This window comes from Chaetodon auriga, chromosome 13, assembly GCF_051107435.1.
Source record: "Chaetodon auriga isolate fChaAug3 chromosome 13, fChaAug3.hap1, whole genome shotgun sequence".
In the NCBI taxonomy this organism is placed as follows: Eukaryota; Metazoa; Chordata; class Actinopteri; order Chaetodontiformes; family Chaetodontidae; genus Chaetodon; species Chaetodon auriga.
Window position 1 is genome coordinate 22635052 of NC_135086.1, and position 288358 is coordinate 22923409.

At 41.8% G+C, this 288358-nt stretch overlaps 8 protein-coding genes and 1 non-coding gene across 12 annotated transcripts; 5 read left to right on the top strand and 4 right to left on the bottom strand.

Annotated features, from left to right (window-relative positions):
* The first annotated feature begins 8200 nt into the window (after positions 1-8200).
* Positions 8201-140092, top strand: kalrna (kalirin RhoGEF kinase a). Of its 2 annotated transcripts, XM_076746303.1 has the most exons (68): positions 8201-8511; positions 45541-45615; positions 48652-48766; positions 50445-50637; positions 51822-51995; positions 52123-52206; positions 52388-52519; positions 53871-53993; positions 55937-56059; positions 56471-56662; positions 57658-57789; positions 59988-60086; positions 60188-60319; positions 63992-64114; positions 67356-67547; positions 67703-67872; positions 68473-68647; positions 69458-69710; positions 70958-71124; positions 73866-73985; positions 75661-75729; positions 75959-76108; positions 76212-76358; positions 77030-77144; positions 78107-78222; positions 78869-78991; positions 79832-80014; positions 80129-80250; positions 81027-81093; positions 81188-81297; positions 81948-82017; positions 82197-82286; positions 82813-82905; positions 83100-83211; positions 83480-83670; positions 83909-84010; positions 84120-84268; positions 84940-85042; positions 100056-100134; positions 100409-100576; positions 116720-116926; positions 117275-117360; positions 118829-118975; positions 119553-119648; positions 120951-121069; positions 121240-121306; positions 121520-121623; positions 121721-121790; positions 121919-122005; positions 122218-122310; positions 122500-122550; positions 122762-122839; positions 122959-123144; positions 123359-123530; positions 124009-124226; positions 125383-125666; positions 128787-128949; positions 130736-130798; positions 130935-130962; positions 131749-131911; positions 132168-132289; positions 132507-132638; positions 132748-132909; positions 133141-133219; positions 133360-133411; positions 133657-133805; positions 134262-134400; positions 134658-140092. In XM_076746303.1, the coding sequence occupies exons 1-68, from the start codon at positions 8445-8447 to the stop codon at positions 135213-135215; spliced, it is 9075 nt and encodes a 3024-aa protein (XP_076602418.1). In that variant the 5' UTR covers positions 8201-8444; the 3' UTR covers positions 135216-140092. The 2 variants fall into 2 exon arrangements, with proteins under 2 accessions (XP_076602418.1, XP_076602419.1); XM_076746304.1 differs by lacking the exons at positions 130935-130962; positions 132168-132289; positions 132507-132638; ... (4 more) ...; positions 134262-134400; positions 134658-140092 and having other exon boundaries at positions 131721-131880.
* Positions 99886-99992, bottom strand: trnal-caa (transfer RNA leucine (anticodon CAA)). The gene is made up of 2 exons: positions 99956-99992; positions 99886-99931 (listed from the first exon to the last, which is right to left on the bottom strand). It is a non-coding gene; the product is annotated as a tRNA-Leu (tRNA).
* Positions 140093-141510: 1418 nt separating the features above from the next.
* abcb6b (ATP binding cassette subfamily B member 6 (LAN blood group) b) lies at positions 141511-172021 on the top strand. The gene is made up of 19 exons (XM_076747599.1): positions 141511-141570; positions 143236-143434; positions 147442-147534; positions 147687-147763; positions 149177-149292; positions 149444-149565; positions 150012-150121; positions 150382-150447; positions 150582-150707; positions 151606-151682; positions 152039-152102; positions 153659-153744; positions 154560-154617; positions 155153-155257; positions 162827-163001; positions 163183-163295; positions 163933-164027; positions 169445-169513; positions 171342-172021. The coding sequence occupies exons 1-19, from the start codon at positions 141511-141513 to the stop codon at positions 171454-171456; spliced, it is 1926 nt and encodes a 641-aa protein (XP_076603714.1). The 3' UTR covers positions 171457-172021.
* A 2844-nt stretch (positions 172022-174865) lies between these two features.
* LOC143330757 (uncharacterized) lies at positions 174866-190248 on the bottom strand. The gene is made up of 8 exons (XM_076747514.1): positions 188835-190248; positions 187063-187335; positions 183748-184002; positions 182227-182397; positions 181748-181879; positions 180715-180881; positions 178470-178736; positions 174866-178368 (listed from the first exon to the last, which is right to left on the bottom strand). Exons 1-8 carry the CDS (start codon positions 189088-189090, stop codon positions 178192-178194), a joined length of 1698 nt encoding a protein of 565 aa, XP_076603629.1. The 5' UTR covers positions 189091-190248; the 3' UTR covers positions 174866-178191.
* A 1884-nt stretch (positions 190249-192132) lies between these two features.
* ttll4 (tubulin tyrosine ligase-like family, member 4) lies at positions 192133-209007 on the top strand. Of its 3 annotated transcripts, none has more exons than XM_076746856.1 (21): positions 192133-192251; positions 192868-194227; positions 194509-195007; positions 195828-195996; positions 196092-196168; positions 196302-196353; positions 198090-198208; positions 198758-198868; positions 199285-199361; positions 199450-199644; positions 199800-199882; positions 200316-200444; positions 200648-200770; positions 201196-201294; positions 201960-202094; positions 202176-202310; positions 203723-203819; positions 204009-204219; positions 204559-204626; positions 204766-204836; positions 205224-209007. In XM_076746856.1, the coding sequence occupies exons 2-21, from the start codon at positions 193598-193600 to the stop codon at positions 205408-205410; spliced, it is 3267 nt and encodes a 1088-aa protein (XP_076602971.1). In that variant the 5' UTR covers positions 192133-192251; positions 192868-193597; the 3' UTR covers positions 205411-209007. The 3 variants fall into 3 exon arrangements, with proteins under 3 accessions (XP_076602971.1, XP_076602972.1, XP_076602970.1); XM_076746857.1 differs by having other exon boundaries at positions 192146-192255; positions 192874-194227; XM_076746855.1 differs by having other exon boundaries at positions 192156-192255.
* Positions 209008-211625: 2618 nt separating this feature from the next.
* prkag3b (protein kinase, AMP-activated, gamma 3b non-catalytic subunit) lies at positions 211626-223372 on the top strand. The gene is made up of 13 exons (XM_076746858.1): positions 211626-211743; positions 215194-215260; positions 215606-215748; positions 215859-215940; positions 217669-217727; positions 218164-218209; positions 218360-218411; positions 218782-218908; positions 219223-219388; positions 219637-219674; positions 220079-220225; positions 220657-220750; positions 223164-223372. The coding sequence occupies exons 1-13, from the start codon at positions 211726-211728 to the stop codon at positions 223193-223195; spliced, it is 1071 nt and encodes a 356-aa protein (XP_076602973.1). The 5' UTR covers positions 211626-211725; the 3' UTR covers positions 223196-223372.
* Positions 223373-227322: 3950 nt separating this feature from the next.
* Positions 227323-254289, top strand: fer1l6 (fer-1 like family member 6). Its single transcript, XM_076746307.1, has 46 exons — positions 227323-227567; positions 229413-229501; positions 231155-231266; positions 231591-231645; positions 231777-231908; positions 232068-232130; positions 232250-232328; positions 232636-232789; positions 233561-233747; positions 235182-235283; positions 235433-235523; positions 235771-235888; positions 235998-236232; positions 236617-236725; positions 237723-237975; positions 238575-238695; positions 239009-239109; positions 240455-240557; positions 241196-241315; positions 241437-241589; positions 241677-241848; positions 242138-242262; positions 243381-243515; positions 243648-243797; positions 243903-244010; positions 244415-244477; positions 244914-245012; positions 245683-245908; positions 246121-246251; positions 246367-246492; positions 246578-246623; positions 248270-248314; positions 248795-248889; positions 249073-249201; positions 249290-249430; positions 250039-250166; positions 250276-250446; positions 250714-250868; positions 250987-251129; positions 251500-251588; positions 251736-251834; positions 251989-252109; positions 252203-252323; positions 252408-252565; positions 252699-252799; positions 253974-254289. Exons 1-46 carry the CDS (start codon positions 227533-227535, stop codon positions 254152-254154), a joined length of 5670 nt encoding a protein of 1889 aa, XP_076602422.1. The 5' UTR covers positions 227323-227532; the 3' UTR covers positions 254155-254289.
* Positions 254290-254684: 395 nt separating this feature from the next.
* LOC143330102 (uncharacterized) lies at positions 254685-261779 on the bottom strand. Its single transcript, XM_076746306.1, has 10 exons — positions 261469-261779; positions 260351-260830; positions 260127-260270; positions 259618-259853; positions 258950-259069; positions 258644-258731; positions 258147-258346; positions 257878-257964; positions 256691-256769; positions 254685-255961 (listed from the first exon to the last, which is right to left on the bottom strand). The coding sequence occupies exons 2-10, from the start codon at positions 260787-260789 to the stop codon at positions 255699-255701; spliced, it is 1656 nt and encodes a 551-aa protein (XP_076602421.1). The 5' UTR covers positions 260790-260830; positions 261469-261779; the 3' UTR covers positions 254685-255698.
* A 4551-nt stretch (positions 261780-266330) lies between these two features.
* On the bottom strand, positions 266331-286970 carry kiaa2012 (KIAA2012 ortholog). The gene is made up of 23 exons (XM_076747423.1): positions 286863-286970; positions 286474-286605; positions 286175-286321; positions 285484-285676; positions 284978-285117; positions 284625-284832; positions 284336-284403; positions 283033-283249; positions 278673-278816; positions 276719-276889; positions 276457-276579; positions 276252-276326; positions 273232-273296; positions 272658-272715; positions 272359-272581; positions 271540-271677; positions 271232-271415; positions 271003-271147; positions 269855-270222; positions 269448-269638; positions 268776-268948; positions 266733-266952; positions 266331-266560 (listed from the first exon to the last, which is right to left on the bottom strand). The coding sequence occupies exons 1-23, from the start codon at positions 286968-286970 to the stop codon at positions 266392-266394; spliced, it is 3660 nt and encodes a 1219-aa protein (XP_076603538.1). The 3' UTR covers positions 266331-266391.
* Positions 286971-288358: the final 1388 nt, after the last annotated feature.

Sequence of the window (288358 nt, forward strand, 5' to 3'; positions counted from 1 at the left end):
TACAGCAAATTCAAATCAAGTCAGTTTTCTTTATACAGCCCAGAATCACAAGTCAGATTCTGCCTCAAGGGGCTTCACGATCTGTACAGCACATGACACCCTCTGTCCTCAGACCCTTGATGTGGATAAGAAAAAAAACTTGGGACCAAAAAAGCCCTTTAATGGAGGAAAAAGAAGAAGCTTCAGGAAGAGCATCAGAACACACATTTGAGCAGAATAGATAAAAAAAAAATCACAGTATATACAAATTCTGATGACAAAAATACAGATATATGTAGATTGCAAACATAAGTGAAGAGTATAGATCCAGGAGGACGTTGAGTAGCTTCAGGTGTCACCAAGTAGATGGAACCTGAGCCACATGACCTCCTCTCAACCGTGGAAGAAGGACCTGGAAGGAGGACAGGCCACACAAACACAGAAGATGCACACACAGCATTCACACAAACAGGAGAGAAACACAAGGAGGGAGAGATAACATGCAAAGCAAGGAGAGAGGAGAGAAGACAGGAGGCTGAATCTCCAGAGGGGGGTGATGATCCTCATCCATGTGTCTGGATGAGGCACATCCAGACTGCATCCGCTGCTGCTGTAATCATCTGTCATAAATCAGAGGCCCTACAAGTGATGTTTTGTTTTCTTTGAATGCAGTCCTGTTTTAATCCTCAGCCGCAGAGGAAATAACTGTAGTAAAGAGCAGATCAGCCCGAGGCTCCCTGACATCACTGGTATTGAAAAATCAAGCCACTAAATGAAGTGTAATGGCAGGAAAAGAGGGCAGTGGATGAGATGTGGATGGATGGGGGCAGAAAAAGACTCATTGTGCACATATAATCCTATTATTAGATACCCTGGATTTATATTTGACACACAGCCACGGGAAACTCGATAGTGCATCATTATTTTCAAGATAAAGCCAGTAATAGCTGGAAATGGATGCGAGGATTTTGAGACGAATGTCAGAAAGAGGCAGCGGAGATGCCTCTCTGAGTCTCCTGAGGGCGTAGCAGCATATTTCCAGGGTGAGGTTGGGTGGTGTTTGGAGGAGAGGTGGGGGTGAGAGGCATTAAAGCGCCCCTTGTTTCATGGAGAAACACATCTCGTCTTATTTCAGTCTAACAAGGCAAACGAAAGAACAATGGGACTAAGTGTGCCTATGGGATGTTATTAAAGGTAAAATGTTCAGTGTGGAGATGTGAGTTTTGTCAGGCTGAGTTGCCAACACAGACTGGAGATTTAGATAATATCTAGCCAATTAGAGTCCCTCTGAAGCGGAGGAGTGTTGCCTGGGAGAAGTGAATCATCACCCCAATACATCTGCTTACCTCCTCTGAGCCCGTCATGGCCACACTGTGGTTTTCATGGACGTCAAGTATTAAAAAAGGGCTGCCGAAGAGATCTAAAGAGAACCATCCTGCATGCAGACCATATCACCGTGTAGGGCTTAGGAGAAGGTTCCTTTTTACTTTCCAGTTTAAGATAATACATTAACATGTAATAAGCCCATAAAGGTTTGTGGCCCCGTACGAAGAAGCAGTTAAGCCCATTGTCACATTTCAGATGTCTCTGAGCTGTTAGTGGTTTCGCCAAAGAGTGATCTCTCCTCCAAACTTTTCAGATGGTTTTATTTAAACAGCTATTCCAGGACCAATGCCATAAAACTCTCCAATATTTCATAAAAAAAAAGGAGAGATAAGAAAATGTTCCAATTTTTTTTTTGAGTACTTATTCTTTACTGTAAGTACATTAGTGAATTTCCCTGGTGTGGGATAAATAAAGTTTTATCTCTTTTACTTAAGTGGGATTTAAATGCAGGACTTCTACTGGTAAGGATCGTTTGTACATTGTGGTGTGTGCAACGTAGATTTCAGTACTTACTCCACCACTGAATGTTCCTGATACCATTAACAATCTTCATCCCCGACTAAGTCTTGACGGCGTGATAATGAGCCTGCTTGCACAACACCAAGACAAACAAGTTTTTGAAGGTGGAGTGCAGAAGATGAGCTGAAGGCTCTTCAGCCTGAGCAGCTCCTGTGTAGTCAGGTGGTGCAGCAGTGGATACTTCTGTGTCGCTTGACAAACAGCAGCAGGGTGAAGAGGCTGTTGCTTTATAGAATAATTAATTAATGATTAGTAGTTAATCAGGTGATTAAAGGACTAGCGCGTAGGATTTAGGGGGATGTATTGGCAGAAATTTAATACTAGTAAGTAAGTTGTCATTCATGTGTAATCACCTGAATATGTTGCAGTCTGTCACTCTGTCCGTCCTCCTCAGCCACATTTGTTCTCCCCAGGCTCCTTCATTGCCTTTTTTCTCTCCATCCACCAGATTTCTGTCCTTTCATCATCACCTGACCGCCCCATCCATCCATCCTCACACCTGTTCCACATCTCATCAGTCCCACCTTCACTACATACACCAGTTCACTTCCTTTGTTCACTTGACTCTTCAGTTATCTTGTACTTCTTGTCTTGGTTCTCTGCCTTCTGTACTTCTCTTCTGTTCATCTCTAAACTTTAATCCAGCCTGTTTTTGAACTTTTTGCCTCTATCTTGGATTTTGGATTCTTGCCTGCTGCTTTTCGATTAGATTGCCTGTGTTGAACTGTTGCCTTGTGGTTTTGATTACCTCACTATCCTGTAAGCCTTCTGTATCTTTTTGATTTTTGCGACAAAATCACTGAACTGCACCAGCTCTTCTTCAGAGGTCTGCTTTTTTGTCCTTCCCCTGTTATCCTGCTTGCACAATCCATGACAGAAAACAAGAATTATTGACATAGAGAGAAGGTCTTCTTCCAAGGAGTCCACCATGTTGCACCACTGTTTCTACAGTAGCGCAGAGAGGACCTTTCCCATTTTTACATTGAATACAATAGGTTCTCCTACATACTTGGGAAAGACTTCAGTCGGTTACACACTAGTCCTTTAAGTGAAAACACTGCATGGTGCAACCTGGCTTGGCATGGTTTTAAATTATTTGGTTACAGACACATTGAAAAACCATTTTAGGGAGGTTATCATAGTTGAAAGTTGTTAACCTTATTGTTTCCCATATGTCAATAACTCATGGCTAAAATAAGTGCATTGACTTTAAGTAGTTTCTGTAACAGTAAGTTAATAGCTTTTGTTCTGCATCTGACACAATTATTGGATGTGTTTTGCTTTTTTAATGTCCTGTGGAATCTACACATGGCAGAGTAACTGAATCGCTGTCTGATGCAGAGTTTTGGATGGACAGTTTTGTGTGTGTGCACGCTAAAACCGGCACTCACATTACAGCAAGGTCTGTCACCCTCTGTTGATGGCTTTGGGTACTACACCAGTTTTATTTATTTATTTATTTATTTATTTATTTATTTATTTATTTATTTATTTTCTATTTGAAAGGGAAAGTCTGCAGAATCATACATTTTGTAAAGTATAGCTGTTTAAATTGAAATGGAAAAGACAAGAAATTTCATCATTGGCTGCGTCCAAAGAACATGTGGTCAAATTCCTCTTTGGGTGGGAAGACTACATCTTCACCATGTTAAAGGCTTCAGATATTTTAGGTAGTTCCTCAGATTTATAGGCCAGATGACGGCAGCAAGAACTCAAAGGATGGCTCTGCAGACTTGTCTCCTCCATCAGATGATAGTGGACTTTGACACATTGAAAAGACAGGCAATGGCAATTAATTTATTTATTTTTATTTTTTGTTCAAGAAAAGAAATAGAAATATGTCCAGTTATTTTGTCTGGTGCAGTAGTTGTTTATTGTGGTGATGGGGTGTCTTATGGGAGGAAACGCAATGCAGAGCTGTCACAAATGTTGGTTGACTAAGTGTGTGTGTGTGTGTGTGTGTGTGTGTGTGTGTGTGTGTGTGTGTGTGTGTGTTTGTTGTGTGTGTGTGTGTGGAGGGTTTAGCCTGTGTGTGAGGGTATATGTGTCAGTGTGTCTGAATGTGTGTTTGTCTGGGCTATTGTTTGACTCTTTTGTTCTTTTTTTTTTTTTTTTTTTCTTAAAGAACACTTTGATTTCTTATCCTGTGTGGAACCTCAGGAAGCAGTTGCAGTGGTGGGTGGATGTGAAGCAGATGTGGAAATCAATGTCACATACCCCTCCTCATCCACTGAATACTGTATGTATGTATGTATGTATGTACGTGTGGTATGTGTGTGTATGCGTATATATGATATTGTCTAGTCTAGTCTCATTCAAGGCATTCTTTTAATCAGTACATTAAACTAACATGTCAGTCCACTGCACACAGGGAGAAGGCAGTCATTACACAGTTAGATACCACTTTTGATGAATAAGGAAAAGATGCCTGCTTGCATTCATGTCTTTTGGGGGAGATGGTTTGTACAGCACAATTGAATTCACTAACCTGTTTTCAAGTATACCATCACTTCAACAACAACAACAACAACAACAACAACAAAAAAAAAAAGAAAAAAAAAAAGAATGCAAAGATATAATGCAAAAATCCAAACTGGACTGCCACAGGATATTCTGTTATTTCTTGTAATAGAACATTTGTGCTCATATTTTTTAGAAAGCGACAATCTCAAGGTTTTCCATTTAAATAATTGCCTGTTAAGTCACTATCAGATAATTCTGAAACACAATGGTGATTGATCCTATGGCTCACTGATGAAAGCCTTTGCATTTAACACAAGCAGTGACAGGGAATGCAGTGTGATGCAACGTCAGTGAACTTTGCATTTATCATAGCGTTCATCGAAAGTGCCTCTACAAAACAAGAACAAACAGCCACGTTCAGCATTTTTTATCAGTGTTCATCAGTCTGTAATATTGCAGGGAGTGATGGAACAAGAAGGAACAGCCACGGTGAGCTGCAGGCAACAGGCTGCACACCTCCAACTTCTCAGCGTGGTAACAACTTTTACAGTTCCCTGCTGTCTGCAGACTCATGCTGTGTGCAGCATTAAATCAAATCACAGTTGCTCACAAAATTATGGACAAAAGGCTAATTATTGCCTAACGTCCTTACTAACATGACAAGACTTTGTTTTGAATTCTGGGACCTGTAGTATTAAACCACACTTGTTGTAATACTAGGATCTATGTTTTCTTTTTACTTACAATATGCATGAACCAAGAACTGGAGACAAGGGGGACCAGAGGAGAGCAGCAATAAAAGAGAGCCAAGATAGAGGGCCTAAAATTCATGACCTTCTCCTAAAGTGAGCATACATGCAGAGTGAGGGAAAGTAATTTCCTCTGGAGTGTTTCTGCATGTAAACACCTCACATTTTGTCACAGGTCTTGGGTGAATTCTCTGTAAAACTCCCTTTAGTATCAAAAAATATCTAGTAATCTATTATTTGGATGAGATGGAACGTACTAAAAGGAGGGGAATGCAGAAAAAAGAGCGGCAGAGAAAGAGCCAGCAGTTTGAGCAACCATAGCTTGTCAGCAAACGTGCAACAATCAAAGTAATTTTAGAATGGCAGAACTCAGCCATTAAAACTGACATGAGCAGGGCTTTAATGGAGACCTCTGGGGCTGTCGAGTGTGACAAAAATTCACATGACAATAGCGTTGCACAACCACTAAGCTGTTATGTACAATGGTGTCCACTAGGTGGCAGTCACACACAGTAAGAAGCTGGAGCAGCTTGCACATGGCTGCCATACTGATAAGGGGATGTGTTCAGTGAGGGGAGGAGAGGCTTACACTGGCTGGAGAACCAGAAGAGAAGGGTCAAAGGGCGTGAAAGGGACATGTTAAACATGGCTACCTCTGAACCAAGGCCAACATACAGGCAGCGAAGCTGGAACAGGAGGAGAAGAACGGGAATGTCTTCATATTAAAAACTTAACATTCCTCATATGTTAACTTACCTAAAACACAGCTTGAATAGAAGAAGTAGGTGAAAAAAAGCAGAAGGTTTGTTCATTAATTGTGATTCAAAACTCACCTGAATTAATAAAAATTATGCACATGATCTGAAGTCAAACTGTGTGATCACTGACACTTGTTCTTATACCAAAAGATCACCAAGTGGAGACATTTGTGGCTATTCCTCCTTTTGGGGGGCACAACAAGCATATTCCAGCCTCACACCTTCATTTGAGCTGGTGTGTTTCCAGAGAAGGTTGCATTCTTCGTAGTTTTTGTTGTAGCCACATTAAGAAATGTACAGCAAGACTCATTGTGCTCCACTTTGGTCTTTTCTAATACTCGACCTTTCTTTGTCTGTTTGGTGCTGTGCACAAAGTTGATTATCTGACACTTTTCTGAAAACAGTTGTCTGCTGCTGATTAAAAAAACAGTGTTTAGGATGAACCAAATAGTAAATGTGCTGTAAAACCAAAACGATTTGCTAAAAGATGCTAACAAGCTCAGTCAGAGTAACACAGCCCTTTTCAGGTGTGGTCATTTGATTGATTGATAATGGACAGTTTATTGATGAGCAGAGCTTTCAAGAGTGGAGTGGATGCTACTCTTCATCATAGTCCAGCATTGTTCTTATAAGAGGTTCATCTTCAGTCTGTGCAGCTTCATTTGTGAACTGAGATGTCTGGCTCACAGCTGTCACACTGTAGTGGTCTTGTGCTCTGAATGAATGGGCAGCAAAAGCTTCCACTGTGTTTTCAAACAGGCAAACTGGACCTTCACAGAGCACACATAAGTTCCAGTATGTCTCAGCTGTATTAACACCAGCTTTTGTGACCCAAGTGGATGAATCACTTCTAAAGCCTTTTGGTGAAGCATCAACTCCAGCCCAACAAAACCACTTAAAGCACCAGGCTGACAGTAGAAAATGATGTGATCTCTCTCCTTTAGTGTAACGGATACCAAGACATGAGCTCAGCACCCATGTATTGCCATTTTAACGCTCATATTTATACAACTGCTACTTCAAGTGTCAAGGCATGATTGCTTGTCTCTATTACTAGTTAACCATTTTATTTTCAATTGAAACATTTATATGTATTCTACATTGCTGCTGTTTACTCCCCAGCACATTAGAGAGATACTTTATGTGGCTCTTCATGGTCGCTGGATATGACTCATAATGTTTTTTCCTAAAGCACCACAGTGTGAAATCACTACTACTTATATAGCCCCAAATCACTTGTTTCAGAGGGCTTTGCAATCTGTGCAACATTTGACACCCTCTGTAATTATAGCCTCAGTTTGGGAAAGAAAAACTCCACACAAACTTTTAATGAGGGTAACAGAGGAGGGATCCCTCTCCTAAGAAGAACAGATGCACTGCACAGTAAGTGCAGGGTAAACAGAAGTAGCAGTAATACAATTGCAATATGGATGTTGAGCATCTTCCAGGTGCTACCAATCACTGGTTGGCCCTGCACCAAGAACCTCCTCCCTGCAACTGAAACCTGGACAGAGGACAGACTACAGATACACCATTAATCCATTAGAATTACCTGCATATCAGTGCTGTGTTGTGCAGGGACCACTTATTGGGCATGTGACCCTTGAAAGGTCTCCAGTCTGTCACAGGTCTGACACATATAGACAGACATGCCTTCACACCCACAGGTATTTAACAGTCTCCACTTCACCAAGTCTGGCTGCAGGTCTTCAGACTTGGAGTACCTGGAGGAACCCAATGCAGGTACAGCAGGACGTGGAAGCCCCTGCACAGTGCTGCACATACAGACTGAGCTGAAGGATGCTTTTCACACAGAGCAGGAAGCGATGGTATGAGAGCATGAAGCTGTTAGCTGCAGACGGAACACGTAAGAACAACAGCAACCTTCAGGACATTTTTATTTGCACACATAAGTCAATGCACTGAGCACCTTCACGCTCCCTACAGGATGAACTCTTATCATTTGGACAGTCGCACAGATTCTGTTAGCGTAGCCACTAGGACAAAATGTCAACTTTGCACACAAGATTGTTTCAAATCAAATGAGCGCACTGTCCTGATGATACATACCCTGAATGATTACAACAGCAACAATAATGATAATATTAAACAATAATAGCAATAATAATAATAATAGCAATAATGATGGAAACAATAATAACAACGATAATCATAATAATAGTAATAAATTGTTTCTTGTATTTGACAGTCATTTATAGATGCTTTAATAACACAGACATTATGTCAATAAAGGTCAATGAATTGAATTGAGAGAGAGAGAGAGAGAGAGAGAGAGAGAGAGAGAGGGAGGGGAGGCACGGGGGGAGAGGGAGGGAGGGAGGTAGAGAGACCCTGGCGGACAGCAGGAGAGAGGGAGGTTGGACCGGGAACAATAGAGAGGAACGAAGCCAGCCTGAAACACCAAACAAACCGAGAGGGCGACAGAAAGAAAGAAACCCAGCGAGGAGGATGGAGGGAGAGAGAGGTAAACGGAGGACATGTGAGGAATAAAGACGCGAGGATTTTCCGTACCGGAGGACTTGATTCCTGCCTTTCTTTGTCGGTGGATTGTATTGAACCGGATTCCGGTATGAACCCTGCAGAAGCGGCCGAGGAGGCGCCCAGCGACCCCGACACTGATGCCTTCTACAAAACAGGTAGGAAGCCTCCCGCAAATCCGCCACAAAGGCATCACAACTGAGGCGAATGTCACCAAGAGCCGTGTGAACAAGCACATGAAACCAAGTGAACATCAGCACAAATGTGCAGAAAATCACCAGAAATGTGCTCCGTGCTATCACACAGGCACGAGCAGATGGGATCAAAGAGGGGATCGGTCACATTCAGCAGGAAATCATGAGAAATGCTCTCTGCACGCCGCTTTTTCACCCTTTACATGCGTTTACTGTGGAATTGTGTTTGTGTGCGCGCGCTTGTGTGTGCGCGTGCGTGCGTGCGTGTGTGTGTATGTGTGCACTACTGTGAGCTCATGTGTCTGATGCTGATGGTCTCTACAAAAGAATCATGGAGGAATCACATCACATCAGCTCATGGGAACATCAGGAAATCTGTTCGATATGCGGCTAAATGATGATTTAGGTAGTCCTGTCAGAGCTTAAATAAGCAGGCCGTGTGTGTGTGTGTGTGTGTGTGTGTGTGTGTGTGTGTGTGTGTGTGAGTGTGGTACTGTGTGTCTTACACTGATGCATTTATGGAAAAAGCAGCAGATAACTGCTAGTTCTGTCTGAACTGATCAAAAATGGTCAGAGGAGTGTAATGATGGAGATGCTGTGTGTGTGTGTGTGTGTGTGTGTGTGTGTGTGTGTGTGTGTTTCAATGACGAGAGTGTGTGTCTGACACTTCTACCAGAATATAATGGCTAAACACAAGACTTGAACTGGCAAGTCTTTTCATTGGTCATCACTGATTAGCCTCCTGTTCAATCATCTTCAGGCGACTTATTCTGTCTGAGCAACACTCCAAACATCCCTCCTCCAATCGTCTGACACACTTCAGGGACCCTTGCTGTGAGGAAGCTGAAACCAGATCATGTTTGATACTTCTTACAACTGCAGAAACAATTACCAGATTAATTCATCAGAAGGAACAACAGACAATTCATCACAGCAGTTCTGCTAATTGATTTAATTGCTGAAGTCATTAACCAATCAAAAAATGTGAGCCTCTGAAATGCTGCTGTTTAGTCACATATGACCATCCATTTAATATTTTGACATTTTACACGACTGGTGAGATTAAAAAAAAAAATCAAAACAACATCACCCTGCTCTTTGGGAACATGTGATGGGCTGTTTCTGCCATTTTCAAGACCAAAGGAAGTATTATTTAATCCTATCAGCCTGGACCAGAAACATGTAGGGTGAAACAGTTTTATGAGGCGTTCAGGTCTGTTTTATGCTTTGGAAGCTGTGTCATGCATGTGTGTGTTGGATGCTGACGCTGCACATTAGAGCTCAAGAATGGACACAGTGTAAACACAGTGATAGACGTACTGTTATCTCAGGGTAATATGAACTGTGTGTGTGTGTGTCTGTGTGTGTGTGTGTATGTGAGACAAAGAGAAGGAGGAACAGGGAAAAATGACACCAATAATAAAACAAGTTATATCAGTTTACGAAATGGGTGGCATATGGGTGACATGGTAGATAAACTACACACACACATACACACACACACACACACACACACACACACACACACACACACGCGCAGTTAGCAGTGCTGCTGGAGGGGGACACACCCTGACTCCCTCTCTCTCTGTAATTCAGTACAGTAACTTTATCATGAACAATCCTGCCTAGGTAGTTTATTAAATCACACACACACACACACACACACACACACACACACACACACACACTCTGTGAGACACTGTGTGTATTGTATGGAGTAAGAGGCCTCTGTGATCTCCTCCTCTTCATTTTTCCCATCATATTAGGTGACTGTCAGTTGGAGCCCTTCCAGGAGATGGACATGGAAATCTGCTGTTTGACTCATCAGAAAGAACAATGAGACATTGTGCAGAAAAAAAGTCTGATTCACTGAAATGTGGTCAAAGGTACAACAATGTAGGAGAGGAGGCAAGTGTGAGTCCCAGAGAGCACTGATGGAAGAATCGACCAGTCGTTAAGCTGAACTCTGTATGAGCTGCTGATGGCTGACTGATGTCCTGCTGCTCGAGGCGAGCTGTTTTGTCACTGGTCCAGTTGCTTTCTGCATATGAGAACTTCACCTGGCATCTTCTCTGTAGCAACAGCCTCTTAGGCTCATGGGTACTGTAGTATTTATATAGTTTCACAGGATTCATAAGACAGAGAAATCATATGAAGGATATTACTTCATGGACTTGGTGAGCACTTCATAAAACAGACTGCATTCTGTTTTTATTAATGTTTCCCAACTTTTGTGGAATCAGGGTTGCATGAAATGTTGTCAAGTAGCATGATTTAGCGTAACATAGTTCATCACATTACACCTGCAGCATGGGCTGAAACGAGCCCCAGCATGTATTATCAGTGTCTTTGTAGCCTTCCTTGAGGTAGAGGACCCTTTCTTTTGACAACATGATCCACATACAGGAGCAAAAAGAAACAATTTTTGTCAGCAGCAGAAAACAAACGCTGCCTGCACACATTAAAATGCACCACTGTGTCTGGGAGGCACCTCTCTCGCTCAGCTGAATGTCTCTCTGACTTTAACACAGAGGAAATTAGAGATGGCTCTGTACCACTTCTCCGTTCCTAAAACCAATTCTACATTATTGAGTATGTGCCACTCCTCCCACCAGTCTGATACTGTCCTGAGCTGTTAATAAGCCTATTGTACATCCGTTTGCATGTTCCTAACGTTGTTAAATCAACCATGCTCTTTTTAATATTCCGTTCATTTATCATCTCCTCCATTGCCGCCCTAATGAATTCCTCCTTGGGAGCGCTGCAAAGCTGAATTCAGTCTGTCCAGAGTGCTGTCAGACTCCGTAATGACGGCACACACGTGATCCTCATGCTGACTTCTCTTCCTAGTGCTTCTCGCTCATACAGAATAACTTCATCATTTTCCTTTGCATGATGCGTCTGCAAGTGTTAAATGAAACTTGTGATATTGAGAAACACTTCCAACACTGATTCAACCTCTCAAAAAAAATCTCATACTACACACTTTGTACTCAGCTGTCTCACCCTGTACTTCCTTTGTCACACGATGTAACATAACGTACATAATGAGATGCGACACAAAAAATAAGATATAAGACATATTAATCAACATACACAGTTGTTCAGTTTTGAGAGTCACACATTGAATTGAAGACTAAACAATGGATGACAGGTAATCTACATTTACTGCATGAATACAGTATACTCATGCACAAGATGTTCAGTATTTGAAGCATGTTGTTACAAACGTACCTGAAAAACATTAAACCTGCTGGTTTATACTGCAATTAGTGCAGAAAAGTAATGGAAGAAAAACACTAAATTTGGATGAAGTGGCAGATGGAGAGAGAGGTCAAGACTGGACTGTAACATGGACTGTAGAGCCAGCCTCTCAGCTTTCAGCTAAAACCTGATCAACTGGGTTATTAAATCATTCTTGCTCACAGCATGCCATTTGCTCTTTTTATTATGAGCTCCTTTGCTCACACATGCTAAATTACCAGTGCCAGTTCCAGTCTTAAAAGATAAAAAAAATATAACGACTATATCTACGACTATATCGAAGGACAGAGTTAAGCACCACAAACTGCATGGTTTTATTTCTGGACTCTAAACACCATCACAGCCAAATCAGAAGTACATCAATCAGGCCAACAGTGTCAGTGTGTCCCGGCCGTCACACACTGCTGGCAGAATGTCCTCAGTTTGTACATAAGCTTGAAAAGCTCCAATCAGATTGATTTTATTTTTAATTGAATTTCCCTGCATATGGCTGAAGCACTTAGTATGTGATATTTATCTACTTTCATTTTGTATGTATAGGAAATGGCTGTAGGACTGGAGAAGACAGACACATTAAATGGAAATTAGACACTAAGCAACAGCAGAGAATTGAAAATTAAAAAAAAAAAAGCAAATAAAGAATATTCTGAAGTATGCAACATCTGCCACACTGCAGCCTTAAAACACACACACACACACACACACACACACACACACACACACACACACACACACTCACTCACAGGAAAGTGCAGGCGGCGTGGCTGCTCAATGTTATGCTAATCAGCGGTTTATAAATAGGAGCCCAAATTATCAGACGGAAACAGGAAGTGACACACTGGCATTCATACCTACACACACGCAATCAGAGAGCAGTGTCTGAGTGTTTATCAGACGACTGACGCCAGCTGTCTGTCAATAGTTGCCGCGGTTGCTGCGCGACCAGAATAATTGCAAATCACTATTTTCTCATTAGGATAACAGACATAACAAGCAGACGTCGGTGATGTCATTTTGGTCTTTGTCGTGTTAGAAACAGGTGAAGCACAGCAGCTCCTCACACAGGCATGCTGGGAGATTAGTGGGCCTGGGCACGGTTGGCTGATCCATGCCTGCGTACAGTACACAGTGTTCACACTAATCAAACGAACTTGGGATAAAGTGTCCTCGGATCCGGGGCCGGGTCTCTGGTGTGAAAGCCTCCTCAGACCACCTTCACACCAAGTGGCATCATGGCTGAAAGCTGAGGACAGTGTCCAAGTGCTCCAAACAGTTCCAGCTAAATGCTGCTCCTCTGTAGAATCCAATTGAAAATGCAGCGCTTCTCTCTTGAGATACAAAGTTATCTCCTCTGCTTTTCTTCATACTGTTACCATTTGGCATTAATAGCGGCTTATTCTCGGGGGATGGACTCCTAGTGTGTGTTCTTCATACTCCAGCAGTGAGGAGTGAAGCGAGCACTCGCTGTGTGCATCAACAGGTAATTAGAGCTAATTTTCTCAGCTAATCTGCTGAAAGCTGTGAGTAATGTCTGTCACCATGGAGATGTTTAATAAAGACAAAAGATGGCAGCTGCAGCTGTTCAAAGTTGAGTTTACAGTCCTCCCAATTTACCAGTAAGGTTGCTAGAAGATAATCATCAACATTGTATTTCATGCAGTGCAGTAGGCAAAATCTGAACTTCTCTCAAGGTCTCTTTTTTTATCCTTCACTACTTCTGTCACTTTTCATATGTACAACCATGAGGAACACCATGAATACTTTGAGGAGAGACTGTCCAGAAGAGTATGCAGTAACCCACAATTCATCACACCAAGACAACAAAAACACGGGAGTTCTTGGAAATATGTTGGGGAACCAGTGGGATGCACCAAGTAGAAGGCTGTGACGGCAGGCTGAGTGTGTGGCCAGTCAGATGCACAGAAACACGTTTGCCCTCAGACAAAATTGGATGGCACGTCGTAAGAATCCACCATCCAACTTTTTCTGACACAGATTTCGACATGTCAACTCAGGGTATCTGCAGATGCTGAGCAACCAATCCAGCCTCTTCAGACTCTCTCCTCTGTGTATCCTGGAAGCAGGTGAAGTTGTGCCAGAAATCTGAGCATCGATCTGAGAGCAGTGCTCTCTTTTGCCAGGGATTTCTGTTGCACTAAAAACTGAGTCAGCAGCTTTCTGTAACTGAATTCATGTCACTTATACAGGAAGCAAGGAATTTTAGAATGACTGTAAACTCCATTTAATGCGGATCTGTAACATCTGGCTGATTCCGGATCTGCCTAATCAGGTCAGTATTGATGCTGATACCGGTCTGCTTGAAGAATATTAAGTCCTTAAGGTGCTGTAAGACCTTATTTCACCCTAAGCAGAGACCTTATTTCACTCTGAAAACAAGCATCACTGGATACTGAGGATAAACTCTCAGGAGAGACTTTATTTCACCCTCTGAAGAAACAAAGAAAAAGAAAAACACACCTCATTTCTACCATCACAGGTTTCACTTCTGAAGAAAGACTTGAAAGAATTTGTCAGGTTGATATCACAGATATTGTGCATGCATGTCTCTCTCTCTCTCTCTCTGTGTGTGTGTGTGTGTGTGTGTGTGTGTGTTCACCAGGACATCTAAGAATGACTTTGTTGTCCTATGGAAGCAGTTGAGCGCTTGTGTGTTCCTGTGTGTGTTTGAGTGTTTTGCAAACAGAGACATTACGTGGATGAATGACCTGTAATCCATTCATTCACGTTCACACACACTGCTTCCTCTAAGCCTAGAGCCAGATTAACCTGCCAAATAAGCACTCCAACACAGACAGGGAGGGGGAGAAAGACTGGGTGAATTGTAATTATGATGTGTGATTTTGTTGAGTATGGTTTAGCATTGCTTATCAGAATCCCACTCTGGCCAGTATGTAGTTTGGACAGGCTCACGTCTCATCAGGTGTCATTAAAATCAATGAGTTTATGCAGTGGGATTAAAGCTAATGATAAAGGCTGTTGTTTAAATTCAGCTTAATGAGATCACACTACTACAACTAATAGTAATCCGCTAGTAAAGCCAGTACTTACACTGATACCTCTGATCATGTGCTGCCATATAAACAGACTGACAGTCATTTCACTGTACATGCTCTGCTCTCACTGTGCGTGAAGCTGCAGGTGAGCATGAGACAAGACGACTGAAGACAGGAGGTGGTCTTTAAGGCTTTAATGCAAGAGCTGTGAAACTGAAAACTGTTGGATAAAACACAATCAGTGAAATGATGTGAATAAATGAATACTTTTGCCTTTTTTACATATTGTTGTTGACAGTGTAGATACAGACAGGAAATGTAGGGAGCCGGAGATCTATGCCACGCAATAAAGGCCTCCATCTGGAATGGAGCCATAAAAATTGCAGTTGTATGGTATGTGTCTTAACCACATGATTGTGGCCGTTCTGACTATTTGCCACAATCACCACTGTTGTAGAGATAAATGCTGACTAAAGGAAAACAACAGATAGTTGGGCAAACAGTGCAAGCCTCGTAAAGTCTCTGCGTCCGCCCACAAGTATCTCTTTATTCATTTATGTATGTAGTTGTTCATGCATTCATTTCTACTGGCACAGTCCTCACTAACCGACACCAAATGCATTTGGGATATACCTCAGGGGCAACTTGCAGCAAACTAGCTGCACGCTGGTTTATTTTTGTGTGTTAGGCCGCGGGGTGCTGCGGATTTAACGTGAACGTTAGAGAGATGTAGCAAATAGAGAAGTTTTCAATGTTATTCACAGACAAGCATTTGGATAAAACATTTTGACATGCAGGAAAAGCACAGGTGTTACTGATAAAATGAATGATGGCTGGGTTGCATTTAGCTTCTTTGGGTTCAGGTACTGTTATTGTGCATGATGGCTCACTATCAAGGATGGAAGACTTGAATAGAACTGAGCCATATGTCATTAATAACACCTGTGCTTTAAGTATGACAAGTCTCCTGTGAAAAAAGCCTGTGGAGGTGGTGAGTGCAAAGTTAGCATCGCAAGCACAGCAGTTTGTCTACAAAACATTAATACCACAAGAGCAAAAGTGAAGGGAGGGAAATATGTAACGCCCCAACAGTAATATAACACCCACCTAAAATACTCAGCAACATATTAGCCTCAGACAGCTGGGTTAGCACTTAATTGATCTCAGAAAAATGCCTTTAATAGCTCAAATGGGACGTCCAATGGGAGTGTCATGGTCTGCTGGTGGCAGAACAAAAAGAAAACACCTGAATGGATCCATTCAGATTGTGCTGACCCATTTCTTTAATTTGCTCAGGCTTAAATCTAGTCAACTCTTTTTCATTTTAGACAATATTCCATGCAGTCTTCTTCCTGGTCATAACCTGGCACCTACATTACCCACAAAAGCAACTCAACAACTGTTCAGTTGGAGATTAGGGTGTGTTATGCTGCTAGTGGCTAATGTAGCCTGAAGAGGTTTGGTAAGATCACTTCTTTCTAAATTCAGATTTTTTTCATTTTCAAGTGTCTTCAGACCCAACCAACACTGAGTCAAGTGACATCACTTCAGGCAGGCACGGCTTCCTGTAGAGCCACACAATGCTCTTTTTTCACATATGCAATGTACACCTCAAGACCTGTAATCAGACTTCAACATGTGAAATCAGTAATCAGTATCATGTAGAGTTCCCCTTTAACAGTGCACTTCTGGCCCCCAGCAGAAAGTGTAATAGCATTCTTCAGCTAATGTTCCAGTTCCCATCTATAAGTAATGAGCAAAAATCTACAATCTATCATAAGGAGACAGCAAAATCCTGTTGTATAATCGCCCTTTTACAAGACAAGCCTATTCTCTCTATGAATACGTAGTTTTCAGTACACTGAATATAATATGTAGTGTTGAAATGTTTCCAGGAAACATTTTTGTAAGAAAAAAGTTTTTCTTTGACTTTGAGTGGCAGACCAGTACACTTTCATTTGCCATGGAGTCAAAGGGAAATGATCATGTCATGCTTGCAGCTCACAGCAGGGACATACCAGTACCATCTGGGAATATCATGTTATTAAAATGTAATTTCTTTAAGCAGCTTTGGTAAGGAGCTAATCCCCCCATTCGTATGATCTGTCAGTTAACAGTTAATGCAGCTGGTGCCTTGGTCGGGGTCTGTCCTTATAGTTTGAGCTAGATGAAAGTATTATTGGTAGTTTCCCATCTTGTTTTTGGAATATCAGGTTTATGTGTTTTCACCTTAAACCTGATATTCTGCCTCATGAAACCCAAATATGTGCTTATCCTAGTTTTGAGAAACCAAATCTGTCAGCTGGAGTACTTGGACAGAAACTGTAGTATTGTGGAAACACCTTGTGCAGTAATATGTTGTAGTTAGCCAGTAAAGTAAAAAATATGCTGACCAACAATATAAGACTGAGGAGCTACAGATTAAAGAAAGTGGCTGGATGTCAGTGTGTCAGAAAATGCAGATCTTAAAGCTTAAAAATGTTTTCATTTCTAGAATTTATACAAACAGATGAATAAGCGTGTTTCTTTATCTTTCATGTTAAGTTTTGTGAAAACCACCAGTGCATGTAAGTACAGCCAGCAGCATCTCTGTGCCCATTTACGTCCATTCTTAAGACATGTTTTTCTGTGTTTTCTCTTAATATTGTTCGACCCTTCAGTTTGTTGTGTCTGTGTGGCTTGCTCATATGGCAAAACACAACTGCTTAAGTTGTGTTAGAGCTGGATTAGCCTCCCATGTCACTGACAGTGGATGTGGTGTTTGGAAGCATTATGGTGTCATAGTTCGTGACCGCTGAACAGATGAAAACTGTGTGCCTCACTGTGCGCCTCTCGAAACAGAAAGATGCTAAACCATTTGCAGCAGCATCAGAGTGTGCCTATTATTGGATTGGAGCCCTGCTGTTTCTTTGCAGTGCAGTCAGCTTTATGCATGCCCTCTAAATATAAGCTGCCGATGACAAGGAATTATCCACTATTCCAGCAGTCACTCCCAGTGAAAGGACCTCAGGACTACACAGAGCTAGTTAAAAGATAGAGCTACTCTATATTTTGGTCCCAAATCCCAAACCAACAGTGTGTTAGTCCATCTCTCAGTGTTTTCTGACTTCCCTACCTCGTCTTTGGCGCTGAGCCTCGAGCCTGTTTGTTCTTGAAGACGTACATTTTAAGAACGGATCACAGATGTATGCTTTTATATTCAGATAGAGAACTTCCTAAAACAGTGTGGCGCTGCAGTTTTTAGAACATTACTCCAACAGTAAAAAGTGCACTGGCTTGGGAGTATTTTCAGTCATAGATTTGGTGAACTAGAGTTATGATAGCAGGGCAGTGTACATGGGATTGACTCGGAATTATTTAGTAATGAAAGAACACCCACTCTAAAGGTGTGGCTCATTGGTGTTTCAGCACTTATTGGTTGGATAAATGCTGCACTTCTCTTAATGGACATCTACTTTATACAGTATTCGTGAACGTGCAGGTTGGAATCATTTTGGAGTGTTCCTGGCATTGACACATTGATACATACAGTATGCTAACAGGTTTAATGGCTTGAGCTTTACTGTAGGAATTATGGCTAATGGGTGGTGGAGTGTCCTGTTCCTTTAAATGAAGCCTCGATCCTGAGTCATGGTGGGGGAAACGTGGAGGGAGGAGCTACACATCTATTATTGAAAAGAGTGTGTGTGTGTGTGTGTGTGTGTGTGTGTGTGTGTGTGTGGGTGGGTGGGTAACAATAAGATGCTGCTGCTGCTGCTGAGGAGAGAGGCAGGGATCCCCTCCTTCCCTCCCTCCATCTCTCTCTTTGTCTTCCACTCACACACCCAGTGTCAAGAACAGTGGCAGATGGGTGTGAAGAATGAAGTGTGTGTGTCTGTGTGTGTCTGTGTGTGTGTCTGTGTGTCTGTGTGTGTGTGTGTGTGTGTGTGTGTGTGTGTGTGTGTGTGTGTGTGCATGTGGGATGCTGGGGGGACAGACCCAGAACAGAGAGAGAGAGGCAGCTTAAGTGGATTAGCCCTTATTACCCACCAGGGGACAAACGAGAGAGAGAGCTACAGGGACAGAGAGAGAGTGTTAAATGGATAAATACAAAGAAAGGAGTTCGTCTCCTCCTCCTTTTGTCTCCTCCCTCCTTAAAAGCTTTCTAGTCTTTGGGACAGCTGTAGCCATATGGTGTGTGCGTGTCTGTGTGTGCATGTGTGTATTAGTTGTAATGAGCATCCGTTTTGACTGTAATCCATTACAAAGACATTTTACAGACATGTATGTGAGTGTGTGTGTTACTAGCTGATTAGTGGTGCCAGCTAATAGACCTTGATGTTATTAACTGCTGTGGGCAGGTGTTTGTCTTTGTGTGTGTGTGTGTGTGTGTGTGTGTGTGTGTGTGTGTGTGTGTGTGTGTGAGACAGACACAGGAAGCTTTTATCCTGATTGACAGAGTAGCACAGAGCTGTTAAAAGCCACAGATAGTCAGACTGTTTAGCTAAATGGAAATAAATAATTAAATTCTACACTGATTTACAATGCGTTTTCACAACATATGACACCCTCGAGGAATATTTTTAACAGAAATATTCAGATAGTAAACAAAAATAACGCCGGAGGACTGGAGACATTAACGAACTGCACTGCTGGCTTCAGGAAGGATTCGCTTTGGCTGATTTGACCTTTTTTTAGACTGACTTTGAGCAGTTCACCAAACTTCATCAAACTAAAAGAATCATTAAAGTGGAAGCTGTCTGGTCCTAACAGGTGCCACAAAACGATCTGGAGACGAGGCCTGCCTGGCTCCATTCTCTGTTCACAGATCGGCATTTTTTTATTGAAAAAGGTGAGAGGGAGTGATCCATCCAAACATCAGGCTGAAAACACCCCTCAGAAGCCTACAGCGTCCTCTCTGCCGTCCCTGTAGATGCCAAATAGCTTTTTGTTGTTATGGGCATGTCTCCAAACCCCCTGAAGCAGCATGGACAGATGTAATTGGCTGAGGAAGTTATTTGTTAATGGACACTGGTTGAGTTGTGGGTTTTAGGATGTTTTCACGCCCATACAGTTATAGTCAAAGTCAGCCAAAGCAAAATATGTCATTCTGTTTGGCTTTTAATGCATCATCAATTAGCTCTGAATGATTTAACAGTCAGTTGAATTTAATCAAATTAAACTACCTTACCTGTTTGTCTCTCTGGCTCCACCTATCCATCACCAGTGTCAAAGACACCTTGAGGAGGGATCTCTAATTGGCTGCTATTTATCAGGTTATCAGGTTTCTCTAGCACATGAAGGCCCTTCAGTCGTATTCACTCAGGACTCTTGGGCATCCACCCTGACTGGCCTGGAAAGATCCTTCAGCTTTAGTTTGTCCTCGCAGGAGATGCGAGAATGAAGCTCCAGAAGCTGAATGTTTCACCTTGAGTCCCTTGAGAGGCTCCACTGTAGCCAATGGTCCAATCAGAATCGATGTCACAGCCTGAGTAGAGCTGTCAACACACACACACACACACACACACACACACACACACACACACACACAGATACACACCTAATAGGACTTCCTTGGAGATCACCAGTATGCTTGACCTGAGTAATTACTCGCCACCCTTCGTTTAAGTGTGTGTGGGCGTGTGTGTGTGTGTGTGTGAAGCAGAGAGAGATGGCTCCCCTGTGGCTGGCTGAGCTGTCAGAGAGCAGATAAGAATCCTGACAGAGTCAGTCAGACCTGTGCACCATGTTATTGAGCCCTCTTCATCTCTTATTGATTCCTTTGTCTCGCTGTCTCTAAAGCAGAACAATATCACACCGGCTGATTTCATGTTGGCTCCGTTTTACTGATGAAGCTATTTTCATTTCATGTGATGAGTCGATAAAAGGAAAGTCACCAATCACAGATTCATTGTTTCAGTCTTTTCCAGGTTTGGGGCCTTGCTGCTTTCTGTAGTGATTTTCGGAGTGTTTGTCAGACAAAATGAAGACATCATGTCAGACTCTGTTAAAATGTTTGCACTTGATTTGTGCACTGTATACACTGATTCATCAGTTTCACTGGGAGAAGTTGGAGCCTACTGCATTCCTGTTGTATTTTTCCCTTTTGAGAGGAGGAGAGAGTCGCTGCCTTCTTGACCAGACAACGCATCGGCACAGTTAGAAATCCAGACATCTGCTTCTTGCTGCTCTGCGTCTGAAGCAGTCTTTGTGTATAAGCGTCACATGTGTCATATGAGTGAGCTCATTTTTGCTTTGGTCCTGGTGTAGCATCATCTATGTCGGTAATTTTTTGGATGTGATGTGTCTGATGTTCTGACCACTCTGGACTGCTTATAAGATGCTCTTTCACTTTCAGCTGATGATTACAACCTGGAAACTTCTCAAAGTGAATGTTAGATCAGTCAGAGCTAATATGTAGTCTTTATGTGAGCATTAACGTAGTAAAGTTCTTTTCTTCAAATGCGAACAGCCACTAAACAGCTAACTTCATCCGAAACACCGACCTCCTGTTTGTAGTACAGTACAGTACAAACACGTGCTGCGTATTTAATCAATGATCCAACCTGTACCATCCTCTTTTCTTTCAGTTTGGATTAGTTTTATTAGCGCTGCAACTAATGATTGTCTCATTATCAATTAATCTGCTAATCTAATTATTCTTTTGATTTAATCAAATAATTGTGTGGCCTATAAAATGTCTGACACTTATCTAAAGCCCAAGTTGATGACTACAAATAACCTGTTTTGTCCAAACCACAAATAAAATCAGTTTACTGTCATCTAAGATAAAGAAAAGCAGCAAATCCTCACAGCTGAGAAGCTTGAACTGGGGAGTGTTTTTACACGGAATCCATTTTTGCTTGAAAAATGATTTAAATGATTAAATCGTCAACACAGCTGTTGATTTTCTGTCTGTGAACTAACAGATTAATCATTCCAACTATTGCTCATTGTTGCTTTGAATTTACATTTATATGTACACTCTCCATCTCCTAGCACTGCTGTTCATTAGTTCTCTGCAGTCAGTCAGTAATTAGCCTGTTATCCTGTACTACACAGCAGTTAAACACTTTATTGGCTGCTGTTTAGTAAACGAGGAACGTACTGTGTGTTTACATGTTTGTGTGTGTGTGTGTGTGTGTGTGTGTGTGTGTGTGTGTGTGTGTGTGTGTGTGTGTGGAGGGGGTGGGAAAGAGTGAGATCAAGGAACATCATGTGCTGTTGGTAAAATGTGACCCCTGAGGATGAACTTATGAAGGGATTTCTTGTCCGTCTCGTTTCTGTGTACTTTCCTGGTTAACTACTGTAACACAGTACCAGCTCTGACCTTTGGCTTGAGAAGGGCAAGTAAAATACTGTTACTGTAACAGTACTTGGGGATAACTTTTGGTGCTCTTAAATTAAAAGTTTGATGGATAATCAGACATTTGTATTCCTTTTGCAAAACTAGGAACTTTACGACAGTCATGTGCGAAACAGATGTGTGTTTCCGACCCCTCTCATGTATACAATCATGGACAGTAAGCCCAATCTTTCCGCCAAACCATGTCATCTGAATCGCCCTCTAAACCACTCACAGTGGTTTGTATTGTGATCATTACTTCAGGTGGAGGTGATGAAATCAGTCATCTTTTCTCATCTAACTCTTAATTAGACAGGAACTAAGCAAATGTCCCTAAATGTCAGAGCATGGCTTCAGTGGCGGCACACCATTTATAATTTAGAGTGAAATTTCCACTTGCATGCCAAACAAATCCGGGGGATTTGGGGGAATCCTGGTATGTCTGTTTCCAGTTCATCAGTAATGCAAGTTTTATTAAGCATGGCATCAGCTCCTGAGTTGACAGATGAGCAAAACTTTACTAGTTCCCCTGATATGAGCATATAGCAGAAACAAATAGAAAGTATATTCAAATTATTGCAGTATTTATTTTTGCAATATTTAGCGACACCCTTGCCTTACACAGCGGGGCTATCAGGTTGAAATGACTAGAGTGTACCATGTGTTCTCTCTATGTCAGGAGGCAAAAGTGTTCGATAGATGTCCCAGGAAACCCCACTCATAGACCGAATGAAAAGCCTGAGATGCATACTGACCCCTTAACAGACACTGGTTTTGAAGGTATGGTGTGTGTGTTGGCCACCCATCCTACCCCCTACAAGGATAAGGCAAATTTCAAGCTCCATCACTGACAATGTGAACCAAAATCCCACATGGAATAACATCACTGGTTGCGTCTTGCAGCTCGAGCTGTGAAGATCAGCTCTTTGCTCTGTGTGGTTGAAGGTCAGTCTATAAGTACACACACCGTACAGCTTGAGCCAAAAGTTCTGTGTTGATGTTCACTGTCTTCGCTACAGACTACAAATCCAACAAAGTGGTCCCAATTAAAGGGGTGGCAAGAGAATAAGGCAGCAAGCAAATGTAAGTTTTTTACTGCATTGGTGAGGGTTATTTTTGTCTTTTGGCTGTAAATGTTTTTGTTATGTCGCTGTCTGGTGTGACTCAGTTGGTTCTGACTGCTCACTGGTTGACTGCAAGTCTCTGGACACAGAACTCCCACTCAAACGAATCTGAAAAATCCTGAAATCTGAACTGTCCATAGAGTCCAAGACATGGTAAGCTCCAAATGACCTCCAGACTGACTGACTTTCTGACAGGTGTGCTCACTGACAGCTTTGCTGACACAGTCTACCTGCTTTCTTCTGTTCGCATTGAGTATCTGCTATGCTGTGAGGCTTAATAACTCAGTTTATCCTCAGTTTAACTTCAGTTCATCTTAAAACTTTGAAGCTCTCAGGCATATGGAGATTTAGTATGCTGTGGTTTGGCCTGAGCGAGTGTGTGTGCGTGCGTGCGTGCATGCGTGTGCGTGTGCGTGTGTGTGTGTGTGTGTGTGTGTGTGTGTGTGTGTGTGTGTGTGTGTTAGACGGTTGGAAAACACTCCAGTGCAACCACAAGTAGCTCTTTGCAGGAGAGTTGCTCTGCAGTCGCATTTCAATCCTGAATTTCATTCATTTGTAAAGACCTGTTCATACTTTCCATGCAGACAGAATGAATGAAGCAGCTGGGACTGATTGTCAACACTCTTAATTTTGTTCTCTTTTTTTGTAATGCTTCCTTTGTACAGTCCTTTATTTTATTCATTTTCTACATTTGTTTCCTTCCTCCACTGTTTGATAGTGTTCCTACCTTCTCCTGGCAAAGCTTTTATCTTTCTTTGTGTGAACCAAGCCCTAATTAAAGCTCATTCATCCTTAGAGGAGGCTGCACACACACGCACATACACACACACACACACACCCACACACACAACCATTTGTGTTTGGCTGTGATTGAGTGAACAGAACCTGGCTTACTGTGGAGTATTAATAGAACAGAGAGAACAAGAGTGGAAACATTAATCCTTAATACTCCTCAGTTCAGGGCACAATTATCATCTGATCTTTTGGGCTTTACATCTGTGATCTGAGAATTTATTCTCGCTGTTTCTTGCATGATGCCTGTCCAGAATTCATTAGAGAATGACAAGGTTTGGACAGAAAAGGGTAGTGTGTGTTCATCCAGCCTGGTGATGTTCCAAACTCAGCCTCATCATCTCCTTAAGGCCAATGCTGGTGCACTGGGTCAGGGTCTGTTGTGTATATAACGGCCCTGAAGGCATGGCTAACACGCAAGGTTAGGATCTTCCCAGCTCCAACTACTGCTGCTGTACAACATCACTACAACTACTAAGACTGTCATGTTGACATTTATCAAATTCACTTCCACCACCATCTACCAACTTGAATACCACCACTGTTATGCTGACAATAGAGTACCGATTGCCAGCTTTAGGAGCCAAGTCTTGTTTGGACTGGATCACACTGCAAAATCCAAGGGCTGCAAGTATTTACACTGATGCAGAATCCCAATAACACTGCTGAATATTCCAACAGGGACAAACACATACGCAGACACTGTCATTCTGGTGTGCTGAGTGGCTCTAATTACAACAGTTTGAGTTTGAGCATAATCAGAGCACAACAGTCAGAAACATACCACAACACCGTAGCAGCTGAACAGATTGAAATTTGATCCAGAATCTATAAATCAGTTGATTCAAGTGGCTGAAAGCGATCTAATAAGCTCAACCTCTAACTTCAGCCTGCTCGGTGTGTTCACATCATATACGGTGGACGGTAAAGACAGGAGAGATTTACATGTTCGGCTGGTGGGTGTTCATGTTCCAAGTCAAAAACATGTTGCATAATTGCAGAGTTGGTCTTGTAAAAATACTGCTCATTGACAATATAACACTATGTCTGTTATATTTAGATTTAATTACCTCGAAGGGCGACTTTGACTGACGTCAGACATCTGTTTGCTGTCCTCGTCGTAATCAGTCATGACATGGATTTACAAGTTGGAGATTGGTAATTAAAGTAAGAGCAGTATGACATGAACCCAGGATTAGTAGTGTAGACAGAATTTGAGGCTCTCTGTGTTTGGCAGTTTCTTACCACAATCCTCTCTGGGATGTCTAGTTGACCACTTTTTTAAGCTGTAGTCTACACAGTCTCCTATCTTAGATTTGCTTTAATGTGGCAGATCTCTTTCCACAAATTGTTCTACTGACGGTTCAACCAGAGAAGTTTCATGTCCATCCGAGTGCTGGAATTGCCCCAACAGAGAATAGGACTCGCTTTGCTACACGGGCAATACCCACTGTAGGCATATCCTCGCACACTTTCCTTCCATTTATTAGTCATCGTAACAAATGATTCTGTATAAACAGAGATGATATTAATTCGGAATCATAATGTTTATGATATTAGTCAGAGATTTGACATGTGTGTGTTGTTACAGTGAATGTGGCGCCTCTAAGTACCTAACTGTCACCAGGCTCTTTACACACACACACACACACACACACACACACACACACACACACACACACACACGCACACACACACACACACACACATTCCATGTCTGACCACTCAGTCTAAGTTTTTCCTCTCTACAGACAGCTGCTGTCTGGAGACTGAAAACTGATCCAGAGAGAGAGAGAGGGGGAGAGAGAGAGAGTGGGAGAGGGGGGTGGGGGGTGGGGGGGATTTATCTGATAGCTGAAACACGTGTTCCATGTTTTAACATTTGGCCCTGCTCTGCCTCTAGCTCTGTCTTTCCTCGAGGAAGGCACCTCGGACTTCCTCTTGTCCTCTGACCTCTCTGGTTAATCATGCTCATGTGTGTTGAAGTGTCCCAGCACAATAAACAACTGTGTGTGTGTGTGTGTGTGTGTGTGTGTGTATGAGAAAGATGGATATTTCAGGATAGTATGCAATGAAAGTGATTTTCATGTTTTTCTGTAAAGCTAAATCATGATACTGCGTACATTCTAAGCTAAGTGGTATCTACTGCTGCACTGCTTATAAAACCTGATCACCTCATGAATACCATTTTGTTAGCTTTTAGCAACACCTGTGGGTTCACTGCTCCCATGACACTTTGTGTGGATTGGATTTACCCAACAACTGCATGAAATTCAGTGGCGACAGTATTCCATGTCATGTTTTGTTTTTACTGACTAATTAGGCTAACTCGTCTCAAAATATCATGCCATGCTGAGCGATTGTGACTGTCTGTGCCATTTACTGTCTGTACTGATTTCAGTTTATACGATACAAAAGCACAGACAAAGTGAGCAGTCTGATGAGGAACTGAGATCGGAGCAACAGAAAATACGTGTTGTCCACTTTCTACTCCAGAAAACACTGGTAGAGCCTCACAAGAGTCAGATGAAGTGAACAGCGTTGTTAGTTAGCCTGCTAGCTTCTACTGCAGTGTGCTAATCAGAAAGTCGAGGACTTTCCTCTGCTGGACTGAGCGTGGTCACATTTTATACTCACCCACCCACCTCATGTCTTCAACACAATACAATGGTAGGTAAATAAAATTTCCATTCTGTAATTCAGAGCATCTCTGTCCTTTGTTCAGATAATGTACAGATCTCACTGTGGAAACTGTTCACCAGTCAGAGGTCTGTGGATCATCCAGAGTAAATGTGCCGTTGTTTATGGGTATACATCTTGCTTTTGATTTTCTTATGTAATTATACATGCTGGGGCGGCATGGTGGCGCAGCAGGTAGTGCGTGCCTCACAGCAAGAAGGTTGCCGGTTCGATCCCTGGGTCGGGCAGGGCCTTTCTGTGTGAAGTTTGCATGCGTGGGTTCTCTCCGGGCACTCCGGCTTCCTCCCACAGACCAAAAACATGCTCATTAGGTTAAGTGGTGACTCTAAAAATTGTCCTTAGGTGTGAGTGTCAGCGTGAATGGTTGTCTGTCTGTATATGTTGCCCCGCAATCGACTGGCGACCGGTTCAGGGTGTACCCCGCCTCTCGCCCCTCAGCCCCCCCGCAACCCCGAAAGGGATAGTCAGTATAGAAGATGAATGAATGAATTATACATGCTGTAAGCAGCAGGGATGAAATGTCATCCATATCCATTGAATTAGAGTTGGGAGGTATCCAAATTTTGACATCGTCAAACCTTCCCCACATTTTCCGGGGTATACGGTATTACTGTGACTAATAAAAATCACTTTGCAGGGCAGCGTGACATGTGCGCAGTTCAAACGGTCAATGCTCACGAAGCGCCAATCCTAACTTGTAGCATACAAGAATGACGGGGAGAACCTCAACTAAAAGCCTGTACCAAGCATTGCCACCCAAACGAAACATAATTCATACCCCAAGAAATTATATGTGCATGTAACGAAAACATGAAAATAGCGCACGTCAGTGGTACTGCATCTGCTGATTTCACCATTTCACGCAAACCACACAAGCCTGGTATCATATGTAAGCAGAGAGTCTGATGATCACGAAGATGTCTGCCTCCTCACTGTGCGACGAAAACTCGGCAAGCTGGCAGCCAAAGAGTAGCAGAAAAAAACTTTGCTAAATCATAAAGTATGTCTTACTTTTGCTGTTGCTGTGGTCAAAAGTTATATTCCAGCTTGAAAAAACACTGCTAATGTCTCCTCCCATGACTCTGTGTTAGGTTGTTTACATAAAGAGGAGGGGGTTTCTAGAGTGGAGGGAGCGCTCTTCATGCGATATACTATCTTCTGGGGTTACTTCCTTCTGGATCATCATTGGTGTTTCTGTGGTGAATTTGGGTGCTGCCTCTTGATTCTCTTGACTGACTGGTCAATTGAGGTGTCGATCATCAAAATAGACCAATGGGTCGCTGAGTTCTTGACCGGTGTAACTACACAGCTAGTTTCACTGCTCCGTCTCATTTACACATGAACGGACAGAGTGCTCACAGAGGACTCTGCTGAGCAGCCCGAAGTGTTATTTTACTGTTTTCTTTGCATTTCATCATCTTATGAGAGCTAAGAACAATAGCAAGCAGAAAAAAGGCTAAAAAGTGTTTTCAACAGAGGTGTTTCTCTGTGTGCTTGGACGAGATAAAGGTACTCTGCCCAGATGAGTGCCTGGACATACCTGTGTTAAAACATCTGTAAAACTGCTCAGGTTCATTTTTTTAGCATGTACTTTTGCACAGTCACCTTTTTCTAAAAATTCAACCAGATACATTGAACAGAGTGGGCTTTTGTTATGACAATGCTACAATTATGTTAGGCCCCTATAGACCTATATGCGCAGCATTTTTTTTATGACGGTAGCGAAACTGATACCGTTGCTATTTTTAGATACAGCGGGATACCTTATTATCGGATTACCACCCAACCCTACACTGAATATGTGCCAGAAATCTCTAAACTCTTAACCTATGTGCAAGATACCACTAGAGGAAAGTGAGAAAATCCGTTTGTCCATCATTTGGGCAGCCGGACCCTTCAAACCAGTGAATCATAATCACTGTGCTGTCATTTCCTCCAGTCTGCCTTCACTGAGACCAGTACTGTTTGATCCCAGGCTACAATGCTAAAGGATTCTTGTGTGTGTGTGTGTGCGTGCGTGTGCATTATGCTGAGTCAGCTCCCTCCAGATGGCATCTCTCCATGTGGTTGGAACACAGCGCAAATGATGTCATCACCCCCAAACCGAAGCTTTGATTTGATTGGTTCCCTCCGAATGAGTCAGATGGTGGCGATGGACAAGAGACAGAATGGGAGAGAGACATACACACATATATAGATACAAGTGTCCATGTAAACACGTACACATACACAAGGTATTCCTCAGTTAGTCAGTTCCTCAGTAGGTGAGAGTATTTTGGGGTTTTATGGCCTTCAGCCAACACTGCAACTGAATGTTTGTGTGTGGGTATGTGTGTGTGTATGTGTGTGTGCAGCAGCCTTGAGTCTGTAATAGGAGGAAAAGCTCATTGTTATTGTGGTGGAAACAGCAGGGAGAGTCTCATAGTCAGTCAATTACCTGAGGAGTAAGTAGTTAAACTGATAGTGTAGAGATAGATATACAGTCAGAGAGACAGAGAGACAGTTGTCTCTCTAATAATTGCACTGTATATATATATATATATATTTTTTTTTTTTTCCAGCAAATGTCCCTTTATGAGAAGAAGCTTCCCTATGGAGAATACATCATCTGCTGTGTGTGTGACCTGAGTGTGATGCCTGGCAAGCACTTAACTATTACAAGCTCTCTTTCTCAGCGTGTGTGTGTACACGTTTGGTAGTGTGGTTGTGAGAGACAGCGAGTGAGAGAGCAGTGTGTGGTTTGTGTTGGAAGAGTGATGGATGTGGTTTTCCTCTGCAGGGGAAACTGGAGCCGAGGCCATTAAAGTGTGTGTATGTGTGTGTGAGAGATTCAGATAGGAAACATACTCACCCTGCAGTGGTTAAGAATTAACGCAGGTAATATATTCCAATCATGAGACAGAAATAAATGTTTCATATTCAGTGCGATGCAGTTGATACTGTATTATAAAACTACTGACTGCAGCTACATGTTGGACTGAGCGTGTTTGGGTCAGTCGTGTTGAGTCAGGGGATCAATTCAATGAAATCAGACTGTGCGATGTTGAAAGGCTTTGGTGTCGATGCCGGCTCATTGTCCTATAATTTGATGGTACAGCAGAACGGGCTGCCAGTGTTTCAAACCAGTGAAGTCTGAAAGGTGGGGCTAATTAAAGATAATGAGCTGCTTGGGTATCAGCTCCTGATATCATGGGCTTTAGCGCGGTTTATCACCTTATCTGTGAAAGCCTCCAGAGAAGCACATTAGCCTACAGCTTATGGACAGAAATCTGAGCAGGAAACCATACAAAATAACAGTTTGGCTATCGCTTGCTAACATGACATTTGAATGCACCTATTATATATCTGTGTCATGAAGGTAGTAGGGGGTATTATTAGCATGAATGCATGAATAATGTAAGAAGTATGTTGGAAACACTGACAAATACTGACTCTTGGAAGCAGTTTGGTGATTTTGCATGTAATTAATATCTGCCAACCCACTCATTGTTTCCAATAGATATAAAAAAATGAATCAATGAGTCTATCCAGTGTGCTGTTAGAGATACATCGTACCATCACAGCAGTCACATCTAAACTCCATATGTTACTTGTAAAACTCGATGAAGTTCAGTAACTTGCCTCCAGATGTATCAGAGGGGACTGCCCATTGTTCCAACAGCCCATTATTCCAAAACCCTATAAATTCGAAAAATGTCCCACTTAGGAATTCATATTGTTCCTATGAATGAGACATTTTCTCTCCTGGAAACAGAAGCACACTATCCTGGGAATCCCGTGTTTTTTTAAGGTATAACTACAGTCAAAATGCATAAGTCATATTTCAAGCAACCCTTAATGCAACAAGGAGAAATATACATAAACCAATGGGTTCCTAGCCTGATTGCTTTAGTGAATGATTTGATGGTATTAATGATTATTAAGGCAAAAGAACAGCATTTGTGTCAATCAATCATCATCAATCATTAGAATGAGCACAAATTCAGCATCACACGCAACTTGAACTTCAGTATAGTTCATGTGTTCTGTCTGCTGAGAACAGCCTCATGGATATCTGACAGTTCTTCAGTGTACAGAGCACGGCATTGTATCAGTGACGGTGTGTAATAATGTTCAAGACCGCTTGTTTTCTAACCCAGACAATAATTGGTCATCCAGCACAATAAATGCCAGGATTGTCTTCGGTATCCGACTATCTTTGTTGCTGCTCAGAGGAAGTTGTAAGGAACTTCTTCATCGTCTCTGACAATTTGTTGCACTGGCACTCTTCTTCAGCTGTTGTTGTGTTTAGAGGGCTTATGGGGATCAAACACTCTTATTGCATGCTTTGCGTACTGTATTTTGGCTTTTTTTTTTTTTTTCAACCAAGGATCTGAGGGTAGACTGTTTGTAATTTGTTTCTCTTCTTCAATGTAAAAACCTAGTGGAAAAAACAGTGAGTTAACAGAAAAGCAGTGCGGTACACTTTGAGTGGGTGTCACCACTTATGATGGAGGTGCACCAGTTTGAATGTACCCTTTAGAGGTTTTGATCACTACTAGCACTGTGGATCCTGTTTTGTCTGTGTCATGTCTACAGGGACACACGCACAAGCATGTATGTGACATGATGCACTCCCCGCCAGCAGTTTCAAGCTGTTCCACCGATCAACAGTCGAAGTGGCGATGTGACAAGAAACATAGCAATGTGCCAGCAAAAGCGCTGAACAAGAGCACTGCTGGCTCGTAAACAATGTAAACAATGCAGGTTTCAAAATATTCAAATAATCAGCTTTGCATTGTTTTATATGAGGAAGAAAATTCAACATGTTGGTAGGCCTCAAGACTCCAAACTGTGCATTTCAGTGAGAAATACGAGAGGTAAACTTAACTGTGTTTGTTTACAGGAAAACTCGACAGGGTACTTTTGAAGTGCAGAGCAACAGCTCAGCCGAAGTTCACCTCACTGTTCTAAAGTTCACTCACCTCCAGCTCTCTGCTGACTTATTTATGCTGAGCACGTCTTTGACTTGTCAGTGCAATCCGATGCATAAAATGAGCAAAGCTGCGTTTTTAGCGATGCATATCCATCTCTGTTTTGGTTGAGTGAAGAACTGTTCTTGTGAGATCTGAAAGCTTGTCTATCAACAGAACTCATTTGTGCCTCTCTAGTTGTTCAGTATGCTCTCACTCCATTTGTATCTGCAAGACCAGAACATCTGTGTATGACAAAAGTCAGTCTCCTGGTCTGAGTCAGAGCGGTTGTCTGCCAATCAGGAGGTTGGTAGTTCGATCCCCGGCCTCGGCAGTCCACATGCTGAAGTATCCTTGGGCAAGACACTGAGCCCCAAAAAAACTGCCCGCAATGCTGCGCCATCGGGGTGTGAATTCATAACTGATCTACAGCTGATAGATCTGTTTAATAATATCTGATCACTGGTATTAATAAGTGCTCATATATTATCTTGATTCTGCCCACATTGGGATTGGATTTCAACATGCACATTGCATAGGCCGACAATGTGTGTAAAAGTAAAAGTAAAGTTGGATTCATTCCTCTGCTTTACATGTGTTAGCTCAGATGTTGCACTGTAGGCTATGATGTCGCTGACACACCCACCTCTACAAAAGCGTAACTACATGTCACAGCTACAGTGTCGACAGAGACGGCTCACCACGACCACTGCTCTGTATGACAGTGAAATAATGTTTTAAATGACCTGGAGGGAACTCTATATGTCCATGTGTGTAGCTAACCGTCACTCTGTATCACAGAGTGAATGAAATAGTGCAAGCACTTTTGCTGTTGGGAATATAAAGCACAACACATGTCTAGTGTTGCAGAGTCAATATCAATGGCTGAAATCTGACACTCAACTATATATCTAAGCCTCCACAGATACCTACAGCGGGACCCCTGTTCACCGCATGTGTCGACTCTAATTCCAGCTTAACGCTGCTGCTGTATGGACTCAACTTGATGTATATTTCCTTTGCAGAGACAGGAGTCGTTTGTAGGTTTTCCTTGTGATGATGAGTGGGATGAAGTGGAGCTGACGCTTTTTCAGAATGTGACCGCACTGTACAGACTGGATCTGGATCTGTTCTGAATTTGAGCAGTAGCTTTCTGAGTGAATTGCATTGCATTAAAAACATATTCCTTATCCATATAAGTTGTTCAGATATAGAGTGCATATTGATAACAGGTACAAATGGAGCAAACCTTACACACACTGAAGCATGATCCCCCTTTTGTATGGTAGTTTTGCAGCAGTGACTTCATGTTACACTATTGATTGCTCTCCATCCAGCTGTTTCTTTGTGCGCTTTATTCATTACTAAGAGTTGTATTAGCTAAGATACTCGTGCTGTTTTAAAACTCCATGCTAGGTACTGTACAAGCACAATAGGAACTCAAGCACAAATGTAGTAAGGCATACAAACAGCTGATGAAACCCAACCCTGACAGTTAACACATGCTGACGTGACTGGGCGACAAGTGTCACTTTGATCAGACTGTTGTAGCCCAGACCAGTGTCACTGATTGATGAACAGATAGTAACTGCTGAGCTGAAGTTTCATGGATTTAAGCTCACAGCCATTAATCTAAGAATACTTCACAGTGTCACTCTGGATTCTTTTAGCATGTAATATAAGCGCCATGAGATACACAAGCCACAGTGGAACAGCCACAGTCTCCAGCAGCCGGTTGTTGGGGCAGCAGTTGCTCACCTGTTTCCTTCTAAAGACATTTAGGCACACACTTGACCTGCATGTGAGCATGTGTGTGCTGGTGTGTGATACATTTTATGGCCTCTCACAGACAAACTCATGGCAGTTTGGTTTTGCCTAAAGCTGTTAAACTGGGCTTGTTTGACCGTTATTCAAACTAAGAGGTAGAGCAAACACCACCACCCCTCCCACGCATACACACACACACACACACACACACACACACACACACACACGCACACACACACACACAGGCTGTCATTTCCAAATACATTAGGCTCCTGTGACCTTTTGAATTTTGGCTACAGCTGTGCTGATCTGGGAAATGAGCCTCTCCTCTTAGATGAATGAGCAGACAGTACAACACAGTGATTTATACAGCATTAATCACTGAAACAGGCGTCTGTTGGCTGTCTGAGCATCCTCAGTGTCACCTTCACTGTCTGGTGAAAAGCTTGTATCTCTTACCTCGCGCTGGCTGAGGTGTTACTGCGTGAATAGAACTTCAAACTAGAAGCATCAGACTGCTTATCTCACTCCAGCTGCATTGTGGGTAAATTACAATGATGACAGCAGTCCTTCCTGTAAGGCTGGGTCATCACTTGGTTCCTGTGTACTGCCTCTTAGAGCTCATGTGTGTATGGGAGGGTTATCAGTGTTAATGGTTCCAGCAGGACTGCATGCTGACCTTTAACATCGACATGTCTGGAAACACTGAACACCAGCTATGTCTCTCTGCATGTGTCTGAGTGTGTGTGTGTGTGTGTTCTCCACATATTATGACCTTACCCATGTAGTTAGACATAAGAATAGACATAGATAAAATGCATCGCACATGACACACACACACTCCCAGCAGTTACATCACTTCCTGACTGTGTGACCTTGCTATGACAAAAGAGGCACACGGTACACAGCAGTACATTCATGGTTCAACGTTTATGGCCTTTTCCTTTGTTGGATGATTGTTTCTCCTGGACAGCTGCTGTGAAACATGTGTGTGTGTGTGTGTGTGTGTGTGTGTGTGTGTGTGTGTGTGTGTGTGGTGGGATTTGTTGTAGTAGCGTGAAGGCTTTATGTTCAAATACTACAATGTCCAGATTATCTGCCTGTTAATTACCAGTTCGTCCTCGAGTTCAGTAACCAGTGAGGTACATGAATAGAACACACGGAATACACTAATCTAACACACACACTTGCACACACACGCAAACGTCTTCAGAACAAAACATTAGAGCAACATTTATTCCCACTACTAAATGAAAAAAACATGAATGTTCTCTGAAAGACTTCTGAAGACCTCTGCGTGTGTGTCTCTGTATGTGTGCATGTGTGTATGTGTGTGTGTGGGTACGTGTGTGTGTGTGTGTGTGTGTGTGTGTGTGTGTGTGTGTGTGTGTGTGCGTGCGTGCGTGCGACTGGTTGGTTTGGTCACAGTGGTTTCTGTGTTGCTTTCCTTCTTTGAAATACTGTAAGGCACTAAATCAGTGATATATCTCAGAGACACTGTGTGTGTTTCTGTGTGTGTGTGTGTGTGTGTGTGTGTGTCTGTGTGTCTGTGTGTTTTAGTGTGATCACTTGCAGAATATGCCACAGCACTTCTCTTCACAGTACATTAACTGTCTGATGTTTTTCAGGGTTCTTTTTTCCAGTTTTTGGAGCTCATGTCTCTGCATAAAAAATGTGAAGAACTGTGTTTGACTGTGCATCATTTCATATCTTTACATCTCGATCTTTCATGATTGTTTCGTGTTATCTGAAGAAAGCTGTGGAGCGCTGACTTCACCCAGAAATGAGATGAAATATAAAAGTGAATAGCTGTGAGTTGTACAATCACTAAGGATGGGAATTGGTAAGACTTTATTGATACCAATGCCATTATTGATTCTTCTTGTCGCTCTGTGGAAAAGTGTAGGCCTACACAACTTTTCATCATCAGTACAGCTGTTTTACCCTCTGAACACAGTGTAGAAACAGAGCAGAAAAAGACAATTTGGAATGGGCTCTTAAATGGAACCGGTTCTTGATTCCTGTCCCTAACAGTCACATTTAAAATGTTCAGCCTAACCAGTCTGTATTGACACAACAGACCTGTTCAGCTGTTCAGCTTATTGACAGCTGACATGATCCACAGTTAGGAATCAGACTGGGGTTTGACTTGGGAAACACATGGACTATAATGATCTCAAGCAGTAGATCACAGCATTTTACTGGCATTACGGCAGATAGAGGATCTCTTTCCCCATCAAAGAGGATTTAGTCCAGTCAACCTACTTTGAAAGTGGTGCTGATGGAAAACCAATGAATGCATCGACCTCAACCATATATAGGAGGGGAAAAGCTTTGCTGGCCATTAGAGTATGTAGAAACTTGTGTTTTATTAATCTCTGTGATTTACTTGAATCAGACAGAATCAGTACTTAATTTAGAATTAAGACTTAAATTCTAATTTACCATTATCTGTAGTGTGTAGTCATTTGAGAACATTATAATTTGCATCAGTAGACAACAGACTAAATCCTCAAAGAACACAAGCTGCAAAACCTGACAAACTGGCAACCTTAAGTTCCATATACAGGACATTCTCTGTGAGTAACCATCCAAAACAGAAAAACAAAAAAATGTACATACTCATACAACAATAATCCCTCCTTAAGCCATCACTTATGACCCACAAGTAGCGTGCAGCAGTCTATGTATCTATTGAGACCCGTTCAGTATGTTTGTGGGCGTCAACCTTTGGGCAGTGGGACTGTCGCCCTGAGCCAATAACAGCATGCAGGTGAGGTGAGGACTCTATAACAACATGGCGACCAGGGTACATCACTGTCTCCGTCTCTCTCCTCTGCTCTCTGTATGTGTCATGGATGTATAAAGAGCTGCTGGCCCATTTGACCAAGGGCGGGGCTGAGCTGCACACACACACACACACACACACACACACACACACACACACAGCAGAGAGGCCATAGCAGACAGGATGAAGCGTGTGCTTCGGCTGCATTCACACAAAACCCAGCAATGCGGCACCTTCCTGCAGGGCTGTGCGGAGGTGTGGGCGTGTTTATTCGTGCTTTAGAATGTAACGTCCATGTAACAACCAGAAAATAAAGTCACTGCTTTGCTTTCGCTGCTCCCTCGCTTCATTCACTCTTTAGCTCCCTCGACCACCACTTCTCTGTCTCTCTCTCTCTCTGGCTACTTGCATGGTATACCTTTAAATATACCTTGGTCACACTGTTTCCTTAGGTTGCAGCTGACTGTTCCGAGGTCAGACATGATCACCAGCACTGATCATCTGCACATTGATCCTAAAATCATACAGTGTTGCTCCAGTTGCAGACTTGTGCTGATTTCCAGCCATGATTTCATGTTCTGGGGTCTTACATTTTTTGAAATGTTGACTTCCATGTGATTTGTGCTCCAAACGCTCAGCGGCAGTGAACGTAGCAGAGCCTGCAGACAGGGACCCACCCTGGCTCCATGGTTCCAGGGTGTGTGCTGACCGGAGAAGGCTTAATTTGAATTCATTCCTCTCATCCTTGCTAGCATGTAAATGAGGCCAGAGACCCACTCAGTCATTCATGGTCATTAGAAGTTTATTCACCGAGTGTTTTCATGCTACACGCTGCTGCAGAAAGACGAGCGCTGCTGACTGTTTTCCGCTGGTTGCCTAGCAACGCTTGCCGAGTCGGAGAACTCAAAAACCAGAGAATACATTGGATGGTCTCTGATGGTGTAGTAGTTAACCGCTAAGTCTTTTCCATTTCCTCAGTCTTTCTGTGGTTTCACCTGCAGGAGGACAAAAAAGCGAACTGTTCTCCATCTTGTAACTTCTTGTAACTATTCTCATACAGATAGCTGCTGAAAAAGACTACAAAGGTAGCTCTTTAGTGAGTGTCAAGCCCATGTCTCAGACATTTCAAAGACCCAGTCCTTGTACAATTTTTTCTTTTTTCTTTTTTTTTTTTTTTTTGTCAAACAGGTTAGCGGCTTGTGGCTAAGAAACTAGCCAGTTAGCTGTTGTTACACAAGAGCTACCCCCGTTTAGTTATGATCTTTTTTGGAATGAACACAAGTTATTCAGAAAGAACATGTTGTAAAAAAGTAGAAAGCATCAGTGTTAGATTGTCTACTGTTAATTAAATAATTAATAGATTGTGAAGAAACCTGAATGCTTTGACCTGGAGTCAGTTTAAATGCCCTTTAGCTTCTCAGCTGATACTTTTCTGCACCGGCTTTTGGCTTCATTGGAACATTCTGTTGCTTAACACGGTTCATAACACTTTAAGTGTTACAGACAGCATTTCTTTTAGATGTGTGTGTGAGCAAGGATTGACACTTTTACCTGCTCTCTAAATGTTGTATACATTGGGAATAATTGTATCCATTCAAGCAGGAACGCAGAGTGCTTCACAGTAAACATGGATGGAAACAATGCAGAATTAAAATTTTTGTAAAAAATCAGCTTTGCAAATGTTTTAAACGGAATCTAGGACACACGTCTTAGTGGGTAAAACTGAATGGAGATGCAACTTTTGGTTTAAAAGATAACTCCACAGTACTGTCACAGGATGTGCATACTGTAATCTGTTTTGGATTCCCCCAATCAGGAACAATTGACCACTCAGAGCTTAGTAGGCAATGTCACCTTATTCATAGCTGCATTAATTAAAAATAGTGAGAAAAAAATGACGAAAGATGGATGGCATCAACACAGCTTTTCCATTTGAAAGTGGACCCGCAGAAAGTCCTAAATCAATACATGTCATTGATGTACGTGAAAATCATTAAGTGCTCCAAGCAACTGCTACAGCAATTTCCAGCTGAAAATGATGTGAGATGGATGCGTCACTCGCCGCTGATTGCTTTGGGCGAAACAAAAGAAAAGAACTCACACTCCAAATAAGAAATTTGCTAGCAAAAGCTAAATGAATTAGCTGAAACAAAATGCTAATTCACTCTGATGATCAGGCTACTCCTGCCTTCATCAGCCCTTTTTATCAGACCGAACAACCTTTAGCTTCACAGCTGATGCTGTTCTGCTACCAGCACTTGGGTCCATTTGAACACTCTGTTGCTAGTAGCAACAGCTGCTGGCACACTTCCATAGCAGTTAAAGTGACGGATCTGTGACCAAGCAAACACTGACAGATACCTTTTATTTGCTCTCTAAATGTCCCAGCTGGACCATTATCTGTTGGCACTCCAATTCTTACAGCTGTTGAGAGTCCAGGTTTCTTGTTGCTCTTATTGTTCCAGTGCGTTTGGTCTCGCCATTTTTGCATTAAATTGGAATTTTTAGAATTTTGAACTACTATTTGTGTTTTATGCAATATTATTTTTGCATATGTATAATTGATTCCAGTGATATCTTTCAAGACTGACTTGAAATCCTGTTGGAGGTGTGTTTAGCTCACTAACTGTTCACCTACAAGCAAACGAGTCCGAGACCAAATACTCTGTCACATTGTTTAAGAATGTCTCAAAAGCATCTGTTTAAAATTCTGACAATTTAGTGATCATTTAAAGTATTTATTAAGTAAAAATCCCAAAGATTTGCTGGTCTCAAAGCATTTTAACTGATGGTCAGACAAGAGCAGTTTACTTCATCCTGCTGCTCTCACTGTTTTCACTGCTGCTGCTCGTGATGCTGCTGGTACCACTGGCACTCCTGCTACAGCTGGAACTACTGCTCCAGCTCCCAGACTCACTCTGGTCTAATTAAATCTCACTTTTGTTTGGATGATAGAGAGTTCACTGAACACACACACACACACACACGCACGCACGCACACACAGAATTTTTCTTCGATCAGTGTACCAATGGCTAGCAGATGTTCCAGTTGGTTTCTGGATGATGTCAGCCTCAGTGTAAGGGCACGCACACACACACACAGACACACACATACACACACACACACAGACACACACGTACATACACACACACAGAGACACAAACTTAGGTCACTTTTGGGGCAATTACATAGACTTCCATTTCCAGGAGGCTAGCCCCACCATAACCAAAACCACTATTTGCCTTAGCCTAACCCTTACCTTAACCTTAATCACTGACCCAAAGATCAGCTGTTTTCCAACTAGGGACCCAACTCTTCGTCTCCACATATACAGCCGCCCTCAGTTGACTGGTCTGCACTCTGAAAATCGCCACCAAAAGGAGACTATGTCATACACACACAGAAGGTGAAGTGACTCTTTCCAGGGCAGTGTGGCAGCAAAGATGAAGACTGCTCAGGTTTTCCTCTGTCTGAGGATTTGACTTTTTTGGCTTTAAGATCAGTCTATCCACTGTGTGTGTGTGTGTGTGTGTGTGTGTGTGTGTGTGTGTGTGTGAATGTGTACATGTGTCAAGTCAATTCAGTGGCCCCGACTTATTCAGTCTACTGTGTTTAACAGCCATATGCTGCTGTAATCACTGCCGTATCGCTACTGTACAAACATATGCTGAATATGTGTATATGCGGTGAACATCTCTGATGGAGAAAACACATGCTGGATCAAAAGTGTGTGTATTTTTGTGTGTGTGTCTGTGTGTGTGTGAGAGAGAAAGAGAGATGAAAGCATAGTCAACATGTTCTTTTTGTTTGTCCTGTCTGTTTCCTTGGGGGGAGCCCACTGTGGCAAATATTTTGCTTTTAATCTTGTTGTAAAAACCTCTGCTTTCTGGTGACAACGAGAATAAGGACTGAACCAGATCATGCCGTGTCCATTAGGACACTGTTTCCATCACTGCAATATGTGTTGGCATCCCTTCTGTAGTGTAAATCTGATCATAATAGAGAGAAGAGTAATTTCTCAGTGTAGACAGCCACTTGTAAACACCTTCTATGTCAACTTCGGTTACGGTTTCATGTCTAATACATCTAACACACTCAACGCTTCAAGAAGGATTACAGTATCCTCGCTCCTGATCTCTGAATCGCTGCCGCCATCTCCATCTCATCTTTTTTGATTCAAATAAGTCTGGCGTTGGGCTCATTAGATGCAGTTTTCTCAGCTGGAAAAACACCTGAGGTGGGATTAGCAATGCAAATGTCACATGTATGTTCCAAATACAGAAAACAGGAACAGAAAAAGGAGACAGAAATGGTGGATAAGATTGATGCAGGGTGTGACAATTCTTAAATCATCATGTGTTTTTGTTCAACATAAGAAAACATGCTATGCCACATGCCACCAAAAGGAGGGGGAAAATGCCTCAATGGACTTTATTCAGTCAACACTTACAACCGCAGTGTTTACCCTAAAACATATTTATCATAAAGCGTATTTAGGAAGTGACGAGTTAATATCAACAGCAGCTGCATGCATCAGCATTATTTTATAGCATCTAATGAGCAGAGCAGAGCCTCGTGGGGCTCCTGCTGTTATTAAGCTGTATGAGTGACTGCTGGCAGAGGGTGATAAGTACTACATTGTACACAGCGGTAGTGCTGAAAGTTCAGGCTGAATACATTGCAGTTATTACTTTTATTGCTCATTTTACAAGACACTATATGATATTATGTATAGACAGTGTTTCCCATAGTCTAATGTTTGTCATTAACATTGGAGGTACTGCCTCAGATTTGTCCTAAAGCAGAGAAAACACAACTACCGTATATAAAACAAAGGCCAATCATATGCACAAAGCTGCCTGCTTCACATAGTGGAGAGTCAGCACTGGTCTGTGGGATACAGAGCTGGTTCCCACAATGTAAACCCTTAAAATGTATGGGTAAAATGTTTTTTTGGGTTAGGTTCATATAGTGGTTAGAACCTAACCACTATATGAACCTAACTGTTAGGTTAGGATAACAGTTGCTTAGGGAATCAATGTAAGCCAAGACAATGTCCTCCTAAGGTGCAGTAACAACTGTGTGTGTGTGTGTGTGTGTGTGTGTGTGTGTGTGTGTGTGTGTGTGTGTGTGTTTTGTGCCGTCGTGCAGGTGTGTCCGACTTCATCGCCAGTTGAAACCATTTGCATAATCCCTTTTGTTGCTCTCTCCTTTTTCCTGGTGAAAGCAGCCACAGAGAAAGAAAGAAAAAATAATCTAAAATTGCAGTATAACAACTGTAAAGGTGTAAAACATTTTAACAACTTAAGTATGCTATTTTTAACAAAAACTTTTTGGGTATCAGTACCTTTACAGACATACTTCAGTGTTCTAAATACATGAAGTCATCCCTTACTGATATAAAGTGGGTAGACAAAATATTTGAAACACTTCTCACTGTAATGCAATAGAAAACAGCACCAAAATCTACAGCCTCAAAAACGAACTTAAAGCTGTTGGCTGAAGTAAACTGGTAGCTGACTGTAGTTATATCTATGGGCTGTAAATCTGACCTAGAACGAGGCAGAGGTACTCTGGAACATCAGGACCAGCAGCCTCCTCCATGTCCTTCCGTAAATCTCCACCAGGTGCTTTACGTAGCATCAAAGGGTTCTGCAAGTCTTTACGATTCCACACAGGAAACAGAACCTCTGTTGGTGAGCAGAGAACAATGCAGAAGCACAGCCAAACCTGACTCTAAACGCACCATCACTTTCCTGTCAAACACAAACCCAAAAGAAAACTGAGATGTGTGTGTCCAGAGACAAGACTGACAGCTTCCTGTGTGTGTTGGAATGACAAAAGCTGTTTCCTCTCAACACTAATGGACAAATGAGTCTCACTCACTCACAGCCCATCCACACACACACACACACACACACACACACACACACACATGCACACACGCACGCACGCACACGCACGCACACACGCACACACACACACACTTCCTCAGCTGTATGTATTATGCCGTTGGAGAAAAAGCTGCTGATGTTGGCAACGCACTCTGTGTTCCTTCCTTCATTTCCTGGAACACAGACAGTTTTTCTATGCAAATCATTTCAGTTTTAATATAAAGGCAGACGAACTCCTCTGTTCTGGGCTGACCTCAGCTCCAGTCTGCAGCCTTCCAGCTGCATCTCCCATGGAGGAACATTGTGAAATTGTCTGTCAGAAGAAACAGCAAGCTAGCTGAGACAGCTTGTCGAGGTTTTTTCACGTCCATTCACAAACATTATCAGAGCAGTCAGATGACAGATTGGCCTGTTTCTAAATGGAGCTTACTGTGATGTGTTTGGCTAACACTGTAGGTGCAGTGCAGGTGTGTATATTTGAAGATATACAATAGCTTTGTATCAGGTGGATCAATGTCCAGTTCACACTTATCAGAATATGTTTCAACTACATCTCAAGGACCTGACTGTGATTTGATTTCAATTTTAAGACTTCAACAGAAATGCATGTTGTCATGCAGACTAGGTCTACATTAAGTCATAGAAATTTTAAAATGCTGTTTGTTTAAAAAGGATTCATCCAGATGAGTATTTCTAGGTGGTTTTTGTAGAGACGACTGTCCACAGTGAAACACCTGAAAAGTCGAAAAGTGGCTGAAACTCTTCGACCTCCTCTCAGCTCACAAACAGCAAAACTAAATGACAGTGGATGCCTGGTAAGGAGTGGGGCAGACATCCAGCTGACCAAATCATTATTACATGGTTACGATGTTGTGTGACAAAGTCACCATCAATTCTGATGAATGACCTACATTGGCATGTAAAATGTCCATTCACACAGAAAGTCTTCATAACTTTACACATCTGCTGGCCCTCACAGGGCACCTTACGTAATTGTTTTGGAAAAGCTCTGTTTACAGCGTACACAATGAAACACCAAACAGGCATTTCAACACTCTGGAGGCCATTTTTATAAAGCTGTGGTTGGGGGGAAAAACAGTCTTAGTCCAGAGTGATTGCTGAAAGGGAGAAAAAAAGATGCATTCATAAATGTAATTAGCTTAATGTGGATGTACTCTTAAGTTGTTTAGAGGAGTGCTGTGGTCGTTGTTTGGGACCTTACCTCTGTATCTGAGCTATTTGGCCTGCCACCATCTGCATGAGTGTTTGGGATGTTTGTCATGTTAGTATAGTACAAGTGTATGAGGATAATCAATGTCCTCCCAGACGTTCACTGGTGTAGGAGCAGAGTGTTTGTACCTGTAGAAGTTCAGCTTTTTGATTTTCCAGCATTGATCTGGAGCTGGTTCTGCTGGCACCAGTTTACAAATCCCTGGATCAGTTCTCTGTGCTCCCTGATGTCCCCATCTGTGATGACGCAGATGATTGCAGAGTCATCGGAGAACTTTTGCAGGTGCCAGTTTGCTGATTTGTGCGAGAAGTCTGCAGTGTAGAGGGTGAAGAGGGAGGGAGCGAGGACTTGCATCCTCACATATGGTGTGGTCACATGTGGTTGGTTGGTGAGGTAGGATAATCTCTATAGTCATAGATGCTAAACACTAAATACAGTATGTAGTTAATATATTTTCAAATTTCTTTTCTTCTGCATCTATTTGTTTTAACTATAACAAATGCTTCAGGAAGATCATTTATATCCAAATCTAAAACACGTAAGACCAGAAGAGCACACAGAGCAGTATTTTTTCAACAAGGTTTTAAATTTCAATGTATTGTGCTCGGTCAACGTAACAGCTCATAGTCTCTGTGTGCATATAACAACACAGGACATTTTGATGCACTTTCAAACTTAATTGTACCATCTCTAACAGGAACTGGAAGCAATGCAAATCGAAGGGGAGAAGCCTGAACACAGCATCCATGCAGAGTAGGCCCAGCAGAGAGAAATGGAAGCCTGAGGCCACATTCATGGCAGCAACACTGCAGCTTTTAACCAGGCCTCTTCAAAGTACTACACCAGTGCTTTAGCATGTTTTATCCTTTACAACTCACATATATTTAACATCACAACTGAGACAAACAGGAGCGTTTCTGATATTTACCCAGCAAAAACATTGGTATGGTCCTTTAAATGTGGTGGCACCACCTGCACCTGGATACAATCCATCTCTGTGGTGTAGGTTAAACAGCTCCATCAGGTTTACATTGATACCATTTCTGTAAATCACTGCTGCCACATAATTACATGAGTCAACATAAAACTGATCAATTACATCATCAACCTTGAATGACATTAATGGTCGTGACTAATTGCTCAACTGCCGACTTGCGGACAGCTCTGATTGGTCGTGTGTCATGAACAACCTCTGAATGTGGCTGAGCCATTTGATCCCAGGGCGTCACTCACGCCTTGGTTAAAATCTGTTCACTTGGTTTCAGGATGCATTTGAAATGTATCACGACAAATACAGGGTAGACAAATTGGCCCAAAATCAATAAATTTGTACATTTCCAAACTCTACGAAAGTGCAAATGATGGATTTGCAGATTAAAAGGGTCCCTTCAGCCTCACTTTTTTCCTTTATGTTTAATGAATGTGAAACTCATGTGTTGATGCCAGGCCTTTAAAACATGAACCTGACCATTGTCAAATCTGTCTCTCTTTTTCTCTCTCTTTCTGTGTCCTGAGATAGATTTTGCCGACTTAGCATTCTCACTGTGGAATGTTCTTGGAATGTGTGTGCGTGTGTGCTGTGTGTGTGTGTGTGTGTGTGTTTTGCAGCCAGGACAGTGTATCACATGCACATACACACAGCAGGACGTGGACATTTGGGCTTGTTTTCTACTGAGAGAGAAACGGAGAGAGAAAGAGAGAGAGATGGGGGGTGTAGAGAGAGCATTAATAAAAATGAGAGAGAGAGGGGGATTTCATAACATGACAGACGGATGACCAGATGAACTGAGAGGGAAAGAAAGAGAACGAGAATGAAAATCATAAAGATATGAGGAGATTACTAAGGATGGAAGAGTGAAGTTGAAGTGAATTTGCTGCTGCTTCTGCTGCAAATGCTTCCACTGAACAATTAGAAAGCCAATTACAAAGGTGTAAAATGCTAACAATGCTGATGGCAATGTTACAGTATATTAAAGACAAAAGGACAAGAGACTCTTGATCATTCAAAGAAAAAAAACTTTGCAAAAGCCAGGTCTGCTTGTGTGTGGGTGTGTGTCCTTTCTCACAGGAATGTTGATCTGATAATGGGATTAATAGCAAAAGCTCCACTGACTCACTCTCTCTCTCTCTGCCTCTCTCCAGGGTCACTGAGGACCGAAGGCATCAAGGCCTCTGACGTTCTTCCTGTGTTAAAGGAGAAAGTTGCCTTCGTGTCAGGTGAGTGTCACTCAATGTTGTAGTTAAATCACCAAATCTTCAGTCCAAGACAGGAATCCAAGCCCATATAATAAGCTGTGTGAGGGTGATGAAAGTGGGAAAATACTACAGGGCTTTTAGTCAAGAGCTGAGAAAACTCCTACAGCAAGAGGGCAGGGCCTTCTCACAGTATCTATACTGATTGGTTGACAAGTAATAGATCTGTATCAGTTAATACTGATGAACACACAGGAGAGCATCAAACAGATTGCTGAGCAGCTGAGTGACTGTGAGTAGGACTCTAGACTGCCTCCACCTCTCTCGAACTAAAGACCTACTTTTAGAGCCAAAATGCTTTGTGAATCACTCTTAGAGTCTTAAAGTAAGGACTGACATGCCCATTAGTTTTAGGAGTCACTCCTAGCTCAGCCAGCAAAGAGCTGCTTTTAGCCTTGGGACGTTTTGTAAATATGCCCCCAGATGACTATACAAGTCTTCAGACAGACACGGGATCGAACAGCTGGCCCTCTAGTGTCGTCACAGCAGCTTGGAGCTGAACACCCTCAAAACTGTGGATATGACAGGAGGAGCCCCAACAGTGATCCACTCAACACACTCCGTAACAGTGTGTCAGCCATTAAAAAACCTTCAGGACTGCAGAAAAGATCACTGGTGTGGACCAGGACTTGCACACCTCTTGAGACAGGAAGCTGGCAGGGAAAACCATCACAGGCCCTTCACACCCTGAACATGACTTATGTGAACTTCTCCCCTCTGGCAGGCGCTGCAGATCACTGTGTGCCAAAACAAGCAGAGAAAGCAGACGCATGAATTGTTTCACTCCCCAGGCCATATAGGCCATCGGACACACACACACACACACACACACACACACACACACACACTGCCCTTTGATAGATTTTGACTCTGGACAAATGAGATGTAACATCCCATGACCTCATAAATTTACCAACCAAAAATATTGCCTCCCCCCCCCAAAAAAATATTGAAAATCAGGATTTTGTCCCACTACAACCGCTGCTGTGAGAAGAACACAAGCACAGCTTGCAAACAAAAGTACACATGGACATGGTATGCTTCACTGTTTGTGTGCTTTTATTTTGAAACTCTAGTTGCTTTCTCTCAAATTTTGGGACATATCTGAAACAGACCCAGGAAAATCCTACGTGAATCCAATTATTTTTAGAAAAGAGAACAGTCAGAACGGTGTGATCGTAACGCACCATGTGATCAATTCAGTTATTACACAAATTGACGCATAGACCCAAGACCCATAGCCATACCACAGCAGACCTGATTTGACTGAATGTAAATTTGGACACATCCCTACTCAGGTCCAGGATCTGATCTTGTCTGGTCACTAGGAACTGAGTAAACCCATGAAGAGCCATAGTATGTGCTAATAAACTTGCATTGTCAGGTATTTGATAGTAAACAGTTTGTAAAGCATGTTCACAGAGAATGGGAGAGAGACCTAGAGAAAGAATGTGAGAGAGAGAGAGAGAGAGAGAGAGAGAGAGAGAGCATGTAAAACACAGAGTGCCAACAGCGATCTGTCATCAAGATTCCTCCTTAGATTACAGCAACGTACTCCCTCCCAGCTCACACACTTAAACACACACGCGCAAACGCGAGCACACAAACACAAACCGATTTTCCACGTCTGAGTAGCAGTTTTATAAACAGTGTGGTTTGTGTTTCTTACATTAATCTAACCAAAACATCTCTATACACATAATTTATCACAGAGAGGGAGGGGGAGAGTGAGTATTCCGGGTGGGTTTCAGAGCCTTTGGAAAGTGTGTTTACTGGCTCATGTAGCTGTGATGGGAGTTATGTTACAGATACTGAGGTATTAAAGCTATTAGTGTAAAGCAATGAGCAGATTAACACTGATGTGATGTGCCTGATGATAATGGAGTGACAGTGGTTGTGGTCCAGAGTAACGTCTGAGCTTTTGTAATGGTTACTTCATTGATGTTGTGATTTGTATATATATTTTTTTAATGTACGTCATGTCATGTATGGTCATGACAGAAAAAAAATGCACATATTTGTTGAAGCTTATAACTGAATTGCATCATTAACATTTTACTAAAGATTTTCTTCATTGTGCAACTTTTATGTGAAAAAGCTGCAGCAGCAGTACAACTGCAGCTGTTTCAGTACCAGCTGATGTTACATATCACAGGGCAGTGTGTGTGTGTGTGTGTGTGTGTGTGTGTGTGTGTGTGTGTGTGTGTGAGTGCGATTGGCCTATATGGCCTGTGGAGTGAAACAGTTCATGTGTCTGACACAGCACCACATTTATATTCAGTCTAATCGGGTCTGAGTAGGTTACTGTGGTATGGCCATGGGTCTTGGCTCTGTGCATCAATATGTGTAATAACTGAGTCGATCACATGGTGCGTCAGTTTCAGATGTTTCAGATCTGGTCCAAAATTTTGAGAGAATGCAACTAGAGTGATGCAAGTTTCAAAATAAAAGCACAAAAACACTGATGAATGCCATGTTCATGTGTCTGTCATAGCAGCTGTTGTAGTGGAACAATATTTTGGGGGGACAATATTTTTGATGAAGCCATGTGATGTTATATCTTGTTAGTCAAAAACTCACAGGGCAGTGTGTGTGTGAGTGTGATGCCCAATATGGCCAGGTGATAGTGTCATGATTGGGTATGAAAGGGGCATCCTTGAAACTGCTCCACTATAACTGCTACTGCTATGTCTTCTACTACTACTACTACTTCTACTACTGCTACACTAGTACTACTACTACCACTGCTGACACTGTTACCACCACCACCACTAGTAGTGCTATTACCATACTACTGCAACAACTGATGCTACTACTTCTATATTAGTAATAATCATAGTAATGAAGAATGAAAGACCTTGTTCACAGGATAGAAGTCTGTGATGCTTTTGATGTTCTTAGGAAAATTTATGATAAAAGTAGGAATACCTTTTAAACACTGCATACAGTATGGAGCAACATTAAACATGAAGCTTATTATTTGTGTGTGTGCATGGACAGGTGGGCGAGACAAAAGAGGAGGACCAATTCTGACATTTCCTGCTAGGAGTAACCATGACAGAATAAAACAGGAAGACTTGAGGAGGCTGGTAACCTACCTGTCTACTGTTCCCAGGTACACACGGTCCCGTCACACACACACACACACACACACACACACACACTCATGCATACGAGTAGCCTTCAGATCTGTCCTTCAGGACAATCATGTTTAGTGAACTGGACTTGTGACAGACATTAGCAGGAAGACGAGGAGGGTGAAGTGCATGTGGAGTGCTTCAGTGCTGTTCACACTGTGGAATCAAACGCTCCTTTCTCCTGCATCCCAGCAGCAGACTGAGAGCAGCATTTGATTTGCATCAGCATGAAAGCTGCAGTGTTTGCAGCCGACAGCAGCAAGTCCGTCACCCTCCACTTCAAGTCCATTTATTCCTGCTGGCCCTCACTACAGTCTGAGGACGTTACAAGGAATTAGCTGGTCAAGAGAAAACTGATCGGTGATCAGCAACAGACGAGTCCCTGTGACTCTCCATAAACATGCCTTGTAAAAAATGGAATAAAAGATTTGCATCAGTTTGGGGTCATATTTTTAGTGATTTGTTGAGTAGCATGAAAAGAATTTACTGATGATGAAGGTGATGACACTCTGATCATTTGTAGCATCCCAGCCAGCAGGAAACAGTGAAAACAGAAAGAAGTCTTGCTAAACAACAGAACAATATTTCTTAGCACTATTTCCTTACTTACTGTTTCACCTACTCTACATCTGACATTACTCATGACAAGCACGTCCTCAGGTTTTGGATGGATTTCCTATCTTCTGTCTATCTGTGCGTCATTAGATCATTGAATTTTTTAGCAATGACAACCAACATGTTTTGAGTTTTATTGGTCAGAAACAGATTATATTCACGGTACCGTGCAGCTGCAAGCAGGAATCTTTTTTAAAACTCCCTGGTGGTTCATTCGACGATGTTCTGACATCAAGTATCGATAGCCATCTGCCTGAAAGCATAGCACTGATAAGCAGTGACTGAAAATAAGTTGAAAAACTTATAAATAAATCACTGAAATTTCTAAATAAAAAGAAGCTTTTCATGATTTGACCAAATTATCAGATGACAGAGTGTCCTTGAATGTAAAGACAGGGGGAGTTTTCAATCTACTCTGCGCTTGCAACTTCAATTCACCTGCTGCCTAGAACACAAACCTAGCCCAAAATATGTGTTATCATTTGATCCCAATCAGCCCTGCTCTGATTCCTCCCGCTAATCGAGCTGCTGTTGCCTAGGTGACGAGTGGAGCTTGTGCTTCCCTGAGGCAGATTAATGGATGTGCTTTTGTTGAATTTGTATTAATAGAGGCTGCGTGCAAGTGTGTGGAACTGTGAACACACCTGTGTTCAGAATGTCTGTGGCTGGCTGATGAGGAAACTGCAGCTGAGACTATGGAGGCATATTTGTTATTGATTGTTAACTACTGAATCTGTATGTAGTATATGTCTGCTCTGCATGTTCTCCTCAAAAGGCATATTTTGAAAAATGAGTAATTGTTTTGCAGTCAGTGAGTGACTGCATGTTCACTACCTCCTCTATTCCTCATGTTGTAGATCAGTACAGACTACAGCTTAGACTGGTTCACTGTAGGTTTCTCTCAGTAGTTAGTCTGATAGATTGTCAAGCTATTCTACATCTTCTGAACCTCTCCGTTGTCATTCTCTGTGGTCCCTTTCTTCCTCCATCTGTCATCCTCTAACATTACATCTCTGCTGTTGATTCTGTGTCTCCTGTCAGTGAGGATGTATGTAAACGCGGTTTCACTGTCATCATCGACATGCGAGGCTCAAAGTGGGAACTGATCAAGCCTCTGCTGAAGACACTGCAGGAGTTTTTCCCGGCTGAGATCTGTGTGGCACTCATTATCAAACCAGACAACTTCTGGCAGAAACAGAAGACAAATTTCGGCAGTGCAAAGTTCTCCTTTGAGGTCAGTGGGCTTCCTTGTTTTCTCACTTAAGATTCCATGTTTAAGATAAGATAAGAGGAAGGATAAGACTTTATTGATCCCACACTGGGAAAATTTAGTTGTTACAGGCAGCAAGTATTACAAAGAGCAAGCACAGTGGCATAAAGAGGTCAAAATAAAAAAGTGTACAGGGTATACAATAGAAATAGCTGCTTAAGCCCCCGCACTGTCTCATGCAGGGGGTGGGATGGGTTGTCCATGATCGATGTCAGCCTGGCTAACATCCTCCTCCCACCCACCTCCTTGATGGTGTCCAGAGGGCAGTCCAGGACAGAGCCGGCTCTCCTGACCAGTTTATTTAGTCTTCTCCTGGCCCTCACTGAGGGTTAAAACTGTTAGATTCATGTTAGCTTAAGTTTTAGTTTATCAGCCCAAACTAGTTGGTTGAGGTAAGCTAATAGTTCAGGTCTGCAAGTAAAAGTATTTGCTTCAATTTAGTTAATGGATCAGTTTAGTAGCTGCAATTGTTCGGTTAAGGTCAGCGGGAAGGTTAAAACTGTCGGGTTCAGATTAGCTCATGGCTCACTTGAGCAGGTGAACTTGTTTGGCCTGTGTTACCTAAAGCTTCACTTTCTCATCTAAAACTGTCTGATTTGGATAAGCTAATAGATTAGTGTAGCACAGTAGCAGTGTATGCTCTCCATTTGAGTTTAAGCATTGACAGTGTTGGACTCCAGAGTTCAAGTTCTCTTTGCTCATTTGCTTAAGGGCCATGCTGTTAAACATTGAGGAAGCAAGTGTAAACCTTTTTAATTCATTCATTTTCAGAACTCAGTCACACTTAAAACAAGTTCTAACAGACTACTTTTTTCAATCTTAATGTAAAATACCAGTCCACCTCCCCCACTAGTCATTTTTTTAATATAAATTTAGTCTGAAATTGTGTGACTTCTGATGTAGTCAACTGACAACTCTCAAAGTATTCCTATTTAGTTATGAAAATGTCCCATGCCCTTCCATTCCACTCCAGATTTTACCATACTGGCATACAGATGGTATTTATTTATATTCATTTTCTTGCTGTGTATGTCAGGACAGCATGGTGTCTGTCACTGGAACATATGGCAAAAACCTGGATCACTGCTAAAAACATGCATTTTGATATTTCTCTTTTATTTCTGTTTTTTTTGTTTTTCTGTCATCAGACCAGCATGGTGTCAGTTGAAGGTCTGGCCAAACTGGTGGATCCCTCCCAACTGACGGACGACTTTGAAGGCTCACTGGATTACAACCATGAGGAGTGGATGGAGCTGAGAGTCTCTCTGGAGGAGTTCATGTCCAACGCCGTTCACCTGTTGTCTAGACTGGAGGATCTGCAGGTGGGACATGGACAGATGGGCAGATGAATGAATGGCCAATCAAGGGAAAGATGAATGGGTGATTGGATTGGTTTATAAAGATTAAAGGAACCATCCCGAAATGTGAAGGTTGTACTGTGTTTTGCAGGAGCTTCTTTCTAAGAAGGAGTTTCCTGCAGATGTGGAAGGATCCCGTCGGTTGATAGAGGAGCACACGCAGCTGAAGAAAAAGGTTGGAGAGCTCCTATCAGGACAGTCTGAAACAAACTGCAGAAACATGTAGAGAAATTAACAAGTAGTTGCCTTTGCATGAGCAGACCTCTGTGGTAAACAACACAGTTCATCATCTCAGACACATTTGAATCATGTAAAGCTGCTTAAGTAATTTGTCATACTGCGCTCCTCTCCTGTAGGTGCTGAGGGCTCCAGTTGAGGAGTTGGATCGGGAAGGCCAGAGGTTGCTGCAGTGTATTCGATCTAGTGATGGTTTTTCAGGGAGGAACTGCATCTCAGGCTCTGCTGACTTCCAGAGCTTGGTGCCCAAGGTAAGTCACCCATTCCAGGGAAGCTCACTCCAGTTGGGAATACAGACAGCTGGTGGGACACCACGTCAGTATCATCTGTTCAAAACTTAGATTTTATCCATGATACAGAAGAGGAGAAGGGCCCCTAAACAGGCCCAGAGAGAAACAATACAAAGACCACTGAAAGTTTCTTGACTGTAAAAAACAAAATGGTTTATTGTTACTCTCTGGTGCACATACACAAACAAAAGCGCACTCATAACAAATGACAGACATCAGAATTGCTGTGCCAAAACAGGCAGATAGGGAGGCAGCATGTTTTCCAAGTTCAGTGCTCTCCTCAAGCAGCATCGAAGGCCAAGGAAAAGGGGAAAAGAGGTTGTGGAGTCTGTCCACATGATGTAAACAACCACCAGGCAAGTATTACCTTCCTGTGCAGAGGAATATAGAATCAAGAATAAAACACTAAAACAGCACGAACTATAAGTCACCATTTATATCTTATACAGAACTTTGTTATCCTGCATATACTGAAAGAACTGACTGTTTACATTCACACATATTCTTTAATGCATTCAGACCTTATTTGACTTCTGGAACATTAACAACAATGACTGAGATGTACTGTCACGAGGACATCTGGCAGTAAATTTGTATGTAAAACACTAAGAACAGAGCCAACACTGTGCAGGAGAGAATATTGTTACCAGTTATGAAGATGATATCTTGATGATTTCACCAGATGATGCGGTCAACGAATACATATGCACACTATATTGCATAAAGCACATACAGTGTTCACTGTTAACGTTTGCAGTTGTATTAATATTTAATATGAAGACTGAAAGATACATTTGAAATACCTCCATATTTTTGCGAACAGGGTAGAATAAAATGTAAAACAAAGATCCTGTCAGATTTAGACAATTTAGAGGTATGTCTGGGAAAACTTTCCCTGCTTACACAACCCACGGGTGCAGTTCACCTGCAACAGAGCAAGCAACAAGACCTGCAACAGCACTGTCTGGGATATAAGAGAGACATGATGAAATATAACATGTAACCGAGAGCTTTAAAAACAAGAAACAGACATATGTCATTGATTTCTATTGAAAATGAAAACTGTCAATCTACATTCAGATTCACAAAGAGTTGAATGTAGTGAAAAGATGTGAATGACTGCATACAAACGCAGATTCACTGTAAATGATGTGAACTGATGCAAAATGTTATTTTTATTAAAATAAAAAATGTTAAAACATGAACCATGAACTGTCAATCAAACCTCTTGTCTGTCTGACCAGTGGCACCAAATTGATAAGACGTCACAAAAAGTATCATCTAGCGGTTCCTAATCCTTGCTTTTTGCCAGGTGGCCAGTCTGCTGGATAAGCTCCACTCCACGAGGCAGCATCTCCATCAGATGTGGCACGTCAGGAAGCTGAAGCTGGACCAGTGCTTCCAGCTGCGACTCTTCGAACAGGATGCAGAGAAGGTGAGTCGTACCTGAGCCGGGTGTCACTAAATGAGCAGAAATGATCAGCAGGGCTGCGTGACACACAGAAAATACAGGAAGTGGAGTAAAGTTCACATATTGTGATGACCGCATGAAGTGTGATAAAACAAGAAGTCGATCAAAGGAGTGGATTGATTCAAAGATGTCTAAACGTTAGTGCGAAAAAAGGGAGTCAAACACTCACATGTTGCGTTGAGCTCAGCGAGGCTTTCTTGTTTTATGTTTTCCTGCATTATTCAGATGTGCAGTAAGATCCCAAGAGGGAACCTAAACTCAGAGTCTAAAAAAGGTTGAGAACAAAGTTTGTCAAAAATATCCTTTTGTTCTTTGTAACAATAATAATACATTTCTCTGTATGTTCATCTCAACTTCTATCCAGGATTTGAACTTCTGTCCAGTTTGAGGACATGTGAGATTGTTTAAATGTCTTTCTCACATCTGGGTCACTGTAAATTTCCCTGGAAAACTTTTCGGTGGTGTAAATAAATTAGCCTGTACTGTTTATCTGAACAGAAGAACACATTTAGCAGTGAATCCAGTGGAAAATCAGCCAGCATTGCTTCACTTACCCAGGCTAAGTGATTAGCTGTGGCTTTGGGTGAGTGCTTGGATTCCATTCATCGTTAACATACCAGCCTGTCATAGGCCACGTGCAAAACTGTTTCACTTTCATTCCAAAATACTATATATAGAAAGATCGTGCTCTCTGATGTGAAGGGGTCAGTATTTAAGGAATACATGTAACTGCAACCTCTGAAATGCTTTTTGTTTTTTTATATAAACACTGCTAAATAGCTGAAAGAAATACTGCAAAAATATAACATTTGAACACAACAGAAAATGCCTCCATGCATCCTTATTGTCTGGGATTGTTGACATTTTCAAACCTAATAAATACCAATATATCCTGGTGACAAAGCTTAAAGTTTTTGTTTTTTAAAATAAGCACCGGTTATTATGCCAGTGGTACTCCAGGATGGCTAAACCATGTCAACCTGTGGCCCTGCCTCATGCTAACAGGGTTGCGTGTGTTTGGAAGCGTCCTAAGTGTTGTTGATGGGGATACACACATACACACAGATGGGTGTCAGTGGACTCGGTGTGTTGTTCCACTCAGAAATCCACATGCAGGAGCAGTAAATATTTACTGCAAAGCAAACAGAGGAAAAAATAAAACAGTTTTGTCCACATCAGTGTTGCCATGCTGAGGGACTGCGGGAGTGGGTGGACGAGTTTACACTGTGGGAAACACTCAGCGCTGGCAGCTGAGCCAGGGAAACAGTCAGACCTGACGAGGTGTTCTTTCTGTGGAAATCACAGCTAGAGAAATGACTGTGTGGATGATGTGGTAACCATGGTAACTACTCTGCACCACAAGCAGCCTCCATCTGTCCGCTAAGATTGATTCAGACGGAGAAGCAACCTTGAAGGTTGTCCTGGCCTCTTAGGTTTAGCAGATAAAGATGAAGCCAACAAGGGGAAATGATGTTTCGTGCTTTCGAAGGAATATTCCTTTGTTTTTTTTTGTTTTTTTTTACAGCTTGGGCTTTGTTTCTGTCATTTTGGCTGCAGTTTCACTCACTTATGGTGATGTTTTACTCGCCACCTTTATTGTAAGCATATATGAATGAGAGTTCATTCTTGATCTTGGAAACAGTAGTTTGGCAAATAAATCAGAACTCAAGGTCCACTTACAAGCCTATCTAGAGCCTTCAATCACAAAAGCCTTTAGGTGAACCTTCAGTTTAGATTTGTCTAATGACTTTAAGAGTGTATGTATTGCAGATGGTTTGCAGATGGTCTATTTGTTTCTGATGCAACTTTCAGTTCCAATGTGAGGTTTTCTCTTCTGGCAGTAACACACGAAAAAAATGGGACTTAGTTTGCAGTGTTATTAAAGTTGCTGTGTGGTGTGTGTGCAGATGTTTGACTGGATCAGCCACAACAAGGAAGTGTTCCTGCAGAGTCACACAGAGATTGGCCGAAGTTACCAACATGCTGTGGAGCTGCAGACTCAACATAACCACTTCGCCATGAACTCCATGGTAACTAATGTCATCAGAACATCATGCTCCTATTACATCACTGTGCATCACTGTGCATGATTGCAGAGATTGGAAGAAGCATGAACACACAGCTCTGTGCTAGTTAACCCGTTTATCTGGCTGAAGCGTTAACTAGACTCCGAATATAGTAATATAGTTACTTTACTTTTACCTTAGGTTACTTTAGTTTATCTAATACAGCAATTTCGGATGTCAGTGAGAAGAAGTCTTTCAAATTTACCTAGAAACAGCTGGTTAACAACATTATTTATTCATATTTTAATGTATGGACACTGTATTTTATGCAAAATGTAATCTAACAGTAATTAAATCCAGTTGTGCTGATGACAGCAAGATCAACCAGTTGGTTGCTTACTGCATTTCAGTAACATTTTTGTTTTTCCTTCTCAGAATGCCTATGTAAATATCAACAGAATCATGTCTGTGGCGAGTCGCCTGGCGGAGGCCGGTCACTACGCCTCCACACAGATAAAACAGATCTCAGGTCAGCTGGATCAGGACTGGAAAAGTTTCGCTGCTGCACTTGACGAGCGCTCCACCATCCTCGCCATGTCGTCTGTCTTTCACCAGAAGGCTGAGCAGGTGAGATCAAATCTGTACCCAGGCAGCAATAGCTGAAAGCACATCTGCCACTTTTGTGGAAAAACGTCAGTACTCCTTCCTTCTAACCTGATGTAAGGACTTCCCTTCACTTCTCTGTCATTAGAGGAAAAGCTGCTCCACTTGCTGTGAGACTGCTGTTGCTTGGTTGCTGATCTGATAACCATCTAATCTAGGACTCTCTCTGCAGCACACAGACACGGCTCCAGAATGTAAAATGTAAATGGGACATTTTTAGTGTCTGATTACATTTAATAGATCAAACTGCTCCACTGCTGATTCTTGGACAGTTGACATGGCAACAGATGGGACTTGTTTGATTCCTGCTGGGCCCTTGACATTGGCTACAAGTGTACATGTGAGAGAGCAAGAGATGAAAGACAAGAGAAAAGAGGGAGAGAGAGAGTGGTGGAGGGAGAGAGGGGATTGGCTGAGACTGAGAAAGAGTCTAATGAAAAACAGAGAAACAAGAAAGTGTCAGGATGAAAGATGAAAGACAAGATGGGAAAGAGAGACAAGTGAAAGAAAACTGGCAGTAGTACAGACAGAATGATTGTTAGAAAAGTGTGAAAAATGACAGAGTTAGTGAGAGAAGTGAAGACTGTCTTCACATTTCTAGAACATAAGGTTGATGACTATCTGCAGCTAATATCATGGCAAGCTGGCCAGTAGTTGTTGAGAGGTCTTGCTATAGACTACAGTGATGGATGGACAGACACACCAAACGACTGACCAAGCAACATCACCAGCATTTGGCCCCAAACTGAGAAAAACCAGGCCCGAGACACTTGATACTCTGTATCAAGATGAAGGAAAGATAAAGAATAGACAGAACTGTAACTGTAATGTGAAAAGCCCCTACAGTACATTTTACACTAATTTAAAGTATGATCCATATGTTCAGAGTCTTTTTAAAAGAAGCATCACAAGACTACACAAACTGTATGACTGTCTGTGTTTGTCTGTATTGCATCCAGTTCCTGTCGGAGGTGGAGGCCTGGTGTAAAGTCTGCAGTGAGGGAGGGTTACCGTCTGAGATGCAGGAGCTGGAGCTCGCCATCCACCGCCACCAGAGCCTGTATGAGCAGGTCACCCAGGCTTACACTGAGGTAAACCAACAGCACCGCTAACCATGTGACCCCGTGATTGAAAGCCACTGGTTAATGTGCTTCCACCAGAACCTGTATGCTGAAGTCACAAAGGCTGAAGCCAGCATTATTCTCCAGCTAAAATTCAATTTGACATGTTCACACTGTACTGTGGGCTGTAGCATCTGTGTTACTGCCTTTTGCTTTCTAAATTGAAGTTATGAAGCCTGGAGTTTCAGTTTACTGCCCACAGTCATCTCTGTCAGTTACTGGCAGCACTTTCTTCCCTTTTATCATTTTCTGTCTGTTTTTACTGTTCTCCATTATAAATGTGTATTTCCCAGTGTGCCTCAGTGTCCACTTCTCTGTGCATAGTGTATGAGGGCTGAAACTTGTGTCCGTCTGCGTGGTTGATAGTCATGGTTAAGCAATTATATGATTATATGCATTGGCTGGAGCTTTAAATGGCCCCTGGACTGCTAAACAAAACATTTTAGGACATTTAACATGCCATGGACATTAATACCTGAAAAAACTGTAATCCATGAAAACTGTTCACTGTGGTGCAAATTATGTAATGGACACTTATCATTGTGATGGTAGCATATGTTAAAATAGTATCCTGGAAATCATTCAAAAATAGTGTTAGTATACCTCTCAGGAAGGGATGTGGACTCCAGAGCACAGAGTCTCTCCCTCGGGAGCTTTTAGTGCTGCTCTTTGGCAGCTCAGTGATGCTGGCGGTGATGACAGGGAGGTGTTGGTCAGCTGCAGCACCGTCCAGATCTGCTGTCTGAACCCTCCACGGTCCACCAAAGTTAGTCTGGGAACACTCCCTCACTTCTTTGCTCTTTGCTGCAGTCTGGCATTTTATCTTTAGACAGGCTGTTGCAGTGTTCGCTCAATTTATACTTATCTGTGAAAAGATAAGTCCCTATATATACACACACACGTAAAGCTGGGCAGATGCTGAGACTGAGATGTATTGGCTTGGCAAGCTATGACAGCGCTGTTTCATGTGAGAGTGCTGCAAAAAGTGATGCTCCGAGACTGGCGAGGACTTTTTTTTATCTTGTACTCTTGACTTGATGCATTTCTTTAATGAGGTGAAAGTGTGTTACAGTGCATGAGCTCCTTTCAGGTGACACAGAAGCTCCTCTTGTTTGATGTAAATGGTGTGTGTGTGTGTGTGTGTGTGTGTGTGTGTGTGTGTGTGTGTAAGCATGTGCTTAAGCTGCTGCTTTTTGCTCAGTTGCTTTAAGTGAGACAAACAGTGTCTTTAAACTCTAGCCTTTGTTTCAACACTCGTTCAAAACAACAAACTCCTTCATGCAGTTTGGTGTTCTACATACTGATGAAGGCACTTGGTTCTTGATGTTGAATCATCTTCGTAACTAAACCATGAAAAAACTACTTTTTTTTTATCCCCTCTCCTTTGTGCATCTCATTAAATAAATCTTCTTAATTAGTTTCATTTCAGTGCCAGTCCTGCAGTTTATGGGAGCCAGTAAAATTTCTGGAAAGGTTCCATCTCAGATAAAAGCAGTAGTGCTGAGACAATTAGCTGATTAGTCATCAAACATACACAGTATTTCATAAAATGCACATACAAAATGAACCAGCAGGATGTTTGTATACCAGCCCACAACGGAAATAACTCAGCAGAATTATGAAGGTTCATCATCATTTTGTTCTAAATGATCTTCAGTGATAAAAACACTCATCACAGGCAAGGCAAGGTACGTTTATGTGTGTACATTCAACAACAAGGCAGTTCAGCATGCTTTACATAAGTCATAGAGGCATTAAGACAAGATATAAAAGAAACAGGAGGCAATATAAAAAGACAAACGGCCCATTTCATGCTGAGAGGAAACAGGAGTCGCTGTTTGTGTGTGACGCAGAGGTTTCAGTGGTGTGTTTCCATGTATAATTTAGCAATTAGCAGTAAGAAGTGAAAAGCTTTTTTAGAAAGTATATATTTGTTTTTGGAGAGGAGAGAGAACAAAGAGGGAAGAGGGAAAGCTAAGCAGAGAAGAAGAAGAAGAAAATGCTTAAACTGTAAAAATTCATTTCTAATTTGAACTTCTTTGTGAAGAGCAGTTTCACTCTGAATCTGTCTCTTTTCCTGTCGTCCCTTCACTCTGTGTCATCTACATATTCTGTCTATCCGTGTACCCTTTCTAATCTCCCTGTGGCCTACCTGTCTGTCTTTCCAGGTGAGTCAGGACGGTAAAGCCCTATTGGACGTCCTCCAGAGGCCTCTGAGTCCCGGCAACTCTGAATCGCTGACAGCCACTGCCAATTACTCCAAAGCGGTCAGTGCCACTATGTTCCTGGGATCTGGGCATCTTCTGCCAATTATAAAAAAATGTAATAAAAACGTCACTGTCATGTTAATATTGGAGTTATTTTGCAGGTTCACTGCATCCTGGACGTGGTTCACGAGGTTCTCCACCATCAACGACGTCTCGAGAATATTTGGCAGCATCGAAAGGTCCGACTGCACCAGAGACTGCAGCTGTGTGTGTTCCAGCAAGATGTCCAGCAGGTACACACACATGCAGAGCATACAGCAAGGAAGTGAAGTGAAAACATTAGGCATGTTCAGAATATATTGTTGCGATTCGATGTAAACTTTGAGTTTTGTCCAAAATACAAGCTTTTTAAGAACTGAGAAAAACAATATTGTAAGTTTTTATTGCAGTTTGAGTTTACTGAAAAGGGGTTTGTGAGAGTTTTAAACACCCATGAGGTCAGAAAGGTTTGTCAAACCACAGCGGAGCATGTAATCTTGTATGTAAGCATGTAATCAAGTGAGCAGACAGTGATGTGTGTCTGTGTGCTGAGCTGTACAGATGAGAGTCACCACAACATGTTCATTCATCTCTGCTGCATCCTCGTCCCTGCTAAACTGTGTGTAATGTGCAAATTCCTGAGATGAAACGGTCAGAGCGGATCTCTGCTGTGCTCATATTTCACAGACGAGCAGACTGTGGTTTTGGAAAGGTGTCAGCATAGATTCCTGGAGGTTTTAGAGATATTCAGGGGCTCAGAATTTAATATCACAGCTATATTTTATGAAGGGTATTTTTAACCGGCAGAGTGGATGTCATCAGTGGGGAGGAGGGGGTCTGTGTTATTTTATTTTCTTTAATGTGATTGTGGGTGGACAGTAATGCACTAAGAATGAGGTACCACCAAATACCACTGGCATTACTGAAACCCCTGGAATCTCAGCAGAGTCCACATGTGCACTCCATTTTTTTTTTTTCCAAAAAGATGAACATAAAGTACAGTAACAAGGACATGGAGTGTTGCTGATGTAAAAAAGCCAAGCCAAGGCAATATCACCTAACCGCAGAGATACAGCTCCTGTTGTTTAACACTGACAGATCCAGTCCAGTCTGGGCCTCCTGTTGGCAACTACAATAACAGATACATGAGATACAGTATACAGTGTGTTGAAAATAGCAAGAAAAACAAAAACATGAGAGAAATCTGTGAATGAAGTCTTTTAAAGTGGCTTCCATCCGTTGACTCCGTAATAGTCATTTTTACCTTTGACTCTTGTCCGTGTTTGTGTTGTCTGGAAAACACAGACCCAATAAGTTTTCTTGGTCAGTGCTGATTTTAGCTGAAAAAGGGCAAAAAAAAAAGAAAAAAAATAGAGCAGATGGCTGAGGTGAGATCATGCTAATTGGTCTACTTATCATTGAGACAGAATTAGTAGGGCAGTGGTTTAGATATGTCAGCCAGTTCAGGTGTTCTCCTTCGTACCGCAATGCTCACCCTCTTGTTGTACTATTAGTACGAGAGGTAGTGACAAGAGTAGCAGTAATACAGTGCCTAATACTGTTCATTCTACTGCTGTCTACCTTAACTACCTCTGTTACTACCAGCAGCAGCAGCAGCAGCAGCAGCAGCAGTAGTAGAAATTTTCTGTAGTAGAAGTATAACTAGTGCTGTAAATATCAGCAGCAGTGTCAGTACCAGTGCAAGTGATGGAAGAGGTATTCACATACTCTGTTACAAGTTCGGCATTCAGAATCTTATCTACAAAATACAAAAGCATTAACAGTAAAATGTGCTCCTACTGGAGCAGAATACCCCCTGTCAGTGTTAAATCACTGCTTTATGTAGTGTTCTCTTAGTACTACTGATCGATTACTGTGTAAACAGCCTGTTGCAGCTGATGGAGTTCAAGCTAAAATGACTATTTTACGAACAGTGACGCAGTTTAATTTCAAACAGTACATTGTATCTTATGAACTGATCATACGTCTGCACGTTGTAGAGGGACTCAAAATTCAAAGTATATCAAAGTATAAGTAAAAGAAAAGCACTATTACTGACCGTAAAATTGTACTTCAGTCCAGTGTTTGAGTATGTACTAAATTACATCCCACAAGTTGAGGTAACTACTTGTAGTACTGGTAGTGCAAGGAGCAGCAGTACAGTTGTAGTACCCAAGATACTTTAAATGCTACTTAACATAGAACACAGAGCACACAGTACTCTGCCAGATAAAGTAACAGTCTTAAAGGTTAGTGTTACTGATGATTTAACCGGCAGAGTTGAATACTGATGCAAACATTTGCATGTGACCCAAGAGGGAGTGTGAGAGAGTGTTTACGAGAGGTTAAAAGACAAAGAGAGAGAGTGAGAAAATAGGAAGTGAAGAAGAGCTTATGTCAGTCGGTTATAAATTCATTGAAAACAAAGCTCTGCCAACTGTAGGCTACTCGTCATGCATCAGTTTCTATGAGACCCCGGAGAGACGGAGACAGAGACACACACACAGACACACAGAGGATGAGAGACATACCTGGAAAGTGAGAAAGAGGGCAAGTGAGAGAGTCAGCTCATACCGGCCGTCTATAAATCATAGAAAACAGGGCTATTCCAACCAGAGTTGTTATGCTACAGGATATATGTGACCCCAGAGAGGAAGAGAGAGATGCAGAAGTAAAGGCTGAAGGAGCATATTAGGTATGTAGTTTTACTTGGCAGTTTTAGCTGCACATTCAAACAAAGACAGTCCAGCTGCAGTCAGCGTGCTTCAGTTTGTCTATCTTGTGACCTTTTGCTGACCCCTCTGTGGCTCCAGCTGGACTGTCTACACTGCACTGATGTCATGAATTAAACACTGCTCATCCACACACACGGTTCTTTCAAGGCCCAAAAATCCTCTTCGAGATGATGTGTTAATGTGTTCCTGGACGACATTGTATGTTGGAGCAGGAGTTATTACCGTCTGCTGGTTTTAGGTACAGTGTAGGGATGAGGCAACACCAAACCATGTGTTCACATTTTATTATACTTTATATGACGATGTGTGATGAGGGTGATTGATAACGTTGCTCTGTAGCTGCTGGATTTGTAAATAAGCAACCGTTTGCTAACATGTTCATTACATTACATTATGCTGTACCAGCACATACATCCTGTTCTCTAATCTAAGCTAATAAAAACTAAGATAAGATAAGATAAGCTAGAAGCCTATTTTATATCTTAGCTTAGCCTAGTTCAGGATATTTGACATCGTGCTGCAGATTCATAGGCCCAGTTCCACTTGGTAGAGAGTCAGCTGGTATTTATCATCCTTGTATAGGAAGTCCTGAGCAGATGTTTTCCTGCAGAGTCCAACTATACAATGCACAGTTAGCCTTAAAGTGGAATAAAGTGAATTGGACAATCAAATCTCCATGAAACATACTGCTAAATAATTCTGTATTGTAAAAATACAGTACAACCTGCACCACCTGTGTCCTTTAAAGGTTTCAGACTATTCAAGTCAACACTAATAGATAACACTAAAGCAGAGAACATTGTCATACACAGTCGCAGATCTAAGAACTGATAGTAAAAGATTCTAAAGATAATATCCAGCAGACGCACCAACAATAACAAAGCAAGTGTTGGTGCCTGGCTGTCGTCTGCCAAGCAGATCAATGGTGCCGCGTGGCCTCGAGTCGTGTAAGGGTACAGAATAGTTAGCATGCTGCTCTTAACAGCTGCAGTGACCTAAATTTCCCACACAGATCATGAAGGTTTCATCTGTTCCATTCTTAATTCATGAGGTTTGAGGCCATTTTCTGAGGCTGATCTCTTTGTTCACCGTGGAGAAAAAAAAGGGACAGAAGCTTCTGCAGGTGACATTTAATCCTAAGTGTGTGCGAGGAGATGCTGTGAAGTTGATCATTATTTCTCTCTCCACCAGGTGATGGACTGGATAGAAAACCACGGCGAGGCGTTCCTCAGCAAACACACTGGCGTTGGGAAATCCCTTCACAGAGCCCGAGCTCTGCAGAAAAGACACGACGACTTTGAAGATGTAGCTCAGGTGAGTCCGTCCTCGTGGGTGTCACTTCCCCAATGAAAAACATGGAATTAAATCACTCAGATTTGATCTGACACTGAAGATACTCTCAGCTGTTGTGCTTCAACAGTAAAACACCCGTACCTTCTCATGCTGTCATGGTTTCAGTACTGCAGTTGAATATCTGCATGTGTACTTGTCTGAAAGGTGCAGTTTGTCCCAAAATGAAACATTTGTCACTGTCTGAACTTCTTGTGCTCAGGGGTTGGCCAGTGCAGTGCATCAACATAGAACAACACAGAAAAAGTTAGTAGTTTGTTTTTTATTTTTATTCGCTTCCCTTGCGAACATCTGTAAGTAATCTGGCTTGATTAATACCAAATTTTCAAAACCACCATGCCTGGTGGTGGCAGGAAGCATGAAGCCATGCTTCTACATCGCCATTTATGGTCACAAGCTTTTCCTGAAAGATCTGCAGAAGATGTTATCCATTCCTGAATTTCAGTGCAGTAGTCTATCAAGTCAAAGATGGAAACAGAACAAAGACACATGTTAAAGATCATGGAGAGGTTTTAAAAATGCCATCAAACGTATGGCTTTTTCACAGAGTCAGTGCCGCAAAAGCAATCGTTTGAATATTTGCTATAGTAAATAACAATGAATAAACTCTGTCTTTGAGTTTTAGGTGAGTCCTAAGATTAGGAAACAGTTGCTGTTCGGCACTATACCCAAAGACTGTCTGTTAGGCCTGCTTAAAGAAGCACACACAGAGGTTTCAGAAACATTGGTTCATATGCAGCTGAAGCTTTAAAGGGCTTTGAAGTGGATGGAGCAAAGTGAAAGTGTTTGATGTTCTTCTATATTGAAGTTGTCAGTTCTCTGATTTGATTCGTTTTAAGGACAAGTACTCAGAGCAGATGTGTGTGTGTGTGTGTGTGTGTGTGTGTGTGTGTGTATGTGTGTTTGTATGTGTATGTGTGTACATGTATTACTCATATTGTGGGGACATAAATCTGTTTGTTTACACAGTCATATGGGGACAAAAGGGTTTAACCTTAGCTTAGGCTAAGGCTAAGGTCAGGGTTAGAGTTAGTTAGGGTTAATGGTTCTGGTTACAGTCATTCTTCAGGAAGTGAATGTCAGTCCATGTAACGTCCCCAAAAGTGATGGAAACACGACTGTGTGTTCAGACTTTTTTGACAGCAGCAGAGACAGTAAGGATTAGATCATCCTGATCACCTCGTTTGACCTTTTTCTATTTGTCTCTCCAAAGCAATGCTGCACAAGACACACACACACAGACACACACACACACTCTCTCTCTCTCTCTCTCTCTCTCTCTCTCTCTCTCTCTCTCTCTCTCTCTCTTTCTTCTTCCTTCCTCATCTATCTGTCATTCTCCTTTTGTCTTTCTGTCATTTTTCCTCCTCTTACGTACAGCTGAAGTCCACCACCTCTTCAAGATCCCCTCAGTCAATTCATCTGTTTTCTGAAAGAGGCTTTTGCAGCAGTTTGCTTGTTCTTCATTTCTTGAAAAAATGTGGTCCACTGCCATCTCAAATCACATAGCAGTGGCATCACTTGGGCAAAATACTGAACCCCAAATTGCTCCCGATGCTGTGCCATCGGTCTGAGAGTGTGTGTGTGTGTGTGAATGGTTACCACTCGGAATGAGCAGACGGCTGCCACCAGTGTACAAAATGTGCGTGTGTGAATGGGTGAATGCTGACTTGTGTTATAAATGCGCTTTGAGTGGTTAAGACTAGCTCTGACTAAGACTAAGATATGTATGACTACAGTCTATTCACCAGTCAGACAGGTCCTAGTCAGAGTCCTTAGGCAATTATTAAATCATTTTCTACTGTTGTCAGTTTAGTTTCAGAAAAGTGTTAATCCTATAAAACAGGCTGCGTTAATCCTATAAACAGTGTGTAGTGAAGTAATCTGATGTTTACACTCTGGATTAGGATTAACCTTCATAACCTGCCGTGGATGATTGGCATTATTTGGGTCAAACGCTCTCTCTCTCCTTATTTTTCTGCCCTTTTTCATTAGCTTTTCTCTGCAGTTGGTGGTGTTTGGCTGGTAAAATGCTCCACTTAGCAATCTACATAATATGAATAAATTTACCACACATTTAAGGTACATGCCAAGAGATGAATATGTGAGTATGTTTATCCATATTGCCAGTGTCTCACATAGTACAAACACAAAGAAGTGCAGAAAAGCTTCATGAAGCCTTCGTTCTCCAACTTCTCAGGTGTGGCTTTCTATATTTAGGTGACAGGGATGATTCTGCTTTCCTGTCATCCCCCTTGTGTAATCCCCACCCTGAACCAAAGCAGTCATGCAGTGAAGAGTCCTAATCTCATGTAAATTATAATCTTCATTTTCAGACTAATCCCTCGAACGTGAAATACCCAGACTGTAAGATTTCAACCCAATATCCTAATTCATATTCTTTAATAACCGGGATCGTAACACAGCCTTTTTTCTCTCATTGTTGAACCACACCCCCAACCTTCAGTCACCCCCAAACATCTCAGATCTAATATATTTCCTGAGGTGAAATATTCCAGTCATAATCTCTCATACTTACAAGAATAGGCCGACACTAATCCATTTTGTCCTCCTGATGAATGCGAAGAGCTTTAACACTCAGGCAGGATTTAGGCCCTTTTTGGGGGAGACAGAGGTGGGAATGGGAAACCTTATACTGTTGATTTACAGAAACTGGAGTTGATATTTTAAAGTAACAGGATACAACTGTGTGTGTGTGTGTGGGTGGGTGGGTGGGTGTATGTGTGCACTGGTGTTTAAGGGTAAAGCTGATTAAATTAGGTTAGAAACACCATCAGAGGTCGAGAGGCTGTAATTGAAAAAGTATTATTGTAAGTGATAATGTAAAAGCTAATATGATGATGGCGATGAGTAGTCCTGATCTATGAAGATAATAGGAGGAGGCAGAGGTGAAGATCCTTGGCTTAACCTCTCTAATAACCTGTCTAATATTTTTTGTTTTAACACTGCTTGGGGTGTATTATCTCACTTACGCCACACCACTTAAAACAGGCAATGTGAGTAGCTGTGCTGAAAATGTCATGCATTTTCAAAAGTTTGTTTGTTGTCACTTTACCATAGTTACCGTCTGTTTCACTTGTGAGAGGTGACATGAAGCATAAGAACTGTTGGTTGGTTCTCATGGCCCTGGTATAAGACAAAATGTATACATATATGTGATGCTGTTCCCTCCTCTCCCTGTCAGAACACATACACTAATGCAGACAAGCTGCTGGAGGCAGCTGAGCAGCTGGCTCAGACTGGGGAGTGCGACCCTGAGGAAATCTACAAGGCAGCCAGACACCTGGAAGTGCGAATCCAGGACTTTGTCCGCCGAGTCGAACACAGGAAGCTGCTGCTGGACATGTCTGTCTCCTTCCACACGCACACGAAGGAGGTGTGACACGCAAACACACACAAACACTAAAAGGAAGACATTCTCAGTCTGCTGCCTCACAATTTTACCTAAATTCATAAATCCATAATTCTGCGCTAATGGAAGGATCACACACCTACTGACCTGTCTGTCTGTCTGTCTGTCTGCGTGTCCAGCTTTGGTCATGGATGGAGGAGCTGCAGAAGCAGCTATTGGATGATGTGTGCTGTGATTCAGTGGATTCAGTTCAGACTCTGATCCAGCAGTTTCAGCAGCAGCAGACGGCCACACTGGAGGCAACGCTCAATGTGATTAAAGAGGGAGAGGAATTAATACAGCAGCTCAGGTAATAATAACATTTTTGTAATTATTCATGATGTTGTTCGAGAGGGAGAAAATTAATACAGAGACTCGGGTAATGATATTCATATTCATAATCTTATTAAAGAGAGAAAAGGAATCATAGAGCAGCTCAGGTAATGATATTCATCCTTAAGAAGTCATTAAAAAGTCTAATTCATACAGCCACTCAGATAAGATTAAGAATTACCATATTGGCATAAATACAGTTCTTCTATCTCCTCCCTGTTTATCCTTCTCTTACTCTTATTTGTATGAAGGGATGTAATGTCATGGTTGTGAGGGAAGGTTCTTTGGTGGAAATTTAAAGTGGAAATTTGAAATAGATTATTTAAGTGTTTTTTTTTCATAGATTTACTTAATTTGTCCTGATTTTCAGTTGTTTTTTTTATTTTCATTTGAATATGAAATCATATTTAAATCATGTCAAATGTACAGCATATATACCAACTTTGTGTCATTTAGAGTCTGTCTTCCCCTCAAGTATTTCTCCAAAAAGAAGTTACCTGAGTGGATCCATATGATGAGGGAGGTCTTGTCTCAGGCCAGTGTGGTATAATATCTCCCTCCGTCTCTCTTTCCACAGAGATGCAGCCATGTCAACCAGTAAGACGCCACATTGCAGTTCCATTGCACACATCCAGGGGGTGCTCCAGCAGCTGGACGAGGCCCAGGGCCAGATGGAAGAGCTGTTCCACGAACGCAAAATCAAGCTGGACATCTTTCTCCAGCTACGCATATTTGAGCAGTATACTATCGAGGTAAGAGAGCAGGAGTGCATGTTTGTTCAGTATCAAAGTGGACATGCAGTACTTTGACAGGTACTTGATATTAGTCTGACAGATGCGTTTAGCTTCTTTCTGAATTGCAGCTCACTGGGAGCTGCTGTGGAGTAGAGCAGAGCTCTGCACTAGGCCCCGTTATCCTCTGTCTGAGGGCCCTAACACTCAAAGAAGTGCCACTGACGAAGGCAGACTGATAGCCCAATAGCCCAACTCGACAGATGCAGGTCATCTGGAAGAAAAACGGGTGTTGGTTGAAACAATTGATAATTTTATCTGAGTAGTGCATAAAAGTGGACGGCAACCAGCATAACGTGAACACTCCACAGCCTCTCCTGGGGAAGTGAAAGAGGACAGATGTTGCTGGTGAAACTGTGAAACTGGAGAAAGTAGTTTCTCTCTTTTTTAGGCTTTTAGAAACACAAGTCAGCCAGTGTCATACATACTGTTGCAGACCTCATACTTGTTTACATTCTTGTTCCTGAAAGAAGGTGCTAAGGCACCAACTTCACTGACTTAATGACATCATTCAGATCTTGACATAAGCTATGATTGGTCTGGGAGCAGCATGTTGTCTGCCATATCTCTTGGCTGTCATGACAAGAATTTGGGACTGTATAATCACCTAATATGACACACTGACCATCTCAGAGCAAAACTTTGTTTAGTCTGAAGCAACTGAAGCAGTAAACACCAAAGACTATAGCCGAAACTGATGGCCAACGTGTCACTATCCCCTGGTCCTGTGACAAAGAAAATAATTAGTCTGTATTAATATACCCAAAAAAGGTCACAGCAGAGTTGGACGCCTGGAACGAGGATCTGTCTCGTCAGTTGAATGACACCAGCCGTTCAGGTGGTAGCAGTGGCAGTAGCAGTGGGGGAGGTGGCGCCTCCTCTGGCAGCGGAGAAGACATCGGCCTGGCGGAGCAACGGCTGAAAAGACACGCAGAAAGGAAGGCAGCCATGAACAACATGACCTACGAAGTGATGCAGCAGGGTCAAGACCTGCACCAGTACATCATGGAGGTCCAGGCTTCAGGTAAAACGAACACATCCTTTGCTTTGTGAGGAAGAAAATGAAAATAGGTGCACGAGAAGTGAGGAGGTACAGAAAGAGCCAGGAGGTTCAAAGGAATACAAGAGACAGACGCAAAGGAAAGAGAAGTCCTGTTGTGTGCTTCCACAGATAATTTCCCACAATACTTTTGTGTTTTGGTCTCAACTTGAGATCACACCTGGTACCTTGATGACTCGAACATGCTTCCCAAGTGACCAATTCTGAGCTTTTGCTAAACCAGCCATGCTGCCAGAGAAGGATGCTGTTTAATCTGTCTGTTGCTGTTCCAACGTCAAAACTTTCAATTAACTGTGCTGTGTGTACACTACAGACTCAACTCGGCAGTCATATTTCAGGAATGCATTAGTGTCCACGCTGCACTTCAGATGTGATCGTGTGTGTCCCTGTCGCCCTTTGAGTGTGGCTGAGCAGGCTCGCATGTGGATTTCCAGCTGCCCACTCTACAATGGGGGGAAAGATGCTTAGGCAGTACCATGAGCTGTGATCCCAAAGAAAAGCGTGTTGGGTGGAACAGGGAGAGAATTAGGTTAAAAAAGCATCACAGCACAATCCTCTTACTGTGTCTGTATGTTTGTGTATACGTGGAGGTCACTGCCTCAGTCACTCTGCCCCCTGGAGTGATAAATCTCTCTCACCCACCACAGACACACACCCACGCATACGCACACAGAAACACACACACACACACACACACACACACAAATACACACTCCCTCTGGCAGTGCCAGTTACCGGTGAAGTAGGGCATTAATTGTGAACTGATGCTTCAGACGTCTTTTATGTTGAATTTGTGAAATTCAAGGAATAGTTCAGTATTTTGGGTAATATGATGAGTTTCTTTTTTTGACCGTAAATGTCAAAAATGTCGCACACAGCTGGAGTTGTGACATGTTCAGACTAGCTTAGCATTAAGACTGGAGAAACAGCTGTCTGTCTCTCACCAAAGCTAAATACACCCACACTCAAAAGGTAATGTAAAAGTGAGGGTATTAAATTTTAGGGGCCTATGTGAGGAATGAGTCCTTTCCATGCAGAGCTGCAGGGGGACTAGAGTTAATACAACAGATCATCCACAACACCACCTTGATCCTTGACTGGAGAGGACAATGTTTCATTGGATGCATGTAGAATGCAACAGTCACGGCTGTGTGTGTGTGTGTGTGTGTGTGTGTGTGTGTGTGTGTGTGTGTGTGTGTGTGTGTGTGCAGGGATCGAGCTGACGGGGGAGAAGGACATGGACTTGGCCTCTCAGGTTCAGGAGCTGTTGGAGTTCCTCCATGAAAAGCAGCAGGAGGTGGAGCTCAATGCGCAACACACGCACACACGGCTGGAGCAGAGCCTGCAGCTACGCCACCTACAGGCCGAGGTTAAACAGGTAAATGCGCATGCACACATCAGCACCAATAACTGTAGAGTTGTTCTCTAAAAACTGCTGTTCATTGGGCGTCTTTACATTTTCTGTGTTTTGCTTTAGAATCATCGTTCATTACTCATTTGACTTTGTTCCAGAGAAATTTGAAACGATTGCTTGAAATGAGCCACCTGTCTGCTCCTCCTCTCAGTACATCTACCAGGTTGCTGCTTCTGGCCAATCAGATGCCTGTCATGTGATACTTTTAGCTTTAAATTGTTCATACCGAATCACATCTTAATATATGACACGTTTGAATATGCATGGAACGTAGGTGGGCATATTTGGTATTGGGTCAATGCTAATTATTATTTATACTTTATACTGTTATTCCCATAGAAATAACACTTAGGAGACATTTCAAACAGTCTGATTGACAGCAAAGCAGCAGTGAGGGCTAGTTCCAGTAAACACAAATTCAGATTTATTCATCAGATTTTTTTTTTTTTAATGTCCTTGCTAAACAGTTACATGGGAAAGCGACAGTTCCTCTGGTGCTGTGAGTGTTAAAGGTTTACAGCACTAAACCCCACCAGTGAAATCATTCTTCACCCCACTGATATGTTTTTAAGCATGAAGTCTAGACAGCTGTACAACCATGCTCCTGTTCCCCTAATTGACTGATTTGACACGCTTACATCGTACAGTGGCATCTAGTGGCCATGGTTGTCAAAGCAGCTGAACAATATATACAGTATATATATATAATAGATTATAATGACTCGCAATGGATGTCTTTCTAAAATATAGCCTATCTTTCGGTGAATCAGTATTCCAATTTTTCATTGTGTAAGTTTGTGTAAGAAAAGTCAGAAATCCACAACATAAACAGAATTTAATGATACGAACACGAACCCCACTTCAGTAACTTCATGAATCACAAACCATGGGGTTTTTTGGTGGATTTCCAATGTTTTTTCTAAATCCTGGGCATGTGTTGTCATATTGATGAAGATGTTTTCTTAATTTCCTTGTGTTGTGTCTGTTTGCATGTGCTTTCTTAAGTTGTGTTGTACTGAGCCCTTGGGGCTACTGTAAAAAAGGCTCAACTTTACAGCCTTGATGTGTAAAATGGGTGGCGTTACCCTTAAAGCAGATTTCATTTATCTACAAAATATCAAGAGCATTATTGTGATCCTGAGCCAGAGAAGACTAAACCCTAAAAAGGGAATAATATGATGCTTTAATGGGCCATGGTGGACTGGCTTTTATTATTAGAAACAAGGGAAATAAACTGAAAATCTCATTTTGGAATGACTGCTCCATGTTGGAGAAATGACAAGAATAACACCCGGCTCTTCCTCTTGATTAAAGCAAAGATGTTTTTTTTGTAAAGATGCTACTGCAGATGTGAATATGAACATGCTGTGTGTCGAGACAGGAAGCACACTGCTGCTGCAGATGGATACAGCTGAATAATTTATGGGGTTTATGGCAATGTGCTAATAACACACGCATACCCACCCACCCACACACACATGCACACACAAAAACATACCCCTACACACTCACCCTCACTCCTTTTCTCTGGTCATATCTACTACAAACAAATACTCACTCGCAGCCACAGTTCAGTGAAGTGCAAATTACTGACAATAGCTGTGGGGCATAATGTGTAATAATATATCTAATATTGAATGTAATATTATAAATGATAAATATAATAGATCATATGTAATGCAGGCAGAGCGACCACAACTTACAACTCAAACATAAGTCAGCACGAACTCTCCAGTAGTTTTTATTGATGTTAACTCTAAAGAACTTAAAATCATTGATGCTCACTGATACTCTGCATTCAGTTCATTTACTGATCATCAAATGTAGCTTTGGCTAGACACTAATAGAGCAGATCTGTGGACAGATCCATCGTAACACTTCCAGAATAAAAATGATTGGCCGACCTGTTGTCACCAACGGTTCAATGTAAATCGTGCTGTTTTAATAGAAACTGCAGGTACTTTGCAGTAAGGGTCCGTTTATTGGCTGTGAAAAAGAAGACTGCACTGTTGTTTGAAATGAATTTTAGCAACCTTCTAACTGTCCTGACACAAAGTAAAGTGATTAAGTATTGACTTTTCTGGTGTAAATTGAACTCACACCTTGGTTAGTTCTATGTCTTACAGTTTCAAATTTGTTTTTGTTAAACTTTTGTGAAGTGGAAACTTTGTCTACTCTTGTGTTCCTGTACTTCAGGCAGTCTGTACTGCCATCTACTGTACATTAGTTAAACATCAAGGCTCAGACCTGTATCAATGAGAAAGTCCAAAACTTGGTTGTTTTGATATTGCTTACGCCCAACTGTTCATATGCACTCGGTCAGAATGGGACATTTCTCCTCCTCGGCTGTTTTCTGAGGGTGAAGGTCCTCCTTAAATCCCAAAATCTAATCTAAAAATCTATAACACATTTTTTGTCACCCGCATTTATGCTACTAAAAACTGCCGACCAATAAGCTCCATCATTCATGCCTTTTCAAACAGCATATTGTTCCTGTTCTTCACACATTTCACCCATCTTTACCTCACGCTGCACATCAATCTCATTCTTCACAGACAGGTATATCCTTTCTGTATTTGTGAGAATTGTGTGGATGATTTCCCTCCTGCAGCATACATGTACATAAGCACTCTCTAACTTTAAGATTTGCAGTCTTGTGTTGTGTCATGCCTTAGAACCCCCCCCTTCTCTCTCTGTCTCTCTAGGTGTTGGGTTGGATTCGTAATGGTGAGTCCATGCTGAATGCCAGCATGGTGAATGCCAGCTCTCTGTCTGAGGCTGAGCAGCTGCAGAGGGAACATGAACAGTTCCAGATGGCTATAGAGGTACACACTCACTCACACACACATCCTAATGATTGCTGCTCAAACCAGGCTTACTGTATTTTAGTAATAATTATTTCAGTATGCGTTGGTTTGAATAGTAGCAGATGGGTGTGCACACTGATACACACACTCACTCTTTGTCATCTGTGTTTGTACCGGTCTTGCCTCAATAGTTATTTCATTCTGCATTGATTTTGAAGAGTAACAGATGCTTACACACAAACTTGCAGCGCACACACACGCACACACGCATTCAAATCCATTTGAGTGTTATCTCTGCATACGTATGTTTGAACATGTGTGCATTTGTGTGTGTACGTGTTACTCTGCGGAGGGCTTTAAATAGCTGACTCCAGAAGTGTGTTACACTCACAAATGTAAAAGCCCCTTGGTCAGCATTGTGCTACACACATAGACACACACACAACACACACACAAACACATCACTCTGGCCCGGACCCAAATTGTGTGTTCTGGCCTGGTTTCTGCTATTGTTGAACTCAAGATCTGTGTGAGTGTGTGTTTCTTCTCTTCATGAAGTAAGTCCTGTATCCCCCATCAGACTGATGTAATACTGCCTTGGCAAATAGCTTATATGCACAAACACAGGCGCACACACACCCACACCCACACACACACACACACACACACACACACACAAATAATGAAAGTCTTACCCTGGCCCTTCTTTATGTTTAATTTTACTCTTGAGTTACGAGGCAGTTCTCAATAGAGCACAGAATGTTGACTGTAGAAAAACATGAATACTGATGGTGACGTAACCTATAAAATATGATTTAGCTCTTGCTGCCATTTTTGGCAGTTACATTTTGGCAAAGGAGACAGAGTATATTTGTAGCGGGGATCGGATAAACAAATGAAATACAACTGACTGTCATAGGCTGAGGCAGTTGTCAATTAAGACAACACACCCCAAAAACGTACTTCACTGTCAGACTTTATATAGTCTTGAAGTGAAACACCCCCAACAATCAGTTGGATTAATAAAAGTGTAGACTGTAACTATTTAGACCATAATTTCTGAACAAAAAATGTTGCTTTTGTATTTTAAGAGGAAATTGTGAATAGACTGAATCTGAAGCAAGTTTCCAGTGACCATTAGGACAACTGCAAATGCTGGCTTCAACTTTAAGGCATGATGGCAGTTGGTTGGTGCAGACCTCTCATCAATAAACAATAAACTTCATCTGTAATCATAAAAACTGGCAAATTTACATTGTGCTCTTTAAATAATTGAGTACCTACTTCACACTTAAAGGTGCCTTGTGGAGTTTTCTTGTCTCTTTACATTCAAACGTGTTGTGTGTATGCTTGAGGTCTTGGAGAGCATTTGGAAAGCTTTGGAAAGCGAGCGTACAGTCTGCTTCTTCACTGCCTCAGTTGACACTTCAGTGTGTTTCTTTACATGTTACTGCAAACCTGCTGACTAGTGAAATAATGTGAAACCATTGGCTGGACTGCGTGTGCATCCATGTGCGCATTCGTGAGTGCTAACAAAACAGGGACCCACACATGAGAACATTGCTTAGTAGTGTTAATAGTGGTCAGAAGCGCCACAGGCAACCTTTAAAACTGAGTTGAACTAATGAGTCAGTGATTTTAATTGATACTAACTATCTCTCTTCTTCTCCTCCTCCTCCTCCTCCTCCTCCAGTCTCTCTTCCATGCTAATTCTCTCCAGAAGACTCATCAGAGTGCTCTGCAGGTCCAGCAAAAAGCTGAGGTAAATACACGCTTTTTACAGCTGTTACTTTACGAGTTACTCTATTAGATTGTAGCTTTCTTGTAAGACTTACTTTGAACAAGACTCACTGCATTATAGATCTTTTATCCTGCATATTGTACTTCTACATTCCTGGGTCCAGAGGATATTACATTCTGTTCATCATGACCATGTATTACCCTTCACCTCTGTCAAATTCTCTGTCTCTCCGCTTCCTCCTCTCTTCCAGATGGTGCTACAGGCAGGTCACTATGATCCAGAAGCAATCCGAAGCTGTGCGGAGAAAGTGGCTGTTCACTGGCAGCAGCTGATGCTGAAGATGGAGGACCGCCTGAAGCTTGTCAATGCCTCCGTGGCCTTCTACAAGACGTCTGAACAGGTACACCTCATGCACACACACTCTGTTCATGTTGTCTCATAAACTTGGAGGAGGAGTGCCGTTGAGGTGTCTCCAACACCTCAACACATTTGTGTTTGTCCAGGTGTGCAGTGTGTTGGAGAGTCTGGAGCAGGAGTACCGTCGGGATGAAGACTGGTGTGGCAGTCATGATAAACTGGGAATGTCGGCCGACGACCACCTTCTACCTCTGATCAGTAAACACCTGGAGCAGAAAGAGGCCTTCCTCAAGGTGACTCACCTCATTATGAAAATCAGAAAAAAATAAAAGAAACCTCAAATTCAAAGAGATGTATTAGCCTTTAACAGAAGCCAACGAGGCAGAATGAGACAGAATAAAGTAAAGAATAAGGAATAAATAGACTAGAAAATGGCATTTCAAACTATTGATATGGCACCTATAAGTTTAAATACTATTTCCAAATACGTATGCATCTAACTTGCTGTAGGTTTTACATTATTTAAGGTGAGATAAGATGCTACAAGATGATGGTGAAAAAAATCATCAGATGAGATGAGCAATAACAACCATTAGATCCTTTATTGAGACACTTTCAGCTCTAGAGATTTAACCAGAATTAAGAGCTTAAATTACTTTGATTAGCTCTCTGTTGAACACTTTACATTTGCTTTTCATAAAATCTGCAAATAGTCTTTGGTTGATAGATACATCGTAAATGAATTTCAGTGACAGTATTTCACACAAGGGTGAATAAATAAAACCAAACACCAGACACGTGAGCGTTTGTTTGAAATGTAACAGATCAGCTGTTTAAGCACCTGAATGTTTTGAAGTTAAACCTTTATTTTACTAATAGTATTTTGCCAAGGATAATGAAGTCTGTTGAATGTGTCTGAATTATGGGAGTTTGTATGTATGAGCACCATGTCCCTGTGCTCCAGGCATGCACTCTGGCCCGCAGGAACGCTGAGGTGTTTCTGAAGTACATCCACAGGAACAATGTGAGCATACCTGGAGCTGCCAGTCATGCCAGAGGGCCTGAACAACAAGTTAAAGGTCAGTGCTGCTGACATTGTGACTACTGACTGCACAAAAAGACATTTATAGTATATTTTTTATATATCTGATTATGATTGACCTGAAAACATATTGCTACTGTGTTTATGAAAGCTCAAGCTCATTACTTTAGTTTTATTCTGAATCCTGTAAATTTACTTTGTATGCAGATGACACAGTTTTATACTGTACTGCAACTTCTACACAATCAGCCACTGAATGTCTGCAGTCTTCATTTGATTCACTCCAACTACATATCCATAAATTGGTGCTAAATTCAGACGAAACCAAATGGATTCTGCTCACTAAGACTACTTACACTGAATCTTTTAACATTCATCTGGCAAATGGTGTATGCATTGAGGGACTGCCTCAGTATAAATACAGTAACTTGGTATCTTGCTGCACAATAATCTTAACTTCATGCATCACATTAACACACTGATTGAGATTGCTGGTTTTCTGTAAAGAATTCCTCTATAGAAAAAGAATTGTCGAAACAACATTTTTATTTGTTTTGGATTATGGGTATGCTACATATGGAAAAGCTGTCACTTCTACTTTGAAATCACTAGATGCTGTCTGCTACTCAGCCCTAAGGTTTATAACTGGTGATCCCTACAGCACCCACCACTGCCATCTTTACCATGGCTGTGAGGCCATCTTTGGTCTCTCTGCCACCACTACAGCTGTTAGAAGGCCTTATTTCAGATCTAGTTTTAATTGATTGTAAATGCTTTTAACTACACTGTAATTTTGTCTTTTCGTTATCATCCACTATAATCCTCATTGGTCCTTCACGGTAAAATAAGGTTGTGTAGATGATGTATGTTTTATGTTGTAATGTACTAAAGCCAAGTATGCAGCTGAGTCTGAGAACCTCATCAGTGAGCAGGGAGCATATTTTTGGATGAGGAAAGGAGTGTATCTTTAATGTATTTGTTGTTTGTTTTTGTGTGCAGCCATTCTGAATGAGCTGCTGCAGAGAGAGAACAGAGTCCTTCACTTCTGGACGTTAAAGAAACGAAGGCTGGACCAGTGTCAGCAGTACCTGGTGTTTGAGCGCAGTGCCAAACAGGTCAGTGTGTGTGTTTATGTGTGTGTGTGTTTGTGTGTGTGCAGAGATGCAAATTCCTCACCGAATTGCTTTGAGTTCAAAATACATCACCTATGAATTGGGGGTGGGGTCATTCAGGTCTGAAAGAAATGCATGTAGGCAATTATGATTTTTAATGTTTACTTTATAACATGAAGACAGAAACTAGTTTGTGTTGGTCAGTGATGTGATCTAGATTATATCTAGGTTGCAAGCTACGTAGCATTGCTGCTTAGCCCTCCATCATACCACCCTGCAACCTCAGCGCTGAACAGTCTCAGTGAGGATTGTGAATATAGCTTCATTAATTACTGTGTCAGTCAGAGCTGATATCATTCCAATTTGTTCAGCGAAGCCCTCATCTGCCCAGATTAGGCATTAGGCAAAAGCAATAGATTCAAGTTCAACCACCAATCACAGGCCAGAATCCTCCCCCTGACTTTAACCTGCTGATACAGTGTGTGTGTGAATAATTGATCTCTAAGTCTTTCAAATCTTCCAGTTTTCTTCAGAGCAGCCAGATTGATACGATTCATAGTTATTCTTACCTTTTTTACTCCTAACCTGTTTACATTATGGTGTGTGTGTGTGTGTGTGTGTGTGTGTGTGTGTGTGTGTGTGTGTACAGGCATTGGACTGGATCCAAGAGACAGGTGAAGTTTACCTGGCCACACACACATCACCTGGTGACAGCAGTGAAGAAACACAGCAGCTCCTCAATGATTACCATCACTTCAGACTTTCTGCCAAGGTACGCTGTGTGTGTGTGTGTGTGTGTGTGTGTGTGTGTGTGTGTGTGTGTGTGTGTGCATGTGTGTGCGCGTGTGTGTGTGTGTGTGTGTGTGTGTGTGTGTGTGTGTGTGTGTGTGTGTGTGAAGATCAGCCACTGGCACCTTTATTGAGACTCAAAGGAACTGCTGGGAACATCAAGCCAGTAATATGTAAAACCTGGCATGAACTTGAACGTATTTATACTTCAGTGGATTTTTATTTATGCTTGTTTATCTTTGCACTCTAAATGAGACATGAGAGTTCTATTGGCACACTTATGCTGTATGAAGTTAGTATTTCTAAATTTAAATGAAAGAACATCATGTCTCTAATGTCCCTTGGGTGCCAGATTAAAGGAAGTGGGAAACTGAGGCTCAGGTTAGAGTGGAGCAGAATATTATCGCTTCTTCTCATTTTATTGTTTAATAAAGTCTACTTATAAATGGCTGACAGCTCATAGTGACATTTCATTTGGTATAAGTGTGTGTATGGACAGGAATAGGAGATGACAGGCAGTATTTGATGTGCAACGTTTCATTTCCCCTCAACACAATGGCAGTGATAATATTTGAAACTTGAGGAACCAATAAAGTGTGTATGTCCATTATGTGAACTTTATTTTAATTTCAGATGAAATACGAATTCGAAGTACAAAATACACTGGTGACAATATTTTACTCCCTATTAGAAGATCACACACTAAAACAGGCCTGTGTTACTGAATGTCCATCAGGGACTCCTCAGGTTAAGCAGTATACGTAATCTGTGCATGTGTGTGTTCTTGCATGCGTGTGTGTATGTGTGTTTGTACTTCACGCAGCAAACCAAGGAGAAAGTGAAGCTGCTGATCCAGTTGGCAGACAACCTGGTGGAGAAAGGCCATGCCCACGTGTCGGAGCTGAAGCGCTGGGTCAGTACGGTGGACCGCAGATACCGCGACTTTTCCCTACGCATGGCCAAATACCAGGAGAGCCTGGAAAGGAGCCTGGGGGTCAGCTCCGAGGTGAAAAAAACACACACATCCTCAGTTTTCTCATACATTAGACTGGGCCTCTGGTTAGGTACAGATGTTTGTTCCAGACTATTGACCAAAATCCATTTATTTACCCCAATGCAGGACAATAAAGACTTGGAGTTGGACATTATCCCTGCCAGCCTGACGGACGATCCCGAGGTCAAACTGCGTGACCCCAACCACGAGGTCAATGAGGAAAAGAGGAAGTCGGCCAGAAAAAAAGAGTGAGTACAGGAATGAAGGCAGGAAGAAACAGAGACAATAAGTCTGTACACACTGCTGCTGTCAAGTAAACTGAGACAACTGTCATACATGGAACCCTGAAGCACATGAAGCATTTAAGTAATTCACCCCGTTCAACAAAACTCAGTCCTATCCACCCAAATGCAGTGTGTTCTCAGTCATAATAATGGTGATCTCAACTCTCAACATTCACAATCAATGGCTCATGTGGCCATGAGGGGTGGACGATACAGTCCTAAAGTAATATCACAATATTTTAGGGTATTTCTGCGATAATGATAATCTTGAGAATATGACAAAATACAACTAGTCAAAGAGTTGACGAGACTCTGCAGAGCCAATCTAGTTTGTCTGCTTAGTCTAGAACTCACAATGGCTGTTGAGCTTTTGTTTGATTTTTGGATCTCCTCGTGCTTAACTGGGTGCTTCTGCTCAGGGTGATGAAGTAAGTTTTTGTTTTGACCCCTTTTGTTACAGTCTTCTTACACTTCTTTCATATCACTGTGGTTTGTTGTATATCTGATCTTTCGTGACCGAACCACTTCTACGCTACTGTGGTCACTGTGGCAGTGATGTTACTTTCACTTTCAGTTTCACTTGTTGCTGTGTGTAATGGCATGACACCTGTAGTGGTCAGGCCAGGTCAAGGTCAGGTCAAGAACCAGATAGAAAATAGAACTAATTAATATCATTCATTCCATCCGATCCTTCTTAGTTGTGTTTCTCTTGGTAGTCTAAATTGTTTTTCTTGTCTCAGGTTTATTATGGCCGAGCTGCTGCAGACAGAGAAGACCTACGTCAGAGATCTCCATGAGTGTCTAGAGGTAAGAAGAAGCCTTGTGCTTGTCCAATTTTGTTTTCATGCAACAAATATTTTCATGCCTGCCTTAAATGAGTGTCTGTCTGCCCACCTGTCAGACCTACCTGTGGGAGATGACCAACGGTGTGGAGGAGATTCCTCCAGGCATCGCCAACAAGGAGCATATCATCTTCGGCAACATGCAGGACATCTATGACTTCCACAACAAGTGAGAGACACATAGATTGTTTTTAGCTGAGCCCAGTGTCTGTGCTGGGCAGGACAGTCAGCCAGTCTTTGTTCAAACTGCTCAATATTTCCACCAATTTTACTCTTTTCTGAAATCAGATATGGGAATAGCAACCAGCACACAGTGTAGCAACAACCATGGCTTATTACGTACTGTGTTTTAAGCTCTAACAGCACATAAGAAACAATATGAAGTTAAAGAATGGCAAAAACTGGCCAAGATCGTTGCAAGCATATTTCTCATTTGTCAGTGCTGAGCCAACTTTCCTGTGGTGGAAATGCTGTTCACAGAGGGGAACTTACTGGGGCTTTTTCCAGCGCTGTAGCTACAGTGGAGCTAAAGAAGAATCTTTGAGGTTTGCCTTCATAGACATTTCATGAACTCCCCAGGTTTCCCCGAGGAGCCCCTTTGCTTCTGATCGCTTTGTGGTGCCTCTGGAAGTCTCTGTGTTCTTGTACTCATCGCCTCCATTTAGGTCTTAAAGGAACTTCCAACCTCCAGGATTTCAGACTAAACTATTTCTGGCTTTCAGACATCATTTTGTTTTGCTGTTTTGTTTTAATTTCACTAAAATATTATGTGCACAATGTGATCTTTCACTTGGTGTGTTTGTGTGTGTGTGTTTGCAGCACTTTCCTGAAGGAGTTGGTGAATTATGAGCAGCTACCAGAGGATGTTGGTCACTGCTTCGTCACATGGGTGAGAGTCAGCCCTTTATTCCAGATGGAGTCAGAACAAAAGGACTTCTGACCCCCAATGTCTGTCCTGTGTCATAAGAAGGGGTTGAGCTTGAATAGAGTTTAATGAACTGACTCTCCTCTCCTCTCCTCTCCTCTCCTCTCCTCTCCTCTCCTCTCCTCTCCTCTCCTGTTTTCCAGGCTGATAAGTTCCACATTTATGTAGATTACTGTAAGAATAAACCAGACTCCAGTCAGCTCATACTGGAGCATGCCGGCACCTTCTTCGACGTGAGTAAACCCGACATTATTCTGCCACAGATGCAGTCACGTTATGTCATTACATTAACAATATTCGACAAAATTAAAACAAGACACGTACAAATGTCTATATTATCAGCTCTGTCTGAGTAAACTGGTCCATTCTGGGCTACTTTAGACCTTCTAAGCAATAAATGCTTTAAACGTGTGTTTTCCGATTAAATGCAAAATGCACTTTCTTTCTGCACATGCTTGCCCCAGTACAAGTTTCAGGAAAATAAACACATACTCTAATAACTAGAGCAGTGGTGTATCGTCATCAAAATACATCATTCAAATGTAACACTGCTGTAAACACAGCCTGAAGCAGATTACTTAGTTTTGGAAGGGACAATTGGTCGTGTACAGCGGCAGGTTTGCTGTTCCCATCCTGCTGCTGGACATGGGGATGATTGATTGATTGATGATGAGTGTGTAGTTCACCTGCTTTGTCAGCAGATGGTGCTGTTTGGTATTTTGGTATTGGCTGTAATTTTGTCTCCTCGTGTATAACCAGGACATTCAGCAGAGACGTGGACTGGCCAACTCCATCTCCTCCTACCTCATCAAACCAGTCCAGAGGATCACCAAGTACCAACTACTGCTTAAGGTGGGCACACACACACACACAGACACACACACACAGACACACACACACACACACACACACACACACACACGCAAACTGAGATGACGAACTGAGGGCCAATCAGTAGTCTAAATGTGGAGATAAAACTCAAAATATTTGCTGCTTTCCCTCTGTTATGCCTTCTCATTGAATGTCTTGTCCTCTTCCTTCTGCAGGAGTTACTGTCTTGTTGTGAGGAGGGTAAAGGGGAGATTAAAGATGGTTTGGAAGTGATGCTCAGCGTTCCCAAGAGAGCGAATGATGCCATGCATCTCGCCATGTTGGAGGGTAAGATACTGTCCATGCTGCTCAAGTCCTCAAAATTACTTCTGTTCTTATTAAAATGTAACTTGTAAGTCTGGAGAGGGGTTTCTAAATACTTAGACAAGTGTGCCAGTAGTGTTTTTCAGAATCAATTGATTCAAATATTTTAAGTAATTCCTGCTGACCATTCTATAAGATACACCATAAGTTCCTATTCCATCTTGTGGCTGATTGCATGTTCAAACTCGGAGCAGAGTTGTTGACATTAAGTCTTGGTCCACCTCCTCCGCAGGATTTGAGGAAAACCTGGAGGTGCAGGGTGAGCTGATCCTGCAGGACAGCTTTCAGGTTTGGGATCCACGCTCGCTCATCAGGAAGGGGCGGGACCGACACCTCTTCCTGTTTGAGTTCTCCCTGGTCTTCAGCAAGGAGATCAAAGACTCAGCTGGCAGAACCAAGTACCAATACAAGAACAGACTACTGGTGAGTGTGTGTGTGCTGCCATGTGTGGTTTTAATTGTGTAATTTGTGGTCTCAGCAGGTGTGTATTTATCCAGTCCAGAGGTCACCCCAACAACTGTGTTCATCTCTTCTTTTTATCCACTTGTATGTGTGTGTGTGTGTGTGTGTACATGGAAAAATAGCTACCGTGTGTTTTAATCAAATGGATGGTTAGCAGCCACTGACTCTCATTTTTGATCATACATCTGCCATCCTGCAGACGTCGGAGTTGGGTGTGACCGAGCACATTGAGGGCGATCCGTGTAAATTTGCTCTGTGGGCAGGAAGAACCCCCTCCTCTGATAATAAAACTGTGCTTAAGGTAAGAGAAAAACTAAGCTGAAATGAAAACAGCTGTCTGCCCTCTGATTAGATAAGTGTGCCAGTGTAAGGTGTAACAGTAATACTTATCCTGTGGTTTGGTCCTCCAGGCGTCCAGTATGGAAGCTAAACAGGAGTGGATTAAAAACATCAGGGAGGTGATCCAAGAGAGGATGACTCATCTGAAGGGGGCGCTCAAGGAGCCTCTTCATCTGCCTAAAACACCTGCACTGACCAAACCCAGGAATAACACCAAGAGGTAAATAAGGACACACACACACACACACACACACACACACACACACACACACACACACACACACACACACACGGAATGACATAATATGCTGTACAAAAGAAAATACAGCTTAGTAAGCACAAAAGTTGTCTTCGCAGCCTCTTTGTTTACTGTTCTGATAATATCTTTGTGTATTTTTATAACAAAGTCAGTTCTGATCTGTAGAACTCCAAACTCGCCCTGCATGGCAATAAGTTTCTCTTCCCGAAAAACAAAATACACCTCTGCTGTTTGCACCTGCTCCACAGAGTTTCAGAATGTTCCACAGTGACTGACCCTCAGTGAGCGAGTGAATCCTGTGTAGATTCTATGAAATGTACAGCCAAAGAAGAGGACTGTTATTTGAGCAATCATTCCTCAGATGCTTCAGCAACAAGATTTGGGATTTGACTTTCTCCCACCTCTACTGTTGCCACAACAAGAAATGTCCTCATTATAAACAGTGGCAGTGCAGGCAGGAGCCTCTTCATCGTGGTAAAAAAAAAAAGTGTCACCACAGCAGAATGAAACCTTTGGAAGATTCCAAACAATGTATGCACAAGTGATCACATTGTCCCCTGTCTTTCCTCCAACTGTGTGTGTTTGCCAGTAACTCAAATAAAGATATTCATTCTGATTATGTGTGTGTTCAGGGAGGGGGGTGAAGACGGAGACAGTCAAGGAGACGGCAGCAGCCAACCAGATACCATCTCCATCGCCTCCAGGACGTCCCAGAACACTGTAGACAGCGACAAGGTAGGAAACACATGCAGAGCTGCTGTTGACTTTATAGGTGTCAAAGGAAAGAAGAGGAGCTGCAGGCAGCTGATTGAGGCCTTCATCACGTGTATGCAGAGGTTTTTCTAATGATTTGTCAAATACCAGAGAAGAGCATTCTGAATGTGCGTAGTGAGCTTATTTTTCTTTTTGGCGGTCATGACTCAAAAACACAAACAATAGTAGCTATTTATGTGTTTATTTGTTGTTTAAAACCTTCGTGGCACATGGACAAGCAGTGCTGACTGGCTCTGTGGCCTGTGATGAGCTGATGACACACAGCTGTCCTAGCCCTACAGGGTCTCCCAGGCAGCTCCAATGGGAACAATCAGGGGCAGTATGTGTGTGTGTGTGCCAATGACAGAAAGACTTTTTCCCAGGTCCATGTATGTTTTCCACTGCATACATACAAACAAAGGATAGATTGAAACCCTCCTCTGTGAGATACGTGCAGCGTCGTCGTTTTGTGTTTGAGAGTGTGTTATGCTTATCATGAAGTTTACGTGTAGGTTAAGGTCATGTGTGCAGTTGCGTGTGTATGACAAGCATTCGGCAACGTCACCGTATGAACAGAGAAGTCGACGATGAAAAACCTCTTCAGGTTGTGTGCAGGTGTCTGTGCAAATGCCTCGTACCATCCAGCCTCTCACATCCAAGTAAGCCATTTTTTTTTTAAACTGTGCGGAAAAACAAACATGGTTTCCTGATCCTCATGGCTTGTCTTCACTCCCCAGTTCAGTCATGTAAAAGTATTTGTGCTCTCTGATTCAGTGCATGTTCAGAAAGAAGACACAGGGGCAACAGGCAAACCAATTATAAGATAGTCATTTATTGATCCCACAGAGGGGAGATTTAGGTGTTGATAGTATGTAACTGGTACAGTTTCCTTGAATTGGGTGATTGGATGTATGCTGAATTACAGAGTGACTCCTGGTGCTTGGTTTAAAGGTTTTCAGCCAAGTTCTGAAGGGCAGGTTCATTTGCAAAGAAGCAACAAAATATTAAATGTACAGGTTTTGGTGTCATTGTTTTGCTTGCTTTCATTCCACAATTGTGTTACTTGTTTTGATTTGAACTGTTGTCCAGTAGAGTACCTCCCTTTTCACTGTAGTACACTCTCTCTCTCACACACACACACACACACATCCACCCACACACAACCCCAAACAGATGTCAGTCATGGCCTCCCACTGTAGTGTTACACAGTGTGGCCTTTTCACCGTGTAACCCCACGCCCACACACTCCCCTGCCTCTAAATGTCAGCGCCATGCACATCGGCATGCACGTGCACGGATGCACACACACACATACACAGACTCTGATCCTCACTCGGATCTGAATGGTATTAGCAGTGTGGCGTGTCAGTGTGTGTGTGTGTGTGTGTGTGTGTGTTGTAGTATCTTAACTTGTTTGTTCCACTCGTGTTTTATTCTGACATTGCCTCTGTCTCTATCACTTCTCTCTCTCATCTTCTGTTTGTTTCTCAGCAGTAGAAAACCTTTTGATGCATATTTGAATCTGTAGTCTTCTTTTCAGTTTTCATTTTCCTTTCATGTTTCTGGTGCTTCTGTGTTCTTCTGCAGGCTTAGTAAACCCACACTTGGGTCGTCCTGGCATATTGTTAGCCAGCCAGTGATGAATACTGTTCACTGTTTTCATATATTGTTGACCTGGAAGGCACAAATATATTGGGATGTTAGTGGAATTGTAATGTCACGTTGATGAAAGGCATTTTCTCAAAATGATTATTTAAGCTGTATCCACACGGGTAATCTCATTGAGACACTTCTCAAGAGAGACCTGCTGAAACCACAGGGGTCCACCAACAGGGGATAATTATTGGCCACAGTGTAACTTAGTGACCGTGGCTCATTGTGCCGTGGTTAGTGTCGCCCCCTGGGTCCACTGTACAGTCACTCTCCATATGTGCGTGTATGATTTTTACATTGCATGTCTCGCCACCTCTCCCCGTCCAAAGGAAACACGATAAAAAAAAACAACATGATAATGAGTTTTTCCACCCTTTTTTGAGTGTGGGTGTGTTGTTGTTTCTAGGTTTTAGAAAACTCTAGCAAGTTATTTTTGGATCCTCCTCTTCTGTTTTCCTGAAAACGTCAAAGAAAATAAAACCCAGTTTCTACATTTAATACGTTTCTTATTTCATGTGCTGACATGGCAGAGCACAGCGATGACTGTGAGCTGCACGGTGTGTGTATGTCTTAGAATCTTGTTTTTCACTGGAAGTTGTTCAGTTGGTTAATTATTACAGTTTTTAATTGGACTCTGAATTTGGGAGCTTTTGGCAACATGAAGGACAAGGCTGTGAATTGTAAAAAGCTATCATAAAATGGGCTCTGTGTAAGAGGGGATGTGATGGGATGCCATCCCCTCTTCTGGGAAAAATGAACAAAAAAATCAATTTTGATAAGTTGCCTTCACTCCTTTCCATTCTGCTCGTGTAGGACGACAGTTTGCTTTGCCTAAATGTATTTATCTTTTGTTTCCATACAGATTTGTAGAAAATAACTGTGGTGGCATCAGAGACTTGTGTGACTTGTGAGACTCTCGCGGCAGGATAGTGGAAGCATGGCAGTACCTGTTGTTATGTTCCCATGACTCTGCTAGGCCTCCAGGCATTTATTATCATAAGTATGGCCATTTCTTATGTATTCTGGAGTCAAGAATAGATGTGGTGTTTATTTAGTCAATGATTGGATCAGGCATTGTTAACTCTTGCGGTGTCCTTGGGTTTTACCACTAGTTTCTTTTTTTATGATATTTAAAGTTAAACCCTGAAGTAGAAGAGCGGACACATTTTCAGCCATCATGAGGCTCCTATTTAAAGCCATGTAGTAAATAATTTTATTTGAAAAGATGAGATTGTCCATTGTCCGAATGTGTCAGACTCAGGAGATGAGAGTGGTTTTATGTTTGCTGCTCAGTAACCACAGCAGCATGTTGTGACATGTTACGTGAGTCAGTCAGTGTGGACTGAAGGTGTGTGAGGAATAAGCCGCAGCACAGGTGAGAGAGCACAAACAGGAAGCAGAGCTTTCCGGCTGATAGAAGGCTTGACATGACATAATATTAAAATTATTCATATGCACGCAAACACAGACACGCACACTAAACAAAGCTAGATCTGCCGACTCAATTAACAAAGAAATTGTTAAAAAGGAAGTATAACTCCTTCAGTGTGGTGATTCAGAATTATTGTTGGTGCTCTAGATTGTCAGGAAAAGGCTGCCGAATCTTGAACAGTCCACCTCTTAACCTCCTCTTTCAGGGTGGAGGGTTTAACTTCATCAATCCACTTTTTGTTTCTGGTACATCCAAATGTTTTTTGGCTATAGGAGAGGAGCTGCTGTGTCTTCCTAAATTTGAGTGTTGTTCTAAGATCACGACAGCTATGAATACAGGCTCTGGTTGAATATGTATATGTTGCTTTTTTTTTTCCTCACCTCTCCCTTTTCCCGTAAACGTCTTAATACCTTTCTCCGCCTCGCCCTCCTCTCTTGTCTGTCACTCTTCCCGTATTTCTATACCTCTTGCTCCATGTCCTCTCTTCCCCCCTCTGTAATCCCTCACTGAATTACCCTCTGCAGATGCACACCCACACATAGAATTAGTTGCTCATTTTGCAATCAATCCCTGTTTTCTCTCTCACTTTCTCAATTTTCACACATAGTATTTCTCTCTGTCTGGCTTTTTTTTTTTTGTCTCTGTCTCTCTCCCTGTCTCCCATATACTATAATAACAGCCCAAAATTGGCCTAGTCAGATGTTCCACTGGCTGTCTGGGTCTAGAGGAAGTGTGTGTGTATGTGTGTGTGTACAGACTGGGTGGGAAGCTACTGTTTCTGGTGGTTTTTGGAGGAGTTTTATATGATGAATGGATCCTTTTTTTTTTCCCTCCTATTTTTCTTTGTCTTGACAAAGTTTTTCTGTTTGCCTCTCGCCGTCTCTCTCTGTCTCCTATGGCTGTCTTCCCCCCCATCTCTCTTCACTGCTCAGCATACACCACAGACATGCAAACTTTGTCTGGCATTATGTTGCAATCACTGGACTAGCTTAACAGACATACAGAGCAGTCCTTTCTACTTATTTGGACAGTGCACTTCTTTTTTTTTTTTTTTTTTTTTTTAAATTTAGCTCTATACTCCATACATTTGGATTGGAAATGATTTACATTAATTGTACAAATTTTTGCAGTGCAGGAGGATAATGAGGGGACTCCACTTAGCTCCTACACTCTTCACTTAACTTTAATGTGATGACTCTTAAATTAAATCTGAAAGTCAGAATCTTAATGCGATGCTTTTAATTCAGACCTAATGTGCTGGTTTTCAGTGCCAAAACAACAAATCTGAAATGCTATCACTGGAAAAACTGCAGCACTGATATAACTGACATGAAACTGATATAACTGACTTGAAACAACATTTGTTTACATTTCCCTGTCAAGTGACCTCTTGTGGTCAAGTGAGTAATGACTGTCCTCTCTAATTAGCAAAGGTGGAAGCAACAAAAGGTCGTGGTTAAGGTTGGGCCTACGTAGTTTGTGACCTTGACATTGGAGACCATGGTTTGTAACCAGGAAGCAGACCTAAATCTTAAAGATTACAGACATTTCTGAAACAGTTGGCAAGTTGGCATTTGGCTTTTTTGACTTTAGGACTGGTCTATGCCCGTATACACTATACAGTACATGATGTGATTCAGGATATGTCAGCTCTGTGATGTTGCATTGACATACCGAGGTTCAAGCAGGTCTGTAACATCATGTTAAATATGACAACTCTGTGACGTTGTGTGGAATATGTCTTCTCTGTGACGTTTTTTGGTGCAATGAGTCAGCCGTGGTTCAGGCTGTGGTCTTTGTTATTTAAAGCGTCATTCCAGTGGTTGACAGCTTGGTTCTGCCTCAGCCCTGTAGGTCAAAGGACGAACACTTATTTTAGCCTCCGCCTTCAGTTGGAGTAAAAAATTGTATTCCTGTGAGCCAGGACAAATAAAATTTACTAGCACTCCACTCCTGGAGGACTGGTTGGAAGAAGGCTCATCAGCATTTTTATTCCTGTGACTTAAATGAATCCAGTAATCAATGAAGCCGGGCTTGACCTTATCAGGAGTGATTGTTGCTCTGACAAAAAAATGACACAAATGACAAAAAAGAAAAATATTTCTTACTTATCTCTTGTGGTATTTAACAATGCAGGTAATAAATGTGGATCTGTTGGTTGGTTGGTTGGTCCATCACTTTAGTCTGGCCTGAAATACCTTGCCATTACATTTGGATGAATCTTAATGACTTTGGAGATCCCTTGATCTTTCATCTCATGCTACCATAAGGTTGAGATTTAGTTTTCAATGAAATGTCTAAGCGAGGTTTTAATGGCCTGCTATGAGTTTGGTACCCTCGTTTAAGCCCCCCTCCAGTTGAATCCTAATAAAGATGTATACTAAACATCAGCATGTTAGCATTGTCATTGTTAGCATGATAGCATGCTAGCATTAGCATTTAGCTCACAGCAGTAGTGGTTAAAGTACAGCCTCACAGAGCTGCTAGCATGGCTAGGAGAACTTAATTTCCATTAAACTGTGCATGTGACATATTTGGCATCGCTGTCACATGAAAGTTTCAGAGGAGTAGTTCTTGAGCTTTGGATACAGGCCACATCAACAGGAAATCTCCCTGGCCGATCTCTTTAGCTAAAGTTAGAAACCTTGATTGGTTTTGTTCCAGTTTGTATCGACTGTATGTGCCTGTAACATATTCATTCATTCCTAACCGTATTTCCTAACTTGATTTTGTGCGGCTGTCATGACATAAGACAAACTCACGCTGAGGTGAAAGTGAATGTGATAAATCTATTAATGTAACTACTTTTGCAGTAATATTAACTGATTATGTATTGTAGTGCTTTTTAAAGGTTGCTGAGCATTGTGTCATTCTGAGATGAAGATATCCTTCACTGTCGTGTTGGTGTTCCACCATACGGCTACAACACTGCAACACTACTTAACAATTGTTTACATGTGTGTGTTCTCATGAATCAAATGCATTCAGTGTCAGGTTCAGACTGAAGCCATACAGAAGCCATCTGCTGGTCATATGACTTTTGTGTCACATGTTCCATGACTTTAGTCACACACACACACACACACACACAGTCCTGGCAGTTTTAGTGCCCCAGTAACTTACAGAGTGTTAGAAATGTGACCATGCTGACACACACACACACATACACACACATGCACACACCAAGGAGAGTGCTGTTGCCATCAAACGGCTGTTTGTTCAGGGAGAGGGAGAGGAAGAGAGAGAGAGAGAAGGAGAAAGAGGGTGTGTTTGTGTGTGTGGCAACAACACAAACGAGGGAGTTGTCAAAGACAGAGAGCGCGACAGAGAGAGGGAGACAGAAGAAGAGAAGTCGACATGCCAAAGTGGATGAGCTTTAAACTGTTCAAAGAGAGCAGCAGAGTGAGTACAAACTGCTGGACTACACACTGCACACTAGCTGCTTACCCACTCTACTGGCACTAGTTAGCACATTAAACATTGTTTTCATTCACTACTGTCTGTAATCACGAATACAATGCTTTACTATAAGACTGTGTGTCTGGAAGTAGCGGCGTCATGTTTAACTCATGTCATCTCGGTACTCTTGCTGTCATAGAAGGGGATTTAAAAGATAATGATAATGACCTAAAATGTGTTAATGTACTAAAGTTTTTTAGTTTTAATTTTTTTGACAAACACTTTCTGTCTGTGATCTTGTTTTCACCATGCAAACATGACATCTGTAATGATTGGAGGTGTTGGAGTGTTCAAGGAAAAAGCCACTTGGTCATAACAGAGAAGTTAGTTGGAATTAGCCACTTTGTATACGACCACAGACAAATCCTAAAATACTCATTTTTATATCATTAATAGAAGTAAATCTGTTATACTACATAAATCCAGCATTTGAGCGCTCACAGACACACATCACTCCTGCCAAACTATCTTCAACTCACTGCACACTCCTCTGTTTTGACTGGATTTTCTGTGTGACTGAGAGAAGACAGGTCTTGTGTGCAGTCAATCCTGTTGGATTTTCCACTTAAGAGTCCTTTGATTTTGACCTGTAGTCTGTGACGTTCAGTCTTCCTGTGAAGATAAGGTTGCGTCAGTGACAATTGTAAAAAGAGCAGGTCTCTGTGCAGCGCTCCTCCTGCAGCTGTTGAGAGTTTCAAGGGTTGAATTGCTTCTTCATCTGAATTTGGAATCTGAGAAAGATTCTTTTGAGGTGTAGTAGCTGGTTACTGTTGAGGTTTAATCACTGATTCAGATGCTAATCCAGATCATACATACTGTTGACTTTCACTTAGCATGTTATAAAGCTGGACTGCAGGAGGGTGTGTGCACGTGGGTGTGTGTAATGGAAGTGGTTAATGGTTAAACAGGGTGTGTGTGTGTACCAGCCAGACAGACAGGCAGGAAACAGGCCATTAGCTGCCACAGAGAGACAGGATAAATGAAATGTGAGCATCCACATGGCTGAATCTCAGTCAGTATAATTCAGATTACAGAGTAGAAGTACTTTATAAACACTGTAAACACCCTCATGGATTTACTGTGGTATTTAACTTTTTGACGCCATGAGTGAAGTGCAGTTTTTCTGAAAGGAAAGAAACAACTAATTTAAAGTCTTCGCTCAAACTTCCACTGCATTTTGTCCTGGATTTGGAATCTCATGCTGTCATTTTGCTGACTTAATGCACCGCAGTCCATCCACACTACTGACAGGAACAAATATTTCACATGTAGTTTGTGCATTGGCAGTCAAAGGTCAAACTTAAGAAAGTCTGATTTAGAAACGAGTCTCACTACCAGATTATCAGTCTGTTACTATTGACAGTTAAAAAATTGAATTGTGAATTGGTAGGTTAACTGCCATTAGCAGAACAGAACCGATGTTACCGACTGCTAAGTTCAGAATTTCTTCCTACAATAGAAGAGAAGATTATCCAACATTCCTAAGACTTCTGAGGAGAGCTGAGGGGTCTTTCTGTCATAGTTATTGCCAGTAAAATCATTGATCAATCCGACCATCTAGGGCTGGGTTGCGTCCATCTGGTAAATTGAAAGCTGTGTCTTCAGGCTCAGCCCCCCCTTCACCACAACAGTCTGGCACAGCGCCTGCATTACTGCTGACGCTGCATTAATCCATCTGTCAAACTCACAGACTATTAAATCAGTTATTCAAACATAGTATGCTGCAGTAGGAGACTATGGGCTTCCGGTAGGTTAAAAAAAAACAAAACTGTTGCATAGCCATCACAGAGTTTACCACTGGCTAACATGGATATTAAGGCTAACATGGTGCCTACCTATCAGACACAGAGCAACACTGTCACCTCATCATCCCATACCATCCCATAAATGCTGAATGTAAAGAAGTAGGTTATGCTGCAGGAGTTGTTAAAGAGGTTTGTATGGATGCCTCTCATGTGTTTTGCACTGGCTCCTGGTTGCTATTAAAGCAGTGCACCTGATGATTTGAAGCCTACACTGCATGCTGGTGATTTGGTCTGAGTGGTTTCTCAACAGCGTCTTGACTTCTCCAGTTCTGCAGTATGTGTCCTCTGTTGTATTATAGAGCAGCAGGCAGTCTTATTGGACACACTGTTTCCTGTGCAGAATTTCTCATCTGTGCAGTGTGTCTGTGGCTCAGACATAATTTGGCCATGCTGAAGTGGTTGATTGGTTTCTGCAATGCTGTTCTGCTCCCATGCAAACAAACAACAAACACTTGTTTATGCTTCTTACGGTTAAACTCATTAAAACCCACACTGTAGCATTAGAGCATCATTTGATCAGAATGCTAAAACTGTCATCCAATGGGCATCTTCGAGTGCACAGCCATGCTTTAGGCATTTGTCCTGCTCTATATGGAGGGCAACGTTATGCTGTGGCTGCTCTGTTTGGGCTGCTTTGTATTTCCATGATGTGTGGTGCTGGTAGTGTGTTAATAGAGCTCCAGCTCAACATTGATACACTGACTGTGACTAACTCTGGATCTAACAAATGGAAAGATGTCTAAACAGATTTTCGCAAAGCATTTCAGAGAGATTAACAATGTGTTGTAGTGCACATTGGCTTCCAGACTGTGGACAGCTCCACACACAGGGAGGGGTTTTTCCTGAAATAGAAGTGTATTTGGAGTTACCCACTATTCAGACTTGGGACGTGAGGGATTTTTCCATGGGTTCCACTCCAGGAAGACGCTGTACTCACTCCAGTATTCACTGTCTGACTGTTGTTGGAACCACTTTTTTTTTCTGCCTGAAATTGGGTTAGGGTTAACCCTAACCCTATAATTAATACATAGACTTATCCTGAGCTACGTTATAAGTTATAAGTTAGGAAAGTGGAACAAAGTGTAGCTACTTGTGTGAAAAGTACAATCATAAAAAGCACATCTGCTGAATGTGTCATTTCTTATGGATGAGTAATAAATTCAGATTTGACAAGCAAACCATGGCTGGTCTTTACAATTCCCAGACATTGTTAAAATGAAAATGATGGTAACAGACTCTGTTGAACAGCCGACAAAGGCTGCTAGCTCTTTTATTTTTAGCAGTGACAAAGGCTCTGGAATATCTACAGTCATAAGAAAATGAAGTTATTTAACTAGAACAGCTGTTTCAGTAACAAAAACATGATAGAAATGTTGTACTACTGTCTTGAGAGATATGTTGATATATTTTTGCATTGGCTAAATACACTCGAGAATTGTGACGCTGCCCGGATTATGTTTCTTAATCATTTCCACAATTTCAACTGCCAACATTTTTATGAGTTTTCCCTACAATATTCAATTCTGGCAAGTAAAGTATGATTAACATGTTTTATGGTCACGTTTGGACAAAAAGTCAAACCTGATGTAAAGTACAAGCTCAGTTTTCCGATGTTGAGGTCAGAAGTTGTGCATTATAGTAATTAGTGACTGGGTTAGTGGTCCCTGATGAGCCAAAATATTGCACACATAAACATGCACTGTCACAGGTTTATGTGTGTATTCACAGTTTTCACTCCCTTGCAGCTACTCAAACATGTTCAGAAGCCTATGCACCAAACAAAGAAACATGAAAGTCATACATTTAAGGAGCTTATGAGTATTAAATGTCAGGAATTGTGAAACTGAGATGTGTTTGGCTAAGGTCTATGTAAACTTTTTTCTGACTTCTGACTGCAAAGCGTTCAGTGAGCGCTGCTTGTCTGCAGTGTTTTGGCATGGCGCACATGATGCTGAAGGGAACAGATCTGCATCTTTAATCTTTTCCTAAAGCAACAACAATAAAACCAGCCAATTTACCCTCACTTATGAAGTTCTAACAAACATCGGTGCTGACAGCTTTTTAAGTATACTCTGTCAAATTCTATTCTGTATTTGTGAAGCATTCCTCCGGATGTTCTGTTGAATGAAACCACAGCTAGAGCACACAGTTTCACTGATATAGCTACTGCTAAATGAAGGCTGCTGTTCACACGCAGCACACTTAAGCATATTCATCCACCGCTAAGAAAATCTTTCATGTTATTCACTGGATAAGTTTATTATCCGATCAATGACATGAAGTTTCCTGATCTCAGCAGGTGCTGTTGAAGGAGGTGAGATGTACTTGTTCTGCTTAAGGCTGTCTTCCTCTGCTCTAACATATGACCATCACAAGCTAGTATGCGCATGCGTGTGTGTTTGTTTTCAGTGCACGGAAATGGGTCATATGACAGATAGCAGTAGAGTCACACAAGGCACACCCTGGAACACACGCGCACACACACACACACACACACACGCACACACACCCACACACACACACACACCCCCACACACCCACACACACACACACACACACACACACACACACACACACACACACACAAGCAAGACTGTCAGATTAGAATGGTACTGTGTGTGTTCTATTGCTTTCGATCTGCTAAGCTGGATATCAAAACCTTTTCATTTTGTCTTTAGGCATATATGAACATTAAAAGACACATTAAATATAGCCTTCAAATTCAGAAATTTCCTATGGAGAGTGTAATGAATATCATAAAAAAATGTATAGCATGCTGGAAATTGGCTTGATAATGTTAAAATTCCTCTCCTGGCATTGATTGCCACCATAAACTCAAAAATGACTTTAATCTAAGCGGGTTGTTGTTGTTGTTGTTGTTGTTGTTGTTGTTGTTGTTGTTTAGCCCTGCATGGTGGTGCAGGGGGCTGCATTGATGGGGTTGTTTAAGGTACCAGTGAGTCCAGTCCAGGAAGTCCATTGAGAGTGACAGATGAATGCATTCGAAGGCTTATCAGATGTCTTAACACCGTAAAAACTGTGAAAGTCACAGGCAGTATTTTGATTGGCGAGCTCAGTGCCTTGCCAGACGACTTGACGTTACAGCAAACATCACAGCATTGCTGCACCAGCGGAATACAGTGTGGATCAATTGATGGGTTGTGTGGCAAGTAAACAAAATACCACATGTCCATAAAGCTTTGTAAACCAAACAGAGTAATAAAAGCGCGTTTCATGTGGCTGGTCGTGGCTGCAATTCAAATGGAAAATAGTAGTGTCTGCCAACACTCAAACACTGTGGAAAGAGTACATTATACCTGCTGCTATGTAATATCAGCTAGATTCAATCTCAGACCTGCCATCGCGTAAGCAGCCTGCACTCCATTTTAACGCCATTTTGTCACTATGTATCAACCGGCATGCCTGCGCAACCACATGGAGAGAATTACATTTTTAATAATAGAGAGTTTGGTGATGTCATCATGTCTTTATAGCTCCGACTTCAACCTGAGCACAGGTCTAACCAGCCAGAATAAGTGAAAACACCTGCGTGGGGCTGTGTGTGTGTGTGTGTGTGTGTGTGTGTGTGTGTGTGTGTGTGTGTGTGTGTGTGTGTGTGTGTGTGTGTGGGGCCATCTGTCAGGTATAAACTACCTGCACCTTTATAGAAACAGGGGTCCTTGTTGCTAGGAGATCTTTAGCCTGACAAAGAGCGCCTGCTTGCACACACACACACACACACACACACACACACACACTCACACTCCCTGACATTTTCCAAGACAATGAGTATGGAGCAGACAAGACAGAGGAAGGAGAAGGAAGTTAGACATAGATGTATCTTCTGCTTTTAGTGTTACACTGCTCTAATACTTGGTCTGTTTGTCAGCAGAATTACAGAAAAACTATTGGCCTGATTTTCATTAAATGTATTCACAAATTATTCTTCTCTTTTGTTATCACTAACAGCGTCTGGTCTGTAAAGTTGCTGTGCTCCTGTCCTCTGTAATATAGAGGCAGGACGGTGAGACAGACAGCACGCATAGGTCAATCACTCTTGTAGCTGACGTGAGGGCCGGGGGAGCACTGCTTTAATGGAAACATCTTGAGAGAGATTAGGGCTATCGATCTGAGCCTCTCTCCACAAACCAGCACTGACAAGTGGACCGTCTACCCGCATAACACAAGGGACAGGGGGGGACTGGCGAACTGGAGCGTGTAGCCTGTTGAAATTAGCCTCGACATCCATGTATTCATGGATAGCAGGCTTTGCCACGCTGTAAGAGGCAGTGTGTATCGGTTGACTCTTTGCAGCTAGCTTATAGCCTTTCCTGCAGCTGTGCGAAAGGACTATTTATTCACACCACCCATGGGAAGGCCTTCTCGAAAGGGCCAGTGCTGGCCATGGTGCTGGAAAAGGTGTGTTGAGATATCACCACCAACTCAGCCTGAATGGTCAGAGCGTAGAGATAATCTTAACAGTCACTAATACACACTTTAATTGAGGATTTATTGCACATGAAAATGTGAGGAAGTGTGTGTGTGTGTGTGTGTGTGTGTGTGTGTGTGTTAGTGGACTGGCTGAGAGGAAGCTGTTCTTTAAGGAAAAGTATTGGCCATTGTATTCCCTTGAGATGCTGCAGTTATTTGTGACGTGTCTCAGCGGAGGGTCACACACAGGCCGCTGGGTGTCACTGGGGCGGCACAGAACCTGCTGAGTTGCGGCGGGGGTGGAGATGAAGCCACGGCAGGCTAAGCTCAGGTCCTGACACAGTTAAATACTGAACATGAGGGACAAGAGAGAGGCAGCTGTACAGTAGCAGGGAAGACAATCTTCATGGTGTGTGTGTGTGTGTGTGTGCTCTTGTTGTTGTTTTACTGAATGTATTCATGTGTTGGTGATGTGAAGGTCATATTAAGTTTAATGGGAGTAAAGGTCAACACACCCCAGCAGCATGATGTCAACAATATCATATGAAAAGTGTGTGTGTGTGTGTGAGTGAGTGTGTGAGTGTGAGAGAGAATGAATGTCAGTTTACTCCTGATACAACAGGTTTATTAAGCCATAAGGACAGTCTGCAGCATGCAACGTCAGCACTTTATGACTACACTATAGATTACGTGTTCAGTTTGTTTCCTCAACATTTCCTGTCAAACATTGACTGTGAAATGCTGATAATATTTATTGTGAAATCACAGCAGAGCATTTAAAAAAAATGTATGAAAGCATATTTTCATATCATCTTTTTCTTATGAGTGATGGTGTTACATGAACACTCTCTCTGGCAAAAGAGATTGAGCAGTTTTGGTTGTTTCACATGAGAGATTTCAGTTACCTTTGAGATCTTCTCACCGGTTTAAAACTCAGTTGGAGAAAGATTATTTAATGTATGTCAGTGCACCAAGCAGGAAAACATGAAGCAGTATCTGTTGATGGTGGTTTTTCTTGTTACTGTCACTCAATTCTGAGCAAACGACTCCCACACAGCTATGATGAAGCAGTCAAGCTGAGTTTTTGAGCACTGACCTCTTCATGGGTGAAGACGTTTTTACCTTCATTGTTGCTTTGTTTATTTTTGAATATTTAATGTTACACAGAAATACTTTTCAGGCCACGTGTCCAGTGGCTTTAACTGATTAGTGTGATCAGTGCCTTGACGGTCAGCATACTGATCTCACAGATTAGCGGGTGTCATAAAAACTACGTATTTCATTTGTTTGAATTTCCATCTGCCCCTCCTGTTGTCTTTCTGTGTCATTTCCAGGCCAATAAATGGTTCCGGTGTAGACTGCAAGGAAATGTTTGTGGCAACAGACAATGTAAAAACATACAGCAGTCCTTTACCCTCGGCTGATTTTGTACACACTCTCACAGCTTTTATTCCTGTTCAGTCCAGCCCTTTGCCTGTGTGTTAGGTTCAGCGTTTGTTATAAAACCAAATAGAAGTCAGGAATACATGTCCACATCTTGTGGGTTCATCCTGTTCTTCCAGCAGAAGATTAAAATCTGCAAACACCAAACAGCAGCTGCTGCAGTTTCTCATTTTTAAATCTAAAAAGTCAAGTGTACTCAGTCAACAGTGTGTTCACCCAGAGGCATACAGACTGGTTCAGACATGTGATGTAGTTCAGGTACATCAAGTACAAGTTCAGTTATGCACTTTTCTGTATGGAAATGTTCAGTGTCTGTAGTGTAAACCTAAATGTCAATCCTGACTTGGGGCTCCATTAAGTTTCTCTTCCTCTCCTTTCAACCATACGCAGATTCTTTGAGGTTGAAATGTAGATTAAGGATGTTAAAAGTCGATAACTGTGAGGGATTGACAAGGTTATATAGTTTGTGCATTTTGCCTCACACACACAAACAGGAGTTGAAAAGCACTTTATATTTGTAAGTTTTCATTGTTATAGCAGTAATGTTTTGAGATAAGATAACACTTTATTAATCCCCCGTAGGGGAAATTTGGGAAAGTACTTGTCAGAAGTGGGATTCGAACCCACACCTCCATTTGGAGACCAGAAGTCCCGTCTTCAGGGAGGATTAACCTTGAGTCTGGGCCTTAGACCACTCGGCCATCCTGACAACTAACAATGAACTTGGAGAAGTTTAATCAAATGTGTCGTCTCTCTCTCTCTCTGTTTGCAGCTCTCTGGTGGTTGTGAGTTGACGGTCGTCCTTCAGGACTTCACGGCAGGATGCAGCACAGAGATGTCCGTCAGCACCGGTGAGAGAACGCTCTCTGTCCTGTCATTTCAGTCTGGATCTGCCTGTCAACTGTGTGCATTCATAGTTTGACCTAAGTAGTTAAATCTAAAACTTGTTATGCTGAACGAAATGATTCTCTTTATTTTGGGTTCATGTGTTTTAGTTAAGGTAAAAGGAAATGAGTCTATTTTGAAACTGCAATGAATAACGTGTTTACCTGGATAATTGAAGTAGTCAAATGAGATCACCTGAGGCTGCCACGCTGTTAAACAGCTCCCTGCTCTTCTCTCCAGGCCAGACGGTGGAGCTGCTGGAGCGGCCGAGTGAGCGGCCTGGTTGGTGTCTGGTGCGAACCACCGACCGCAGCCCCCCACAGGAGGGACTGGTTCCCAGCTCCACACTCTGCGTGTCCCACTCGCGTTCCAGTGTGGAGATGGACTGCTTCTTCAGCTCAGGGAAAGGTAGGAAGAACCAAGTCCAAATTAAGTCTTTGGGTGTGTTTCCTCGTTCCGCAATCCTCACTTGAACTGGAAGTCATTTTGCTCTGACCTCTTGCTCCCAAAGCTCTTATTTCTGAAAAGCGAGGAGGAATCTCTGAGGATTTCCTCATTTCCATGCATGTCCATGCAGCATTGGTGGGAGGGGTGCATGGACATGAACAGAGGGATGCGAGGAGAAGATTCAAGTGAGGGAAACATGGATGCAGTTTAAGAAACTTGGGGTGTACTCTGTTTAACTTGTTTTGCAATAGTAATGATCACCTTTTCATCGCTCTGGTGGAAATGCAGAGTTTAAAAGTTTTCTAGAAGTAAAATGAAATAGTAAAAGAAGGCATTGTACTTCATATGATCTCTGTCTCTGTTCTGGTTCAGGATTAGCATGGTCTTCATGGTGCATTGTGTATGCATACAGTTACTGACACTTTTTGTTGGTGCCATTTCATTGACAGAAACTGCAGAAGGAAACGTAAACTCTGTTGGGAATTAAGATGTTGTGAATGTTATCCATACATTTCTAAAGACTCCTTTGAAATTAACACAATTCCGCATATGAGGAACAGTTATCTGTGTCATCTCTGTGAACTGCAGACTTTGTTTTCTGCATAAATTTGAAGCCTCAGTGTAAGTGAAGAGTGACACATACAGCTCCTCTAACTGAAAGTGTGGAGGCTCTCCAGGTCAGATGCTGAGTGGCCTGATTGGGTGGATTTCAGTCATTACATAATTGGGAAAGCCTGTCAGGACAAAGTCCAGCTGTGATATGTTTCCCAGAGCTCTGCTGACCCTCCCTTCAAGGAAAAACTTTTTTTTTTTTTTTTTTTTTTCCCCCAGTTTCTAAAAGGCAATCACTCCACTCAATCACTCAATTAAAAAATACCTGTAGGTGTTTTTCATTTTGATCACACCTTTATTAGTTGAGTAAGTAGTAAAATAGAGAATGTTGATTTCCTTTTGTCAGGTCCCTTCAAGTAATCTGATCTGCATTGACCTCTGTTGGTGAGATGTGGACAGTACAATATAGATAAAACCTGGATTGCTATACCTACCAAGCCTCCCTCAGACACTGAACAGAGCTCCTAAAAATAAACTTTAAATGGTCATCATTTACTGTATGTATGCATTATTTACTGAGGAGGACATCTTTAAATACACCGTACAGATGGATGTAATGGAGGGTGTCTGAGCATGTGGAGACGATGTTTCCTCCACTGCACCATCGGAAAAATCTAGCCAGGATTTTAGACAGAGTTTTGGAAAAGTTACTGGAAAAAGAAAAGTTGTGGCTTTGTTGTTTCTGGTGCACTGAAAAACTTTGATCGCTCAAACTGTCAGCTGTATCAGTGTATGCATGTGTACAATATGATTCTGAGCATTTGACCAAGTCTCAGTTCAGTATAAACCAAAACATTTTTCGCATAAATCCCATCATTGGCATAAGTCAAAAAATCCCAAAAAGACACTGTCTCAGTCCTCACCTGTGGACAGAGAACGAGGACACGACACACATAGAAGAAATGACCTGATATAGGATGGTTGCTATGGTTATGGTGTGTGTGTGTGTGTGTGTGTGTGCGCACACACCCATTCCTGTGCACTTGCGCGCACACACACACTCAAACACAAATTGGAGTGTTCCTGTTCTGGCCAAGAGGGGGCAACATATAGCTGTTTAAACACTGCCTTCCTGGCATTTGTTCAAAGTAACCTTACTGACTGTTATCAGTGCATGAGACACAGCACATGTGCCGATGGTGCCTGTGGATTAGATGAAAACAGCACTGGCTGTGGCTCCTCATCATGAGAACAATTTCTCAATGCTTTATGGGATTTTTACATCATAGAGGAAGTGCATGCTGAAAATTCTTAATTCCATAGTGTCCAGAGTTCATGCTGTAGGTGGAAGTAACAAGTATCAGGGGCAGTTACTAGGACATCAAATTTATCAGTATCACATCACAGTATTACAAGAATCAAAACAATCTATTGGCAATGTAAGAGAACATGAGAACAAAGAAAGAAAAGATGATTTAAAAGCCTGCCCCATAATGTAGGTTAATTGCAATTGGTAAATGTAATGGCATCCATTCTCAAAGTTAGACAAGGGGTAGGGTGAGTCATCACAACCGCAAAACAGTTTCCCACATCCAAGCTACTACTCTAGTTATTTAATTGGCTTCAAATGAGGCTTAATGTTCATACATTTTCTCCTGACTGTCCCTGAATATTAAACACACCAACACTGCTCCAGCATGTAGGTCTACAATAGACGCTATGAGCCCCTTTAGCTGCGGAATGTGCAAATGCCAAATTCAAACCACTTAAAAACAGGAAAGCAAAAGTTACAGGTTCTAAATTTGTAGTCAGTATTGATCCAGCCATGAGCTTCAGTTTTGAAGTGAAACCTGCTTTGTATTGGATGTCAAAACAACCCAAAGTAAAAGTTTTCCAGTAGTTGTTAGAACATTTCCATCAAGTTAATTCACTGGGTCTTGATTTCCTTGGAAGGTTGAAGTAGATGAAGACTTTTGTATTGGTTCTTGGAGCCAACAACAGAGAAATCAGTGTGCGCTGCTAATAATGTTGCCTTAAATATCTTGTGTTACCGGAATCAGCGTTAGCAAGGAAAAAAGTTGGGTATAACTCCAGTTCTATGAGTATGTGCGTAGCCCTCAATCTTCATGTTATCACAGGTACAGCAAAGCACATTATTTTTTTTAATTTGCTAAAAATGTTATCACAGTAATGATGGCATTGCAAAACCACACACACACACACACACACACACACACACACACACACACACACACACACACACACGTGTCATTTCCTCCCATCTTCTTATCAGGACATTCTAAATACCAATCTTTGAATACACTGACCACAATCTTCCTCCCACCTTCTCACCAACTACAACCCAGTTTATAGTTTGTGTCTTGCTAAGGGTTATAAACATTATGGAAGAGGTTTGAGTGAATGGGAGATTCCTCTTCGCTATGGTCTCTCACACCCACCCACACACACACACACATACACGCGCACACAGTGTGAGATCAGCTGATTTGCCTGCAGCAGCCATGGTGTGTTTCTGCTCTTGCCAATGAAAAGGATGTTTTGTGTTTCTGTGTTTGTGTGGAGAGATGCAAATCAGACAACTGCAGCTGCTACATATGGAAATAAGCACACACATACACACACATCTCTGATATTTAGGAAATGTTGAGGAGACTTTGTTGTATGACTCCGGTGTTGGTGGATTCAGTGTCTTATTTTGTTACTTATATAACGTATCAATAAAGTTCAATTTAACAGGCCTTTGCCACAAGGAAGGAATAATGAAAACCATACTGACACTTCTACTTTTAGTTATTTTTCCACAATTGTTTCATGGTGTGAATGCATGCTTACTCAGCAGTGAAGTGACTGGAGGCTGATGGGTATTTAATTAACTGTTCTCTATTTGTTAATGAATGAGTCAAACTGTTAATTAACCCTAAAGAGCCATCGCTAATTACATGGACTGGGTATAAATTTCTGCCTGTTCTTTCAACCTTTGGCCTCCTCTCTCTGTCTGCCCTGTCTTCTGTGCGTGAGTGTGTGTTTGAGTCGGGGGGGCGGTGGTTGCTGGTCTTGGGTCTTGTGACTGCTCTGTAAAGTAGGTCTCCTTGTCCTCTCTGAACGACTGTGAAGATACTGGAGCTCTAAAGTTAACTGAAGTGAAAATCAGTCACGATGGAGTTTTGGAGTCAGATGGAATGAAGAGTTGTAGCTCTTCTGTCAGGACTTCATCACTGTAGTCATAAGAGTCAATAGCTGTGACTGAGAGTTTACTGTACTACCAGTTGTCTTGGCTCTTGCCTTCTTCTCTCTCTTTTACATTAAACAAAGTTTGTCCTTTTGTTGAGATTTTTGTCATTAAAACACCTCTGAAATATTCCCTGCTCTGTTGTGTGTAGCCATGGCTGCTGTAGTTCAGTGCTATTTCCTGTATTCCTTTGCTGTAAAACATCAGCAGACATACACTGTTTAAAATGGGACACTGCAGGAAACGCAGCTGCTGGAAAGCACTTTATCTAGGCTAAGTGCCTGTGTGTTGTCTTACCTGCTGCGGCAGCAATCATCAAGGTACACACACACACACATACACACACACACACAGTCTATTCATTCAGGCCAGTATTTCTTCCCTCAAATACAGAGCATTGTGTGATTGAATAGATGACTTTTTTTAGTGAGAGGAGCAAGTCCAGCATGAGATATGTTATTATAGAGATGAGATTTTCTGGGTTGGTTAGACTGGCGACAAGTGAGGGTGAGTGTCAGTCACACTCACTGGTTATTTGCTGGTGGCTTAGAGGTTAGAGAAGCTTGTGACCAGAAGCTCACTGGTTTGATCCACAGGTAAATAGGATAAATGTGGGTGGAGAAAATTGAACCTCCCTCATACCACCGCTGAGGTGCCCTTGAGCAAGCCTTTAACTTGCAGCTGCTGCAGTGGAGCTGCTCTGTGGCCAGCAGATCAGACTGTAGATTTACTGAGCAGCTTCCAGTTGTGAATATGTACATCCGTCTGAGTGAGAACAGGGCGTTCTGTGCTGGCTGAGAGGGTAGAGCTGGTCGTCCATTGATGGCAGGCTTTCGGCTCCTCCTGTCCATGTGTAGGGTCCTTGTGTAAGACACTGAACCCTAAATCGCTCCTGGTTTCCAGGCCAGTAACTTGTATGGCAACTCTGCCATCATCAGTCTGTGAGTGTGAATGGCTAAAAGAGGCAAATAGTGAAGTCTTCTGAGGTAGAAAGTGTTAAATAAGTGCTGCTCATTCGCCGTTTATCATTCATGAAAAATGCCACTTTGGCTTTGCCACAAGCTGTGAATATTAACATATCATCGCCTTTTAAGTTGATATGGTGAACTTGTTGGTAAAAAGTTTCCTTTTTACATGTCCAGCAGATATAGAACAGCATTAGCATTCATAGTTCAATATTCACTCTCTTTTAGCTCTCCTTCTGGTTTCCACCAACTAGTGAGTGAAATATCAGGTTTTTCAGCGGTGAGATTCTCCAACATGTTCAGTGTCTCCTGTGTGGTGTTGAAAGCAACAGCACAGCAGTGGGACTAAACCACTGTAAAGCTAAAGGGGTCTGCAGAGTCTGTGGGTTTGTCAGCACAGGCAAGCATATAGACAACTTTAAAGGGGTTTTCATAGAAGTGGTAATGATAATTATATTGCAAAATAAGTTCAAAACTCATTATGTAATTCATGTTATTGTCCAGCTCATCACTGTTCTCCAGCAGGGTCATCGCTTGCTCCCTAAATGATGTGTGCGCACTGCAGCTCTATCAGCTTTGGTTCTGCCACATCTGAATAGAGCCATTACAGCACATTTATGTAAGGGGAACATGTGCTGCCAAATGCCAAAAAGCTATTACCTCAACAGACAGATGAGGCCGGCAAAGTGGCAAAGTCGCCGATTTTCTGAAAAGGCTTAAGAAACACATTCGATCTGTCACTTCTCTCTCAGACATGAACACACACACACACAATACCACACACACTGTTGGAATCTGAGCCCCTGCTCCCCACAATGGGGAAAGTAGCCTTCCACAATAATTAAGAGTGACTTCTGTTTCAGGGAACTGAAGTGTGCATGTGAGGGAGGGAGGGACAGAAACTCAACAACTATGAGAAAGAAAGACAAGTATGCATGTGTGTGGAGGCTCCTCCTCCATCTCCTCCTCCTACCTCAGTTGCTCTCTCACCCTCTCTCATTCTCTCTCTCTCTCTCTCTCCCTCCCTCTCTCTCTCTCTCTCTCTCTCTCTCTCTCTCTCTCTCTCTGTCTCTCTCTCACTCACAAACACTCTCTCTCTGTCTATGGTGAATCTCAGCAGTGTGGACTTGAAGCTCTTGGTGTACACACACTCTCCCCGTCAGTCTCATTAAGAAGTTGATTGGCTGGTTAGTGATTGAGTCAGACAGCTAGAAAGAGGTGTGTATGTGAGTTTGTGAGTGGAAGGTGAGGTGTGTGAGTGTAGGATGTGTGTGTGAGCAAGGATGAAGCGAGGCCGGCGTTGCTGTGGATGGATCCTCACCCGCTGCTGCTGCTGCTGCTACAATGGCACAGGTGGGACAAGATGAAGAAGTACAGTATGTTTGTGTGTGTGTGACGCTAGTGTGAAAGCAGGTTTGTGTGTTACTGTGTATCGGCATGTGTGTACAGTGTCTGCGTGTGTGTGTTGTATGCTTTACAAGCTAGGAAGTTTATTTTGTGAGTGTGTGTGCATGCAGAGGAATGAAGCCGAGAACAGGTTTCTAATGGCTGCCCGCATTCTCTGCACAACTCAGCCAAGAGAGGGGTGTGTGTGTGTGTGCGCGTGTGTGTGTGAGACAGAGACTGAATGAAGAAGGGGAAGACAAACCGTGAAACAGAGAAATTCATTTTTTTCTCGTGATTTTTCTTTTTTTTTTTTTTATCATTGTTATGGCGCCAGTGGAAACTAATTTGAATTGATAATGTATTGTGAAACAGGAAGTTATGTGTCACACAGACAGACAGACAGAGAGAGAGACAGAGAAAGAGACACTGACAGACAGACCGACACAGAGAGAGAAAGAGGACAGTTTCATTCTTTGTCTCCATGCAGAATCAGATGTTGGATTGAGCAATCTGTTTTCCTGCAATTCAGTCAGCCGCTGCACAGGGCGTGTATTTGTGTGTATGTGTGCGCTTTTATCAATGTGTGTGTATTTGGGTGTGTAGCGGGTTATGACAGAGCCTTTGGCCAGTGTTAAAGGATTTACACTGATTGCACAGGAATCACCACAGTAATCATTTCTGGATTCCCCACTGGCTCTCTGTCCCCTCAAACAGCCCCTGTGGTTGCTCCTGCTTCATGACCGTTTCTCTGTCTGAACCTGTTTGTCACCAGGTTACATTCAGGAATCCGATGACACGGCTAGAGATTGCCAAAAGTGAGCAAGCACCATACTATCAAGCACACTAGATCTCTTGTCTGTATGATGATTGAAAAAAAAAATATTCAACCTTAGATTGTATAGTCTTTATGTATGACGAGGTCTTCAGGTAAAGAAAAATACTGTATGGTGGCAAAGAGGGATTCAAAGTTGTGCAAAAACCTTGCTGGACTTTTAAGCCATTCCGTTTGAGTCTTGTCAGATTTGGACAAGGTTCACTTGAGTACAGTCAGGAGAGTCTCTGGGTTGTTTGTTTTAATAGAGAGGTTTATAGTAGGTTAAGACAAGTAAGTAACAAGTGCGTCTCAGGGAGACGTCTCTCCAGAAAAATTCCGGCATCGGTTTGTTTGGCACGCTTTCCTAACTAACGAGCAACCTCTCAGAGGCAGGTGAATGACTTTCCTCTCCCAAATTCATAATCTGTTTTTGGAAATAGTGTGACTTCAACACCAGAGACTGATCACAAAATATTCATGTAATTGATTTTTGGAACAGTCATTTGGGTCATTTCAAGAACAATAACTGACTGTGTTGGGTCATATCGGGTGGAGGACTTTCAGGGTGGAAGCTCTCAGAAGAATGCTACATACCTGACTTGAGATAATATGAGCCAGAGGTTTAAGTCACTTATATAAGTAACAGACATTTGTCTTACGTAATATACAGATTTTCTTTACAGATTTGCAATTTATTCCCATCAACCTGCTACTGTATATCTCCATCATGGAGGAACAGTGGGAACTGTGTTTTTAGGATTTTAAAGCCGAGCACTCGTGCAGCCACAATCATGTGATTTGTGTTGCCTTTACAAAACCTGATATGTATATCTTGAAATGAATTACTCCGCTTTTACTGGGATCAAGACATTATTCATTTATAGTTAATAGGTTTTGGTGCAGATCTGTGTTTATAAATTTGACAGGGTTTTAACGTTTGCAGTTCAATTCAGCAAAAAGAGCAAACATTACCCCTCTCTCATTTCAGGCCACCCCATCAACTGCATGTCAGCTAATCAATGCTCTGTAGTACGCAGAATTCATTTTCAAGTGGATTTATTTTGTAGACCAGCACTCTGGCCTGACTCCAGTTTACACAGCACTGGCAGCAGTTGTGTTTTGGGTTTGCCATTATCTGAAAATCACCTTAAGGGTGAAGACTATGGTTCTCCGTGCACTGTAATTTTAATGTGTGTGTGTATGTGAAGGCAAGCACACAGCTTTGGTTAGCTAAAGGTTAACTAACTGTGTGTGGACAGACGGTGGACTTCAGCCCCGGAGCTGCTGAGCCTCATGTTAGAGACTGTACACATGTGATGGACAATGTCAAAATTGTCATATTTCTCACAATGCATGAGTAACAGTATCAGAGTGTGGGAGAGTAGTCAGTTTCATCTCTGTGTGCATCGGGGGAAACTGCAGGAATATGTCAGAGCATTCCACCAACCTAGCTTTTTTTCAAGTATCGACAACAAATTGTATAGATATTACATCATTGTTGTTGCATTGAAGCTCAGGTGGTTCAAATTGTTCCTGCGATGTGTCCGTTGGATGCATCTGCATGTACTTAAACGGTGCAAACAATCGAAAACTGACTCTGAGTTGCATTCAGTCTTTTTGACACAAGGGTGGCGGGGCATTTGTTGTTGTTGATATTGCATGTTTTTCCACACACGCACATACACACACACACACACAAACACACACACAGAAGCACTTCCTCACTCACTCGCACAGTGACCAAGTGATTAACTCGGGTGTAAAGTGATCTTGCGTCCATCCATCCATTACCCATTAAACTTGAAGATGGGCAGGAAACTACTCTGACCCTGAGACAAGCGCACACACACACACACACAAACACACACACACACACACACACACACACACACACACTCAGTCTCCCAGCAGAGATAATGGACAGAGACAGCATTAGCTGAGTCTTTGCTCCACTGCTTCATCAGCTGTGACTCAGTGTGTTCAGGCTCATCTGAGCTGCAGCGCAGTTTTGAATTAGAACCAAGACTCTAATAGTTGTCATTTAATAAGAATGTCTGGTCACTCTGAAGGATGGCAGCATTATCAGCAGTGGAGTAAGTTTTGCAACGACTAGAGTTTAAATTTTAATTTCTTGTAAAACACTTTTAAGTAAATACCTGTTTTTCTTATAAAACTCTTCAATGTGAGAGTTGTGTTCATCCATTAACAGAGTTGCAGATGGCATAGTTTTCATTTTTCTATCTGTAAAAAGTTTTTATTTGTGGCACCAGATAGTCAGTTAATCCTGTCTGTCATGTCCTTCAGTTCCAGTTGAGTTGTGTTTCCTGTAATGTCTGCAACTTCTCACAGAGAGTATTTTCTGACCTATTCACAAAGTGTCTTTTCTTACCTCTCCTCCTCCCCTTCTCTTCAGTCCTCTGTATGACACTGAGCAGCTTTTACTTACAAATGGAGAGACTGCTGGAGTCAAGTGGAAGAACAGGGTTGGCTTAGTTGCCATGAATGGCATAGTTCATGAATGAGCTGTCTCAGTGCACACTGCTTTGTTGACAGAGAAACGGTTGCATTGGTGTCTAAAATAAATTGAACATAATCTAAAGAACAAGTTAACATTTTATAAGCTTACATGTAAAAATAGAACTGTGTCCTCACCGATGTTTGGTGAGGAGCCACAGCCCTCAGGAACAGACATTGTCCCCCAACAACCTCCGTCGCCTGTGACCTGGTGACAGTGTCAAGTATATTCCAGCGTCTTTAAACCACCTGAGCTTATAACATCAACTCTACAGCTGACAGTGAGAGGGCAAATGTGTGGTTTGGTGTAGAGAAAGCTAAGCGATAATCAAAACATTCTGCAGTTAAGGCAAAATGGTTTTTCATTGGCATTGAATAAAATATTGATCTGATTATGAGGTGAACTGTCATCAGTAGTCACTTACTGTCACTTGTCTCTTTGCTGATGGATGTTGGTCATGGTTAAGGTTATTTGCATTTTAGTAAAGGGTGGACCTCCACTGCTCGTGCTAATTGTGCTTCTACTACTGTTAATACTGCTGTTAGAAAGAGCACTGACCCAGTTCAGTGGTTGTGACTCAGTGCAAGATTGAATCAAACCTTAAGTGACAGAGTGCAGATGGAGGGTGTGCGAGAGGAAGAATCAAAGAGAATGATTTAAAGTGAAACAAAAATAAGATCATCAGACTCTTCTCAAGTCAGAGCTGAAACATTTGTATGAATACATATGTGTGTTTTCCTGCCATGTGACATGCCCTTATGTAACCTACTTTCCGGTATGGTCTCGTAATATCGCTGCTTTGAAGACTAGATTAAAGCTCATTTTGTCTGAATAGCTTCCTTTTGATCAGAGACCATCAGGTCTCTCTGTGTGTGTGTGTGTGTGTGGTTGTTTGCACACATCGCTTCTCGTTCATGTTTGTATCCACACTCTAAACAAATCTCCATTTCACCATTTTAAGTCCAGAACTTTTCTGATGCAAATGATTTCAAGCCCCACATACATCGAGCTGCGTTTGACTCTGTGGTTTTTGCATTGGATGGTCACGTTATGCAGGTTGAGTCTTTCATTAGAGTGGTGAGACAGAGAGGAGAGAGAGAGAGAGAGAGGTATGAGTGGAATGTCATCATGCCAGATTACTGTCTACTCCTGTCACTGACAGAAAAGCATGATGGGAGGAGAGCAGGCAGTCAGAGAGAAAGACACCTGCAATGTTAATACTTCTCACATATGATATTTCCAAATGCTGTACCACTTCCTTTACTCTGCCTGCTTCTGTCATCTTTGTAGTGCGTTTTCTTCATGTTTCTATTTATGATTTTAATGTATTTTCATGCTTCTGTAAAACACTTTGAATTGCCTGGTGTATGAATTGTGCTATACAAATAAATTTGCCTTGCCTTGCATGCATTCTTCCTGATTTGAAGTTCCATGGATTTTGCAACTCAAATCCAACTCCTGAACAAGGACAGTTACTGAACTATTTGGTAACATACCTAGAATCCGTTTTTGTTTGTGTGAGTGTGTGTTAGATGTGAGCGTGGTTTGAATTCCGCATTGTGCTGTGTCAGAGGCTGTGGTTCAGGAGGTAGAGACGTCGTTTGCTTATCAGGAGCTCAGTACTTCGATCCCTGTAGTTTACATGTGAAATTGTCCTCGGGCAACATACTTCTCCCGATCCTGTGCCGTGTGTGTGCGTGTGTCTGTGTAATGTAAGAACGAGAGGCAAAAGATAAGATAAAACTTTATTCATAGTGATTACAGTAATCGAGTCAGCTTGAAATAAAATAACTTTTTCTACATCTTTTGATTAAGAAATGGTCGTACTTTAGCTGTTTCTAAGGTGAAAAATGAAGTTTTAGTCACCTTGTTGATGTGGGACTTGAAGCTTAGATCATCTACAGATTATTAAACAGTATATCTCCTTTCGTTTCCGGGCTGAGTAGTAGGATTTTAGTTTTGTCCTCAGTTAACTTCAAGAAATTATTGCTCCATCCATTTCCTTATTGCCAAAAGACAGTTAGTAATAGCATCATTTGTGTCAGCAGATATGTACAGCTGTATGTCATCTGAAACATGCATCGTGTCCTCTGGTGGTGTCACCAAGTGGCAGCACGTATACTCAGAACCATAATGGACCGAGGCAGCTGCCTTGTGCAACCCCAAAACATGTTTCTGAGACAAATGATCTCCAAGACTGACGTAAAACTTTCTCCCTTTGATGTTTGTTTAAAACCATCGTAACACGTAGTTTTATTTTCTTTGAGAAAGGAGTTCATTTGCATTAAGACTGTCTTTTCCAGTATCTTACTGATAAAAAGAGGGTTGGATATCAGCCCATAGTTAGTGAGTGCATTATTGAGTGAAATTTGTTTAAAACAATTTGAGGAAAAACTTGTTTTTACATTTTGGAATAGTTGAGTGCAGTTAGTGGTCGGGGCAGATACACATCAGTTATTCAAAGAGGAGTGACTGTGTGTGTGTGTGTGTGTGTGTGTGTGTGTGTGTGTGTGTGTGTGTGTTTTAGGGTGAAGACCTGGGTTAAGGTTTGGTTTAGGTTAGGGTTGGGCAAGTAGCGGTTATGGATAGTATAAGTCTCCAGGAAATGAATGTAAGTCTATGTAATGTCCCCAAAAGTAATGAAAACCTAATGTGTGTGGCTGTGTGTGTGTGTCGTGTAATTACAGAGTGAAACCAAGACACTCTGTGTGTGAGAGAGAAAGAGAGCAAGACAAAAACCCTGCTCTGTTCCATTCAGATCACTGGTTCAGTATCTACCGACTGCATGTCAGAACTGTGTGTGTGTGTGTGTGTGTGTGCGCGGGTGTGTGTCTGTGTGCGTGATTAAAGATAGTGAGTGATGGGGATTTTAACAGGAGACAGTCTGTCTTTCTGTCGGCTGCAGAACAAAAGCTTGCTTGTTTGGTCTCACCTGACTTTGGCCGTCAGTGTGACAGTGCTGTACTCTTTAGTACGCACACTATTCAGGGTTACCCAGAGTACTAACACTGCAATACTCCCTCTCTGATTATCACTTTTAAATGAACATCAGACCACCATTAATGATGACTGATGATGACCACTGGCAAATTTGGTTTCTCTTTCTAAAAGGAGCCTCATTACAGCTGCTAAAATAGCCTTTTCTGTCAAGTGCCATGCAGTTGAAGCTGTTGTGTGTAGCTGTGAAAGTTTATAATGTTCTGTGTAAGAGGGATGCCAGGCTGTAGCACTGTGTTAGAAAATGGTCACACTGGCGTTGGCATGCTGCTACCAGGAACAGATACAGTAGAAGATGAAATACATACCCGAAAGTCTCAATCAAGAACTAGAGTTTGGCATTTTATCCCGTGTGGAGTGACTGTCAAGGACAACTCATGTTACATCCACAACTTCTCAAGACTTGAACAACCGACTCATCACAGATACACCTGAGCCACTCCATCCACTGAGGAAGGCTACAAGCTGCGTCAGAAAGCTTCAGAAACACCAAATAACTGACTGGGCTTTGTGTGTAGACCTCTTTTTTTGTCACGCTGCTGTTTCAAGAAGGTCAAGAATGAACATTTTAGCTGAATGTATGGTGTGGTCCTTTAACAGCTGTTCCTTTTAGGAGTGGTGACTGGTCAGCTCCCAGCAGCTGACGGCAGCGCGTTGTGGTTCTGCACCGTCATTTTGCTCTGAAGGAGGAGAGGATAAAGCAGTGGAGTCTTATCGGTCAGCTGTGTGTGTTTGTGTGTCCTTGATGACTTTCTGTGGTCAGCCAGCTGTCAAGGCCACTCAATGACTAACGCTGAAAACGCGCACAGGTAAAAAGGTGAACTATGACGTCTTTCCCTCTCTCCAGAACACATGACTGCATTTGCTCAGTGGCACTTCAGAGAGTAACTGCTGAAACTCTGCGACTGAGTGACGACAGGGGGAGAGTGATGCAGAGAACAGCAGCGTTGTGTGAGGAGGAATCCTGGTGGCTCTGTACAGTTGTTGGGCCCATTGCTGTCAGTGAACGCAGCTGTGGGCTGAGCGAACAGAGGAGCTGGCTGGCATTTTCTCTCTCTTCATCCAAACACACTCGATTAATGTCCAATCCAAGTGTCAAATAAATGAGCGACCTTGGATGGAGACCTCGCTCTGCATTATGTCTGGACGGCAGATGTCGTGGTCGTGTTCGGCAATGTTCCACACATGGTGGTGCTGGTGCCATAAATTACTCATTAATACTTCAGCTGTATGCTCTATGTAGCATTAACAGATGTGTTCTGTGAAGAGTATTGGTGTAATTGCCAATTATTTGATAACACTGTTAAGTAATGTTGGCAAAAAAGTTATGTCACGCACTAATAAAAGACTCTCTCCAACTTTCTTGTCATTGCCAGCTGGCCTTTTGGTTTTGTAATGACACTGTATCAGATCAATAAGCTCAAGCATGACCGGCATTCTTGGAAATTAACAGTGATGAACAAGGTTGTGGAGATCGTGTGACTGACTGCAACAACTGTTTCCAGTAGCAGTATAGAGTTTATCAAAGCTGTTTGTTGTTTAAATGAGCTTTTGTTGAGTGCTCTGTAATAGGTGGTGTTGTTTAGTTGTGTATATACGTATAAAGTTTTAGCCAGCCTTGTTGGTACAGTGCCTTTGGTCACTCTACTTTGTTGAACTCCGAGGCTGAAAGTGAGTTGAAGTTCAAGTAATCTTCCAATCACAAAGGAATTCTTGCAGTCAGTTACAAAGAAAAAGACCAATAAAGGTGTGTGTGTGTGTGTGTGTGTGTGTGTGTGTGTGTGTGTGTGTGTACGTTTAGTTAATGCAAAAATAGAAACAGCATAACATGCAGTGTGTTTAGCGAGTTTTGGTTTGGTATGGGTCCAACAGCCCTGCTACAGATGGACTGTACAGTTGTTCTCCTGCACCTCACTCCAGCTCTCTGCAGTGTCATATTTTTGTTCTGTCAAGTTTCTGTGTCGAAGTGACCTTGGCTGCTGTTTTGAACAGAAAGTTGTATCTCTGCTGCACTGCCAACACAGTCAGATAACAACTCAAATAACAGCTAGCATTAATGCAGACTCATTAACCCACAGTGCCCACGTTACCTTAACTCACACAAGCACAGTCTGGTCTCTCTGCGCATTGTTGGTGCTGATCTAGGAAGTGAAAGTGATTTCATCGTTGAACTTACAAGGAACATTGAATCACAGAAATAACAGAATATCACATGTTTTTCTGTCATCTGCAGCTCCCCAACAGATATTTGTGTACAAGGAGGAGACATTCAAATAAAAAGTAGAGATGAGGAGGAGGAAGGATGGGAGGGCATGGATAGGGTGAGAAATTATATCACACAAAGAAAGGTTGCCATTCATAGATAGCACAGCAGAACATCTCAGGAGATACTGTTGATCCTTAACTTTTCATTTCCTGCCTGAAACACACACACATACACCCAACCACACAGCAGCCACAGCCCATAGCTCCCAGCTGTGTGTGAGTGCAGCTGATCTACCACACTCCTGACACATGACTACCATCTTTTGTCCCACTTATGCACTCTCTCTCTCTCTCTCTCACACACACACACACACACACACACACACACACAAACACACACACACTCACACACACTGGTTCAAATGGTTTAAACTATGCATTGACGTGTCAATAAGTTCAGCGTCAACATGTCATACCTATTTGATTTAATTATTTCCTGCTTCCTGGTTGTCTTTGAACAGCAATATGGAATATTTCTGAATTAAAGTCAGTTTGTTATCCCAGCGTGTCCTTACGTTGACTATTTAAAGATCAACGGAGCTGCTAACAATCATAATACCAAAGCAGGGGAAGAAGACGTGTATTTCCTACATTGGGTACACGTGTCTGAAGTGACAGTGTTATCAGAGGAGGCGTGTGTGACATGAGAGCAGCTGCTGAACAGACTTTGTTTTTCATTAATAGAAAAAGTCATCTGGATCTCACTTACCAAGACCATAACATGTGCCTGAACATATTTAACTACAGCACGTGTCCCAATGTGGAAAAAACATTACAGATATCTGCAGCTCATTTAAGACTAGTCAAAACAGGATTTCAAATATCTCCACTTACATGTAGCCTAGTTTAAATGCTCTTGTAACTCAGAGAACCTCTTGCTTTTGAGATGAAATAACTGACAGGCTGAAAACCTGATTGTTTGCACGAATGTGATTAATGATCGATGATGGCGAAGGGGGTGGACTTAATGTTCCCGTCAGCTATGAACGTCAAACACAGAGCACACAGAGACCAACCTCTGTTTGAGTGACAACAAAGCAGCAAGTGGAGCAGGGCAAAAAGTGTAAATGTGCCCGACCAAAAAGTGCTCAAGTTCCTCTATTTAGCTCCAGAATACCATGAAGAACGTCATGCCTCGTAGCCAGGAAAGATTTGAACTTTATGAAACCAGAACAAGGGGACTTTAATGGAACACCCTCAGAATTATATGTTGAATTTTGAATTGATGATGTGTTTTCCAGTCTGTTGAGTACATAAGCTTCAGGTCAGCACTGTGGAACACTGTGGATGCAGAGTAAGTAACGCTACCGGAGGCTGGTTGGATCTTACTAAAATGTAAACCTTATCTGGTTTCTTTCAGAAAACTATCCTGTTAGCGGCTCTGATGGAAAGACCGAGTCAGTGGCAAACCTTCAGCCACAGCCGTCCCTCAGCTCGCTGCAGTCCAGCTCTCCTGGTCCAAAACGCTCAGGAAACACTCTGAGAAAATGGCTGACCAGTCCAGTCCGTCGCCTCAGTCATGGCAGCTCCGTCAAGAAACTCCCCAATAACAAACAGAAGAAGACTGGTAAGAGATGCAGAGCTAAACAGTTCAACAACAACAAGAAAAACACAGGGCTTTGGGCATAACAACACATTACTGACAAGTTACAGGTGTACTCGAGTCACAAGTTAAGTCCTCATCGGCAACAGCAGTAATAGATTACTTATTTAAAGTCACAGTAGGATTTTGGAGAGAGGCTGGCAGAGATGTGACGTTTCTACAAGTATGATTCATCTGAATCTGTCAAAACAAAACTTAAATTCTTGATTTCTCGCATCTTCACATCCAATAATACCAATATTGGACCTAAAATATTTGTCTCAGAGTTTGAGTAATGAGTAATGACTGATTGTTTGACGGATTGACCGACAGGACCAGGAACGGGAAGAGAGGAAAGCAGGAAGAGCATTGACCTGGGCCAGCCTGACCTTGCCCTGCAAGATGACATCATCGATGAGGTAAGCAGCGAGAGGTTTCAGCTCTTGTGGTTTGGTTTCCGATAAACCCTATTTCACAAAACTGATGACATTTCATAGCTCACAGTCAACCTCCTTTTAAGAGGCAATTTCAGTCTTTTTACTTTCACCCGGATGACTTGAAGCTAATCTTGCTGTCTTAGTCAGAGCAGGATAGTAGAAGTACTGTTGAAGTGTATCCATCAGAGGTAAAAATATACCTTCCAACAGCTCTGAAGCTGGTTCCCAAAATGTTAGCATTCCTTAAATTCAATAAGGCTGATTGGTTGTAAATATTATTGTCTTACAGTATGTGTGATGTACTGCTCATTTTCAAAATGCAGGGTTGGACCTGCTATAATTAAAGTTTACAATTATAATTACAATTAGTCATTTGGCAGACGCTTTTATCCAAAGCGATGCACATATACTATAACTCCCAAATTGAACCCTCTGTCTTTCCTAGTACCCAATCACCATTTTCACTGCGTTTCTGATGCTGTTTAAGGTGTTTTTACATTAGTAATCTTTGATCTACATTCGTTCATTATTCAGATACCAAACACCTCTGATATGTGAATATGTGAATATACCAAATTTATATGGTCAACAGCATTAATTAGGTCCTTAATCTGGCTGCAAAATATGTTTGACCAAGGACAGTTTTAATGTTCTCTATTCCTGTCTACATAATTGAAGGGTTGCAAAGCATGTGTAGTTCAAAGGTAATCCATGTGCTCCTTCAGGCCCCGGTGAACATGCCATGGAGTTATAAATAGATTTATTGACGCTGTTTATATCTGCGTAGTAGACAGTGAACGGCTAAAGTTCTTTTTCACGTGTGCATAAAGGCTTTCTTTGTCTCTGACACACAAATACACCCGCACACACACACAAACTCGATGTGATCAAACTCCTAAATTGCTCACTGATTACTGACAATATAAAACCTCATGACTCTGACATTTTTCTTTCTGATGCTATGATACTGTCATATCAAAGCTCTGCAACATGGATTTCCATGTCGTCGCGTCTTTTGGGCATCTGAAACCCTGAAAATAAAACGAATTCCTAAAAGCTAAATAACATTGTAATCCAATAAAAGCAATGCTAGTTTTCTTTGGTCCTGTAGTTTAGTGGCCATTAAATAGGGAACATCTAAGACAGAACAAGTGAGGATAATAAGTAATACTGGAATATTGATCTGGAAAAAAAACCAGCTCAAACTCAAAACTGGTTTGGTTTGTGATGTATGGGAGCACCAGAGCTCTTCTGGAAACAGTTCAGAATTAGTACATCTAAGTGTTTTGCCACTTAAACCTGTGTTAACAGCTTTGGACATAATAGAGTTTCTTAGCCTGCCAATGTTAGTTCACAAGCCCAAATAGTTTGGACAGTTTTATAACACGCTGGTAGAAAGTGATTTTTTTTATTTCTAATCCACTGTGAATTGTGTCTCTGTCCCCTTCAGAGGGTCCTCAGTAAGGATGGTAATCTCCTCTCTAAGACGCCTTCTGGGATGCAGAGCGGTGGGGAGGAGGAGCAGGATGAGGAGGCTCACACCCCTCTGCCTCCTCCCATGGAGATCATCAAGGACCCCTCAGCTCAGGACGACAAGGTGAGAGGGGGCAGGAGGGGGAGGAGAGCGCCACTGCTGGTTTCTGACGTTGAGCTTCAGTGAAAATTAGATTCATGTCGACTGATTTTTCTAAAATCCAGTTTTCGTTCACTAACATCTGTCAAACCTGAAGCAGCATTCGTGTTTATATGGCTCCCGACTGATGGACTTTCATTTCATCATGTTGTTATATTTAGTTTTTTCTTTTTGATATTTATTTTAGCTTTTATTTTGAATTTGTTTTTTTAAGCCTGTTCTTGTTTTTTTTTATACAAGCTTAGATTTTTTTTCATTGACACATTTCATTTCTTTTGCCTATTTATTTTAATTTTTTTTTTTTTTATTTACATTAAGAGTAGTTTGGCTTTCGTCAGGTCCTGCAGTGTGTCCATGTGCAGCTCCGCTCTGATCAGCTGCTGTCCCCTGCTAGCTAACAGCTTTTCTCCCTTTAACTGCCGTTTGTTCCTTTTGTTTTCTTCCTGTAACTTTTCTTTCTTTCTTTCTCTTCCTGCTTTCTCTCCCTCGCTGCCAATCTTTCTAACTTGCTTTTGATCCTCCTCTCCTCTTCCTCTCTCAGTCTTCATCCTTGCTAACGTCTCTGCAGTCGTCCTCTGAGGTGCCCAGCGCTGCAGAGCTGGTTAGCGCCATAGAAAAACTGGTAAAAACCAAGATGGTGAGTGTGTGTGATTGTGCACATGTATGGAACATACTCACGTTCAGTATGAAAACCAGCTCTTCTTTAGAAAACTTGATATTTTTTCAAAATGAGGAATTGGGCCTGAACGCAACCTGTTCACCTGCTGTCTCTGCCAGGCTTCCACATCATGTGTGGATTGTTGTGCTTATTTCACCAAATGAATCTAATAGTGAATGTGTGTAGTGTGCACAGCACAGTGTACTTATGTTCTATATGTGTGTAATATACATATTTTCACTAGTTTGTGTACTAAGCCTGAATGTGTTTTTCACATATTCACTGTGCTCCTTTGTAATTTAGCGAGAATTCCATCCAGAACAATGAATCATTATGGAATGACAGGAAGGATCTTCTGTCTCTGCATCATAACTCAGTCAAATCTGAACACACTACATATCCCCATTATCTCTGATGTCCATCGTGAACAAATGTCTATGAAGAATTCATAGGAAAAAGACGCTTCTTATAACTGCAGAACTTAGACTAGAGCTGCAGAAGAGTCATCACATTTGGAAGTTTTCTTCAGTATCAAAGTAGTCCAGTCATAGCTGTCTGTACATCCATGGGTACATTGCAAACAGGAACTGCTCATAGTTAATTCAGCAGATTTTAAATACTGTTAAAGTGCCAAAATAAAGGCAGAAACAAATACAATACAATACAATACAATGACAGATTTCTTCTGTAATTGTAGTGGTGCCCAAACTTTAAAGCTCAGAGTTAATTCTAACTCAAGGTCATCGCTCTGGATGAGACTTAAAGGACAGCAGGACCAGCCAGTTCACTGAAAAACAGTAGCTAATTAGCAGGTGGTTGTAATTGCTCCTGGGGTGGGGGGTGTAAATTACCCACATACACGCTCTGGACACAATTAAAATCCAAGTTGTCGGAAAAAGGTGTTTTCATAAGCTGAAGCAGGTTTTGTTGCATCTCATTTGCCAAAACAGTGCATAACCTTTGTGTCTAAAGGACCGTATGAAGTGGTGCCATGAGATAAACAGAACATGCATACACTGATAATACCTTATGGTTTCTTAGGGTCATTAAAAACCAAGCTCCTGCTGCCCTCTGGTGTCATTATTCTGATGTTAGTGAATTTTTTCAACGACAGTTTTTTTTTCTCATCCAGCCTCTAAGGATAGAGGGTGTAGAAGATTGATGAATTTCATGTAGCACAGATGTCAATACAGTAGCGTAGCTGCTTTTCTGAATCTATGACAGATAGTAATGTATTTTAAATCACCCCTAAAAACTGATCTTTTCTTCTCCTTCCTTCAGACTCTGGAACCAGGAGCGTACCCCGGCTTCTCCTCTCTCTCCCCACCAGAGCAAACCACTCCCGTCCAGCCACGAAACCCTGAACTGGAGCAGAGAGCCAAAGCTATGAGAGGACGAATGTGAGTACATCATTACTGCTTCTCCTGCTACTTTTACTGTCACAGCCATCAGATTACATTGCGGTAAGTAGCAGTGCTGGTGTCTTGGTGCAGCAGGAGCAAGAGGTGATAACGACAGTGACAGTGATAACTATCTGCAGATGTCACAGTGCTCTGTTTCTTCTGCTCAGGTTTGTTCTGAACGAGCTGATTCAGACGGAGAAGGACTACGTCAAAGACCTGGGCATCGTGGTGGAGGTGAGAGACCCACTGTTGAGGGAATACACACATCTGTACTCATCCTGTCCTGCAGCTCCCAGTCAGCATCGGCAACGTGATCCCATAAAGTTTGATATGAAAAAGGCAGACAAAGGCACTGTGTGCTGAGTAACCCCTCTGCACAGGAGTCTCATCGCTGTTCTGATGTGTTTTGATGTTCATTTGCCATCACTAACTTTTGTGACCTTGCAGGGCTTCATGAAGAGGATCGAAGACAAGGGCGTCCCTGATGACATGAAAGGAAAAGACAAAATCGTCTTCGGGAACATCCACCAGATCTACGACTGGCACAGAGAGTAAGTTTAGCAATGGTGTCCAGAGGAGGCAGATCAGGTGGAGACTGGTAGGAGTTTGTACTGTTAACTCATGACATCCCTCTCCTGACTCGGTCAGGTTCTTTGTAGGAGAGCTGGAGAAATGTCTTGAAGACCATGAACACCTCCCTGAGCTCTTCATCAAACACGTGAGTGGAACACTGTGATGATGACGATGATGACGATGACTTTGTGCTGTTACAATATATTTGACCTGGAATCATCCCGACCCTCCCTGTGTTCTGCTGTATGGAAAAAAAATGTGTGTGTGTTACAGGAGAGAAGACTCCACATGTATGTGGTTTATTGTCAGAATAAGCCGAAGTCGGAGTTCATCGTAGCAGAATATGACACATATTTTGATGTAAGTGATGTTTTTTTTTTTTGACTCCTTGTGTTCTGTGTTTTTTATTGATTTAGCAAAAACTTAGTTCTCTGATTATTTTATTGTTATTGTTTCTGTGTTATTTTAGAGTCTGTTTTATGTTATATTATCTGCTGTATTTGATGTTTAATGGACCAAACATGTAAAAAACACTGAAACACAGTCTGATGCTATTGGTTTTCGTCTTCCAGGGAATCCAGCAGGACATCCAGTCCAGATTGACCATCAGTGACTTCCTCATCAAACCAATCCAGAGAATCACCAAATACCAGCTGCTCCTGAAGGTAACATAAACACAGTTGTTTTTAAAAAAGAGAGGCTGTTTTAATTGCAAGTGAAGATGACACTGTATGTCTTTATGTATCTGACGCGGCTGTCTGTGTGACATTCAGGGTGTAGTGACACATTGAAAGTGTAATGAAATGGATTTACGGTGTCTTGAGTGTTAAAGTTGTGGTCGTGGTTCTCCTCAGGACTTCCTAAAGTTCAGCTCCAAGGCAGGCATCGACTGCGAACAGATAGAGGTAAAAACACAACATCATTTCAAGTGCTGAAATGTCGCAGTATTTTCAGGCCTGCCTGAATCCAGGACTGGATAAACAATAGATTTTAATTTTTTTGTGCTGAAGCTATTACACATTGATATGAGTGGATGTCTGTTCACGCTCCCATTCATTGTCCTGTGTGTGAGAGGATTTAACCACGGATTGAAACCCCTCTCTGTGGCTCTTACAGAAAGCAGTAGATTTGATGTCTCAGGTCCCCAAACTGTGTAATGACATGATGAATTTGGGTCGGCTGCAGGGATACGAGGTATGTCCACTTCCTGTACATTGCCGTTCACCCTCCACCCGTTCCTTACTGAGAATAATTTGAAAAACTGCCCGGTGATTACTGCATGAATTGTGTTGACTAATACAATTTCTCTGCAGGGTAAGCTGACCTGTCAGGGCAAACTGCTGCAGCAGGAAACCTTCTTTGTAACAGAGCAGGACGCTGGCGTGCTGTCACGCTCCAAAGAACGACGAGTTTTCCTCTTTGAGCAGATCGTTATCTTCAGCGAGCTGCTCAGGAAAGGATCGTCCACACCCGGATACCAGTTCAAAAAGAGCATCAAGGTGCGCAGAGGATGGGGTTTGTTTTTTGGGGAGATAACATTAGCAATTACATTTACTTAGTTTACATACATTTGCATTACAATGGTTTACAGGATACTTTAAAACAAAAAGTGATCGATTTGACCTGATAAAGATTCTAGTGTTAGAAGTTTATATATTGCTTAAAACAAAGAAATGTCTAAATTCTAGTCCTTTGTCCTTCCATCCTCCACAGGTGTCCTACCTGGGCCTTGAGGACAGTGTGGATAATGATCCCTGTAAGTTTGTCTTGTCGTGTCGCGGCTCGTCAGAGCGTTTCACCTTGCAGGCCGCCAACGTCGACATCAAGCAAGTCTGGGTCCGACACATTCAGGAAGTCCTGGATGCTCAGAGCAACTTCCTGTCTGGTGAGACAACACACACACACCCCTACAGTATTCTCTGAAGCATGACGTATTTTTGTTTTTTAATTTGGTCATTACTTGCATAAGTGGCTGGCCGTTTGAATGCTGAAGTTTCCTGATTGCACTTGAATGCATAAAGAAAATGTTACCCAAGATGAAATGATCATAATGTAACTTGAGGTTGAAAAAATTCATGTTGTTTACTGAGATCTATTTAGAGCAAGCTTTAAGTTTCTTCAAGTACATTCCACCCTGAAAGGAGACAATAAATGAACAAAGCCGCTGCATTCATCCTCTTCACGAACAGGTCACTTCAGAATGCAAAAAAGTTGTTGTACATTAACTTCAGCACAACAGACAGGATCCAAAACTCTCATTCATGTTCAGAGGTGGAAAAACAACAAACCATCTGGACAGTCACCAAACTTGAAATGACACCACAGAAGAGAAATCTAAATATTCCACATGTGTGTGATTGTAGCTCTCCAGTCTCCCATTGAGTACCAGAAGGAGAAGAGTGGAGCAGGCAGCAGCTCGTCTCTGACCAGAAACCGTTCGTCATCGGGGAACCGGCCCACCATGTCCTCCCACAGCCGTCCGTCGTCAGCGGTCGGGCTCGGTGACAAGGAGACAGAGAGAGGGAGGAGCCAGATGAAAGTGTCTACCTCCAACGGAGGTTCATCGTGTTTCGACTCCAGGGTGAGGACGAGGAGAACTGGCTCGTTGGCTCTGCCTGCTATACATCTTCACTTTCTTTTCATTCCTTCACATATACACATGTTTTTTCGTAAGTCTGGATGATGTTTCACAATGTCTCAGCGTTGGGTTTTCAGAGTTCACACAGCTCCCCTTCATTTTGCATTAACATTGTCTTGACTTAGCCATTAACCACAGACTGCAGCAGGCAGCTGGTGAACTAGGGCATGAAGCACACTTTTTCCCTTCATGCTGTCTGTGAGTCTGTTACCTGTCCCTAAAAGCCAAGGTTGAAATCTGGGCTACTGCAGGTGTAGCAGCATACCGTGTGGGTTTATATATATACATACCAAGCTGTTCTCTTTCTGGCCTACTTTGACTGAAACCCCTTCGCTGTCTGCAGGAAGCTGGACAGCTCTGCTCACTGTGTGCAGCCTGCCAAGCTCTACATTGAAGCACCTTGACCCTCATCGAGGGAGAAAAGTTCTGAAGCCTTTCAGGGTTTTCTAGTCATGAGTTAAAATGATGCTCACTTAAAATAGAACCAAATGCTACATTATTTAAGGATATATTGTCTGACAACCTTTAAAAGCTGCTTCTCTTTGCAGAGAGGCACAGAGGATGTGAATAGTATTTCCTTTGCAAACACTTATTTGGTAGAAATTGTTTCCCAGCCAGGTTATGTGGATTATCCTGAATAAATTCCAGTCACATCTATTATATTTGAGTGGAAGCAGAAACGCCAGCAGCACGTATCAAACCCTTTGTGTTTTCTGCTCCTGCTGTGAACTGCTCGGAGATTCTTGTGTAATAGTGAGGACTGATGGTTGAATTGTAGGGCTGCTTTGAAAAAGACACCTTGAACAGACTTCTGATGCTCTGACTGTCACTGTTTTTCCTCAACCTCCTCCTCCTCGGTCCTGACCTCCCTCTGCTCCTCCTCAGGTTTGGGTCAGCTGTAATGGCGTTACAGCCGGCAGGACTGTTATCCAACCCACATAGACACACCATAACCTTGTCCTCAATTGTCCTCATCCTCTCTTCCTTCATCATTTCCATCTTTTCTTCGGTTTCCTCCTGCTCTCTTCTTCTCTTTTTTTTTTTCTCCTGTTGTCTTCTCCTCTGTCCTCCTTTCGCCATCCTGTCCTCTCCTCTTCAGGACAGTGAAGGCGGCTGCAACGGCGTCTCCTCCACCATGTTGGTCACTCAGGACTACTCCGCACTCAAAGAGAACGAGGTCTGCGTCAGTCAAGGAGAGACCGTCCAAATCCTGGCCACCAACCAGCAGAACATGTACCTTGTTTACCGGCCAGCCAACGTCCAGTCACCTGCCGCAGAGGGCTGGGTGCCGGGACACATCTTGGGCCCACCCACAAAGTCCATAAAAGACTCTTCTTCTACTTCCTCCTTCTCAGCGGCGGTGGCTGATGCCAACAACATCAAGTAAGTCCCCCACCCACCCAGCACTTCTTTACCTGCAGACAGACGCACTTCCTGGTTGGGCTCGAAACCAAACACTCGGATGGGATGAGAGAATTGTGGAGACAAAGCTCTGACTACCCATTTTTGTTTGTTTTTTTAGTTTTTTTGAATCCACTCCCGTCCCCAGCTCCTAACTGCTTACTGCCCTTCCCTCCTAACTCCTCCTCCCCTCATATCCCCCCCCCCCCCCCAAATGAACTCTTGGACCTCATAGGAGACTTTTTTTTTTGTATTTTAACTCCCGACGGCCTCCTCATGGGTAAAAGGTACAGAACTGCTCTCTTACTGTCCATCAAGCTGCTGCAGTGACAGTTTTATTTCTGAGCCAATGGATTTCAGGCTTGCAACTGAACACACACGCAAACATACACACACACACACACACGCTCACTCACTGATCATTGTCCATGTAAATGAGTACTGAGGATTTATCCTACAGAAATAGACTGGATAGAAAACCTTGTAACTTGTAGCTGACGCTGAGAGAAAACATTGACACTCATGTGGAGCTAAAACCGGACTCTTATTTCAGTTCCTAACAGCCTGCTTTTTCTTCTTCTTCTTCTTTTTTTTTCTTTGTATATTTTTTTTTCTTTGTACTGTTTTTGGAAAGTAAAAACTCACCTGGGGCATTCAGGTGGACTCAGCCCCGTTCTCCGCTGTGGAGAAGATTTATTTTATTGTCTGTGGCAATCGATACAGAAATTTGTGTTTTTTCCTCTTGTTGTTGTTTTCTGCCTTGATAATTATTATTTTATTTTACGGACAAAGTTGGATTCATTTCCTCCTTCATGTTGATTTTGTTTATTATGTCAGCAGTTCACTGTACAAAGTAAATTTTGTTTTTTTTTGACTGAGGCTCGAGAACATTCCTGTAATAAAAAAAAAAATCCCTTTTGCACTATTTAAGATAAGAAAAAATATGAATGAAGTCAGGCTGTGCAATATGTTGCGTTTAATGGCAACAGTCAGCATTGTACTGTTGGTAGTCTAATAATAATGATTTTAAATGTATTTTAAATATGTAAAATAAACCTTTCGGACTTGAGCATGACTTAGCAAAGCGACGTGAAGGTGAAATTGTTTTGTTCTGCGTTAGGCTGAAGATGATTAACACTTTGTAGTTTTTAATATTTGTAAATAAACTACAGCAGCAAATGTGAAAGTGAGCGGTCTGCCTGCGTCTGTGTGCACTGTCATACCATTAGATTAGATTCAAGTATTCTGTTTAAGATGAGGGAGAGAGATTTAGGAGTCAAGTGACTGAAGGTGTTGACACAGAAAGAAGAAGATGACACAAACATAAAATCAGCTGTTGTTAAGGTTCCACTTTAAAGGTTTTTATCGAAGGATTTAGACTGAAAGACTGAAGTGATAAAGCAATTTGATTAAGATTTTATAAAGTCTGGACACCATCAAACAGCACTGAGGGTAACTTCACCAAATACTAGAGCAACAAACAAAACTTTGTGTGCACCTCTTCCCTGTATGGTTCATTTCAGCTTTTTGTATTTGTTGTTACTGTAGTGACATTTCTTTTGACGTTTTTTCTTTCAGTTTTTACTAACCTCAACGGTTTGACACTCCACAGAAGGTAAAAACTTAAAACAGAAATTCCATTAAAGGTTTTACAAAAGAAAAACATTTTTTACATTGTTTCTTGGAAATGAGGATGATAATATATTGTGCTCTTAATGTGTTCTTGAAAGTCTTAACAGCTGATGAATACTTTATGAGAAGCCCAACTGACAGGGATCATGTGAGCAGTAACACTGGAAAAAAAACTGCTTTCGGGCAGAAATTCTGCATTTAATATGACATGGCACATACAAAAAACATTATTGAGACAGTGAAGAGGATTCACTTCATCCGTTACAGACATTATCTTAAAGACATGAGTGTTCGCCACTGTTCCCTCCACAGCAAATGGAAGTAGTTACAGTCTCCAGGAAACACGTGTGTTGAGCTGCAGGTGTCATTCTTGAAAATGTTCAAAGGTCTGTGCTGGTGCAGTATGTTCACATGTCCTCTGTCTCAATAAAGTCAGTCGTGTCACTCTGTCCTCCTCCTGTATCTTACCGGATCAGAAGGGTCTGGCTGCAGCTTCAGGTAACACCAACCCTGTCAGGACCCTCTGCTACAACACGTCAGGGTATACATGTAGATTGCACAGACACACCGACTGACAATGATAGATGCAATAGAGGAAACTATAGAGGCCGGAGGCCCATGGGACTATAACAAGTGTCTATTAAAGTGAGTGGAGCAGTTCTCCACCTCTTTATGTTTTTTTATTTATTTAGTTAGTTATTGTGTTATATTGAGAGAAAGCTTCTCATATTCATCTTATGGTCTTGTGAATAGTTTTTTAGTGTCTCATAATTATTAGAGAGTTTGTAACAATTATGAGATATTATCTCAAAATTGGGAATAAAATGAAGATGTAGCATTATTATTTTTCTCAGAATTTGTCATTAATATGAGGAAGTTTAACATTTAGGTGGCAGAGATAGGCTTCCATATTTTTGTAAGGCTTAAATGTCTTTACTAGCCTAGTGTGGTAATGTTTGCTGGCATGCTAGGCTACCGTTTTGGTGAGACAATATCAGTCAGTCTAATATAAAATAATCTAAAAACTGAGTTAGCTTTGAAAGATTTGAGAATGTAGCTGAAACTTTAGTATGAAATGTATGAAGACTGTACTACTCCAGTCAGGTGCTGGCTCACCGTTATGACTCATTGGGACATCTAAATGGAACCAAATCATTATTATTATTAGAACCAGTGTTTTTCCTGCTATGAACAAGTCAAAATGTCTGTTGTGACAGTGGTCTGTATTCCATCTGCCCATGTAAATACGATGAAAATGCAGAAAAGTTTGACAGAATAGATATTAATGTGTATTCATCTCATGAAGCATGACCACACACTATAGCAAACTTCCTCACCACCTGACACCGGGAGGGTTCTGAGGAGGTTATGACCTGACAACCATGTTGCCTCTGCAGCCAGACTAAACTGGACACCGCTGAGTTTCTCTCTGATTGGCTCGTTGATGTTTGTCGTTCCTGTACCGTACAGGAAGTCTCTGTCATGGAATACACTGCGTGCCAGGAAGCGCGCTGAAGCCAAGGACGTCTCGGCAGTGGGGGTCAGAGGTCAGGAGAATGGCCTCCTCCGTAAGCCCAAAGAAACTACGCCCCCTCCCCCGCTCGCCTCCCCTGCCACCAGGGCGAAGGGCAAAGTGAGTAAAGCAGGCCGACGGCGCACGCTGGTGATGTCATATGTGTGTGCCGAAACCCCTCACCTGCCCCCTGCCCGACTTGGTTTTTATTTTTCCTCTTAACCTGTGTGTGCGCGCGCATGTGTGTGTGCAAACCCACACACACACTGTAGCTGTTGTGTCTCTGACTCCAGCAGTGGTTCTCAACCTGCATCAGACATGAACTTAGACTTTACTGACAGCACTGGATTCAGTATGTCTTCTATTTATGGATCACTGTGATTGGCCAACCAAACTACGAGTTACGGTTTAAGCATAAAAAGATGGGTAACTATCGGTTTACAGCTCAAAGTTCACAAAGAAACTATATGAAAGCAGTGTGGGGATTTGCTTAGCTGTGAGCAAATCCACCAATCACAGCAATGCCACTGCAATGAACTGATTCCAGTGCAAAATCATGTCACAAAAGTTGGTGTGAACAGGCCCAAAGGTTTACGTTGAGAACCACTAAAGAAGGATGCTGCAAGTTTTATTTACCTCAAACATTCATGAGCACTGTTTGGAAAATAAAGTCTGATTTCTTTTTGTGTTTTTGCGTTGCAATTTACTTCTCCCTCCTTGTGCATGGATAGAGGTAGAACTCAGTGATTTATTCCTTTAAGTTCGACTTTGTTTTTACTCTGCTGTGTTAACCTGTGTTTTCTGTAGTGATCTAACATCATGGAGCTCTCCAAAGAAATATTTTGTGAATACTGTCTAACATAATCCAATAACACATACATATGTATTCTCACGATATTTATAGTCACATGCTGTAGGCTCAGGTGCACAAGAGCAGCCTCTTTGACATGAAGGATGTGGGTGATGTAGCGTACGAGGTTTAATTCTGAAGTCACCACGTGAAGAAAATCTTTGGCTTCCCACCATAAATGAACACAACACACGTCTAAATGCACAAGCTTTGTTTACCTGGATCGCTTCCTTTTTACTTCTATCCCAACTATACAGTGGGAAAGGGTCTCTGCGGCAGTGAATAGTGTTAAATAAAGTATGTCCTATGGGCAACTGTGAATGTCAAAGACGGGTTTTATGTCTGGCTCCTGCCTGCTGCTGAGTGAGAGAAAGTTTTAGATAGAAATCCTTGGCTGTCAGTGACATCAGTATTGGTGTTTTGAGATCAAGAAAGCTTAGAAATGTAATGGAAGCACTCTTTGATAGATTGACCATTCTTCTCTAAGAAGGAAATAGAGAGGGTAAGTGAGCAGTGATAATGAAGCACCAAAAAAGAAAAAAAAAAACACACACGCACACACACAAAAAAACAGATATGCGCTGAAAAGTCTCAAACGCCCCTCAGGTGAGTATCAGCCAAATTTCATTTCCTGGAATAAATTTACAGGACCTCTGAAACCCTCCACACCGGCCACAGAATAATGAACACACATACTCCTGATATTCTCATCTTCCTCCTCACTTCCTTTCTCCAATTCTCTTATTTCCTCTTCATCTAATATTTTCTCCATCTTTGACATACCTTTTCTTTTTTCTTTTTACTCATATCTGTATTTCTCCCTTCCCTTGTGCCTCCTCTTGTTATTATTCTCTTCATTCCTCTGTGTTTGCCTCTTTCCCTTTATGTAATTCTTCCATTTTCTTAAAATTTCCTCTCCCATTGCTTCCTTCCTCGTCTGTCGTCTTTCCTTCTTTTCACTCCTCTCTGACCCAAACCCCTTTAAATCCTGCTTCTCACTCTCTCCTCCTTCATTCCTCTACCTTCCTTTTGCCTTCTTCCTTTGTTCTCCACCAGGAGGTTCACACTTCTGATGAGTCAGACTGTGATGATGACCTTGACCCAAAGACAGGCATGGAGGTACGCACACACACATTGTATTTGTTGAACAGACTTATGACTTGATTGTGGAAACATGTTGCCTGGAGTTCATGTATCAACATTACAAAAGCAGACCTCACCTAAACTTTCACTTTGGCCACATCTGTTTTTGCAGCTTCTCAACCCGAACTTCATCCAGGAAGGTAAGAGACACGTGAAGTCACCTGAGTCATCTTATCATCCTGTACATTAGATTCAGTGGATGCAGTTTTGTGTTCTGATGCTATATATTCACAGCCAGGAGGAGTGGAAATTCTAAAGCATTTCTGGGCTTCTCAAAAACCTGAACTTCAAAGAAAAGTTCACAGAGAGGCTCCTGCACACATCTCACCACCTGCAGAGCATAATGTAGTTTAACTTCCTATTCCTACAAATTTGTAACCACAGCATGCCATAATTGCCAATAAGGTCAGTAGCATGCCTGCTTGACGAATCATGCCAGACCACTGATGAATGGCATTACACATGGCTCTGGTCTGAGTCCCGAAGCTGGGCCACTAACTGGGCCCAAGTCCACATGCACCCCAATGATTTGCCACATAAAGCAAAGCAAGATATCATTTAATCCATGTAGCGCCAGAGTGCAGCAGAGTGTGCAGACACTGAGCCAGATTTAGTCCTGACCTGGCTGCTTCTGTTATGCCTATATACCTCTTCAAATTTGAGTTTAGGGAAAAACTAATTAAAACAGATACTGTACACTGATGTGACATGATGGGAAGGAATAAGGTCATGCACACAGACCAGCTGGCCACACTGTTTGCCAACCGCCTCCATAGTCACATGGCTCAATGAACAGAACATCATAATATACAATATATTCAATTAAGATACATAGAGTACATTTTAATGTACACTTATGAACTGTAAGTAGAAGCTGGAGTGAGAGCTGAGGAGTCAGTATTTAGTGCTGTGTTTCCTGTGAGCAGTGGCTCCAGAGTTCCTCGTCCCTCTGTCAGACGTGGTGTGTGCATTCGGGGAGACTGTAGTCCTCTGCTGCAAAGTTTGCGGACGACCCAAACCGTCCGTCACCCTGAAAGGTCCCGACCAGAACCCAGTGACCAGCAACAGCCGCTTCACCATAGACATCAGGTAACACCCAGAGCATATGTACGTCATTTCCTTTGTTTTATACTGACTGTGTGATGCTAATTCCTACGTGCGGTGTCTGTCCTGCCTCCCTGCTTTCATCCCACCTCTTCCTACTCTTTTTTTCTCATACTCTCTCATACTATTTCTTGTCTCCTCCCCCCTCCTTTCTCTTCTTTCTTCATCTCTAATCCTATTCCTCCTCCTCCCTTTCTTCTCCTTCATCTCTCCTTTCTCTTTTCCTCCTCCTCCTCTACAGGGATACAGGGGACATCTTGCTGAAGATCTGTAATCTGATGCCTCAGGATACTGGGATCTACACCTGTGTTGCTGTTAACGATCATGGCTCTGCCTCCTCTTCTGCCTCCATTAAAGTGCAAGGTAACGCGTCTGGATGAAAAGGAGCATTTCACCATGATAAAGCAGCATTAGACCATTAGTTAGATGTGATGCCACAATGAGATTTTGGTGTCCAAAATGAATATGTTGTGTTTGATTCTCACCTTCTGTGACCTTGAGATGTTCAGCAAGTCCCTTTGAATCTAACCAGAGCAGCTGCATTGGTTTGTTGACTGTGTGTTTTTTCTGTCTCCTGCAGGTATCCCAGCAGCCCCCGGGAGACCGGTGGCCCAGGAGGCCAGCAGCACGGCAGTGATGGTCCACTGGCCTCCTCCGGCTTCATCCGCTCATTGTGCTGTCAGCAGCTACACTGTGGAGTACAGACAGGAAGGTACTGTGTGTGTGTGTGTGTGTGTGTGTGTGGGACCAGCCGGAGTGAGAAGATGTTTGCTTCTGAAACATGCAAAAAGACAACGCTTGTTCCCCTCTCTCACCCTCAGACTCGTTGCTATGGCAACAGGTGGCCAGCAGCAGAGAGGAGTGTGTTCAAATCGACACTCTGATCCCTGGAGGTCACTATCAGTTCAGGGTGCGAGCCTCCAACCGCTGGGGGATCGGCCCACCATCCGAGCCCTCGAATATGGTCACACTGCCCAGCAGCAGTAAGTCTACACATACACACACACACTCACACTTTCATAATATGGGCACCAAAACCTGTTTTTTTCTCCGTTGGACATATGTTTCTTTGTTTTTGCTTTCGTTGCGAAAGTGAGCTGAGACCCTCTTAGTAATAAAAGCATCAATAGATAGACGGCCTATTGTAACGCCGTGTCCATGGGAAGTTGGACAACAGTAAAAAGTTTGTTGGAATGCTTCATTCTTCTGTCCAGACTCTGGCTATGATGGAACAGGGATCCAGTGGAAGGAAAACTTTGAGTCGACCTTCTCTGAGATCTGTGAGATTGGAAGGTAAACTGTTACAAATCACTGACTGTCAAAATAATATCTTTCACAACCCAAACTTAATATTCAACCCAGATGTTGATGCTTCTGTGGCCTCTTTTCTTAATTCAGCCTCATTTGTTTTTCTTGCTCCGTCTTTTCACCAGGGGTCGATTTTCAGTGGTGAGAAAATGTCTCAACAAGTCAACAAAGAAAGAGGTGGGGCTTCCTTGACAGTCTGGCTATTGACTGAAGTGATGCTGTTGTATTTAGAAAGGTCAATAATGTTGCATTGAAGGTTTCAGGTTTTGTCTCCCTGTGTTCATATTGAAATGATGGATTTATTTCTTCCAAACAGCACCATATGTGTGTTATTCACTTTGGACTTAGTTTTGCATGTATTGCAGTGGATTTTATTGGCTTGTCTTTCAGTGTGCTATCACATGTCCTTTTTTTCTGTTCAGGTTGCAGTGAAGTTTGTCAGTAAGAAGATGCAGAAGAAGGAACAGGTGGCTCATGAGGCCGACGTCCTCCTGCATGTACAAAATCACCAGCTGGTGGCGCTGTTGGACACATATGAGTCTCCCACCTCTCTGATGCTGATCTTGGAGCTGTAAGTCTTACTGAATTAAATGTTTCTACTCCAAATCAGGAGCTGGAGCTTGTGAAGGTTTAACTGTTAGGTATAGACATTATATTTAGCATAGCTGCACAGAGGCACAGTCCATGTGGCTCAAGCTTTCATTCTACTCAAGTGATTTTAGGTCATTTAAGAAGGAATACCCTAGATGAACTATCAAAACAGCAGAAAACACAAGTGTTACTGAGTATGAGCCCTTAGCTTTGACTGTATGAGCTATCTAGCAAGTTAAACTGATCAAAACTAGACTACATGAAATCAAACTCACAAGATGAGCGTTTTCAAATGTACAGTAGCTGTCGAGAAGAAGATTAATTCCTCTTGGAGAAATTCAAAAGGATGACATTAGACACTAAAGTGTATCTAAATGTTACTTGTGTGTTTGTGTGTGTGTGTGTGTGTGTGTGTGTGTGTGTGTGTGTGTGTCAGGCTCGAGGATGGTCGTTTGCTCGATTACCTCGTCGCCCACGATGAGCTGATGGAGGAGAAGGTGGCGTTCTTCATCAGAGAAACACTGGAGGCCCTGCAGCACCTTCATACCTGCAGAGTAGCACACCTGGATCTGAAGGTGAGAACTATGTTGTGTGCTCCATAAAAAAGACTGACTTGAGTTTTATTTGTATTCTTAATTATGTGCATGTTGTGGCTAACATTTACATGTACAGAACAGTTTTTTTTGCGAAATGTTCTATTTATTAAGGATTTTATTAAAGATATTTGAAATTTTGGAGATGGAATTTCCAACTTTTTGCCATTTTTAAAGAATGTTATTTCTTCAATCATTAGGTCCCATCTGTTTCTAAATTCTGTGTCTGTCTCCTGCAGCCAGAGAACATCATGGTCGACCTCCACTCTCCTACCCCGTGCATAAAGCTCATTGACTTTGGCGATGCTGTCCAGCTGTCTGCTCACCGCCGGTATGTCCACCTCTTGCTTGGAAACCCAGAGTTTGCTGCCCCTGAGCTCATCCGTGGGACACCAGTGTCTGTTGCGACAGATGTGTGGAGTGTTGGCGTGCTGGCTTACGTGATGCTCAGTGGTGTTTCCCCGTTTCTGGATGAGTCACCGGAGGAAACCTGTGTCAACATCTGCCGCCTGGACTTCTGCTTCCCAGATGAATACTTCCGTGACGTGAGCCAGGCGGCGAGGGATTTTGTGTCCTCAGTGCTGCAGCAGGATCCCAGGAAAAGGCCGAGCGCTACGTCCTGTCTGCAGCACCCGTGGGTGGGTCGCGGGGGTGCCCATGGTGGGGAGTACTCCAAGACACCCCTGGACACAACACGGTTGGCCACATTCATCGACCGAAGAAGACAGCTGCATGACGTGCGGCCCATCACTAATATCAAAGGGCTGGTGAGCAGCAGTATGGGCAACACACTGTGACGGAACGGAGGTCTGAGTGTTTCACTCAATAACAATCCATCTGTGACCACCAGGGCACCCACAGTAACTCTACAATATACCTGAAGCATTTAAATATCTTTAGTATTTATTCATGTGTGAGTGGGAAAGGGATTTGGTGCCTGGATCCTTCCTGTGGTCTGAGATTTCGCTCTCCGTGCAAGGACCACCACTGTAGACCACTCCTCACCACTAGACCAAACATATAAGCAGAAAAAAAAATCATTGAAATTCTATTTAATTGCTAACACTTCATTTGATATGTGTTCACTCAGTATCGACCATGACATATGGAGCAGGTCCCATAAACAGTCTAAACATCCCATAAGAACCCAGAGAAGTTTGCTCAAAGTTGAGAAAACACACTGTGAGCAGGCATGATGACAGCATCTTAGTTTATATTTGTAATGTTTATTTTTCCAGTTACAGATAATATATTCGAGGCTAGCACCCAACTCTTATGCTAATGCCAGTGCTGAACTAATCTTACCTTGTCTCTTTCACTTGGATCTGCAGACAGACACTGTGGCAGCCCTGAGTCCTGCAGGTATGGCCTCTCTAGCTAAGTGGCCAGCAGAGTCACAGCATTTTACCAGCCATGCTTAGCTAGCATGCTTTGACTAACATCACATTTTTGGACCACTAGAGGGCAAGTTTTGCCAAACAGTGACATTTTGCCTGACAGGTGACTGCTATCAAAGGGATGGTCAGTAGTAGAGATGGTAATGTGCTGGTAACATTGTGTTTGTAGTCATTTAGTCTGGTTTGAATGAGAACTCTCATAAAGGATTGACGAGTCTTAAAAGTTTCAAGGGGAATCTGAGAATCACAACCAACAGATGTATTCGAGGAATTACAAACATCCACGTTTTTAATGTTGGTTTAGTTGCTATTCATATGCTGGAACTCTCAGTGAGCAGAGCCAGTGTCATTCTCTTGCTAAAGAACACTTTGCGAGGATTAATAGAATTTGGGGATTGTTGCTGTGACTGTCACTGCAGATTACTTGTAGCTTTCCTCTCAGAGTAGCTTCAGTGACAAAGAAGACTTCATTAGGAGTGATAATGTTAATGAACAGAGAGATGGTGGGTCTCAGTAGAGCCATCAAGAATGTAATAGAGAACCTCATGAATGAACTTTGGATGTGGAACAAGCAGACATGGGACTCATATTGAATGTGTGGTGATTAGATGAGGGAAAGGCAAATTGATCTGCATCTCCACTAACTGAGAACATTAGAAATTCCTCTCGCTCGTCCAAACTTTCTGCTGTCAGTTTGATCACTGGTGGGAAATCCTCTGCACATAGGAAATCATCAATTCAAAAAACTGTCTGCCACTCAGCAGCAAGCAAGAAAGCAGGACTTTAAAAGGATACAGACCACTTCTGTCCCTGCAGAAGACTTCTGGATCATTGCAGCTAATATGTTTTCCAACAGTTAATCAACTGTAGCTGCGGTTTAAACCACCACCATGACATGTTTTTGGACTGGATGTGACAGCACTGAAGCTTGCTGGACTATGCCTTTAATTTATTGAATGTTTATTTATTTCAGGACTGAGGTTGGGAATGAAATTATATTTGCAATGGTGATCTGGACCAGTCTGGTCTAAGTGGAGATGACATAACATGACTAAATCAAACTGAACTAAAGTGAGCAGAACTGAAGTCACAGAACAGCCACTGGCCTGTGCGGAATGTTCTGAACAGTGAACTGCTGAAGTTTACGTCAAATCACTGATGGATCCATACGAAACAATGCTGGACAGTGAACTGGGTTCAAATGGGCAGTTGTATCAAGTGGCATCAGTACATGGAAGGTGAAAAAAAATCACTGAATAACCTCCTACAGCAAACAGGGGACTACTTGACCTTAAACAGGATTCCTGAACACAGAGAAGACGCCGTGGAGAGTGAAATCCTGTCTTTAGCTATAATTTGTTCGTATCACTGTTTACAAATACTTTGTCCAAAAAAAAAAATGCTTAGATAGTTTACAAAAAAGTAGAATAATCAGGGAAAACCTGCATGTCAATTCACCAGGGATGGTTTAGAAATCAGGTTAGAAATCTGTCTGTTTCTAGGACAAAAGCCTGTGACCTTTGGTGTTAAGGTGGAGAATGAACTCCAACCCTCAACTTTTTTTTTTTTGTACATTTGTCCACCAGCCACTGTGGCAAGTAACCAACTAACGTGTTTTGGTCCCATTCATTTGGCTTGTAAAATAGTTGATGTAGCTGATGAATTGGTCAGAAGAGTCCGTTTACGGTCCTGCTTGTACTGATGAATGTACTTTCTTATAGAATGTGTTCTGCCATCAAACAAGTGCTGTCCTCTGCTTTCACCAAATGCTTTCGCTTTCACAGTGCTCCCTTCTGATCATTTTGCATCCCCACCCCCCCACAAGCATTTAGCATACTACAGTAGTAAGCATTTATGTTCATGCAGCCGGGGATGCAGAATGGTGCACATGTAAGCAATCCACTGTTGTGTAGAAGCAACTCTCACCTTTGATATCAAGTACAACAACATCCGTGCATATGTGCAAATAGTTTGTGTTTATCAGTGCAGCTGTAATGAGATCTATTCAGGTACCGGTGGAACAGCCGTTCTGCTGTTTCATCTGTTTCATCTTCTCAGCAGAGGCTCTGGATCAGCAACGTTGGAAATTACAGCATCCCACAGGGAGGGCGACTCCCCAAGTTGCAGATTCCGCGATCCTGAGGTATCTGAGATACAATTATCTCATCAGCATGAATGCCTACTCTGTCAACATTTCACTGCATTACTTGTAACATGGTAAATCATCTCTGACTACAGAGAACAGCTTATGTTAAATGGTTAAAGATAAAATTGAAAAGTGCTTACAGTTAAGTACTAACTGTATATATTAACTAACTAGTTGATGTTGCTGAATGCTGTTGAAAACATTAGTACTGAAACAATCACAGTGTATCAGTATCAGCTGTATTTCATCTTGGTCTTTGCTATGGAGACTCAGAGTCTTCATGATTAAATAAATAGATAAGCCAAACAAATGATCGCATAAATAGAGCCAACATGGCTGCCACAAAAAAACTACATCACTGAACTCTCATTTGTGCTTTAACTGGAGGATAAAACAAAAAAGTGGAATGTGTTTGTATCTATATAGCTTTAGTGACTATTGCTAACACTTGACGGCAATTCTGAATACCTGAAGAAAATAAATGTTTGTTGTTTACGAATGAAAACAATAATGAAGATGAAAATCAGGATTGTCAGGCCCAAACACAACGTTCAGTTGCAGTTTGAGGTTCCTAAACAGGTGACAGGTCTGTTTCTACTGGTTTCCCTGCAATGAGCCCAACGGATTACATGGTAAACTCCACAGCTTTGGTCTGCCACATGGCAGTGTTCCATCTTTTAAAGAGACTGAGCCCTTCATGTACCTTTGTTTACATTTGAACAGGAAAAGACTAATCTGTGCTCTGCATTAGTAGTATTTTAGCCTAGCACTCAGGGTCTTCATGAGGTATAAGGTATAACCCAGCCTTCAAAATGCATAAGATTTCAGCAATTCATTAGAATATTTAAGCTTTACTGGGGTTTGTATTTCTGTTAATAGTTCTGTAAAGACAACCATTCAGCTGCATCCTCTGGAGTGAGATTTGCTTGAGAAGTGCTATTTTCCTGTTATTTCCTAATTGCAATCTTTGACCCAGTTGACTATTGTTTCCCAATCTGCACATCAGGATTGAAAGTGACAATGGATTTATTTAAATGATGCAGTAGTAATGTACAATATGTAAAGTACTATTTCTGTCTAAAGCCAGTACATGCTTCATCCTCCTGCTTGCTTCAGTTCAGTGCCCTCTTTTCCCAGGTTCGACCCGCAAAGCAGCAGAGGCTTTTAACTCTCTGAAGAACAGAGTTGATCTGTGGGTTGTCTAAACCATGTGAAACCTCATAATGAGGGGATGCTCCAACCAATCCCGTGCTAATTCGAATCACCACTAAGAGAGGCAAAACATCCCTCGACAGTCCAGTCAGCCCCTGGTTCTGCTGGCCCCTGGAGCGTTTGACGACTCGTCTTTAAGAGTCGATCTTAAAGGTGAGAGTAGGTTAACTTGAATGTTCCCAAAATTCGCCCCAAGACAGAATTTGATCACTGCAAGCAGTTAGCATGGTGCCTGAGATGTTTCCTACTTAGACGACCTTCAACCATAAACGCCAGCGCCACTTTTCTTTACTTAAGTAAAACTACAGAAGGACGAGCATAAAATTATATGTAAAGTACAAAAAGTAAAAGTAGTTATTATGCATGGGGGGCTCATTTCAGAATATTCTGCATATTGTATTTCAGAAGTACAATAATTGATGCATTCATGTGTACATCACTTTTATTTTGCAACTGGTAAAGTTGGGGCTAATTTGAATTGCTTTCTGGTGCTGGGTAACCTCTGGGGTCAGCTAAGTGTGTGCTGATTCACTGTTTTGCCGTCCCGTGCTCTTGGCAATAACAGTCTGTGTGGACAGCTGCAGTCAGGTGGCACCTGGTCTGACACAACCTCAGATCTTCTTCTCCAAAGAGTTAAACTTCAGGCCGACTGTCCCGGTGTCTATTCAGTCCCAGTCCCACAATGCATCTGCCATGGCTTCGTGAGCCACCGAGCACCATGGTGGCTCCACCCTGTGGAATGCTGGTCTGTGCTGTGTCCTGATAGTGTCCATGCTGAGCTTTGTTCATAGAGAAACATTATGCTGATGGCTTCATGTTGCTGTGTGAAGCAGCGCACTCCTGTATAGGCTGCCTCTTCTTACTCCATACAACCTGCTGGTTTGTTACTCTTTACTAATAAAGAACCTGCTTGTTTGTATTTTGTCCTCTCTGTCTCCTTGTCCTACAGCACTGTGTGAAGGGGGGTTTGTGTGTGTCCTAACATTTTAGGTTAAATGTCAATGTCATTATACCACAGACTGGATACTGGGGTTAATATTTGTGCAACTTTTAGCCAATTCAAGGAGTTCAGTCAGATTAAAGAAAAGCTAAATCCATTCACATGTCCTAAACCTTTTTACATTAGGATTAGGCCTTGTACTTAAAGTTGTTTTAAGAGGCTTGAGTCAATAGTGTATAAGATTATAATAAAATTACCCAAAAGATGGAAAGGTGAGTGTGTGTTCTTTCAGGCGCTTTCAGGTTCTTTCACTAATGAAAGCACAGGCAAAACATTAGGCAGCACTGACGTGTACGTGGAGGAGCGCTGAAGTTAAAGAGATCAGCAGACAGCAGTCACGTGTTCAAAGTGCTAAAAAACTTTAATTAATGATCAAAATGATGATATTTAATGCTACTTTTGCAACAGGCTCAGACTGATTTTGCTAGATTTAATCAAACCGGACAACAGAGCGGTATTATCAAAATATGAATTAGCTTTAATGGACAAATTTAATTCTATTAATCTGTACAATGAATTGAAGTCAGAGCAGGAAGGATGCCAGTAATTTGAAAATGTGAACTGTTAGATTTATAACTGTGATGTAACACTTTCCTTTATGTTCACATGTGTAATATCTTTGCTTTAAGTAATGAGGCATATGATTTGATTTTTGAGCTGAATTAAGTAGCAAAAAGTAGCCCAGTCGAAATGATCAGGGCCCGCACCTCACTTCACCCCACTTCAACTTTTTTCTTTCTTTTTGCTGGTTTAAAAGCAGCAACACGATAGAAGATAAAATGAAAACACACGTAAGTTTTGTAGAAACTCTTTTTTAGCTTTTCACTGAAGCTGAAGCAGTTTGTCAACACATTTTACCATGCAGCCTCTCTCACTCTCTCTCTCTCAGACACACACACACACACACACACACACACACACACACACACACACACACACACACACACACACACCGCCCTGCTCACAGGTCAATGCAAAGTGCTGACCACAGCTAATTTAAACTCAAAGCTCAAAACACAACAGAAATGTGTGTGTGTGTGTGTGTGTGTGTGTGTGTGTGTGTGTGAGAGAGAGAGAGAGAGAGAGAGGGAGATTGTTTGAGTGTGGAGTAACCCCGACTGCTTTTAAAATCCATCACAGCAGGTTAAACTCTCAGACACTACTACAGCTCCACTTTAGGAAATATTTGTCAGTAATCCTGTAACTAGGATGTGTGTGTGTGTGTGTGTGTGTGTGTGTGTGTGTGTGTGTGTGTGTGTGTGTGGCTCTTGGTTGTTTTCCTGCAGAAGACATGAGTTTTAAGAATTTTACGCTGCAATAAGCTGGAGGTGAATCAGATGGCAGACGCCACTGAGAAGAGAGGAAGAGGAGGACAAACAGAAGGTGTGAATGTTGAGGTAAGTTCATTCATGGGATGTCTTACAAAGTCTTCTGTAAAGACATGTAAGACACACAACAGTCTATTAGATTCACCTTTGCAGTTATCTTTGTGTTTTTGAACAGAAAAACTAAAACTTCTTTTAGTTTGAGAGGACAAGAAAACAAGTCTTCCAAAATAAGATATCTTCTGTAATTAGCTTCACTCGTTTTTGATTTTGTTTCAAGTCTAAGAAGGTCCACTTGCAGTTTGTTAAAGGAGAATTCCACAGATTGTATTCATCAAAGATGTCCACAGGTTTTGCGGAGTACTACTGCATATGTGAAAAAGCTGAATAAGCCTTTTATATATGGAAGCAAATAAGGGTCCATCTAGAGCTGTCTGAAGTCTGATAAACTGAGCGTCCATTGGGGATGAAGACTTGAAAATGAAAAGAATCTTGGGGTGTGGAGTTAGAAAGAAGTGATCTCACCAGACCTCTGGAGTCTGCTCTTCATGTCTGCTGCAGGCTCGTTGCTGGAGACCACATTAGTGGCTGCTAGCATAACACACCTGAACTGTCTGTGGTCAAGTTGCATTATGGGTAATGTAGTTGCCAGGTTTTGAATGAGGGCAATAAAGAAAAGACAATGTTTTCTCTACATTGATTTTGATACTTTTTGAAAGTGTCCATCATTGCTAAATTTAAGAGTCAAAAAACAGCACAGGGGAGTCCTGACTGCCTTAGCTGGTGAATCAAACTTGACAAGAGATTAAGCTACTTCTGTTAACGTTCCAAGAGTTAAGGTGTTTTCACATTATCATGGACAAACAGCTTGTGCCTCCTCATTATTGTGCATGAGGTGTGTTGGGACGGCTCGGTGTGGATGTCGGCAGTGTGCTGAGCATGCGCTGCGTAAAAACGTCTGATCTGTTGAACTTTGAACCTTTGTGGCCTGAGCAAATTGCTGTTCATCACTGCTTGGATGTTAGCACTGTAGCTAAGTGTAGAGGTCTGCATGTTGCTATAGAATCATTTACTTCCCGTTGAGAAGTGTATGGAAGCATCTGTTTGCTGCAGTTTATTGCAGATGGGAAAGTTAGCTCGATGTGCATTTTCCAAACCAACCAGTCAGTACTCATCCTTAGCTTCTCTTTTGTAAGATGTGAGCATGGTGTTAAAAGCATTTTTGATAAATACTACATCTCACTTTGTGTGGCTAATCCAGTTTGTTTTTAAGTGTGGAATGGACTCATTGATGCCTCTTGTGGCCAATGGAGGAAAATTAACCATGTCAACAACACTGTCCTCCCTAGAAAAATGACAAGATCATTTGTTTCAGCAGTCTCTCAAAGATGGCAGCCATGTAGGAGTCATAGAGGTTAAGGCTCCTGCCTGTTGGGAGCAAAGAGGAAGTCAGGTAACATGACAACGTGTGCAGAGGGAGAAGATCAGGGTGGATGGGTGGGTGAACAATGGAAATCACTGTTCACTTGCTGTTTCTGACCCACAGTTATTTGCGTTAAATTCCACAGAAAGCAATATTAATGACAATATACATCATGAAAGAAAATGAATCACACGTGCATCCCCTGGAGTAGATTTCATTCCAATCTGAGCAGTGGATTGGAAGTTTTTGTGTGTGCTGGCTGACAACAATCTTCATCACACTTTTCCTCCAACTTCCTCTCTCTCTCCATGCAGATCCAGCACTCCTCCTCTCCCTCTCCCTCTTCCTTGCCGTCTGTCTGGCAAGGCTTTGGGAGGAAGGCGGGACTGTTATTGCCTTATATCTGGCCCAAAGGCACTACAGCGCTGCAGGGACTCGTGCTCTTGTGTGTTGGCCTGCTGGCAGCGGAGCGACTGGTCAATGTGCTTGTGCCTGTTTACTCCAAGAACATTGGTAAGCACTTGTCAAGAGAGAAGCTGCTATGAAGACAAAGAGCCCTCGATCTCTCTTTGTTCACTAAATGTGTAGTTTATAACCTATGTTATGAAAAGAATGTGAGCCAAGTGGAAACAAAAGTATGAATTAACCTTTTGCATCTATATTATGATACTAACATAAATTCTACTGTTGGTTTTGTATAATATTAAATTTAAATTAGAAAACTTGACAGTTAAAGCAACAGAACTCATTTTGGCTGCATTTTACTGTTCAAACTGTAGATGGCAGTGTGCTCAAGTGTTTGAAAGTGTGGACTGTGTTGTTTCGGTATGTCCTTAATTGATTGTGTCCTTGTCTTTCTAGTGTACTCTCAGGCTTGTCAGGTTGTCATATTATTAAAATAGCAGTTTGCTGTGTACACAAGCAAAAACATGTTAGTTATGGTAACTATATGACCTGTCATCTGGTATAACCATAATCCAGCCGTGTGTGAGAGGACAGCATCAGCACCAGATACAAAGGTCTATGACTCTCTGATTAAATGTCAAATGAATTACTTTGTCCCTCTATATTGTAACATGCCAGGAAGACACAATGTGTCACCAAAGAAAAAGCAAAATTAAGTCCTGACAGGAAGTATAACACAGTAATGAATCTTACAATACATAGAAATAAATCCACATGAGTGATAATAAAAAGAATTAAATAAATAGTAGTTTAGCCCCACAGAAAGGTAACAGTTAGCTAGAATGTAGAAAACAAATTAGCCTCTGATCACAGAAAAACTCATCTGATATCTCATATTACAAACAACAGACAGAAAGGCTACTTAAAATGAAGCATCTACAGATAATGGCTCAGTAAAGACATTGGGGGAGTAGGTAAAAGATGCCTGTCGATATTTGCTTGGTCACAGATCTGATGACACACTGTCAGTTAACAATGTTCAGATGAAACTAACCTGTGGACGAATGCTTTTATCATGAGGGACAAGCCATCAAATGTGAGTGGATGACAGCTGTGTAAATACTGAACATAAGTCATTCACTTCATGCTGATTAAATGCTCAAAACCCAACAACAACTGAACAGATCAATAAAACACAGTAAAAACTCAATGTGAATAAAAATATACTGAGTGGATCCGGTGATCACAGTGATCACCGCAGACTGTAAGGAATAGTTCAGGCTGGTTGAGTCATTTGCTATAGCTCAGCTCCTTTGGATGGAGATCTTAGGACTGGTTTGAAGGAGGAAGCAACCTTCATTTTTCAGGGGGTGTCATCATTTGCCAAGGTCTTTAGTACCCTATTTTGTACACAGAACTGCATCCACCACAAAGCAACAACCCAGAGTTCTCCACTTCAGAGGAAGTCAGGATTCAGTTTGTCTTCAGCTACTTTACCCTTTAGAAAACTGCCCATTTGGCTTTTGGAGCAACATGAAAGTATAAGCCAGTGCTGCGAGAATGAAGCCCAACGTTGCTTTGTGTGATGGGGAAGGCGTGGAAGGGCTGTCGGCGGGGGGGTATTCTTAGTGTGTATGTGTGTGTGCAGAGGGTTTTCTGGGAGGTCACCCCTCCTGCCAGTCATGCTTAGCCGGCATTAGCGGCCTTTTCCGTGGAGTTAACACACCGGTACAACGGACGTTTTGTCTCTGGGTCCGACCCCGCCTCCCACCCTCCGACTCCAGGACCTGATGCCAAAGAGTTGAAAATACCCCCCACTGAAAACACACACTGGAAAGTTAAAGAATGTAGAATACACACATATTTCTTTATTCATTTCTCTCAGTGTTCTTGTCTTATTTTCTCTCTTCTTTTCTCACTATGTCTATCTCTATCTCTCTGTCTGGACTTTCTGTTTTTCCTCTTCTCCTCCTCATCCCCTCATCGCTGTCTGTTTTTTCATTTCATCCTGATTCCCAGAACTTGTACAAAAAGGGTAATGAATGTGAATGAGAATGTGTGTGTGTGTGTGTGTGTGTGTGTGTGTGTGTGTGTGTGTGTGTGTGTGTCAGAAAGGGGAGTGTGTGAATGTGTTCATGACTGTGTATGTGTGTCAGTGGTGGTAAGTAATCAGATGTTTTACTTCAGTTAATGTAGTAATACCACATACAGAAATACTCTACAAAACCAAATTTTACTTAAGAAAATGTGCAACGTGTGAAAGTTCAAGCATCAAAATATACATGATGCACCTAAAGTAAAAGTAGCTACTCAATGGCCACTCGAACAGCTGCTCAAATGAATGACAGAATAATGTCTATTTTATTACTGAATTATAATTCTTGATGCATGCATGTGTTTTAATATTTCAGCTGGTAAAGGTGCAGCTCGTTTCTATTACTTTATATAAGCTTTACCTTAATACATCATCATTTAGTTGATTATATTTTGTATCATTAATATAAATATACAAAGTGAGTAGTCACAGAAGTAATCAGATAAATGTAGACTTCAGTACTAACTTCAGTACCTAGTAGTTGCTTTCCACGACTGGTGTGTCTTTGGTTGTTTGCACCATGAGGATGTTTGATAAGAGCAGATGCCTCATTTATACGAAAATATGATGGATTAAACCTTTAATGTCCTTACACCAATCAGAGGGGCACACAATTTTTTTTTTTTTATCCAGGTACTCAGGTGAGTACCAGGAGATGGTGTTTGGTCTTCATCCCAGACTTAGCTTGGCCTTAATAAACACAATCTTCCTTGCTGTCCTTCTTGGTGTAATCCCTCACTGTCCTCCACTTCAGCTTCCTGCCTGACAGGTGATGAAGATGCTCCTCCCAGGCCCTGGTTGAGTTTCAGATTAGTCTCAATCCACAGGTGAACAGCTGGCTTTGGGTTAAACGTCTGTGTGGTTGTCATTGACAGGTGAATGTGAATCAGGGCTGAGAGATGAGATCTGGAATCGATTTTTACTATGTTGAGATGTGAGGATCCCCTCTCACATGTTGCATTGCTCAAAAGCAGCATAAGAGACAATTTAACCACCTTGTTGATGTTGGAGGAACATTCTGGATTGCTTGTATTTAACATTTGGACCACGTCGTACTCAGAGGATGCTGTCAAGAGTTTTCTTGCTTGCTTTAAATGCAGTCTGTCAGTTTAGAAGGTGGTTTTTGTCATGTCCTCTAATCCATCAAAGAGCAGCCCCCAAAATTCAGCAGGCTGGAACTTGACTCTTAACTCTCCACTAATAATAGCTCTGCATTACAAGTGTTCACATCAATGTACACCTCCAACACTCAAACCTTCTTTTGCTGACATTCCTCATATAGGAAGACACAGGACATGTGTTTGACAAAAAAGACCCCCTTGATCTATATTCAACTTGTGTTGCCATTTAGTAAGCAGGTGACTGCACTGGCTTGTTTGTTAGCATATAGCTACATATATATATTAGCTTGTGCCACATTTTTGTCCTATGTACTCTGTTTGTGTTTATCAAATAATAGCTGATTGAAATTCTCTCAGCCTGTGTAAAATGCACCTGTTTTGTCTACTCGGTGTGGATTTGAACAACATATCTTTCACCACATTTCAATGTGCTCATCAACTTGGAGCCACTTTTCAGAGGTGACGTCATCTCCCGTTGAGTTTTGCAGTGGTTGACACCAATAGGTGTTGCATTACCCCTGTCTGCTGGGTTGCAACAGCCTCACAATGCAAACTATTTACAGTGTCCACCCAAAGTGATCCCATTCACAGCACTGTCCATTCTATAATGCAGGCCCAATTTGGTTGCTGCCCAGTTAGGTGTGTTTTGAAACCAGTCGATGTTACGCATTTCTGATTGTTGTCACATGTGCATACCTACGTCCCAGTTAAGTGCACCCCTGGACATTATGATGGTGTAATCTGGAGTATCTGGGCCAAGACAGCAATCATAATCCTTATCACTGCTGTCTTGTGAAAAGAGAACTTCATGATGGTCAAGACAAAAAGGAAAATGTTTTGTGTGCGCGTGTGTGTATGTGTGTGTGTGTGTGTGCATGTGTGTGTGTGTGTGCGTGCAGTGAATGAGCTCTCTGCAGGAGGAAACTGGACTTCATTGATTGCCACTGTCTGCATCTACACACTGCTGAAGTTCTTGCAAGGAGGAGGGGCAGGTGTGTCAGTGTGTGTTCAAATATGAATGTGTGTACAACATATAGGATGATGTCAGAGAATAATAAGCTCTGCTTGTGTGGTTTAGAGTGAATATTAGCATGAAGATCGTTGGCTTCTTCCTCTCTCATGTGTCTTTCGCTGTTCCTTGTAGGCACCTCTGGTTTCATCAGCAACCTTCGTCAGTTCATGTGGATCAAAGTTCAGCAGTTTACCAGCAGAGGCGTTCAGGTACCAGTCAGACTTCTACTTCCTACTTCTTCTTCTTGTTCCTTTCTATGTCTCTTGAGTCCTTTCATGCTGTTGTCTCTCACTGTTCTTCACTCTTTAAGGCTCAACTTTGAGTTGTGGTTCCAGTTGTTTTGATGTTCTCATGTACAGTACACTCCACAGCATGATTTAAGGATAATTTTGGTTTATTGCAACTTGGGTCTTGTTTTTGGAGCTTGTTTGGGTCATCTGTTCTATCTGTAATAATAACACTCTACTCATCAAAATAGTTGCTGAGATCTGGAAAAGAAGGAAACAGAGCTAAAACAAAGTCTTATAGGGCAAGAAAAAATATCGCTATTGCTATTTAATTTCTTTTTAAGTGTACAAGTGTATTTGGAGATAAAATCAAAGGTGAGCTCACCTGAAATATGGTTACAACAAACATGATTTTGCTATTTATCTTTGTTTTCTGTGTACAACACGCTTGACTAAACTGGAGATTTGCTTAAAACCTGTTTGTTCATGTTTCTTTTCCTATTTGAGGTTGTAACAGTGTTGCCATGTTCTGAGATGACAGCAATATTATCATAACCCACAACCAAAGCAACTCCCAAAACTACAAAAATAAGATGCAAGTTGTTCTCCAGAATTATCTTTTCACTCTTTCACTTTCACAGCATGTAATGTATCCCCTTCATATTACGTGGAAACAGGTTCAGCAGGGTAACAGTCCAAGCAGTCTGTTGAAGTAGCTGTAATATGCATTTAAAAACACAGCTCTCCCTTTGCTCTGTTCCTGGAAGTCCTGTGATCCACTTCTGTGGGACACATGCACATTTGGTAATAAGATCCTCTCTAAGGTCACTCAGTAAATCTGTGAAAATGATTTGGGAACACACTAGTTTTGGAAAAATCTGTTCTTCTTTCTCCTCTCTGCATTGACAAAACAACAAAAATGTAGATGACGACCGCCAGTTTGAATTAAGTAGACACACTTTGGCTCCTCTGCTGAGTCTCAGCAGGTTAAACCTCAATTCTTTGTTGTACTGAGATCATCTCTCCACTCTGATACATATTCCATCGGGGCAAGTTTCCCCCTGTGTTCAGGGTATGTGGGTAAGACACACTGGTTTGGCCTGCCTTGCCCTCCAAATCAACCCATAAAATGTCTGTGCTCCAAATGGCGTAAAAAACAGATATTCACCAGATACTCTTCTGCTTCCCATGACTAACCAAGATTTGCATGACACTCATAAATGCAACATGTTAACAAAAGCTAGCAGTAATTCCTTTGGACTGAGTTATCAAATCATGAGTCATCTGACCTCACAGAAAAGCAGATTTAGCTGGCTCACATTGAACATGGTCTCAGTGAATAAAGGTTACAGGCGGTCACATAAGTCTCTCTGTGCCTCTCCCTCCACACTTCAGGTGTGTTTGTTTTCCCACCTGCATGGTTTGTCTCTGCGCTGGCACCTGGAGAGACGCACCGGAGACGTGCTGAGGAGCATCGACAGAGGCACTTCGTCCATCAACAACCTGCTGAGGTAGGACGGGAAGAGGCAGATCGGACATTTAGCCCTGCTTGACCTTGGTTCAAATCCCAATAATGACAAACACTGAGTTCAGTGGAATATAAAGCCGTAAAAAACAACACGCGAGTAGTGGTGAGTAATTTGTGATTGTTTTTGTCTTCAGCTACATCCTGTTCAGTATCCTTCCCACCATCTGTGACATCATCATTGCCATCATCTACTTCGTCTCCTACTTCAATGTGTGGTTTGGCCTCATTGTTTTCACCTGCATGGTCCTCTACCTCAGTGAGTCAGTGTGTTTCCGTCACTGTCTGGTAATCCAGACTTTGATATCTCATTACTTAAAATCATCATCATCATCATCATCATCATCATCATAATAATAATAACAATAAGCAGCGTCTGTACTTTATCATCTATCCAAGTTGATTTCATCATGAAATCCTTTTTTTCAGCTTTGCAAAAAGCAAGTTGTGCCAGCAAAGAACAGACCAATAATGACAGGAGAATGGAAGCATGCTTTGCCACAACCATTTCTTATATCTTATGTGATATTTATTCATGGTAATGGCTTGATCAAACAATGCAAAATCTTTATCTCTAGATGGTCTTAAAACAAGATATGAGCACAAAAAAATTGTGATCTGGAGATGTTACCTTTTTGTACATGGTTTTTATTGTCAAATGCAGCTCCATACTGATATTAACCAGACTGTGCCATACATCGGCAGCCTGTACCATCCTGATCACAGAGTGGAGGACGAAATACAGGAGAGAGATGAACAATCAAGACAACAAGGCCAAGTCCAGAGCTGTAGACTCACTGCTCAACTTTGAGACGGTAGATAGAGTTTTTCTGTTGATTTTACAGCTGAAAAATTACTCACACTGTATCTTCTGTGGAGGAAAACAATGATCTATTTTATTACAGATGTAAGTGTGTTGGACCAGATGTGGTCCAACCCAGCTGATGTTGGAGCATGTTGTAAGATCTGACATGTTTGTCGATGCAGTATTTCTGGTTTCAGGTGCTTTCAGGATGTTTACAAGCTTTTTCTGGACGTTTCCATCTCCCTTCTCTGGATTTTTGTGTTTTCACAGGTAAAATATCACAACGCTGAGGATTATGAAGTCCGCTGCTTTGAGGAGGCCATTCTGAAATATCAAGTAAGCTTGTGTCACATGTAGATGGAAAGTACTCTGCTCAACTACGCAACTTCAGTTTAAAGGATTGAAATCTAAAATAGTTTTGTCTGTATTTGTTATCTTCAATGAAGAGTGTGCTGGTTGTGTTTGTGTAGCACTGTGAGTGGAAGAGCTCAGCATCCCTGGCTCTGCTGAACCAAACCCAGAACATCATCATAGGATCAGGACTGCTGGCTGGATCTCTGCTCTGTGCCTACCTGGTCTCTGAGGGACAATTCGAGGTATCAGTGAAGAGGAAACAAACAGTAGAATCAGAGTCATTAGTCTCCAAGCGAGTTACCGACTGTCATCTCCACCTAGAAAAAAAAAAAAAGTGTGGTAATGTGGTGTTTCCCCAAATCTGAATCATATTGTTTTGTTGGTTAAAAGAATCAGTATGAGTTCAGTACTAAGAATTTGATCTCAGTCAGATTATCTCATTGAATAAATATTATACATCAGATGACATGCAGACAGGCAGTGAAGCCATAAAGGTTGTGTTTGAGCCATAAAGAGGCTCAAACACAACCACAGTGACTTGACCTCTGTGACTCAGACCTGACTCTGATGACTTGGACATAACCTGAAGACTTATGCACACCCCTGGTCCCTTCAACATGACCTCTGTGACTCTGCAATTTACTTGACTACAATGACTTGTGACAATCACAATGACAGTGATCTGGGTATGCAGCTTGAGCACAATCTCTGTAAATCAGACATTGTGTTGGCAGTAAGGCGAGGACATGACCTCAGTGACCTGACATGTGCAGCTTAGGTGTGACCTTAGTAACTCAGACCTCAGATCTGACTTCAGTGACTGAGCCAGGACTTGAGTGACCCAGACATGATTTTAGAGACTTGAACATGGGACTTGATCAGCGTGACAGAAAATTAGATAGGACCTTGGTAATATGGTATTACAACTCGGGAATGACCTGTGTGACTCAGATTCAACCTTAATGACCAGTACTCAAACTTGGTGACTTGGATATGACCTTAAAGTGTTTCTTTGATATATTTCCACTGAAAAAAAGGGTTGACTCACAGTAACCTTCAGTTGTGATAGGACCACTAATATCTGGGTGCTCTGTAGGTAGTTCAATGCTCAGTTGCTGCATGCGTTTACTGTCCTCTCAGGTTGGAGACTACGTTCTGTTTGGAACATACATCATCCAGCTGTACACTCCTCTGAACTGGTTTGGTACCTACTACAGGTGAGATGAAAGGATAGTCCAGGAGGCCTCTGTACAGTGGCTGATTGTGGTATTTCTTTAAATGATTTTTTTTTTTTGCAGATTTTGCAGATCAATACAGGGTGAGGAGACCTTGAAGGAATTAGTCTACATATTGATGTGACTGTTATTACTGATGGTAGTCAGATATATTAGTTTCCATATAATTACAGATGTTAATCTAAAATTAAGATAAGAAAACTGCTTATGCCTCAGCTCCTAATGGCACTCTTCTGCGAGTAAAGCTAGTAACACAACTTTCTAATCTAGCACTACTGTTGCTTTCACTGTTACTGCATCTAATAAGGCTGCTGATTGTGCATCTTGTGTCACTGCAGGCTGATTCAGAGTGCATTTGTTGACATGGAGAACATGTTGGCACTTTTGATAGAGCAGAAAGAGGTGAGTATAATAATCATCTGGAACACTTATCGGCACCATAGTTTAGTTTATTTTATTTCATTTCATTTTCTTTTATTTCATAGTTGAATTCATATTGGACCATGCGTGTTCAAACACAGCCCAGTATCTGTGATAATGAACTGAGGTGTGTAATGTTGCTGTGCTTCATTTTAAGAGAGTTGTATCAAATAATGACTGGATGCTGATTATTATGATGCTGATTAATTAGGAAAAGCCTTTGGTCCAAAGTTAGTTAAGAAGGTTGCTAATTAATTTCAGGCACGTTGACTGAGCAAAATGTTTTCTCCACTTTGTCAACAAATAAAACAAAGGTGAGCGAGACACTGTCTTCAGCAGAAAGAGTGTCCTTTGTTCTCCCTATAGAGAAATTGTCTTTTCAGTTGCCCCCTCACATCAGGACAGAGGTCAGGACCTGGGGTCAGTGTCAAGGCCACTTCAGTAGAATAGGCAGTTTTGAATCCAGCTCTTCTGCTAGAAAAGACACAAAACGATAAATCACACTCAAAACACATTGGAACTGTCATTAATGTTCATGGGTGGACTCCTGTAAGATATGTGTTCGATGCCTACAACACTTCTTTTGGTGCTGTGCAGTTACAACAGTATTGTTTGGCTCATCTTTTTAGAATGAGCATGAACAGTAATAAACTACAGATGCTGTAAAACTGGGTAAAGTTAGATTAGATATGAACCCGTTAAGCAGAAAATAAGACCTGAGTGAGGATAAGAATAATTCCAGAGCAGCATCGTCAGAAATGAAATACCAGAGAGGTGTGTCTATAATGAAAATGGATATATAAATGTTGTAGACAAGCTGAGTAAAATCTTATGAAGTGTTCATTTCTGACCGGCGTCACTCTGCATCAGTCCTGCTTGGAAACAGAGAAGCTCACACAGCCAGAGGTCAGCGGATTAGGAGGTCAACAAGTGTGTGACTTTGTGCGCTTGTGTGTATTTGTGCGCATGCACATACCAAAACAGAGAGTCCGCGGGTATGTCTGTGTGTGTACGTCTGTCTTTTTGTGTGTGTATCGGTGGGAAAAGGCGTCCTCCGGCTGCCTCACTAAAGGCTCCTACATTCACAGGCCCTTGATATGGTAAACAGCCACATGAATGTAGACAAAAGCATTAGAGCACCTTAAAAACACAGCGGCCCTTTTCTTTGGCTTGGGAAGCTGCAGGCGAGGGGAGACAGGGAGGAGGAGGGTGAAGACCAGGTCACAAAGCAGGGAGGGACAGCAAAAGCTGATGGCGATAAATCGTCACAAGGCAATACAACTTTCCTGGTAATATTTTGAAAAGGTCACTGATTAAAATCAGTTAGTGCAGGAAGGGATGAAGATTTAAGGAGGGGAGGAGAAGGCGAGAAGGAGGAAGGATGGTATGAAATGCTTCTACCCCCCCTCCCCACCGCCTCTTTGCTCCTGTGCCTCTTCTTCAATTCTACAAAAAAATAAGATAAGTGTCTCTACTCATGCTTCTATTTCATTGCTTCTGACTACATCATCTCTCTCTCCTCCTCCTCCTCCTCACAGGTGCAGGATGCCGAGGATGCACAGGACTTGCAGCTCACAGCAGGTCAGGTGGAGTTTGACAGAGTCTGTTTCAGCTACGTGCCCGGGTGTGTAGCCAACAACAAATCTGTTTACAGCTTAAATCGACCTTTCTAAAAATGTATGTGACTTGATTCAAACTGCATAGAAACAGAGACTGCTGTCAAATGACCTGCAGTCTGTGTCTGTTTTTCTGAGAAGTGCTCTGATGTGGCTTTTTAAATAATGACTGCAGAAGTAGCTCATGTCGTGACAGCATCACTGGATGACATGACATTCAAAAAGCATCTGACTTTGATGCTGCAGACAACTGTTTGCATCCCAACAACCTTTGTCTGTGCTTGTTCTAAACTAACCCTAACCTAATGCTTTTACTTGAGAACACCTAACCGGACATTAACCACAGAGGTGGTAAATCATTGATGGACCTTTTTATAAATACCATATGGGTCAGTTTGGAAGATAATGCAAATCACCTGTTTAGTCCTTTAGGTTGGAGAACAAGTTGTTATGAAATAATGTGAGAATGCGTGAAAAACAGCCAAGTTGTATGAAGAATATGAGGAAAAATGTGATCCAAGCATGTTCAGTCACTCGGATGTATGTTGTTCAGTCAATTCAGTCACAAATATTTCATTTGAAATTCTACTTTTTACTCTATTCTGATTGTTTGTTTGTTTTTTCCAGATGTTCATGATGTTGCTTGATTTTTCTCAAATCCACAAACTTTCAGGAGTTACTGCCAGAATTAGAGAGACCCTCACATCAATAGGGATTAAGTGAAGTTAATTTTGATCCTGTGTGTGTGCTGCTTCTATGTGTGTGTGTGTGTGTGTGTGTGTGTGTGTGTGTGTGTGTGTGTGTGTGTGTGTGTCCACTGTAGCACTGAGATTCTCAGGGATGTGACCTTTACGGTGGAGGCAGGACAGACAGTTGCTTTGGTACGTTGTCCATTGTTTTCTATATCTGCCATCCTATTTTCTCTCAAGCCTAATTTAATGGCTCACCAAATTTCAAAACAACTTTTTTTTTTTCTCAATAACTGTATGTCTAGTGATATCTAGCAGTGGTGGAAGGAGGACTCTCCACTCTTCACTTAAACTGGCAATAGACAGGTTTATTGTTTTAATGTATAATAATGAGATGAATGCTGATTGCACAATGTAATGGCTAAAGAATAACACCAGTCGGCGTCAAACCACGTCCTGACGGTGGGCCAGCTCCTGTACTAGCAGTGCAAACACCAGCAACCATGTCAAGGTTAAATAGTTAAATAACGTTGCTTTATGTACAGTAGTACGAAGATGTTTTTGTTATTGTTATTGTTATACCAACCGTTTCAATAGCATTGTGACAGACTGCCATGTGTCATAAACACTAAATGAAATTAAGACTAGGCCTTCCAATAAAATGTGTGTGTGTGTGTGTGTGTGTGTGTGTGTGTGTGTGTGTGTGTGTGTGTGTGTGTGCGTGCAGGTTGGTCCGTCTGCATCAGGGAAAAGCTCCATCCTGCGTCTGTTGTTCAGATTCTACGACCCTCAGAGGGGAAGCATCCGCATTGACGGTCAGGACATTTCCAAGGTAAACACACATATCTGTATGAAAACACACACACAAGCACACGTGTGCACACATGCACGCACACACACAATGACACACATCATAACACCCACATTCAGTTCAGTTTATCCCAAAGGATAAGGACCACACTTTCGCTTATCTTTTCTCATTAACTGCAAATTGTATATTCTTTTGCACTGAAAACAATTTGTTTTTATTTACAACCCTGATTGCAAAAAAAGTTGGAACTCTGTGTAAAACAGAATGTAATCAAAACTGTTAACCAAAGTGCAGTAATACCCTTTACACAATCATGTGTTCACAAAGTAGTGAACCTCTCCATCCTCCCTTGAGAACGACTGAGCCTTTCCAGGATGCTCCTTTCATAGCCAATCATGATACTATCACCTGTTACCAATGAACCTGTTTACCTGTGGAATGTTCCAAACAGGCATTTCTGGAGCATTCCACAGCTTTCCCAGTCTTTTGTTGCTCCTATCCCAACTTGTTTGAAATGTGTTGCTGCATCAAATTTAAGATATTAAATTCCTCAAATCCAATGAAGCTGATGAGGTCAAACATTAAATATACTGTCTATGTTAAAAAAAGATGAGCAAATTATCACATTCTGCTTTATTTATGTCACACAGTGTCCCAGCTTTTTGTAACTGGTGTTGTATTTGAGTCCTTCTTGGCAACCAGACAGTGTGGAACATTTGTGAACATGTGCAGAACATGTGCATTGACATCTCAGAGTGGGAGTCAACAGGTGGACTGCATAGTTATTCATTGTTTTTGCAAATGCAGTACTTGCAGTTCTTGGCAGCTGATGAGAGGAAAATTTGAAAATAGTTCTCAGCTGCTTCATGACAACAATGTGTCAAGAAAGGCACTGAAATGTGTTTTGAATTAGCCACCTCCCTGGTCAGGTTTACCGTGCCTGCAGGATAAGTGGAGCAGTTCAAAGGTCTATTTTACGCAAATGCCAGAGGCGAATAAATTGCGTTTATACACAACTAATTTGTAACAACGTTACATTTAGCAGGAACCACAGTACCGACTTTGTTCCATGTTAATACAATGAGGAAATTATGTTAATTAGTGCGGCAAGTCACAGAATGTTGATACTGAATGTATCAGTAAAATGTTAATTTACAAGATATTTAATTTGATATCTGATCTTGCAATATGATATCTGCTTGTAGTGATTACAGCATAAGTTCAATTAAATTGCACTTGAGTGCACATTTTCACCATTAACCTCTCCTGTCTTAGCATGTCTAAGGGGTGAGGTGACATGAAAGCAATGTGTCACTTGAAAGCAGTCAAGTCAAGCTGCGTAGAACTTTTGTTAAGGGTTTATGTTGTCTTTTGGAATTGGACTGGAAATTGTCAGTTAAATATGTTGGCTCTACACCACTTAAATAAATAGTTTAGCATTTTTGGAAATATGCTTAGCAGCCTATTTTAGCTAAAGACTGGATTGTGGGGACTATCTCTGGACAAGTGTAGAAACAGGGTCGCACAGGGGTGCCCAAACATTTTCCCAAGGAGATACTAGGATTCCAAGTTTCCTTTATTTGCAGGCTTTATGTGTCGTGTGAAAAATAATTCATCAGGGATCCGACACATTTAAAGAACATTTTTACTTCACATCGTAGACACATACAGAGGCCATATCAGACCTTATAAGGCCCCACTTTGGGCAGCCCTAGACTAGCATCTAACCCTCTGTACAACCACAAAACTCTTTTTCACACTGACACACAGATGAGTGAGCTTCATGATGAGTGAGCTGCACATTGTTGAACTTTGGACAGAGCCAGCCTGTTTCCCTCTGTTTTCAATCTTAAGCTTAGGTTAACCAACTGCTCCACCAGTATGAGACTGAAATTGATATTCTCATCTAACTCTGTCCAAGAAAGCATATAAGAATATTTCCCGAAAGGTCAACCTCTTCCGCAATGTCACATTTCTTTTTACCATCAGCTGTGATGTTTTCTGTCTGACTTTCAGTCTCTGATTCACATGTCGTTTCTCTTTCTTTATTTCTCTTCTTTCTCTCTCATTCTCCTCTGTTTCCTGCCTTTGCCTCCTGCACCTTGACTTTCCCTCTCTCTCCACTTTATCTCTTTCTCGCTAACACTCACACACACTCTCTCTCTCACACACACACACACACACACACACACACACACACACACACACAAACACACACACAGCTGGGCTGAGTGAGTCCAGCCACACTGTGAATAAATCATAGTAAAAGGTTCCTGAATAATACAGCAATGAGTCCAGACACCAGATGTGTGTGTATGTGTGTGTGTGCGTGTGTAAAGATAGCCTATTTATTGCAGTTGTAGTTAAAGTAAGTCCGTTTATGACTTGCCAAAAGTATCAATAAAAACCGAACAGCACAAGCACTTTACGACACACACATGCACAGCTGCTTTAATACAACGGACATGCCTGTTCAGATGAATGGGCTGGTGATGATTATGAGGATGCTCATTTATAATTACACAGCAGGACAACCAGTTAATCAACACACATGTACACACACGTGGCCGTCTCTGCAATTAGATTTAGATTGTTTAGCAATCTGGGATTCTTGAGCCTCTCCAGGACGAGGAGGAGGAGCAGGAAGTGATGAAACTCCTCAGCTTCCTCTGCCGATGGATCCATTCTGTTGTTGTATTAGGCAGCGCTGGGTCCGGCCCTTTTTTAGAGATCCCATTTAAATGCTCAGAACTTTTTTGTTTCTATGCCAGCAGCATTACATTTGCACTGTACAAGGTTTACCACAATTGTGGGCATGATATTACTCAGCAGAATGTAATGCTGATGCTCAAAATTTCTGAAAATCACTTTTTGGCCTGGTAGAGTCTATGCCCCACATATAGGGGCCTGGTCCATGGCACAGGTTCAGTTCCAAGTTGTGCCCCTTTGCTGTGAGTTCTCCCCACGCCTGGAGAGGAAAGGTCCCGTCTCTCCACAGCTGTTGTATTCAATTAATAAAATGCCCCCCCAAAGATGACTCTTTGTCATGCACCAACATACTGATCCACTGACAAGATCTGTGAGTTGTGGAGAAGAACAGTGCAGGCCGAAGTGAGGAACTGGCGTGATAAAATAAACAGTTTCACTGGGTGGTAATTCCTTCAAACAGCTCAATCACATTTGAAAAGAGGTGAGAGATGAATCAATAAAAAAGAATTTGGATCAGATGGTGATCATAATCATCTCACCGTTGTTACAATGTGAGAGTGAGGAGGACGTTGAGAATTTTGTGCTTTGGATTTGATGCCAGCAGTTTTGACACACCATCTGTTTGACATCTTGCCTGTTGTCACTCCATTAAAATTCACCATGTTTTTCATGTTGTACTCTATAAATACCTGTTCACCATGTCACTATCAGAGGTCTCGTTGGCATGCTTTACCCAGTATAACCTCTTAACGAGTGATTCAGCCTCATTTTCTGTGTTAATTATCTCCAGATGGTGAACATGAGCATGGTGAGATGTGTTGAGTCCAGTCAATGCAATTTCACTGGATGCAAAAATCTTGAAGAAACACCTCAACGTTTTGGGAAGATTGATACCATTGTCATCTCTATGTATATTCTACTACAAAGATAAAGCTAGAGCCAGCAGGTGATTAGCTTAGCTTAGCTTTTTTTCATTTCTTTATGTGTTCTGATTAAACAAACAAGATAAAATGTGTTAATGAGTACAATTTCAAGGTGCCAATAGACTAATTTTCTGGATAGAGCCAGGCTACCTGTTTCCCTCAGTTTCCAGTCTTTTAGCTAAGATAAGCTAATTGCCTGCTGGCAGTAGCTTCATATTTAGCATACAGAGATGAAGCAATATTGATCTTCTGGGCTAAGCCTAAGCAAGAAGCAGCAAGAAGCAAATAATTGTATTTCCCAATTTGTCGATCAGAATTTAACCTTTTGCACTTGCATTTGTTCAGTATATTCCTGGCTAACCTTCACCTGCACAAAAAAGGAGGAAGTGAAGCTTCTGCAGACGAGGTGGTGCAGTAAGCTTTTAGAGTACACTTCAAAACCTCAAAGCAGACAGAATTTCAACAGCAGGTACGCCTTTGGTTTTACATGTGAGCTTCCTGCCATGTAGGAGACCTGCAAAAGTGTGTCCAGTTCTTTACTTTGCATCTTTGCTTTCTCACTTAGACAGCAGATGCTGCGTGGACGTAGCTCGGTCTCTTGGACCTCTGGGCTTGTTTTTGGCCCATCAGTCCTCTGCCACTCTGTCCCTGCATATGGCCGCTACATGCAGTGAAGCTCTGATGAGTCAGACTCTGCTGGCTGGTCACTGAAAGCTTCTTCTATAACACACCTTCCTGCCAACCAGGAAGCATTTGTCAAAGCAAATGCAGAAGCTTTCTTCAAGTAGCATAAGATGAATCATATCTCTTTGTTAGGTTGTGCTGCTGTTGGTTAGAGGACAGAGATGAATAGAGGTTTACTCAGGAGCCAAATTACTGAAGCAATAGATGACATTTTGGCAAATACCCGTATTCACTTTCATGCCAAGAAATAAGTGAGAAGACTGACACCACTCTCATGTCTCTGTGATAAATACTGTATTAAGCTTTAGCCAGCAGCCTGTTAGCTTAGCACATGACTAGAAACAGCCAACTCTGTCTCAAGATGACAAAATCCACCTACCACACAATAATGGTGCACACTTAAAGACACTCTCTCCCAGAAGGCAGCCGTAGTGTTTCACTCAGTTACACATGCAAAAAGTGACAGAAATAGTTTCAAAGAGAAGTTTAACCTCTGCTTATCTCTCACTTCCACACTCCTGCACAATCACTGCATGAAGTGGGCATCAGATTATAGGTTCTGGAGAGTTATCATCCACAGTCCCCCATCTCTGACTATGTAAAGGTGTGTGGGGGCCCTGTTTGAGCATCTGTCAAGCACCTCTGTTGGAGTATACTTTTATAGTAGTTTAAGCTTGATAGCAAGCAAGTTACTTCTCCATTGTATTATCTGTGCAAAAACTATTGTTGGGGTTATGTGCTGAACTTTTTCTTGGATGGGGGCAGTGATTTTCTGAAGTCCTGTCCTTCTTCTTGAGGTTGCAAGACAACCAGAGTCAGGCAGTTACTGGACTCAGCCAAATGACATATCAAGTGTTACAGTGAGCTGTAGAGGTGATGGCTGATTGTATACACATGTTGCTCCCTTCAGACAGAGCCAGGCTAGCTGTTTCTTCTGTTTCTGGGGTGTGATGCTGGGAACATAACATTCTGCTGGCTATGGCTTCATATTTAGGCCACATCCTCTCTGTGAACAACCCTGTTAACTACTGAACATATGAGGCAAAGCAAATTATATAAACAGATATTGTACAAAACAGGTTTGGTGGTGAAAATGTTAAATCCTGCACCACCTTACAGATTTATAATAATGTTAGTTGTTCTTTTCCTGTGTGTGAGAACAACTGTGTCACACTAATGTTTTCTCTGTTGTTCCTCAGTTGATGCTTCAATGAAAAACATTTAAAGCCTCCTTTTTTGTTTTTTCCTCCTTCTTTCTTCATCTCCTTCTCTAACATTTGGTGTGAGAGCTGTGTCAGCCCCCCCTCTCATCAGAAACAGATGTTGTGTTGTTCTTTAGTGGAATAAATACCAAACGTAAATTGCAAAGATCAAATTAAGGGAAAGTGAGTGATTACTGGCCAAACCGAGTTGGTGCAGGAAATGGAATTTGTATTGTTGTGGCTGCGGAGGAAAGCTTTCCACAGGAAAGACTCAAAGTACTGCACACTGACCAGAGAGTCATTGAACACCGGAAATTATTTCTGGAGAGATCAAGAGCCACATTCATAAAAAGCTTCTTCTTAAAAGGGAGGGGGGACATTACGACTACTTTCCTGATACCAATATGGTTTGAATCTGAACTGATTAGACTTGGACCGAGTCCCTTCTAGTGTGGGCCATCTGCTCTCGTCAGTCTGATGATTTACATGTGTTTAATATTCACAATGAGACAATTAAAATAACAATATTGGGAATATTCTTTTAAATTCTGTTGCAAAATCAAACAGGGTTGTGTGTAAGTGGTCCCAGGTTTCATCACAACAGGTCATCCCAGCTTCACTTACCTTTGTGTTAACTGTCCCTGTGACCCACATGTTTTCTTTCGCCATTGCAAATAAATTGGATTTGTTTCCCCCCATCCACCTCTTTACAAATTACAACATGCCTAAATGAACTTGGCAGACTGTTTTTATTTAGTCACATGATCAGTTCTGTTCTTGTGGTTTGCTGCTACCATTCTCACTGAAAGGAATAACTATATTAACAGTATGCTTTAAGCAGGAGGACTGACCCTTATACATTTCAAGATCTTCCCCAGTATTATTGTTTTCTTTAGGTGCTAAATGTTCCACATATGTTTACCAGCTAGTTTCCATCTTTGTCAGTTGTTTGGTGCTGAGCAAGTGGTGCACATTGGGCTTATCAGAGAAAACAGTTGTCCGCTGATGGATGCTAGAGGTTGATGAGAGCTGAATTTATGGGCTGGAAAACCAAAACAATGATAATGAGTAGCCACATTCACATTACATTTAGTCACTTGATCCATTGTAAATATAAAAACATTAATAAGCTAATCTTTTAATCACTACACTACTTATAAAACAGAGATGCCTGGCAAGGAGTCTGAGGACTCAGCTGGCTGTAGTGGTCTTATGATCATCAAACCTGGAGCAACATTTCACCGTCAGATTTATGCTGAGAATAGTTAAATGTTCAATGAATGTGTGAGATGATGCCGTGCAGACTACTGGTATCAGCGTTTGTGAAGCCACGTTTTTGACTCTTGTTTCTTTTGGACATTATAGTATTTTGCGGATGTTTTCCCCACTTGAAACACGTGTTATGCACATGCTACTATAGAGGGGAGTTGTTTGTAGTGATGATGTTAGAGGCCTCTGCACAGTCTATTTGGAAATATTTGATATGCAGAAATGTTGGTTTAGACCTTAAACTTGCGTTGCTACAGTGTGCATGCTAGAATAAGTATGGACAGATGTATAAGGTGTCAAGTAAAACTGATGTAGAGAAGCAAACAGAAGGTAGGTCGGTGAAGTCAGGTATGTAAAAGCCGGGGGGAGAGACGAGGAGACAGGGACAGAAATCGCTTCAGGACGTGTGCTGTCTGTGACCTGGGGCAACATGCATTATATAGTATAGGATGAATTAAGCCATGCAACATTTATGTGGATATATGCTGTGTGTGTGTGTGTGTGTGTGTGTGTGTGTGTGTGTGTGAGAATGAGCAAGTAGAGAGAGAATTCCACCCAGTTCAACGCAGCTGAGCCAATGTGGCTCAAGATATGTGATTGTATCATGAGCTACAGATCTGAAGATCTTGTGTACTGAAAACACTTGAGGGCTGTTTTCCAGGTACAACAGGGCTGGTAAATCTGACATGAATGAAAGACTGAATGCCTATATGGTCTGCTTCTAATGCTGGTTCCACTCTGAATCCAGGTTAGCAAAACACCAGTATTCACTTAGTTCGGTTTTGTCTCTTTCTCTGTCCAAGGTGCGGCAGTCTTCTCTGAGGTCGTACATCGGCGTGGTTCCCCAGGATACGGTTCTTTTCAATGACACCATCGGCAATAACATCCGTTACAGTCGAGTTACAGCTAGCAACCAGGAGGTGGAGAGAGCTGCCACGGCTGCTGACATACACACCAGGATACTGGAGCTACCTCAGGGTCAGGCTGGGGTGTGTGAGTGTGTGTGTAGATGATAACGATGAAAATGCTTTTGTTGCTTAACTTAGACTTGTTGGCTGAAGCAGATAGGACCCAATTTGAATCCTGATGTTGCAAAATCTGGATGCAGAAAGTGAATAATGATGATAACCATGAAAGTGATGGCTTTGTGTCTGACCAGGGTATGACACAGAGGTGGGGGAGCGAGGTCTGAAGCTCAGCGGCGGGGAGAAGCAGAGGGTGGCAATTGCTCGAACCATCTTGAAAGAACCTCGAATCATTTTGCTGGATGAGGTGAGGTTTCAGGGAAGCCAGCGCTCACACAGCAGGTCACAAGACTTACTGCAGATACTTCAAGACACACGTCCCCCACCATTTCCCGACTGATCCCCTGGCTTTTCTTTTAGTGCAATCAGCACTATCAAGAAACTTTTCTCTTTTCCTGTGAAATATCTGAAAAAAAAAAATATATATTTGATGGATTAGCACAAAATTTGGTACAGATAATGCAGGTATAGTTACGGAAATGTCTGTAGGCAAAGCTGCAAAAATGAATTTTTCATGTGCTTAATTGATAGATTTCACCGAGAAGAAAAGCACATGACTGACAAAGATAGTCTAATTCAGTGTGTCTGTGTAAAGCCACCTGTATCTAGTGATGATTACTGTTGTATTATATGAGAAAAAGTTCTGCGTCCCGTCTTAGTTAATTAAGCTTTATTTATTTGGGAAGTGTCAGTAAGATCAAGCTCTCTTTTATGAGACTACCTGAGAACAAATTACCCATTCAACATCACATACACAAACACACACATTAAATGCACAGGTTTTGAACCTAACCTGTCTTTAAGTGGTGGTGTACAGTGCAACAAAAAGCCTTTCATTTGATTATGCTACTGTACTTACACTAATGCACTGTTTTGTCCACCAGGCCACTTCTTCACTGGACACCCAGACTGAGAGGAACATCCAGGCGTCACTGGCCAAGGTCTGCACCAACAGGACGACTATAGTGGTCGCACACAGGTGACATTTCTACCAAGCTGTGTGTCGTATAACTAAGGAGCCTCCTATAGATTAGGAATGCTAAAAGCATTGCAACAGCAATTAATACTTAACATTGTAGCTCACCAGTATGACTGAACACCTTTGCAATGAACAGAAACATCCACCAGTAATCTGTGGACATTCAGGTAGAGCATAATTATCAGGTGGTGTTTGTTAATGGTGGTCCAATGGGATTGTGTACAGGGTTGTACAAACCCACTGTGCTTTAGAAATGACAGAGGTCTGTTACGATGTGATTACAGTTGCAGTAGCAATATGTGAGTGAGAGAGATGAAAGGAAAAGAGGGATGTGGTGAAAGCAAAACAGGATTAGGGCAGACACAAAGAGATGGATGGAGAGATTAAATGAAAAGCTGATTGGAGGATATGAGATGATGCGTGATGACAGGCCAACAAAAGTAAAAGAAACAGATGTCTGGTTATTCATCAGTCTGAGTGATACTGAAAAAGACTTGAAAGGCTCTGACACTTACAGACATTAAAATACATCAGGAGTGATGCAGCCTGTGGGGCTGCAACCATTTTTTTTTTTTTTTTTTTTTTTATCACATCTTCTGTTTTCGACATCACAAGTGTGATGAATTCATATTGCTTGTTTAATGACTGATGCTTAAAGATGGTTTCTAATGTACAGAAGAATATTAATTCAATAACAGTTAACTGTGTGTATTTGTCTATACAATCACATGGAAAAAACAACTAGAAATGATATTTTGTTTGCAAGATTTCCACTGGACTCATATACAGTATGTCATTCCATGGGAAGTGTATGTAATTCTCTCTGGTCTCTAACAACTGTTGTACTGACATTTGAACAGTCACCTGAGGAGTAGAGAATGAGTAGCTGTTCTTACACCATCATACTTTTTCCTCTACATTCAAGTCAGTTGTCTACTTCACAAAGCCAGCCCAGTGAAAACACACTAAGATAAGATAAGATTGATTTGTCATCATGTGGTGAGCCACTGACTTTTCCTCTTGTGTCATCATCAGGTCAACTTTTTGTGTCAAACCAGCAAAAATAATGACCTTCCCATCAGCCTCAGCTGTGTTTATTCAGTGCCACTTCGTAAATGCTAGCATACATGCCAAACAAAAACTGTGAACCTGATTCAACATGACACCTGCTTAACATCAACATAATAGCAGTGTCATTTTGAGCATGTTACCATATAACCCAACAACTGCTATACCTGAGAACAGCCTCACAGTGCTGCATGCCTGTAGACTCTTAATGTTGTACTATAATGAGGTGGATGCATTTGCCCATTTACACCCGTTGCATACAAAGTGAAAGATGTGTGAGCACCACCACCCAAAGAAAAACAAACCGGATGGAAGTTTGTGTGCACCTGTATGGAAAATCTGACCCATGCACACAAACATTGTTTACAGATGTTGACTGTGACTACTCATCTATGACCAGTACTGACACCAAAGCTCTGAGGCATGAGTCACACTCTGTTTTTAGTGTGCTGACTGTTGGTCTGCTTAAGACAAAATAAGGAATTGTAAACTGTCTAAATTCATATATGTTTGATGTATGACTCGACAAAAGCTGACCATAAATGTGTATACTTGTATTGGATTGAACAAGTGTTAATGTATCCACCACCTGTATTACCTGTGTCTACACCAGGGATTCATAAGGTTATGCATTTAGAATGTAAGTATTTTGTCTCACTGATAACTTTCTCTTTCCTAAGACACCATCCAAGTGTCATGCCTTCTATCTGACAAGCATGAGCTTATTTTATACTGTGCTAAAAATTCTAAAAGTCATCTTGTGATTTACTTTTTTTATTATTATCTTTTAAAACAAATTGTAAGGTGCTCACGTTGCTGTGTTAGTCCTCTGTGTTAGACCTCATATTGACCAGTAGCCTTTGAATAAGATGATCCACCAGCTTCTTAATCTTTCAATAGCAGTAACAGATGGAGTCTGGTGGTAGGATCAGGACTGTTTATTGACTTTATCAGCTGGGCCTTAAATAAAATTAAAACACACACAATCACAACAGACAGATCAGGGTTTAACTCTGAAGGGTGAGCTGAGATCGCTCTTTAATCAACTAGAATTTATCCTTTCTCCTGAACATGGTAGCAAGCCACTGATAAAACCAAACCATGAACAGCTCACCTGTCATTTATAGTATAGTGGCACGTAGATGGTAGTGATGTTCAGTTCCAACTTGGATGTGTAAACCTAAGTATTGTGATGATTTGTGGTTGAGCCAAAACCAAGGAGTGAACCTAAAAGTGCAGACTTGACAAAAGAAGCTGAGCAAAAACGGTTCAAAGTGATTTATTTAACAAAAGAAGGCAACCAAAAATCCACCAGTTCAAAATCCAAAACCAAAAGCGATACTAGAAAAAACCACAAACTAATGGGGAAAACCAAGACTAGACCAGGAATACTCGCTGAAGCCTCAGGGAACAAGAAAACCACACACACGGGGATGATCCCACAAAGACAAACGAAACACACAGACTTAAATGGATGAGGAATTAAACAGACACAGGTGGACACAATAACAAAATCACCAGGGTGGGAAACATACAGGAAGTAAAGTAACTAAGACACAAGAGGGAAGGCTACCAAAATAAATCAGGAACTAAGGCTACCAAAATAAAACAGGATCCTAACAAGTATGCTGTCTAAAGGATTTAAACACCTTTCTTTACCTCATACTGTATACTGTTAACTTGCATTAATTCCTGCATGGTCTGCAGAGTGTTTGGACAGGAAGTAATTAAATGTGTGGAGGTCAATAGATCATAATAATTCAAGTCAGACATTATGATTATTTGAGGAGAATTTCTCTAACTGGACCCCTTCAGGTTTGAACTGAATACCCTTGGCCTCCATAAGAGACTATTACTTGTGAATGGGAGGGACACAGTGCTCTCCATTAACATGGTGCTAACAGCATGGCTGCTTTGGGAATCATTCTAAATATGATAGCAAATAGAGTATGTTGTGCATTTCAACTGCACAGTACATGGACGCATAAAATGTCCATATCTATAAGATTATATTAAGATTTGCAAGAATTTACAGTATGTGGCATGACCGTACTGGGATGCATTGCATCTTTTTAGGCTGTCCAATGGCAGACTGCTTTTTGTTTTTTTTGTTTTTTTTACAGTTTTCATATACTACCTCATCACTAAATTCATCTGTGTAGATTTCTAATCCTGGCAGTTTTACAAAAATTGATGGTGAACTGAGAATGTGCTTCAACGTGTTCAGAGTTGAAAAGCTCCATAAGCTGGCGAACCAGCCAACCAGTCGTGCTCACAGACCCGCCTCTCCCTGTCACACAGACCACTGCAGCCGGCACAGCAGATGACTTCAGCGACATTTCTGTCTCCTGCATCATCCCTTTTCTGTTTATGTTCCATTATTATTACATTTAGTGCCATGGATTTTTTCTGTTTCAGATTCAGTTCAGACGTTATGAAACCGTGTTATTATTTTTCACTTGATATCATTCAGTTTCTGAATTTGTGTTACATCTGGCCAGGAAAGAATATGAATATGAGTTGATCTTATGTTAGCATACCTGCGTCTCAGAAGATAAGCACTATAAAGTTTTACATTTATCCTGCTTGCATGTAAACACACTGGATGTTTTCTTTTTTCTGTAAAGCCTGAATGAGTGGAGAAAAAACCCACTGACGTCTGCGCTCTCTGGGGAGAGATATTTCTACCTTTGACCGAGGTTTTCTATCAAATATTGAAGCTGGAAAGATCCAAAGATAGCCATGATGACATTAAAGCAGAGTGGTGGCTCTGCTGAAGCTTGAAGTGACATTCAGCAGTTTGGAGAGGCATGAGCTCTATGGCAGAACCTTTTTTTTTTTTTTCTTTTTGCATATACAGCATTATGCGCACACGCATAATTTCCTCTGGGGATGGGGCAAACATGTCCCCCTGACTTTTCAAAAACCTATTCAGATTCAAGCATTTATCTCACGAATAGAAAAAACCTGAGCATTACACATCCATGGACAACTTTCATCTGTGCGCCTTCCCACACCTTGTAAATAATTTCCTGATTCCCCATCGGGTCACATCACACAGTTGAGTCCGGAGCTGAGAGCCATTTAGATCACCGAGTGTGACTTTAATCAGACTCTCATCAGAGACGGGTCATAAATATTAACTTTAATAATTCACAGACAAGTTCATGCAGAGTTCTCCAAGCCAGAGCAACACACTCAGCTGTGTGTGTGTGTTTGCGTGTGTGTCAAATATTTGCACATGTGTGACAGAAATGACAGAGCTGAAGTGAATGGGTGTGCTTGTTTCTGTAAGTGATTACTGGGGAATGACTGTCTATTTTACTTTCATAAGACAGCTGAACATATTTAACATCTGACCGCACATTATGACTCTTTCCCACTCTCTCTCTCTCTCCAGTATATGTCTCCATCTTTTCCCATTTGCTCATTTTATGCCCCTCTTCCCAACCTCTGCACCACTGGAACTGTTATCTCTAAAACTGAAGACACTGACTGGTCTTTGATCTGCTTCCTCCTGTACGCTTTGTGACATTTATGACGCACATGTGCTTAAAGGCTGTTTCTGATTTGTTAAAACTTGGTTCCTGTTTTTCTAGCTCTGGCTATTATTTCTACGGTTAATAATAACATTGTTGTGTTTGATGCTGCAATCTCAGAATGCAGCAACACTGTAGAGAAGAGGTCCAAGAAAAGCAACTGAGGGATTATTATTGCAAACACTGTGTGAGTGCTGGCTCCCAGTTTCACTTCCAAATTAAAATGGTTTTAAATAGAACTGATGGTAAAAGCTGCAAAAGCAAGACACAAGTTGTAATAATTCAGAATTAACCTCGAAATGTTTGACCAGCATTTCAGTACTGCCAAATTGAATTAAAATTGAACTGCAGTATGATGCCAAAGATTACGGGGACACTCTTGTCCTGGGTGTCTAAGTGGCTTCCTAAAATGCTCTGCTAATGCATGGTACAAAACATCCTGTTGTTGCCTACAATTCAGGTGACACAGCTTGATATGCAACAGTGCATGCGTTTGCATCGCACTGTATGTGTGGTATGTTTCAGGCTGTTTTCAAAGTATCAAATATTCCCCCCTGCCTTCCGAAAGTTGATAATTCTGGGTGGGTCATCACTGTATCATCCTGTCAGGTACAGTACAAACATATGCTGAAATTTACTTTGTTTATGTTAGTGGCTACCTAAAATATTATTTTTCTCTTTACCCAATTTGAGAAAGCAAAATTGTCCCGATCATCTAAGACTACATCACAGCTCTTGCCAGTGTTTAGGTTGGCAGTTCCCTCTGCCACCTTTATCTCCACTCTTCGTAATATTTGTATGGTATTGCAGGTTGTCCACCATTGTCGAAGCAGACCAGATCCTGGTGATCCACAATGGACAGATAGCAGAGAGAGGAAGGTAAGATGAATCTGAGAAGCAAGTGTGCTGGGATGTTATCAGGACATTTCTATCTCAGCCTCTGACAGCAGCCACTGATGTGTGTGTGTGTGTGTGTGAGAGAGAGAGAGAGAGAGAGAGAGAGAGGGAGAGAAGGCAAGAGAGGGATGGGTCAGGGGGGAGACAGAGCTGACCCTTCTAAGAAGGTCGTAGAAGGTTTTAGGGTCACACAAAAAACAAACTCTGAGGTTTTGATCTACAGATAACAAATTTTCAAGCACTTATGACACACACACCATCATTCAGGTGTGTGTCACACACACACACCCACATGTGCGCGCACCCACACACACACCCACACACACACACACAGTGGAACTGCCATTTAACAGGTGATGTGTACAGTCCTTTGATATAGGAGCTAGGTATGAAGACTTCCTTTGTTACACACTGAGGTCACACACACACACACGCGCGCACACAAACACACACACACGCACACCTACGCACACACAGGCAGTAGCAAGCAAGAGGCAAAGGAAGTGATACATCTCACTTTCTAAAGTAAATGTGATGAATGTAGATCCAGCAGCTGGATGTTGTGTACATGATAACAGTGAGGTATCAGTAAGAACACACCTGAGAGATGGACTGGTCACACACAGAGCTGTAGTGGAGGGTAAACAAACGTTTAATTGTCCCTGCAGGCGTGTGTGAGGAATACCAACCGAAAACCATTCATCTGTTGATGGACACTGTGATGTAAACACAAGACAGGCCCGGTGTCAGAATACACACAATATGTTCCACAAAGTGTGGGAGTGTATCATGAAACAGAGACAGGAAGAGGCCTCATCCCGTCCTCAGGCTGTCCCCGTTCCTAACATTCTTTACGTCCACACTGAGCCTGCTAATTCTGAAAACCCTGTTTATGTGTGAACACGACGTGTGTCCAAGCTAACTTCTTGAGGTGTTTTCAGTGAAGATCATCATCCACACTAAAAAAGACAGGCACAGTTCATCTGCTGAGGCTCAGATGGTAAAACTTTGGCTCCGTCTGTGTTTTAATAGAGCCCAGAGCTGCCGGCTCAGGGCTACACTAGCCACTACTAGCACAACACACCTGAAGTTGCACTGTGGGTAATGTAGGCATCAGGTTTTGACAAGGAAGAAGAATGTGTGGAGTAAAAAAAGATAACATCTGGCTCTGCTGCATCGATTTTCATTGTTGTTTTTTAATTGTCCATCATGTGTCTGAATGCTAGGAGTGAATGCTTAGTCAGTCGAGCACTCTTATTCTCTCTCTGTGTTTCTGCTTGCCGTTTGTTTCCTTTCTTCAACCTGTTCTCATTCTTTTCTCCTTATCTTCCTCACTTTCTCTGAATCCTCTATTTCTGCCCCTCGCTGTCTTTCTCTGTCTTACTTTCTGTCTAGCAGTCCAGACAGTAACAGACTTGTGGTTTTATTAATTCATAGTAAAGTTGTTTAAAGTCTGCAGGAGGATTTTAGACAGCTCAACTTTGTTTTTAAAGCAGCTCGGGTGTCACAAGACATTATGAGTGACCCACCTTGTCCCCTGCCTGCTCTTCTTTCCATTTAATTTCTATTGCTTTAAAAAAAAAAAAAATAGCCTTTTTATTTTTAAATTCCCTATAATAACAGTGGATATTAAACAGCTTTGTACCTCCTCCTACCTGACGTCTCCACAGCAGTGGCCTCAGCTCGGGAGCAGAATCACACAGGCACAGAAGAGTTGCAGCCGATGATGTAGCTTTGGTAATGTTGATAGTTTCTTTCTTGTCTCACCCCATTTCTCCTCTTTGTTCTTCTCGTATCTCATTCTGTTCAGACACGAGGAGCTGCTGGTCCAGGGAGGTCTGTATGCAGCCATGTGGATGAAACAGCAGAAAAGTCTTGACACACAAACAGAAACACAGATGAACAATCAAACTTCAGACACTTGACTGAACTGAGTATTAACGTTCTTTTTTCAATTCAATACTCACCACATGCTTTGATACTGTAATTTGATGCATCTGCACCTAAATAGGAGCAGATACACCAAACTGGCATTGGCACTGTGAGCTGTTGTCCTGTTGCATACCAGTCAAATAGAAGCAGTAAGGACAGTTAACAATAGCATAACTTTCATGCATTGTTGTTAATGAGGCACTACTTTCACTGTTAGCTGTTTCCAAAGAATTACAGTCTGTCTCATATTCAGCATTCATTCATCATGCAAACATGGGAATAATTTCCTAAATGTCAAGGCGAGGGCTCCTCTGCAGCAGAAGAGCCTGGCAGTGGTCAGATGTTTTGCTTGTGGAGCCGAGTCATTAGGAGCAGAGGTGATTATGTTACTGAAATTGTTTTGGTAAAAACATCCTGGATGGGCTGAAAGGCCGATGTCAAAGGTTGCTGTTTGGAGTAAAACTATATGAGCAGCCTGAGGGCCAGAGAGAGGAAGACAGATGGAGACTGTGTTTTAGAAGCAACTCTGTCTCCTCAGCAATAAAAGCCTCTGAAACCAGAACTGTGTCATGGCTTTCCTCTGTAGAATGACATTTCACTTAAAAGGACACTACATCAGGACCTATATATGTGTCATAACCCACTTTCCAGACATGGTCCTTATCGAGACCACAGCAGCTCAAGGTCAAATAAAACAAGAGTCTTCTATTGTCTCTGTACTCGTAGATGCAAAAAAACTGGCAACTGTGCTTTTGGTTTCAAATGAGAAAGAAGTGAGATACAATAAACAACAGTTAGACTAATTGTACCATACAAATTATTTACTGCTGTTAACAAAAAACTGGATTCACAAAACTCTCAGTTTAGTTACGTTCTCCATCATGGCAGGAACAGTGAAAACAAATAACAGTCTCCCCAGTGCAGATAAATAAAGGATTATCTTGACAGAGACCAACAGTCAGTTAACAGTCACAAAAACAGAGTACCTACAGATACTTCTGTCAATACTTGCTCAGTCACAGTTGTGACAAATGTCCTTGATGCTTAATTGCAACCAGTAACAGCGTTCTTCTTCATCTACTTCTTCCCCCATCTTTCATCCACACCAGCTGCTTCCATGTAAAACGCTTGACATAGTCAAGTAAGGCAGCAACTAGAAATGAAATAAGAGTTACAACCATACTGTCCTGGCAACTGTTGGGTTGTAGGTTACATGGCAACAGAAATCTATATCCTCCCTAATAAATAGTACCTGTAGTGATCTGGAGATCAGGAGATCTGGGTTGGTCAGACTGGTGAGCAGTGCCCGTGATTCTTCTTCATCACTGCTGAACTATGTTCAACATCCATCTCTGATGCAGTGTGTGCGAGAATCGACAACACTCTTCTTCTAATATGTCGCCAGCGATCATTGATAAATGACGGGGCAAAATATTAGAAACACCTCTCAGTATACTGTAATACAGTTCAATAAAATCCAACTGTACAGCCTGGACCGTAAAGTTGAATCAACACTTATTTACAGTAGTGGCAATGAAAAGCCACTATTAAAAACATAACATCTCTGATGGTAGAATTCATTGTTGGGCTGTGTGAGATTTTGTCATAAGTGTGCGTTTTGAACACTTCCCAGTAATTTCCTGTGTTGTCTTTTAGGCATCTTTGTCTGCATGAGAGGTGCCTTCTATTAGCCATTACCCAGCCCTGTTCAAGCAGCCCAGTTGTCTGTAGTTATACTGTTTAATCCCTGCAGTTTATTAGTACTGGAGTGTAGAGACAAACAACTGAACTTCCAGTCTGAGTTTTGGAGTTTTTGCTGCTTTAAGTTCCTGCCTGCAAGAAGCCATCAGTAAAACCAGAAGTGGAAGATTTTACTAAACTGGCAACGGTGCACTTAAATGCAGTGTGCAAGCCAAGAGAAATACTGCTGTGTGAAAATTAGTTCAGAGCATGTCGTAGTGCTTTTTCTTTTATTTTTTTTAAACTTGATCTATCTCAAATGCTGAATGAGAACAAAATTTTTGAATTTTGAATTTGTTTCACAGACAGACAGACAGACAGACAGACAGACAGACAGACACAAAGGTGGACATAAAAACATTACTCCTTCATTCAATCCTTTATTCATGTGTAGGCTATTTGTTTGGAATTGATGACATTCAGGACAATAAATACAAAGATATTTCTACAAGATCAACTTAGACAGAGGAGACAATGATACACAGTTTTTCCAGTGCAATAGAGATGAGTGTTAACTGTAATGTCGTCACGTTACAAACATCTCATTAAATCATTGAAGAGATATGTCTGGTCAAATCATTGAAAACCACTAAGCTTTAATACAGAATAAAGAGATGCACTACAATTGCACCGCTTTCAAGCTTTTTTGTGCCTAATTCTCTCAATAAAATGATATAACTTCTTATTGAGAGTAAATTACTGGTTCTGAGTAGCTTAATACTTGAAACTCATTTCCAGAATTGTGAAGGTGTTTGATCAATGCTGAGGAGTACAAAACTGTTTTATTGAAGTCAGAATTTATTTCTATCCAGGCATAGTTACTTATCTTTTCCCTGTTTTCCCATGACTGTTACTGCAATGCTCCTTGGGAGTTGTTGTCGACATTTTTACTTACACAGTCTTGTACATTCAAACAAATTTCCTATTTTTAAAATCTTTTTTATGCAACTTACAGTCTACAAGACATTCTTTTACCAAAGTATTTGATGATGTTCTGGCTCCTTGCTTGCTCTGATTACTTGAATGGGAACCCTTCATATCCACTCCACACTGCTTCAACTGCGTCAGCCAACATCATCCATGCAGAAACTGAACAGGACTTTTAAATCTGGAACCTTGGACAACCAAAATACCTTCACCCACTTTTCCACTTTACAGCCTGTCAGTGTGGCACGCTCTCAAATAGGTTCATGCTTTTCTTGATTATCCATTGTGGAGGGAGTTCAGTTATTGGTATAAAAATAGATACAGAACTTAATGCTTCCCTGAAGCAGCCAAACATAGCTGACCTCCATGGTCCTTATTGTGTTAGTCATAAATGTAAGCATATCTGGTTTTTAAAAGGTCTAGTTGTTGTTGTGCACTTGCTGGAGTCAGTTGATCCAGACTGCAGTGGGTCACAAGGTGATGTGCTTTATATCACTGTATGAAACCAATGAGCAGTCAAAAGCTGAACAGGATTGTCAGGACACCTAGAAAGGTTAATATTGAAATACATACATTTATTTTACAGTTTCAAGTCTGTTTTGGCCTGCTCACTGCTACTGTGTGCGTTATCCTCCCAATTACCTCACAATATGACTTTCCCAGAGCTGGCACCTATGGCCATCAAGTCAATGCTTCAGAGCTGGAAGCCAGACAAAGAAATATCATGTACTTCACTGGTTTCTAAAAGTACTTTATTGGCTAGATTTTGTGATTTGCTGCATGCAACTAGAAACATTCTTGCTAAATTACATCTCACACTCTGTACAGATGATTACACAAACTGTGAATATGCATATGTCAACTTGTTGGACGCAGTTCTGGTCCAAAATGTCCCACACATTTGGAAAGTTGTTATGCTAATAAACTTCCATCTCTTGAACATACAAATATCTAATGTAAAAACAAATCAGTACAACAACAGACTTGAGTACAAAACAGCAGGGAGGGAATGAGATGTACAATGGGAGGTGGCCACTTATATGGTTGCTCACATGAAAAAAGACAGGAGGTAATGTACAGACAGATATCACAAAGAACCACCACCAGTAGAGGACAGCATGTGCAAAGTTAATGTGAGGATGGATTAATATTAGAAGGTGCGTATGTTTCATATGATGCCTCATGTGACACACACCGCTACAGCGTTTGTGAACCCTTGAGACGATCGGTTGTGAGTTTAGTTACCTGTGTCCTATTGAAAGAATATAAACCTTGGTATTTATTTATCAATGTCTGGTCTTCAACACAGATTTGTGGAGGTGGGTCATGCTTTGATTGAAGGAGATTTCTGCTGAGCTCAGATGATGATCAGAAGGTCACCAGGCCGGAAAAGGTTTGGCCTTCACCATTCCACTGACAGGCAGTGTATAAATGGAGGAAATTCAACACCATCGCGACTCTCCCAAGGAGTGGTCATCCAACAAAAATCACACCAAGGGCAAGGTGTGTAATACTCCAGGAGGTCAGGATGACATCTGAGGATCTACAGGCCTCTCTTGTTGGGTTCTGCAAGGACACCATTACCAAACAGGACTACACTGCTCTCTTGTAAAGGTCTGCTAGCCCATTGAGACTCAATGGGACCTGACACTGTGATAGACTGGGCTGGGGTCAGAGTCTGCCTTATTTAACTGCCTTCCTTTCATTGTGTCTATAAATGCACAGAGCACACATAGGTCACTGTATGAAATATTGCTATATTGATTCCATCATAAATATTACACATATACATTTTATTCATCAACTGAACCGTCACATTAGATGTGACGGTTCAGCTGACCATGCAGAGCATCACAGAGAAGTTGGTATGGGGAACAAAGATAATTGATGATAGATCATTTTGCTCAATGAAATGTGAAAAAGTCTGTTTTTTGCATTTTATGTTTAACTGGGTCTTCTTCGTGGATTTTTAGGACTTAGATGAAGATGTGAAATCTCACATTTGACATATATATATATGTATATATATATATATGGACATTCTAAAGGGTTCACAAACTTTCAGCGCTGTACATACGCCCACACAGCAAGTTGTGCCCTTATTAAAATGCCATAGCTAGTCTGTGTAGCAGTGAGGGCAGTCTCAGTGCTTCATATCTTAATCATGATCACTGCCAAGCAGTTACTGTCTCTCGTTTCCTGCCTGTCTCAGTCTCTGTCTCAGGTTAAGAAGCCTAAAATGTCCTCCATCTCTAAATCTTAAAAAGAAATTTCCCGACTTCATACACCACTCTGCTTCAATATAAAACTATTTTTAAATAGCAAATGGGATTTTATTTTGGAGGTCAACCATGATTCACGGTCAAACTTATTCTAGACAGCTGAGTTAAACTGAGATTTCTTTAAAACCTGTCTGGTGTCTCATCAATCAAAATGAAATCTTATTCAGTAGTATTTGGTTAGTTGGTCCACAATGAGAATAATAAACCAGAGTCTATGTTCTATCTGCTATTGGTTAATTTAAAACACGATGACCAAGCTTTACCCCAGCATAACACACCAACAGGGGCATCAGATGAGGAATGCTCATATATGTCATCTCCAGAACACATGTATGGGTTATTGTGAAAGGCTCTGACGAACAAGTATTCTGCCATGTGAGGACTTAGTTGTGAGAGTAGCACAGTGCCATTGAACAGGCTGACTGGGTTGAGAGGTCTAAACTACAACAGAACACAGTTTGGATGACCCAAATGTTGACTTTGGGAAATTCTTTTAGATATGATAATTGTTTGGCAAATACTGTATGATATACTGAATGGACATCTGACAGACTGATCTGAGAAGAGCAAGTAGCAATTTGGGCCAAGAGGCAGAGGTTTATGAGAAAACACCGTCAAAACTGATTGTCAAATTTTTGACTTCGTCTTGGCGTCACAAACATTAGATTGACAAAAAAATAAATAAATTCAGGAGTTTTCAGCTGTTAAATGCAGGTAAAAACTAGCAAGTGGCCCTTGAGTTAAGATTTTTGTCAAACTGTGAGTACAGTTTTTTTTTCTTTGTTTTTTATTGTGATATTTTCTGTCAGATTTTCTTCTAAATTCTAAAAGCACATAAACTCACCTTATCTTTTAGGGCTTTGTCAGGTCTGATATCTTGTGACTAAATTATTCCAGCATTCAACTTTTTCAAATACTGTCAGAATAAGAGAAGGAAGAAAAATATGAGGAAAAAGATGAAAAGGAGAAAGAGAAAGCGAAGAAAACATAAAAAGATGGACTGAGAAAGAATAAGAAGAATGGACACAGGGAGAGAAGGAGGGACATGGGGAAGGGGAAGAAAGGAAGAAAATCAGATAAGCAAATAAAGAAAGGAAGCAAAGAAGGAGGCAAGAAGGAAAGAAAGTAGAGAGGAGGAGATCAAGAAAGGAAAGGGAGGAAAGTAGCTGACAAAAGGTGAAGCAAAGGACAGGACGAAGAGGGAAAGAAAGACCAAGAAATAACTGTTGTAAAGATAAAAACAGAGATAGATGATTGGCTCTGAAATGTTTCAGTGCCCAGGAGATGTGGCGTACACACACACACACACACACACACACACACACACACACACACACACTGACCTAAGCATAAACCAGCAATGGTTTCTGAGAGTGGTTGTCCTCTTGTTGAACTCACAAACACACACACACACACACACACACACACACACACACACACTCACAAACATACACACACATGCTGTTCACATAGTGTTCAGGACACTCCTGTCGGGATGAACTGTCATCGCCATGGTTACTGTCTGAGTTAAGACAGAAAACACACACACCCACACCAGTGTCCACCAAGCACACTTAAACAAAAGTCCTAAGCTAACACACACTGGCAAATATGCATGTGTGTAATGCAAACGCTTGCGTGTTGTCTGTGCATATGTGTCCATAGCTAATTGGTTTCCCACTCAGTCGTTCTCTCTCTCTCTCTCTCTCTCGCTCTCTCGCTCTCTCTCTCTCTCCCTCTCTCTCTCTCTGTCAGCCAGTCTGTCTCAGTTTCTGTCTCTCAGTTGGTCCTCCTGTGTTTCTGGTGCCAGAGTGCTGTCGGCAGGTTCTGGCAGCCCTGGTACTCTCGCCGCATCTCACCATCCGTCAGAGGCGGCGTGGCATTGCATGGGGCGCCTGCCAGTGTCACGTTTAAAAGGCTGGCCCATGGCTCCAGGAGACGAGACATCCCAGTACCCTAAGGACATCATTGGTGGAAGATGAGATTAGAAGCTTATAATAATAAGAAGATCAATAAATACAGTAAAAAGAAAAAAAATCTTAAATGTGATAAATTACCTTTCCCAGGTGATCCAGCAAGCAGGTCGCAGAGTTGATGTGGGACCAGCTGCTGTCCTCCCAGCCTGGGTTCAACCTCTGGTGGCTGTGGGTCTGCCGTGTCTGGCTCTGGATCAGAACCACATTGAGGTGTTTCTGGGACCCTCGCAGCCTCTTGGACAGAACGCCAGTGTAGCTCTGATCCACAAACAGCAAAACACGAGTCGCCTTGCAGCCGGCCAGGTCAGCCAGCAGTTCATTGACTGAGTATCGCTCCTTCAGATCAGCCTGGAGAGAGGGACAGAAGAAGAATAGACTGAGTGCCAGTGCCATTTAATAAACAGACACTTTGGTAAGCTGAGTTTCAGAAGGATGTGAGGGCATGCAGAGGGGGGTGAGATCAGAAAAGAGTAAAGAACACACAAAGTAGCCAAGGTTCAGTAGTTGGGCTATTGGACACTATGAAATAAGACAGTGGAATATCCTCACATGCTGCCACAGGATGAAAATTTCTGTTTTAAACTGGGACCATGTCATCACTTATTCCCGTATTTGATCCCTGTTGATAATGCCTGTTTGTCGTAATTGCTCAGGTAACCAGCGTGTATGGCTACATGTTCACGTCACATCATTCAGACCATGGTTTCAACCAGCTGAGAGGAAAAGACTGTTCCAGTCTGCCTCACAGATGTAAATTTGAGTCGCAGATGTCAAATTTATCACATTTAGTGGAATGAACTGGACAAGCATCAATCAACCAATGGCAAAATGGGACAATGGGGCCCATTTCTGGCACTTAAATCTACTGTAAATAAAATCAAATATCAACACTAATTCAATCAATTCAGCTGATTTAAAAGGAGTTATACACTGTTTGTACCTTGTTTAACTACCTAGCCCCTATTTTAGGCTATTTAAATGGTGTGACTGCAAGGCTAACGGTGGGGGTAACCATGGTGGAATAATCCGTTAACACTTCCATGATGGAATAACAGGAGGTTTTCCTCTTCTCACTGCTCTGCTGACATGCTGATGTGTCAGTGGTAGCAAAACATTCACCATGTACTCTCCAAACCAGTTGTTTTAGACCAGTTTGATGTTTATGGCATATCATCACCAGATGCTGTGTGTTCTCTGATATATTAACAGAATTAAAATAAATAAATAAATAAATCGAATCCCTGTTTACCAGAATGTCTTTAAAGCACGTTGGACCCAGTCTGACATTTCTCTGTAATAACTGCCTTCAACTAGATGAGCTCATATCCTTATTTGTAAAAACCTAAATGTGTCTGGGTGGTCCTTATGTGCGTATGTGCGTGTGTGTGTGTGGTCAGAGGAATCATCTTATCAGGCCGATAATGCCTCCCATATGTGCCTGGTAAATCATTTTCCATTCTGTGTTGGTGATCTGCTTTAGTCTGGTCTTTCACTTTAAAGTTTGTATGTTTGTATGTCAGTAGCTGTGTGTGTGTGTGTGTGTGTGTGTGTGTGTGTGTGTGTGTGTGTGTGTCTGTGTGTGTGTCTGTGTCTGTGTCTGTGTCAGAGGTAGACACATGCATGATAGTGCATATACACACACACACGCACACACACACATTAGAAGAGGGGAATAAACCAGTGTGCGACTTATTGTATAGTTGTAAGAACAGTGGCAGTAACAATGTATTACAAGGTATTAAATGTATCCATTTACATCCACCTGCTTTTCACTTTTACTTTTCAATTTCAATAAGCAGGAAAATCAGAAATGATGTAAAAATATCTCAAAAATGTTTTTCATGCTTGCTAAGGTGGAAAAGTTGGTCAAATTATCAATAAAGGCAGAATGCTGCAGAGTGCAAAGGAAACAGACGAATCATTCATGGTGTACATGAAGCTTGTAACATAAATGCGACTCAAGCTTCTACTGGAGAGACAAAAACATCAGATGTGTGTGTGGAGCAACAAGCCGACTGTATCATTCCTCAAATTAATACAAAAACAAACAAATCACATTTTTTCCATTCTTTTCATTGGTTTGAGGCTTGTGTTTCTGTTGACATCAACTGGAGAATTAACATCACCAACTCTTTATCTTGATCAGCAAACTCATAATATTCTCAGTAGTGCATGGAAAGATGCATTAATCTACATTTTCTTCCTCTGATTTCCTGAAAATTCAGTTAAACCTTGCATATTGACTTGCATATAGTGTGTGTGTGTGTGTGTGTGTGTGTGTGTGCGTGTGTGTGTGTGTGTGTGTGTGTGTGTGTCTCTCTCTTACAATGCCATTGAGATTGGCATCCCACAGCAACATAGTGCCATCGTTGCGTGTTGGTGAGTTCAGGTAGAGAACCAGCGTGTCGGCGCAGTGCTGCTTCCTGCAGACGTACGACACGTGGTTACGAATCACTGATTTCTCCGTTGCAGAGTACACCCCCTCTACATCCTCTGTGGAGGGAGGAGACAAGGAGAGAGAGAGTTAGACATGTATGTTAGACATGTTACTTTGCACCCAAACAGAGCTCCCAATTAGCTGTGAAATAAATCTTATTTGTGTTTGGACATATCTGAATTCAAGCAATACCTGCTGAATTAATGGCCAGCTGCAAATGGCCATTGGAAAGTACAAACATGTAACAGTGAAGAAACAGAAGAGGTTCTATATGGTATAACTGAAAGTTACAGAGTTTTTGGAACAAAATGCCCCAAATGCAAGTGCTCACTTGCACACACACATGCACGGACAATCAAAACCACTCCAATACTGCAAAGCAGACAATTGCTATGTCACTATGGAGAGGCTCACCATACAACTCCCATTCTGCAAAATGAGTGAGAACTTGTCAATGCTAAGACAACATAACTTACGATGATAAAAACTGTTTGCTCATACAACAGTGCTTTGAAATTCTGTTGAAAAGAAAAACCTTCCACTGTGCCCTGCACTGCTGCTGCTACATTGTCACTGTAAAAATGCGGTATCCTTACATTTTATCCAAAAGAGGTAAACAGCCCCACCAAAAGCCAGCTTGTGGTCAAAAATATATTATAATTTTCAGATGAGAACTATAATAGACAATAAACGGTTAAAAGTTAAGGGAGCTAACTCTATTGTCAGTCCTCGTCTAGATGGACAGCCTTTGGGCCCTGCTGCTGCTGCACTGGTTGCACCCCTGATATTTACACCTGCGTTGTTTAGCCATGCCTGGCTGAGAAAGCAATACATTTTTTAAGTGCAACTCTAGCACTTAAATTTGGTCAGTGAGACAGAAGCAAGAACAATTTTGAGTGTTCACAGAGCAATACTATCTTACCAGGAAGCTGTCCACTGCTGGCGAAGAACGTTTTGATGTGATCTTTATGGAAGCCATTGTTCTGCAGCATTCTGTAGAACTTCTGAAGATTCTGGACGTGGTGCTGGAACATCATCTGCTGCTGCCAGCCTCCTGCAATGTACAGACACACATTTTCTGAGGGCACCGTGAACACAGCACAGTCTTTATTAGCAGTTTGCAAGGTTTTCATTTGCCACAATGGAATGACTTTCTACTGGTCGAACAGAGACAAATCAGTCCCAGCAGCACCATACAAGCAGGCTACTTGTTTAGCTCTAACTCTGTCCAGCTCTAAACTTAAGCTGCTGGGGCCATGTCTTGCTATGCTAACATGAGTTGACAACATGCTGAAATACAGCTAGATTCTGTCTGCTTCCCTTGATAATACTCTGGGTCATGTCACAGACCCTGAGGTCATGTTTTAATCATTTGGTGATATTTGCTGAGACCTGACCTACCTGAGATGAGCACAGCGTGGTCACAGGTCTGGTAGAGTCGGCAGGAGAGGTGAGTGGCCAACGGCTGCTGGTGGCAGCGTCTGGTGTTTTTATTTAACTCACAGCTTGAGACAGGCAAACTGGGCGAACCCATTGGCAAAGGCTGAGGGCACCTTGCAAACTCTGCATGGTCTGTTAGAGGAGGGGGAATGTCAGAAAATGTGTCAGCATCATTGAAAATGCACAGGTGCTTCTCTTAAAAACAACTTCTAAATAAAGCAGAACCTCAGTGCTGAACACAATTCCTGACATCAGATTCATTCAAACTTGGTGTGCCAGTATACTCCGCATACAGCAGGTTTCAATCAGTCACAATCAACAATTAAGGATTAGTTCATCTCTGTGCAGTTGTGGTTTGATCATGAAGACTGTCTATGTTTGCCATAATAGCATGATAATATTTTCCGCAGGCCCAGGTCGTTGGCAGAGACTGCAGGTGTGGGTGGTCTTGGCATGTGTATAATTCCACATTTCACTCAGAAAGCCTCCGACCAGTGAAAATGCTACAGAATGCCACTCAACCTAAAAAAACTCAGGTGGAGTTTAACAACCATCATTTTATCAAGATCTGACATCATATTCAACACATCCTCATGCCTACAACTGAAAAGGTTGATTGCCAATGACATCCAAAGCGACCATTTACAAAAGGACATAATATGTCTTTTTGTAAATGGTTGCTAATGTTGTGAAGTTGTAGCAGTTTGCATACATTTAGGTTGAACTGTACCTTTGCCATACTGGACCTTCAATGTCACATGGTTAATGTTGTGAAACAGTCATATCTGCTTAGATTTAGGCACTAAAAGTACTTTGTTAGGTTTTGGCAATGAAAGTACTTGGTTAGGTTTAGGAAATGATCATGGTTTGGGTTAAAAACGTTACTGTTACATATGTTACATACCTTCAGAATATTACATAATAAAAAAGATGATGACAATGGCAAAAACCTTGAACTGGGTGTTGCTGTGCAACTAAGACTGATTTCATTCCCATCAGCTTCAGCTGTGCTTTGTGTTCACTGGTCATTAGCAAATATTAGCATGCTAACACGCTAAATTAAGATGGCGAACATGGCAGACATTATACCTGTCAAACATTAGCATGTCACTGTGGTCATGTCAGCATAGTGACAATATCGTTACCTAAAAGCATTGCTTTGCCATAGTACAACCTCAGAGAGCTGCTAGCAGGGCTGTGGACCTTTGTTTGCCTTGTAAAACGTTATTTTTGTTCTTTCAGGAACTAAGAGGTAACTAGAGTTTGATGTTTTACCTGCAATTAGATAAACAAACTGACGTCACCTGTGTGACCCAGGATGTGATTAACCCAGCCCAGCATTTAGACTGGAAGCAGGGGGAAAGTGCTTACTTTCAACAAATGAAGAAGAGTTTACCCTCCACAGTTTTTTAGTCAAAAGGAGTTGTCTGTCTTTTGTTCAGACCAGCTGAACCCTGATAAAAAGAACAATTTAAGACCCACCAACACATCTTAGTCTCTGCGTTCGGTTGCTGTCTCCGACTCCAACCACCAGTGGAAGGAAGTGGACTTCACAGAGCCCTCCAGCAGACCGCTCCACCAGACGACCACCACTGCTTGTGGTAATGGTACTGCTGCGCAGTGCCCCACCTGCCAGCCGACCATGTCCATTACCCATAAGCCGCTCTGGCCCGGCTTGCCGACGCTTCAGCTGGTTCTGACAGCGACCCTTCAAAGCTAGAGTCAAACACTCCTCACCTGAAGGCACAGAGAGTGAAAGACATTATGATGATATTTCTGGAGACTGTACACAATTTCCTGCAGTGGGAAATAAGATCAGTGTGCCATTGCTAAAAGTGTAATGTTCACTACAGATTAGACTATGTACATGTCCTGTAGGTGTATGCGTCTGCAAGGCTCTTTGACTGTCCTGATTACCCACTTCATAAGGAGTTTGACCTTTCTCTACGCTGTGGGTACAAAATGGTTCAGGACCTCCTAACAGGCTGATCTATCCATGATCAGCATGGCTAGAGATGTGAAATGTGTACACAACACATAAAACATAAAAACTAAAGTCTGAGGAGCACCTAATCTGTACATAATGTACATAGTCCTACATATACATACCATGTACACTTTTTTTGGTCTTGACCCTTTCGTGCCACTGTTTTTGCTTTCTGTAATACCTGCTGGCTGTAACAACTTAATTTCTCCAGTGTGGGATCAACAAAGTCTTATCTTATCTTATCTCATCTTATCTTATCTTATCTTATTTTATCTAACCAATCTAACCTATCTAACTTAATCTTATCTAACTGAATAAAATACAAAAAAACGCATCTGAAAAAAGTAGACTCGGGTAACTCCAATTTACTTGAATTGATTCCAATTTTCTCTCCACCTCCTTTCCATCACTCCATTTATCCTCTTCACTTCATGACCTCCTTGTTTATGGCTTCTATACTGCTCCCATTTTCTCTCCTTCTTTTCTTCTCATCTCCTTCTCCTCTTCGTTCCAAACCTCCTGTTTCTTCCTCCATCCGTCTCTTGTTTCTTGTTCTCTTGAGGTTAAATGAGGTCGAAATAAAGTTTGCTCTAAAAGACTTTGGTCCAAAACCATCTACAGGACCCAGCAGGGGGCACAGTGGCGTGTGTGTGTGTATGAATAATTAACAGGTGTATGTTCGTGTAACAAGGAGCCAAATTCACCTCAACATCTGGTCCTAACCTCTCTCACAGCAGGAGGTCAACGATGTGCACTTTCAAACATGTCTCTTTGCAGGACTTGTGAGAACCACTGCAGAATGTATTCCCTTCCTGTCCACTTGGACCATTTCTACATGAATAAAGCACTTGGAAACACTTCCTTTGCTCCCCATTTTGGCCTTTTATCCACAGTAAAGACGTGGTTTGCCATCACCAAAATAGAGCTTTTTAGAAACACTCATGTTTGATTGGAAACCCTTTTACAAATATGACCAAAATACTCTCATTTTGCCTTTCGTGTTGTAAACAACTGTCCCCTGAATTTCTCTGTGATCACTCACAGTATTTTGTTGTTCATGAATGGATGGACAATTTCTCAATACAGCCACTAATAGTAACATATTTTTTGTTTTTGCTGGCCAATGACTTTACAAGCCAAGGTTTTCTAGCCAAGGTATACAGTAATTTCTCAGAGGCTGCTCTGAGACAAAACAAAACAAAGTTAGAAATGAGCAACTTTTAAAAGACAAATGAGTGTGGATGGAAAGCTTTAATGATGAATCAGGGACATTTTTGAAGATAGCATTGAAAGTGAGGAAGCACATCTAATCAAGTTTTCAGATCTGCATACCTCACCTTAACTCTTTCTCTAAACTTGAAGAAAAGTTGTATTACTATTTGGACAGTTTTCAGTGCATTCATAGCTTTGGCCTCCTGGAGTATCCTTCTATCAAAGCCCAATTTTACTTTGATGATGAAAGCAAATCTGAAAACAGCCATGAAGAAGTGATGATCGACCAAAATATCTTCATTGTAAAACCACACATGCAAACACTCACACAGACAGAGTCATATTACATGTTGCTGTGGGCAAAAAGTGCTGAAGACATAACTGGGTCGAACCCCTTCTGAGCAGGAAGTGTCCTGCATCAGACAATGAGCTATAAATGGAGCTTTCAGAGGGTGAGACCACACACATTCAACTTTCGTTTTCTCCTCTGCTTGAGTTAAAGGCAGAAGTTTACACAAACAAGTGCATTTGGTACACAGGTTCAAGCAGAAATTCATAGACAGGCAGACAGAACACAAACAGACATGTGTCCTTGTAGGTAGCCGAATATTCCTGCTACTAGTACTACTTTTGAATCACTATTGCTTCCACTATTCCTGCTGTAATATTACTTGTATTTTTGGTGCTACTACCCATGCAAGAACAAGTACTAATACTACTGCCTCTGCTACTATCAGTCCTATTACTAATGGTATTACCACATTTTATAAATGCAATTGATATTACTATGAATTCTGCTGCTGCTAATTTTAACTTGATTGATGATGAGGTAGTCTGACTGAGACTGAAATATTATTTTAAGTGAGACCTGAGAACAAAAACAATCCTAAAAACATAAAAGAAGCCTAGCTTAATGCTTTACAATCTTGTTACCAAATCTAGCAGTTTGAGGTTATTCCATCAAAGCTGACTCAACAATAGTTTTATGGTTAAGAAAAGACAGAGATTTTAGACTCCCTGATAAAGGCTTGATGCTGAAATGCATTTTTTTTTTTTGTTAGGACTAACATGACCATGTCATTACAATAAAGACATTTTAATTGTTTAAAAGAGAGTGCCTTAGAGTTTGCTTGTGATTTTTATGTCTACATGTACTGTATCCTTATTCAAAGAACACCTCAAACAATCTTAATTTTAGTCCATGAAGCACTCCATCGTTAAAATTTTAAGGCTTAAACGCTACAAATATATAAAATGGTATCATCTGCATAAAAATGGATGTTGAAGTAGTGATTAGGAAGAATAACTGTTATTATGAATCATGTAAATTGTAATGGACCAAGAATGCTCCCCTACGGCAAACAATTAATGATCACTATTAAAATTACTTTTGCTACTGTCCTCTATCTGCTATTACTACCACTACTACTGCTACCACTACTATTACTACTACTAGGTTATTACTTTATTTTCAATTATGTTAGTTAAACTTTTCCATTTAACTGCTAAATACACCTGTGGGTATTTAGTTTTAGTTATTTTAAGTAAGTTAACAATGACAGTATACACAGAAATACTGTCAGTGTCTGCTGACTCACCCAGGTAAATGCCATCCAGATGGGAGCATCTCTTCTTCGTCACATTCATATCCACATAGAAGAGGACCACTGGATGCCCAAAGTTCTCCCCAGGGCTTGGATCCAGCACCAGCACAGCATCGTGGGCCGTGGAGCCTGGGAAAGGCTGCTGGTGTCGGTGTGGACCTTCCCCTCCATTCAGCACCTGCCTGACGCTGAAACCTCCCCGTGGTTTGGAGCTCACCATCCCACCTGAAGAGTCCGGCAGGATGGCCAGAACTTTGTCTGAGTTACCTGGAGGGTTTTGAAAGACAGTGTCCACAGGAATCATATCGTGATAAAAAGACACACTGTATGGCCCAATAGGTAGACAATACCTTATAGTAATGTTATACTGTTACCTTCAGGGGTTTAAAATACTATTTCAAACAATAGCTTCACTTTGACTTCAACTGTATTGAGTAACACAGTGGCGATATCATACTTCATTGGAGCGAAACAGTTATTTTAAATACAACATGTTCAATTTAAAATCAAATTGAATAAAATCTGTAAAAATATTTGAGGAAATTTTATATTATTTGGAAAATTCTGTTAGCAATATAGAATTTTCATCTTTTTGAAATGACTTTATGTGTGTATATTATCTAATAATTGGAAGTTTTTACTCATTGCCCTTTTCAATAGCAGACATTTTGACTTACGAGCCATTGGTGAAGTACTAATATAACAGTATGAGGGCTCTGTTTTGTTCATGTGTTCCAGCAAACCATGGCAGTGTGACAGTGAGCCAGCATGCATCAGCATCATTTTTCAACATGCAGGGCTTCATGGTCAAGTTAAGAATAACAAAATATGCAATGTCCACTTAGCAAAGTATGGCTACACTTTTAAAATAAAGCTTGCTGACAGCAATACTATAATAAACAGGTTAACACTGCAGAAAAATTAGCACATTTAGACACCAAAAACTGCTCCGTAAGGTTTAGGAAAAGACCATGGTTTGGCTTCCACTAAGTGTGTTAGTTGTTACTTTTACATTTATTTACGTATATTACGTTACTTCACTTACAAAACACTGGTCTCCTGGATGAAGGTCCATCCAACCACCCAAACCTCCTTCACAGGTGGACTTTTCTCTCTCCTTATACAACATCATCTGACATGAGTGAGAACAGGCTGTCTTTGCAAGTCTGTCAGGCTATGGTCTTTGATCCATTTTGTCATTTTGGCTAACAGTCTGTGGCAAAATTAATTATGATAATAATTATACTAATTAAAAGAAATAATATTCGATTTTTTTTGTATTTAGAGGAAGCTGGATTTTTAGTATATTGCAGAGTGGTCTGCAAACTTAAACATTATAATTTGTCAGAAATCTGCAATATAATTTGTAGAACTGAAATTACAAAAGGAAAGTCAGAATCTTACTGTTGTTCTTTTCAAAGCAATACAGACTTTTGCACCCATTAATCAGAACGATCACTGGAAACTTTTGATTTCTGATTTTTTAGTCAATTCTCCCTCTTCTTCATTCCTTTATATTAGAAAGTTGATTCATTTATCCCTTCAGCACTGGCATTACCTTGAATTGTTCTGACACCGAAAAATTGTGCATTATTTGGTTGTACACTGTTTCTCTGTGGATGCCAGGTACTTGCATCATCAGCTGTCAACTATAACACTCTAAACTATAAGTGTCAACTGCTTTAAACTACACCAAACCCTCATTCAGGATAAAAAAAAAACAAAAAACAGAATAAATAGTGATGGGTGACCTTTGCCCTCCCTACCTGCAGCTGTGCATGGCTCCGACACGTAAACAGCCACAGCGGACAGGGGCAGGTGGGCAAGCCGCCTGCACTCAGCCTCAGAGAGCGAGGACATGCGCAGGCACCGATCCAGCTGGTCCCACTGCAGCGACTGCAGGCCTGAGCGGACCCAGCGCTCCAGCCGGCCCGGGGCCATGCTGCCTGCCGGGGGCGCTGCCACAGCAATGTGGAGGACAAGGATGGAGAGAGGAACTGCAAGACGCACCAGGAGCCTCATTGTCAAACTTCGGTTGTTCTGGTTCTTAAATCTTGATTTAACCTTTTAAACTTTTCTCCTTTTTTTTTTTGTTTCTGTTTGTTCTTTATTCCTCTCGATTGTTTTGATGTGCTATTTCTTTACTCTTGCTTTTGCTCTTGGTTCATCTTTTTCTCGCTTGTTGCCTTCTTCCCCTCGATTATTCCGTGTTTTCTCTGTGTCTGCCTTTAATCTCCTTGTCCTCCTTTTTTCTTGATATTTCACTTTTGACTCTTCACTCCGGTGTTTCTGTTGCTTCCTTTGCTGTTTTTGGTTAGTCCTTGAACTTATCCCACTCCTCTGTCTTCAGCACACTGCAGAATCTGAATTTTTGAGTTGTTGTCTTCACTCTTTTTCAGGATAATTCATGAAAATCTCCAAAACTAAAAGGTGAAAATAATTTGAATTCTTTTCCTTGACTTTGTCAGCTAACAAGCAGATATTCCCTCTTCCTTCTTTAGCTCTTTCTTTGTGTTCCTTGAGAGACTGATGTTGCCATAAATGTTGGTCTACAACATCTCTAATCATTAATAGAGTGACAGAAAAACTTCTTCCTTCTCTTGTAGGAAGCTTTATTCCTCTTTTTTTCTGGATTTGGAAAAAAAAACCTAAACCAGACACTTGGTTGCAGTTTTCTTCTGTTACTCAATCTTTATTTTCATCTTTCTCTCACTCTTTGATTTCTTCTTTTCTTTGCATCTGAGTTGATGCAACAGACTCCAACATCCTCATTGAGCTGCTCTTACAATGAAACCTTTTCCTTATTTCCTTGTGTCACTTTTTCTTCTTTATTCCTCTTCTGGATTGAGAAGGGACAATAAATCCAATAGTCCCCAAAAGTGCCAATTTAGATTTTTTAGGTTGTTCTTGTCTTTTGTTGATTGACTCACTTTTCCTCCCCCTCCTCTTCTTCTTCTTTATTCCTCGTTCAGGGCAATGAGTTAGGCTGCTGTCAGGCTTTGTGTTGGTTTGGAAGACGATAGAGCATCCTGGAGTAGGAAAATGTTATCCTTAAACAAGACTCACTTCTCAGAGGACAGATCCTGTTTCTTGTTCTACTACAACCAGTTTCTCCTGCAGACTCTTTGCTGTCAGTGATACTTGAGACTGGGTCGTCCACAGCTCTGAGGAGAGATGCACTCCTGCTGCTCAGCCCACTCACTGCTCAGCACTGCTCTGCTCTCTCTCTCTCTCTCTCTCTCTCTCTCTCTCTCTCTCTCTCTCTCTCTCACACACATACACACACACACACACACACACACACTTTTCTCTTTCTCTCTATCTTCCTCTGTCTGCAAGCTTTGACATGACAGAAGGAAAGAAGGAAGAATATGGAGAGAAAGGAGTCCAGCAAGGAGTAAATGATGAGAAGTAGAAGTGGGAGAGAAAATGTATCAAGTAGGAAAGACAGGAAAGGAGGGAAGGAAGAGGGAAAACGATAGACGTGAGAAGAAGTGAAAAGAATGAGAGAGTGCAAGAGAAGAAGGAATGGAAGAGGATATTATAGGAATTTGCAAAGAAGTTTGAAAAGGGGGAGAGAGTCCCCTCAGACGGACACGGGGAGAGAGAGAGGAAAGGAAACAGGGAGGATGTGAGAAGAGGGAGGGAAGGAAAGAGGAAAAGAAAGATGAAGATGTGGGAAAGAGGACTGTAGGAGAAGAGGAAACAAATGTGAAGAAGACGGAAAGAATGATATAAAGAAATGAAAGGAGGGAGCAAAGAAAGATGGGAAACAATGAGGAAGTAAGAAAGGAGGGAAGGGTGGAAGGAGAGAGGAAAATGATGGGGCAGGGAAAGCAATAGGAAAGGAAAGAAGCAGTGGAGAAAGGAAAGGAAACAGGAAGGAAATGAGAAGAAGCTACAAGAGAGGAAGAACATGGAAAGAGAGGGACGATGGATCAAAGAGTAGAGGAAGGAGGAAGCAGGCAAAAAGACAAAGAAAAAAAAGAGAGTGAGGAGGAAGGAAATGTATTTTACCTGGAGAGAGGAAGATATAAAAATTGGACACAAGGAAGAGGAAAAGTAGAGAAAACAGAGAAGCAAGAGGGACAGGAGCGTCAGAGGTTTGATTTTAGAAGTTTTGCCTCGAATGAGCCCTCTAGTGAGGAAAATTGTGATGTACAAGCCTGGAAATGAAGCCAAATGAAGCTGAGAACCAATGAAATAAAATGCTGCTAGAACAGACTCCCTCAGTTTAAGATAAAAGCACATTTTTGGCACTTATAAATCCCTGAACCTTTTGATTACAGGTGTTGTTTTCTCATGTTTTTCTATTTCATTTACTTTTAAAAATTGACTTCATTGGAAAAAAAAAAAATATTTTGATGGATTTTCCTACAAATTATTACTCATCACTATATTATGAGTACTGTACAGTCAGTGTCAAATTTCACGGCAATACATCAAATGATAATTGTATGTTTGTAAACAACAAACGGTTGCGGGTAAAACAAAGTAAAAAGTAAATTGTATTCATACTGTATGACCCAAAATTGCAGATTTGTCTTCAACAATCTGCACGACACACACCCTTTTCTGAGAGTGCATTTGTTTACTGTAATGCTTTCCAGAAAGTTACACTGTGGATGAAGGTAAGATAGTAACTAACAGCTGAAACTGAAAAACTGTGTCATTTACATACAGTATACATTTCTTTTACAGATATAGGCCGGGAAAGCAGGAGACGATGAACGCAAGTGACACAAAGCCAAGCACAACTTTTGAAAACCAAAACACACAAAGAAATAATTAAGGATTAGAGTAATTTGATATCTTTTTAAGTAGTAGCCTGATATTCGTTTTTGGTGTTATTGTATAGACATGCAACATGATAGACCTATATTAACCACAACAGTAACTCGCTAAGTACAACCTTGTTCAGTGTGCTTTTTATGGAAGCCCATCTAGCAATGGACTTGCTGAATGTTGGCGCTGTCCACCAGTGGGGGGCGCTGTGATCCAGAAGCTAACCCTGAAGAGAGGCGGAACGTCGGCTATCGTCTGAGCGGCTCCCCTCCCAATAGACGATCTTCGGCCATGATGTTTCACTCGGACTTCTCAGCTAGCCACTGCAACGTGAGAAACTCGAGTAGCCCCTCGCTAGACCAAGGGAACTGCATGTGCCGGGACATTACAGGGGACGAGTAGGTATGAATTTATGTTTCTAAATTGAGAGCAAGGCTGTGTTTTATTGTTGGCACTGTGGGGTCATTCAAACACCCGATGGCAGTTGGTGTTGTGTTGGTTGTTGCTAAGCTAACGCTGTGTGGACAGTGCATCGAAAACAGGTAAGTTACGGAATCCAGTGCAGGGTAATAGGTAACTAGTTAGCTGTCAGGTCTCTTCTATTAAACTGTAAGGATGAATGGACAGTTTTCGAGAATACGTTGGTCAGTGTGGCTTGAGCTGACGCTATTATTGTCGATAATTAGAACAGACTTGTTAGTTAGCTAACATAAAGCTAAGCTCGTGTTCTGTAAGCACACACGTGTAATCGGACTGTTTTCTAGGACAGCCGTCACATTGACAACAGCGTTTCAGGACGCGGTACGACAACTGCAGAATTTAAGGAAAATGACAAACTACTGGCAACATCTGTAAATATAATGTACGCATGATGATCTGCTTTAGTAATACAGGCGTGCTAAGTCACCTCACTCACTCAGCTAGCTCACATAGCTGCGATTTCAATGATAAGCTTTATACGCAATATGAAATCACTCCGGATTTACTCAGACTGACTCTGCTTCTTTTGTGTAGTTTCAGTGTGAAAGCTGCTGCCTTATTGCCTCCTGTTAATCAGCTGAGGAAGATATGAGAACTCAACAGACACCACTATCTCCTTCAAGACCTGAGACCTTAGTGTGAGCCAAGTATGTGGTCTCTGGCAGAACTGAGGCTCGTATTTTATTCCCAGAGTTGTTGAGAAGAAGGAAGAGAAACGGCTTCTGGCTCCGTCTCCTTCAGCTAAGGTCCTGAAGACTCTGTGACTCGGCCTGGGTCCTATATCAAACTCTGAGTGTGACTGTTAGTTATAGTGGGAACCACTTTGCCTCAGGAAATAAACCCTTATGTGCCTGCCTGTCTGAGCCTCAGGTGAGGGCTTATAACCCTGCATCACTCGTGCTAACAGTGTCCAGCGACTCGTGTTCAAGCATTGCACTGCTGTCACTGCTTCTGTGGCCGCAGTTATGTTTACTGTTGGTCAGGATTTATCAAGAACTTGTAGTCAACCCACAGTGACCAACAGAAAATTTCCGGCTCCATTCAACTGGAGCTGACATCCCAAAAGTCATTCCTACAGGACCAGTCATTGAGAGGGGAGCTGCGAGGAGGAACAGGGGTCTTTTAGGCAAGAGAGCCCTCCTCCACCTCAGGCTTCGGTATCATCTCGACTGTTAATTCCCATCCTGCCTAACAATCTCCACCCAAGACCTCTGTCCCTATAATCAGCCCTTCAGAAATAACCACATCTTTGTTGGGCAGTGCCATGCCCACCAACCAGTCCTCCCCCTGGGGTGGTGGGAAGCTTCGGACTTCCTCCAATGCAAATAGTTCCAACACTACATCCTCCAATGCCAAGACAGTTGTGGCCACTAAAGTGCCTTTTAGTCCGACTTCTCCAGATCTATCCAGGAGAAAGGATCAGGCCAAACCTCTCTCCTCCAGTGTTGCCTCATCTGCTTCCCCCTTGAGGCAGACGACAGTGGCCCCATCTGTAGTTTCAGTCTGGGAGATTGAGGACGAAAATAAAACCAACAAACAGAGCCAAAACACCGCTGTGCCAGATGGGTCTCCAAACCTGCCACAACAACGCAATGTAATTCAAAGGCCAAACCAGGTACTGACAACAGGACTGACACAGGCTGACTGCATCCTCACGGAGACCGCTGCCCCTTCCTCCATCCCCAAGAAGGAATGCCAAACTGGGTTTAAAGTCCAACTGACTGGCACCATGCAGAAATGTATGTCACTGAAAAGCTCTCAACCTGGGAATGGTTTAGCAATGGACAGATTTCAGGCTGCCACAGGTGATGGGACATTTGGATCGGAGCCAATTTGTCATCAGGACCTATTCATCAACGGCCAGCCCTCTGGGCAGCAAATGAACAGGTTGATGGTGAGTATTGATGTTTCCCAATGTGGAGGGCACAGCAGGAAAGTGTAAATGGAGCATTTTACCACCAAAAAAATATCTTCACTGAACAAATTTGGATTCTCAACTCTTGAGGTTGATTTTTGAAGCTCCTGCAGTCCATTTAGGACTATGACTACCAACGAATACAGTGGAAAATAATGGTTTTATAAAGAGCTAAAAATGTCACTGTTACATTATTATTATTACACATGTGCCCTTGCTGCCTTCTCCACATCTGATCTTTCTTTGTTTTGTCTTCTTAGCTTGAAGCTGCAGATTGTTCCTCCTTGCCATCAGTGCCTCCTCTATGCCTTACTCTTTGTCAACATCAGGGGGCATCATTGGGAAAGGATGCCTCACGCCTTCACAGCACAAAAGCAGATATAAGAAGCACAAGAGAAACAACAACAACAACACAAACAACTACAAAGAGGAGCCATTCAGCTAAACTAACAAAATGCAATCAGACACAACATAACTGCACAACAATTAATGCTTTAAACAATCAGTTACTAGTGCGAGGTAGTCCTCCAGCCGTGGTGGTAGCTACTACAAACAGGAAACCCCAAACAACAGCATCGATAGACCCAAACAAACAGGCTTCAGAAGGTCAGTGTCCACTGGGAAGCACCTTGTCCACATGCAGAAAAAGCAGTCTTCCAGCAGAGAGTCCACTTCCAAATGGCCCCGTGCCAAGCGTGCTCAGTGCCAGTGTCAGTGCCAGTGAAGAGGAGCAGTCCACATCGCTGGATGCCATCACAGGTAATTAGGATGATTGGTTACATACTGTAGCTTGTCAAACGAAGCAATACTGAGCTTATGATCAGAGACCAAAGTAATAATAACTTCCTTAAGAAACTTTTGGCGTTAATGTTCATCTGTAGAGACAGAATGACATTGATTCGTGACAGTATGTTATTTTAGGACGCCTGCATGTCTCACTGTAGTTTTGTGAATATGCTCTTACAGTATGTTGATTGTAAATATTTTAACATTAGCTCAGGCTTAATGTTTTGCATGATTTAGATGTTTTTTGGCTTGGTTAAAGAAGGAAAGATCTAGAAAAAACCCTGTAATTTATGCAATTAGTTTCTATCTCTGCAGCACAGATGCTTCAGCAGAGCTACAGTTTTTAGCTTTAAACAAGGTGTGGCTGTGAGTAATAGGAACCTACCTGAAGAAACTATTTTCTATCAAAGTTAAAACAGCTTTGGTTATTTCAAGGACTGGACGATCTGCAAAAATATTTACATATTATTTTGACAGCTATTGCAATTGTGATATGAGTCAGTGATTTCACTTTTTAATTTTTTTTCCTCTGTGCACTTCTCAGTGGTTTGAAGTGGGCGGGGTTCAGTTGGGAAAATGATGATGTCACATACTTCCATGCACCTATTAGGATTTAGCTCAATTTGAATTTGACTCTGACTGTTTGTGGGTTGTTTGGTTTCTGTCATTTAAATCGGATCATACCCCTCCTGCACCGTCGTGATGAAGCAGCTTAACTATTTTTTTGAGTGTTAAATTAACCAGCAATGGACCGTAGCAAACACTGGATGTGTGACTGTTCTTTCCCACGTAGACATGGCCACCTGTGCTGCAGGAGCCTCGGTGGGCTCTGTGACCACTCGGATCTCCACAATCCACCTAACCAGGCAGGAAGAACCTTCCCCCATGTCATCTTCATCTTCATTCTCTTCCTCGCCCTCACCAACAGAGGAGTGTCTGGCTGGAGAGACTCAGCTGTCTGTGTGAGCACCTGCTAATTGCTTCTCTGCAGTTCTGTTTGGTTTTCACCCTTAGAAACCTCACTCTGAATATTTGGCTGTGTTTTCATTGTTTCCAGCCAGGAATGTGTTATGCAGGTGGATGGAGTGGAGGAGGAGCTGCCTGATGAGCTGGAAAATGCCTGTAGTGACGACGGTATGATGTTAAAATACGCTCACAGACACTCAGACTTAAAATGTCATGACACACGAGCTGCCTTAAGTCAGCTGGCAGTTTGCTCCATTGGTGTTGCAAACCGTTGACTTTAGCTGTGCTCTATTGTTTTCAGATGATTCAGACTGTTCATCCTCATCCACAGCATCTATCGCTCTCCTTTCTGGGTAAGACTGTAACCACAAACACACACACAATCATACAAATCTCCTACTTTCTATATGAATTTCTGGACTATATCAACAAGTGTCTTTTGAAGCCCACTGTAGTGCCACTACTGCTATACAAATATTTGGTGTTCAGATAGAACAAAATGAATCAATACTAAAAAATGTTGACGATGTGTAATACTTTAAAACAATTTCTGTCCATTAAACAGACCGATATTTCCTTTTAAGCTCATTTATGAGCCTGAAAAGACAAGTGCAGACTTGTTTTTCTCAACCTGAACAACTTACAGTCCAGTTCAAAATGCCGGTGTCCTCTCCTTGGACCGCCCAACATCCAAGGCTGGTTTCTAATTGGTCTCCTAAAATGGCATAAACCATATATCCATCAGATCCTGTGGACTTTTTGTCTCTCTCTCTCATTCTCTCTCGATGCATTGTGAAAAGGGGCTGAAAGCAGCAGAGCGTGGTGGAATGGTCTGCTGCATTGTGTATCATATTGTTCCCCACTGTGATGGCCTCAACAGTAGAACTCCCTACCAAAGACTCGGAGCTGATTCTTTGCTAAAACAGCCTGGATAGGGACCGCTATTGTCACCTTTTTTTCCCACAAACAGCTGATTTGTTTATGTGTTCATTTACATACACCCCCACCCTTTCCTGAAAGCTATAGCTCCTGTATGTATGGTATAGTGTTAAGTTATCCTAGTGTAGCTGTAATGCCATCGTATACCTGTCTGTGGAGGAGTTTTATTTAAGAGAAAACATTTGGAAGAGGATAGTACCAGCCCCTGTACCTTCATCCATCTGTGTATCATCGCTCCTTCCTTTCTATATGACTGTCATGTGAGTGGGTTTTTTATTTTTTTCATGTATAAATTCTAATTTTTATTCCTCTTACGTGATCAGTGGTGTTATGTTGGAAAATTAGCTCAGAAATCTGCTAATGTTGGATTTGCAACTGCCTGTTTGAAAGAACCTTTTATGGCTGTGTAGACGGACATGTCACTGATACAACTGCCTCTCATCTTGCTACAGCACGAGTTTTTTTTTTTTTTAAGTTATTTCTGTTTTCTGGGCTTTGCAGCATGATTCCTGGCATGAAATACAGAACTTGATCTTCTCCTGGGAGTATTAGAAATTTGAATTCGGGGACATTTATTTCTAGGTAGATCAGAATGTTCTTCCATAAAGTGTCCTTCATTTGTCTCAGCTGTCAGTGTCAAAATGCACTTGAACTCTCTGTGTGATGTCTCTAACCCCAAATCCTCACGAGCGTCATGTTACGAGCACATAGCGCAAATGATCATCCATCCCGTCCACAGTCGACTTGTGTTAACCAGAGTGGTGACTGGATGCCAGCTTCCGTTAGTTAGAATGAACGTAACTCTAGCTGCATTACTCTTTCATTTTGTTGTGAGAGAACAATTTGCTCCTTTAATAGTAATAAGCTAAGCAGAGTTGTGGTGCTGACAGGGCAGGCACCAGACAATCTTCAGCAGAAACAAATGTTCAACAATCATTGCGGTTCTCAATCATCGTGAGCTGGGATGGCTAAAAAAGCTTTCATTCATATATATATATATATGTATATATATACGTGTATATATACACGTGTATATATATACGTGTATATATATATATATACATATATATATATACATATATATATGAGAAAGCTTTCATGTGTTTGAATGTACACTAATTATTATTGTGTTTTCTTCTCTATCTCTCAGTATTGAGGAGCCGATGTCATTGGGGGCAGAGGATGATCGAGAGGAAAGACCAGCTTTGGTCCCCAGTTTGTTCCCTCTCATCCCTCCAACCCTCTACTTCAGCACGGCCAATGAGAAAGGTCAGGACACACACGTCTGTTGTAAAACTGACAGTGGCTACAACAGTAGTTAACTGAGGCGTAGAGGGTTAACCTGCCAGTTTTCAGCCTATTGCGATCATTTAAAGGATGTGTCGTTAGAAGTCAACAACCCCAAGCTGACACAAAACTGAGCCTGACCCCAAAACTGATTAACAGAATGTCTGTTACTGAAGCTGTTATTCAGCTAGAACCACACAACCTCTGTTCTTCTGACTGTACAGAGGTGCTCCTGAGTTTTCAGTGATCGTGATTAAGTTGTTGTTTGCTAAATGCACATGGCAAAAAATTAAGAGTGTTTGTCTTACTTTATTTAGACCAGTTTAAATGTGATTGGCCTTTTATTGAACTAATTATTTTTATTATTTAACGGTTTACATTGTATACCAACATGCTAATTATTTACAGTAGGTGCTGTGCACTACCTCAGTTTTTGCATTATGCCTGCAGTCTGTGTATGCATAATAGGTATTACCAAAAAATACAGTTATGTATGATGTACGTATGGCTTTTGTGTTGCGTGGTTTGCAGTGGAACTGCTGCCTGCAGAACAAAGACGACTGTTAAAATGGAAGATGAGCACCGTCACGCCAAATGTTGTGAAGCACACCATCGCCAGGTCACACTTCAAGGTCACCAAGAGTAAGTCATCACGTGTTTGTTGGTGAGAGAGGCTGCGAAGATACATTTTTATCTGCAACACATAATTCAGAAGCAGATGCTAAACATCAAGCTGGGTTAAATCATTGAGGTTCAGCAGCGACAGTACTCACAGTGTTTAGAGGTATCGGCATTTGAACATCTGACTGTCCCTGCTTACCTTTCTATTTACAATTTTGTGTGATTCATGTTAAATCAATTACATACAACACTGGGGCTCACAAAGTGAATGTCTCTATATATATAAAAATGTGGGCAACAAAAATTATTTTGATAAGTAATGTCACTGTAGACACACATCGTTTCAGTATAAGCAGAACATGCACAGGCTGAAATGTGAATGAGCTGTAAAAGATGTCCTGAATAATCAAAATCTGTCTGCTCTGTTGTTCGTGTAGAAAGCCATGACTGGCTGGGCTGCTGGGGACACCACATGAAGTCTCCTGGCTTCAAGGCCCTCGGAGAGCACCAGAAAGTGAGGAACTGTAGTAAAAGAAGGTGAAATTATCAACTGACCTATTGTGCAGAACTTAACTTGGCCGTTTTTGCTTCTTTTATTGTAGTTGAACCACTTCCCGGGAACATTTCAGATTGGCAGAAAGGACCGGCTGTGGAGGAATCTGTCTAAGATGCAGGTTCGCTTTGGCAAACAGGAGTTCAGCTTTTTCCCCCGGACCTTCATCCTTCCTCAGGACATCAAGCTGCTCCGCAAGGCCTGGGAGGACAGTGGCTCCAGGCAAAAATGGATCATCAAACCTGTATGTTACAAAAGTAGATAATTATTTTGTCAGTTTACTACTCAAATATATACATATAAATATAAAATATGCTGAAGTTTAAAGCAGCATAAGTTTTGTTTTCATCAGTCTACTTTGTTTGTTACATTGTCTCTTCCTCCTCTCCTCTCAATCAGCCTGCATCAGCCAGAGGAATAGGAATCCAGGTCATCCACAAATGGAGCCAGATGCCCCGCAAGAGACCACTACTGGTCCAGAAGTAAGCAGCCCAGAGTAGACTGCTAATGGTTTCAAAGTTAATAGCCCAGAGATCTTTTCCCAGTATTTGACACTACATTATCCCTTCATAGAGGTGTCAGGATTTTCTAAATCCACAATTCAGTTCGACTTTTGATCTTAAGGTCATGGTTCAGTTTTTGAATTAAATACCAAGTGTGATAAACCACCATGTTTGTTGTTTTATTGGAACCACACTAAGGCTAGATGGTCACGTTTAGATATTTTATTAACGTAATATCCTGTATTGTAATATTGTATAGTGCACGGTAGTGTAGTGTTATCATAATGGTATACATAACTCGCTAATTCTGTTTTTAATGTCATTGATGGGAATTGAAAGCTAATTTCTATCAATTTTGAATCAGAATCATGACGTCATATTAAAGATCAAACACTGACATTGTGTTTTGCAGGTACCTTCACAAGCCCTACCTCATCAGTGGGAACAAGTTCGACCTGCGGATCTACGTCTATGTGACAGCCTACGACCCGCTCAGAATCTACATCTTCTCTGATGGACTGGTTCGATTCGCCAGCTGCAAGTCAGTTTTCATCTCATCCTTCACAGTGACGGCGCCAATTACTGTAGATTATTTAATATAAAATGGAACATAAATGATCACCAGGGTCTGAAGTCTGTCAGTTAAGCAGGACAAAGTCAGATGATCTTGTAAAATCCAGCCGTCAGAGCTGATTATTGTGGTCATATTTGATTAAATTCTACATGTGTGTTTCTTCTCTGTAGGTATTCATCTTCCATGAAGACTCTGAGTAACAAGTTCATGCACCTGACCAACTACAGTGTCAACAAGAAAAATTCTGAATACCAGACGAACAGCGATGATAAGGCCTGCCAGGGACACAAATGGTAACAGAATGAGGAAAGAAAGAAGCTTTATGTTTGGATCAAGGAAGGGAGGGACGGTGTGTATCAGAAGAGGCCAAAGCAGGGAATGAAGGAGGAAGAGGAAGTCTAGAAGTAATGTGTGCGTGACAGGTGGGGAGGGAGGATTAAGGGCACAGCCTGACTGAATGCAGCCTTCACTGGCACAGGATGAGACTGGGAGTGAGAGACGAAGGAAGGGATTAATGAATAATTATTGGCTTGTGTTTATTTGTCTCTTTCCAAATAATAAATAAACAATAATTGTTCCTCCAAATCAGGTTCTTCTCCCACATAAAAGTGAAGCCTCAATCTGCAACACATCTTTGCTACAATTATATGCATGTGTTCCCCAGCTCCAACAGAACCTGTGTGTGTGTGTGTGTGTGTGTGTGTGTGTGTGTTTTCAGGGCTTTGAAGGCATTGTGGCAGTATCTTGGCTCTCGGGGAGTCAACACCACTCTGATCTGGGAGAAGATTAAAGACATTGTGATCAAAACCGTCATTGCGTAAGTTTGCCCATTTAGTCATTCATTGGCAGCAGAACAGCAGGGCAATTAATGTTTTCCACAATTTCTGTTCTGTTTTATCACTTATTAGGAAAGTTTTAGTGTGGTTTTTTTTTTTTTTTGTAGCTTTTACATGACAACCTAATGTCACTTTGTTCTACTGTTTTAATATAATGTGAAAGACAGTCTTCAAAACTAGTTTAGTGAAGGTTCATTTGTTATTCCAGCACACAGGGTTGGAAGTTGTAGTTCCGTTATGCTACACAAGAAAAATGAGATGGAGTGAATGCTTCATATTTCCCCAAACTGCTTTCCACAGCCTTAACAGGAAGTTTGTGTTTACAGCAGAGCAACTCTGTGTGAAGCTCTGTGGATTCACAGTCTGTTCAGATAAAAGTCTGCAGTCAGTGTGGTCTCCACTGGGGAAAATTGAATAATTTCGTATGTTGAGCCTTTAATAAATGTCAGGATTCGTTGAGTGTGTGTGTTTTTGACACAACCCTCATGAACAAATGTCAGAGGAATTTTTTATTCTGGGTGTTGAGTAGAAGGTAGTGGTGAGGGAGGAGTGTACATGACACGCAGGAGCTGTCGTGGTGAAAGACGCAATGATAATAATGAATCTCAAATGAACTCTAATCTTCCTCCTATGTGTTGGGTATCAGTTCAGAGCCGTATGTCAACAGTCTGCTGAAGATGAACGTTCGCACACCTCACAGCTGCCACGAGCTGTTCGGCTTTGACATCATGCTGGATGAGAACCTCAAACCGTGGATCCTGGAGGTCAACATATCACCAAGGTAACACACACACACATACACACCACATAAAAAATGGAAGGTTTCCAAAGGCATCTTGTAACTTTTGTGCTTCTGGTCCAGCCTCCATTCCAACACACCGCTGGATGTTTCCATTAAAGGTCAGATGATCAGAGACCTCTTGAACCTGGCTGGCTTCCGTATTCCACAAAAAGATGTGGTTGCTCCGTGCAGCAGCACCTCCAGCTCCACCAGCAGGTAAGGAGGAGGTAGTACACCTTGCTGGAGGGGTGGGGAACCTTCTTTCTGGAAAATTTTTACAACATCCTTGAAGGATCAGTGGCGGCACAGAGAGTTTTTCATGTCACAATGTCACACATGCGTTGGGGGGGTCCACTGGTGATTGAGCAGCACTTAAGAAGCGTATGCGATGAGGAGGAGGGGGCCAACAATTGTATCAGGGTGGCCTTGGCCCCCCTGCCCCAATCTTAGCAGTGCTCCTGGTCATACTAAATTATTGAGCACATATGTCTCACTATGATGGCTGGAACTGCTTCTGTTTGCTGAGCCCTCTGGTTTGAGATGGTAGTCATGATGACGATGATGATGATGCTACTCAGCTGGTTTTCCAGGTTTGGGTCAGTCAGTCTTGAACTGAATCTTTGCCAAGAGTCAATTTTTTGAGCTTTGCAGCTCAATGATTTCATGTTGTAGCTTGTCAGACACATCAGCTGGTTCCACATTAAACAGCAGCTCTGTTAAATTTCTTTTCTTGACTTTTCACGTACTGAAACCTCTCACCAGATGCCTGAAGGAGTTTTCACACTCAGCAGCAGATTCACATGTCATAGCAGCTTTTGTTCTCTCAGAGCAGGAAATGCAAAGTGTTTCGTCTTTCCAGCTGCTGCAGCTTTAATTTCACTTCAGATGAGTTCACATTTGAAAGCAGAGAGCTGAGAAGCTGCTGGAGCTTGAGGTTCAGCTCAGAGAGGTTCTTGGTAATGTCCACCATGAAGGCCAAATCACACAGTCTTTCTGTCACTGAGTTTCCACGTCAGGTTTTTCTTCATCTCTATGAATTATTCCAACAAACTCACACTTTGGAGCAATTTTACTTTGTCTGCTGCTCCATGGCAGCAACAAGGCTCTCCTTCACAAATTCTTCTTCTCAAGTTTTGACCTTCTCACCACAAAACTCGCCTGCATAACACTGTCTCTGTCATCATGTGGTCTTGTGAAAGCTGCTTGTTGGGCATCCAATTTAACATGTTTCAAGCTGTAATGTCTCCAGAGATTGGCCTTTTTCATCGCTAACAGTGTGTCCTGACTGAGACACATTGGCTTGACTTTTACTTCAACAGAAAAATTAGAATTTGTGATGTCTCTTGGAAAGTGCAACACACCATATTTATGTTTTGCTGACAGGCACCATGATGCATTGACATGATATCAGTTGCATTCAAAAACATGTTAGCCTACTATTTTATGTTATTTTCTTCATCACTGAATAAAAGTAATTGCTCTTTTGTATTTATAAATTGCCTCGCGGGCTGGGTCGAACAGACTGGAGGTTTCCCACCCCTGCCTTGCAGGGTCCCATCTAACTCAAACTACAGCCTCAGAAAAGGCCTTATAGTTGAATCAACATGTGTGTGTGTGTCTGTATGTAGTCTGTGTGGTGGGAACAGGGAGAGGACGAAGCCAGATCTGTCTGCTGATGAGAAGGTGAAACGAGCCTTTTACCTCACCCAGCGCTACGCTGACCAGGTAAATGACACAAACACACAAACAATGCATTTTCAGAAACAGCCCTCACAGATGCTGTTATTCTGGGTCTGTGTTTATGTGTTACCAGGGATGGTGTGGATGCGGGCTGTGCCAAGTACCTGTTTAACTATTTGAAATAAAACCAGAGTACAACATGCAGCTTTGTCTCTTCCCCCCTGTCTCTGTCAGGACTTCCTCTCTACAGTGCTGGATGTCTTGACACCGGAAGACGTTCGTGTGCTAGTGGAGAGCGAAGATGAGCTGAATCGTCTGGGACAGTTTGAGCGAGTTTTCCCATCACCGTCATCGTCTCGCTACCTACGCTTCTTCGAATGTCCCAGATACCCCAATGTCCTGCTGGACCAGTGGGAGCAGAAGCACTGGAACAACAGGACAAAAGGTATATGTGCTCTTCAGTGCACTGCATTGGCACAATAATGATGATCTTGCTCTCAGTGGTTTTGATTTTATTTCAGATTTGTAGTGCTTTTTCAGACCCTCATCTGCTAATCTAAAATTACTTTGAGGGTGTGCTGCACGTTTTAAACCCTTAAGTGTTGACAGCTATGCTCAGAAACCTTCAGCTTCTCCATCTGAACAGAGAATGAGGTTATTTCCATGTCATAACTGACGGAGAAACACAGGCGCTCCTCACCTCTTTTTATTTTAAGGAACAAATTGCACAGAAGGTCGATGAAACACTGACACTTCTGATGTGAAATGTCTGTCTCATGTGCAGGTATCAGTCTGCTGACAACTCTCTGTCAGAAAGGAGTCCATCTGGGAACGAATGACCCCGCTCACACGGTGAGGAACTGTGGAAAGACTGCGTTAAGTTGTATGAATGAATGATGAGTGTGATGGTTTTTGAGAAAAATAAGTGGTTTGATTTGAGATGTTGAACTGTTCTGTTTTTCTCTCTGTTTGTGTCTTTTTCTCTCTGCAGTGGTCCAAGTGTAGCTACATCTCAAAGTTTGAACCCCACAGACAAGACCTCATCAGCCCATCCAGATCCAGGTACACACACACACGACATAAAAGTCAAGGGTCAAGAAATAACAGATATTGGTCCGTACAAGGGTTGATCCAATGCAGGACAGCTACGTGCTTTATGTTTGTATGGGATTATCCTTGTATGAGTAAAATTAGGTGAATAAAACAAACGACTGTGTTCAACTCAGTAATTTAACACATAACAAAATGCACAGAACATGATTAAAGGATTACTTGGGTGCATGTTTGATTATCCTATCATATACATAAAGACCTTCATCGTAGTGTCTATTGTACAAATACCTGCTGAGTTTAGATGATAAAGTCTGAAGTTCTTCATTGTGGGTTAGGATTATTACACACTGCACAGTAAACCACCCCCCTGCCACCCTCTCCTGTCTTATTCTCCAGGGTGGTGGTCAGCCATCAGCACCGCTCCCACCCCGACAATGACGACGGTTCAGACAGGGAGGTTGCTTCGGTCTCCAGCCTGCCTGTTTCACCAAGTCCTGGATCTAGTGTCACCAGCAGTGCCTGTGCAAGCCCTCAGCCCAGCCTCTCCCAGAGCCTGCTTCCACAACAGTTTGCCTCACTCTGAGACTGAGTTTGCTAGTGTCAGAGTGCACCCAGTACCCAGAAGAGACGCAAAGCTCAGGGTCTAGGACGTAGCCCCAACCTCTCCTCTAAAACCCTTCTTGTGATCGTTCATGTCTAAATGGATGAGTACTGTACTTAGAACTGTAAGCTTGAAGCCCAGTCTTAACAAACACTGTAGAGGGGGGAGGATTTTGCTTAACAGAGTTGTAGTCAGCTAAGGAAGTATTACAGTAAATGCTATATACTGAGGAGATATATATATATATATATATATATATATATGATATAGGATATATATATACTGGTAATTTAGCAAGAAATGGAGGATTTTTTTTGAATGTTAGCTATTCCAGTGCTAAAAACCGGCAGTCAGTTCATGGAGGCTGACCTTTCTGGTCTTGAGATAAACATCCATTACTGCACCATCAGTGAAAATATAACACTTCAATGACCAATGCCAGTGCTTTCTATGTTTTAATATACACCAACTTTAGTTCAAATGTATTCTTAGTTTAGCATTAATTGATTTCCGTTCATTTCTTTGCGATATGAAAACTATCCTCCAGAGACTTGAAACATGCTGATAATACATTATCCACCAGACTGAGCTTTATGTCTGCTTAATTTGTCAAATTCACATTATAATATAGCAGTGCAGTGCAGACTTTACAAATCAGCTTAACCAGGCAATGATGACAACAAGAGAAGTCGACATGTCAGGTGTAATATTATTTCCAGCACTGTCTCATGACCATTATTAGCATGTGAACGTGCTCGTTAAGGCTGTGCACAGACATGTATTAGTACTGCATGAAAAAGCTTTGAAGCAGACACGACATTCATGTCAGTAAGACCACTGCGCTGACACAGTCTAGCAATTTACAGTTCATCAAAAGAAATGAATCTATGTCAGCTTTGCTTTAGTGCAGTGTCATCCAGCAAGCCAGTACGTCGGCCAATCAAGTACGAGTTTGCTACACACCTGGTAGACAGTTAATAACAAGAACTGTGTTACTATGCTGTTTACCCGCGATTGTCCTGACAGAATGAAACAAACTCTTCAGAGTTGTTTCAGAAGTATTATCATCCACTGGGCAGTGTCAGACTTTGGATGAGCCTTAAAAGAAGTATTACTCAAACTGAGTGTTGCTTGTCTTCTCACTGACACCTGTCGTCTCAGCGCCTGGCAAACGGAGAACCTTGTTTTTTTTTTTAATGCTGTGCCATTTGCAGTGAATGCGTGCTGAGAACGAGGCCCTCGGATCACATCTGTCTCCACGCACTGGTCCTCACTGTTCTTTAGTACTAAACTTAAACTGTGAACAAAAACCATGCTGGGCTTCCTCACAACCTTCACTACAAAGCAGCGTTAGCGCAGGCTGTTGGTTTGTGTGTTTTATCAACGCACATTAGCAAGAATAAAAGTGCAAAGCCAGCACGACCTGAGGCCCAGAGCTGTGGTGATAAACAGCGACTTTCACTTCACTTCACCAGCGTCTTGAATCTAAGACTGTTGTTGGTTTGGAGTTAAGAGTTTGAGCTACTGATTGCACATGTGTTACATTCCTAACCTCATGGACTCCAACTTGTGTGTTTGTGTGGAAATAGAAAGGCGTAGAAAAAGAGACTCTGAGTAGACAAAGAGGAACGGCGAGTTGATGAGGAGCACTGCAGAAAAAGAGTCACCTGAGCTCGTCAGACCTGGTGTGGTGTGTGGAGATCTCTGCAGCTTATTACACGCACATCTTAAATGTGTCAGAAGCTTTTATTTTCACTGGCTGATGGTGAAACTTACAGTTTGCGAAAGATACTTGAAGGTGAAACTTTGATCATCCAGGTTGACAGAAAGGTTAGTAGAAAGCAACAGAAGTTTCTGTTACCAACAACATAAATAGGCTTTTTCTCATTTTTCTCCGTGACAATAGACAGATGGTCGTATGCAGAATTTCCTGAAAGCTGCAGAATGCAAGTCAACCCTGCAGACCTCGTTCATTAACACTGTGAGCTGAGCACTTCTAAACTAAGTGCTGGTCTGGTGTTCAGTGTTTGCTGTTTGAGAGGAGCCACTTTAACATTTCTTATCTATCCTCAGGAGAACAAAAAAAAATCTTATTTCAGACATATACATCTACTGTGAGGAGACAGTCAGAGAGGGAACGTCAAACTACTTGAAGGTGAAAATGTTCAGGTCCACTTTCTCTTAAAGCCGACAGCTGCTGCAACAGACTGACCAGCTGTAAGAGGAGAAAGCAGTCGCTGTCATCATGACTTCCTGTTTTCTGTTCTGCTTCACATTACTTAAGAAGTCATTTTCTTTCATTCCTGCTGGGAGAAGTGTCAGTAAAAAGTGAGGACGCTAACTTGTTTACAAATGAGTTTAATTATGCAATTTACTAACAGATGCCAAACTGCTGTGCAGTGTCAGTATGTAGCAGACGTGTACTACGCTGTTATTAACATTTACTAGACTTGTAGTCGAAGGAGATACAAGAATATAAATGGAGTAAAATGATGATTTTGACAGATCGTTGCATTTAGAATGTGGTGCAGAAGCACAAAGTGACTCGAGTGGCTTCCCTGTTTGTCAAGTAGGGTGCAACCTGTGATCATTTGGTTTTTGAATAACTTTCTCGTTAGTTTGTGTGATAATTGATTAACAGTTTATCTAATTTTACTTAATAGAAGAAATAGTAGCCATCACTATCTCCCAGAGCCCAATGCGATGCTTTCAGAATTCCTCCTTTGTCCCCTTATCAGAGATACACAATGATATAAAACCAGAGAAAAACCTCAACTATGAGAAGCTGGTTCCAGTGAACGTTTAACATTTCTGCTTCAAAAAATGACTTAAACAATTAGCTGATCACCAAACAACAGAACAGGAAAAGAACCAGCTATCCGTCTCGTTAAAAGTTTGAAAAGGTGAAACATGTTGAAAATAATGAAACGGCAACCAGTGAGAGACGAGGGGAAGACGAGTCTGCATGTACACGTTTTTCCTCCTGTCAGTTGTTTCTCATCTCTGCCTGTTGTGAAACACCTACAGCAGCATCTTCAGTTCAGCTGACTCGTCCTCATCAGAAATGGGCCTCACGCAGTATTGGCCTCTCACATCCACCATAAAGCACACACATGCATGCACATTACAGGTGGTTTTATAGGCTAAACGAGCTAAACCACACGAAACCACCATTCAACACAGCTTATCGTCCATTAAGCTGCTCTTAAATAATGACTCTGAGGGGTTTCAGGGACCCTCGAGGCATGAGAACATTTAGGCTCTAAGTGACCGTGTTAATGTTCAGTAAGTAAAGTAATTCTGGAGTGTCAGTGTTTTCATTCGACAGAAGTTACAGTCTGCTCTGACGCATTTAACAGAGTCCACTTTACACTACAGCCACGCCACTGTCATGGTTACTGGCTGCGTTTTAGAGTTGAGATATATTACAACTTAAATAATGACGCCATGTTTGAAGTTGTTTTTAACTTAACAGAAATATTCTAAGTGGAAATGATGTTTTACTAACTCACAAATGTAAAATGATCACGTTAAAGGGCTGTAAGAGTGCTCAGGATGACATTTCAAAATAAAAGTTATTTGTGGTACAAGTGTCATGATTGGGTCTTCATCGATTAACCAATTTATCCAGTTTCACAGTGTTTTTTGAAAACTAGGTCTTCCTTATTTACTAATATATGTGTATATATATATATGTATATATGTATATACACACACACACACACACACATATATATTTATTTTATTTTATTTTTCTTTCTGTAGGCCTACTTTAAATCTATGAGCTTTGATTGTCTGCTACAGAGATGCCAGACACAATACAAGACTGATATTACAAGAGTACTCTTACTATTTTCTCCATGAGTTGATTATTGTTTCATTCAAAGCAAATGTACGTAATGCCTTACACTGACATGAGTAAAACAGTTTATTAAATTATGTGTGAGCTAAAATTTCAGACCTTATGGAGATGTTGTCCAACGATTTCATTGTTTACATGCACCAGCATGTGTTTTGAAATACCCACACTGACACTGCTGTGGAGAGAGTTGCCAGGCGCAGTGAGAGGAAGCAGCCTGTGGTACTCTGAATGTGTGTCAGGACTCTTTAAGCAGTTGTAAACTATTAATATCTGAGCTCCTCTCTCTAACCAGCAGCAGCAGCAGGCGTTTATTATTAGAACGACACTGTAGAATATCAGAAATCTATCTTAAACTGGATTCAGAGAGCTTTAAGCTCTGCCTGAGTTGCACTGAACAAACATCACCTGGACTGAGCGAAGTGGTGAAGTAATGCAGAGTTTACAGCTTTCACCACCAAAAAGGCAACTGCAGGGATTTGCTGTGCTCAGCATTATTTAATTACTTGCACTTTTTTTTTTTTTTTTTTAAATTTCTTTTGACTTGACACAGGATGTTCTGTAAGGGTTAAATGACCAACAGCTATTAACAGCAGAAAACTAAATTTATGTCTGATTTTTACACCGTTATTTTTAACAATATTTTTTAAATTTGATTACATGCTTCATCAGTATTTCAGTGAATTTTAAGGCTGCATCAGGTTTCAGGACAGAAAAGGAGGTGATAGTCTCCTCGATTCATTCAGTTCTCCTGTAAATAGTTTGACATTTAATGGCCCAGTGAAGCTTGAACAGTAGAACTGGCAAAGCCTTAAAGCTGCTCTGGTCTATTTTTTCCTTTTCCTTTAGTTAACAAAGGATCAAATGAAGTGTAATGTGAAAGTTGTCACTCATTGTGAGAAACCCACAGGGGATCGTCACCTGACTCTGCAGGTCCCCTCAGCTCTGCAGAGCATGTTCACTGTCACTGCTCTCATCAACCTCTGTCACCGTGCACTACCTGCCCAGCACCAAACGACAGGCACACAGTGGAGCCAGGGTTAGGGTCAAATTTTAGTTAAACCCTGAGCAGAGCTTAAAGGAGAGTAAATATTGTGCTTACATTTGTCCAAAATCACAACCTCAAATGCTTCTGTTGCTGCGTGTCTGCTGGACGTAGAATTCGACAACTGTCTGCCAACAGCTCTTTGAGATGATTTGTCATTGTCTTGTTTCCGGCTCGTTTCTCTGCCCCCAAGTGGACAAAAAGAGAAGACTGAGCTGTTTGCTGTGCAGCACATGCTGTAAATTTTTGGTGACTCCCCCGTAATCACATACACTACGTCAACTAGTCCCCATGTAAGAATCCCACACACACACAGACAGAAACACATGTGTAGTTGTGTGCACCTGCACTTTGAAGCTGTTGAGACAAAGTGACAGGCAGCAGTGGTTCTAGATTGTTAATAATTGAGACTGAACACTTTGTTTGCGTTACACTGGAGAAACTCTTTGCGTCTTCATTGGTTCTTCAGATTTGATTTTCAGCCAGAATGAACATGTTTGCGACGTTCTCAGCTTCTGTGTTAAGTTTGTCATTCTTCTCAGTTATTGAGGACTTTTTTTAAAAGGTTCTTTTGGTGTTTTTGCCTGATTTACTGACTTTATCTTTAATCCGGTATAATTATTTGTACAACTGTATTTAGCCATGTACAAATGGTTTCGAAAATCAGTATTGACATTCATTTCCTTCAGTCCTGTTAGTGAGGGTTGAATTCATCCCTTTGAACTTCATTGGTGATCTGGCTTGGTCATTTGCACCATCTGAAGTGTGCTGTGTCTTCTCTGACAGGACCGAGGTGTGTGCTTTCTCCCCTTTGTTTTTCTCGTCAGGTGTTAATGACGTTGCCACCCGAAGTTCTCTCTAATGGATGATGAAGAAGTACTTGTAAGTCTGTCACCACAAAAACATGTAAGATATATGTCCGTCCCTCGGCCCCCAACTCTCCCTGTACACATTTTTTCCCTTCCACCCTCCCTCTCTCTCGCTCTCTCTCTCTCGCTCTCTCTCTCTCCCTCCCCTCTCTCTCTCTCTCTCTCTCTCACTCTCTCTCCCTCCTCTCTCTCTCCCTCTGTGAATACCACGGGCCTCTCACCCCTCAGTCCAGATTTAGATCTCAGTCTTTCCCAGACATTCAGACCCAGCTGGCTGAAGCTGGCACGTGGTGCACAGATTCCCTTGTCTCCCTTGTCTTTTGCGTCCAATACCTCCGTCCTTCCTTCCTCTGCTACTCTGCTCCTCTTCATCATGTCTGGACTCTTCCATCACTTCTTTATCTGACATGGTAGCAGAGCCTGCCAGATGTCTGAGCTAAACAGCGGGACGAGGGTTGTAGTCCAGGGTTTTGCCAGTCACTTGGGTTCCACAGAGGCACACCCCTTGCTCCTCATTCCCAGCCATGGAGCCTCTTGCAGAGGTAAGACACTCTGCTGACTCACCCCCACCCCCCTCTGATCTGTCTGTCTTCTGCTGGCTGTGTCTTTGTGTTGGTAACCAAAATGTGTGTGTTGGTGTGGGTTTGGACATGACTTAATAACTGAAAAGCTACAACGAAAACACACCAGAGCTTCCTTTACTCTGAACCTCAAAGTACTGTGTGCACTAGGCTCAGACAGGACACAGACAGGAATGGTGAGCAGGGCTTGAAAATGTGGGAGTAGGGGTGAAGGTTAGGCTAGCTGGGCCTGTAGGTGAGCTCGACTGGCACTTCCTCTCCTCTCAGCAGGAGATGCTAGAAATATGAAATATGCAATCAAGATAATGACAAAGACACAACAACTTAACATTTTTAAGAGGCACTTCAGCCGTTTCATTATGATCAACATGATGCATTCATCAAAACCCTGCTCCATGTCAAAAATGCAACTAAATAATACCTAAAATACCAGATATTTCCAAAATCAACATACGTGCCACTTAGATGGAAACTAATAGTGATGTGAAGGTTAAATTACAACATGAGATGGCAGTGTTACTGGATAAGCCATGATGCAGGAAAAACAGAGGAACAATTTCAGCAGCTGTAAAGTTAAAATCCTGATGCAGTTTTCCGTTTAATGCTTCATCAGCAATAATGAGACTGCTGACAATGCATTAACGTATATGGTAAAATGCACATAAACAAATACACAGCAGGTTAATTTGATGACATCATCATGTTGCATATGTGATTAATTTCCACCTGATTAGTGTAACAAGCACCATTTAAAAGGGGGAGAAAAATACAAAGCTGTCTATTGTAAACGCTCATCAAATAGCAACATGCACATTAATAGCAGATATTAAAATACCATTATTAATGCTTTTATGATGCACTGTCAGGCAATGTTTGGAAACAGAACTTGTGTGTAGTCAGTAAAAATGTCATTGTTAAACTACATTTCATCATTGATATGAAGTGCAACTCAGCCCTTTTGTCTGTGTATAGTGCCCAAACAGTGGCTGTGTGCATGCACTGCTACTGTGTTTGTAGGTGTTAAGCTGTGAGATGTCAACCTGAAACCTTGATTTTGATTTCACAGTCATTCTGTTTGTTGTATGTTTAGTTTTCTATCTGCAGTTTCTCATGTCCGATTTTCCTCATGTTTACTATTTGCCTCAAGCAGTTTCTAATGTTTATCTTGACGGTGTTTGTTTACTGCCAAACATGAAGTTTAAACATGTATCTATTACCATGTGTATCATGCCAGAGACATGTAAACTCACACAGCACAGCATGTTTTTTTATTCACCAACTAAGTATGACAAAGTTTACTGGATGATCCTGAAACATGATCCTGATAAGAGAACTAGCTGTCGACTTAAGCCTCATGAAGCATGGCCTTATTTGCACTGAAGTTATACAAGCAGAGGGTGGCTTGTCTTTTGGATAGAAAGAATTTCAAAGTGCACACACACTTGTGGCATAAGGACATAAGCTCCAAAGTGACAGTGTCGATATAGGACACAGTAAACTTTGCCTCAATCAATCACTCCTCAGGTTCATGGTTGCAATAGAGCTGCTGCCGCTTCCTCCAGCTATTTCTGGAAATCTCTGCTTGCTCCCAGGCATGCTGTAGTCATTCCAGGATATCATAGGTTTTACTCTAGTAGTGAGTTGTACTAACTACAGTATACGTTCATAGGAAGGTGCTGAAGGGATGGAGTGGCATCTGCACCATTGTCTGTGTTACAACAAGTAGGTTTACAGCCATGCTGGTGACACTGTTTGGCATCAGCAGGCTAACAACACTCGTAATGACAGACTAACCTGCTGATGTTAAGCAGATATAATTTTTATACCCTGTTCACCATTTTATGACAGCATGATAAAACTTGCTTATCAGCAATAAAGACAAAATACAGCAGAGGCAGATGGGAATATCATACTGTACCTTTGCAGGGATTTGGCTTTAAACCAAATACTGCACAAATTCAATGAAAAGTCGCTAGATGAAAAGTCAGGGGATTTCATCGTAGTCCATTCAACAATGGAGAAATTTCACTCAAATGCATAAGTGTTAATCTCATGGTGGCGCTAGAAGACAAGTCTAAGACTAATTAGGATTCATCCTTTGGATTCATGGCAATCCATCTAATAGCTACTGAGAAATTTCAGTCTGGACCAAAGTGATGGACTGACCTACAGACCGACCTCGACCGAATCTGTAACATCCAGTCAGTAATATTCTATAATCTTCTTTGTACAAAATAACCAATCAGACGTGCCAGCACTATTACTGTTCACTCAGGTGCTCTCCTGCTTCTGTCTACAGTCCAACAGTCCAGCAATATAGAATGCAGCATCTAATATCTGGATGAACCATCTGTGATGTCCCATCACTGAAGAGCTTTCTGATCCATCAACCTCTGTCAAAGACTAGGCTCAGACCCCTGAATCTTCCAAAATCACTGTCTAGGTTGGGAAGTCTTCCAAGTGCTCATTTGGGGCCTTCATTTCTTCATTTTTGCTGGGAATAGCTTCATAAATAACCTGATTGTTTCCAGATTTGAGGTTGCTTAAAATCCGTGTTCCACAGATTTTCCATGGTTGTCCATGCATAGCTTTTGCCACAGGCTGCCAATTCTTAATTGACAATACCTCTTCACTGACTCTTTACTCAGTTGTGGCAACCAGACTCTGAACGCTTCCTCCCATCAATGCTGACATCTACCAACAGGTTCTTGGCTTGCTGCCATAACATGCACCAGCCAACCTGTCGACACTCCTTACAGCTGCCTCTACAACCAGACACAGTCAGTTCCACCAAACTATTTCTAACTTGTGCCAGAATACAGACAAGACTTGTTTAGCTGCAAATGAAAGGACTTTCCTCCAGATGTTGCAATTGTTTTCCTCTGCAATAAGCTATTACCTCGACATGATCTTGTCATTGACAAAGAAAAAATGCTGTCCACACAAAGCTGCTAGCCTGCCCCCATCAAAGGTGCATTTCAGCCACTCCAGAACTGAATTTTTTTCATGTTATATGGGTATTCAACACAGGTTGAAATAGGAAACAAGACACTGTGGTTCAAGGAGCAGTTCGTTTACTTATTGAAATCATTTTTGTTCAGCTGAAACAGTGACTGCATGCAGTTTTTCAAAGGCCGAAACTCTTGGATGTGACTATCTTGTAACAAGATACAATCTGACATGAGCTAACCACAGCATCAGTCAAATAAAAGGATATGACTTACCACCCAGAATCAGGAAGTAAACATGACTGTTCAAATCTCTGATAGCTGTGTAAGGCTGCTGTGGAGCAGCAGACCTTCAGAACCGCCAAACATGGAGGGGGTCACTGCAGAGCTGTGTGTAGAGTTAATGCAGTCTTCAATGCATAAACTATGGCCTTGGGAACTGTTGATATACTTGCTGTCCCAGGTGCCTTTATTCGAGATTGACCAGGAGGAGAATGAAGAAGAGGATGTTCTCTCAATGAAGAGCAGAGGTAAGAAGAGAAGATTGTGAGTGTATTGCTTGACGATAGCTCCTTTTGCGTTCCATGCGCCATACAATTTCTGCCACTCATAGTATGATGTATGTGCACAGTAGAGGAACCCTATCAGAAATAGTTTGATATTGACCAGTTTGATATTGACCTGGCAGCAGTGACAACGTGTAAACAAACCCCAACCTGACTGATCTGATTATGAAAGCACATGCTGATGTCCATCCCAAATGCAAACTCACAACATTTAACATCATTATTGCCAACAAGGTTGTCGACATTTGGTTTTAACATCATCTTTCTCTGTAACGGTCTTATCGTGTGTTTCCAATCCTTTATTTCTAGGTGCATATGCAACACATGCTCTTGCGCCCCCTGCAGGCACAGACCCTGATAGATTCATATACATGAACTTCATGAAGAGTCACTGCTGCTACGATGCCATTCCTACGAGCTCTAAACTGGTCATTTTTGACACAACGCTTCAGGTATGCAACTTTTTCGTTTAGTTAAGTTCCCTTTTTTGACAGCAAAAGACACAGAATGTTTTTGGGCTGTAATTATTGAAAAAAATGTTTGTGTGTTTTTTTTTTGCTAGGTGAAGAAGGCTTTCTTTGCCCTGGTGGCTAATGGTGTGAGGGCCGCACCACTGTGGGACAGCAAGCTTAAGTGTTTTGTGGGTGAGCCATAATACATCTCAATCTACAGTATATGTCAGTCTCTGTGTCTCTGCAGACACTCATTAGAGGTGTTCAGTCCATTTTTCTTTTTTCTTTTTCTTTTTTTCTAAAATTAAAACATTTTGAACATCTTAAGCAATCTGGTTCTTATTTTCAATATTATGGTCATCATTAGAAGATTTTACTCATCAGTCTCATTGCAGAGATTAGGGTTTTAAACAAGTCCAATTTAACACAGTGATCTAAATCCCTTACTTGGAAATTTGAATGAAATAATAACTTGTTTTAATCCTGTTTCAACTCCACATTTATAAGAGAGGAATGTGGCTAAGTCATCATGCAAGTTTTTAACTTATTAATTAATTAATGTTAGTTAAATTAATGTAACTAACATCAGTAAAAACCAAGAAAACCAATATGTTTAAATGCAATCTGAGTCTAATTTTTGAAGCATCTTGCATTTCACGGCCGTGTGACCTACATTAGGTTCCTTCCCACAGTTCTGGAGGCTAGGTCTCCGGGTTCAGGTTTCCCAGCTGTGGATAGGTGGTTTCACATGATCCAGGTGCAGTTTATGTGCTCACATTTAGAGGAAAGCAGGTCAGGGACAAGAAGTTTGTGTTACATGGCAAACGCTGTCAACTCACCGAACATGCAGGACTGATCATCTCACACTTAACAGCCTGGTCTGTAGGCGTTCAGTTTCTGCTTGTCATAGAAATGTCAACAGCTTTAAACATGCATGTCAAGTAGGGGTGCCATGCAAGCCAAAATTCACAGGCACAATCAGAGCGGGGGGCACAGGCATCCTTTCCCAGAATTCTGCAACATTTATCTTACAAATCAAAATTCAACCCTGATTCCATAAAAGTTTGGACACTGTGTAAAACATAAATCAAACAGAATGTGATCATCTGCTAATCTTTTTTGACATCTACTCAATTGAAAACTTCATTGATTTTTCAAAATATAGCTGAAATATCTGCTTATTCTGAATTTGATGCAGCAACAAGTTTCAAACAAGTTGGGACAGGAGCAACTAAAGACTGGGAAAGATGTGGAATGCTCCAAAAACACCTGTTTGGAACAATCCACAGGTAAACAGGTTCATTGGTAACAGGCAGGTGATAGTAACGCTCAGTCGTTCACAAGTAAGGAGGGAGGCTCACCACTTTGTGAAGACATGATTGTATGAAGGATATTTGGTCAAAAGTTCATTTGCAAATAATTGCTTTCTGTTTTCATTTATGTCACATGGTGTCCCAGCTTTTTGGAATTGTGTTTGTAAGATCCATGTAAACAAGCTAATTTTAATGTTAGCTTTAGAGCTGCACCTCAAATGTGAATGATTTGAGTCATCAGTCAGAGAAGCCTCTAAGTTGACTGACTCAGTGTACACAGACAAACATAAAGCGACAGTATGTCGGGCTGTAAACATTTACAAACCAAGTCTCAAACTGACCTACTTACAAAACTAACTGTGATGGAGACTGTGTGACAGAGAACAGTGTGACTCATTTTTATACATCCTTTCTTCAAAGTGCAGCATTCATAATGTCATGTAAGCACGAAACTTTGGCGGATAAAAATTACTGTTGTTGCTAATGACTGCTGATAAACCCATGTTTGATGTTTCTAATGTGCCTGTGTGTGTGTGTGTGTGTGTGTGTGTGTGTGTGTGTGTATGTGTATGTGTCTGTGTCTGTGTCTGTGTCTGTGTCTTTGCAGGTATGCTGACCATCACTGACTTCATCAACATTCTCCATCGTTACTACAAGTCTCCTCTGGTGAGCTGTGCCTCTGAATGGTATCTTTGTGTTTAACATTTGCAGCAAATAAGCACATACAGCAGGAGAATAAGTCGGTTGTATGCCTGTGGCCATTTTGGTATTGTTTTTTCATGATAAAAATACGTTTAATAATAATAATTTTATTTGTATGTAGTAATATAGCAATAAAAAGCACGGCAAACAAAAAATTTTTTTTATCACAATACAATACAGTATTAACAATGATTCCACCAAAGTTCATCCAAATTAAAGGCAAATAGCAAAAGATTTCTTGTGGGACGCTTTAGAAACATGCAATGCACCACAGTGGTGTCACATGTCAAATTAGCCATTATCCTAAAAAAAATCCCAGGGAAATCCCAGGAGTCATTGAGATTTGACAGAGGACCATCACAGTCTGAGGACCATCACATGTGCTTTGATTTGTCTGCAGGTTCAGATCTATGAGCTGGAAGAACACAAGATTGAGACATGGAGAGGTCTGTACAACACAAACAGTTACTTGTGTAGTGCCGAAAGCACTGACTAATAACACAATGATTCTATTTCTTTGAAATAAAAACAAAAATCTGTAGTACATTTGGTTTTGGTTGTTTGTGTTAATAACTTGTGTTTCTCTCTGCTGGCAGAAATTTATCTACACTCAGTCAACAGACTGATCAGCATCACTCCTGACTGCAGGTGAAAACCAGCCTGTCAAATAAGTCATTTAACTCAGGGTCATAGCAGGAGACCCACAGCAGCTGTAACTCCTTTCTTGTCCATTTAAATAGTGTATTATTGTGAATGACTAGCATTTGTTGTACAAAAGATGTACAGGAGCCTTAGACTTTTAGCCTTAAGCTCAACGGGCAGCTTTCCTGCTCTCCATCAGCAGGATGCACTGACCTCAAACCAGTGTTAAGACTTCTCTATAGTGTGAGCTGTTGCATGAGCTCTTAGCACTGTTTGAAAGCCATAGATGAAAGCGCACCAAATCTTATTATTCCATCTCACATTCCACAGACGTGATTATTATCATCCTGAATCATGAGTGTTACTGTCTCCTCAGTCTGTTTGATGCCATCTACTCCTTGTTGAAGAATAAGATACACCGGCTGCCAGTCATCGACCCGGCATCAGGAAACGTCCTCCACATCCTCACTCACAAACGCATCCTCAAGTTCCTCCACATCTTTGTAAGATGTCTTCCCTTTGTAATGCTTCTCTGAAGGCATCAGAGAATTTTCAGAATCATTTCTTAATGCCATATTAAACACTGGATTCTGAAAATGTCCCCGAAATAGAAATAAAAAATGGAGACCTGCTACATCTGTGCCTTAGAAAAAAAAAAAGGATCTATATTTCACATTAAAAAAAGAAACATTTCCTTTAATTCTAATTGATAGAAATTAAGAACTGAATCACTGAGTTCAATTGTTGTCTGTATGATTTTTTTTTAATTGATTTTTAAATATTTGTGTACTAGTTGTCTTTCCTCCCTCCCCTGCAGGGATCTATGATTCCTAAACCCAGGTTTCTTCAAAAGCGGATCAGTGAGGTGGCGATCGGTACCTTCAAACAGATTGCAACAGTCCAGGAATCAGCCTCTGTCTACGACGCACTGACCACTTTTGTAGAGAGAAGAGTGTCCGCTCTGCCTGTAGTCAATGAGCAAGGTAATCCAACATCACACTTACATTTGTCAGTTTAATGGAAAAGGGTAAAGCGTGTTGTTTTATGCGTTAGAATCACAGTTTAATAAATGGAGAGTTTCGTTCCAAAACACTTTGGATCCACTTTGGAGCCCTGCACATTCACATTCAGGCCAGCAGCAATAATCAATAACCAAGAGTTGATGCCATTTTTTATTGTTTGTTTCTGGTGTTGAAAGTTTTCTTGGTCTGTACGTCTCTCTCCTCTGTAGGTAAAGTGGTGGCACTGTACTCCAGGTTTGATGTCATTGTAAGTTAATTTCATTCATTCTACATCACTGCAACTTTGTTAGCCGAGACAATAGTACTCATATAAATCTTATGTTCAGTCAAATAGATTTATGTTTCATTTTCTTTTTTTCACTGTGCCCAACAAGAGTTTGATCAAACAAACTGTACTAAATCCAGAAAAAAAAAACAAATTCATGTGAAAGAACAATTTCAAGTCCTCAAATTACTGCACAACACAATAATTAATCTCGTAAACATTTACTTTGAGTCCACAAGAGTTCAATTAAAGAACTTAAAGTTATAACAGTTTGTTTAACAGTAATAAAAAGATCTGCACCAGTAGCAGGTGCTCCTAGTGACAACATGTTAAACCAACTGCTGGTGGCAGAGCAACATTGTTTTTTCTTTTTTTCCATCATTCAGAACCTCGCAGCCCAGAAAAACTACAACAACCTGAACATGACGATGCGGGAGGCCATCATCTCCAGAGCCTGCTGGGTGGAGGGAGTCCTCAAGTGTTACCCGTATGAAACGCTGGAGACCATCATCGACCGCATCGCAAAGGCTGAGGTAACACGTGTGCTGCAGTCTGACAGGATTTTTTTTTTCAGCATAGATCATACTACTACGACCCGCAAGCTAATGGTCAAGTATGCTTTTATATGATGTTTGAGAATTGTTATTTGCACCAAATCATGCATTTGTGTAACAGCCCCTGAATTCAAGATGAATCAACATTTTACACGCAGAGGAAAGACAGGGCTTTTGATACACAACTACTCTGACACAGGATCAGAGCGTTAAAAATGTGTTTTTTATTCCCCTGTGTTTTTAACTCTGTCAGACTGTTTCCAGAGTATTTCCATCTGCTGTTCTGGACTGTAACCTTTTCTTTCTCTGTCTTCTCTTTCTCACCTCCATTACCTTACAGAAGTTATCAGTGATGATTAATTTTGTCTGATAAGGCACAGTAACCAAGTCCCATTGGGTTTTTCTGTCAGGTGCATCGTTTGGTGTTGGTTGACAGTGACGATGTGGTGAGAGGGATTGTTTCTCTATCTGACCTTCTTCAAGCCCTGGTTCTCACTCCTGCAGGTATTGATGCACTGTACTCCTAACTCCACTCCTTCAATTCATCCCTTGCTCTTTCTCTCAGTCCCCCGATTATCTGTCCATCTACCTATGTGCCTTCAAGTCCTCGAAAGCTTCCTGCTGCTTCTGGCGACCTATGCTCCTTCTCCTGTCAATGCTCATGCTCCTACTGAACAAACTCTTATTCATCCGTTTCATCCTCCTGAAGACGATGAGGGTCTTTCTTCTTGTGCTGTTAAATTTTCTGACATCAAACTTCCAACTCTGCCAGTTTCCTCCCTGTATGAAATCTCCTGATCATTTCATCTATCCATCTTGTACTTCTACCGAGATCAGCCTTTGAAATCTTTTCAGAAGTTCTGCTGCTAACCGTTTCCTCTGCTCTTTCAAAATCAACCACCGCATCAAGAACCTCATGCTCCTCCAAAGTCCTTATATTTCTTCTGAAACTCTCATTTGAAGCAATGTTCCCAGAGACACATCCTAACCCTGGAAAATAAACAGAAGCTCCCTGCAAACCCTCTGTCCAGCCAAAACAACTATTGAAGACTTAAACTTCCAATCCAACTTCAAATCCAGATCAGTTACCTCAACCAAAATCCTGTGATCCTTCCCACCAACCAAGCAGTTTTCTTATCCTCTACCTACTGACACCAACCCTCCACACCTTCCCCCAAACATGCCTCTTTCACCAGTCATCCGCCACCTTCATGCTACAGTTCGTCCTCCACATCCCAGGTAGGAAGCCCAACCTAAGCTGCCAATGGCTGCCTGTCTGAACTTGCATCTTGCAGGGTCTCACTGCTGCCTGTTGTGGTTCTTCTGTAGATTCTCCAAAAGGGCAAACTGAGGGGGCGTTGCTACCCATGTAGTTATGGCATCTATCTTGATCTGTTTTAGCAAAACAATTAAAGAAAACACATTGTCAGCACACCTGTGCCTTGTTCACAACTTCCTTTCAATTCAGCATATATTAATCTGTTACTTACTATACATATTAAGGTAGTGACTCTCAAATCATACACAGTACTGTCAAGGTACCCACATACTGTGATTTTAATCTGAATGTTGTACCATTCCCACCCACCTCTGGTTTAGTCTGCTGACATGCTATCTGCAACCAGATAATCACATTAATGATATGAGTGGAGACAAATTGTCTGTATTCATGTCATTAATGTGATGGTAAAATAGAATGTTTAGTTATGAGCATGTGTGAGAAAGTTCTGATTCCTCACCTGACACACTCCAAAGCCATCTGATGATTTTTGTCTAAACTGAATCTCAAGAGTTTTGAAGTATTTTGTGTTTTGGGAATTACAGTGATGACCCAGAGGGTCGATTGATTTACTTTAGTTAGCCATCTGTGTAGCTGTCTGTCTTACTCCAGACTCCAGATGTGGTTAGGTCAGGCTTCTCCTGGTATCAGACCCTGTCTCCCACCATTGGCTTTTTTCCATTCCTGCAATTTTTTTAATCATTTACACATCAAATAACTACACTAAATTATTGCAACAGTTGAGGTTCAAAGTTCATTCCAACTTTGGCAAACAGCAGTTGAGAAAACAAACTCTGCACATTAGTGCTCTCAAAAGTGTTTGACTATATGATATGATCTTCCTCAGCAGACAGAATAGGGCTGCAACTAACTCAAGTTTTAGCTCTAAGTCATAGTTTGCCAGGTTCTCACAGATTAGATATTCCTCTTTAGGATTCCTAATCCATGTTGGTTTAAAGCTGAATAACTGGACCATCTCCATCTGCTGATGAGGATCATGTGATATGATCGAGATGTTTTCTCAAATACAAGTTGATTAACATGTTAGGCTGAAGACCTTACAAGACAAGCCTGCGTTATCACTCCTTTCAGCATGTCATTACAGTATGTGGCATTTACATCATACCAGATTTAGCCTAAATACAAGTGGCCATCTTGGAGGAACCATTTGCACAAGTGGGATGTTCAATGTCCAGATTTGCTCCAGTGGTGGTTACATCTGCTCCCTGAAGTCAGTCAATTAGTTTATCAAATGTCATGACCAAAAAGGGATGCAGTCAATAATCGTATTTCAGAGCTGTCCAATAATGTAAACGCTGGATTATGTATACAATATTCCACTTTTTCTGGTTCCTCTGATTTGATGTGAACATGGCTTTGAGTGTCAGCCTTAGTGAAGCAGTCTATAGCATTAGACTGTGTGCTTAAGTGCTTGTTGTTGAATAGATTCTAGATTTTATGTTGAGAATGTGTTTTAAATTGTAGAAGATAGTGCTCCTCAGTTATCTGACAACACCACAAATTTCCACCTGTCGCAAAGTGACAAAAGTGAGGTTTTAGCCCTGAAAGGTAAACTTGGTATCAGAATGAAAAAGTTTTCCTCTTTTCTTGTTAAGTTTCTCATTTCATCTTTTCCAGATATTTATGAGCGATCATGCTGTCAAGACTGAAGAAAACAAGATGGAGGTTGTTCACATAAAACATGACTGAGGTGGCAAAGTCGATGAGAGGTTAGCGGAGCAGGACTGCGGCTCCAGAGCAAGCGGAAATGGAAACAGGTCCTCTATGAGCACCAATAATGTGCCCTTTAGCAAAGCTTTTTATCCCCAACTGATGCTGCTCAGTGGTCGCCAGTAGACGAGTGTGTTAGTGTGGGGAAGCTACCAGTGTTGAACTATATCATGAGTGTGGCTGGAAAACGGCGTCAAGTTGATGGTGCACATCCAGAGACTTTTAAACTGACCTTGACTAAAGCATCAAATCTGAAGTTATTTTGCTAATTGCATTACTTGTGAATTCAGTTGTTGATACAATGATATGATAAAAAAGTGATGTTATGTTTAATGGTTTGCACTTAACTTTCTGGTCTTAGAATGATTACGGATTAGTCATTCATTTATTGAAAATATTGATTCATGGAATTATGATCACGTTTTTGTAAATACACTGTGGAAAAAAAAGAATAAGTGAGTTAGTGGTTAGAGGGAACTGCAAGTACTTGGTGTCAGAGACATAATTGTTTTTATTTTTTTTGCAATAAGGCACTTAAGTTTTGAAATAGTGAATAACATTCAAAGGGGATTCATACTGTATGAATAACAGTGTAACAATGGGGTAATACCATGGTAATTACAAATATAATAGCCTTGTCACATGTTGGTAATGGATAGTGAATTTTGAGAATGGAAAAAAACAGATGATAAGAAGATCAGCTATGTCCTCTAACTGTTTTGGCAATAATATCTATTATAGTATTTATTATGCTAAACACCAGATCATTTCCTGGAAACACATATGGTGGTTTCAGAGTATAAAAAACATGAATCATGGCTGTAAAATATGTACATTAAAAAAAACACCTGTTTCATTTCAAGTTATTTTTGAGATTCAATACAACTTAAGAGCATATTCAGCATCACCCTCTGACTTTATGTTGACAAGTCAGAATGTGATCAAAATATACTGACCTTGCATTAAGTTTGGTCAGAATTGAAGTTTAGACATGTGTAACATGAGTGGAGTCCAGCTGACATATCACAGTATGAAGTCCACTGTGGCAGGTGGTGAGACAGCTGATGATAAGAGCATGAGTGTGTCTGGGAGCCTGCTGATCCTCCCTGACTGACAGCGTGTGACTGCTGTGTTTACCAGGGGTGGTGTTGTTAACTCTGCCAGTTTCGTACATCCTGGTCATGTGATGAACAGTGTACTACACACAACAACACACACACACACACACACACACACACACACACACACACACACACACACACACACACACACACAGCTCCGCTTCTGCTCGTATCTACTTAAAAGACAGATGACAACTGATGGAAATTATTGTTATTCTTTTAATTATAACATAATCAATACTACTGCTGCTACCAACAGTACTCAGAGTACTACTAATATAGTTTCTATTATTATTGTAATCACTTCTCATACCATACCACTAGCGCTACAGCTGAGAGCAGCTGTACTTCTATAACAGTGTAATATGATATAAAAGAACACAAAAAAACAGTCAAAATAACAAAGCAAATTCAAAGTGTGCTATATTTGGAGATTCTCTGGCTCTTGAACTTTCCAGAAGGTAATCAAGAAAAAAAATCAATAAGGAGCTTCATCAACTGCATGCTCCTTCTGCTTTGCAGCTTCATCCTCTGAACAAACAGTTCAACTGCCAATCACCTAGTCTGGCTCAACACTTTACCTTAGCGTCTAACTCTGACTATATGAGCCAACATATGCAGACAGGATGCAGTGGTGCGTATCCAGCTGCCGGAGCTGAAAACTGACTTCTGACTGCAGCAATGGAGGACAAACCAAGGTAGGAGACCAGCTCTACCCTTTGATTACAGCAGTGGGCCATGATACATTCAACAGGGTAATTTTGTCTTTCACTGTGGTTGAATTTTTAAACCTTTCAAACCTGTACTGAATGTGTGTAAAGTATGTTCTCACATGTAGTTTTGTTTCTTTGATCCAGACTAAAGACAGTTGTTAACAATACGAGTCTTTCAAAGCTTCAAAGACTGGACAGGTTCACACTGCTGTAAATGAAGCAGTGCAGTGTGTCAGCATCTGATAAGCCTTAAACTCACACACTATATGACATGTATCACTTGGACTGGATTTGCTGGACCTGTAGCAATATTACTGAGCGCCTAATGCAGTGCTGTTTTCAGTCTGAACACCTGCTCAGGGAAAATCAAGACGATTCCAAATCCCAAACTATTTTGAAGACTGAAAAGTGACGGCATTGATCCATTAAATTAATACTTCAATTCCCCTCCATTCAGCTTGTTGTTCCATCACTTGGTTGTTTGACCTTGATTTTGTGTTATCTCAATGAGTCTGGAACCTAATAGTGGCTCAATACAAATGTTGCTTTGTAATCATGTCCATTGTCACCACATACACTGAGAATGAACAGTTCCGCAAAGTGGATTCTGGATTTTTCAGTTAGAGAGGACTTTATTTTAAGAATTCTCATCTAGTTAATTGAACTTTTGTGTAGTAAACCATCCAGACAAATTATTATTCAAAAGCAAAGTACTTTTATACACTGTTAAAATGTGTTTGGAAGGGATCCTTAATTCAACTTGTGTTTACATTTTTCTGTTGTATGGGTGGGCCAACAAGGAGTCCTGTTGTCCTCCAGTGTAAAGGCTTTTCCACACATGAGGTGTGTCTGCTATGTTTCTGAGCCATCCATCTCACAGACAAAACAGAGTTTAATCAAAACTCTACAGAAGCCATTGCTTGCATTTTGTTAGTGTCTTTTTAGGCTTCATGTCTTCTGTTTTCTGCTCACAACTACAATAGCTGATGGAGGGCTAAAGTTGCTGTGAGTAGCCTGCTAAGGTGCTGCTAAAATGCTCAAAAATAAGCAACCTGTTTGTTATTTATTATGACATGTTCTCCTCTATTCTGTAGTGTCATGTTACAGAGCTCTAAAAGTTCAAGAAGTTCAGTATAATGATGATCTCCATTCATGTTAGATAAGAAAAAGGACCACTAGAGAAAAGGAAAGTAGACAATGTGTCCTTCACCACAGTATGATGGGGGAATGGAGATGTGCTTTTCCCTTGTAAAAATATGTCCACTAATGATGGCAGCACATCTTCCCATCATGTGCTGTGGCAGCACATATCCCTCTATTCTCTTGCTGCCTGTCGTCATTGCTGCTGGCTACAGTCCAGCTGCTGTCTCAGCTTGTGGTTATCTAAAGCACCCTGAAGCACCGTGCAGGATGACTTGGCTTTCAGTATTCAGATGCTCTGTATTTCAGTTCAGGATAACAGATAAACAGACCTATCAAATGAATAACTTCACTGTCAGTCCTTTCAAATTTATGATTAGAACTCTTGATCATAATCTAATAAATCAGCGTGAAGCCTAAAAGAGGTCCAGCTCAAATGAACACTGAAATAAAATTTCAGACCTTTTAAAACTATTTCATACTCAGCAACAGGTGAATCAGGTATTGTCTGTGTAGCTGATATGTCTTATTCCTCTGTGCCAGTACATATGGACCCCTGGCTAAAAATAGTCCTCTGAGTGCCACAGAGGAGAGCAGATGTACTCTTTAATTAGTGCTGTCTATCACTGCTCCCACCCTTAAAAAATGAAGTACAGGAGAAAACACAGCTAAGTTCAAATCCTCTTAAGACAGCGTGTGAATTGCTCTTAAATAGAACGAGGCCTAACGAAACCACAAACCAACACTGGAACCACAGCAAGTTAAACAGTGAGAGAAATAAGATCTAAATATTTTCTTTAGAACAAGGACATGGGAGCTGAGCTGGACTGTCAGGTTTGTGCCACACATTCAGAGACATGTAAGACTAAGACCGGATCAAGTTTATTTAGGTGGGCATGAGGAGGCAGGTGTGGAGTGTGAGCAGGCTCTTTTGTGAGTTTCGATAAGTGTTTATTTACAGTACAGTCATGTCAAATGATAAAAGCACTTCTAGTGAAGGAAGGGCTGTAAAGAGTGAGCAAATTACGCTGAGCAGAGATCTGACTGGATAACTCTGCAGTGGAAATTGGCCAAGGCCACTGATCCTGAAAACAGGTGTTTGATAGCATGCTGTATTACTCAGCTTTGTCCAAGAGAGGAACAAGCAGAGAGAGAGGAGGTTACAAATCCTCTGAAATCCTAAAGCACTCAAAGGGCAGAACAGCAGCCAGATGTGAGTTGTTGTGGAAGTCATGAACTGAAGGACCTGAACCCTCCTGGTGCCGGTTATTAGAAAAAGAAAACTTTCTGGACTGCAGCAGAATGGATCATTCAGACAGTCCTGCAACCCAGCAGCGGTGAGCACTTTCATTGTAAAGTATTTTTGGTTTTTGAACATTTTGACTGTTTTGAGTCGTTCTTTTGGCCGCCTCCGTAAGCTCTGTTGTCACATAAATACATAAAATATTGATGTTTTATGTCAGTTTTTACATTTCAGTTAGGACATTTTTTGTTTTGGAAACTGATGGTGGAGGAAGATGAAGAGTGTGTGAAAAAATACTCTCACACTAATTTCTATAACATAAAACACAAAAAGTTCTAAACACACCATCATGGTTTATACTCTATTAAGGACTTCAATGAGTTACAAAGTGCATATTTAAGGCTGCTATTACAGAAAGAAGACTTCAAGTGATTTTTATACAATGAATTTCCTTTTACAATATGTTGAATGCTATTTTGGGGAAAAATCTAAACTCAAGATGCTTAGTGGAACCATTCATAGACAGAACCATTCCAGTCAGAATCAGTTATCTGGCGAAGTGAGTTACATACTGGACTCCTATTTTAGCTGCAGGGTTGCTTCCTTATATACATGAAACAAATCCCAGAAAAGCAAAAGGATAAAAATGAAATGAAAATAAAAAATGCTATATTTGGATAAAAATGTAAACCTATGAAGGGAAAATGAAATAATTACTGTTGTTATAATTATTACTGACTTTCAGGTCTTTCAAATGATCATCAGATTAATCCACAATGATAATAATCATCCATTGCTTATACAAAACTTATACAAAATGGTTTAAGACCACCACAACCAACTACAACAATAAAAGCCTGCTCTTAGATTAATAATAATCTAGTAGTAAGTGTCATGACAGATAACACAGTAGATATATATGTATGTATGTATGTATGTATATATATGTGTGTTGTAATATTGCACAAGACATTTGCACAGATCTAATGTACATTAACATCCGTGCAAATATGTAATGTGTACAAACAAATATTAAACCTAACATTTACTCATTAACTTTTTTTTTTTTTTTTTTTCACAGTCTGATATTCATATTTCAGTAAAGCACCACCAATCCTTCAGTCATCTCTGTACATGTAACAGTGAAAAAGAGAAAGACCTGTTCTGCTGTTAGTTGACAGTATTTATTTCCTCTTCCAGGAAGATTTCATCAATTGTTGTTTTTTTTTTTTTTTTCCTGTTCAGCTTTTAACTGCAGTCTTCTCTGTTTTTTCTTTGCTAGTTTTTCTCTCTCTTTTTCTTTTGCTAACTACAGAGATTTAAATACGATGTGCAGATCACAACACACATTTCAGGCATGAGGGAACTGAAGACAGACTACAGAGCAGATTGTATGCAGCAGAAATAGCTCCTGATAAAATAAAAATAAAAGTAAATGGCACAAGTTATCAAATGACTCCAGAACACATCAGTACTAGCACTATGCTGTATTAGCTTTGATAGCCAACATACTAAATATTTGGGATTCGTCAATGACTGTGTGACTGACAGCAAGGACAGACACTTGGAACCATGAGGCCTGTACTGCAGCCATCTTTACCTCTTGTTGTCTTGTTGTATGAACTTTCTTCCTAGCAGTCTGATGTTCAGCCAGTAATAATCATGCATGTTTGATTGATGCCAGGTGACACTCCACTTTCATTTCACTGTTTGGCCAATAAAAACTCATTGTCCTTGAATAAGGGGATGATGCATTAAGCTACATTATTCACCCAGTATGGATATATAAACTATTGAACACTTTTACGGCTGAATCAAGAATTTAACCTCATACTCATTGTTTCATTTCAGTGCACTGTGGTTATAGATGAAGATCATTTGTAGCAAATCAGAGTGAAAATAAGATTTGACTGATTGAAAGTTTTCCTCTTCTGAGCAGAAAGGCCAAGATGATGTTTGGCCTGAAAGTGAAGAAGAAGAAGAAGAAAGTCAACACAGACTTGGTCCTGGCAAACAAGGGAGTTATGGGTAAGGCCTGGAAAATAAACACATGCGCGCGCACACACACACACACACACACACACACACACACACACACACACACATACACACACACACACACACACACACACACACACAATCTCACAATCTCACACTGTCTTTCTTGTATCTACAGTGTACTATATCACTGTTGGTGAGACTAACCCTTGTCAAACAGTCATCTGTTGAATACTGGTATACATACTATGAGAAGGCTAACTATGTTTAATTTAGGTTTTCAAGGACAACACAGAACATCATTCATCACAGTGTCATGTGTGCTAACAGGTCCTATGAGATGATGGTGATTTTTGTCTGTGGTTTCTGCATCCAACAGGATGTGAGAGTGACTTCCTCTAGTAGTAGTAGATTCATATTTGATGGAATTTGTATCTGGTTTCTGATTTTATTTGTCTTGGTTACCTTTTCATCACCACTGTTGCCAAGTGCTTGCTCATGGGTGAGCTGTTGGGTCTAAGCAGATTGAGAGTAAGGTCCTGACCTGTTCTGTATAAAAAAGTTGTTCTGATTCATGATTTGATTTGATGCTATTGTTATGTCTAGTAATCTAGATATTTTGTAGGACTCAAAAATTGGCAGAGCAAAGCACTTGAACAAAGGGAGCCGTGAACAACGAACAGTTTATTATAATCACAAAAATAAAGACAACAAACACAACCAAACAATTCTGAAACTAGCAAACACAAAATCAGCCCTAAACTAACTAATGGGTAGGAAAACAGATAACACTAGGATAAACTAACTAAGGTAGGAACCACAAAGGGAACAATACACTAACAAACCAAATCAGTAATCACTGAGATAACCACTAACAAAGGAAACCTGCACAAGGCGACTAGAGGACAACAAGAGATCAAAGACTAGAGAAATGGCTGGAAAGTCAGGCAAGGACCATGACAATCTTGCAGCGAGGCGAAGCTGCCACACTGCTTAAAAACGGGTGAAATTAGGGAGACGAGCCTCAGGTGCGCTGTCTGCCTGCAGCACCACCAGGCCACACCTCCACTGCCGACACAGGAGGAGAAAAACAAGGAAAAGTGAGCACAAGCATAAATAATAAATAACATAGAAAACCAACTCATAACAGCTATGTGGTTGTACAGTCGTACAAAATACTGTAAACTGTCCATTTTTGTATGTGTGAGTGTGTTGATGTGGACGGCTGTGGCTCAGGAGGTAGAGCGGTCATCCACCTATCAGGAGGTCAGTGGTTCGATCCCTGGACTCGGCAGTCCACATGCCGAAGTATCCTTGGGCAAGATACTGAACCCCAAAACTGCCCCCGATGCTGTGCCATCTGTGTGTGAAGTCACACGTACGTCGCTTTGGATAAAAGCGTCTGCCAAGTGACTACTTGTAATTGTAATTGTAGATGTGTGGACGAGCATTGCCCATCTTGTGGGGACATATATGTTCACATTGTGCAGACTCACTTTCCTTATGGGGACAAAATGCAAGTCCCCATGAAATAAATCATCAACTGAGGACTTGAGTTAAGTTTGGGTTACATCTCCAGGAAATGAATTAAAGTCCATGTAATGTCCTCTGAAGTCATGCAAACGTGGTGTGTGTGTGTGTGTGTGTGTGTGTGTGTGTGTGTGTGTGTGTGTGTGTGTGCAGACACTGAGGTGAAGGTGCCTTCTGAAGTGTCTCCTATGCTGGAGGGAGAAAACCCCGACAATCAGCCTGGAAGCTCTGCAGTCATAACCAGAGTAATACCAAATAATAAAAGGTATGAAGTATTCACACTCCACAGCTGTTGCGTACAGTATTTGGGAGCAGAAACTGACCGTATTTAAAAGAAAGCAGTTAGAATTCTCTCCCAAAGCACTTATGTGTCTTGTCACCTGTGTGTCCAGTTTACTTTCAACTTGGTGCTTATAAAGCACTGAGTGAGTGTTCTGTCTGTTTGTGGTTGACTGTGCTGCGATGATCTCTGGGTGACTGTTTACTCTGTACACATCACGATTAACTGTTCCAGGCATATACTCTGTTTCTGTATTACTCAATGAATAATCAGACTGAGACACTTACCTGTACAGCAAAACTTTTACAGGGCCAAACTGAAAACTCGCATCCAGGACAGTGAAGGGAAACCACAGAGCTTTCAGGTAACAACATATAGAGCAATTATGGACTATTATTTAAGTTACATACTGCTTATATGCATACTGTAATGAGAACAATACAAAACACAGGATGTAATGGTTAAAAGGTATGTAACTTTTTGTCCTTCTCATAGATTTCCATTAACATCACAGAGGCCAGACAGCTGGTAGGAGAGAACATTGACCCCAGTGTGGTGATTGAGATCGGAGATGAGAAGAAACAGACTTCAGTCAAAGAAGGAACCAATGCTCCCTTTTACAATGAGGTGAAAATACATTAGTAAGACCTGCAAAAAAAAAAGTGATTCGAGTTATCTGAGAGACCCCATTCGATTCATCAAGTTCTCAGTCTCACTGTCAGTGGTTACTCTTTTTAAACCTTTGTGCTTCATTCTTTTATTCTCCCCCTCTTTTCTTTCCATCAGTATTTTGTGTTTGACTTCTTTGCTCACAAAGAAGTGTTCTTCGACAAAGTCATCAAGCTGACGGTGAGTAAAAAAACTGCGAAAGAACATAATTGTTAACTGTTCACTCTCATGGTCTTGTAGCTTTGGGCTGCGGGTATCAAGCTTGAGTTCTGTCTCTTTGTGTATATTTCTTACTCTAGGTGATGCACTCTAAAATGCTGAGGAGTTTCTGTATTGGGTCTTTTAAGCTGGATGTGTGGACAGTCTACAAACAGCCAGGTAGTTCACCTCTTTCTGACAAGGCTCTTAATGTACCAAGAGAAGTGCTCAAAAGTTTCAATGAAGTTTCACCTCTTTGTATTTATATAACGTCATCATAAGTATAATCTTCATTACCTATAAGTGTGGTGTAAAAACCACCAGGACAGTCCTCTACCTGTTGCCACCGATCACTTCTACTAGAGTACTTTGGGAAATGCTTTAAACAAAGGCAATTCAATTATAATCAAGAATTCGATTATAACTTCACTTCTAAATTCATTTTCCACCCTGTGGTCAACCTTCTGTCTCTTTCTTGCTCCCTCAGGTCACCAGTTCATCAATAAGTGGGCAATGCTGACCAATCCTGGTGACATTAGCACTGGCGTCAAAGGGTATGTCAAGTGTGACATCAGTGTCTCAGCAAAGGGAGACGCCATGCAGCCAGGACCAAAAGCAAGTACTGAGGAGCAGATAGACAAGTATGATACCCATCTTTTTTCTAAATGTCGTTTTGCAGTATTTCTGTGTTATTTGACCAGTTAGAAAGGTTACAGACACAAGAATGATATATGAGAGGTATGATGTGATAATAGTTGTGAGGTAGCATCTGACATACAGCCTCAAACTGTGTGGTGTCACCTCTTAAACCCTGCAAGGGAATTACAACCCCAGAAGTGTCCCAATATCAGTTTGTACAAACCTGAAAATTAAAAATCTCCAAAGATAGCAAATACTTTACATCTAGTTGTAATTTGAAGAGATGCATATTGGTACAACAGACATGTAGAAAACTGAATATTATTCAATATTAAATATTCTCCAAGGAAAGTGTTGTGCATTTTCAATCATTCTTTTTCTCTTGTTCCACCAGCATATGTTTACTGCCTTCTCCTCCCTCATTTCAGTTTATAGCCAAGGTCATTGCATCTCTTTATATGGAGATGACAGTTTGCTATTTTTAGCTAACATTTGATAAATCAACCTTGGAAGCAAAGAAAACATTTTTTTGGGAACACTCCCAGAGGATGGTTCCTAGTTATTCTGGTGACCCTGTGACCTTTTGCCGTGCTCCAACATTAGATGAATATTGCTGTGTGTGAGTTATAGTATTAGTGGGGCTTTAGACTCTTGCTGTAATTTGTTTTCTCTCAAGCTGTTGCTAATAAACCTGGTTGTTTAAAAGGTTGAATGGATCAATTCTGGCTCAGTTGAAATGTATTTATGTGTTGCTGTGATGTCCTCTTCCTCAGGAACCTGCTAATTCCAGAAGGTTTTCCTTCTGAGCGACCCTGGGCTCGTTTCTGTGTGAAGGTGTATCGAGCTGAGGGCCTCCCACGGAACAACTCCAGCATCATGGCCAATGTCACCAAGGCCTTCATTGGAGACAACACAGCACTCATAGACCCATATGTCGTGGTCAGCTTTTTCAAACAAGTGGTAGGATGAATATCAACTACTATCAGAAGACATTTTTTATCTTGATTAATTGCAGACACGTTTGTAGAAATCTCATACTTAAACTGAACAAGATTATTGGTTGCAAACATGTCAGTTATTAAAATTGGTATATGTGCTCTTTATAAATATTTAGGCCAAATGTCGTCAGTACTGCATTGTCCTGAGGAAAGATGAACTTCTTGATTTGACTGTTAACCAGCAGAGGCTGAGCCCAGATTCTACTCCATCAAAAAACCTTTAAACCTTCCTATGCATTTTTGAGGGGGTTGCACATTGCTTAAAAAATGGGAAAAGGAAAGGTTTGGATTTGATATAATCTGTGGATGAATATTCCAGCCAATCTAATGTCTCAAACCAAAATGAGCATTGTATCATGATACCTACTAACATTATTAATGGGCTTACATGATAGAAAATCCTTCATCTTAAATCAAATTAGAGTTCAAAACTGCTAAACACTCAAAGTAAGTAAACTTTCACAATTTGGTTGCAAAGTAATTGCTGATGGAACGACTTGAAATGAATCACAATCCCCACCTCAGCAGGTACAGGTAGTAAAACATGAGGAAATACTGCTACCTGTGACAAAATGTGCACAATCACTGAATTCTGTCTTTTTAATATTAAATTATCTGCTTACATTTTTGTTCATATCTTTATCAATAAACCACATCATTTTTATAATCTCTGTAATAGATCGGGAAGGCGTGTAGATGCCTGTCAAATTACACAACAGTGTGAGGAGGACAGAACAATGACAATAGCAACTTTTTCTTTTGTAATTAAAGTGCAAACAGGTGAGGCAGTTTCTGGCAATTATTCAGCCACCGCTTGAAGGCCCTCGATACGTTCATTATCGCTGTACTGACACTGACCTAGAGCTAGAACAGTTTAGCTGGCTAATAGTCCAATGCAAACCACATTAACTGTATGTACTGGGAATTAGGCTCTGCTCATATCATCACATAACATACAAACATTTACAGAGCTTGTTTTCGTGGCTCAGCATCAGATGATGTTTGTACCACTGCTTCAGCTTCAACCCCATTATTTTAAAAATCTTCATATATTCATTGTTTCCTTATACTGACGGACTTTCTCATTGAGTGTTTGGTAACCCCATCAGTCAAAGAATTGACAGAGACCTGTCAGCTAGTATTTCCATGTATTTTCCTGTAGACCCTCTCTGATTGGTCTTGCCTCCATTTCTTTCACTTAAACAAAAGCTAAAGCTATAGAAAGTTAAGCTAAAGAAAAAAAAATCAGTGGTACAGCCCTGAATGTCCAAGCCAGAGACACCAAATGACAAAACATAAAATAGCTAGGTGTACTTGCTACTGACTCACTGAATTCAGTGAAAGTTGTTTTATGTTAGTCTAAATCATCTTTTAATCTTGTTACTTTGCCTCTCAGGGTCGCACATCCACCCAAAAGTCCACAGCAGACCCGGTGTGGAATGAGCAGATTGTCTTCACAGAGATGTTTCCTCCTCTGTGTCAGAGATTGAAGCTCCAGGTCTGAATGTTATTATGTGTGAGGGGAATGACTGATTTTAAGCTACTTTTACCATGATTTACACAACTTAAATATACAATTCTACTCTACATAACATACATACATACATACATAAATATCACAGGAGTCTGGCTTCTCTCGCCTCATAGGTCTGGGATGAGGGAAGCATGAGTGATGTTGCCATTGGAACCCATTACTTCGACTTGAGACGCATCTCCAATGAACAGGATGGCGACAGAGGTAAGGAGAGTTGAAGGGAGGGAATGGGAGCAGAGATAAAGTCATGAAGGAGGGGAAGGTGAGACAGAAGGAGAGAGAGCTTGGGCAAGGGAGAAATATGTGTAGGGGTCTGAGGAAGGAAGTGAGGAAAGATGGCAGCCATAATCCAGGTGAAAAGAATCATTGCAGGAATCGCTGGTTGGCTCATGGTGACTGTTGCTTGTCCTGCACATTCCCTCTCCATCTTGTTTTCTTTTTCTTTCTCCAGGGTTTTTACCAACTTTTGGTCCTGCTTGGATTAACCTGTATGGCTCTGCCCGAAACTTTTCGTTAGGTGATGACACAGTGGAGCTTAATGAGGGCATTGGAGAGGGCGTGTCCTACAGGTCTTTATGAAAAGATGATGGTTCTTCAAATATTTTCTTCAAAAACTGATAGATTAATAAATAACTACAATTTACCAACATTAAGCTGTCCAATTGTTGCTGATGTCAGGGGTCGGGTCTACATGGAGCTGGCAGTGGAGATCCTATCAGGAGGGTCAGGCTCAGAGTCCAAACTTATCAGAATAGCCAAACCTGTGAAGGACGCTAAAGCAGGAAAAGCGGGAGGGAAGGATGGCAAGACTCCAGCAGGAGGAGGAGCAGGAGGAGCAGCAGGAGGAGCTGCTGATGATGACAAAGGAAAAGCTGTCGCACCAGAAGTCCTGCCTGTGGAATCTTCTCCTGTGGTAAGAACAAGGAGTTTTCTTTGTGGTAACATGGTTGTGCACAGGTGAAGCCATTCAGTGGCACGCTCTCTATAAGAAATTTTTAAGGAAAAAAAAATATGAATTCTTGACACTTTCCTGATATTCTGACAAAAAACACAAGGTGAAATTACTGAGGTGTAAAGGAAGATAGGCTTTACTCTTAACTGCCGACTGAATGTTTGTACACTCTGAACACTCTCTGATATCTATGTTCCTGTTTCACTTCAGTATGCTTCTCCGGCATTCACTCCCGACTGCTTCAATAAGGCAGCACAGAAAGACAAAGGACACAAAAACATTATGACATGGAAAGTTTATTTGACAAACAGATAAATGAGAAAGTGTCTACGTTTCTGTGCCCAGCTGAATGAAGACAACAAGGAGAGTTTTCTGCTGTTCGGGGCGTTGTTTGAAGCCACCATGATTGACAGGAAAATTGGAGACAGGCCCATCAGCTTTGAGTTTTCCCTGGGTGAGCCACCAACCCACTCATGTTTTTCTCTCCTTGGCCTTACAAGTGTTGCTTTTGGCAGAAACACCACACACATTAAAGTTATAGACACATAACAAAAATGGTTTTCTGAGGCACTCATAGTTTAATATGTGTTGATGCAACTCTTACTTTTTGAGAGGTTTGTGCTGTTGTCATGTTGGATTTGAGGATTGCATTATTTTCACACTGTTATGGTTTACTAATCACTGTGTATTTTAGTAGGACCCAAGGGGCAGACAATAAGCATGGCAATGAAGGGAGCCTTTTAAACACAAACAGTTTATTAAAGGAAGAAAAATAACCAACACTAGTACAAATGCGAACCAACAAAAACCCAATCTTTAAAACACAAAAGCAGGGCCGTAAACAAAATCATCAACCACAACGTGGCAAGCGGGTAGGAACAACCGCACATCTATGGCAGGAAAAACAAGAAGAGGAAGACACACTATGGAAAATAACAAGCTAAACAAAAACGAGATACGCACACAGGTGACTAGGAGCAAGGCAAGACACTATGAGTACAAGAGACAAGGTAACTGGCTGGAAAGTCTAGCATGAAGCTTGAACAATCAGGCAGCGAGGCATCATCGCCACGCCGCTTAAATAGCAAGAGAGATCAGTGGAATCAGCCTCAGCTGAATTGCCGTCTGCTCTCAGAACCGCCAGGCCACACCTCCACTGCAGAAACGGAAAGAAACCCACACACAGCACATACACAGAAAAAAACCACATCCTGAAGCCAAAAATAAAATCACAGTATAGCATTATTAATTTAAGTTTAATTTCCTTAAAGATTTGATGGCACTGGTTTCTTTGCCAGTCTGTTTCCACCCCTCCTCCTGTATCATTCTCATTTTAACATTTTACATAACATTTTACTGCTTATGTAGTTCCTGTTCTGTTTTATTGTTTTGTATTAATGTGGCTGTTGATACATAAAGAATCCCTCTTCTTCTTTTGTTTCCTTCCTCAGGTAACTATGGTAATGTCTTGGAGTCCACAGGCCAGGCCAGCAGCAGTGCCCCTAGTCCTGCCTTCAGTCGGAGGAGAAGTCCCAGAAAAGGGCTGGACGTCCCAGACAGCAGTGACATATTTGGCTCCTCTCCTCTCAGCTCCTCACCTTCCTCCCCGTCTTACCTCCTCCTACCCAGAGACCCTCAGGACACCACCTTGACCTCCAAGTCCACCACGCCTCCAGAAAAACCACTCATTGTCGAAGGAAACAGGTTGCGTCACACTGCTGCCTGATTCTTGATACGAGATGTTTCATTAGAGCAACGCTTTGTAACATTTCCAGAAAAGTCACCACTGTGGCTATAAGTGGCAATTACACCATAATGACACTCTGAATTTCACCAGCTTTTCTAACAATCTTTGAAGTCAGTTTTTACTTTAATTACTAAATTACTGTGTGTGAAAGTACATTCTTGACTTTGGAAACAGTATTTTAGCAAAAAAATATCTTAACTCAAGGTCTACTTGCTAACTTTTTCCAGGCGTCTTCCCCAGCGGATGGGGTTTTACCAGCATTTTCCTGACTTTTTTTATCTCTCTACAGAGAGAGAGAGAGATGGTTGAAAGCTAGTGAAGCTAAGATGAGTTTTGTCAAATATTGAAAAAAACATTAAAATGTATACCTGATAGCATGTGTGCTATGGCTGTAAAATATAGATGTCAAATGATGCTGCTATGCATCATTGTGTTTTTTGTTCCTGTGAATGGGACCATTGTCTAGACTGTAGTATATCACTCTTCATCATCTTCTACAGTCTCCCAGTTCATTGTGTGGATAACTGTGTGTTTGCATACATGTGTGTACATTTAGGTACTACATGTATCTGCCCCTGGAGAAGCAAAAGCCATGTATTAATGTGCTGAGTCATTGGGAGGACAGAACTTACCGACTGTACAACTCTAATATGCTGGAGCATATAGCTATTCTGTTTGTATGTACACACACACACACACACACACACATACAGATACACACTCACACCGTGTTATTTTCACTATTTGAATTTTGTCAGAATTCCAAAAACTGATGTGTTCTCTTGCTGTCTGATTTGACAGAACTATGGAACTGTGCATCTTCACAGTGTGTTCAGGAATTTAAAACATGACAGTGACTCACCTGATGTGAAAAGTCATTATAGGTTCTGGGTTTTTAAAACCTACCTTTAACACTATAAACAGTTTCTGTGGCCTTCCTTGTAAAAAACATATATACATATATATTCATATGTATTTATTGTCTTTTAGGAGGAGGGAGTAGCCAGTGCCGCCGAGCTACACAGGAAGTCAGATCCAGGGGCGGAGCACATGCTTATAACCGTCCTCAAAGAATTCTGTATGGACGCCAGGTATTCAGAGCACAATAAGACTGTTTGTATCTCATTGCAGCGGTAGAGGGAAAGTCTTAACATTATTGCTTAATATGTTTTTTCTTTGTAAATAATATTAATAATAATAATAATAATAATAATAATTAGGCCATAACTGAGAAACGTAAGAATCCCAATGTTCTCAAACTTTGCAACATAATCATCTAACCTGTATTAAATTAGGCTAGGAGCTGGTCCATGCCAGGAATTCTGTTGACAAATCTGCTGTATATAACAGCACTGGCTGGGATCTCAGGGTAGTGTTCTGACTTTTAAAGGACATAATGCAGTTAAATCCTGCTGAAACACCTTGAGTGGTTAAAATTAAGAGTAATCCTGCTAAGCCTGTTTGAGACCTTGACATCTCAGTGCTGTTGTTGTGATTTACTGTTTAACACATATGTAGATGGCAGTTGATGATATTCTTCCAGACAAACAGCATCATTTCATATCAATAGAATTTTTTTATCTTGCCATTCCCAATGTAAATCACACTCCATTCAAGTGGGTGTGTCAACTTGAATACTGGAGCAAAACACCTTTTAACACCTGATTCACCTGAGTTTTGTATGCCCCCACCTTCCCAACTCCGACACTGCATGAGACAAAATGCGATGTGACATGTTTGATTCCAAACCCACTGCTGAAAGCAAGATGATCTTGAAACATTTGATAATGGACTGTTTCTAGACGTATCATTATTACTATTATTATTATTATTATTGGCTAGGTATATCGTGTATGTAACTATGTTGTAGCTAACAAGCACTTTTTCAACTCCTGCAAGTGTCCAATTCAACATTAAACAACCTTAAAGTGAAAAAAGGTTCAGTCATCTCAAATCTCTGTAAACTACAGAGCTATCATTGCTCTCGATCATGAAGTGAAGGGAACAATGTAAACACAGTTACTGCAGCTATTAATAACTGAACGGCATGAACCTATTCTATGAAGAGACAAACCATCCCATGCTCACTGTATGTCACAGGCTGAATGAAAGAATGTAAACACACTTCCTGCAGAGTATGTAATTAAATTATGTAACAGCCTGATAATGTGCGACACTTCTATTTAATGTTATAGTGGTGTCAATGGGTGAAATCTGATGCTGAACTGAAAGTTAACAATGATGCTGTACACTGTGACGCACAACTGGAATTCCACCATAACTCAACTGCTGTTCATGGGAGAGTGCAGACAGACATGATACATCGTGTCACCAGCTGCTTCTTCTCATCTGATGAGCGTCACGGGGATGGTAGTTCACAGAGACTGCCCTCACCAAAATAACAACAGCACTGATATGTGCTCTGTTTTTCTGCAGGAGGTTCATAACCGCAGCAGAGGCCAGGCTGAAGACGGCGCTAAAGTCAAGCTACCTGACACAGCTGGACAAGAAACGCCTCACCATGTGTAAACAGGAACTGGTGGGAAAATGTGAAAAACACACACACACACACACACACACACACACTGAAAATGCCTCCTTAGCAGTGCTCAGAATGCTCAGTCTTTGCCCTGAGGCCTTGGGTGAATTTCTCTGTCTGTCTTTACTTTCCACAAACAGATCCTGGATCTTTAGGTCTTGAAAATACTGAAAGTAAAACATTTTGCTGTGACAAGAGATTAATGTTTGTGGGTTAATGTTTGTTTGTTGTGCCAACATACCCTTAGAACCATGAAATTTAGATAAATTATGAGAAATGAAAAAGAGAACTTTAACGCTGGTTTGTCCATTTTGTTAAAAATGGTCCGCGACAAAAGCCCCAGGCCGTCAGTTTGTGGTCTTTCAAAAAGTCAGGGGCTTTTTTTAAGCTACAAACCTTCACCAAAATTGAAATCAGAATCATGTTTCAGGCTTTTTTGCAATGTTTACAAAATGCTCCATATGTAGGACTAATAATGACCTTTAGGTGAGAGGTGTGGGTGTTTTTCCAAGTCAGCAGTTCATATAAAATGTGTTACATTAAGCCTAACAAACACAGAGTATTTGTGCAATGATTTGTAGGCATGATACATGATCAAAACGTGTGTTTGTGTGTGTGTGTGTGTGTGTGTGTTGCAGGAGAGTATGATAGGGGAGGCCCAGTCCTTGGGAGAGAGGAAGCGAAAAGCTGGTGGTGTGAAAGAAATGCTGCAGGATGCAACAAAACTCACACACAAACTACACTTTCTCGTGGAGGAGGTACACAATTTTTTCAGATAAAGTCAATTTGTGTGTAAAACATCTGTTTGTTTGTTTTTTTAATTTACCTTGTACATGTTACCTTTTCCAATACACACCTGCACGGCTCCACACACTTCAGCCCCAGCACACAGTGCCCGACATCTTTGTGTGGTTGCTAAGCAACAACAAGCGTGTTGCATATGCTCGGGTCCGAGCCAGAGACCTGCTGTTCTCCAGCAGCCGGGAGGCCAGAGGAGTCCACTGTGGCAAGATAATAACACTGTTTCTAAAGGTAAACACACACAGACACAGAACTTCAAATGTAAAAAAAAAAAAGTACTTTTCAATGATGCATACACGTGTGTTTGTATGTGTGTAGCCTCCAGGGAAGCGTGTTGTAGGCTTGTCAGTCCAAGCGAAGCTGGACGTGTATCTGTGGTATGGAACCTGTTCAGACTCCAGCCACATGCTGGATAACCTACCTGCCGGATTCAGTCCTGCCACAGGGGGCGCTGATGCCAGCAGCCCTCCTGAATACCTGCTCAGCACAGGTGAGAGACACACACATTATTTTATCCTCGTCTTTCTGTGGTGACCTTTGGCATTAGTCTTTGAAATTCACACATTGCAACTGCTCATTGTTTTTGTCTTCTTTTTGACCAACAACTGAACACAGACAAGACTGGAGGTCAATGTCAACACAAGCATTTCTAACTGTTTTGTTGTACCACTGATGGTAATTGAAAAAACATGTTTTGGTGACAAGGGTAAACTAATTCTGTAAAGTAAACTACATTTTCTGTTGTGTGTGTGTGTGTGTGTGTGTGTTTGTGTCTCCAGAGCAGCATCAGTTCCAGCTGAGGTGCCACATGTATCAGGCTCGTGGTCTGATCGCTGCAGACAATTCAGGCCTGTCTGACCCTTTTGCTCGAGTGACCTATCTGTCACACAGCCAAAACACCAATGTACGTGTGTGTGTATGTGTGTGTGTGTGTGTGTGTGTGTGTGTGTGTGTGTGTGTGTGTTGTTAGTCATGTGGTGGCCAATCAGCTGCACTTGATAAGTAGTAGTAAGGTAATGGTCTTGTTAGCAGTGTGCTAATTGTTTGAGAAGTACTTTGATCACGTCCACCGCTAAACCAAAAAAAAAAAAAAAAATCAAGTTTGTGACCTTATTAGCATGTCCACATGTTTTATGTTGCAAGACAATTCAGGAGACAAATAAGCAGTCACTGCCAGGGCTGAGCTTTGGAACTATGGTATACCAATGAAAAAACAGCCAGGGTGTCATATGTATGTATGTATGGACCGCTCCCAGGAGCTAACGTAACAGAAAACAAGTGTAAGTTTGTATATTTGATGAGTAGCTGGTAGTAATTAGTAGGCTATTGAGTAGAAACAGAATACATCAGAACTACTATCATTAAACATATTGGAAAAAAGTGAATTTCTTAAAATTTCTTAAAATTAAAACTCTTAAACTTAAAAATTCACTCTTTCACTCAATCCCTCACTCACTCACACACACATACTTCACACACACACACACACACACACACACACACACACACACCCACACACACACACATGCACGCATATTTAATAATAATTTAGTAATTAAAAGTGACACTGACTTGGATTTTTTCCTGGATGGTGTCATTGACTTTGTAAATAATAATAATAATAATAATAATAATAATAATAATAATAATAAATGATTATAAGCAGCCTACCTTGCTGCTGACAATGGAAGCAAGTAATGACCTGTTGCTAGCTTCACATTTCTGCTTGCTATTAAAAGTGAACTATGGCTTGAAGGCTTGGAGGTGGAGGTAGAGGTGGGGGACAATATGTGCATACAATATGAAGGCAGAAGGTGTAGAGTTACAGTGAACCAGGCAAGGACCTTCAATGGGTTATATTGTGCACTGGAATTGTTCTTACTGTGAATAGGTTTGTGTCTCCTGAGCTGGTCTCCCGGTCTGATTTGTTTATTTGTGTGTGTGTGTGTGTGTGTGTGTGTGTGTGTCTGTGTGTCTGTGTGTCTGTGTGTGTCTGTGTGTGTGTGTGTGTGTTGCTGTCAGGTGATCAGTCAGACTCTCAGTCCGACATGGAATCAGTGTTTGCTAATGAGCGGCCTGCTGCTGGGCGGAGATCTGCAGCACATCCAGCAGGAGCCGCCACGCATTGTCATTGAGGTGTATGATGAGGACGCACTGGTAATACAATAAAGATAGACAGATATATAGATTAATCAAGCAATGGTTTAATCACCTTTATAGATACTCAGCTGCTAGCTGCTGACTCTGACCTCCTCTCTCTGATGTTACCCGGTCCCCTGCTGTGCGCAGGGTAAGGCGGAGTATCTAGGAACCACAGTAGCAGTACCTGAGGTTCGCTTGTCTTCTGACCCTTACACACCTCCAACTCTGCAGTACAGCCCGCTGCACTGTGGCAACCAGTCAGGAGGAGACCTGCTGGCTGCATTTGAACTGCTTCACGTCAGTCACTGACATTTCAATAAGCATTCAGTTTCAGTCATGATGATGCAGGATGCAGCACGAAGCACTAATAATGAATTATCATTGTGATGAATGTGTGTGTAGGTCCCAGAGTCTGGAGAGCTGAGTGTGCCAGTGTTAGAGGAAGAGGAAGGAGGCATCTACACTGTTCCTGCCAACATCAGACCTGTTCTGAGCACCTACAGGCTGGAGGTTTGGCTGTGTGTGTGTCTCTGTGTCTGTGTTTTAGGGCATTATTTAGACTTTTTAAAAACTGAAACTATATATCTGTGACCCTGTTTTTAAAGACCTTTTCTCAGATAAATTTTTGGTTCCATTTGGTAACTATGACAGCATCTGTAATGAACGCTGAAAATGAACAACAGCATGACTCGACACACTCATGTATTCTGAATGTTCCATTGCCATTTTAGGAGAGAAATATTTTTTCTCTTGAGAAGCTGACATGTTAGAGGTACAAAGTTTGCACTGTGATGAAATGGAAATGGTCATTTCTTTTTTCTTTCAATGTAACAAACAATTACTTTTGACCAAATAATCCCACCCAAGCACTTAGCTTCAGCAAGCCTTTGTGTGTATGTGTGTCTCTCCACCAGGTGTTATTCTGGGGTCTGAGGGAGCTGAAGAAAGTTCAGCTCCTGTCGGTTGATCGCCCACAGGTACACACACACACACACACACACACACACACACACACACACACACACACACACACACACACACACACACACACACACACTGTAGCTACTGACTCCTGGTATCACACTCAAGACTTCATACATTTGGAGAATTTGTGAAGTGGTACAACGTCTTTGTATCTTCCTCTAAAGCATGTTGTATGTGCTTCTTTCTCACTGCAAGACAATTTCATTTATATAGCTGTATATCACAAACCACAAATTTGGCTCAAGGGGCTTTACAATATGTAGAGAGCGAAACAAGAGGGATCCATTACAACTGGGAAGCAGGATCCTGATTTCAGGTTAATTTACACATTGGAAGAAAGAGAGGATCTGCAGAATATGAAACACTGAATGTGAAATAATGAAAAACTGATGGAAAATTAAATAATATAGCCCTTCTTCCTTTCTCTAGGTGTTTATAGAGTGTGCTGGTAAAACATTGCGTTCATCCGTCATTCAGAAGTACAAGTCCAACCCAAACTTCAGCACGCTGGTTGATGCCATAGAGTTGGTAAGTTCTAACACTAATAATAATAGAAGTTAGAGTGAATCATAGCTTATAGTATAAATCGTATCACTGGGGAGTCCAGGTAGTCCATTGGTGTGCAGACACTATATAGCCAAATGGATCCGGACACACCTGTCCACGTGTAATGATATTTCAACAATACTGTGCTTCAAACTTTGTGGCAGCAGTTTGGGGAAGGCCCTTTTTTGTTTCTTCATGACAATGTCCCTGTGGACAAAGCCAGGTCCATAAAGGGATGCTTTCCAGTTTGGTGTGGAAGAACTTGACTGGCCTGCACAGAGCTCTGACCTCAACCCCATCCAAAACCTTTTGGATGAACTGGAATGCTGACTGTGAGGCAAACATTATCACCCAACATCAGCGTTGGACCTCACTCATGCTCTTATTTCTGAATGAGAACAAATCCCTGCAGCCAGGTTCCAAAATCTGGTGGAAAATTGATATAGATTACGTTAATTCCGATGGTTTAGAATGTGATGTTCAACAATCATACAAGGGTGCAATGTTCAGGTGTCCACATACTTTTGGCCATGTTGTGTACTATGTAAGCACAGCATGCCTGGATGCCCAGGGAATCAGTGCATTTATTGGATAATTCATGGAATATATTTTGATAACAAATCCAACTCTATTTTATTGTATTGTCCTTTAGGAGTTACCAGAGAATGAACACCTCCATCCTCCTCTCAGTATCACGGTTGTCGATTGGCGGGCCTTTGGTCGTAGCACATTGGTTGGAAACCGCATTATCAACAACCTCAAGGCCTTCAAATACACTCCACCTCCAGCCCTGCCTGGTTCCATACAGACACACAAGCCTCCCAAGGTCACACACACCCCTGGACTTGCCCTGACACCAGAGCCACAAAGCACCAAGGGTAATAAATGTGTGTATGTCTGTGGCTAACACATTATCATTTACTATGTACATTACTGATATTATTGATAACATTCTTATTAGAATAATTGGAAAATGATGGTGACACAGGATACAAGCACGATGCATTGATCCTTCAGATCAGTAGACTTGGGGTTGTTTGATCTTGTTCTTGTCCCATAGGAAGACTTGTCTTTGTCTCTTGACGAATAGAACTGTCCCAGCACACTGGAGAGACCAGTGCAACTGCAGCAGTAACAAATCAGGATTTCCTGATCACTGTGGAGGATGAAGCTCCACCTCCACCCCCACCCACACCTAAGCAAGAATTTAGGAAGAAAAAGGTGAAAGTTACTGCATATATAACTACATAAATAAGTCATGGATACTTCATGTTCTTGTGGATCACATGATCCACACTCTGAATATTCTTTGTACATGTGCATATTTTAAATCCAGGACAGCAGGACAAAGACCACCCTTCGGGGGCGTTCCACCAAGCGAAGGAGGCGGACGATCGCTGATGAATCAGCAGAGTGTGTCATTGACTGGTGGTCCAAATACTATGCTTCTGTCGAGAAACAGGTAGCTATGATTATTGAGTTTTATTACCAAAGATTCAAAGAATACTTTTTGAAAATAGAAACAAGAACATGTGTTTTTGTTCCAGGCCAAACAGCAGGGCGGCTCTTCATTCCCCCAGGTCTTTGAAAAAGGTAAGAACTCCTGTCACATGACATTATACCTCCGTCAGCCATGTTGAACTTACTCAGTGTCAAAGGTCCATATGAGTGGACTGGTTCCCTGTCTACTGTTATGTGATTGAAGCCTGAAAGACAAAAATCTACAATAATATTTATCACATTATCTAACACTTGTTGCCATTAATATGACCAACAGCAAGGCCTCTTTAACTTCACCTCCACTGACTCTATGCAGTGACCCTGAATTCCAAAATGTTCGGGCCAATAGTTTAAGTGTCCCAATAGTTTTGTGTACACTACTTCTGGGAACATGAGGAAACATGAGCAGCCCAAGTGCCCCATTTATGGTAAGAACTAAAACTACGTCCACCCTAACTTGGCTAAATCTCAAGACTTCTTTTCTCTCTGACCTCCTGTTCACTCGAAGAGACCAGGAGATTTTTCTCAAAAACTGTCTTTATGGTGGATATATCTGTAAACACTGGCATGTGTTGGTTGAAAGTCTCTCTATGATCACTCATTAACATGTATTGTGTATTATGATGACTTTGCAAACATAGTGATCTGATAGATGTCTCATGGCACAAAATGCTGTTTGCAAAGTACTATTTTAAGCTTTATTAATTGTCTGAAAACATTAACATTATAATTTGTGAAGGACAATGACTAAATCTGGGGGCTGCTAGATTAAAATCCAGATTAAAATCCAGTATAGGTGATCAATGACCTCAAAAAAAAAAAAGGAATGGAGTCACAACAAAAGTCAAGGCACTCTGCTTTGTTAAGGTACAGCAGTGAAAAAGGCTGAGAAAGTAAGTTTAAGATCATTGTGTTTAGCTCTCTGTCCCAATTGTAACTGTTTCATTTCAGTTTGCTTATAGCAGGCAGCTGCTTTCATTGAACAGGTATTAAAAACCCACTTTACACTACCTGCACTACACTACTACACTACAGCAGGCAGACTCAGAGACTAGCTGGTGAGCATTGTGGAGCCTTTAGCAATTAAGGAGCCAAACATTACCCTCAGAAGTTGCTGAGACCAAAACAGTGCTAAAAGACAGAGAATGCTGGACTTGCAGTATATTCTGCAGGTGGTCAGAAACTCTAAATCAATGATAATGTTGCTTTGTAACCGCTTGATCGGTGAAAAAGCAACTGTTTGCTAAGGAGTTTGCCACATCAACCTGAAAGCAGCTTGTTTCTGCTGGTTTAAAGTGTATGCAACCAATACTAGTGAACCATTACCTATGAACCCCCACAAAGTGTAGCACAGGTTCCCCTCCTGACTAGATGTGTAGATGTTGTGGTGTGCAGCTTCATGAAGAAGAGGATGTTTGGCCCTGTTCTGTTCCTATTGGTTAGGCCTTTCAGCATGTCTTCTAGGACACATGGACCAGTACCAACTGGAAACTCTGCACACACGTCACTTTCACTGATTTGAAATTAAGTGTATGTCAAGCTGATATGAGTGAAGAATTCACAATGTTAGAGAACATTATCAATTATTAGTAATTGTGATCAGCAAAATTGTGCGTTTTAGTTTTACTGCTGATACTATCAGTTTAAGTCTGTTATGAATATTGTGAGTAAACTGCTCTTAGAAAGGATCAGCCTATCATTTTTCCCCTGACCCACATACATGTTGTTGTGCATTGCAGCTTTGCCTTACCAGAGTTTGCTCAGCGATGGAATAAACTCCTTGGGTAAGGACAAAGACATTCAACTGACTGTACCTCATTGGTTTCTGTGGTTCAACACTGTACATAGACAGCACTGTTGTTGAGATAGTTTGGTGTTACACTGTGTATGTACTGGATGTGTGGTTCTGTCACTTCAAGCTACCACTGTTACCCTCCAGCTTCTGCTTTTTGGCATGCTATAAGCAGCAGTGGCCTTTGATTTGATCTTAGATGGATTAATATGGTATTCTTTATGATTCAGATGAACAGAACTGAAAGATTTCTGACAGTGTCTGAAGTGTTTCTCTGGTGGAGATGAGGGGAATGTTAAATTACAAATATCACTCATGACATGGAGTTTCTTATGTTACTACAATATTGACTGAACCTGCTGTAAACCACTGTCATCACAATGCAAATGAATGTTTTTGCTTTCTCCTCACATCCATGCCAAAGTGCTCTGTGTCAGTGTTAACGACTGAAAATATGTCTTTGTTTCATCAGTCAGCCCCTCAGAGGGAGACAAGAAGAAAAAACAAAAAGGAAAAGGAATCTTGGAGCCAAACCTTGGTCTGCATCCTAGATTAGCCACACTTAAGGTAATCACTTCACAAACACTGTGCACAAACTTTTTTTATGATCAAGACCACCATCATAGGGAAAAGAGGTCTTAAAAATCTGTGCTATTTTTAATTTTTTTTTTACAAATCACACAATATTTCTTGGCATTGATATGTATGTCAGAAAAAGAAATGTTCACTGCTGACAGTTTCTCTCCACAGCTGTACAACAAGGAGCTGGAGGCAGAGTTCGGGCCTTTTGACGACTGGGTGAACACATATGAGCTGTTCAGAGGGAAAGCCAGTGAGGAAGAGGGGGCTACTGAGGAGAGATTTGTTGGCAAATTTAAGGTGAGATGAGTAGGTTGAATGTCCTCTGTGGGTGCTACCTTGGGATCATATCTTCACGATTGATCTAATCCACTATGTGCACACACAGGGACGATTCTGCCTGTATAAATTGACTGAGGACGAGGACGAGGAGTGGGATGAAGCCGCCGACACCGCGCACTTCACAGTCAACAGAGGAATCCCTCCCAACTGCCCAGTCCAAGTCCTCATACGGGTTTACATCGTCTCAGTACGTTCTCATTTCTAATGATCATTTTAGAGGTTTTAAATGATCACAGTGAATGTTCTTAAATGCTAGCAAGAAGCAAACAAATCATGCCACCCCATTATGTAAAATCAAGTAAATGTTATGTCCATAGCTCTCTAGAAATACAATAAAACCCTGAGATAAATGTCGGCACTGAATTTAAAAGAAAAAAGAAAGTGATTCCATCGTAGGAGGTTTAACAGGAACCTTTTCAGGAACTCTCAAACATTACCAGTATTCAATCAGACATACCATGGTACATTTAGCTCCTGCTGTATAGTTTCTACCATCCAAAAAGGTCCCCTCTTCAGGCACAAAGCAGTATATTACAAAGACTAACATGACGTCAACCAGGATTGTTGCTTTTTGATTTTGTCATTTGTTGAGTCGAGTGGCTTCACTGAGCCCCATAGTAGTATTAGTAAAGGTCAGTGACAGTGTAATACTCCACATGCAGATCTGTTACTGTTAAAGCCAGGAAAAATTCATGCAAACATAGAGACACTAAGCAAATTCCACACATGCCCCCTCACTTGTATGAGGTCACTATGCCAAGGTGTTATATCATGTAATATTCTCTCTCTTTCCAGGCGTCTAACCTGCACCCAGCTGACCCAGATGGGAAGGCTGACCCTTACATTGTCCTCCGGCTCGGCAAGAATGAAATCAAAGACAGAGACAACTACATTCCTAAACAGCTGAATCCTGTGTTTGGAAGGTACATAATTTGCTGACTGCAATTTACCTCCGTGTTTAAAGTAGTAAATACCCCCAGTAGTTTCACGTCTTAACTTCTCATGCTGTTTCTCCATCCTTTTGTCTTCCAGATCTTTTGAGATGCAGGCCACATTTCCTCAGGAGTCTCTGCTGTCTGTGCTGCTCTATGACCATGACTTGGTGGGAGGGGATGACCTCATGGGAGAGACACGCATCGACCTGGAGAACCGGTTCTACAGCCAACACAGAGCCACCTGTGGACTCCCCACTGAGTACAGCCTGTAAGTCAGCTCCATGTGTTTGTGAAGCAGTTGAAGCAGTTTGAGTTATTTTCATACTTGGTTCATTTAAGTAAATTATTCATCCTGCTGGTTGGAGTAACTCTTACTTCATACCTACTTCATCTCTGTGCTCTCATTTAATGAAGATCATCTTCACCTGAACCATTAAAGCAGGAACAAAGACTGCTGTGCTTATATGATTATGTATAATAATCACATGAAAACAAGTTACTGTGCCTCCTGCGGCCCTCTCTGTCTGTCTGTTAGTGAGGGTTATAATGCCTGGAGAGACTGTCTGAAGCCAACAGAGCTGCTGTCTAAGCTGTGCAGAGAGAACGGTCTGGACGACCCTGATTTCAGTCCAGGACGGATCACTGTGGCTGAAAAAGTTTTCACTGGAAAGACGCTCTTCATGCATGAAGGTAAAGATTAAAGGCTGGACACATACATATTGCTCCTGCTCTAATCTTGTGGTGTGTCTGTGCGTGTGTCTGTGCGTGTGTCTGTTTGTAACATTAAAGGTGTGTTAACATGTCTCAGATGAGCCGGTGGAGTCTTATGAGCACCTCTCTCTGAAGATCCTGCACCGCTGGGCAGAGATCCCAGCTGTGGGATGCCAGCTGGTGCCAGAACACATTGAGACCAGAACTCTGTTCAGCAAGGCTCGGCCCGGCATGGACCAGGTGCGTTTTAACAATAAGAAATTGCAATCTCTGAATGTGATATGTGATAAAACCTGCTCTAAAAAAGGGTGAGACATATATATGTCGTCTGACAGCCTCAATCTTTCAGAATAAAAGCATCATTTTTACATACAGTATGTAATCCGATTAAAAAAAATGAAAAAATTCTATTTCTAAAGACTTCTTTTAGGTAGTACTTTATCCTTATCTTTTATGAGAAAGACGAGTTTGTCGATGGTGCTACAGTTTCTCATGGCTGCCGATAGAGGAAACATCTTTTCAGCACTAAGACAAGAAACAGTTCTTTATTCTTTTGCTGTGTGCACACGTGTGTGTGTGTGTGTGTGTGTGTGTGTGTGTGTGTGTGTAGGGTCAGGTCAAGATGTGGGTAGACATGTTTCCCATGGACTTGCCTCATCCGGGACCTTCAGTGGACATTTCACCTCGAAAACCAAAAGGGTAAGAGCTGTATCTTTCAGCACCTGAAGGCAGCATTTGCCTTAAAAGTCTTGATAACATTTGTTTTTGAAAAGGAGCAACTAACACCCCAGTGTGTGTGTGTGTGTGTGTGTGTGTGTGTGTGTGTGTGTGTGTGTGTGTATTCAGGTACGAGCTGCGTATCACCATCTGGAACACAGAAGATGTGATTCTGGAGGACAGCAACTTCCTGACGGGTCAGCAGTCCAGTGACATCTATGTCAAGGGGTAACTACAATCTCTGTTCCACGTGCAGATACTTGTCAGACTCAGAATTAGCTTTTAGTTTCGTTTTTAGCCCACTTTTCCCTACCTTTTATATCCAGACTGTGTCTAGAAAAATGTCTATGTTCACACGGCTGCTGTCCATCTTTCTCTGTAGCTGGCTGAAAGGTTTAGAGGATGATCGACAGGAGACAGACGTCCACTACAACTCTCTGACTGGAGAGGGAAACTTCAACTGGCGCTTTGTGTTCCCCTTCAGCTACCTGCCTGCTGAGAAGGTACAGACAGACAGACAGACCGTGAATCCTCAGCGGCTCCAGCTGTTAGGCTAGTGTAGAAAAATAACATATCTCCCGTTTCCTCTCTCACAGGTAGTAGTGGTGAAGAAGAGAGAGAGTATCTTCTCTCTGGATAAAACAGAGCAGAAGCTTCCTGCCATCCTCAGTCTGCAGGTCTGGGACTTTGAGAGGCTCTCCTCTGATGACTTCTTAGGTGTGTGTGTGACTGCTTCTCGACGCGTATCTCTTTCTCTAGTTGTACATTTGAATGATTAAGTGTGTGCATGTGTGTGTGTAGGCACGGTGGAGTTAGACCTTCATGGTTTCCCTCGGGGGGCAAAGACAGCAAAGTCATGTAAGGCAGACATGTTGACAGACTTGACGGAGAGAATCTCCATCTTCCAGCAGAAGAGATCAAGAGGCTGGTGGCCATTCACCAAGTCTGGAGAGCTAACGGTACGTTCACCGATACTCACGTGCTGTACAAGCCAATGTAAATCATACAGATTGACGAACACTTGCTGAGACTTTGACTGGCAGGTGTGGAGAGTCTGACTGACAGGTGGGTGGTGTGCTCTGAATCCGTCAGGGGAAAGTGGAGGCGGAGTTCCATCTTGTGACAGCCGAGGAGGCAGAGAAAAATCCTGTTGGCCGAGCCCGCAAGGAGCCAGAGCCGCTGCCAAAACCAAAGTAAGACAAAATCTGTTCAACATGAGCCGCAAATACCTGTTGCATGAGGCACTTGTGTACTTGGGGCAGTAAGCTGCACACACTGCAGTGTTCCATGCTGACCTTAGTCCTGGACCAGTGTTGAGTTTGTAGCGATGCATTTTTGACTTTAGGTAGTTTGTAAATGAATACTGACATTTTGGTTAATTGTTTATTTGTATTTTTACCAGCAGTGACATAAGAAGAGCAGCATCATGTCTGTGGGTTTGGGGAATAGTTCAATATTTTCACCTTTCTGATTAACTTGATTTATCTTGTTTCTTTAATCCGTACAAAAGGCATAAATGTGGTTTTCAGGGGTGTTGTGTGTCACTGTTTTGTTGACTTCACCAGAACTGCCTAACAGTGACGTTTAAGACGTCAAGACCTTAATGCCCCTCACGGTTATTTTTCCATTTGAGTTTTTGTATGGATTGAACACATGAATTATTGGTTTAATAAATGAACAGGTGGTGGCAGAAAATTTTTCTTTTCTCTGGACATAGCCGGGCGGCCGATTTCTCCGTTTCCTGTGTTTATGCTAAGCTAAGCTAACCAGCTGCTGGCTTTAATGTAGCCATGCATAGGCAGCACAGACATGACAGCGGTGTCAATCTTCTCATCAAACTCTTGGAAAGACAGCAAATAATGCCAATAATGCTAGTCACAACAACAATAATGATGGTAAAAATGGTTTGGAATGTAACCATTCCTTTGAATATAAAGCACTACCTGGACTTTTTCAGCCTTCATCACTCTGCCTCCACCCAAAATGGAAAAATGGAAATTAAGTTTGAAGTTTAATACTAGCTGCACATTAAAATTCTTTACAGTTTCATTTGCAGCCTGACAATCAGTCAGACATTTCAATGACAATCATGAAATAATACATGTACAAAACAGTTGTGGTAATCACTGTGGACCTCAGTTCATTAAACAGACCTGACCAATAGGTGGCAGCAAATAGTGCAGGATTTAATAAGGCATCATTATAACTTTCACTGCAAGTTTCCTTTGTATAATTTTCATTGACATTCTTAAGTCTTGTCAGAATGACCCACAACACTGTCTCTACTTCAATTAAGCTGTTAAGAAAATACCCATGCTGCTACTGAATGAAACATGCATATCTCCTCTCTTTCTCCCCCTCCCCCAGTCGTCCAGACACCTCCTTCTCGTGGTTTGTCAATCCATTCAAGTGTTTCTTCCACTTGGTGTGGCGAAGCTACAAGAAGTACATCATCATCATCATAGTCCTGCTCATCACGGTGCTGTTCCTCGCCCTGCTGTTCTACACACTGCCAGGAGCCATCTCTCAGAAGATAGTCAATGGATAACACATGCACACAGACACACCTAGACTCTATTCACACTGTAGTTAAGTTCTTGACCCATTTTAAAGATTGATGTCTTTACATGAATAGGCTAAAATGGGCTTATGGCATAGAGACATAGGGACTGAGTAAAATACTGAGGCACCAACTAGCACATTAGTTTATGGTCTTTTCAAGGAAACTGTAGACAATAACAAAAATGTTGAATATCATCAGACCAGGTTAATTTTTTCTAGTCTATCTAAATATAATGGTCACATGCCATATGTATGGTGAAAGAAAGAATTCATTGTCCTCTCCATACCTATGATTACATATGATTACAGCAGCCAGTAACTCTTTCAAAGCAGTTAACTTTAATGATTTTTAGTTTTAATGATATAACCCAGAATCACAAATCACAATTTGCAGTGTTATCTGAGAGTCGTCTTATGATAGATTTTTAAAAATCTGAACGGATGCTTTCAGCTCATCTCAGTATACATCTGTTAAGAAGAGTGAAGCTTTGCTAAAATAAAAGTTCAACACAGTGCTGCTTTTAGCTGCATTTATTAGAACTGTACAAGGTACCAGGCTTCTCACTTTGTCTGGAGACTGTAAATCTTTTCTTTATTCTGTCAGATGACCAAAGTACAAAATGAAAGTATTCTTCATGTTAGCAGCCTTGACATGTTTCAAGTAAGCAAATCTGTCAGTCGGTGTCTGTCAAAGACGGCTTCTCAGAGAAAAAGTAATACTTCTCAGGTTATTTCTTTGTGTTCTCATCAGGCCAAGAAGAAGCCAACTCTGCGACAAAGTGCACTGATAAATACCACCTCTGCATCGGAAAACCCATTCTGTCCATATTTAAAAGACAGTCACGTGCAAACTAAAAAACATCGTGACAAACTGTCCGTGTGGCACAATGTTTCAATCCAATCAAACAACAATTCACATCAAAATACGTAAACAGGAACAGGAGAGAGAGTGAACTTACTCGTATAGATACAGTTTATGCACTTGCAGACATCCAACTATCAAGAACTAATTTCAAATATTTGTTTGCTGTGTATAAAAAAAAATAGTTTAGATAAGATTTTGAATGTTCTTGAAGTATTTTTATTTAAATATTTGATTGCATTACATGTTCTGAGTTTACAGTGCCTGTCTTGGTCTACTGATACTGGATGATATGTAACTGATGTAAAATGAGGGTAAAAGATTTCTCTCGAGCTACAGCATACCAGCAAAGGCATGGTGACCAATATCGGGTGCTCTGATTATGTTGTTTGTACATATGCGTCAGGATAAGGTGCTTGTAAGTTTGGCCTGATGAAGATCCGCCATGGATTGAAACACTGTCATCAATGCTACATAAAGAAGTGAATTCTGTTTTTGCATGCAGTCTCTGCTTTGAAATGTCGTGGATGGAAGTTGTATGTTAGGAAAGCAAACTGATGGACCACTACCCAGACAACATTCTGCAGACGAGTTCTGACGCCTCCTGAACGCCAACAATGACATATTTGACAAACATATTCTGAAAATCTGCACGCACAGCTCTGATTTCAGACATCTAACTGTAAGATATCTGCATCTGTCAGAGAGATACTCTGCTGCGATAGGCTGACCTGGGGGCAGGAGGAGGAGGATGATGATGTCACAGCATGCTGATGTTTAGCCATGCTGGGGCCTCTCAGGAGCAGAGAAGAGGAGGTGGAGGGTATGATGGGGAGAGTGGCAGAGATGCCGTTTGCTGCCGACATGTTGAGGAAGCTGCAGGACTGAGGCAGCACTGAGCTCTGTCTCTGATGAGTACTGGAGGTGGCAGCTGAAACACAACATGACAACTCTACTGTAAAAAGTAGCAAGTGATGATTACACCCAATCTCAGAAAGCGCCTAGTTTTTCATTTGTGGGTTGAGCCACAGGACGTTGTGGAGAAACAAGGAGAGGCACAACTGTGACGTTTTCCTCCTTTTCTCGCAAAAATAAAAATCCTGTCCAAACAAGCACTATTTAAAAAAAATCTCCATTCATATGAAACACAGAAACACACCTGAAGTGCTGTCAAGAGCATCCCAAACCAACAGGTCGCCTAACCCTAAAGCCATGTTAGCCAATCAGGAGCCTGAACAATTACTGGTAGACTACCTGTAAATAGAGGTGTCACAAACCCAAAGCTAATTTTTCCCTGTCACCATGACAACATCTAAAAAGGAGATTCTGAATATCTTCACCTTGGAAGGAGTTTCCTAAAGCTCCATTTTCACTGACCTAAAACTGTGTGTGTGTGGACGAAAGGCCAAATTAGGAGGAGGACAGAATGCAGCTCAGTTATGGAGATGAAACTTTTTGCTCCACAGCTACAGGTGCTTTCACATTTTTACAAACCAATTTAATATTGTCACTATGTTCTCACTGCACACACGTGTCATCCCATTGTGTTGAATGGGCCTTCAGAAATAGCAGGATCTGCAAGTTGCATGAGTGAAGAAAACTGTGTGAGTGAGGAATGACACAGGCAAACGACAACTGTTTCAAACGTGACTCATCTTACCACAGGGCACTCTGGGCTGCTGATGCTGGCTGCTGATGGGAAATCCGGTTTGAGAAACATCTGCAGTGCCACCTAGAGCCTAAAAGAGAGGAAGACAAAAATGACAAGCTTTGCTTATTGAGAAGGAACGTTCGTTCTATGTAAATAACATTTGAGCCCCAGTGACTCCTGGTTGTCAGTAATAGTGAGGTCTGGAGGCTTACTTTAATTATTTAAAACCATGTAGCAGATACTGTGCAATTTGGTAATGTACTGACCATGAAAGCTTAAGTAGGATCTGCTGCTGTAATGTTAGTGAAGGTATCACTTACTAGCTTGAGTGCAGTTCACTGACAGCACTCACATAAAGTTGTGTAAGTCCATATTAACTCTCTCTCTCAATCACCGAATACTTCACTCAAAATCAGCCACAGACTCTAACAAAAGACGTTTCATGTGAGTCAACCTGAGTGACAGCTTTGATAGCTGAAAATTTCAATTTCCTTCCATGCAATACTTTCTAAATAGGACACTTCTTTGCATCAGGGATATCACCCTTGTCTTACTCATCATTTGCCCTTTTCTGCAATCTAAAAAGCTAAAGTCATTGTGAGGGAATTTTCTATCACAGGCCTTCTGTACAGTTATAAGCCCAAGGTTTTCCAGGTTGGACAACACAGAGACCTCAGACAGAGATACATTAACATAATATTTAGAGACCATTCTAGCAGACAGCAGATAGGAAACATCTCCCCTTGATCTTACTATGGAGGTAGCCAAGGTCTTATAGATAAACTGTACAGACACAGACCAGACCAATTCTAGGAGGATTGCTCGAGTTCACATTTTAATAAGGAATAAGGTCAAAGTGTCCTCAGTCAGAGGGTTGGAGGTCAGGGCATACGTAAGCACGGTAGGAGCTATTGTTAGGTTTTGACTATCCATTAGAGTACCACAAATGTAGAAGGGAGGTATAGAATATCCATAATAGGGAATAGTTCAAGGAGTAGAAAGGAAAACATGTGACACTGAAGGGATTAATACATCCCATTTGAAGGGACATCTTCAGGAATTGTTGTGGCACTACCTTGGTTCACTTGTGCACATTGTGTTGCTCATCAACTATAAATACTTCTGCATAAGACGCCTGAAGTCTCCTGGTGAACTCCTTCCTTCCTTCAAGAATTTCCACCACAGTCATGACTGACCTGAGCCTGGTTAAGACAGGCCTGGAGTTTCCTTTTTGCCCTCCATCTGGCCACCCTCAGTCTGGTCTTCTCTCGGCGCTCTCTCACCTTCAACACAACATCACCATCATAGTTTACATTACACTGTAAAACGATGCTTTGATAGAAATTGCCCCTTAAAACTCAACAACCTAACAAAGATTTTACATGAATTTGTCAAATAGTAGGTATATGAATGCAGAATATTTCTGTAAGGACGGAGTCCGGCCTGAACACTAAAGTAGACTAGCCAGATCTGCCAGCAGAGGCTGAGGCAGCGTTTTCTCCAGCTCTCTGCGTCTGTTGAGGCTTCGCCGGCGGAGCTCGTTCCTGCGCAGTTTATATTCTTCGTAAAGGCTGAGGTCTTTGGTCCAGGGCCGCACCGCCTGGCGAGACGGGATGCTGGGTGGCAAGGATGACAGCAGGGAGGCTGCAGGCTGAGGCATCGCATCTGAGAGGACACACATAAAAAGGTCAGCAGGGGTGGGGCTTTCAATCAATTATCAATCAATTATAATGAGTTAAGATTAAAGATATATCAGGGTGCTGATTTCTATAACTAATATTAGTCTTGCTTGTAGCACTGATCAGTTTTGCTTTTTCGTCCATGGGGGATTAGTAGGGTGACCATATCCTTGCAATGAACACTGCAAATGCAAGTTATTGAGCTCAGCTCTTAAAACTAGACAGACAGTATAAACTCAGAGGCATGTGCATGACCTCAGCTCACACACGCTCATCTACTCACAGGTGCTTGGTCTGGCTGAGCTGAAGGCTGTAGTGTGATTTCTCTGGTTTCCTGGAAGTCCTGAGCACTCTGTCCCTGAACTTTGAGCCTGGAGAGACATACATCAATTCTCTGTCACAGATGGTTCTGGAGAGTTGACTTTAATTCAGTCACTTTTTTCTTTTGCTAAATCAGAACTCATTATGTCTCTGTGGCTGCACTGAAAGTTAAAACAATCACATGCAGTCTTTCTGAGACCGTGCACTGACAGACTTCTTAAAACAACTCGAGCGCTGACTATTCTCAGATATGATATTCAGCTCTTACCTCTGACTCTGGGAGATGACCCTGCTGCACCTGGCAGTCCAGCAGTAGTGTGGCCATCACCTCCTGCTTGTCTTCTGGCTCCTCCTTGATACAGATCACCTCCTCCGCCTCCTGCTTTACCTACATGACAACAGGAGAAAACCAGGGCTGTCGGACTGTGATGAGAAATCAAAGTGCAAGACCTCCACAGCTTTACTTCTAAAGGGTGAAGACTGTAAGGTGACATATGTGCATCTTCATTCTGGTTAATACTTTTCTGTCTAGATCTGTGTATCTGTCTTGGGAGTGCTTTTTGGGCCAGTACATTCTCTGTCCAAAACCATACAAACCATATGACTGAAAATTTCATCTTTAAAAGCACTTTTCTTGCTTCTTGCTTTAAAATTTAAAATCCCATTTTGTGTATTTGGTTACATTTTGTGTTATTCTACCAAACACACATTTTTTGATGAGTTCAACACAAAATGTATTTTTATCGTATTTTCAGAACTGCTGTATTCATTAAGTATCAATAACAGCAACATTTTTTACTTCTATTGTCTGATTCTACACGCTCAGGCATCACCAGCAAAATCAAAACTAATCAAATATGACCAAAGTATTGGTATATACAGAGCACAAAGTAAGGCCACTTCAGGAGGATGTGTGTGTATTGCATGTGTTGTCACCTGTGGGGCAGAGGATGGCAGAGTGGAGCTATCAGCCTCGGGGGAACCATCTGCAGACAACGGGCCAGCAACTGGGTGCTCCCCCAGATCCAGAGTCAGGGCCTGGACCAGGTGAGGGGCCGTGACAGCGTCCACACCTTCTGCATGGGGCTGCAGAGTGACGGTCCACTCACAGTCGTCCTCCTGGTTGTCATGCTTGTTCTGAACTGTGTCTTGCTCTGATGGACAGAATAAAACTGCACAAACAGACATATTCAGTCCACTACATCCATGCAGAGGTACAATGTGACAATGATATTTTGTCAGCTCACTCTCTTGGGTTCCTGTGCTCCAATACAGGATTTTAAAGACTAACGTTTTTCCTGTGTGACAACATCAACTGAGATTTAGAATCTGATCTATTTCTACCTTTAGTCTTACTTAAAGCAACTACCAGACATGTGAAACGACATGTTGCACTAACACACAGACATGCATACACTCACACACCCACACATACAGCTCTATACCTGTACTGCTGTCAGATTCTGTTGGTGAGTTCATAGAGACCGAGACAGGCAGCAGCAAGTCAGACGGGTCAGAGCTGGCAACTCCAACATCTGAATTACAACGCACTCTGATTGCGCGTCTCATGCTCTGTAGAGAGGTGCATTCTGGGTGTAAAAACACAGGAAGGAGTGAGAGTCATTGGAGTGTAGTGGGGGTAAGAGTCACTCAATTTCGTTATCATTACCTTGATTGCTCCCTGTCATTGGTCCTTCAGAGGTCCTGGTTTGAGTCGAGCACGATGGAGAGTTCTCATTGGAGCAAACACCCGCACCACCTCTCTGTGCTTGATTGAAGGTGGGTGGGTGGATGCGGACCAGAGTGGAGGTAGACGCTCTCTGCTGCAGTTCCTCCTCCACTCCCTGCCTGTAGTACTTCAGCTTCAGCTCAGTATAGCGCAGCTTGGCTCGAATGTTGTCATTCTCCTTCTCTTTTAGGGCCTTTTCCCTCTGCAACGCCGTGATGTCCCTCTTCATCAGCGCCACTTGGGCTTTCAGCTCCTCAAATTTAACGCCGACCACTTTGAGCATCTCAGCCAGCACCGTCTCCACTGCTCCGTTCACTGCTCGCTCAACCACAGTGCCCATCTGGCCTCGGATCAGTGATACAGCAATGCTGACATCCATTTTAAGAACCTTCTCCAGCTGTTTTGGGGTCACAGTTTCACCTGTATGCGTTAAAATATTAAGCAGGGACAAGAGAAGGTCATCCAACCTAATGAGAAACTAATGATGGTTAAAACTAAATTAAATATGACAATGACTAACTGGCACACTCATATTGTTTTCATATCACCATATACTACTGAACAACAGCAAGAATCAGATCAGTACTCTGAATTAGTTAATACACTTTAGATCAGCTAAATATGCAAATAATACGAACATTATGTACATACCTATCTACACAGGATGACATGTCAGGGACAGGATAATGAGCCACATTGTAAAAGCACAACACTGGTGATACAATTAGCTTTAATCACTGAAGATCTATCTTATTACATAGCGTGGCTTGTACAGAAAAACCTTGGGACCTCCGACATGTAACTAATGTAACAGGCTAATTGAATTAAATCTGCGATCTTAAAAGCAATGCTTCGGTACAAAAACTCTAGCTGACACACTTCAGCCTCTGGAGCAGATACAGACCAGCTCTGTTCATGTCGACTTTAGTGCCGACGCAGTTTATGAACTAACATTACTGCAGCACCTGTCTCTTTCCGTCCGTCCGCTTTCTCTACTGGGGACACCGTGCTGACTGAAGCCTATTATAGTCCAATTGGGTCGCAAACATTTTACTTACCGTTTTTGCTTTTTATGTTCAACAGTTCAACCAGTTAGCTGATTGCTAACTTAGCTAACAACAAGCTCCTAAAACAGTATGTTAGCTTGTTAAGCACAAAATTCGTAACACTGCCTTGCTGTTCTTAAAGACGGTAATGTTTCCATTCCATAGACTCTCATTATTAAACAAATAGCAGACAGATTTTATTCTCGTCTTTTTTCGAAATAAATGTGGGAATGCTTTCAACAGGAGGGCATAGTTTTGCCATAATAACAGTAACGTTTACGCTAGAAGCAGAAGTGTTTCCGAGGTCAACACATCCAGGAAGTAAACAGGTGAGCAAAGTTCGTCTATTGGAAAGATGATCACTCTGAAAAGAAATTGGTGCCTTCTTCCACCTCTTCCGCTTAAAATCAGTTCCCTTCCGACAACAGACACTGACACGTGACAGAGTCGCACTAGAGGGTTCAAAAGCCAAAGCACACTCATGTCTGCAGTGTGTTTTGGCTTTTGACATTCCGAAAAAACACAGAATAATACCTGCCATTTCCAGTATTTTCATACTAGTATTTCCATTTTGGATTCTGTTCACATCCAAGATCATTACATAAATTAAAGAAACTGAACTTTATTGTTTCTATTGTGAGGTGCACCACTGGTAGGCTAACCAACCAGGCCAACTGGAAAGAACAAAAGTGGAGCAGATGTTTTAGAATAGTTTTTACAGGAGAGTCCAGAATGTATTGAATAAATGTCAGAGGATATCACAAACTGAGAGGCCCTCTCCTGGCATGTATCCCACAGCTGGTCTTTCCACGTCTGGCTGAGGCAAGGGAGGCAGTAATGAGCAGATTGCAGATCACAATGGCGACATGTTGCTGCTAGATACTGGATGGAAAAGTCTGCTACCTTGAGAGTTTGGTAGCAATTTTTTTTTCAGCTAGAGAGCATCATTACACAGATTAAACTGACCTGCCCTCAAAGCTAAGTATTGTCAGACTGAAAAATCTTAAGTGCTTTATTGACATCTGCTACAGAAGGGCTAATAGTCAGTTATTGGTTGCTCATCTGGGAGGCTGGGCCTGTACTGGCTCCTTTTTCTAACTTGGCCTATTGCGAGTTTTTTCCAAAGTTTCATATTATGTTCTAGTTAAGTGATTCACCTGACCATTTTATCTCATCTCAATTCTTCATTCATGGTTCTGATTGTGTAGCTTGTGATGCAGCGGTTAACAGCCTGACTCTTCTCTTTGGAGCTGGAACCCTGAGTATTAACAATATTAACAGCTTCATGATACCAGTTATCCAGGACACACACACACACACACACACACACACACACACACACGCATGGAGTATCTTCTTATTAGTTTCTTTTGTGGTATGCCACCACCTGACATGACATGACTGTTATTGGAGGTGACTTCAATGCAACAGTTTATCCAAAACTTGACTGGTCCCATCACAACTCCTTCTCCAGAACAGATTACTTCCTTACTAGCATCTCAATCATATCAAAGAAACAAGAAGTAAAAATCATCATCATCATCATCATCATCATCATCATTTCTGACAGTGCTCCAGTATGCTTCACTTTCATTAATGAAAGCACCCTTAAGCCATGCACAAGACTGTGTTTCAACACATCATTACTTGAAGATTGTGACAGCATCTTTCCATGAACTAGATGACTGTCCATAACCTCACCTACACCGCTTTGGGAATAAGCAAAGATAATGGTGAGAGGAAACATAATCTCATACTCCACCAATAAACAAGACAAGAAGAAAAACTGAAGAAACACCGTGAGCAGAGAGGAGGAGAACTGAATGGTATACTAGCTCCAAAGCAATCTGATGACATATATGTAAAGAAGTAACTGAAAAGCATTACAAACTTAATAACATCATAAATAAGTTTCTTATACAAAAGCTAAATCATTACTTTGAACACACTGACACATCAGGAAAATATCTAGCAAATAAACTCAGATGACAACAGCAAAATACTATAATGCAAACTATTAAAAACTCTATTCTAACTCTAACACTATTTATCAAACCCCTAACAGCTGCTATTGACTAAGATGTACAAATCAGCAAAATCACCATTACCAATAAAACCCATGAAGTCAAGTGTATTATTGTTCTAGACAAAGTCAATTAACTATCAACATCACAAACATATGTAACAGAGTTAGAAATAACCCTTATTATGAATTTCCACAAAATTGGTGCGTTTGTTTTGTATATGTAGAGTTTTGAGGCCACCTGGTGGATTGATAGCGCAGCTGCAGGCGTGATGTTCCTTTTTGCGCACCGTACGCGCCTCAGCAAAGGAAAATACTCCTGAGCTGGAGGTGGGTGCGCGCAAAAAACGTTACAGACAATATTCTCGTGTTTTATAGCTAGCTAGCTGGCTTCCCACCATAACGTCTGCTGTGATGTTGTTCATGATTTCTTTATTCTGTGTTGCACAGATCTGCTTGCAGCTGCATACCACACCACTGATGACCACTGTGTGTGTGTTACTCACTTTTACACCAGGTGGGCTTTGTTAAATGTTCTGTATATGGGTTTTATATATTATTGTTGTATGAATGTAAAAGCTCTTAACACTTAGGTGCTCTATCTGGATTCTGGACATTTATTATTACTATACGATCACATTTGTTTATGTTAGAATGAATACCAAGAAGCGAGACTGAAAATTGTTTTGTGTGTGAAAATGTGTAAGCAAAAAGAAAATACTCCTGAGCTGGAGATCTGCTTGCAGCTGCATACCACACCACTGATGACCCCTGTGTGTGTGTGTTACTCACTTTTATACCAGAATAAAGAAGAGGCCAGAGTGAGAGCAAGGCCTGTCCGACTGTGCTGTCTATCTCGCACCATAAACAAAGGGGACAGAACCATCACAGATCCACAGATAAACAGCAGATGTTACACCTACATACAAACAAACAAGCTTTTTACTTTGTTAGTTGGGTCTCCACTGTGATGCAGTTTCATTACTTGCTCTTTAAGGATAATGAAAATAATCACATATTGACCACTTGTACTGCACTGTAACAACTGTACATCCAAGTAACCTCTCAATAACAGCCGTGCCCTCAAAGGTACAGTCATTCCACATGCGATTAAAATGAAAGAAAATACTGTACAATAAAATTAAATCTTGAATCTTTTTGACAACTTTTACTGGAGTGTGAAGTATTTGCTTGGAGGAGCGTCCCATGAGGCAGTAGCTGTTGGGTCATACACTAATTAGCTGTTTGAAGCCAGACTACAGCAGGCCTGTTCCCTGAGGTCTGTTCACCCCTGTAGAAGCTGCACACTGGGGAGGTCACAGCAGAGGACCTAATGACACTCATTACAGTGAACTTACATCATCTCTGGGCTTGTGTGTGTTGGCCAGTGCTATTGAAATGACTGTGTCCAAATAAGTCTGAAGGTTGATTACATCACTTGTGTTTTATCAAGTTGACACACACACACACACACACACACACACACAGACAAATCAAAATAATTCCTTACCAAATTTTTAGGAGGCATGTGTAACCATGTCGTACAGTAACTTCTTGTTTATGTAATTATACAGTCTATAAAGTGATAATACCTGACTGGAAAGGCCTCCAGACCTAGTATGTTTACATGTGGTCTCGCCTCCATTTCTTCTTCTGTGGTCCCCATCATAAGTTCCTGATCCTGCCTCACAGCCACCTTCTGGGAAGCCCTCCAGAAAGAAGCATAGCTCCCACTGACGCAATGCCTCTCAGTTGCCCAGCTCCACGTCCTCACCCCTGCCCAGTGTCATGGAGGTCCTGCTGTCCAGTGCTGCAGCAATCTCCTGTTATTGCTTAGCTGTAGCTGCTGCAGTACATCCCGTACCACCAATGGTGTCTTTCCTCCATAATGAATACAGGCCCATACCATCACTTAGGCACCAACAGCTTGAGTGGTTTTCTGGGTGCAGTCATCACAAAGGTTTTTGCCATGTAATCACTGAACCCATTGTCTTCCATCTGTATGGTTAAGGACATAGTGGCTCTCGTCTGTAAAGATAACATGTTGCCAGTGCCCAAGCCGTAATCTTTTGTGCTCCCTAGCCCAGTGAAGTTGACTCTGTGTTGAACAGTGAGGTGCGGACACTTGGTCATTCCTCTTGCTCAGAATATATATAATATAAATATATCATATTTTTGTCTCATTACTGGGATTATGGAAAATACAACAGAAATTGTATAATTTGTTCTGGCTATGTATGGTAACATAGGAAACTTTATGCATCTATATTTCATCCTGGCAATGTTATGTTTCATATTAGTTATTAACCAACACGATTCTTACTGTCATGAGCCCATGTATCTATTCCTGTGCAGTTCATTTGTTTTACTGTCATTCACAATTCATTTAAAGCTTTGCAGGACTATTATTAACAAAGTTTATTGTGACAACCATCTTGTAGTTGAACTTTCTTGTTCACTGGACAGATCAGTGTCATATAGTCATATATCTTGTTTTTGGCCTTATTTTCCACTGTTGCTGTTCCCCTCAGTTTCAAGTCATTTCAGTCAGTCACTCCACATTTTGTGTCACTTCTTAGCTTTGTCTTTGCCTGTTTTCATAACCCGATCAGTCAAAAATTTGAAATGGCATTTTTCCACTTGAGCTACGTGTTATTTTGTAAATGTATGGACTGATCTTTCACCCTCCTCTAAATCCAATGATATATGGCCTGAAATTGTCAAAAGTTAGACATGCTTTTAAAAGGTTTGTGACATTAAAAATGTTGCAAATATATCATACAGTGAAGGTATTTGATTTTCATAGTTCTTTACTAATGGCTATATATAAATATTATTACCTACATTTTGTTCATTCCACACACAAAAATTTTTCTGACCTTTCCATCATTACTTATAATGGATGATAGCAGTCAAGGGGTTATAGTTTCAGCTTTAGTTGGATTTAAACCCAGCAACTGTAACAAAGTGAAATAGGAGGTGATCCACGGTCTGGAGATACCCTGGGTTTTCTCCAGACCTCCAGCCTCCAACACGAGACCCCTTTTAAAGGCCAACTGCTGCTGCAGCAATGCCATCTGTCTGCAGGAAGAACAGAATGAGAGAGAGACAGAGAGCTGTAATTACAATAGACAATGTATTTCTCTATCTATTTTAGGATGTGGGATTGAGCAGAGCAAATGTAAAAAACTGTATCTGAATGTGAATGAATTTATAATAGCCCCAGTTTAAGGAGGCAGGCGCACATATATACCTAGCAAGAATTTGAGCCTGCAGCCTGGCCTCCTCAGCGGCCCACAAGGCGGCCTCCTCTTCTGCTCTCTTCCGCTCCTCTTCTTTGTTCCTCCTGTCATCCTCCTCCTGCTTCTTCCTATTGAGGTACTCCATCCTCTCACTCTCATCCATCCCCTGTAGCTTCTTGCTCTCCTCCTCCTGCCTCCTCTCCTCTTCCAGGTGCAGACACTCTAGTTCAGCTGGAGGGGACAAAACAGGAAATTAAATGACTTCCTAACAGGATAATGCAGTTGCTGCAGTTTTCTTCGTTATTTTTTTTTTTAATGCTGTGGTGCAATTAAAAGTGCAATTGAGCCTACATTGAACCCTGCTTGCCTTTGCAGTTTAGAAATAATAATGACAGCAGAATTCAGAGAATGGACAAAAGCAGGCTTCTACTATTTATTTGGTGACCATCAATTTTGCCCACTGAACTGCCAACTGTCACTAGAAAATTTTAGCAGCCATAGATAACAAGTTAATTAACAATAGTATGAATTGGTAGTACCTGCCTGCTGCTTCAGGGGACCCCTGGGCCAACCGAGCCTCAAAGGCCTCCTTCTTCAGTATGACAAGTTCCTTAACCACTGGTGTCCACCAACGGGTTCTTTAGTTTCTGTCATAAAGACTGTCAAAAGGAACCAGCTGAGTGGGTTTGAGCCTCTTGGTTGAATTCCTACAGAGGTTTTCCACACATGCCATACTGGGAGGAGCCCCCGGGGTAGAAACAACTGGCACTTACTGTAGGTAATACACTGACTATGCATAAGTTCCCCACACAACCCTACCCCACCAAAAAACCTGAACCATCCCTTAAATTGCCCCTGTTGGTGTTAGTCATTGCTTCCTCTGTTGCTGCGTTTGAAACCCCGGGGAACACTAATTTTGATTTGTCCTTGAGATTTATGTTAGTTGAGTTTGAGACAGAGCCTTCTGAGAGCAGTATCCAGTTTGGGCTGGCTGCCGGCCATGATTACGACGCTGGACATCGGCTTGGACTCGCATGGCTAATTGGAGGATGAACAGAAGCTTTTATTGTCGGGCCAGAATACTGCAGTCACTGTGTCAGTTAGCCAGGATGATGCATCCTTCATGTCACTGTATCACCATGTGGTTGAGAGACAGCAGGTGTTGATCTCAATCATACCGACTGGGTGATAGCCTCAGACCAAAGTGCATCACACTGTGTGTGTGTGTGTGTGTGTGTGTGTGTGTGTGTGTGTGTCCAAATTAACCTATTGACCAACCTGTGTAGCTGTAAGTGTGCAGCCATGTTTGGTCTTTGGCATTCTTCTGGTAAAACTCATTGACTTCTTGCCTCTTCACAAAATGTTTATATGTATGTCCCCAGGCATTTCATAAAATAATCACACGCCATCTGTGGATAGTGCCACAGTGTCTCATGGGAGAATATACAAAGATAAAAATCCTCATGAGGACGTAATTCAGTATTGTTTGCACCTATTCACTTTAAAACAGCAATAAGAAAACTCTAACACTTCACTGACCAATGCTGTAACTTCATCACTCAATGAGTCAGGGACGGACTTTTGCATTTATAGGGCTGCCCTGCCTTCCTGCCATCCAACCCAAAAAATAATGAAGATATGTGGTTGGCTGTTTGTTTGGTCTGAATGATTAAAAGGCCAATCACATCCAGTAACTGGCTCTGCCCTTTTTACCTTGATTGACAGATAAAGACTTGACATGAAGTTGCTTTATTAAATAAAATAGTGTGGTATGGTACCTGGGAAAATGGCATTGTGAAATGAAAATATAAAATTTAGTATTTATTTTTTTTTTAGTATTTAATATTTTTTAAAGTAACTGCTTAAGTTAAGCAAAATATCTAAAAATTTAAAAGTTATATCATTATGTATTTCACAATGTCTTTTTTATTTATTTGACTCTGTTGAGTCTCCATACATGCATGTCGTTTTTCTTTCTCCTCTCTCCTCACACACTTCCTTCGTCTTGCTCTTTCTTTTTAACTCCCTTTCCTCCTTCTCCTGCTCTCACGCACCTCTCCTCCTCTGTTCCTCCTCTTCTCTCATTCTCTGGAGTCGCTCCATCTGCCGCCTCCTCTCCTCCTTCCTCCTCCTCTCTCTTTCTCTTTGTGCCTGTTCCCGTCTTGCTTGGTCCTGCTCCTCTTCCTCACGTTCCCTCCTCTCCTCCTCTTCCGCTAGCCTCTTTAGTCTGAACATAGAGATTGAATGTTAATAAAGGGACTGTTCTGCTCACTGTTTGAGTGCATTTTAAGGTCCAGTGTGTAGAATTTAAGGAGATCTGTTGGCAGAAATGGATATAATATTCAATTATGTTTTCATCTAATTATAATCAGCTGGAAATTAGAGTTCTTGTTTATTCCTTAGCTTAGAATGAGCCCTTTACATCTATACAGGGAGTAGGTCCTCTTCCAGGGAGTCCGCTAAGTTGCACCACCATGTCTATATAGCAGCCCACAATGGACAATCCAAGCACTGACTCCAGAGGTGGAACAGCAGCAGTGGTCTTAGTTCAGGGAATATCCCTCAGAGTTAGTGAGGTATGGTAGAGGGCATGGTACCAATTATACATCTAAATCTATTGCTAATCTAAGCTGAATATCAAGACAATCTGCAAAAGTAAATGAATGCTTGTTTTCATCCACTACAACTACTAAAGAGTTGATGTATTCATAAAGAAAAAGTAGGACCTGAGTTCCTCAGCTCTTTTCCTCCTCTCCTCCTCGAGCTCATTCTTCATCTTTTCCTCTGTATGCACCCTCTCCTTTTCCTCCTGCTCCCTCCTCTTCTTCTTCTTCACCTCCTGCAACTTTCTTTCTGCTCGCTGGGCCAGATGCAGAGCTGTAGCCTCCTCTTCCTGACTTTTTCTGGGCCTGGAGGACTAAAACACACACACAGTCACATATGCAGAATATTATTTTGAGGGCAATACATTCATCATGATACTATGGTATTATTAATATTACTAAAAATCAAGTCATAATTAGATAATCATTTATATAAAAACTACCATTCAGACAACATCAGAAAAGTTACAAACAAAAACTCAAACACATGAAAAAGTAATGTATATTCTGTGTGTGTGCTTCCTACCAACCTCTGACTTTACTGGGTTCAGCATCAGCTTTTCCTCCATTACCATGACAGTTGAACATGACGACAGGCAGCTATGCGATGAAACGAGTCCCACTGGGCTGGCTGGCATGGCCCCCTCGTAGGAAGAGGCAGCAGACCTCCTCAGCCTCCTGTGAGTGAACTGGGATGCAGAGGCAGTGGACCTAAGTGACTGCACTGACCCAACACTGCTGTATTTGTCTCCATTGTTGGAAAGATGGTCTGTGTCTTTCTCTGAATTTGTTTGTCTTTGTGTTGCAGAGGGACTCGTGGTGGATTTTAGGTGGGGCTCTTTTTCCACTTCCTGGTTAATCTCCACCTGCACTTTCTCCTTCATGTCCTTGAGATTTCCTACGTGAAAATACATGCAAAGGAAAATAAAAGGAAATTTTAAAAGACAGGACAGGGGTGCAAAAGAAAGGACATGCCACACGTGCAAATATAGTTGGCTACTTTACTACTAGATGTCTCCACTACTTTCTCACAAATTGATTGTATTCTTTCAACTGTGCACCTACAAATCTCCAAAAGGCTCACTGGTGATAAAATGTCATTAGCCTTTATGTCTACCACAAAACACATCCATACCAAATGGACAAATGGCAACATTCTAATGCATTCTGGATAAAGACTGTTAGTTAGACTCCACTGACAGTATTGAAATTCCTTTTTTTGCATATTCCACCTTGAGAGTCCAACGCTGACAACATTCTTGCAGAGCTTCTTTCTTGCTCTTGTTATCTGAAAATCCTCTGTAGGAGACGTTTTGTGATTTTGTGATGTAAATTTGCAGCATATGACAATCACTGAAAAATCCAATGATGAGAATAATGATGATTCAATTCAAACTCTGTATGAGCTCCATCCATTGAGCTGAAACTTGGTCAGTGCTGTATTCCTGATTGCTCTGTAAACCCCTTCTAATTAAATTAATGAATTTCCCAAGTTAGGATCAATAAAGCAAAGTCTAAGTCTAATTCATTATTAAATAATACAAAGACAAGTTTGTCCCATCATCTTTTATAGAAAGGTTTCTCACAAGAAATAAAAGAATTTCCACCACACCCCCTCACATAATATGTAAATGTCATGTAGTTTTTTTGCCTGAATGTTTGCAATGTTATGCCTTACCAACAACTGCCTCTTCATATTTCAGCCTTCCTCTCGTACTCCTCCCAGCAGAATCTTCAATCTGCCTCACCACTTCTCCTCGCTCCTCTTTCTCCTCATTCATCGTCACTTCTCTCTCTCCTTCTCTGTCAGTCATTTTGTTATTCTGTAAGACAGAAAACTGATTGTAAACCTGGATGGCATCACATTTTATGCATGTTTTGCTTCAGATAGATTGAGATGTTCCTACAGAAGGGAGAGCAGGCTGGTGTTGAGCCTCTGTGGAATCTCTGGTGGTCCTCTCTTGTTTCTGGTTCTTCATTGATAGAGCATCATTTCCAGTCTTTTGTTTCAGCCATCTTCCTTCCTTTCTTCTCCTTTGAGTTTTCTGTCCATCTGATTCTGCACTTGTCACTGTTTTCATTTTCGTTGTCCTAAATAAATGGAGGACACGGGTGTGTGTATGTGTGCAGTTTGGTACTCAGTGTGTTAAAAAATCTAATCAAAGTGCCTGTAATGTTTTAATATCATAAGAGTTTGTGAGTATTCTTAATTTACCCTGTGGTTACTGTAGCTTCCTCAGTATCCTTCCTCTTATTCTTCCATTTTTTGTCCATAGCGTCCTCTGCTGTTGTTTCATTGGGGTTGATGTTCTGTTCGCTGCATAACACATCATCTTTTAACTGCAGCTTATCTCTGGACAAACAGACAAACTCCAAATGTTTCATGCATCCATTTCAGCACCAAGCATTTTTCAGTGTCAGCAGATCATGAACTGTAGGATCCTGTTGCTTTGCTACATCTTAAATGAGAAGGATTATTCTCAACATGTTTTTTCAGAGAAGTCAAATTATTTTAGAGTAGTGGTGCACAGCAACCATTTTTTAAACTGGAGATTGATCCATACAGAGGTATCTTCAGTGTCCAGTAGGATGGAAATTTAGGAACATCATCATGCAATGTGCAATGTCATCAATAAAACAACCTAAGACAACAGGGGGAAAGATGCAATGTTGGTTGAGAGTCCAGCCTGGATTGGACCCTCAGAGTGGTCAAATTGGGTTTACATACAGTATGTCAAATGAAACTTTAATAACCCATGACAGGGATATGGGGAAACATTCACTCACAGAAAAAGCTCCCACTGAAACTGCTGGTCTTTTGACTCACCCATGAAAGTATTCAATAACTATTCACATCAATTACATTTACAAGGAACAGGACTGAAGCATCTATGCTCAAGAGTTTTAGCAATGTTGGGCAACTCAGTTCTGCTGAAAACAAACAAGTGAAATGATTGTCTTTGGTGCAAAACTCATCACTGATCTCGACTCTTTGAAATCAAAAATGATTAAGTTAAAAGTGCATTACACCAACCCTGGCTGATGTAATCCAGACAAATGACTGGTCTGTTCTGTACTGCCAAGGTCTCCCTCTTTGTCATCCTCTTCTGCCACATCATTGCCTCCTCTTGGTCCCTCCTTCCCCACCTGCTCCCTCAGTGGAGGCATCCAAACATTTTTTTTAGCACCCCTCTTTGATGCCTTCCATGTTTCTGTCACTCTCTCTGCATTCTTTCTTTTTTTCTTGGTCACAGCCACTGGAAGAAAAAACAAAAGAATTTGCTGAATTTCATTCAAGTTTAAATTCTGATCAAATAAGCAGCAGATCTTTACCTGGGTCTGTGTGGCTGCTGGGTGTGTGGCTCTCTCTTGATCTGTAAAGATCTGAGAGCTGGTTGGAGATCAGAATTGAAAATTCAACAAATAGTGAGAGACATTCTATCAACACAAAGGATGCTCAGTATCTAAATACTAGAATCAAATAGTGTCAACATGGCATGGTGAATTTGTACTAAACAAAATCACAACACAGACATCAGCTTCTTGTATATTGAAACTAAATAATACTTTATCAATATCTGCATATCGCGAGGATACAGCATTGAAACTCACAGTTATGGATTTTCACATACAGGAGATACAATATTTCATTCTGACTTGCAGTACCAGCATGGGGTGGTAATGATGGTAGTCATTGATGATGGTAGCAACAAATGATCTCTTCCAAAATCTAAACTTCAACCGCTACCAGAACTTTTTCTCAGCATGTTTTATTTTGAAAGTACAGCCAGTGAAATTGAATGATGATGTTGATTGAATGATGTTGTTTTCACGCCTCGGTGATGCAAAGTATGACACAGACATGTTCAACTGGCAGGTGTATTACAAGCAAAAAACATCAATTCACCTTGTGTCTAGACTGAGGTTGCTGGATGTCACCTTCAGGATCTGTGTTTAGCCCCATCCCTCCCTCTGCACACACTGCAAATAGAGTTGTGTTTTTAATGAAGAACAGATTAAGAACTGAGTGCCGAAAAATGTTTATAGCATCTTACAATTGCATGAAAGTGAATATAGCATCTGACACTCTCTCAGGGCACAATGAAATCAGAGGTTCTTCAACCCCTCCCCCACCACCCCAAATTACAGAAACATTATTTTATGTTGTAAATGTCATTTTTATCATCTTCAATTGCTGCATTATAATACAATAAACATATTCCAACATGGTGCCACATAAGTGGCAGTCTAGCTGTTGCAGCAGGTCTTGCTCCCCATAGAGCCTTCTTCTCTCGTTTCCTTTAATTTAGCTTGTGTTTTTTAGTATCTTATGTGTCCAATTGTCCTGGGAGTGTGCCATTATGCCAGAGCAGCCTTAAACCATCTCTGGCTGCAAGGAAACCGACTCCCAGCCTGTTGGGGACCACAAGTGGGTGAATGATCTGAACTTTTTCTTCAGTAAATTTGATCAGTCATCTGGTCCTCCTCCTATCCAGTCTTCCATGCTGCAACCCCCATTATCTGCAGCCCTTGTATACTGCCCCTCACCCACTTACACCCCCTTCCACAAAATTCAGCTCTCATCCACCTTGTACATTGACTGCATTTCCTGTCCAATACCCTAACTCCCACCCCCAGCCTCCAGCATAGCGGCCCCCTTCCCCAATCTGTCTGTCTAATGGTGAGTTGAAACACTCACCCTGGAGGCAGGTTCCCAGGCTCAGTTCTTAACAGTCTCCTATTAGAACTGTGTATTACATTTAGGAAGGAAATGTTTTGGAGTCTCTTCACCAAGTTTCACAAAGTGTCTTCAGTCTCTCAGAAAGAAGACTTTTCTAGATGCAACAACAAAATCATTACTGCCTCTACAAAATGGCCTCATCATTGTGCTCTAAAAACAGAATGGTTTGAACATAATGCAAAAAAAACTGCAAAAGGAAGCTAACTAAACTAACATATTGAAATCCTTGAATTATGTATAATGTATAGAATTACAAAAGAGCAAGTTTAAGCCCAAGGATGTGACATCTAAACCTGGCACAAGGTTGCAAGCTATGTGTGAATTTGCTCCACCTGTCCCATATCTATTTTGTGATGGACAGTGGAAGTCCATCCAAGTTCCTCAATTACATAAACCATGATAAAGTTGGAATACAGGCCAACAGAAACATCCATTAATTGTTCCATCCGCTGCATTGTTTTGCTGGGGGATTTTAACGCTCACATAGGCAAACTTGGAGGGGGTTGCCGGCTATGAACCTGAGTGACGCTTTGTTGTCAGACTTCTGTGTGAGTCATGGATTGGCAACAACAAACACGTTCGAGCATAGGGTCATTCATAATTGTACTTTATACCAGAAAACCTTAGGCCATAATTCAATGATTGACTTTGTGGTTTTATCATCAAATCTGCGGTTGTATGTCTTGGACATTCAGGCAAGCCAGGAGCAGAGCCATCAACCGATCATCACCCAGTGGTGAATTGGTTTAGATGGCAAGGGCTGCTGGACAGATTTGGTCAAACCAAGCGTGTCATCAGGGTGAACTGGGAACATCTGGCAGAGACTGCTGTCCACGATGACTTCGACTCCCACCTCTGGAAGAATTTGCCATGTATTCCGGGGAATGGTTTGGCAGATGGAATCTGAGTGGGCCATGTTCAAAACCTGTATAGTGGCAACCTAAGAACCAGCAAGTGGACAACAGTGGTGAAGCTGGCCATCAAGCTGAAGAAGGAGGCCTTCCTGGCTCAGTTGTCATGGGGTTTACCGGAAGCAGTCGAGTACCGGAATGGCTGTGGCTTCAGTGGTTTCAAAAAAACTGGGTGTTGGAGGAGTTCACCAGTTCAGTTGGTCACAAGGAAGTTCTGGAAGTTCATTACATGACTCAGAAAGGGAAAGCAGGGCTTGGCTCAGGCTGTGTTCAGCAGGGGAGGAGAACGGCTGACCCTGACTGGGGATATTGTCAAGAGGTGCAAAGTGCACTTTGATGAACTCCTGAACCCAACCAACACATTGTCTGTGGTGGAAGGAAAGTTTGAAGACTAGGGAGAAACCTCATCCAAATATAGTAGTGAAGAAGCTCCTCAGTGGCAAGGCGCTAAGTGTGGATGTCATTAATTCTGTTTGTGATATTCATGGAAAGGATTTCAAGGTGCAGCCTGGGGGAGGAGAGTATCCAGTTTGAGGACCTCAGCATTATGTCTCTGAGAAGAGGAATGAGATTGCAGATACAGATGGCTGAAATGACCTGCCTCCCTTGGGTGGATGAGCTCACTCTTGGAGAGCGCAAGTGGCTCAGACATTTGGAGGGTGGTCCGATTAGAGCCATTGCTCCTTCATGAAGGAGGAGTTGAGGTGGTTCAGGCATCCGATCAGAATACATGCGGGGCACCTCATGTGGAGGCCGTCCAACTGGAAGGCAACTCTGGGTTACAGCCAGAACACGTTGGATGGATTATACGTATATCTCATCTTGTTTGGCAACACCCAGGAGGGGCCCAGATTCCACAGGAGGACCTGGAAAATGTTGCTGCCCCACAACCCAGGCCTGAATAAATGGAAGAAAATGAATGGATGGATGGATGGTTGGATGGATCAGACAAAGGACCACTCGTTTTATTTCACTGGATTTAGTTCTTAAATTGAGTTACTTTTCATCTGTGTTTTTTCAATTCAGACTGAGAAATGGACTCTTAATCATACACAAACACACACACACACACACACACACACACATTCTCATGGTAGAGTTGAACAAATGGGTGCGGTATGCAACAATAAGAGAAAACAAAGACAGACAGAGTCATTCTCAAATTAATTCTCAAGTTAAAGATTAAAATACATTTAATTCAGTTTGTGTGTGTGTGTGTGTGTGTGTGTGTGTGTGTGTGTGTGTTTGTGTGTGTGTTCATGTGTGTGTGTTGACCTGTATGTGTATGTTCAGGGTGCAGGACAATGACCCAGGGTGACTTCTCTCCATCTGCAGACAAAACCTGGAGAACTGAAAAACTTAAGAAGTGAGTTATTGTTCTAAAGCTGTATTCAAACACTTGTTCCAATCTATAAGTAGCTCCTCCAAATGAAGAGTGCAGATTTTGGATAGGAAATTTTCACATAGTCATTCAGCATACCTTGCTCCTGTCTGCCACTATCACCCTGAAATGGTTCCTGGCTGCCGTGGTACACTGAGAGTTGAATGATCTCCCCGTCGGGACCCAGGATCAGGCTGCCAACAGATTTGCCATTCTGCAAATCTAACAAAACACAGCAACTGTGTGGAATGGAGACATGGACCCTTTGACAACTGAATGAAAAGTGTTACAACATCATCTCTCACCCATTGAGTTAATGTCATAATTAATGTCATGGTCTTAGTGATTTAGCTCCACATACCTCTCAACTCCAGAGGAAGAATACCCCTAACCACACTTCTGTTATGATTGCTGGATTCACAGGAATCCTGGAGGTCAAGCAGTTGGTTCTGTAAGAAGGCCAAAGAGCTTTGCTTGCCTGGGCCTTTCCATCCTGCAACACAACCCAGCACTCCTATTGGAGGAGGAAGCTCTGAAGGAGATGACACGGCATTAGAGAAGTTAGTATGATGAAAACCAAGAACAGAAACCTTCGCACAAAATATTCTCAAATTGGAGTATATTGCTTGGGATGTAACTCAGTTGAAGTCCGGGATGTCACAAAAATGTGTGCATTGCATGTATGAGGTCCTTCATTTAACTCCCGGCATCTCCGCCTCTTTAAAGACATCTTTAAAAAGAAAGTAGATTATTCACCTGAAGGGGATTTTGCAGTACGACATCAGCCAAGTCACACATGAATCACAAAACAAAACAACATAAGGAGACACAAAGCTATGGAAGACAACAACATTTGTCCTTGCAATTATTATTTTTTTAATACTGTTTTGTCGAGATCACAAGTAAATTATTTTGTTATTATTTCAAGAAAAGGAACTTTATTATCAACCCTATATGACAAGAAAACAAAAGGTCATTTCCTCTTATTACTTCGTGTGGGATAAGCAGATAAATTTAGTTTGTAACAGGGTTGCCAATGCCACATAGGGGAATTTCGGGACTCAAGAAGGTCAAACAGGCCAAAAACAGATATAAACTTTATTAACAATTTTGCTCTTTTAAAATGACAGGCAGATGAAATCAACTTTAAAATACAAACTAGCACAGTAACCAGCACAGTTTCCTTTCCCGGGTCCTCATGTACATTATATAACACTGTTAGGACCTGAGCTCTGCTCCAAACAGCCAGTAGTTTCCTTAGCTAATGCCGGTGGATCAGGGGGCCTAAGTCCTAGACAGCCATGCCTATATCGATAGAATCTGCTAACTAATTCATATAGGCTTTGGCTCTAAGAGCTGTCACTATTGGATAGGTCAATGCCGACTGCGACATTGAGGTCCACAAGATGACAACGACACCAGTTTCGAACCCTCACCCTACGCAAAGCGTAATAAGATGTTATGTTAGCCCTGTGTGGAAAAAGAGGGGCAAGGGATATTGACAGTACTGCTGCTGCAGAAGGGAGGGACATTGATCTTCATGAGAAGCAGAGGACATGAAGTAGGCCTCTTTCCAAGCACAAGTGCTGAAAAGTAGATTATGTACCTATCACTGGGAGTGGAGGATTGACCATCCAGCTGTGACAGCGCATCTCTGCACCATGAGAGCTGCCACTGTTTCTCCGACACCAGATGCACCATGGTTGGAAACCAAGATGCGCTTGTGTGTTCTGGTACCACCAGAGTGAGCTAGATTCTCCTCCTGAATGCTTACTTGGAGGCATCAGGGGAACAGGTAGAATCACATATTAGGGAGCTCTGGGCCTTGCCCAGTGAGAGAAAGCATCCACTCTGAGTGGAGGGCTGTCTTGTGCATTCATGGAGAACCCAGTGTGCATGATCCCTTGAGGCAAACAGATCTACCTTTGCCTTCTTGAACCTGACCAACAACATCTGAACAAAACAAAAACAAATAACCAAAATCTTACTGAGAAACCTAACTATTGATTCTTTAACTCTATGTGCCTTGTAATATTCTGCACATGGCTAGAGCAAGTCTCATACATACTGTGTATTTTGTTTGTACTGTAATGGCAAGGTATGTCACTGGAATTGCATGGATGCGTATTTGGAGTAACTATACTGTGAAAAAAATATGGTTTTTTTATTATTATTTTGACTGAGTTGAGAGAAAAAAAAGACATTTAACAGTGTCATGTTGCTGTTGAGCTCATGCCGAGCTGATGAGTTTGATGGACAGAATTACAACGCATTTGCAACGTACCATTTCACAAAAGTATATGTGTGTGCTGTACCTTCTCCTGGCTCCAGCAGTACCAGAGAGCCTTTCTCAGAGGGTTCCCTTGCGCCTCCTAATCCTCCGCCTCCCCTTGTCTCTTTTTTAAAGTATTGTCTCTCTTTTTGTTCTTTTCCCCGTCTTTGCTTCCCATGTATCTCTTCTGAAAGGCACAGAAAGAATAGTCAGAACATAACACAGCATCTCAACAATGTCGTTTGAGCTATCATTTCAAGATTGGATGTATCTGAAAATTCCAGGGTTTGGAACACTGGTTGCACCAGCTCTGCATGAGTTCAGATTTAGCCAATAGGTATAAAGTAAGTGTGGACACGAAATAGAGATTTACACACCAATGAAATGAAAGAGGTTGCACAGCACACACTAGCTCTTACAGATAGATTAGGTTTTACTAAATATTTCACCTGATAAATGTCAGGTGTAGCTATAACTTTAACTAGGAAAACTGACAAAACCCTGGGGTTGGGGCTCGCAGGCGAGCGCCTGGTGGCCGGGTCTTTGCCCACGGGACCCGGCCGGGCTCAGCCCGAAGGAGCGACGTGGGCCCGCCTTCCCGTAGGCCCACCACCCACAGGAAGGACCAGAAGGGGCCGGTGCTTTGCGTTTTGGGTGGCAGTCGTGGGTGGGGGCCCCGACGACCCAAACCCTGGACAACGACTCTGGCTATGGGGACATGGAATGTCACCTCGCTGGGGGGGAAGGAGCCGGAGCTAGTGCGGGAGGTTGAGCGGTACTGACTAGAGATAGTCGGACTTACCTCCATGCACAGTTCGGGCTCTGGAACCCAACTCCTTGAGAGAGGCTGGACTCTCTTCTACTCTGGAGTTGCCCGTGGTGAGAGGCGGCGAGCTGGTGTGGGCTTGCTTATAGCCCCCCAGCTCAGCCGTCATGTGTTGGAGTTCTCCCCGCTGAGTGAGAGGGTCGCTTCCCTGCGCCTTCGGGTCGGGGACAGGTCTCTCACTGTTGTTTCGGCCTATGGGCCAAACGGCAGTGCAGAGTACCCGGCCTTCTTGGAGTCCCTGGGAGGGGTACTGGAAAGTGCTCCAACCGGGGACTCCATCGTTCTGCTGGGGGACTTCAATGCCCACGTGGGTAGCGACAGTGATACCTGGAGGGGCGTGATTGGGAGGAACGGCCTCCCCGATCTGAACCCGAGTGGTGTTCTGTTGTTGGACTTCTGTGCCAGTCATTGTTTGTCAATAACGAACACCATGTTCAAGCATAAGGGTGTCCATCAGTGCACGTGGCACCAGGACACCCTAGGTCGGAGGTCAGTGATCGACTTTGTAGTCGTATCATCTGACCTTCGGCGGTATGTCTTGGACACTCGGGTGAAGAGAGGGGCTGAGCTGTCAACTGATCACCACCTGGTGGTGAGTTGGATCCGCTGGCAGGGGAGGAAGTGGGACAGACTTGGCAGACCCAAACGTACTGTGAGGGTCTGTTGGGAACGTCTGGCGGAACCCGCTGTCAGGGAGGTCTTCAATTCCCACCTCCGGGAGAGCTTCGACCAGATTCCGAGGGAGGTTGGAGACATTGAGTCCGAATGGACCATGTTCTCCGCTTCCATTGTTGATGCAGCTGTCCATAGCTGTGGCCGTAAAGTCGCCGGTGCCTGTCGTGGCGGCAATCCCCGAACCCAGTGGTGGACACCGGAAGTAAGGGATGCCGTCAAGCTGAAGAAGGAGTCCTATCGGGCTTGGTTGGCTCATAGGACTCCTGAGGCAGCTGACGGGTACCGGCAGGCTAAGCGGGCAGCAGCTCGGGCGGTTGTAGAAGCAAAAACTCGGGTCTGGGAGGAGTTCCGGGAGGCCATGGAGGAGGACTACCGGTCGGCCTCGAAGAAATTCTGGCAAACCGTTCGGCGCCTCAGGAGGGGGAAGCAGCTCTCCATTAATACTGTTTACAGTGGAGGTGGGGAGCTGCTGACCTCGACTGGGGATATTGTCGGGCGGTGGAAGGAATACTTCGAGGATCTCCTCAATCCCACTGTCATGTCTTCTGCAGAGGAAGCAGAGACTGGGGGCTCGGAGGTCGATTCGTCCATCACCCGGGCTGAAGTCACTGAGGTAGTCTGCAAGCTCCTCGGTGGCAAAGCTCCGGGGGTGGACGAGATCCGCCCTGAGTACCTCAAGTCACTGGATGTTGCAGGGCTGTCCTGGTTGACACGCCTCTGCAACATCGCGTGGCAGTCGGGGACGGTGCCTTTGGACTGGCAGACTGGGGTGGTGGTCCCTCTGTTTAAAAAGGGGGACCGGAGGGTGTGTTCCAACTATCGGGGGATCACACTCCTCAGCCTCCCTGGGAAAGTCTATTCCAGGGTACTGGAGAGGAGAATCCGGCCGATAGTCGAACCTCGGATTGAGGAGGAACAATGCGGTTTTCGTCCTGGCCGTGGAACACTGGACCAGCTCTATACCCTCCACAGGGTGCTTGAGGGTTCATGGGAGTTTGCCCAACCAGTCCACATGTGTTTTGTGGACTTGGAGAAGGCATTCGACCGTGTCCCTCGCGTCATTCTGTGGGAGGTGCTCCGGGAGTATGGGGTTGGAGGCCCTCTGCTGAGGGCTGTGCAGTCCCTGTACAACCGGAGCAGGAGCTTGGTCCGCATTGTCGGCAGTAAGTCGGACCTGTTCCCGGTGCATGTCGGACTCCGCCAGGGCTGCCCTTTGTCACCGGTTCTGTTCATTATTTTTATGGACAGAATTTCTAGGCGCAGCCAGGGACCGGAGGGGGTTCGGTTCGAGAGCTGGCAGATTTCGTCTCTGCTTTTTGCGGATGATGTTGTCTTGTTGGCTCCATCGAGCCAGGACCTTCAGTGTGCACTGGGACGGTTCGCAGCCGAGTGTGAAGCAGCTGGGATGAGAGTCAGCACCTCCAAGTCTGAGGCCATGGTTCTCGACCGGAAAAAGGTGGCTTGCTCCCTCCGGGTTGGGGGAGAGATCCTGCCTCAAGTGGAGGAGTTTAAGTATCTTGGGATCTTGTTCACGAGTGAGGGAAGAATGGAGCGTGAGATTGACAGGCGGATCGGTGCAGCGGCAGCAGTAATGCCATCGCTGTATCGGTCCGTCGTGGTGATTTACCGGTCAATCTACGTTCCTACCCTCACCTATGGTCATGAACTTTGGGTCATGACCGAAAGAACGAGGTCCCGGATACAAGCGGCTGAAATGAGTTTCCTCTGCAGGGTGGCGGGGCACTCACTTAGAGACAGGGCGAGGAGCTCTGTCACCCGGGAGGAGCTCAGAGTAGAGTCGCTGCTCCTCCACATCGAGAGGAGTCAGCTGAGGTGGCTCGGGCATCTCTACCGGATGCCCCCTGGACGCCTCCCTAGGGAGGTGTTCCAGGCATGCCCCACCGGGAGGAGGCCCCGGGGAAGACCCAGGACACGCTGGAGTGACTATGTCGCTCGGCTGGCCTGGGAACGCCTCGGGGTCCCCCCGGATGAGCTGGAGGATGTGTCCGGGAAGAGGGAAGTTTGGGCGTCCCTGCTCAGACTGCTGCCCCCGTGACCCGGCCCCGGATAAGCGGGTGGAAATGGATGGATGGAACTGACAAAACTAATGTACATTTTTTCATATATGAACCATAGGATAAAGAGTAAAATATGGGAGACATGTAACCTGATATGTAACCTGATTTAGTAAATCATGAATGTGAAACTTGCAAGTGGTCACTAAGAACATAGGAAGGATTCTACAGACAAATTTAGTCGATTGACAAATTGCAAACTAACCTAAGGCTGTGTCGCTGTGTCCACACAGATGGTTGAGTACATTGAGATTTGAGACACTCATCATAAGTTTCCATTACTAACCATCATTGAGTATATCTATCTATCTATCTATCTATCTATCTATATACACACACACACACACACACACACATACATATATATATATATACATACATACAAACACACACACACACACACACACACACACATATATAATATTATATATACTGTCAATTATATTATTATTAAAAAATTCTAGAAAATTATAAAAAGCAGAAGGGCTGAGGGATCTACATAGTTGAGAAATTTAAACACTGAGAATTTGAGCACAAATTAAAAGGTGGACAGTAAATGTAGTGTACTATATAGGCCTAGTAAATAAAGAGCGATTTCAGACACAGCCTGGTAAATAAAATTTAATGACGAATGGTCTTTTCAGACAGGGACTGACTGAATCTCCTAGTTTCTTCCTCACAGCAGCTAAATGAATAGAGACTGCAGTTTACTGTGTTTTAAATGAATAGGAGGTAATTAGCTTGTGGAATCAGGAGAAACGCATACAAATCTATCCATCAACCAAGTTAGTGTGTTTGTAATCGTCCTTTGTGTGTACTTCTGTTACCCTCCTTCCCGGGAAACAGCAGAGGAAGAAACACAGGCTCTTGGTGGACTTGATTCAGATTTTCTTGGGATTGAAACCCAACTCTTTCTGCCTTTGGTTGGGCACCCCTCTGTGTCTGAGCTGGGATAGCCTGGCCAGGGACAACAGTACGACTCTCTACTATAGGCGGCAGGCGCTGTGAATGGTGTTCATCACTGCTGGGGCTCTCCCATGTTGCCTGAAATATTCAACAGATGCATGTCTGCCATTTGGATGTGTTGTTCTGACAACAAATTACAAATTAGGAATTCAAACAACATTGATGTCCTGGAGAACACTGACATGGTTTTGATGTAAAAGTCCTGCACTGCAGCTTTAAATTTAAAAAAAAAAAAAAAAAAAAAAAAAAGTGCAAGTGTGGAACAGTTCCAATTAAACAAAAAAATCAATCAGTCAATGATGTAGACAATTAAATGCCAGTCAGTGTCACTAAATGTAACATAATAAATAATATATTTATGCCTCTCTTTGATGTCCAGGTTAGAGTGATTTCTTTCTCCCAATTCCATCCCATCATGATACTTTTGAATGTATTGTGATTCTATATTACAATTTACTGCAATTTTGTTAGCTTTTTTAACACTACACCGTGGGACAAACTTGAGTCATACTCTTCTTGAGTCAGCATATCATAAGTCATATTTCCAAAAACAATGCTGATTACATGTCAGTCAGTCTTCCAGCAGCTTTATTCAGCAGCTATTTTATTTCAGTAGCATCATTACTGTACTGCATGACATAAAATAAACCCCTCCCCCCAAATTTCATGCTCATGCACATCAAACTAGTGCTATAAAAATAATTAATAAAATAGAATATATTTGTACACACAAAAACACATGGTGTCCACTTTATTTTTAACACCCTTCGGGAATTTTGAGTTTTGGTCCTTTTAGGTAGCTGTAGCTGGTTAGTGAGTAGTGTTTAAGCTAAAGAGTAGTAGCCTGAGTTCACAGTTATCATGGTCACGATGCTAATTTTTATGGTAATTCCCATTACGTGTCAGCAGTCAGCATCAACCTAACAGACTAGCAGTATCTATCTATCTATCGCTCTAAGAAATACCTGGTGGTACATAAGTTTAATTACATGTCATTACTGGTTTAAAAACCTACTAAGTCAAATATGTCAAATATTTGCTACCTGGATGAGCACTGAGCTACTGTAAATAATAATCTTCTCTTGTGGTAAATAGTAACATATGTCTATTCTACCATCACTGATGCTCATTAGGAGCCAAACTGTTTTTAAAATGCTGCCTTACCTTGTCTGTCTTCTCCCAGCAGGGCCCATGACAGACTGAATGTCCCTCTGTCAGAGGTGGAAGGAGGCCTGTGTACAGGGAAAGCAATCAGAATGTCAGAGTTGTCAACATACACTGTCGAAGATTTGTACAAGTTAAATTTTGCTATTGCAACTATTACTTCTTCTGCTACTGCTAGTAGTATTTCTAAAATGGACTTGGTGTTTGACTTTTGTTCTGCTCCACATAGTCTGCCTAGAGAGCAGTCAGGAAAGTGCAGTTTGGAACCAGACCATAGACACACACACACCTATCCTCCCATGTCCGTTTGCACTCATTGCTCTTCCACAGTTGCCTTTATCACTGGCTGCTTCACTGTCTTGAATGGAACAATGATCATTTGCCATGTCATGAACACAGTTCCTGTCTGGATGATGAAGCTCCCCTCTCATGCTATGGTGGTTTATTTCAGCATGCCGTGAACTTTCTGTATGCTGCAGTCTCTTGTCTAAGTGTGTCTGTAGTTGATAGGAAGACATTTGGCCAGTAAATTAAACATGAAAAACAGCATTCATACAACAATTCACATACTGTAAATTTAGGATAAAGGGACATTAACAAATGTGTTCAGATATACAGTAACCTCAGATATTAGCATGTCACCTGAGCTTCTTCTTCAGGGGTTATCGCTACATAGTGTGTCCAGGGCTGAGACTCCATCTGTGGAGTTGTGGAGGTACAGGGTATCCGCAGGAATAGATCCAGCCTGACTCTCTTCTTGTTGCCCTGCTCCTCCTCTTTATCTGCAGAGAAGCTTAATATTAGGATCTAACCATACCCGGTTGGTTTAAATAGATTCAAGAGAGTTGACGTGATTGCGTTCTTCCAAAGCAGGACTTGTAAACAAAAGTGACATGACTTCCAAGTTTCATAAAATTTGTATAAGATAATGATGAAATTTATTCCTTAATGTTATTTAGGTCCATATTGGGCTGTTTTTTACATCAGATTCGTCACATTTTCTTTGCTCACAACAGGGTTTCCAGTGTCTCAACATACATAACATATTTCAATGCATATTTTGCCCCATCACTTTTGACTTTTGGACTTTGAGTCTCCACCTATATCAGATTGTATCAGTACATATTTCTGTCTGCTCAATTTTTTACCTTCAGGTTGGTTCTCCACTTGTTCAGTGTTTTTTTCTGCAGGAAGCCTTTGGGGGTTCATCTGTACAAGGAGCTCTGGACTGGGCTGTGGTTGTGTGGTGCAAATAAGTGGTGGACCGAGATGACGAACATCTGGAGCAAGAGGAAGACTAAGAGGAGGAAAGAATGGCCGACCGGGCCTTGAAGAAGTGAACTGGAGAGGAGACAAACATTTGACTTGTAATACACTGCTAGCAAAGGATGGAGTCTTGAAAAACAAAAATAAAAAAAAAGTGACAACAAAGGTGATGTAATTGTGACTGAAAACAAACTGCCTGCAGCTGCTGGGAACAGGGTTGATGAGACCACTAAGACTGAATCACACAATAAATGTGCCGTAAAAACTGAAACAAGTGTAGTAGTGCTGAAATGTCTGGGTAACACCTTTTCATATTATACAGAATGAAGTAATTTGGAAAAATATTGATTAATGGGGCTTCACCTTCCCTAAATGCACAGTTTACTTAAATAATTAAAATGAATACAGTCAATTAACGATGTCAATCTGGGCCCTCATTATCAGCAACATTGTCTGAGTATGTACAAACAAAATCTTTTGATGTAGAGCAAGGCCTACATGAACATCGTACATACGTACACAGCAAGCCTACATGCATATAAACACATGAGAAGTTATTCCTATTCCACTTACCTGATTGTTGCTGTAGCTTGAAATGGATGCTGTTAGTTCCTTGAGAGTGCTCAGCTGCTGTTCCACTTGCTGAGTGCACTGTTGAGCAACCCGCTGCTTTCTGTCTCTGGTCTTCGAGTGGCAGCTGGTTTCCAGACTAACCAAGTCCTGGAGACAGAAGAAATTGGAAACAAATCAACCTGAGAACAGAATTCAGTAACCGTGCCTAATGTTTCGCTATGACAGTGCCTGACCAGATTTCCTGTGTTACTTAATGGCCATACCTGTAATAATGTACACTGATACACACAGAGAGTTACCTGGGAGTACAGTAGAAGTGGTCCCCTGCGAGTGCTGAAAGTCTTTGGAAGGGTTGACTCTGCCTCCACGAGTGGACACCCTCTGCTGGACAGTTGCAAGAGAGAGTTCTGGGACTTCCAGATGTAGTAATCCTAGTCAATACATGGATTATATTGATTATATAATGAATGGAATACTGATGGATGAACTGATTTACTGATTGATTGATTGATTGGTTTGTTGACATAAATGTAAGAAGGTTTAATGCAGATACATTCCTTAACAAAGACTGCAATCAAGCAACAAACAATTTGACCAATATGCAACTTAAGTGTATTTCAAAGCAATCTTAACATGTATTCCGACATTAGAAATTGTACTGTTACAGCCTCTGTGACTGTGTAAGAACCTGCGGTGTGAAGCAGACGTCCAGCCGCCCACTGTGCCTCCCTGTGTTTTTGTTGGATGAGAATCGACCACACCCCCGGCTGAGCAGGGACAAAGACAAATCCTTCATGATGTAATTTTGTCCTAGAGGACGGCCGGGTCAAGGACAAGACTTAATTAGTTTACTCCATTGATTCGAAGCAAAGCAAGATAATAATGATAGAAGTAGAGGAACTGCAGTTTTTCACACTGTAAGTGTGACCATGGAACTGAATCTTTGCAACTGTCAGTTTTGAAAAGATCTTTTTTATGAGTTGCCTCTCAGGTCAGATCAAATGGTCTCTCAGACTGTTTATAGCCCGGAGGCCAGAGGTTCCAAATGCAGGCCTTACAATGAGCTCTAGCTACAGAGGGAATGGATCCTCTTCCACAGAGTTGTCATGTTGCACTGGCATGTTTCTAACGTAGTCCAGAACAGACAAACCAAACACTGGCTTTGAAGAGCACCTTTTGCATTTTTCACAGCCGCCATGGCTGTGAAAATGAGACTCAGACGAGGGGCATTCAGTTCCTTGCAATCTGCAACCTCACCAATGAATGTGGTGAGTCTTATACAGTGGACCTTTAATGAAGCACTGGGTGAAATAAAGTTTAAGAGAGAAAATAGTAAAGCTATCGGCAGAAGTGTCAATGTGTAAATTCATTGTGGAGCACAGCTCATGTTACTTTGTGCTGTACTTCCACCTTACCTACAACAGGGACAATATTGCCTTTAATGTAATGGATGGATACAGTATAAGCAGATAGCAAGTAGAAAAGAAGAAGGTAACTTCCAGTGAAAGCCATGAATCGTCAAGCTTTCTCATCCTCATCCAGACTGAGTTGATAAGCAACAGAATAAACTTGATTTTTTAATCACTAACATTATATGTAACCAATAGTGAGGGTGTCAAGGCCTGAAAAATACCTTTGAATGAACTGCACGAAAAGGTTAAGTAAGAATGGGAAATTAAGACAGGTATATTAAATTCATCAGCTGTGCGTCACATCTTGATTTGTATCATGCCTTCTAGCAGAAAGAAGCATTAAAAGAAAGAACAGTGGACGTACCTGCTGTCTTCCTCACAAAGACTGACCTCTGTGTGTGAATGTGTGTGTGTGTGTGTGTGTTTGTGAGTGTGTGTGTGTGTGTGTGTGTGTGTTGTTCAATCCCTGTTGCTAAGTTGTCCAGAGTTGGTACATTACTTTGTGTTTCTGTTGCCATGGCTGCAATGACATACATTGGCACACACACACACACACACACACACACACACACACACACACACACACACACACACACACACGTGTGGTCGTGCTTCCATCACTTCACATTACCTTGACTTGCATTAATTTCCTAACTGTAACCACAACTATAATATTACTTTTTTGCCTATTATATTGCTTTTGGTGCACAATGATCCTCAACCCTGCAATAATCTGTCTGTCCATTTCCCATCAATCTAACACTAACTGATG

Excerpts from the sequence above, each read along its gene's own strand:
- kalrna (XM_076746303.1), top strand. The coding sequence starts at position 8,445 with ATGAACCCTGCAGAAGCGGCCGAGGAGGCGCCCAGCGACCCCGACACT. Across the intron at positions 8,512-45,540 it reads TGATGCCTTCTACAAAACAG|GGTCACTGAGGACCGAAGGC; the intron begins GTAGGAAGCCTC and ends GCCTCTCTCCAG. Across the intron at positions 122,551-122,761 it reads TCGACTGCGAACAGATAGAG|AAAGCAGTAGATTTGATGTC; the intron begins GTAAAAACACAA and ends TGGCTCTTACAG.
- LOC143330757 (XM_076747514.1), bottom strand. The coding sequence starts at position 189,090 with ATGAGGCTCCTGGTGCGTCTTGCAGTTCCTCTCTCCATCCTTGTCCTC. Across the intron at positions 187,336-188,834 it reads GGAGCCATGCACAGCTGCAG|GTAACTCAGACAAAGTTCTG; the intron begins GTAGGGAGGGCA and ends AAAACCCTCCAG. Across the intron at positions 178,369-178,469 it reads TGCTGGATCACCTGGGAAAG|GGTACTGGGATGTCTCGTCT; the intron begins GTAATTTATCAC and ends TGATGTCCTTAG.
- LOC143330102 (XM_076746306.1), bottom strand. The coding sequence starts at position 260,789 with ATGGATGTCAGCATTGCTGTATCACTGATCCGAGGCCAGATGGGCACT. Across the intron at positions 259,854-260,126 it reads AGAATCTGACAGCAGTACAG|TTTTATTCTGTCCATCAGAG; the intron begins GTATAGAGCTGT and ends CTGTTTGTGCAG. Across the intron at positions 255,962-256,690 it reads GCAGCCCAGAGTGCCCTGTG|CTGCCACCTCCAGTACTCAT; the intron begins GTAAGATGAGTC and ends GTTGTGTTTCAG.
- kiaa2012 (XM_076747423.1), bottom strand. The coding sequence starts at position 286,970 with ATGAAGGATTTGTCTTTGTCCCTGCTCAGCCGGGGGTGTGGTCGATTC. Across the intron at positions 286,606-286,862 it reads ACGTCTGCTTCACACCGCAG|GATTACTACATCTGGAAGTC; the intron begins GTTCTTACACAG and ends TGTATTGACTAG. Across the intron at positions 269,639-269,854 it reads TGAACCCAGTAAAGTCAGAG|TCCTCCAGGCCCAGAAAAAG; the intron begins GTTGGTAGGAAG and ends TGTGTGTTTTAG.
- abcb6b (XM_076747599.1), top strand. The coding sequence starts at position 141,511 with ATGGCAGACGCCACTGAGAAGAGAGGAAGAGGAGGACAAACAGAAGGT. Across the intron at positions 147,535-147,686 it reads CTTGCAAGGAGGAGGGGCAG|GCACCTCTGGTTTCATCAGC; the intron begins GTGTGTCAGTGT and ends TGTTCCTTGTAG. Across the intron at positions 164,028-169,444 it reads ACTATAGTGGTCGCACACAG|GTTGTCCACCATTGTCGAAG; the intron begins GTGACATTTCTA and ends ATGGTATTGCAG.
- prkag3b (XM_076746858.1), top strand. Across the intron at positions 215,261-215,605 it reads TCTCTCAATGAAGAGCAGAG|GTGCATATGCAACACATGCT; the intron begins GTAAGAAGAGAA and ends CTTTATTTCTAG. Across the intron at positions 219,675-220,078 it reads ACTCCAGGTTTGATGTCATT|AACCTCGCAGCCCAGAAAAA; the intron begins GTAAGTTAATTT and ends TCCATCATTCAG.
- ttll4 (XM_076746856.1), top strand. The coding sequence starts at position 193,598 with ATGCCCACCAACCAGTCCTCCCCCTGGGGTGGTGGGAAGCTTCGGACT. Across the intron at positions 198,869-199,284 it reads ACACTTCAAGGTCACCAAGA|AAAGCCATGACTGGCTGGGC; the intron begins GTAAGTCATCAC and ends TTGTTCGTGTAG. Across the intron at positions 199,645-199,799 it reads AAAAATGGATCATCAAACCT|CCTGCATCAGCCAGAGGAAT; the intron begins GTATGTTACAAA and ends CCTCTCAATCAG.
- fer1l6 (XM_076746307.1), top strand. The coding sequence starts at position 227,533 with ATGGATCATTCAGACAGTCCTGCAACCCAGCAGCG. Across the intron at positions 235,524-235,770 it reads TGAACAGGATGGCGACAGAG|GGTTTTTACCAACTTTTGGT; the intron begins GTAAGGAGAGTT and ends TTCTTTCTCCAG. Across the intron at positions 240,558-241,195 it reads CCATGTGTAAACAGGAACTG|GAGAGTATGATAGGGGAGGC; the intron begins GTGGGAAAATGT and ends TGTGTGTTGCAG.